Source organism: Artemia sp. Qi Xiang Cuo, chromosome 5 (assembly GCF_049724085.1).
Source record: "Artemia sp. Qi Xiang Cuo chromosome 5, ASM4972408v1, whole genome shotgun sequence".
Taxonomy (NCBI): Eukaryota; Metazoa; Arthropoda; class Branchiopoda; order Anostraca; family Artemiidae; genus Artemia; species Artemia sp. Qi Xiang Cuo.
In genome coordinates, this window is record NC_142798.1 from 45,650,234 (window position 1) to 45,901,443 (window position 251,210).

A 251,210-nucleotide genomic window follows, 5' to 3' on the forward strand; every position below is an offset into this window, starting at 1 on the left:
TTTTCTCCAGCATACAAATAGCAGGCCAAACTTTAAAGTCTTAAAAAACGAAAAGATTTAAATTATTATTTTCTTTTTCCCTGAAAAGACTATATCAATATAAAACGAAAAGAAATTAATTAAAAAAAACTTTTTCCACAAAATAAGCTTTTTCAAAGAAAAGTAAAGAACGACATTAAACAAAAAATGAGCAAAAATAAAATCAAATAATCTACCAATAGTGAATCTACCACAAATCAGCATCGATAAATAAATGAAACCCAAAACGAACAGAAATTACAATAAATAACCGATTCAAACTCAAAACAAGCAGAAATTAAAATAAGTTGGGCGCAAAACCCCAATGCCTTCCCAAGGCCAGAACATAATTTGCAATTTAGAAAAATACAAATGAATGTGCATTGTCAGTTTAATATACATATATTGATATTTAGTAATCAAAATGTTAATATTATTTGATTTATTAAACTTATAAAAGTTAAAAAATTTATATTTTTTTCAGTAAACTGCAAATTTTGTTCTGGCCTTGGGAAGACATAGGGGTTTTGCGCCCAACTTATGGTAATTTCTGCTCGTTTTTGAGCTTGACTCGATTATTTGTTGTGATTTCTGCTCGTTTTGTGTTTTATTTCTTTATCGATGCTGATTTGTGAAAGTTTTACGTTTGGTAGCATATTTTGTTTTAATTTTGCTAAGTTTTGGTTTAATGGAGTTCTTTATTTTTCTTTGAAAAACTTATTTTATGGAAAAAGTTTTTTTAATTAATTTACAAAAAGCACAAACATAATCACAAATGTGTTGTCGAAATTTAAAATAACTTATTCCAGTAGTAGCAGTAGTAATAATAATAGCAGCAGTTAAGGTGTCATAGTTCCAGTTACAAGAGTAACAGTTGCATGTAGCCGTAGTCACAGTTCCAAGAAGTTGTGGCGGCAGTCATATTTGCAAGTAGTTGCAGTTGTAAGTAGCTCAAGACAAGTAGTTGACGCGGTCAAAGTTGAATTTACTGACAATTACAGCTACAAGTGAGCTCCCTAAGTGAAAGGGCATCCAGTCAAAGGAAGAAATACTTCTCGCGAATTCAAGCTTATGACAGTAAGCATATTGTGTATAATCATACCTTTGCGTTGAAGGCAGCTTGCACCAATGGCCATTCATCTTGGAATCAGTTTCGATTGGAGGTCCCAAATTCGAGTCAGTATTTTCCCTATGCATACCCCTTTACTGATACTCTGCCACGGGAAATGAGTCCACCTATTTGTCAAGCAGAACTTATTACAATAGATAAAAACTAAATTCCCAATCATGAGATTTAGACTATTCTGGCTGAACAGATTTCGAAGTTGTACCCTAATCACAGGAAAATCTATTCTGATGGATCTGTTCAGGGTCAGAGAGCTGGAGCAGGAGTATGTTTTCCATCACTGAACCTTAAGCTTTTTTCACCCCTCCCTTTGGGATCTTCCATTTTATCAGCTGAATTATGTGCTATTCGGTTGTCTCTAGATGTTCTCTTAAATTATAGCATTGTGGAGGAGAATATTCTTTGCCTTTCTGACTCCAAATCGGCAATACTGTTGCTCAAAAAATTAATAGAATTGCCGATGATAAGTACCTATTCAACATTAGAAGACAACTTCTGAGCCTCCAGGCTAAAGGCAATCAGATTTATTTCCAACCTGTTCCAAGCCATAAAGGTATCAAATATAATGATACTGCTGATTTACTGGCAGCCAAGCTTCTTAGTTAAATCATAGTCTTCTCTCCGACCTAAACTCACGTGATATTATTAGGCAAAGATATAATATTAATCACAGTAATTGACTTTATCTCCTTTTCATACTATATTACACACAGTGCTATATTATCCTCTAAAATAAGTTGCCCCTACTCTCAGAAGTTTTATATTTAATTGGAAGCTACATCACTCCCCTCTATGCCGGGTCTGCTTTGCAACGGATGAAACGATCCAGCATATTTATTCTCCACACTCAGCCACTGAGTGTGGAGACTATTTCCCTTAAACGCCTATGCCTGATGGCAAATGTTCCTAATACCTCTACTGCAATTCTGAATTTGAACCTGCCTTGGCATGTAGATAAAAATATTTTTAAGGCATCTATTGACATTTTAAAAAAGAGGCTAATTGATTAGTGTTTATTATGGCATAACGATGTTATTAAAAAGAAGAAGGCTATTCATCATTTGTTCTGGAGAGTGCAGAAGAGAGCAGGAGTGAGCATGAAGAGTGGTATTGGTACCGGCTGGCATGTAGGTCTTAAATGGCTGGGGAAAGGTAACTTAAGTACCCGCATTTCCCGCAACCCATCAGCAGAATCTAGAAGTTTAATTGGGATGATTGGTTTGCTTTAACCGATAAGAAGACTGGATTATAGTTGAGGACAATGGATTTCTAAATGCCCACGACACTTTTTGGAGAATCAAAGGGGTGAAAAGATGAATTGGAAGTTCATATACCCAGCTACAAATTTTTGGGAGTGGAAAAAGTAGTTGGGACTGCTGTCGCAAGTAGTCGGAGTCACATTCATTCACAGTCTCAAGTATTTGCAGTTGTAAGCGTTCACAAATGCAAAAAGTCAAAAGCAGTCACAGTTTGAAATAGTCACAATAGCAGTAGTACTAATAGTATAAGTAGTAATTTTAATAGCCCTGAAAGGTTCAATTGAATGCTTTCAGATGTTCATCAGATATTGTTGATATGTCCTTTTGAAAACTTGCATGCATAGTGTGTTTTGAGTATGCATAGTCACCGTCTCAAGTATTTGCAGTTGTAAGCTGTCACAAATGCAAAAAGTCAAAAGCAGTCACAGTTTGAAATAGTCACAATAGCAGTAGTACTAATAGTAAAGTTTTAATAGCCCTGAAAGGTTCAATTGAATGCTTTCAGGTGTTCATCAGATATTGTTGATATGTCCTTTTGAAAACTTGCATGCATAGTGTGTTTTGAGTATGCATAGTCACCGTCTCAAGTATTTGCAGTTGTAAGTAGTCACAAATGCAAATAGTCAAAAGCAGGCACAGTGAAATAGTCACAATAGCAATAGTGTAATAGTATGAGTAGTATAGTTTTAGTAGCCCTGAGAGGTCCAATTTAATACTTTCATCTTTTCCAGGTATTGCTGATATGCCCTTTTGAAAACTTGAATGCATAGAGCGTGTTTTGATATGTCCCAGTGTGTACCAATTTTTCTTGTCCCACTATATACCAGATGACACTCATCTATAAAATCCAGAGTTGTTTTTTTTATTATTAATATTTGCCACAAGGTGGCCACAGAATATGACCAGATATTTGGCCTTCGTATCACAAGCACAATATTCCACTGAACAAAAAAAAAAGAAACAAAATCCAAAAGCAAAATATTTTTTGGGGAGATATTTCCCAAACTTTGAATTAGGTTTACTTGAAAAAAAAATTATAGCATACCAAAACAATTAATCTGGATGGTTGAACATCAAACTATGCTAGACGGCCTCTATAATTTTTTTTAGAGAAAGTTAGATGGCACAAAGGCGGCTTGATCCATTATATACTGCGTCGCAGTATATACCACTCTCCCCTAAGTAAAATGTCAAAGTGAGCATATAATCCAGCCTAGAAATTCTTTCTGGTCATGGCACCATTAATTTGTGTTGATCTACGCATGATAAATTTTCAAATAGCAACCTCACTAGGCCTCCAGCCAGTCAACTATAGAAGAGCCTATCCCATTACAACAGAAACTGGATAATTACTGCCCACCAAGAAATCACCATATACATTAATCCCCAATTACTTACAATTTCCAAATTTTTGTGAAGCTTTTTAGACAAAAGTAGGCAACATCATTCAGCCAACCATCAACCACCCCCATTCCTTATATAAAACTCAATAGCTCTCAATCATTCAGCCATCCGACAAATTACCCCATTCCCCATATACAGGAAGATGATAATCAGCTGTACCTCTCCATAATTCTATAGCCACCAAGTACTACAAACTCCACATTTACATGAGCCTTAAAATCATCTATAATAAAAGAAAATTCTACAGCAAGAAACTGCAGGACATCAAGCTCCAAACCAGGATATTTTATCAAAACAGAACTGAAGGACAACCATGTATATCCAGAAAATTTTCAGGAAATTATGTTCCTAAATGATAATAGAACTCAAAACAAGTAAGGTTTAAATATAAAGTTTAATTGACTCAAGGACAAACACTTATAATGTAATGAAAATTTTATTTATGAAACAACTATCAGTAGGCAGCTCCTTTTTAAACTAATAATGCAAAACTATCCAACAGAAAAGGCCAATACGCCTATATAACTTCAAATAAAGCATAAACAAACTTATACTTGCACTGGTCAATTAACAAATAAATACCAAAAGTAATTTTGGTTGATTAAACAGAAAATGACTAAACTGAAAAAAAAGGATAGATTAGTAAGAAGAGGAAGTTAAGAACTGTAATAAACTTTTTATCAAACAAGCGAATTTAAATTAGTGAAGTGAATGAACTGTTCATTGATCAAACTGAAAAATAAGGGAAAAAGTTGGATTGGTAAGAAGAGGAAGTTAAGAACTGTAAGAAACTTTTATCAAATAAACCAATTTAAGTTAGTTAAGTGAATAAACTTTTTATTGGTCAAACTGAAAATGATTAAGCTGAAAAATAAAGACAATGATTTCATGATATGTAAGAGCAGAAAAGGAAACAACAAGTAAATTATTATTTGTTTCTAAATGGAGCATATTTTAGTCAGTAAAAAAGGACATACTTTAATTGGTAAGGGTCAATGACGAGGAAGGTTGTGATATACCAAACAGACATAGGACAAAAGTGATTCGTGCAAGAAATGTGACTCAAGTGCACTAGTTGATTTAAACATTTGAATTGTGTCATACATATTGCGCCATTTATTTGAAATTCTGTACCATTTAAGCCATACCTTGTATCATTTCCTCACCCACCTGCTTAACTATTACTATTCCAACTTATCAAAGCCAACCAAGTCCCCTTGTCAGTTGATTAATTTAAACAAGGATGAAGACAACTGATACTTTTTACATGTAGTGTGTGTCCATAGGGTTAATATTTATTAGAAACATAGCATATCAAGGGTGTAGATAGTGGGAAGAAACAAAAGGACTAGGACTATAGTGAATTAAAAATTAAGAAAATAATAATGAAAGAAAATTTTGTTAATTTGGTTTTGAGAAACAATCTTAACACAATTCTGAAACATTCCAAGTTTTAAACCAAACTTGGATGTAACACAAAACTGGAAAGAAAATGAAAAGAATTATGAGGCTTAACTTAAATGCTTTCTGATGAGAAGTTTTATGTAATTTGCAAGTTTATGGCAGAATATTTACAGCAATGATAACAACAAGCATTACTTTGTATTCTTCTTATAATACAACTACATTTCTTTTGACATCCTTCAATTTTCTGAAAACTCACTAAGAATTTCACAAAAAAAAACAGTTCTTAACAGATATTTGGTATTTTCTTGGATAGGGATATTCCACCATTTATTAGAAGAAAAACAAAGGTCCTACATCAATTTTGAAGGACATTTTTATGGCCCAAAAAAAAAGGAAAAATTCAAGGGAATATTTTTCCTCACCAAGAAGAAAAAAGTTTAGATGCTCCATGGTGCAATATTACTATCTAAAACCACAGATTATTGTGAAACCTAATAGATAACCTGTGGTAAAACTATTAAGTTGTTCCTTTGTGGTAAAACGATTTGTGGCCAAATTTTAAATAGTCTCACCACGTTTGCAGATCCCTCTCCCACTATTTATGAAATTCTGGCTATTTCCCTGTTGCAGTGTCGATCAGAAGTTAGCACTGGAAATTTCCATATTTGCAAAAATTTAATTTTTAGAAATCCTTGATCTACCACTCAGTCAAGCCATAAGCCATACCTGTGAGATGGGACCATAGCAAACCACTTTGCCAGCTCAACCGCTTTCTTTTTGCTTTTGCAATCATAAATAATACAGGTTTGCACCATTTTTTGAAGTTGCTTGAGCTACTGTGAAACATACAATAAAGCACTTAACCAAAGGAAATGGGATGAACTTTTATATGCACTGAGTCCCTTGGTGACAGATATTTTTTAGTTTGATCCTACTGCCTAGATATGTGTACTATGGTCAAGGTCAACTCAACCCCTCTTATTTTCCCTTAAAGTTTCAACTTGATCCCACAAGATGCTGTTGGCCCTTGTCTTACCTTAATTGCTTACAAATCTAAAGAATATCATCTAACCCAGAAATCAGACTCAAAATAGAACCATATGAACAAAACCTTCATAAAGGGATCTAAAATAATAACCAGGTCCAAAAATGTGTTTACACATCACCAACCTTTGTTGACAAAATGAGGAATGACCTCTTAATAGAGAAAAACAAACAAAACTTCCAGGATATGATCAAAAGCAAACAATAAATGTCTATAATTTGTTTTTAAATTCCTGTGTCTTCCTGCCAACTACTTATATCATTTCTTAGACCATACTGCCTCTCCATTTACAAAAAAAAAGTTGAAGAAATATCAGAAATGAATAACACTTTTGCATTACCAATAATATATATATATATATATATATATATATATATATATATATATATATATATATATATATATATATGTATATATAAATGTTGTACAGCTAGTCACCCCTTCATCAGTTACAATGCTGTTAAATCTTCATTATATCACCTTGAAATCAGACTGTCTTACTATTGAATTTGCCCAAATTTCCTTAAAGCCATACATAATACTGAATAGATAGATATTTATTGCTTAAAAGCCTCTTTAGGCCATGGCAAAAACAAAACAATCAAGCAAACACCTACAAACATTGTAGAAACATACCTAACAACAGTGATACCATAATATAATAATAACACAGCAATAACAAAAACACATACAAGAAGAAACATAACACCTTAATAACACACAATTCTCATATGCAACAATGATAATAATGTTGTTATTATATCATATGATACATCAGAAAGCTAGAGCTTCAAAATATTCCAAGCAAAGTATTTAAACAACAGACAGATTTAATATGTAACAAGTGTTGCAAAGAACAATAAATAATTGTATTTGGATAAGCTAGGCTGGTAAAATTCTAGATAAGCTACTTTTTCATATCTTGGAAACTGGTTAGGTTAGGAAAATGAAACTTTCAGAGATGGATCTACAGACTAAAGTATGTCCTGGGAAGGTGGTCTGAAATGTCTACCTCCACTCCTTCTCTCTCTAGAGGGTACTGACCTTTGAGGACCTTTATATATCTTTGTTTTATAATAATGAAACCTTACAAGAGAGCTGCTTAGGCTAAATAAAATAAAAAAATTATTTTCAGCTTCACAACTTTGCTCAATCCCAATTTATGAGGGTTCAAAGATCAGCAAATATGTTTCCTAAATTTAGGAAAAATTCATTTATATGGCTTAAAAATTTACTTACATAACAGGAATTGCATTTTTCAAAACTAAAACCCAGAGGAGAATAAACTGAAAACTATGGTATAATGTTTCCTCAAAATTCCAATAGGTAGGCCTATAAAGACCAGTCAAGTAGGCAAATTTCTAAGACATAAAAATTACAAAAGGGTTAACATAGTAGCTTGGCAATGCCTTCTCAGAGTATATTTTTGATGTTAGATTCAAGTTTTGTTTTCTTAACCTAACCACTTTCCAAGATAGCAAAAAGTAGCTCATCTTGAATTTTAGGCCTAATGCTGGGCTTCAAGAGCAGATTTGGCCTAGGTTTAAACATTGATAAAAAAAAAAAACATTTTCAGTCAGCTAGTCACAACTGTGAGCCAATCCTAACTATCTAGAAATATACAAGTTACATACAGTATTAGGACCCTGTTGTCCATGTTTATGAAAAACACCCTTGAATTAAATTATTAGCAAGATAAGGCCTAGGGACTGTCAGAGCATTGGTGGGTCTTACCATATAAATTAAAATACCACCTCAACTGGCTCTGAAGAGTGCCTTAGTCACTACACTGCATCTTGCCTGTAAATTTTATGGTAAATTTCTAGTGAGCTAGGCTATGTAATTTAGCTAAAATGAAAGTGAAAATGTTATTTGATGCCTTTTTTTATGCTCTTTCATAATTCAAGAATTGCATCTTGAACCCTTAATGGGGACCTAAAGGTATTTTCTATACCTTTAGCAATTATTAAATTATGAAAGAGCATAAAAAAGGCATCAAATGACGTTTTCACTTTCTTCTTAGCTAAATTATATACCCCAGTAGAAATTTCCAAATTTTACTACACAAAAAACTATCGATTTTTAGTTGCGAGTTTCTTCCTGATTACAACCTAGCCCTAGTCCCTAAACAAAATCAGATTCACACACGATTTAATTTAAATATTTGACTTCCCAAACGACATCTATTACAAAGCGAAAATTACCGGAAATACCTACGAACTTCCAGTTCCAACAAGATACGTATTGGTTCCTTGAAGAGTCATGATCCCTGGATTACATCCCAGCAACCTAATCACCCTTGGTGAAAGCTTTGATACTTTTGGAATAACCGCTGCTGTCATTTCTTTTAACGAATGCGAATGTCTCACAAAAAGGACAGCGTTGTCAGTTTCATGATGTAACTCTTAAGGTTTTTTTTTACTGTGCCTGATGATTGGCCCAAAACGGTCAGATGACCTTAAAGTCATGAACTTGTACTTTAAAAAATATAGATTTCTTTTTTAAAATTATAGGTTTCATCTAGATTTTCTTAATTAAATAATTTTGTCTGTTCTATACCCACTGGTAAATATTCCTACACGAGTGACTGATAAGTCTGCGACGTTAATTTACAATATATTTGTGGGTGGAAAGCCACTTGAATGTTTGTACGCTGATGTTTTACTTACAGATGGATCGGAGCATCTTTTTCTTAGTAGTAAAATAAAGAATTCCTGAGGAATGACAAATTTGATCACTTAAATAAGAAATTCTTTCGCGATTTAAGAGAAGATAATTTAAAGAAATTTGAGATAGAAATGGGTAATGTAGATTTTTCTCTAGTATTTGAAAAGCATAACCCGTCGGTTTCGCATGATTTTTGTTGGAATACTTACAAAGGTATTAAATGAGACGTATCCTCTTAGAAGACTTAAAAGGGCTAGGATAAAATTCCCCAGGAAACCATGGACTCAGGCTATTTTTAAAGTCTATAAAGAGGAAAAATAAACTTTATAAAATATACTTAGGTTAACTATATATTATTAATTTTCAACAATTTAAAACTCATAGGAATGTCTTAAACAGATTGAAACGGAAAGCTGAAAAATGTATTTGCATAGTAAATTTATTAAGCATAAATGTGACATGAAACAAATATGGAAAACCGAAAATTCACTCCTTGGTCGAAAGGATAAAACAGAAGTTATAAATAAACTACAATCTGAAAGGGAGAAATTGACCATTCCAAATGATATCGCGAATTATTTATGTGAATATTCTTCTAGTAAGGAGGCAAAACTACGTGAAGATACTAAGAAAATAAATAAACAAGCTCCCAAAATAGTTCTGTCTAAAGTTCTAGTAGATAGTCAAGTGATCTTTAATCCTTGTGATGTAAATGAAGTGGGAAAAATATCAGGGGAATTCATTCAAATTCAAGCGGTGTAAATGGGATTTCATTTAAGATTTCTAAATCAGTTTAGCCAGTTATAACACCAATTCCCTGTCAGAAACATAAAGGGGGTAAGATAAATCATCCTTCAAACAGAAGACCCATCCTTTTCTACCTTTTTCTTCTAAAATATATGAAAAGGTATTTGGAGCTGTGCTAAGTGATTACGTGGAAAACAATAAAATTCTTATAAACAATCAATTCGATTTTAGAAAATAATATCAACCGAAATGGATATAATTAGATTTGTTGGTTGGGTAAATGAAGCGTTCGAAGTGGGTTTTGAAGGCCTTTGACACGGTTGACCATACTTAAGCTGACTTGAATAATTGCTTGGTTTTAGGAAAAAAATATCAACCAGAATAGATATGATTAAATTTGTTGATTGGGTAAATGAGGCATTCGAATTGGGTTTGATTCAAGCTGCTTTATTCCTAGATTTGAAGAAAGCTTTTGACATGGTTGACCATAAGCAGTTATTACTTGAGCTGGATAAAATCAGTGTAACTGGAAAGAGCTTCTTGTGTTTTAAATCTTACTTGAGCGGTCGGAATCAAATTGTAGTGAACGGGTGTTTAACTTCTGCAGCTAATGGGATAGCCTGCGGAGTACCCTAAGGATCTATACTAGATCCTCTTTTATTTTTATTCCTCCAATTAAGCAATATATTTCAGAGGCTGGTATAATCCTTGTTGCAGATGATATTCTTTTACTTGTAGCTGCTCCAGCATTCAATCTACTTTTTGGTAAAAAGAGAAAGCCATTGGCCGACTTTATTGAATGGGCAGATTTAAATCTTTTGACATTAAATTCTACAAAAAATAGTTACATTTTATTTTCTGGGAGAGCTAGCATTGAAAATCAGAACTTATAGTGAATAGAAAACAAATACAAAATTAAAGGTAACAAAGCATTTGGGCTCTATGATCGATGCAAATCTATCATGGAAAACACACTGTGATGTTTTAGCTTCAAAATTGTCAAGAACTTTAGGTTTCCACCGCCGAGTTAAAAACTTAGTTTCTAAGAAAATTCTTAGATTGCTTTATTTTGCTATTTTTTACCTTTATATTTCCTTTGGTTGCCATATGGGCAAGTAATTTTGTGGCATGTTATAAAACAATCCAGTAAATCCAAAACTAAGCTATTAAACCTTTGTCACCTAAAATATTCATTAATTGTAATATTAATGAATGTTGCATTAAAAGTCAACTTCTTGGCATTTCAAAAACTAGTGATTATCGATTCAATATTGTTATATAATATCTTTATAATGTACTTCCCTCTTCTTTCGAATTTTATTTTCCATTAATGGTGATCTCCATAGTCATGCGCGAAGAGTGTCGAATATGGTACATCCATTAAGAAATACGACTAGAGCTTCTTTTGTAATAAGAAATTTCGCCCCTGTGAACGGGATATAATTCCTGCTGTAACACGAAAATGAAGTCATCTTACATCCTTCAAGGGCACAGCGAAAAGATTTTCCCTTGCAAAAGAGTAGTATTTATATTTGTGTTTTATGTAAGTAGAATGGTTGTTTTGTATGTACGAATCGAGTTTCAATGCCATGTAGAATAAAATAAAATAGTGTTTTCAAAATATGTAGAATAGAAAAGACTCTCACCTGCTGCCAACAAACCCTATGATTTTCTTAGCAGGTGTTGCAAAAATATTTTATATGTATTTGTCAATTAAAATTATCTAATCGTGATAATGCGAACATTTCAAAGTCCGTTTTGTTTGGTGTCTAAACCATAAAGCACTGGCCAAACAGTAACAAAAAACCAATATCTGTATCTTTCCAATAATGCAAGGAATTGCGCAAAGGGCCTGAAACAAATACATACTCTTTGAATAGGTCCATCTCCTCTGGATTCAGCTTCAATATTTTCGATTCATCGTCGGCCAAGGCGAACTTCCCACATTAGACACATCGGCAACGCAATTTTATGACCGTGGAACATTTTTCACAGCTCTGCACCTCCCAGTAGTTTCCAAAAAATTATTGGCAGCTTTTTTTTATGTATTGTTGCATTCCATAAGCTTTTGTGTTTGGACATGGCAATCCGATTAAGTCTTTGAAATGGACATTAACAGTTACTTGCTTACTATCTTTCTGGGCAACTAATTTAACATAGCTTTTTCCCGGGTGATTTTTTTTTAAGAAAAGTAAAGAGCTTTTTAAGCCAAAAACGAGGAGAAATAAAGTTAAATAATAATTCAAGCTTAGAATATATATAAATCACAACTAAAAACAACTGAAAACGAGAACGAACAGAAATTGCAATAAATAATGAAGTAAAACGTAAAAGAACAGTGATTACCGCAATTAGGATTAAGATTAACGCCTCCTAAGCCTTCTTTAAACCAGAACATCCCTTGCGTTTTACTGAAAAGAATTCTCAAATCTAATCTCCTAGGGCAGAACTAAGGTAGATAGTCATTGAATTAAGAGATGAAAGATTGGATTGATTTTGAGTTGACGCATCTACCAACATCATTTTTAATCTCTCATTTGATGATATCATTTGATGTCATTTTTAATGACATCATTTTTATACAATCCTAAAAAGGGCTTATCCAAGATTTGCCTCTCACTCACTGGGACTATCTGTCTTTGTTTTTTTCTACAATTAGCCATGGCTTGATGCATGCCCGCAACTACTTGATTTTAATTCAAAATCAACTACTAAATGTAGATTAAAAGTTTAATATATATTGATATTTTTTCCTGAAAGTCCTAGAAATTTTACATTTATTAACATTATAAAAGATGAAATCTTTAAAATATATGACGCTCTGGTCTTTAGAAGATCCTTAGCCCGTGAGCCCTACTCCTGTTTGTGGCAATTTATGTTCGTTTTAAGTTGGGCTTGATAGCTAGTGTAATATTTGTTCGTTTTTGGGTTTCATTTGTTTATTGATAGTTATTTTTATTCCTTTTAAGCTTGAATTATTATTTGAGGATATTTCTCCAGAACTTTGTTTTAATGTAGCTCCTTGCTATGTTTTGAAAAACTGATTTGGAGGATTTTTTTTATTAATTTCTGTTCGTTTCTAATTGACATTGATTTCTTTCTTGCTTAGTAAAAAGAATATTCATAACACTCATTTACTCAATGTTCCACTCAGTTTCCTCTACTTAACGCCAATTTGCAGCCTTCCTTTTCATCTCAACACCCAGTTTTATCGCGTTCACAAGTTATTAATCATTATAACCAAGAATGGCAAAGGTTAGCCCCATACCTCGCAGTTTCCAATCATATCGATGTTGGCAGTGAACCAGTTGAACTGAAAAGTATCCTAAAAAAAAGGTCATTACTACGTTCCTAGGAGAGGAAATATGACAAACAGCTATGGTCCAACTTTTATCTTTCAAAGAAGGCATGGAATGCCATTCCAATTCAACATTTCTTACGATCCCAACTTCTACCAAGTCCCCCAGAAATTTGAAGGAATCACCAGCACCTGAAACGATTTTAGAAGCCCCAAGCCACGGCAAAATAAAAAAATACAAGAAAAATCCGAACAACATAATAACACAGAAATTGACGACCTGTTTTAATGACGTTTGCCCTTTTGACGTAATAGGATTAACAGAGACATCGCTTTCCGATAATGATGACATTAGTGATTTCTTACTCCCTGGTTACCAAATAATCCATATGCCCAGGAGATTGACTAAGTGTTCTGGGGGTATCTCACTTTACATCCGTTCGAATATATATATTTTACCAGGCTATCAGAGTGCTAATCTCTTTTCTCTACACAAATAAATCTCAGATGTATTTATTCAGTTGCCAATAATTGTTAACATAGTTATCGGCCAAAATTCCTATGTACTTTCCTTGTTTTATAAACCTCCTCCATTTCCGACCTCATATTTTTGCAATCTGTTTGATGATTTCTCTAATTTTACTAATCTACCCCATAAAAAGGCAATAGCTCTTGGGGACTTTAATTGTAACTTCCTCAATGTTGGTAAAAATATTGAATTTAACACTTTTTTTGAATCAGTAACCGCGAGTGGTCTTCTACCCACAATTTTGTTTTCCCCAGTAGAGTTGATCCTGTGAGATCAACTTCAACATTCAAATTGACAATATTTTTGTATCTACTTCCCTAGGAAATGACCTGTTCTCAAATATAGTATTTTCGGATCTGTCGGATCACTTTCCTATTTACTTGTCACTATCTTCGTAACCACTATCTCAACGCTCTAGAATAAATATCCCAACCCATACTAGAAATTACAGCTCTGCGAATGTGACCCATTTTACTGATCGCCTAAGAACGCATTAAGAACCCCTGTTGGGTCCGATGTTTTAAATTGTCAAGAGAGAGGTAAATTCTGCCACAAATGGTTTTGCGCAACGACTAAGTAAGATTATCCATTCAACTTTTCTTATTCGTAAACCTTGTCAGAAAACTATCGCTATATGCCCCTGGATGTCACATAGCCTCATTGTCTCCTCGTATCGTAAAAATAAATTATATAAGTTAGCCTCTAAGACTAGTTCTGATATTGACCTATCAAATTATAAAAATTATAAAAAATTATACGCTAAGTTTATCCGTGAAGCGAAGAAAAAATATTATTATACAAAATTCTCAATTGCAAAGGTAACCTGAAAAAGATTTGGTCCACCATCAATGATATACTCTCAAAAAACAGAAAATCAAAGTCTATACCTATTCGCCTTAAACACACAAATGGCAGATTAATTGACCCTTTACATGCACCTGACGCATTTAATAATTATTTTTCTAATATTCCTCATACTGACTCCCGCTCCTCCTTTCCGGCTGTACTCCCTTGCTTAATTCTAGATCCTTGTTTCTCTGCCCAACTGATAGCAATGATGTACTTCAAATCATCGGTTCTCTCCCTATTAGTTTAACACCTGACTGTATTGGATTAAGTAATAAGCTCCTGAAGACCATATCTTCATCTGTTTGCGAGCCCATCAAGCACATTACCAACATATCTTTAACCCACGGAGTTTTTCCTGATTTACTAAAGTCAGCCATTGTTATTCCAGTTCTTAAAAAGGGTGATCCAACTGAGATAGGTAATTATCGTCCAATCTCAATTCTTCCTGTTATATCCTAAGTGCTTAAGAGAATTATCTTCAGACGTCTGCCTTCCTTTCTGTTCGCCAGTCGGCACTCCGTTTCCTTGAATTCTCCTCACCAATATGGCTTTTGGCTGAAATTTTCCACTTCTCATGCTCTAATTGACGCCACACAGTTCATACGCTCACAACTTGACCTAAAAAAAAAAAACTGTATTGGGCTTATTTTTGGATTTCTCTAAGGCCTTTGACACGGTCGATCATAGTATTTTAATAAGTGAATCAAATAGTTACGGTATTCGTGGAGTTCCCCTCTCTTGGTTCGGCTCTTATCTATCTGGAAGGGTACAGAGTGTGAGCCTGGATGGAGTATCTTCCCAGCCCTTACCTGTTCGGAGGGGTGTCCCGCAAGGCTCGGTTATAGGCCTGATTTCAGTTCTCATGTATATCAATAATCTTGTTATGGACCTGGGCCCTTCAGTATATCCTGTAATATTTGCTGATGACAGTATTATTTAGAACCCTCTACAACAAACAGGAAATCCAACCTGCTCTTGGTCTCAAGTACTCCTCCGAAATCCTCCCGCAAGTGGAGGTTGCCAAGTTTCTTAGTGTATTTATTGACTCATGCTTGTCATTCTCTAATCATATTTCTTACACCACAACAATAATTTTGAGACAAGTAGCTATGATTAACCGTATGAATTATTTTCTTCCTCCTGACATCCTAGTTATCCTCTATTATTCCTTTATTTTTCATTACTTTTCTTATTGCGGAACAGTTTGGGTAAATACAAATCGCTCCTTCACTAAAATACTAAAAATTGCCCAAAACCGTGCCATTAAAGCAGTTTTCCGGCTTCCCCGTCTATATTCAACCTGTGATTTGTACTCCGATTTTGGTATAGCACCACTAGATCAAATCATAAAAAGATTAAACTTATCACTTGCTTACTCAGCTTTCCGCAACAATCTTCCTCCTCAACTTTTAACCTATTATAATATTAATAATTCGGAAGCCCACTGTCTCCCTTTATCCGATAGAGCCTTTATAATCCCTAAATGTGTTTCTACTGTTGCCCAGCAATCTCCCATTTAAAAATCCATTATTCAATGGAAAAAAATACCCTTCAGTATTGAGCTAGCCAAAATAAAAATCCAAGGTATAGAGCCTTGGATGGTTTGTTCAGGGGAATGTTATTCCAAAAGATGGATAGAAAACCTGTATAATTTTTTGGCTTCTATAGGGCTGATGCCGTTTTGATCTCCATCATGTTGCAACCATGAGTATAGAAAACTGTTGATCGACCCAATCATTATAAGAATCTTTTTGTGTTGTGTTTTCTTTTAGCTGCTTGTTTTCTTAAATAAATACATTTTGAGCTCATTTACTAAACAGAGTTCTGATCTGTTCTTAAAAAAAGGGTCGTCAAGAATCAACGCACCAGATTTGTTTCCAGTTGTGGTTAACTTGGTTCTGAAACATTAGCAGAGTCTTTAGCAGAGAGAACATTAGCATTGAGAATAAAAAAAAATAACATACATCAGTTTGACAACCTCAGCGCATATTTTTTTTTTGGTTTAGTTACACGAGCCCCTCAGCTTTCCATGAAAAATATAACACAATACACTTAGTCGTTTCTGTGATATTCCAGATACGTTATTTGACAAACCGGTTGCAGAGAGTGTCTTTTAATTTATTTCAACATTCCCCTCAACTTTCCCTGAAAGTTTCAACTTAGTACTCTTAGCTTCTTCTAAGTTATTGTCTGCATGCAATTTTCAATAACTATGATGCAGTTCATGTCTTTTGATTTAGTTCAATATCTCCCTCAACATTCCCTGAAAGTTTCAACTTAATGACGCAAGGCATTCTTAAGATATTGCGGAGAAGCCCTTTCGGCAACTCTGATGCATGTAATGTCTATAATTTAGTTCAACATGTCCCTCAACTTTCCCTGAAAGTCTACACTTAATACCCTTAACCTTGCTAGAGGTGTTGTTCATACGCCATGTTAACAACCGAAACGCATTTGGTGTCTTTTGATTTAATTCAGTATTCTCCTCTACATTCCCTCGAAACTTCAGCTAATTAACCTTAGCCATTCTCTACATATTGCAAATTCGCCTTTTTAATGACCTTGATGCATATTGAACAAAATCTTTTGATTTTGTTCAACACCTTCCCCTAAAATTTCAACTTAATACCCTTAGAAGTTCCTGGGAAATTGCAGATATGACCTTTTGACAACCTGGATGCATATATTGTCTTATGATCTAGTTCAATAGCCCCCTCAATATTCCTTGAAAGTCTCAACTTAGTAGGCTATCCTTAACCGTTCCTGAGATGTTGCAGATACCCCCTTTTGATAACGTATTTTCGACGTAATACCTTAAATTAGAAATTTCAGTTTCCAAGACCACACTGTCTTTCTATGAAGAACAAATAAACGGTCAAGTAGGGATAAGTCCATTTATTAGACAGTGAAAACAGAAACAAAAGTCTGGATACATTGACCACGCATACAACGATCTTCATCAGCAGAAATACTAAAGCGTTAAAATTAAAACTAACAAATTTATGCAGTACAAAATAACAACTTCCGGTTCATTCACTGAATTTCTTATGAACGGTGGCAAAACCTTTTTTGTCTTCTAATTGCAAAATGAATATTTTTGAATTTATAGTTATATGTTTGATTAGTCACATCTCCCCATCGTCGTATATATGGAGATATGTGACCAATCAAGTATATAAGTATAAAGACAAAAACATTCCTTTTTTAATTAGAAGATGAAAAAGATTTTGCCACCTTCATTAGAAATTCAACTTAAGTTCAGGCAATATTAAAGAAGAGAATTTACAACTCAAGACTTCGGATGAACCCAGTTATGGAACTCCCTCAGACAAATTTCGTGAATGAACCGAAAGTTATTATTTTGTTCTATATAAATATGTTAGTTTTAATTTGCTGTAGTATTTCTGCTAATGGAGATCGCTGTATATGTGGTCAATATATCCGGACTTTTGTATCAGTTTTCAGTGTCTAATAAATGGATTTATCCCCATTTGAACGTTTATTTGTTCTTTTGACAACCTGAAGCACAAAGTGTCCAATGCCCTTCCCCACTCCTTCAATATTCTCTGAATGTTTCAACTTAATACTATTAACCGCCTGAAATACTGTAGACTTGTCCTTTTGACAACATGGATGCTCATAGTGTCTTTTGATTTAGTTCAACATCCCTCCAACATGCCCTAAAATTTTCAGCTAAATAAGCTTAGCCATTCCTGATACATTGCAGATGCGCCTTTTGACCACTTGGATGCATATAAAGTCTTTTGATTTAGTTGAACATTGCCCAGCACTACCTGAAAGTTTAAACTTGATATCCTTAGCCATTACTGAGGTATTACAGATGCACAGTTTCGGTCACCTGAACACACATAGTGTCCTTCGAATCAATTCAAAATAATCCTCGACTTTCCCTGAAAGTTCAAACTGTCACCAATTTAAAAGCGTCCACAGAGCTCTAAATTATTTGAAGGCAACTGAAATTTTAAGTTAAAAAAGACTACTATGCTCTCCACCGTTACCTATTAATTCTAAGTCAAGCAGAATTAAAGGAACTAATATTCGAATTTTGTTGTGAGTGTTTCACTTTTAATAACTTATGTTCAAATTTATGTTTTTAGGCTGCTTCATAGATTCTTATTGGGTTAAAAGCTGGCTGGAACCCATGCTAGCTACGCCACTGCCTTAATTTCACAAATACTGATGTTTACACACATTTTTGATAAGTATCGATTGAAAAGACAAGGCTACGGTTTCAACGAGACTGACTGGAAACAACCGATATTTAATAACACCAACTGTTGAAGCAATGGGTATACCATCTTCCATTGTGTTTCAACATATCCTTTGAAAATATAAAGTATGCACACAACATCATTTTTCTATAAAATTTTCTTAATTAACTGCAATATTTATTCTAAAATATTTCTGTGGAAGTAATGCATTCCCAATGAGTAAATGACGTAAAGGGATCTTCGACTCCCCGATAATTAATTCAGTCAATTGTGGGTTATTATTTGTCTATCTTTTTCACGGTCATGGATGAACCTTAGAAAGATATTTTCCATCTTTTTTGAGTAGATTTTGTAAAAAAAAAATCATTTCATTCAAGATTCGGATGGAAGAATGCAAATAAACAAAATAAATAGTGCAAAATAGTTCAAGTGAGAGAGAGAGAGAGAGAGAGAGAGAGAAAGAGAGAGAGAGAGAGAGAGAGAGAGAAAGAGACTGAGAGAGAGAGAGAGAGAGAGAGAGAGAGAGAGAGAGAGAGAGAGAGAGAGAGAAAGAGAGAGAGACTGAGAGACTGAGAGATAGAGAGAGAAAGAAAGAGAGAGAGAGAGAGAGAGAGGGAGAGAGAGATAGAGAGAGAGAGAGAAAGAGAGAGAGACTGAGAGAAAGTGGGAGAGAGAGAGAAAGAGAGAGAGAGAGAGAGAGAGAGAGAGAGAGAGAGAGAGAGAGAGAGAGAGAGAGAAACAGAGAGAGACTGAAAGATAGAGAGAGAGAGAGAGAGAGAGAGAGAGAGAGAGAGAGAGAGAGAGAGAGAGAGAGAGAGAGAGAGAGAGAGAGAGAGAGAGAGAGAGAGAGAGAGAGAGAGAGAGAGAGAGAGAGAGAGAGAGAGAGAGAGAGAGAGAGAGAGAGAGAGAGAGAGAGAGAGAGAGAGAGAGAGAGAGAGAGAGAGAGAGAGAGAGAGAGAGAGAGAGAGAGAGAGAGAGAGAGAGAGAGAGAGAGAGAGAGAGAGAGAGAGAGAGAGAGAGAGAGAGAGAGAGAGAGAGAGAGAGAGAGAGAGAGAGAGAGAGAGAGAGAGAGAGAGAGAGAGAGAGAGAGAGAGAGAGAGAGAGAGAGAGAGAGACAGAGAGAGATAAAGAGATAGAGAGAGAGAGATAGAGTTATATGTAGATAGACATAGATATAGAGATATAGATACAGAGATAGCTATATATATAGATAGAGAGATAGATATATATATATAGAGACAGAAAGAGAGAGACTGAGAGATAGAGAGAGAAAGAAAGAAAGAGAGAGAGAGAGCAAGCTAGAGAGGGAGCAAAGCGGTAGAGAAAATGAAAGACTAGGCTTATGTTTGTGAAAAGAAAAATGTGATCCTCAAAGCGTTCAGATGAGTGTATTGAAATCTTAAAATGTTAATTTATTTTAAAAGGTTATAAAACAAACAATAGAACGTATGAGTGTCATTTAAAAATGAAACATTCTGTCAGCTATCAATTCTACTCATATTACATAGCATAGATAGTCCCATCCTCTCTTCTAAATAAATTCAAAACAATTTCAAAGAACAGATGTAATAAAATCTATGTACATTCTATCAGATATGGCGCAATGATTCTCGTTCTTCTGATTTTCTAGAGATTTCATTTTTTTATTGTTAGCACAAACGAAATGAAAATTTTTAGATTATAGCCAGTTTTAGTTAGATTTATTAACAATAAATTCTCATTAATAGTTAGAAAAAAGTTTTCGAGTAGGCCTAATGCCTTACAGAAAATGAATCATTCAATTGAGTTTACTTTGGAGGAAACGGTGGACCTATTTCTTTTTAAAATGCAAATCTTATAGTTTCAAACAAGGGCATCTGACATGGTCAGTTATGGAATGACACAAATGGTTTTTTGCACTTTACAAAGGTAAACCATTAGATAAGCCTGGTCACCTACTACATCTGAACGTAATTAATTTAAAAAAAATTTTCCTAAAAATATGTTTTTAAAATAAATGTAAAGGCCGTTTTAAAATTATGATCAGCAGATACAAATACCTTTTAAATATAAAACCAAAAACGACCAGAAATTACTATTAAAGAATAAATGAAACCCAAAACAAACAGAAATTAAATAAACAAACATAGCAAAACATACAACAAGTAATAACATAAATGAATAAATAGATCTTAAAGCGATTAATGCTTAGATTGAATATGAAAATCAAGGTTCAAACGAAAAAAAATATTTTCCTATTGAAGTATAAATGAAACTTAAAACGAACAGAAATTAAATAAACAATCAATGGAGACAAAGATACAATAAATATTAATGTAAATTAATAAATAAATCTTAAAACGAGCGAAACTTAAATTGAATGTGCAAATCAAGCTTGAAACGAACAAAAATCACTACAAACAAGAGTTTGGGTATGACCTCCTTCTCTCACTCTAAAAGTCTAAACCTACTGGGTCATTGGCGCTTTAATGAAAACCAATTTTATGACAAATATTTTCTTTTGTACTTGATATTGAAAATAATCATTAAAATTACAGTATCATTTTGCACTGATAAGCTTTCAGCAATTAATAAAATTATACATCAAATATTCAGTTTAATTTATTAGCTCTTTTTAAAGTTGTCAGAGACGAATATAGTTTCCCTACAAACAAGTGTTTGAATACTGCCTCCTTTCCCAAGGGTAAATAAAAACCAAAAGCCTACTGCGTCATTGGCGCTTAGCTGAAAACGGATTATATTACAAATATTTAATTTTCCAGTTCTTACAGTATTGAAAATAAAATACAATTACAGTGAAACAAATTCTTGAACTGATGGATCTTTCAACAATTTACATCATTATACATAAAATATTCTATTTGATGTTGTTTATACTTTCCAAGACTGTTCAAGACGCACACAGTTTTCAGTAAAGCGCCAATGACGCGGTAGGTTTTAGACTTTTCCAGTGAGAGAAGGAGGTCATACCCAAACTCTTGTTTGTAGTGATTTTTTTTTGTTTCATGCTTGATTTATATGGTAAATTGAAGGTTGCCTCATTTTAAGATTTATTTATTAATTTATATTAGTATCAACTGTATGTTTTTTTTAATTTTTTGTTTATTTAATTTCTGTTCGTTTTAAGCTTCATTTATACTTCGATAGGAAAATATTTTTTTTCGTTTAAACCTTGATTTTCATATTCAATCTAAGCATTACTCGCTTTAAGATCTATTTGTTCATTTGTATTATTACTTGTTGTATGTTTTTGCTATGATTGTTTATTTAATTTATGTTCGTTTTGGGTTTCATTTATTCTTTAATAGTAATTTCTGGTCGTTTTGAATTTTAAAAGGTATTTGTATCTACTGAGCTTAAGTTTAAAATAGCCTTTACTTTTCTTTGAAAAACTTATTTTTCGGAAAGTTTTTTTTTTAATTAATTTTGGCTCTTTTTTGATTGCAAAAACTTAAAGTTTTTAAAAATTCCTTATTTCAAAATCAAACTTTAAAAAATAATCAAATATTCATCAAAGTATCAAAACTGATATCAAAGTAACAATATCAAAGTGAAAAAATGGGCTTGTGTCAACCTCGGAGTTTTGATTATCTGATGCTTGAACTATTTTTAACAAAATTACTATCTCAAAATTTTTATCGGATGGGTTTGGGGACAAAGGGCGTGGGGGGCCTAGATTAAGCTTCGGTCTCTTTTGACTCTTTAAAAGTGAACTAGAACTTTCTATTTTCAATCAAATGAGCCCTCTCTGAAGTTTATACGAGTATCCCTTCTATAAGAACCATATATATCCCCAGAGTATAACTTACAACGCCTATCCCTGGGCCCTGGGGCGTTGTGTCGACCTTGGAGTTTTAATATTTGATTTTTGAACTATTTTTAACAAAATAGTCACCTAAAATTATCATTGATTGGGCTTATCCATATGATACACCCAAAGGCGTGAAGGGCGGGAGGGGCTAGTTACCCTACGATCTTTTTTCACTCTGAGAAAATGAACTACAACTTATAATTTCCATTCAAAGGAAACCCTCTCTGAAGTTTATACGAGCATACCTTCCATAAGAACCATATATGCCCCCAGAGCAATACTTACAACGCCTGCCCCGGCTCTGGGGGGGGAGGGTTGTGTCGACATGGGAGTTTTCCTTATCTGACCTTTGAACTAGTTTTAATGAAATGACCATACGTAAAGGAGTTTTTGTTATATGATCTTTGAACTATTTTTAACAAAATGGCTACCTCAAATTTCTTATCAGATGTATTTGGGGAAAAGGGGCTTGAGGGGGCAAGTTGTCCTCTGATGACATTTTACTCTTAAAAAGGGCACTAGAACTCCCGATTTCCAATCAAATGAGCCCCTTTTGAAGTAATACGACGACCCCTTCTATATAAAGTGACTCTGGGAAAAAAATAAATAGAGTGTGGGGGGAGGCTAGCTACCCTCCATTCACTTTTGACTCTTAAAAAGTGAATTACAGCTTTCAATTTTCTATCAAATAAGTCCACTAGGAATTTTATACGAGCATCCCTTCCATAACAACCATATTTGCCCCCAGGGCATAACTTACAACGCCTATCCCCGGGCCCTGGGGGGCTGTGTCGACACCGGATTTTTTTTGTTATCAGAACTTTGTACTATTTTTAACAAACTGTCTATCTAAAAAATTGTATCTGATGCATTTAGGGCATGGAGGATGGGGGGGGACTAGTTGCCCTCCGATCTCTTTTGACTCTTAAAAAGTGAACAAGAACTTTCAATTTCAAATCAAATGAGCCCTCTCCGAAGTTTATACCAGCATCCCTTCCACAAGAACTATATATGCCCCTAGAGCATTACTCATAACTCCTGCCTCCGGGCCCTGGCGGGTTCCTTCGATACAGGAATTTTTGTTATCTGACCTTTGAACTATTTTTAATGAAATGGCTATTATAAAAATTTTATCGGATGGGCTTGGGGACGCCTTCTATAAACACCTTGTATTCCCCCAGGGTCTAGCTTAAAACCCTTGCCCTGAGGGTTTTGGGGGAGCGTCCTCCTCAAAAAGATATTTTCTATATGGAAATCAACTACGCTCAACAAAATGGCTATATATAAATTTTGATTGGATGTATTTGGGGGAATGATGTGAGTGGGGAGGGGGGCTAGTTGTCCTCCAATCACTTTCGACTATTAAAAAGGGTACTAGCCCTTTGAATATCCAATCGAATGAGCCTGTTTTGAAGTTTCTACGACAATGCCTTCTATAAAAACCTTATATGCTCCCAGGACAAAACTTAAACCCTTGCCCTGAGGGTTGTGGGGGAGTGTCCTCCTCAAAAACATCTTTTCTATCCGGAAATCAACTACGTTGAAAAAATCGGTATCTCACAATTTTGATTGGATGTGTTTGGGGGAATGATGGGCGTGGGGGAGGGCTAGTTGCCCTCCAATCACTTTTGACTATTAAAAAGGGCACTAGCCCTTTGAATTTTCAATTTAATGAGCCTTTTTTGAAGTTTCTACGGCAACGCCTTCTATAAAAACCTTCTATGCCCCCAAGGCATAACTTAAAACCCTTGCCCTGAGGGTTGTGGGGGAGTGTCCTCCTCAAATACATATTTTCTATCTGGAAATCAACTACGCTGAACAAAATTGCTATCTCAAAATTTTGACTGGATGTGTTTGGGGTAATGATGGGCGTGGGAGGGGGCTTGTTGCCCTCCAATCACTTTCGACTATGAAAAACGGCAATAGAACTCTCGATTTTCAATCGAATGAATCCTCTTTGAAGTTTCTGCGATGACCCCTTCTATATGAAGTGCCTCTGGAGAAAAAAATGATAATAATAAAACATTGGAGCCGTATGGCCTTTACTATAGGCAACGCTATAACGTTGCCTCTGATTGGAGTTGGCTAAGTATTTTGACGTCGAAAAATGGTTCAGCAAGCGGAGAGCCTAGCAGAGATCCTTACAAGACAGAGTCCGTCATCACCCAAAAATACAGACTAAGAAAATAATATTAGACGTCTGGTGTCAGTTTCTTTGTAATTGATTGTCAATTGTGTCTACGACTGGGTTTTAGAAACAACCTCCCTCTTGAATATGCCCATGACCTGCGAAACAGGACAGAGGACACCCCCCCCCAAAAAAAACGCGCTCGGGTAGCCACACTGTCTTTGCCGGAGAGATTCTAAAGCGTAAAAGTGCAGAGTTAAATCCATAGTCAAACAGTTCGTAGTAACGAAGAGTAAGTAAGAAGCGACACGGCTCAATGGCAACTAAAACCCTTAAGAAGCCGACGCTTAATAACAATAGATACATCAAAAGAATCGAATTCCGATGCTTATTAAAAATATGTAAAACGCATCATACTTAATGGTGCCCATCAAAAATTACGAGCCTTAGAAAATTTGCCCTATTTTTTAAAAAGGGGTGACACTTCCCAAAACATCAAATGATCTTAATGAAAATCACACCATAAGATTCAGCATACCCGACAACCCTACTGTAGAGGTTTCAAGCTCCTATGTACAAAAATGTGGAATTTGGCATTTTTTGCCAGAAGAAAGATCACGGATGCGTGTTTATTTGTTGCTGTTTTTTCCAGGGATGACCATAACGAACCAGTGATCATAGAAGATCGGGAGAGGGCTCATTTGATCGAAAATCAAAAGTTTCTAGTTCCCTTTTTAAGTGACCAAAAATATTGGAAGTCAGCTAGCCCCCCTCCCAAGTTCATTTTTTCTCCAAAGGCACCCGATCAAAATTTTGAGAAAGCCATTTTTTTCAGCATAGTCGAAGAATATAATAACTATGTCTTTGAGGATGCCTTAACCTCCCACAGTCCCCGGGGAAAGGGTTGCAAATTATGAACTTAGCCCATTTTTTACATTAGCATTGGTTATTGGGAAGTATACAGACGTTTTCAGGGGGAATTTTTCTGGTGGAAAGGGGGGGGGGGGAGGTTACGTGGGAGGATCTTTCCATGGAGAAATTTTTCAGGGGTAAGGGAATTTCCCATGGAGGAGCCGAACTTCTCAGCATTATTAAAAAAGATCAGAAATTAAATAAAAAAACAGGTTTTTTCAACTGAAAGTAAGGAGCAACATCAAAACTTAAAGCGAACAGAAATTATTACGTATATGAGGGTGTCGCATCCTCGTCAATGCCTCTCTCTTTACGCTAAAGTCTATTTTAGTACTTTTAAAAGATTTTTATCCTAAAGAACAGTCTTTGTGATTCAGGAGTCATTCTTAAAGAATTGGGACAAAATTCGAATTGGGACAAAAGAGCGAGGTATTGATGAGGGGGCGATCCCCCTCATATACGTAATAATTTCTGTTAGTTTTAAGTTTTAATGTTGCTCCTTACTTTTAGTTGAAAAAAATTGTTTTTTTTATTTAGTAGGCAACCAGAGGGTCCCTATTTTCCATTATTAGACACAATTATGAGAAAAATATTGACATAAGGGGGGAAAATTCCTTACACATTTGGAATCGGCACACGGAATTATGACAATTCAATATTTTCTTATAGTAGAAGTTTGTTGCAGATCCGTTAAATTACAAATTTTTTGAATATTTGCAAATATAATAATGATTTTCAGGATTTTTTTTTGTATTATTCCAACCTATGCACCCTTTCTCCGAGAATTAATTACAGTCTTGTCTCTGTAAATCTATATAATCAATGACAATCAATGATCCATTAGAATCAACAGCATAAATGATAGTACAAATGTTCCAGTCTTTGATTTCAAGCATCAAATAATGTAGTTAACTATTAAAACCAGAGCCCCAGTAACCATAAATTACGGTTCTGTCTGTTCAAATTCAGTCTTTTTTTTCTTCTTTTTTCTTTCAAAAAAGTGAACCTAATGCTTCGCTAATTATGTGAAGTTGTTTTACAAAAATAAAAAGTATTCTATTCGTAAATTTTTTCTTACCCTTTTTCTTTTTGGAAAAGGGTTTCAATGAACACTTATGGATCCAGCCATGTTGGCAGCAACCCGATTTAGGGGGAGGGGAGGGCAAATTGCGTGGATGCATGTACTTGGAGAAATAGCAAAAGTTAGAAAATTATATAGAATATAAAAAATTAACGGAATACCGTAAAAATCTCGAGAGAAAGCCACCCAAATAGTAGAAACGGGGGACAAAACTATCATAGTCCCAAAAGTACATTTCTCAGGGATCGAGCAATATTGGACATACTTAGAACATGGAGCTGATTTTTTTTTTTATTTCAGTTAATAACCATGCTAATACGACAGAAACGTAGCATCTCCATTCTACAAAACGAGTTTCTAAATTGGGTATTTCGATTACTGCCGCGAGTAGTTTCCCTTTGTTGTTTGGATACAGGAAAAGCCAACCGTTAATCTTCTTTAAACTAGAACTATGTTATGTTTCTGTAAATATTATATTCTACTCTAAAACCTGATAAGTAATTTTTTGTCTATTATAATGCAAGATTTGTGCAAGAACAAAAAAAAATCCTATCGTACTCGTCTAAAAATGCTCTTATCTAGACCCGGGCACCGCGCCGATGAGGGAAGACCGGCGGCGGCAGGGCCAAAAACAGCGCGACGCGCCGCCGGTAAGATGTCGGCGGTGCCCCGCCGGTAAGATGTAGACGGCGCGCCGCCGGCGCGATCAATGTTGACCGCAAACATTAATGTTTTCATCAGTCTTTCTCAAATCGCAGCTTAAATTTACAAAAGATTCGAGCCTATTCACGAGTTCATAAATTCACAGGTCGCTGGCTGGAAATTGGTCTTCTTTGTTATTCATCAAGAGAAGTAGAAATGTGGTAGAAACGAAATGGCCGTGGCGTTTCAGAACCCTTGCATAATACGATTAGTTGAAGTATCTATTAGCTATGTATTCTTAACATAAATAATTATCAAAATTAGTAGTTTGTTTTCATCGAGCATTAATACATACAAAACTTCAAATACCATATCACAAAATTCGTCAGTTATCTGGGTAAAAACTTTGAATATAACTTTGAACTTAGAAGCTTATTTTTTTCATAATGCCCTTTGCCTATATCTGTTTTATCACCTTTAAAACAATTGAAATGGGCGACTTTGATATTGATTGTTTTTTGCTCTTTTGGATTCCTAAAATGCCTTCTTGTATTAAAAACTGGTTTTTAATAACAATTTAAAAAAAACACACATTTTAAAGTTTTTTTTGGTTTCTTTATAGAATATATGTCATGGAGGCTAAGGCTGAACGGCTGCTTTTTTATTGCTTTTGGCTGCTCTTTTGGATATTATTCATTTTTCTTTTGGGGATTCATTCCAAATTATAAACTGTTAAATACCTAATATCAGTCAAATTATAAACTGCATCTAAAAGGAGTCAATATATCAAATTGAAAAATACATGATGAACACTTCACATGAGAACACTTCAATTACAATGAAACAAAAAACACTCAATGGTTTATTTGGTATGAAGAAAAATTAAGTGCCAGCTATTTTCGTAGGTAAAAAATGAAAAGCTCATCCGTTTTAAATGTAATTAAATGAAATGATATGCAGACTGAAGTAGCTCCAGGAAGATATTGAGATTTTCATCCTAGTTCGTCACTTTACATCCAAGCAAAATGTTAGGACACTTAGTATCAGTTATTGAGTTTAAGCTTTGATTTCCAAATGCTCACAAAAATTACCAAATTTAAGATCCCCACCTCTTTGATCCCCACCCAGGCTCAAAGCTTTTGCTATGGTCATTTCCATGGAAATCTCCAAAGAGTTTCTTTTTAAAATAGCTTTCAAGCGTAGTTAGGGGTATTTAGCCTTTTTTGCTTTTTTTCAAAGCTTTAAAAAAAGTGTTAAAATATCCCAAATGTTACATTGTGCATATTTTTGGTAATCATTTGTGGGGCGATCGAATTTTTTAAACCACTGTAGATACGTAAGAACGTTGCAACATCGAGTACCCTGATGTCATAAGACTGTCAAAGACTCCTCCTTGAACCTCCCAAATTGAAAGCTTTTATTATGACCTGGCCTTTTAATGTAACTTGGGCACTGGGCTAAAGGCGCCCTTTTTACTCGGGCGTAACGTTAGGTGGGGATGTCGATATCGCTTTCGTCACACCAATTCGTTTTAGTGTGAATCTGCCTGGTGCTTATGAAGGAATGTTTTCAAAGTAAACCCGTTTCACCAATAAGAAAAAAACGGGGTTGACGCATATGTCCCTTTCCCTTTGGACGAAAAAACCATGCAAGTGCTGTATCAAGTATAATTAACAAAATCTTTTTAATTTTTGTCAACTTTTCAATTCTTTGGCATCCCTGCTTTCAATAAAAAAAAATCAAGTTACTATCACTTAAATATAATAACTCCCTACCCCCCCCCCCCTCCCCCCTCTGGGTACCATCTTGATAGGATACCGTCTCTGCTTTAAGTAAAAATATAATTAACTTATTGGCACCCCTGCTTTCAAAAAAAAATAATTGAGGTATTATCATTTAAATATGATAGCTCACTACCCCAACCCCCACCCCCCCCGCCCCCTCTGGATACCACCTTGATAGGATGCCGTCTCTGCTTTAAATGAAAATAAAATTAACTTTTTGGGATCCGTTCTTTCAATAAAAAAAATTTCGAGACATTATCATTTAAATGTAATACCTCCCTACCCCCCCTCCCCTCTGGATACCACCTTGATAGGATACCGTCTCAGCTTTAATTAGAAAAATAACTTACTTAATAATTAACTAGGTCACTATATGGTTCAAACCAAAACGCAAAATAACGTTAAACAGCTTAATGTTCCTTGAAAAAAAAAATTGAGGGTATGAGTAAAGGGGTACAAAGACAACAACAAAAATTTCGAAATTATTCAGATATACCTCTAATTATTGGAAAAGTGAGGCATAGATTCGCCGTGGTATTCAATAAGATCCAAAGAATCCAATTAAAAGGGAGCAAACACAAAAGCCAAATTAGGCCAGTAGCCTATGAGAAATCGCAAAATACCCAAGACAAAGAACAAGTCCTAATGGGGGGCCCTGGGTCTATCAAAATATTTCAATGGTTTCCCAGGAAATTTGATATCATTTCTTCTGTCTCCACTTTAAATGAAAAAAAAAAATAATTATCTTTTAGGGATCCCTGCTTTCAATAAAAAAAAAGAGGTATTATCATTTAAAAATGATAGCCCCCTATCTCCCCCTATAGGCAATAATTTACAATTTATTTATGTATAATATTTTTGGGGGAAACTTCCGGTTCAATCTTTATTTCCCCAACCTTGTACATAGCTTAGTCTATAGCTAAATTTTGTCTCAATAGAAGGGCTTTTTTCTGGGGGGGGGGGGGGGGGTAAAAATGTTTCAAAAAGAAGAATTTATTTTCTATCAGGCGTTCAACAATTGAGCATTAAACATTAAGAAAATCTTATCTAAAGACAGAAAAAAAAAATCTGCAAACTTACAATTCAGCTGTAGAAACAATCTGTCGGCTGTCAATTTCAAAATCCAACTGAAGGCTGAAGCTGTATAGTAGTGAATGCGTTCTATAATTCTATTCAACTTGAAAATAAAATTCTTGACTACGAATGATGCAAGAAATAGCGATTGGGAAACTGCATTCGAAATGATTTAAACTCATTTCACAAAGACGATACTTTTTTTTGTCAACATATTAAGAACTGTGTGTATTGCAATATTTGCAATTACATATTGCATCTGTCTGGTTTTTATGCAAAGTAACAAAAGAGACGAAAATTAATGAACAAGAGAGTAGTAAAGAATTATGGTATGCAAAGTAATATTTGGCAGGGAAAGTCACTGGTGATAAATTGCTAGGGGTGGCACCGTGATTGCGTGATTTTCGGGGATTCGGGGAACCAAATTTTTTTTCGCGGTGACGCAGATTTTCGGGGAAATACCCGAAAATTCGGGGATAGTGCAAGCCCTGCTTGATTTCTAATCAGGAAAATCAAAATACTAAACCACACGAGAAGGAAAAGCTCCGACTCAGCGGTTGACGCAATAAAGAATTGCCGCAAAATTAATTTAAAGTCGATCGAACGCCGCCACCTCTGCCTGCGGCGGCGTTTAGACACTTCAGCGGCGTTCGACTGGGCCTCTCGTTGGCGGCGCCCGGTCGATCCGCCGGCGCGGAGCCGGGGTCTACTCTTATCTATTCAATCAGGGTTTATTACAATCTTTTAATTTTTTAAATGAAAGCAAAGAGCAACATAAACACTCAAAAACACATAGAAACTATCTCATACGCTAGGGGGTCGTTGTGGATAAACCTCTACTCTTTGCACTAAACCTTGATTTTTTTTTTCTCAGTGCCCGAAGAGCGACTTCTCTGACGCTTGAGCGATATGATGAAAAGATTTTTTTGCCGCAATTTCTCGAGAACTGAAGGGGGTGTTTTATTTACATTTACTGTAGCCTTAGGTTCACACATATACTATTTTTTTGCGAAACATTACAGTAAAACAACAGGACTCGAAAATCGCATGTTAACACCCACACTGGAATAGTAACCATATCCGATCTTAAGCGGCAAAGGTTTCAAAACACCAGAATGGTGCTTCAAAGGTCTTGGAAAAAAAAAACTAATAGCATTATACCTTCTTTACGAAAACCCTAAAAAGGCGAAAATCAGAACTGTAGAGCAAGGTAAAATTGTAGATGATAGGCATTTTGCTATCTTGGAAAGTAGTTCAGTTGAGCAAACGGTACTTTCAGTAATGGATCCTGAGTCTAAATTATGATTAGGGGTGGTATTTTTAAGTATCTACTGCTACCCCTTTTCCATCCACAGGATAATGGTATCTGATAAACTTTGGCAAATTACATATTATAAATCGAAACTTCCACACATAAATCTATATGCATAAATTGAGGCCTGAAGAAATCGTGTTAACCTTGTATTGTAATGTTTTTGTAGAAATTTCAAATAAAATTCCCGTGACCCCGTTTTGTTAAGTCTTCCTTATGTTTGTCCCAGGAAACATGGTTACCAGCAAAGAAAGACAAAAGATCTTTATGTGAGGTTATCCACTTACCGGGCCATGGGCGTACGTAGCTTCTTGTCAAGAGTGGGGGGGGGCAGCCCATTCTGTGATGAAGGGCGGGGGGGGAGGAAGCTGAAGTTATATTGGCAGTTCACAAAACCTTACATTGCCAGCAAGTTCTATCAACCTATGAAATCTTTATTAATAAGTAATCACCAAAAATCATTAATAAGCTTCAGCATCAATCTTCTTGGATTAGAACCGAATCTTTCCAATACATTATGGATAATTGCTTCTTGTTTGACTTTTATTCTATCATTCCGGCTGTTTATTTCCAGCCTTTTCAACCATGTACCTTTCATCAACGGCATTTTTAGTCATCTACCTTTTTTCAACCATATCTAGTGTAAATTTAAAGTTCTAGGGGGGGCCGCTGCCCCCCTCTTCAGTACGCTTATGTACCGGGCTTTAATAGTACAGTTTAGTATGATCAACTCTAGACCCATTTCACTTTGGTTAGTTGTGCCTGGCAAGAGAAAGAAGAAAGAGAAATTACCCCAGATAAATCCGGTTAAGCTGAAATTAATCGGATGTGAATCCCAGGTTCTGGTCATTAGAAGGGGAAGTCTTCTTTCATATAAATCCTATTAAGCTGAAATTAATCGGATGTGAATCCCAGGTGCTGGTCATTAGAAGGGGAAGTCTTCTTTCATATACTAAACAGTGTTGAGCCCAGAGAAACGGTTTTCCGATCTTATTATATATTTTGCTGAACAGGAGGAACCGACCCTATCGAACCTTTTACGATAGGACCTCATCCAAGAGCAGGTTTACGAGTGGTTTTTCAATTTAATTCAAAAATGAGAAAATGAACACCAGACGAACACGGATAATCCCTTGTTTTCAAATGTTGACCACGGAGTTTGTCAGAAGTGAGGCACGAGGCGTTATTTCCACAACCAACTCTACAAGTCTGGATGGAATTTTCACGAAGATAAGTGATTTCGGGAGCAATGATTTCCTGAGAGACCAATTTTCTATCGAGGAAGTCGCCGAAAATGTGGGATAGTCTGACTGTAACTGCAATTGCTGCAAACTGGTGTTTTACACCTAATCACTTTAGTTTGCATCAAAGCTATCTTATAATATACATTTCTATTGAGTTTTTTTTTTGGAAAAAGAGTATACTTTCATCATATTTCCACAGTTTAAATTATGAGTTTCTTCACATCTTATTTGAAACTTTTTGTGTGCAATTCCTAGATTGCACAATCTTACAAAGCTGTAATTCTGGCACTAATCCATGCTGTTCGCTTGATCATGCAATATGCAATTTCGAAATGATTTCATTTAGACGTGATAGCTAACAGAAAAAAAACGAAAATGTAGTATATAATATTTCACACATCTTTTGCTGAAATGGGTCATATTGATTTGACAATATTATTCCAATAGCTTTCTGCAATAACAGAAGCTTCAAGTAAATATTAACAACATGAACTCGCAATACTCTATCGGAAATGAGTCTTCGAAAAGTTCCTAAATGCATTTTTGACGTTGAAGAGACTAGAAGAAATACAATGGGAAGCGTGACGTCGCAGATGACTCTTCATATGACCTCACAATACTCTATTGAAAATGAATCTTCGGAAAGTTCCTAAAATGTATTTTCTGACGTAAAAGACTACAAGAAATACCATTACAAATGTTATTTTTCATGATTTATTACCAATTTCACGAAAAAAGAAAAGAAAAGGAAAAAAAGAAGGAAAATATAGCACTAATACCTTATGGGTTGTAATGAGAGTAACAATTAGACTTTGTAGAGTTGAAAAAAAAAGAAGCAAAATAAGCATTGTACTATCTTTTCAATCCCTCAAGCTTGCTTAAAAAAGTCAGGATACAATGCAAAACGTTACTCTTAAAATCTCTCTTTTATAGATACGGAATTGGGATTAAAGTTAATGGCATAAAAAGAAGAAACAAAAATAATAATAAAATTTCCTCAGTTTATTTTCAAAATGACCTATTTAAATTATGCCTTTGGACTACTGGTGCTGCAGCCAGGCCCGTCAAATATGGGGGAGGGTGGACCCCCCCCCCCATTTTTTTGTTCACTCGGTAATGAAAAATAATTCGGTAAAATCGTGGTGCTTTGCGCCACGATGTTTCTGACGCCGTTAAAATTCTTTGTTCGGTTCAATAAAAACCACGAAAATACTGACATGTCATCTACAGAAATTTCGAACTTGGTCGGTAAACACTGCAGGTTTACCAACTCCTGCCGTGATTTTATAGATGGTGCTACAACTTTCCATTGGGCTAAATAAACAATATTAAAATAGTGACATGATATGTACCAAAATCTATATCTCGGTTGGTAAATGCAGCGGTTTTACCGACTCGTGCAGTGATTTTACGTGTCGGTAAAATCTCTTGCTCCCCTCCCCTCCCCAAAACATTTCGGCTAGTAACGAAACTCGATGCAGTGAAGGGATTCATTCTTTGTACATACTTTTATGCACACCCAGAAATTAGCGGTCGTTACTAGTTCTTCCTTCTTCTATTTTTGACGTCTGTTAGTATCTGCTTGAATTGAATCCTCTCTTAGTCAGGAAACCTACTGAAATGCAATTGTCAAATGAACAAGTCACATTTCAGCAAAAAAAATAAAATAGAAAATATTAAAAACTGCATTTTCATTTTTATTTCTCCTGTTAACTATCACTTCTAAATGAAATCATTTCGAAATTGCATATTGCATCATCAAAAGAACAGCATGGATTATTGCAAGAATTACAACTGTGTAAGATTGTGCAATCTAGGTATCGCACAAAGAAAATGCAGATAAGACATGAAGAAACTTTAATTTGAACTAAGGAAATAGGACGGAAATATCCTCTCTTCCCAAAAAATGAAACAGAAATGCATATTACAAAATAGCTGGCGTCCGAATTAGAACACATTAGATGTGAAACACCGGCTTAGAACAATTAAAGTTAGAGGCAACTATGCGAAATGTAGAATCATCGTGTATACACTTTTTCTTATTGGGCATTGACCAAGGTAATTTTCTATCATACAGAAGATCTCTAAAGCTTTCAGACGTCATCAGCCGATAACGCAATACCTCTAACCACATTTGGTGCACGGAACTGGAGGTCCAAGAGAATGGGCAGTGCTTCAACTATCCCCGCATTGTCGTCAATTTCTTCGAAAGAAAACTTGTCTCCCCGAAAATCCAAGCACCCAAAATGAAAATAAAAAAAAATCATGAAATTCCATCGAAACTTGTTGGGTTAATTGCAGAAAATGGCACATGCTTGCGCAATTTCAACAAACTCTGTAACAAACATTTGAAAATAATGGCTTACCCATATTTGTCTGGTGTAAATCTTCTACATTTTGGAATTAAATTGTAAAACCATTCACAAACCAACACTTGGATGAGGTCGTAATATGAAAAAGGCTCGATAGCGTCTCGCTAACCAAAATACAGAAGAAGATTTGAATACTGTTTCTCTGGGTTCATGGAAGAAAACTTCTCTTCTTCTGGAAACAAGCACCTGGGGTCCAGATCAGACATTTTTCAGTTTCAAACAATCTTTGGGATGAATTTTGCTTATCATCTTCATCTTACCAAGCACAATCAAGTATAGGGAAGGGATTCTAAGGCTGACCGTGTAAAACTATACTATTACACATCAATGATCAATAACTGGACAATCTCACGGAATAGCAGTCTTTCTTTCTTTGCTGGCAGCTTGATATTCACTAAATTTGATTATGTTTTCAAATATGCATCGTAAACGGTATGAAATAGGGAAGAGGTCTGAATTGTAGACGTAATAGGTAGATCAGTTTTTTTTTTTTTTTTAGGGTCGCCAGCTGAGAAGACGCTGAGTAGAAGAAATGCTCCGATAATATAAATTCAATATATTATTATATTATATTATAATATATTATAGTGTAACAATTTCTCGGCAAAACTGTTCAACAACAACCAACCATGGGTGGTAGTTTTCACAAGCAATTGCTACTTCATCTCTCTTCGTACCTCGTATCCTAGTAAAAAGCTGATGAAAACTCTTTAAAACCTGTATCGCTTGTAAAAAAAAAAAAAAAGTTAGCTCGTAATTGTATACTAAACCCCGATGTTAATAAAAAAATTCCGTCTCATTTACCAAAATCCCGATATATTTACTGAATAAAACAAAAATTTTGACTGTTTAAGACATAAGCTCAATTCTTATTCAGCAAGGATCTCTAACAATATCTTGAAGATTATCCATACATTTAGTAAATCTTGTCAGAAACCACTTGAACTGTTATATCCACATTTGTCTCTCTAACCATGAAGCAATACGCCCATTGTTAAGAAAATATTATTTCATCCCTGATTTTTCCACCTGAATTCTATTTCATCTCCTCAAAATTCAACCATCTTCCTGCAATTTTCAAAACGGAAAGTGGGAGAACTCACGATGAGAGAAAAACAATCAAGCTCAAGGCTAATTTATTAAAAAATGTGTTTTAAAAAATCGCAATATACCGATAATCTACTACCAGAATTTCACAGTGAAATAATTTCCCCTACAAAATATACTTCCTACTCCTATATTTATTCACTAATCTTCCCTCGTTTGATTTTTACTTAGTTATTCCATCCCTAACCAATATTCGGCCTGGTAAAGAAAACTATCAGGTGATATCCCATTGCATTATTTTCTGTGTTAATATTCTTGTCTGTACATAGATAGAGGTATCTAGACAGATGTTAAACAGTCATTCGCTTGCGATGCTACAGTAACTTTGATTATCGTCTGGCGACCCAACGAATAAGTAAAGCTTTAGGGTTTTATTCTACAATTCATCAATGTTCAACCATTGAAAAAGGTTCCTTTTTTAGCCCTTGCATAACTTTTGAATTGTTTTACATGATAGAAGGATTCAAAGCACCTAATTGCCAGAGGGTATAGCCTTGCAGAGCGCTATGAGTAATATTTGCATTCTTTGAAGTTTCTCTTTTTTTGTCAGAAAAAAAAAACTTAAACCGTCAGGTTGCTGAATTCAGTATAGTTTTATTGACATCAACAAAAGATTTACTAACTTAAAATAACTGTTTGAAAATCCATGTTGAGTTAAAAAAAAAGGACGAGAATTGCATAAATATTGTCTATTCTCTGCTAAACCACCACAAACCAAAAAAATAACAAACTTCGAGAAAAAGTACACACAAGCCAAAGGAGGGAAAAGTATAATATTTCAGTATTAGACTTGGCATCAGAACCGCAACTTCATAACAAAACTTGGTGCCTAAGCCTTCCTAAAAAAATGAAAAATCAAATTTGAGTTTGTCAAAACTAATTAATTTTTTCTCAGGTACGTACAAGCAGTAAAAACAAGACCAAAAGTAGTAAGAGACATGATTCTTGCCAAAATGCTTTAGTCCAGGGACACAAGAGAGAAACCAATTATTCTTAAGTGAATTCAAAGTTTTCTGGCACCCAAGTCCTATTATGGAGTAGCAGAATTGAGACAGGGACCTTTAGGACTAAAAATCCAGAGCCAAAATATATGCGCTACCATCAGCTTTGCAGCTTCATTTTCTGATTTTTGACGTCACTGGTCACTCCTATCTCTCAAGGTTAATCTATCATTAAGATAGGCAGTCTCAGTCTGATATGTTATAACACTTTTTCACAAATTCTAATTTGTAGTTTAAATAACCTGTCATTAAAAAAAGCTGTTATTGATTAATTCAAAATAAAAATGTGGAAAGACCAGATGTTATATTAAAGAGAAATTATAATTCTAGCTAATTTTCTTCAAAGCAGTTATACAAATAAGCAATAATTACGTTCATCTTTAATCAGTTTCATTAAACTCTTTTATTTTAGATTTAGCATTGTCATTTCCTTCTCCAGCATACAGACTAAAATTAGAATTTGTGGTAGAGGCTATTTGGAACCAGGGTAGCAAGGCACATTTATGACATACAAAGCTCCGACGTGGTTAACTTATCAATCTCATGCTACTGTCCAACTACATTCGGACTTCACTAATTCAAAATAAATAGACTAAAGTATTACCAACACCTTACTTCTTTCGTGACAAAAAAGCCTATAGAGAACTAGCAGGTTGGTCCTTAGATTTTACCCCGAAGTCCTCTCACAAAACGAACATTGGGAGAAATATTGACCGGCCTGACCTGCTTTGGGACTGATTGCCAGGGAACATGAATATTTTTGACATTTTTAAGGTCTGTCTAAAACTTACACACCAGGAACAGACATATTAGGAGTTAGATATTCTATAGGGAAAAAACCTTTATAGTTTGCTGTGCAGAATATGGAACTGCTATTCTCAAAATTAATTAGTGTGCAATATTTTTTTTAAGATTAAAAATGTATTGAATAATCTTATTGCTTCCCTTTAAATTTAGAGGAAATGAACTTTCTAATTCTATACATTAAAATAAAGAAATGCTTTACACATAACAATTTTTATGAAATGATCCATGAATTTATCAAATTTTTGGTAAATTCTGGTTACATAGCATGAACTTTTTAATCTTTGAAAGTTTCAATATATTTTAACCATGACCACAATATTTCATAACTTTTGTAGAGCAAAATGTATATATTTTTTATGGAGACAAAAACATTTCGTGAGTGAAAAATATTATACATTTAACTTCAAAATTTTGAATTATTTTACATTACACTCTTTTGGCAGACTTTAAGTTTGGTATTATATTTTGAACAATGGTGCTTGAGAAATATTTTCTTTCATCAACTAATAAAACTATCATGCTTACCCTACCTTAAACCACGGATAGAAAACAACTTCAGAGTGCGTCAGAATATATTTAAGAGACAAAAGTATCACTCGAGATGCCTCGTGTTAGTTTCCAAAAACTAATAAGGAAGTATCGATCACATCTGTTTTCAGTTTTTCATTGAAATGAAACGTTTTAAAACGGATCAGTTCAGGGTTTTCAAGAAAATAACAAAATATAGACATATTTGTAGAAGAAAGTCAAGTTTGCTGTCAGAAATAGTCAATGTATAGCACCCTTTCACTCGGTTGCTAGGATTGACCGAGTAAAGTCAATAGCATACAAAGAAGTGCTCAAGAATATTAAGATTGAAACTGTATACTTTTGTAGTGCTTCTCTTACAGCACATTATAATCAAAGATAGTTATCTGATTAAATCGAAAAATCACAATGACTCGTCTGTCACAAAAAAACAAACAAGAAAAGTAGGATCTTTCAACAAAAATTGAATCCAAGTAAAATCACGGTATGCGATAAATTAATTCAGGTACACAATTTACGCTTAAACGCCGCGTGATTTTTCCTGGCAGTAATGCCAGGAGTAACTGTTTTGGATTAGTTATAATATTGTTCGATATGGTGTTCTTTAATATATAAATGTTAAAGACAGGAGTTCTTTCTAAGCTTTTTTTTTCGTGGAAACACCACTCAATTTTTACTCTCAATAAACAACACTCAACTTGCTTTAAAACAAGCAATCAAAGTTGTTGAAATTATTCAGAACTTTAAAACCAAATCCGGGTGAAGCTAATTCTTTAAGGAAAAGCGCCGCAGTTTATTGTTCTAAATTGTTGAAAATAGTCACTCTTGCAACATTTTACGACTAACATACCAGTGCATACTTGAAAAAATTATAGAAAAAATTAACGTCATAAATGTCCTTGCTTGAATAAAATACAACATGAACAACATAATTCAAAATACATTTTTTAAATCATACACCAAAATAAAATATTCCTTAGCATTTAAAATAGAAGCAATGTGAAAACAGGAACCACAAACAACAAGAACAATAGCCAAAATTTATAGAGCACGATATGATTTTTAACACTAGCCAAAATACTTTAATCCGATTCTTAATAAAAAGTATACCCTCTAAGATGGCAGTTTGGACCAAGGTCATAAAACGGCTACGCTTAGCCCATGTTTTGACTAGGCGTAAATCCATGAGAAGGCTGCAATCATTGCCAACATCATTAACCTATATAAACTACTAAGAAACATAACATCCACAATGTGCAAAAAAAAAAAAAAAAAAAGCACCAGAATTTTTTACACCCCCTTTCTAATAAACACCTGCATGTTACGAATTTTAGATAAAGAGTGGAGCATAAAACGGTGTTTTCCAAGGTTGTTGAAAGCTTCAAAAATGTTTTTCTAATATTTTATTAGCAGTCCGATTGAATATATAACCTCTACTCTCTAAATATCAGATGCAGGGAAGGGTCAAGATTGTACGCTTTGCCTTGTCTTCTTTCCATTTAATTGAACTCGAACTTTCAGTTCATACCTTGAACATAGCCTAATGCCCGAGTCAGACCATAGTGACAGTTTTTCATGGAAACAGAATTTCGCATAACAACATCACAGATAATATATGTGCGTAATTCTGGTAAGTTCGGTTGTAATTTTTGGGATTTGCTCAACAAAGTAAAGATTGAGGGTAGAATGCTTCACATTAGGCAAGACAGAAACATGGAATATCAGTACGCACACACACACACATATATATATATATATATAGGCTATATATATATATATATATATATATATATATATATATATATATATATATATATATATATATATATATATATATATATTAGAAACAAGTTGGTATAGCAAAAGGGATACTAAACGGTTTTCAAACCATTTTATCGTCATTCAAATTGCCCACTTCTCCAGCACAAATACAGCACTGAAATCAACGAAGAGCACGGTTCATTTACAATTTGTGTTTTTTTTTTTTATCGAAAGTCCCGACTGTAGTGTGGCCTGGGCGTAAGTGTATTAGAATAGCTAGTCTGAACTTTTAAGATGTGATCTATGATAGTTTTAGGCGGATGGGGAATGTTAATTTTTTTCTATCGTTTTTTTTATTACCAAGAATTTATAATTACGAAGGAATTCGTAACACCAGGTTACATCAATACTTATGTTTAACTAGCTTTTTTTTGGAAATTATGGCAAACAAGCAGACAATGCATCCATTCTTGAAATTATTTAGAAATGATACCTATACCATAGCTATGAAATGGATGGATTTCAATACATTTAAGGTCTAAAAACCCTACAATTGGAAACTTAAAAGCATAATTTTCCCTTTTTGTATTTTTGCCAAACCACAAATAAAATTCGTTTGTGAAATGATCTCTTAAGTTTAAACTGTTACCCAAATTTTTAGTCAATCTTCAATCTTCAATGGCTTTCCTCAATCCACGAATGTTTAGAAGCTTCAAGAGCAAATAAAATGCAAATTTTGATTATTCTACTCATCATAAAAGAAAACTTTTACTAACTATTTTTACTCATAAATGTTACGTTAACATCGGCGGGCTTTAATGTATACTTATATTTTTTTAATGTTAACTTAATACTTAACATATACTTTTTAATGTTAACGTATAATTATATTTTTCTTCATTTATTATTTATTTATGGATATGATTTGGAAGCACTCACAATATGCAGCTTCTTCATTATAAGATTGCCGTTTACAGTTCATAATACCAATTGAAATATCATCAATTTAACAGAATTTCCTTTTAAGAGAAACAACAAAAGTCAAAATTATTCCTTTACTCCTATAATCTAAAGACAAATGAAGATATAAAATTAACTTCATTCAATAGTCAACGATCTCAGACTATTTTAGCCAAGATACTCAAAGTTGACAAGCTCAAAAAACAGCTTTTACGAACTGGTATCAAATGGATTAATCACTACCAAGGCCAAAAAGAGGCACTTGTTGGTCTTCGCCTGTTTCTTCCTCACCCTCTGCATTATCCCTTTTTACTCTCCCAATCAAATCATCCTTATCAGCAAACCAAGGATGAGCTAAAATGTCTTCCGCTGTCAAACGCTGGGTAGGGTCACGAAGCAGAAGGTTACGAATCAAGCATTTGGCATGGTGTGACATATCATCAGGCAATTGATAATAGCCTTGGACTATTTTCGAAAACAATGCGAGTGGATTAGGATCATTGAACGGATATCTGAAAAGACAAAAATTATATTTTACAATATAGAACTCAAAAGAATAATACTCAATTTCCGTGTCTTTGATCGTCAATCGAAATCCTTTATTGTCAATAGACACTTATTCGAAATGCTTACAAGTGTCAGTAGACGAGTCACTTGCCGCAGATGGAATATGTCCATAAATACAAACTTTACAAGAAGGAAAAACTGCGGTCTGAGGACAATCAAAAGGGGTGTTCCCATTTGAGCGCTTTCCCATTTGAGCGCCACGGAATTTTGTTCCATTTGAGCGCCATGGAATTTTGTTCCCATTTGAGCGCCACGGAGTACCATTTGAGCGCCAAACCCAAAATTGTGATTTTGCGGTGGATGAAGCGTGGTTTGCTGCCACATTGACCTGTAGAAATATTTATTGCCACGAAGACAACGAACAAAACTGAGGATTTTATTGGGTCAATGGTTGTGAAAATAACTTCCATTTATAGTATTATAAACTAAGTAAATATATATAGTATTTATGTATACCATATATATTTACTACTAAAGGTATATACAGGTACTTATGCATTATGCGGTATCCACCGCTATATACTGTATGAGGAAAACAGACATGAAGACCCGTCGGTAAATTTTTCGCAGTTGATATTATTGACATAAGAATAAAGTAAACATACCACTCGATACCTTTTTTATGCTCTTTCCAAATAGAATAATCATTTTTTCTGATATGAATTTTACCCCCACCCCTATATATACCAATTCAGTGTATATTTTTGCACATTAGGGGGGGGGTAAATTTTTTTTCTGATTTTACTTTGATGTAAGTTTAAAATTTACCCCCACCCCCCTAATGTGCAAATATATACCCTGGATTGGTATACATAGGGGTGGGGGTAAAATTCATTTCCGACAAAAATGATTATTATATTTGGAAAGAGCCTAAAAAAGGCATCGAGTGGTGTGTTTACTTTATTCGTAAGTCAATAATATGATTTGCGAAAAATTTACCTGATCACCTAGCTATATCACCTAACATACGCAAAATATTATCTGGCGCTCAAATGGGACACAACTGAACTAATTAAAATACGGCGCGCAAATGGGAAATTCCCATTTGCGCGCCATGGCGCTCAAATGGGAAAGCGCTCAAATGGGATACACCCAATCAAAATTGCAGAAATTGAACAAGTTACATTGTAAGCAGACTATTCAACGAAGATTATTCAGTGTTTTATTCAAAAATTAAATAAAAAAAAAAAAAAAAAAATTTAACTGAAAGTAAGAAGGACATTAAAACTTAAAACGAACAGAAATTATTCCGTATATTAAAGCGGCTGTCTCCTCCTCAACGCGTCGCTCTTTACGCTAGATTTTTTATTGTTTTAAAAAATAAAATTGTGAGACAGTAAAACTTTACCGTAAAGAGCGAGGCGTTGAGGAAGGGACAGGCCCTTCCATATACGGAATAATTTCTGTTCGTTTTAAGTTTTAATGTCGCTCCTTACTTTCTGTTAAAAAATACTTTTTTTATTTAATTTCTGAACGTTTTGAATTAATGCATGTTTTTGAAATTAGCTAACCATATATGAAAAATTAAAGCGAAATTTGTATATTAATTTTACTTTTTTTTCTTGCTAAATGGTTTTCTAAAAAATTTTGATCGTACGAATTTGAGAAAAAAAGAGCGGGGGAGGGTGCCTAGTTGCCTTCCATTTTTTGGGTTCCTTATTTATTGATATTTTTAGAATCATCATTATAGCCCCATTCTTTTGATATATTTATTGACATCAAAATTCCGTTTTTTAAAGGTTTGTTACTATTGAGCCGTATCCCTTGTTTTTCTTATTACGTATCTGTTATTACGTATATGAGGTGGTTCTCCCCCTAGTCAATATTTTCCTCTTTATGCTAAAATTCGAATTGTATTCGAATCACAAATCCCTGAATCACAAATCCCGTTTAATTAGAATAGATAGCTCTTTTTAAAGTACTAAAAAAAAAACTTTAGCGTAAAGAGCGAGGAATTGACTAGGGGGCAAACCCCCTCATACACGTAATAATTTCTGTTCGTTTTAAATTTTAATGTTGCTCCTTACTTTCAGTTGAAAAACTTGATTTTTTATTTAATTTCTGATCGTTTTTTAAATAATGCTGGGAAATCCGGCGCCTCCTTCATAGAAATGTCCCTTCCCCCAAACAAACATCCTTCATGGAAAGATCCTCCCATGTAACCCCCTCCCCCGACCTCCCCCCACCATAAAAATCCCTCCTGAAAAGTCTGTATACTTTCCAATAACCAATACTATATGTAAGCAATGGGCAAAGTTCAGAACTTGCAGCCCTTCCCCCGGGAACTGTGGTGGATTAAGTCGTCCTCAATGACATATTTATTAAATTTTCGACAATGCTTAACAAAATGGCTATTTCAAAATTTTGATTGGATCCGTGATCTTTCTTCTGGCAAAAAAAAAAGCAAAATTCCACATTTTTGCAGATAGGAGCTGGAAACCTCTACAGTAGGGTTCTCTTATACACTAAATATGATGGTTTGATTTTCATTAAGATTCTATCACTTTTGGGGGGTGTCTCCACCTTTTTTCGAAAATAAGGCAATTTTTCAGGCTCGTAACTTTTGACAGGTATGACTAAACTTGATAAAACTTATATATTCGAAATCAGCATAAAAATCCAATTCTTTTGATGTATCTTCTGGTATCAAAATTCCGTGTTTTGGAGTTTAGTTTACTTTTGAGCCGGGTCGCTCCTTACTTACAGTTCGTTACCACGAACTGTTTGGTGCAAAAAAATATGGTTTTTCAGAATGTCACCAGATCCTAAAAACAAACAGTGGTATGTAATATCATTGCCATACCCTTTCAGAGCTCGCATCTATTTAACCTCTACGAAGGAGGAGAAAGGGGAGCAGTAGTACCTAAATATTTGTTAAGAGCATATCGAAAGGAAGAGAACATCGGCCCCAGAAGCGCATCCAGGATTTTTGTTCGGGGGGGGGGGGGGTTACTAATTTTTTTTAGGGGGGAGGGGGTACATAAAAACCTCAAAAACGCATACAAAATTTGTTTATGTCCATTTTTGTTACGTTTTTACGAGTCAAACATATATTTCGGGGGGGGGGGGGGGGTGAAAACGGGTACCCCCCCCCCTGGATACGGCCGTGTCGGCCCCATATAGAACTTGGTGGGAACAAGAGCTGTTCTTTTTATGGTCTTTTCCGACTTCTCCGGGGGTATGGGTTTAAAATGTCTTGTCTTACGCCTACTTACTAAAAGGGCTGGAAGTATTTATTTAATCAAACTCCAGTGATAGTTTTGGGTGACTTCGGTTAATAGAATCCTTATGAAGGATGGGCTACAGTCTTAACATTCATATCCATTAGAAGGGCTTAATGGGATTTCAAGTAGATTTGGTAGGGTTTAGAAGATTTGTTTTTAGTTACATCTATAGGGGGTTCGAATCAGATCCTATAGACTGCATTACGTGTGTTGATTCACAATTGCGACAACTCCACAACTGCAACTGTGACCCCCAGTTGTTGCAACTCTGGTCTCCAGAAAAAAACTAAGAGGCAGCCGGCGAATCTAGCAGTACGCAGGAAATCCTTAAGTTTCTTACGATAACCAAATCAAGATACTAGATATATTTAGGCATAATTAGCCCAAACTATTTCATAATGAAAGAAAAAGTTCCAACTTTCCACTTTCAGAATGCCAACTTTCAGAAGATTTCAGACTCCATCCTAATAAACTTGGACCTTTAATTGACATCCAAATTTTAACAACTGAAAATTAAGCCTATTATACTTTTTTTATTCTGCCAGGTAAGACTGCACTTTGAGATGCATTGATAGGTTTTAATTGCTTGAAATCAATGCTAAAGCGCCAAAATTGTCTCTCTTATCGGTTTCCCATGCTCTTTGTACTAGTCGTTATGGAAAACTGGGTGCTAGAGTTGACAATTTAAACAAGCAAAAAAAAGTTATGACCAGTTGAAATAGATTTGGCTTGATTTTTATCGCATTCTGCCAAGAAACGTGCAGCCATTTTTTAAACTCGCAGTTGGTTTATCTACTAATGTTTCTAGCATTTCTTGCTTTCAGCTTAAGCGTTGTTACGAATCCGAATCGAATGGCGATATATTTGTTCTCCTTTCAGATTAATGTTCAAGGAAGGTGCGTTCAAAAAACGCCAATGAACAAGAGGTCACAGGCTGTATTTTTTTTCTGCAGTTAAGAACACACCAAATTTGTGATTACAAAGTAGCCGTAGAGTTACCGATTGACGATTATGTAATTAATTTCAAACACTTTAAACAAGGGTTATGGGTTAGTAATTAGTTCCATCTAACTTTTCTTCATCTACAATTATTCGACAGTTGTTATCTGATAAACCAAATTCCAAACAATAAAAGGTAAAAAATGAGCCCCTCAGCATTTCTAGATAGAAAAGACTAAGTATACTATTATTATCTGCGGTTTTGAGGCGAAAATAGTGTAAAACTGTTGATGATAAAAAAATTCTTGAACACAATCATTGACTCGTGACAAAATCCTTAGGTTAGTTCAGGGGGGGGGGTCTTAACCAGGGATGCAAACACACTTAGGGATGGAAAATTGATTTCTGGGATTGAATTGGAAGGGATCGAATCTTTTTGAAGGATTCAAGGGGACTACAAACCCTGAGAACGGCTGGAAACTCCTGATTCAGTTGAATGTCGTTGATATGATCTTTCCAAGAATTTCATTAGTAATTTTCTACATATATATTTCCATCGTAGGGATAAACGCCATAAGCACAGTTTTAAGTATTCACTTGTTTTGAAAGATGGCAATATGGCAATATTGCTGGGATTTTTCTTCATTTTTCCACAGAGCGCTGGCTTCTTTTGTTTGATCGTAAACTCGTTAATATTCGTGGCTAAATTTGCTGGTATGGTTTTCTCGCAAAAGGAAATTAACAATTCCAACTCTATTCGTTTACCAAGACTTATTTCATTTCATTGTCATTTCATTCAAGTTAAAGTTTTTCTCTAAGAAATGATTCGAACATTACGGATTTATCTTTTTTAATTATTATTATATTTTTTTGCTGATCTATTATGTCTTCTTTTACTCACTTGAGTACTTTTGTATTTTGAGTACAAAATACATAAGACAAAGCTTCTAAAAAGCATTAAGGAGCAATTGCAGTAGAAGGAAAACACTCTCATAGTCTGATAATACACGACGGCCGTCCAAAATGAAAAATAAGAGCGGATTCGCTGCGAAAAAGTTTTAAATAACATTTCCATATAAGATTATTGGGTCGACTAAGCCGACTAATAACACCTGAAATTTCGCAAATGTGTATTTTTTCTATTGTTGTTTCAAGCACAATATTTACCATTGTTTTCCATACATCTCGCAAGTTCGAATTGCAAATGCTCAGAACATGTTTGTCCATACTACTGCTACTACTAAAAACTCACTACAGCACCAAGTCACCTGAGGCCAACACAGCTGCGCACGCTACTCTTCCATCCGGGTTTATTCAAAGCCTACCTCTTTACACCCTCCCAAGAAGTTCCCATTTCCCATAAATCTTTCCTTACGACATACTACCACCCCATAAGAGGGTGACCAGCTTTTCATTTGGCCCTAGACAGTTGCCCGACAAGGACAATCCATCATCCTTAATCCGCAGAACGTGTCGTATTCATCTCAACCTTTTCCCCATTACAGCCATAGAAAGGTGGATAGAACCATATTTTTTGTAAATCTTACTGTTTAAAAAACTATCAGTCAGACGGGTACCCAGACACTTCGTGGGCAATTCCTCTGTAAAACATCTAATAAATCCGACTCGTTGTTTCGGAGCGCCCACATTTCAGAACCATATTTGATCGCTGCCATCTTTGCAGCTTCCAATGTTCTAGTCTTAGTGCGCATACTAATCTTCTTATTCTTCCAAACTTATTACGACTGTAGAAAAACACCCTGGGCCTTGGCTATTCTATTTTTTAAATCTTCACTTTACTCACCGTCTTTACTAATAATACTACCTAGGTGAGTGAAGCTGTCCACTTGATCGATCTTCTCGTTACCCAACACCATCTCTTCACTTTTTCTACTCTTACCGACTTAGTGTTCTTAGCATTAATTTTCAAACCTATTCTTGCACCCTGAACTCGCAAAACCTCTAAAAATTCATTAATTTTGATAAAATTTTCACCAAGGATGCTTAAATCGTCAGCATAATCTAAGTCTAGGAGAGTTTTATTTCCCCAATTGATTCCGTATCCTCCCATAACCTTTGCTGTGCTCCTTAGGACAAAGTCCATCAAAATGATTCATATAAATTGGGATGTGACGCAACCCTGCTTAACTCCAGATTTAACACGAAACCAGCTACTAATCTTATTTCCTACAATAACTAGAGCAATTTTATTCTCGTACATAAAACAAATCACTTTATGCATTTATCTGGTATAACATACAAGGATAGGACCTTCGCTAAAGCTCTTTGTCAGCTGAATCGAACGCCTGCTCAGAATCTATAAAACTGAGGACTAAAGGGGTTTGATGACTCTGGCACCGCACTATTCCTAAAACCGCTCTGTTCTTCTCTTAAAAATTCATCTACAGCATCTCTATGTCTAAACAGTATCATCATACTAAGTAATTTGCTACCTACAGAAATCCAGCACTCACTCTTATCACCTATCTTATAGAAAGGTTTAATTAGTTTCCTAAATCGCTAAAATCACTAGGTACTTCCCCTTTTTAAAAAAACCATATTCATAATCTTCAGTAGCTTATCTATAACTTCATAGCCACAATATTTAAAAAACTCATTTACCAAACTATCCGCACCTGGGGCCTTATGATTTTTTAATTCTTTTAGTACCGTTACTAACTCTTCCTCACACACAAAAAAAAAAATCTTCCTTCACGTCCAAATTGTCACAAACTTTTTTGTTCTTTTCTATATATTTTCCTGTAACTCTATCAAGGTTAAGCACTTTTTACAAAAATGTTCTGCCCAACTTTCTTAAACTCTTTCCTTATAAGTAATTGTAGCCCCGTTCCTATCTTTAAATGGGACAAGCCCAGACTGACTATTCCCTCTCAATTTATTAACGTGCCACTACAATATTTAACCATTATGCCGTCTGGCTGCATCTTCCAGGTCTTCAGCAGTTGTATCTACGTTCTCTACTTCATACCTCCTTAATCCATATTTCAATGCCTTCTCCACTTGCTTTACACTCCTCTTATTTTCATATGATGTATCACTCAAATAATCCTTGAACACGCCCCTCCTTCTCTCTATCAAACATAGAAAATTTTAACAATATTCCCAGCAGCGTTTCTAACTTTCTTCCCTAAGACATAATCAGCGACTTCCAAAACTATTTTCCGAAAATTATCCCGTCCACCTTTTATACTGTCCAATTTTCAACTCTCCAGTTTAGTATTCAACTGTTCATGGAAAGGCTCTCTCAAACTGACCATGGTATCTATTAACATTATAGCTTCCCGACAGGTATTTACCTTTCCTAAATTTCAGCTTTAGATTAACCCTAGACACTACTGATCTTTACTTTTAACATCAAAAGCAGCACTCCTATAAACCATTGTATCTTGTATCAAGTTATCGGCCATTTTATGACCAAATACTGTGTTGGTTATAACTAGATTGTTATAACTACAGAATTGCAGGAGTCTGTAACCATTACTGTTTTCTTTTCCTACATCAAATTCACCATGGCTAGGATACCATCTACCCTTATTTCTACCGACTTGGACATTAAATCTTCTAATGAAAATACCATATTTACACCTGGGACCCTGTCTATTTCTTCCTGTAACTGTAAGTAAAATTCATTTCAGTCACTATATGACTGATACCCTGCACTTTTTTTAGTAATAAAATGAGCTACTAGTATCCTATCATTAATATCTTCCAACCTAAACAAAACTTTGCAGCATCCTTATTCACCATGAGCCCTACTCCCTGCATACATACCCCATCCTTCCTGCCTGGTAAATAAATTCTATATCACCTAATTTCATGTTTCCTTCCCCTGGGATGTGCGTTTCTGAAACTCCTAAAAAGTCTAGATCAAAAGCGTCTGAAGCCGTCAGTCAAGATGTCAATACGATAGTTTTATTTGACGTTGCAACATTCCAAGTTGGCAATTGTCATTGTTCTTTCAATAACTGAAATTATAATAGCCTCAGGAAAAGAAATGGTCCCAGAACGGGTGCAGAATGGCGGCTAATACATCTTCCCAAGTCTACTCGAAGCGCTTAAGCCGGTTTAGAAAGCAAGAAGTCCCTGGGGCCTCCAGTTGAATGGAGGCTCTGTGCAATTCTGGGCCCATATGGTTTTCCACGCTTGGCGATGCTCTTCTATAAACAAGAATCGAAATCCTGCAACTTAGCTAGAAAGAAGTTTTTTAGCCCAAAAAAGCCCACGAAAACAGACCAAACCCACAAGTATTATCCGAAAATCAGAAGCCATTGCAAATGCTATGTCGTTTACTAAGCTACGATTTACTCGAGGGACGCCATTCCTAAAGGTCAACCTGCAGCGATGCACAGTTTTGGTTAGGAAAAACTCTGAAAGGTCCAGCCTAATACTACTAAGAGGCCACGCAAGCAGGCTTTTCCTATTGGGGATAAGGGCGGAGAAAGGAATCTATGACGGAGCGGAGACCCCAAACCCTCTCACATCACCTGAACAACTCCAACCTTTTATACCCAGCCTATCTTCATCGGGGTTGTGCACAGAGTTTTAATTTAAATGGCCGACAAGAAAAGTGCTCGTGGTGTACATACATATGTAGGCACATTGTTACCCTTGTCTCAGTAAGGCAACTTTTCGAAAACCCTGTGCAATGAAAATTGGGAAGTACATCACACGCACAATTTTGTTTCCTGACGTATACGTTAGTTTCAAGACGCCTTCACACATTTTGAAAAAACGTCAAAAATTTATAGATTTAATGTCTAGGGTAAACTGACAAGGCCTACCATGAGAAATGGAGAAAATGATAGAACTAATTCAAAAAAAAAAAAAAAAAAAAAAAAAAAAAAAAGAACTGTACCTAGAATCGGTATTACAACGTCCAGTATCTGTAGTTTTTCTGACTTAATTTACCGAGATCAATGAATTTCAAAATTTAAAATAAAAATTCAAGTTATGGTAAATAATTTACAAACAGTCCAGAATAGTCAATAAAAATTAATAACAAACAAAACAATCAGCTTCCGTAAATAATAATTAATAAAAGTGCACGAGAAAGCATTTATAACATTTATGAGGTCAAAGTTGCAACACACAGAAAGCAGATAAGTCTATCAGACGGAAAATTATTTTTCCTGAGAAGGAGAACCTTCTGGAGGCTTTCCTGAGCAACGCTTTGAAAAAGAAAAAAACACACGAAAGCTCCAATCATTTTTTAATATAGTATGATATTGCACTTTAAGTATTTTCAGTCTTTCGTGGGGGGGGGGGAGGCTTAAAAATCTACCAGTATCTGTTGCAGCACTGATATCTGTTGTAGATATCTGCAATATCTGTTGCGAATTGCTCATGGACCAGAGACATGCTTGGCGCTTTTTACCGAGCATTTATTTTTGCCGTTACTACTCTAGCGCGTACACACTGGACGGTAAACATTCTACTGTCACCACATTCTACCGTCACATCTTCGTCAATTGATGCAATTCTTCTGATAAGTTTTTTGGAAGCAGTTGCCTGTTTAGCAGGTGCAAGTTTAGGACTAATTATTCCGTATTCGCTCATTGAACAAATCCTTTTTGTGTTATCATTCACGATAATTGAAAAAAAACGAAAAATCGTCCCCCTCTACACACTAAAAATACTTTGTATCCCCCCTCCCCTATATTCAAACGAACTTATAACATGTTCAGGCATTCGAGGGGAGAGGGAAGTTAAACTAGAAGCTATCTTGAAAACCAACAGGTAGATATTTTCTGAATGGAAATGAATTCAGATTTTGTTGAAATAGTAGTTAGTTTAGGGCGTATAGACCGGATTAACACTCATTTTTTCATTCATCATAAATAGGCTTTGATTTGTTTAGGGTCGGAGACAGGGGTTAATTTTGACCCAACCCTCTAACACTTCAAGATTCTTTGACCATCTGGACACGTCCTAGTCAAATTATCTAGCAATTTTTTGCTGGTTTTACAATTGCCCTCTCCCTTCCCAGGAAAAGAAAATCATTTATGACTTCCAATTATTTTTTTTATAATATACCCAACGCAAACACTCTCATCAGCAGCAGTGAATTAAAAACGCCGGGCGTGTACGCTTTTATTTAGTTCCATAGGCCACCATCTCGGCTCGGCTTAGGAGTTAAAATAAACGATCGTGTATTTTGCCGTTCGCTTACTGTAGTAACAACGAACAGCTGCATTGCTACCACCGAGGTTTGTTTTACTTAGTTTTTTGTCACTATTATTTTCGTTTATACCGCCCAATGTGTACCGCGCAATACTATCCTATACACCTCTAAGAAACGCGAAACGCCCGGTAAAAAACCTCAAGTGTGTCGGAACTTAGTCATTTATTTGCATACAATTTATTCTTTCCGAGAACGCAGGGAAGAAAAAGAAATACTCTTTACTAGAGACACAGCAAAAAATCAAATTTACACTTTTGAATAGACTAAATTTGTGATGACCTAACGAACCTTACAAAACTGAAAATAGACCTATTTTCAAATTAGAATGGTGATCAAATGTCCCGTATACCGCCTTCATTGGTTGAGTCTTTGTCATAGAATATTATCACAAGCCACTTTCCTTTAATGCTGGATTGCGCCCCAGATTTTGATCCAAGAAGGGGAGGAGTCAACCGAAAGTTTTTAACGATTCTCAATTCAGAAATCTGATTCATCAAAATTTTCAGGAAAAAGAAATGTGGTTCTGAAAATTCCGGAGTCTTCCCTGACTTCATATTCGCTCGATCTTTTTACTATCCTTTCATGATAATATATACTTTTTGGGATATTCCAGGAACAATCACTGGATATCAATAGATTTCCAGGAATATGGAGCAAGCTGTCAAAAGTTTCTATTTTCATGCCAACAACACTAAGACGTTGAAGAGCAAAAAAAAGGAAAAAAAATAGTAATAAGAGCATGCATATATTTTCCAAATTGCATTTTGCATCTTTTTTCATCTGCTCAAACAAATTCTGTTACTCTCTTAAAAAGGCTATGCAGCCTGGAGCCAGGTTACATACATCTCCGTTCCTTTAGCACTTAAGTACTCTTTCGTATAAAAAATCTTCATGAGAATATTAAAAAATTACAAAATCGAGATGGAACAACTGTCAATGTAAATTACTACATCTGATGGATCTATAGCAACCGAGCAGGATTTTAACCAAGCTTATGATACTTGAACCTAATATGAACTTTCTAAATTCTGAAAAAAAAAAAAAAAAAATTAAGGGCGTAGCCAAGGACAGTTCACTGGGTTTGGAGCATTGAATTACGCAGGAATTTATTTCTGAAAGAGGCCAATGTTTCATTGTGGGCATATATTCAATAGAATTTCAAAAATTAAGCGATATATACCACAAATGTACGAATTTATAAGAAGAATCATCAAAATCTTCAAATTTATTGGGGAAGGAGAACACAATCTCGAAGACCCCACCCTAAGTAAATGCCTGGTCGATAACTTTCCTGATCTACTTTCCATAACTATATATTTTGATAGTAATATTTGCCAATGTAGCATCAACTGCAGTCTAACCCATTAATTTAAATCCAAAACCCCAATTCCTACCATGAAATGCAAACTCTGGCTACGCTCTAGGATGATACCGTACTGAATCATTCCACTGGAAACAACTACCTTTCGTTTGAGCAAGTAGCAAATCAATCGATGATGGTTGTTCAATAGCATATCTTAAAATCAGTGCACACTCCAGCCATAAGTCTAGTTATTAAAGTCTCAGATACGTCACATTCTCCTCGAGAGTTACATCGATGGGCGATCATCTATTTCTTTTTGGAGATGCTATTGCAGAAGATGAAGATTTAATCTTTGATCCAGGAGTAATGCTCATAGAGATCACTATGACCAAACTACTGTATCAGATTAAATCTAAATATATCTTTACGCATAAAGCATTGAGCACCAAGGCATCACCAGGAATTTATTTTAACTCCTGCCACAAGAAGTAAGCATGCTTGATATTCGTAACGCCAGATCAAAAAGCGACGGCGTCATCTAAGACAGAAAAAATTTCATTATAGGACAATATATACACTTTTCGATAGGGTTATATGCAAAGTATGGTGTCTCAGAACATGGAGTTCAAACGCTCTAGGCTAGAGGAAAGGATTTCCCCTTGGGGACTACAAGTTCCAGAATATATCTATAGCATAAATAGTGACCTCACAGGCAAAATTAGAAAAAAAAACGAAGAAAACTTCTGCACTAATTAGTCTCGGTAATATCGAACACCGTTGTAGTAATTTTTTTTCGCCCCAGAGAAATTTCCGACTTACACCAGGGTATAAAACCAAAAGTTGAAGAAAGTTCCAAACATGAAGACCCATCTTTACTCTCCCTTTAGATCTTAAAGAAGAATGAAAAAGCAATACTAGTAGCAAATTATGAGTCTACACGAACAATTAAATGAGATTGTGGTAACAGTCATAGTTCGGCCTAGGGTAGAAGATACGACAATCATGTGGCGAACGACTGTTTTAGAAGAAAAACAGAGATTGAAGATTAATCATGGTTGCAGCAACAGCTGCAACCTAGTGAAGAGCGAACCACGGCCCTAAGTAACCACACATTTAAAACGCATTTAAAAAAACTGTCTAGTTACAAATTGCCATTGTAACTGATTCAGCAATGGTAGCTATTATTTCCATTTCGAGATAGGAATTTTACCTGAATCTCTCAAGCGAGCTAAGGTTATATTGCTGTATAAAGGTGGTTCTCGGAGTGATCCGACTATGCTATCCAGGCTTCTTAGTATTCTGGATGCAAAAGAATTTTTGCCTGATTTCCAGATTGGATTCTGAGCGAATCACTCTACAGAACATGCTTGCGCAGCTCTCTTGAATTTCTTTCATTCCGCAATAGATTCTGGTCATATACCAGCAGCTTTATTTTTGGATGTTCGTAAAGCTTTTGATTCTTTGACCATCGGATTCTTCTTTGGAAACTATCGCATATTGGTATAAGATCAAATGCTTTCTCTTGGTTTGAATCATATCTTTCTGGTAGGCTTAATCCGCTTTTCCGGAGCCCTTCTGAAGTAGATTATGGCGTCCCCCATGGATCTGTTCTTGGCCCCGTTTTATTTCTGATTTATGTCAACGATCTGATTTCGGCAGTCAAAAACACCTGGCATGCTGCAAGCTGTGTCATCCTGATGTTCATTCGTGTTCCAATATTACTTCTAATGAATATTTTCTCTATGCTTTTGCAGATGACACCACTCTTAGGATCCTTGAGAAGACGAGATGTGAAATCACGTCTAACCCTGTGGCAATATTCGAGATAACAATTTTATAATTTGACTTGAATTACTTGGCCTTGAATGTTGGCAAGTCACATTTTCTTTTTTTCTCGAATTGGTATAGCTTTCCCTCAGCTTACACACCTTTAGGTGTCTCAAGGCTCCTTGTGTAGACCAGAGAATCGGGTGGTCCGGTTTCTTGGTATCCTGCTTGATGAGAACCTTTCACTTAGAAACCATATAGCCATGATTAGGGTTAAGGCCTCACGGAGTTTGGGTATCATTTGAAAACTCGGATACACATTTCCTGGATCTTTTCTGAAGCTTCTTTTTTCTGCCTTGTCCAGTTATATGTTTCGTAATGCCCCATTGTATTGATGTCTACTTTTCCTTCTAAACTGCGGTCACTTTCTGTCATGCATAATAAACCACGGCGTCTGGTTCTGGACACCAATCGTTCCTCACCAAAACCGCTCTCAAATCTACAGTCTATTAACATTTTTTCTTGTGCTTCTTTTGTCGTGCATCAGTTTCATGGCAATCTTCCAAAATCTCGTCAAAAAACTCCTGTATTCAATTCTGATTCAGCTCCATATAGCCTTCGTTCTTTACATAATATCTGCATTAATCTTCATATTAAAATTCAATTTGGAAACGGATTCAGATGAATTTTGAAAAATAGCTAGAAACACCTAAAAAATGGCGTCGGATCGAAATGAAAAGCACATCAATGAAGTCGCCAATGCCAAAAACTCAGTGCAGCAAACTAGCAGCCCCCCCCCCCCCAACTTGAACAAAATGGAAAACCAGAAAGAGCTGTTTAAGGGCTCATTAGAAAGGAAGTTGCAATATCTAGTGCCTTTTGTAATTAATAAAAGATAATTCTGTACAAAATGCAATTTTTGACATAAAACTGCATCTCCATATACAAGATGATATAACACATGCATCTTTTGACAAGGGATAGATAACAAATAACGCCATATATGGTAGATTACACCATAAATGATGTCACTTACGGTTTAAAATCATTAAATGAAACGCAATTTTTAAACAAAAACTGTATCTACATTTACTAGATGCTGTAACATATGTACCTTTTGACAAGATAATGCAAGGCACGTGTACTTTGAAAAGATAATGTAACACGCATGTCTTTTGAAAACTTGTTTCTTTGGATATAGTGTCATATTCGAGTGACTCTGCAGCACTGATTCGTTCTTTACTAAAGTTCGTTCTTTAGATCTAGGTAAGAAAAAGCCGAAGGTTTTTTCATGTGTGTGATATATAATAATTATTGGACAATTTTTTACAATGTAATGACTAAAATTTCAATTTTGGCATTTGATACTCGTCACGGTTACCGGTGTTGACAGTTCGTCAACAATTTCTTTACTGGGTGGCAACAAGCACAAAATGTAAAAAAGTTTAACAGACTGATGAACAGATAGAACAAATAACAGCCGACTGAAAATACTGAACTTTTTCGTAAATGCTTCCGCAAATACTGTAAAGCGAAAATATCGAATCACCTAAAAGATCCATTTTTCAGTGCGCTTCCATTTTGGATCTTAATCGTTATTTTTTTTTAAAGTTGCCTTCTTTGTATGAATAGTTTAAAAGACCTTGTCTCCATGGCAGGCTAACTAGCGAGTTCAACGAACTCACCCGCCAGTGCGTCATAACTGGCTTTAAAAAAGTATTTTAACAGGCCCTGCTCTATAAAAAAAAAAAAAAATAAAGACAACTCTGCAACCACGCTGGTTGCCAGCTACAATTAAAAACATTGAAAACTTGAAAAAAAAAGAAGATTTTTTCTCCATATGAACTACAGAAAAAACAACTATTTCTTGCTAGCCAGAAGATTGAAAATTCTTAACGCCAAAAAAGCAAGCATGCATACACTTGTCCTGACTTGAATAGTTGTCTTTCAATTGTTATAAAATAAGTCATTATTGCCTCAAGCTTACACTCTGTCGTAAAAAACTTCAAATACGGGTAGCGGAAAAATCACCTTTTTTTCACAAGTTAGTGATATGTAAACGCATTTTTTATAACGTCTTTTAGTTCTAACTAACTTTAAGTAAAGAGCGACTCGGCCCAATAGTAACCAAAGCTCTAAAAATCAGAATTTGGTAACAATAGATAGATTAAAAGAATTGACTTTTTATGTTGACTCAAAATATATAAAATTCATTAAGTTTAATATTACCCATCAAAAGCTACGAGCCTCAGAAAATTTGCCTGGTTTACAAAAAGGGGGAAAATACCCCCAAAAAGTCAAGCGATCTTAATGAAAACGACGCCATCAGATTCAGAATATGAGAGAGCCCTTTAATAGAAATTTCAAGCTGTTAGCTACAAAAATGTGGAATTTCGTTGTTTGTTTTTTTTTGTCAGAAGAGAAATCAAGAATGCTTGTTAGTTTATTTTATTTTTCTTTCCTAGGGATAATCGTATCAAACCAATGGTCCTAGAAGATCGGGGGAGAAATCATTCCATTAGAAATCAGAAGTACTAGTGCCCTTTTGAAGTGACTGAAAAGAGTGAAGGTTAACTAGCCCTCATACCCCGCCCCTTTTTGCCCCAAAGACATCCGATCAACATTTTGAGATAGCTATTTGGTTCAGCATAGTTAAACGGTCCAATAACTGTGCCTTTGGAGATGACATAACCCCAGAGTTCCTGGGGAAAGGACAGCTAGTTACACAATTTGTACATTGTTCACATCACTGTAGAGATATAAACAGTACGATCATTTCCTGTCTCAACCAAGCCGGACCGAGATTCAGCTGCTATAGCCTCCTGGGACCTGATGTCCAACCGGTTATATATTCGTTTACGAATTTTTATCGTCCAACCTACTGCAAATCGGGACTTAAAGATTGTCTCCTTTTCTGCAAGAGACCTTTGCTGCCATTTGTGATTTTTTTTTTCAGTCCAGTAACAGCACTGGAGGCCGAACCAGGAGCAAGTGAAATAAAGAAAATCAACTTGCGAAAAAGATCAAAAGGTAAGAAAATAGACAAAAAATAGAAAGAGATAGGCTAGACAATAGAAAAAAATCAGGCGAAATACCCTAAGACCGAAGTATTGACAGGCTTGAATTTTAACGCATTTACTGTTGTTTTGTACAATGGGTTGTACATTCGGTCTTACCTTAGAAGTCCAATGAATTGGAAGCTTGTATTTTTGGAGCTAAGTTTTTTTCTGGTTAGGCCTTACATTTTTTTTTCTTCAATGAGGCTGTTTAAATGAAGTTGTCGCATGTCTAAAGTTTCCTACTGTGAGGTATAAAGCGCCAAAAGTTTCTTTCTTTTGCACTATCCTTGGAAAAAGCCTTGTCCTTGCTTGAAAACAGCGATATCAGCGACTTTGAAGTTAGCGGAGACAAAACCAACCCTGAGTTGTGTTTACCTTGTAACACATGCGCAACAGATGCAGAAAAAAATGTCCTCTGATAGTGAAGAAGAGTCAAGACTTTCTAGATCGGGCTATTGTCAATGACATCTCAGTCCTGTTTGACGAAGAAGAGGACGATAGTCCACTAGCGCAGTCTATTCGAGCACTCACAACTGATTCCGTACGAACAAGTCGCTCAGGAAGCGTTCGCCACCCCAACAAAATGTGGACTAGTTCAGATACCTTGAACGAGCATCATTCATACCTTTCCTTGTACTCAGATTCAAGTCAACGGGAAAGCTGGAAGCCAAATGAATACTTTTTTAAGTACTTCCCTGACTCATTTCTCGAGACAATGGCTTTCTCAATGAATTGTCATTACCAGAAGGCCACAAACAAGTCTTTGCTCACTAGTGCCTCCGAACTAAAGGTATTCTTTGGCGTTTCGATCGTCATGAGTAACCTGAAGTTTCCTCGTCTTCGAATGTTCTGGAGCAAGAAATTTCGAGTCCCTATCATCTGCGAGAAAATGCCTCGAGATCGGTTTTTCAAGCTTAGAAAGAGTGTTAAATTACTTTTTTATGACGAGGTCGACGAGAATACCAAAAGAAATTATCATCTTTGGAAAGTGCCTCCCTTGCTGAAGGTGGTGCGAGATGAATGTCTAAAGCTTGAGCGAGAACAATTCGCTTTTATTGCCGAGCAAATGATTTCCTTTGCGGGGCGATGCGACCTGAAGCAGTACGTACCAAATAAGCCAAATCCTCTTGGCTTGAAGAACTTCGTTTGAGCAGGCTCATCAGGTCTGGTGTATGATTTCGTAATTTATCAAGGAAAGACAACCTTTGTGCCAGAACTACAAGCTGAAGGTCTGGACAGTGCCGCTGTACTAAACCTATGCCAATATCTAAGTGAATGTTCATACCTTTTCTTCGATAGGTACTTCACTAGCATGTCTTTGCTCAAACAGTTATCAGAAAAGCGCATAAATGGAACCGGCACGCTCATGAAGAATCAACTTGAAGTTCTACCAGCGAAGACCGATCGTGAACTACAGAGAACTACTACGGTCACGACAGTTGTAGTTGTTACGCAGTGGTACAACAAGCCCATTTTTCTAGCTTCAAGCTGCTATGGCAAAGAACCCGAGCTACATGAGTCAAGAAACAACAGGGTCCTCTTGTGGTAAGACAGTACAACAAGTACATGGGCGCAGTCGATCTCTGTGACCGCATGGTGAGCTATTACAGAGTCAGCAGCAGGACAAAGAAGTGGCCAGTTTAAGTTCTTCACCATTTTCTTGATTTGGCTCTTTCTAATGCATGGTTACTCTACAGACAGGATTCAATCAAAGGCAGCAAACCCTACGATCAGCTGATTCACTTCAGATTTTAGGTAGCTGAATATTTAGTTGAAGATCTTCGACGATCAACCGAGGGCGACTTTAGCGAATGTGACGACGATAAACTGGAGCAGTCAGATAAAAGAAGAAAAAGATGCCCTTTGCCATCCAGACCGGAAAAAAAAAATCGAATGCAAATCATCTTCCTCGCTTCGAGATGACGGTTAAGAATTCGGCTCAATGCCGGATGCCTGGATGCGAAATGCGAACGAAAGTGTTCTGCGAAGCGTGTCAGGTCTATCTCTGCTTTCAGGTTGGCAAGCAAGTTCGAGAATGTTTTTCGGATTTCCATAAATGATAAGGATGTTTTTGTGTGTAATGCACGTTGATCGCATGTTTTCTCATGGCATTTTGTAGCTTGTATTTGAATATTACATGAAGTTGAGTCCCAATGTCCAACCGGTTGTACATCCCCCCGGCCCCCAGGACTTAAAAAAAATTCCATTCCATCATCTTGTGCTATTTTTTTTTTATCGGTAAATTCCAAATTTCATATTTGCACCTACTCAAGAAGTTTTGCAAAATTTCATATTTGCACCTGCAGCCTGGAGAACAGGAAAAGAAATAAGACGAATCGAGCGTCTAAGAAAGAATGTATAAGAAAGGTATAAGAAAGAATGCAATATGTTGAAGAAAAAAAAAGAAAAAAAATTGCTATGGCTGTAATAATGCAAAAGGTAAAGATAACATTGGTTTGAGGATGGAAACGAAAATAAAAAATGAATTTATATGCATAATCAAAGTAAAAATAAGTTTTATTTGGCCAATGCCATAACGTGGTGACATTTGATTAGGAAATTTGGCGCTTTTCATTCATATTCCAGTTCCATAGTTTTATAAAAAAAATTTCTCAAAGGGAAATTATGTGGACGGTATGAATACAGACTCGCAGCTAAATTAAATTTGATCACTTCCTTTTTTCACAAATGTTTACTGATATTTGTTTGAATTCTATTGTCTGTAGTACTGAGGAGCTCATATAGGAGATAATCAAAGGTATTTCTATTGATTTCACGATTCTTAAATTTCACTTTGCAATATGCACGTGTGCGCAAAAAATATCGAATAAACTGTTCAAGGGGGAAATCCTCGCAGCCAACTTCCCAGCTCAGGTCTCTGCACTCAAGCCAAATTGGATGGATTAGTCCCGGTTTCCAACAAGAATTTCTGTAATATTGCTGAAATTTCTGTATTTTCTATAGGTTACCCCTTTGTGGTAAAACATTTTGTGGCAAATTTGAAATAGTCCCGCCAATTTCGTGGATCCTTCTCCCACTATTTATGAAATTCCTGCTATTTCACTGCTGCAGTTGAAATTTCCGTATTTTGCTTAAATTTAATCCAAACCCCCTTTATAGAAATCTTGGTAAGGGCCACTCAGTTAAGTCATAAGTCATACCTGTGAGATGGGACAGTACCGAACCACTTCACCGGCTCACCCCCTTTCGTTCTGCTTTTGGAATCATAAATAATACAAGTTCGCACCATTTTTCAAAGTTGATAGAGCAACTGAAATATAAACTGGATCGTTTAAACAGAGAAAATGGGAGGAGCTTTTATACGCGCCGAGACTGCAGTAGACAAATATTTTTTAGGAAGATCGTACTCCTTAAATTTCTCTACAGTGGTCCATATATAACAAATTTGTTATTGTATATATAACGTATATAGTATATATAACGTATTTGTTATTGGGATTTTTTTGGAGGGGAGATTTTCCATGGGAAGAATTTTCAATGGGGAGGAGAGTTTCCAGGGGGAGGGAAGGGAATTTCCTGTCATGATTTGAAAAAGGTTCAGAAATTAAGCAGAAAAAAACAAAGAAATGAGTATAAATAGGACAAATGGGTCTATGGCCAGTAAATGAAAGCGAAGAGAAACAACAAAAAGTCAACGAATATTTCGCCCGCATATAACAAGGCGTCATCAGCGTAAAAAAAAAAACAAAAAAAACAAAACTAGAAACTAAAACCAAAAAATATATATAAAACTAAAATAGACTAAAATAAAATATATAATACACAATTACTGACATTTACAATTTGCAGCTACCTTCATCAAACCACAAAAGTAATTGGATTGAAAATTTTTAAAACAACAAATGAAATATATTATTGCGACATAATTTTATGCAAAGCTTCTGATGCTGCTATTCTTTTAGGTTTGTTAATAGAACTAATCCCTTGGACATTTTGGAATACTTTATTTTTGAATATGGGTTCATTTTTTAAAATAATATCGTAAATAGGATCAATATTTTTATTACCAGTATCTCTAATAATTGATAAACCTGCAGAAATATGTTTTTTCACTTCTAATGCTTCAAGAGCCCACAGAGTGAAAACTCTATCACTGGAAATGGCTGTTGCTTCCTCGAACTGCACAAAATGGTCCGGATTACAAAAGATATGTTCTACCAAAGCCGAAGTGACACTTCTGGCGGTTTTGTAAATTTTAGAGCATTATCTATTGAATTCCGATGCTCAAACAAACACTCCACAAATTATTGGTGTGTTCGACCGACGTAAAACTTTCCGCAAGAGAAAGGAATGATGTACACTCCACTTGCCAAAAAGTTACGTGTTACATCCTTTCCAGAATTTAGAAAGCTACTCAATGGTTTGATTGACTTAAAATTAATGAGGAAGCGAGGAGTATACCAATTCTTGGGGAGAAAATTAAACGGACTCTATTGAAACATAATATGTCGACTTGTTGTAAATCAATCAGACTATTGAGTAGTTTTCTATATTCTGGAAAGGATGTAACACGTAAAAGTTTGGCACTTGCGGAAATTTTTACGTCGATCGAATGCAAAACAATTTTTGGATCGTTCTGTTGAGCACCGGAATTCAAAAGATAATGCTCTAAAATTTGTAAAACTTCTAGAAAGTTTCACTTCAGCTTTGGTAGAACATATCTTTTATAATCCGGACCATGTTGCGGAGTTCGAGAAAGCAACAGCCATTTCCAATTATAGAGGTTTCACTCAATGGGCTTTTGAAGCACTAGAAATAAAACAAAAACACATTTTTGCACGTTTATCAATTAACAGTAACAGAGATACTGGTAATATAAAATTGACCCTATTTATGATAATATTTAAAAAAATTAACCTATATTAAAAAAAAGTATTGCAAAATGTCCAAGGGACTAGTTAAATTAAAAAACCTAAAAGAATAGCAGCATCAAAAGCTTTGCATAAAATTATGTCGCAATAATATATTTCTAGTTCATTATTTAAAAAAATTTTCATCCCGTTACTTTCGTGGTTTATGAAGGTAGCTGCAAATTGTAAATGTAAGTAATTGTATATTATATATTTTATGTTACTCTATTTTATTTATATTTTTATTTTTTAGTTTTAGTTTCTAATTTCTTCTTTTTTTTTTTTTTTTTTGTTTACGCTGAATACGCCTTGTTATATACGGGCGAAATATTCGTTTGATTATATTGTTTTCTTCGTTTTTATTTACTGGCTATTGACCTGTATATCATCTTAATATTCATTTCTTTGTTTTTGTCATGGCTGGCCAGTTTGGCTTTAGATCTTTTATTAATTAAGTAGAAAAAATAACTTTTTTCAGCCGAAAATAATGAACAAGATTAAAACTGAAAACGACGAGAAAGAATTCGATATACAAGCGGGAATGCCCTGTCATCAACCCTTGCTCTTTATTCTAAAGTTTGACTTTCTGTCACAACTCTAAGAAACTGCTCAAACACAAGGGCCGTTGAATTTGAGTGAGAAGTATTTCTAAAGAAGTTTAAGACTTTAACGTAAAGAGCGAGGGATTAAGGAAGAGGCAGCCCCCATCATATACGAAATAACTTCGGTTCGTTGAAGTTTTAATGTTGCTCCTTATTCCAGTTGAAAAAATTGTTTTTTTTTCTATTTAATCACAGAAGAAAGACATACGAAATTTAACATCTTTCATGGTAGCTTTTACTTCTTTTTTAAAGCTATATAATGCAGTTACTAAATAATTCAGTTGGTATTTTTTTTATAACACTTGCAAGTAAAAATATTGAGAGCAGCTGAACAGAAATAGGGGAAACCGCAATGAATTGTAAATATACATTCATCCCACTCAACTTATCAGTGTAATCTGCCTTGGAGCTACATGTGCCTTTAGTTTCGGCAAATGTTTAAAATGGTCTATAACCGTACTTTTTGTTTGCCTCTCATTCCATGCAATATATTGGTCCTATGTCGATTTTAAATTCTTGGTCAACCTGCTTGAGACTCTAGGCAGGCTTGCCTTTCCAAAAACTAACACACAAGTACTTGTCCAATAAGAGAGTCATACTTAACCCGCCATTATACCCGTGCCATTTAAACATTTTGCCTCTCAATTACTCGGACTATCTGTCTTGCCTTTTTTCCTACAATTAACCATGTCTTGATGCCTACTGCAAAATACTTAATTTTCAATTCAACTGTCCTGATGCTAGGAGAACTGATGAAACAAAATGAAAACTGAGCATGCAGTTCTCCTGGATATTGACGTTCTTAAATTCGATGACTTCTCAAGGATTCGACAGATATTCTTATTTTATTCATTTAGTTTTTTTTTTCAAAAGATAATTTTATTGTATGCATTTAGTTTTTTTTTGTTACAGTCTGAGTTTTTTTTAGAGTATCAATTAGAAGCTTAAACTATTTATAAGAACTGAAGCCAACAGATATTCTAATGCCAAGAAATAAATTCCTTTGCCTTACTACGGTTCTCGACTATTGGTGAACAGTAATCTCCATTAATTTGACGATCCCAGGTTGCCTTCTATCTTCTTACATAACAATCTGCTGGTTCTTAATGTTTCCACATCAACCTGTGTCATCTATTTATTAATTTTCACCGTCTAGTCTTTGAATTTGTTCTAGAGCATCCATTAGAAAAAGAAACCATTGGCTCTAACACATTTCGCAATCGTTTGACGTCAAAATTTCGAAAGAGAATTTCAAGCGAGACAAAGCCTTTGCGTTATGAGATTGTAAACTTTTTCGATAAACATATTTCGAAAAAGTTGATAAGAAAAAAAAACTCAATATATTTCGTCATAGTGCATTAATAGACAAAACAAATAAGGAAGTAATTACGAAAGATTGCTCATTAAATAAAATTGATATTACAAATACTTTTCAGATAAAAGCGAAGAGAGAAATCAAAAGTATACGACATAGAATTATCGCTTGACATGAGGGGAACTGCTTCCCCTCAGTTCCCGCACTTTACAATAAACTTTGACTAGTGCTTTACTGAAAGTATTTTAGAGTGCAATAAATATGGCCAGTCAATTGCACGTGCTTTTTTTTTTACCAATTGCCTTTCGTAAGAACTGCAACAGAAAATTTAAATAAGAACTGCAACAGCAAATAAGCCACACCATCAATACTGTAAATATTACAATTTTTGCCAAAAAAATTTAAGAGCCCGTCAACGCAAAAATTTTAAGAGCCCCTTGTCCCATACTCCCCCTTCTTTTCTTCGACAATACCTTTAAGTTTTAACTACAAATCCCTAACCGTTCTCATGATGTTGCATTTATGCAATTTTGATGACCTGGACACACACAGTGTCTTTTCATTTACCTCTGCCCTCTCCCCCAAAGTCAAATTTGAGGCTAACGTAGCTCCAGTCAAAGACTCCTTGGAAACTTAAAATGAATCCCAAACCATGGATCAACATGCTCTATCCCCCTCGAGCATTCCCTGAAAGTTTCATTTTAATACCCTTAACCTCTTAAAGTTTCATTTAATTTTGAGATAGCTATTTTGTTTAAAATAGTCAAAAGATTCAATAAATCAGCCTCTGAGCATGACATAACCGTCACAGCCCCCGGGGCGAGGGGTGTAAATAATACAAATTACCAATTGTTTAAGCATAGGTTTTACAATGGAAATGGTAGGCTTGTCTGAAGTTGGCCGTGCGATTGGGTAGAGAAATTTCAGCAATCATCCTCTGGGTCAAAAGGACCGAACGTTTGGTCGTAGGGGGGAGGGGTAGGGAGCTCAGAAACATTTAAAAAAAAACAGCTTTTTAAGTTAAAAAACTTCTAAAGGTCACTTCGTCATTTACGCTACACTGAAAACCAAATATATTTTTGGAGATTTTTTTTCTTCTATGATTACGTTTAAACTGATATTTCCACGAATTAATATCATTATATATTAAGCAATCAGTATACTTTCATCAGTTTTGTCCAGTCATCTTGATTATTATGGTGATTTTTTTTTCGTTGATGTTTTGACCCGCTTTGTAGTACATTTCGTTTTCAATAAGACACAGATGATACGCAAACGATACTGACACCATTTAGAGGGTTTGAGAGGATGGGAGTAGCACCACTCTTATTTGCAAACCTCGGATAGACTTGTGAGATTTTTTTGCAGTTGCTTTGTTGTTGTTAATGAATAAAGAACAAGCTGCCCGAAATACAAGTCGTTTTGCGCAGAGTGAAAATGATGCTCTGGCCTTTATAAGGTTTATAATCCTTCATAACGTGGCTTAGCCATCTTAATCTTTCTTTTATTATGGCCCAAGAAAGTGGAACCGAACTACATTTACTGTCAGTCAAACGAGTACCTAAAACTATAATTCGATAATTCCTCTGAAAACATCGAACAAATCTTCTCACGCCTCAGCCTTACGCAGCGCCCACGCTTCAGAGCCATACTTGATCACTGTCATTACCCTGGATTCCAATATTTTAACTTTATTTCGCTGACTTATCTTCTTATTCTTCAAAGCCATTTTCAACTGCGCAAAAATACCTTTCAGCTTGGCTATTCTCCTTTTATCATCTTAACTGCATCCACCATCTTTTCTAATGCTACCCAAGTAAGTGAAGATATCCCCTTGATCGATTTCCTTGTTACCTAACATCATCTCTTCAACCTCGTTTAGTCATAGTCTAAGCGATTTGGTCTTCTTAACTTTCAAATTGACGATTTAGTCTTATTGACTTACAAATTGACTTGCAGCCTGAACTCTAAAAACCTCCAAAAACTCATTGATCTCGGTAATATTTTTAACTACGACACTCAAATCATCTGCAAAAACCAAGTCAAGGAGAGTTTAAACTTCCCATTGGACAAGGCCGTATCCAGGGGGGTTAGGGGGTTTGACCCCCCCCCCCGAGATGTTTGTCTGACACGTAAAACGTAACAAATATGGACATAAACAAATTTTGCATACGTTTTTCAGTTTTTTGTGTAACCCCCCCCCCCAATTTTTTTTTTAGTAAAACCCCCTCTGAAAAAAATCCTGGGAACGGCCTTACCATTGGATACCATGCTCTCCCATAGCCTTTGCCGAATTCCTTAGGACAAAGTCTATCAACAAAAACCAAATAAACGGACAGAGGACACAATCCTGCTTACTCTTGATTCCACATCATACCAACTACTAATCTCACTGGCTACCTAAACCGCAGCAATGCTATTCTCGTATATAGAACTAATAACCTTTATGTATTTATCTGGTAGGCCTAAACCATGCAAAGATAGACCCTTCACCAAAGGTTTCCCATAAGCTGAACCAAATGCCTGTTCATAATCTGTAAGAATGAGGACTGAAGGGGTCTGATAATTCAGACACTTTTTAATTATTAACTAAGAATGAGGGTTTTCTCGATATATCCTCTCCCTTCCTAATACCACCCTGTTCTTCTCTTAGAACATTATCTACGCCGTCTCTTAGTCTGATAAGTACCATCATTCTAACATTTTTTTCCCTACAGAAAACAAGCTAACGCCTCTATAATTACCAAAGTCATGTCAATAGCCATAGCTCGGTTTCTGACTTTCCTCCCCGAGACATAATTCTGCTTCTTCGCAAACTATTTCTTAAAATTCTTCCATCCACCCAAAACCAAATTCTAAATCCTAAAATTTCATGCTCAACCGTTCTTGGAAAGTTCCTCTTAAATTCTCATCCCAGAGTCTATCAACACCATAACTACTCAGATGGTAGGGAAATTCCTAAATTTCAGTTTTAACTTAGCTCAAGAAACCACTAAGATCTTTACTTTTAACATCAATAGTTGTGCTACATACACTAGCGTCCTGTATTGATCCTGTCAGTCTTCGATTATCAATAACACAATCGAATAGGTTGTCCGACCTACCATCACTTGAGTACCATGTTAACTTATGGGCTATTTTATGACTAAATACCGCATTGGTTACAACTAGATTACTGTACACACGAACTTATAGCAGTCTATTACCATGGCTATTTTCCTTCCTTACAAAGAATTTACCAAAGCTATGACTTTTGTAATTTATGGTGAGCTTGACCCAATTGGATCGAGGCTCAGGCCTCAAAGGCCCATTGTCTCCACACTCATGGCGGCTGACCTTGCAGTCACACCACTAACCCCCACACCAAGTCACCTAAGCTAGGAAACCATTTGTCCCTTTTTGTACTAACCTGGGTATTAAAATCCCCTGATAAAAATACCATACTTCAACCTCAGACGTTGTCAATCTGTTTTCTATAACTGTATGTAAGATTCATCTGTGTCACGACTGTCTCTGTTAGTCGATCATACAAACGCATTTGCCCCTATGGCTGATACCTTGCACTTTTTGGTCATAAAGTGAGCAACTATAATTGTATTATTAATACCTTCCCAACCTCAGCAAGACTTAGAAGCTTCCTGTATTCATCATGAGCCCTACCCCTTGCCTTTATACACCATCATCCTCCTTCTTGTTGGGTTAATATGGAGACGCTTTGAGATAATTTCATTACCGGAATCAAATTCCGAGTCCTGTAGCGTGTTCCTACAGCTGAGTTCGAACTCTGGGGCCCGTATTACGAAGCTGAAACAAACCCATTGCGCTACTACAAGACACACCATCATCCTTCCCACCTCAATAAATACAATAACCTAATTTCATATTTCCTAATCCGGGGGATTAGTTTCTGTAACTCCTAACAAGTCTATTTAAAACGTCTGAATTCGTCAGTCAAATACCGGTGTTATACTTGTCCTTCAGCGTCTTAACGTTTAATGTCGCAATTCTCACATTACTTAAATCATTGAAACTGTTATACCTCAAGAAAAGCAATGGTTCCCACCATTGAGGTGAGGGACTAACTTCTTCTCAAATCTACACAAATTGGTTAAGTCGGCTTGGAGCCAGAGAGGAAGTCCCAGGAACCTCTAGGCAAATGGAGGCTTTGAGCAAGTCTATGCCCATCTTAGTCACTACATGGTTTTCTGCTCGTGCCGATGCTCTCCTATCAACAAGAGTGAACGTCCTGCACAAGCAACGTCAAGCCTATTACCTCCAGCTCACTATATATTTATGCCAGCAAATATTACACTACAATGGGGAGGCAGCCTATTATAAATAATATAGCCAGAAATAAGTTCTTCCGCCTAAAAAGCCCACTAAAACAAACAAAACCCGTGAGAATTATTATTCTTTTCTATTATTTGCTTTTATACTAATGATCTACTAAATGAAGCACTGGATTTGAACACTTTTTTTTATATAAAGAGGCCTGCAAGTGTGAAAACTAACGGAGGAAAGGGGACGATTTACAGCCCCGTGCTTGTAATAAAGAGTCTCATTTTCATAGTTCTTTGGTCGAGAGGGTACTTATTAGAATACAAATCTCAATTCACCTAATTGAATAAATCAGATCATGGGTCTCTTTGACTGGATCATGTAGCTCTAAAGCAAAAAAGAAGTCTGCAAGATTGTCAAAAAAAAAAAAAAAACATTAATGCACACCACAGGGTACACAAGAAGAGGAGAGGGGACTGGCCTTCCTGAACTCTCAAGATTTGTACAACCGTCGGATATTTATCATCGGTCGCATCTGCACAATCTTATCCATTCAATGGTTGATAGCTGAGGATCGGCCGCAACTGGTAGAAAAGACGATTTTAAATTTCTAGCTCGAAGACTAGAAAACAACTTTATGAACTATTTAGAAAACAGTTTATCTTTGATGGGGAAGCTACAACCCTACTTTTGATATACATGATCCAAATCAATTACGACTATTGAATGCAAGAAAAAGTAAACCTTTGGCATAGCCAGGGGGCACGGTCCATTTCGGCCCAAGAAGCAAGTAAGTTTACTGAAAATAAAAAAAAGTACCAAACATTCAGCCCTTTAGAATAGGCCCGTTTGCAGAAACTGTTTCGGGAGGGGGCGATAACGAAAATAATTTGATTTGAAAATTGAATAAGAAGAGCTAAGATATCTGAAAATGTAGATTTTAGGGAGGGGTGGATACAGACCACACTCCCTGCGTCTGTACATGCTTTAGAGGGGTCCGAGTCATTTGGTTGTGGTCTTTCTAGGTATACCACTTACAAAAACGAATCGCAACTTTCCGATACCTGATTTGGTTTTGGGTATTTTTTTTTTTTCCTTTTTCATTTTTAGTTTTTAAGCCTCAAAATTGGGAACGGCAAATATTAATGATAGCCAACAGTTGAACCAGAAACATTTTTAACTCGAACTTGATTAGGTGATTTGGCTTCTTAAAGACATAATTTTTATCGATGTCATAAAAAGGATAATCTATTCTTCGAATCGAGACAAAGGGGTAGAATCGGGATCTGGAAAAATTATGGCATCATTACATCAATAAAAGGTCAGCTTGCTATATATTATAGAATTCAGGATCTTACGGTTATTTTGGCTAAAAGTATTTTAGATTGTGACATTTTTAACTGAACATTAGAAGCAGATCTAGTCCTGCGTGATTGAAGGGCTGTTTGCCCTCCTCCTCCTTATTCGCCCAAAACTAATGTCACGGGGGGCTAAAATAAAAAAAATAAATTTTAGGTTAATCAATATCAGGTTTTTTAATAGGGGGATTCTCCAAACAAACCTTGTTTTAGGGGAAGCCTCCCCATCCCTTCATGCTCTCCAGCCCTTCTCCACCAAGATTATTACTCCACCCTATCCTTACCCCCCAACCAGTAAGGCTTTCTCAAAGAATTATACATGCAGCGACTCAACGACAATGAAGGTTTCAGTTAGAGCTGCAAAAGATGCTTGTCATGGGAACATGTTGCAAAATTTCTATATTTATTCTAAAACCCTTTACTTCAACTATTAAGTAACGTTGTTTACTTTTTCATCAATCGTAGCTTTTGGAGGGTGGCTTGCATTTTGGTGAAAGAGCCCAGGTCCATCCCAACCATCTATAAAATAGGCCAATAGTAAGACAAATAAGGGTGAGATCTTCAAAATATGAACCTTAATAGGAGAACCAGGGTTTAAAGACCACACTCATTCCCTTCCAGTTTGAGAATTGTAAAAGACAGTCTCCATTTGGACTTTTCCGCATATCTGCAGCCGTTCAGTTTTACTGTTCCATTTCCAGTAGTGCTGCGGGAAAAGCAACATATTTGGTTGATTTTTCTCTAAAAAAAAATCTAGTCCTCGAAAATCTTGCGTAAAAGTTTTAAGGGTTTTTATATATTTTGTTTTTATGGTCACGTCGAAGAAGCTTCTTACTGTTTTTGCAGGCAGATTTTTTTAGTTTTTTTTTTTTTTTTTTTCAAACAACCAACATTTTCTTGTATAAAAAAGATGTTTTTTTTTTATTAAATTCATTTGACATTTCTAAGGAAGTTTAGGATTTTCAATTGCATAGTAATGCTAATTTGTATTATACCAGTTTTCCTAATGCAAAAGACAATCTTTTTCGGAAACGAGGAAGGCTCTGTTAAGTCACTCGAAAATATATTTGGAACTTGTCGCATCTGATGTTGATTAGGTAGTATCTGAAATGTTTAAAATTGGAGTTTCTAAGAGCCAATCCATTTTTAATTCTCAGCTGTCCTTCCTAGTGTAGTAGATTATGCAAATATAGCTTAATAGGTGAAAGGTTAGCTGATTTTCTGTCGATTGTTCACTAAACTAAAATAATAACACTGCCCATTGTTATTCGACCATCTGTGCCAGAAAAATTAAAATTACGACGTAGCTTAAAGCAGTTCATGATCAAACGTCATTTAACAACTTTCAGATACCCGAAGCTTATGTAAAATAGGTAAGATCCACCACAAGAAACTCTTCTTAAGTAGCATTAGCTGTTTTGTTTTTTTCCTTTGTAAATTAATATTACGTAGTAGAATAGAGTAAACTTATATTACGTTCTGTCATTAAACTTGCATAGGGCGGCGAACTTGGTTAACCATTGTCATCAGAGGTAACGCTACAGCGTTGCCTATAGCAAAGAGCCATAAGGCTTAAAAACCGGAATTTTCTAGGATTGTAATTTTGGCTGTTATATAGATATTAAGATCTTACTAATTGCGTAAATTCTCTTATTTATTGCCTAACTGAATTGGAACGAGAGACAAGCGGAGACTTTTCCTGTTTACACAAAAAGCCGTATTGAACGATTGTATGGTCCAACTTACGTCCATCATAAATAGAGTTGCCATAGCAAGCTAAGTATAGACCGGGACATTTGGAGTGAGTGACTGAAAATCCCCACGGTAAAGGGAAAAACACATACTTGTCAGCACTTTACCTTTTTGTAAACGAATCAAATTAAAATTACAAAAAGCATTAAATATCTAAAACGTAGATTCTACAAATGACACACTAATTACTTTCTGTATTTTCCAGATTTTTTTTCTCTCCCCCAGAACCCCTTTTTTAATGGGGTCAGATATGATCCTAGGCCATGTACATAATTTCACCGATTTTTCTTTTTCAAATTGTCTTAATTTGGCATAATGAATTAACTGTTGATGAGAAATAAGCACAAAAAATAATGGCAACCGTACACAACTAGCTAGTTTCTGTATGTTGCCTTGGGCTAAATTTTCAGAGCAAATAAACATAATTTTTATTACTCTTGTATGCCATTTGTTTTAATTCTTTCAACGATGCCTCGCTTCCAGATAGAATTCCAGATCATTCAAAATCCAGATCATTTGGAACTTGGAATTGTTTGAAAAAACAGCCATAGGGATATGTAAGCAGAAGATAGAAGATCGTGAAGGAAGCGTAGGGTTTAGCGGAGGGAAGAATTGCCTCAGAGGTGTGCCCATTCAATAATCAAACTTGATTGGGATCATGATATGATTATCCATAAACAGTTGGATTGTGGATACTGTGAAAAGATCTGTTTCATCATTGCACAAAGGTTTTAAAACCGCAGTCACAATGAAATGACAAAATGGAAAACAGGGTATAGGCCACTCTAAGAATATCACGAAAAAGTATGACACGAAGCTTTTCTTGATCCACTCTAGCATATATAGTCTTAAGTGAAGATTCTAAGCAGACTGAATTTATTTCATTATTTCTCTTGTTTTCATATGGTTATATACAGGCACACAGGAAGGGGGTTCTTTAGAGCCAGGACCCTGACGGAATTTCCATATTGTTCCAATTTCCCCTTATTTTCAGGCAATCACTCATCGGTCATTTTATTCGTATATTAGAAAATATACTTACAAGCACTAATACCGGTTGATTGAACTGAACCCAGAAGCTTAGCTTGTTTAGGGCTAATACATTATAAATGCAATAAACAACACATACTAGAAACAAAAATGAATATACACTAGAATTTAACTCACCAATTTTCTAGGGTTTTGACAAACTCTACATAAATATCTGCGTACGGGCATCATTTTATAAGTTACGTTTCTATAAAAGAATGTGAGCTTCAACGTATATTTTAGAAGAATTAAAGAAAAAAAATTCAGTAGGTAAAGTGAATCATTCTACTTTCGTTATTTTCAAAAATTTGAACTTCCCGAACTATATAGTAAGTGCTACCTTATCAAAAATAAATAATAAATTAAATTGTAAGGTCGAATAATAAATTCGTCTTAAATCCCCAATAGAAGATATCAGTTTGGCCTTGCATTTTAAATAAAACATGCAGCACTGAATTTTTGTTTATGACCAAATTCTACCAATTCATTAAACTGCATATTTGGATAGAATTGACAATTTTACAAGCTATATAGACCTATTGAAAGCCTGTTTGAAGCTAGCCTAGATGAGAAAAAATTTGATAAATCTTACTTTCCGACGAGAACTGTGTAAATCATTACGCCAAGGGCCCAGACGTCACCAGGGCGTCCAGCAAAAGACCCTCCACGTGCACAAAATATTGCTTCCGGTGCCATATAAGCCGGATATCCAATTCTACGATAGGAGCGGACATCTTCGACAGATGACAGTAGTGTTGCATCTTCCAGGGTTTCCAAAACAACTTTAGTTCTACAGAAATTAAACATTTTTCAGAATTAATTACATACTTGTTAGTGTCTTAAGTGGAAGCACATGACTCCCAATCTAAGGGGATAATGATCTTGATTTTGCTGTTACTTAAAATGAGGCGACTGGTGTTACGTCATTGATAATTACCAGCGACGTAATACCGGGTGGTTTTTACCACTAAGGTTACAACTTTTACGCCAAATAATGACCCTGGATCCTAATACTAGGACCAAGCCTAACTGGTTTCGTAAACAAAAAAATAACATCTCCTTTCAGAATAACAAGTTTACGGTTTAACATTCTCAGGCAAAGACTAAAGTTCTTGCTAAGACTTTCGCCGAGTTTTCCAGTCTTTTACACGGCAAAGAACTCTGACTTTCCTCATCGAAAAGAAACCGACTTCGACCCCGTAAAATACTCTGCTCCAAAAGTCCAGCGGACTCTAAAGGGCCTTGATTTAGCCAAATCGTCTGGCTGATACCATACCAAATTTTGTCCTCAAAGAACGTCAGTGCTGAACTAGTCGGCCCCTCTGATCACTCCCCAGGCTCTGCCTTGACTCCGGATCCTTCCCAATGGCGTGGTAGTCCACCAAGTCATCATTTTCCCTAGCCTAAAAAGTAACCCTACCAATACTGGTTCATATAGCCTCATATAACTCCTCTCTTGCGTAGGTAAGGTATATGAAAGAATCTCCAACAATACCCTTTACACATAATTGGAATCAAATAACCTCATTAGCGATAAGCTGTATGAGCTCCGCCGTTACCTCTCGATGCTTGACTGCGTGAATACGAAGCATCAGGAAGAGAGTGAACTTCTGCTCACATGGGTACGAAATTAGGGTGCTGTCTTCTGACAATACAAAAGCTTTCGATAGAATCTGATATACGGACCTGATGCAAAAAGCTCTAAGCATATAGAATTTTTAGTCGTCTACTTTAGGCTCTTAGGGAGTTTTTCTAAGAAATCGTACTATCCTTGTAGGCCTCAATTGGTTTGCTTTCGGACCCCCCTCCCAACATCACTTTTCCCAGTGTGTTTTAACGACAAAGGAGACAATCTCATCAACCCTCTGCACCATTTTACTTCATAAATATGCTTCCCTATCCAAAAATCGGATCTCCTGGAGATAAAGAAATGGCATGATGCCTGGATGGTTAATATCAACGGTGTGCGTGTAACTGAACCCTGTGCAAATTAACTCAATTACCATTTAACTCAACCACATGCAACTGAACCCCCGTTTAACTGAACCCTGGTGCACCTGAGCCCCATTTAAATCACCCCCCCCTACCCTATTTTTCTCAACTCAATGAAACATCTAAGAATAAGTTTGGACTAGCACTGACTAGAAGCTCAAATTTGCTTCTCGTTTCGTTTGCAGTTTCTAACTTATATTACCCATCTGGCTAACCCCAGAACTTTTACAGACTGAAAGAAACTTTCAGGAATAGGTCTATTGCCAGAACTATGGCCCGATAAAGTGTTTTTTGGTTTTATTGCAAACTATGAGCATTCACGTTAGATCCATCTTTTCCTTTGCTTTTGCTTAGATTTACCGACAATTTTCATTACGCTCATTTTAACTCTTAATCAACTTTCAATATTGTCGTGTGCTTTCAAGTTTTGAGGCTTGTTATAGATTTCCAAGCAAGGCATATGCAGTAATTTTCAATGTCCCTCCATCAGAAAGGGTGAGGTAGAACCACCTTTAAAGTAAAGTCAATGGTCTAAGTCATAGCTCAAACTTTATGGGCGCATTAACGAGAGGAAAAACACCAAGAGAAACAAGTTTCAACGATTTCCAGACGTGGGATGGGAAGGACGTCGTTAACCACTCCAACTTCCCTTGTTAGAACATGGCTATTTTTCCCCTTTACTATTTTTTAATATTTTGCGCCTTTTACTAGTATCAGTCCATGGCTTTGTGTAAAAGCAATTCATTTTCATTCTATTCTACTGAATATTATCTATATAAAAAAAAAACACTTTCCAAAATAGAGCCCTGAATGAAAATTGAGTTGCATAGGGTTCCGTCGAATGGGGGTGAATTGTATGGAGGTTGAGTTGCACGAGGATTAAGTTGCACGGGGGTTGAGTTGCCTGAGAGTTCAGTTATTTGGGGTTGAGTTGAACGGGTACTCAGTTGCACGAGTATTGAGTTGCAGGGGGGTTGAGTTAAACGGCTAGCACAAGCTAAAAAAAAGCCGAATATCGCGTTTCAAGTCAAAAAATCTTAAAATCAAAACTAAAATCATAAGCCTAAAGCAATTCAACAATCAGTAAAGTAACAGTTGATAACTAAAAAAAGGCTCGAATCAAAAAACTAAAATGTAGAGTATAACTTAAACTTGAAAAAAAAAATAAAAAAAAAAGAGCTCAGACTGCAGCACAAAAAAAAAAAAAAAAACAACAACAACGGCCGTATAAGAGCTGACAAAAAGATGAAAAAAAAAAACAAAAAAAAAACAGAAAAAAACGGGTTTTAACCAACCACCATCTTACCATCCCATCACCTTCTTACCATCCATCACCATGCAACAATCAGAAACAGCGGTATCAAAGATATACTATATTTCTAGCCTACTACTACTACTACTACTACTAACAACAACTCACCGCAGCACCAAGCCTCCCGAGGCAAACACAGCTAAGCACTCTCCTCCTCCCTCCTAATCTATTCAAAGTCTCCATCTTTACATCCTCCTAGGATATTCTCATTTCCCTTAAATTTTTCTTTACGACTTCCTCCCACCCCTACCGCGGACGACCTGCTTTCCGTTTAACCCTAGACGGTTTTGCCGAAAAGGACCAACTTCGGCAATCTGTCATCCTTCATTCGCAGAACGTGCCCAAGCCATCTCGACCTTTCTCTCATTATAGCACAAGAGAGCGGGATTGAACCAAACTTTTCATACAGCCTACTGTTTGAAATACGGTCAGTCAGCCGGGTACCCAGGACAATCCGTAGGCATTTTCTCCGGAAAACATCAAGCAAATCTTCATCCGTTTTTCGGAGCACCTATACTCCAGAACCATATTTGACCACTGTCATCACTATTCGATATTCACTATAACGATATTCTAATCTTGGTTTGCAGATTTATCTTCCTTTTCTTCCAAACTTTTTTCAACTGTGAAATAACACCCTGAGCCTTGGCTATCCTACTTTTTAACATCTTCACTGCTCCCACCGTCATTACTAATAATACTACCAAGGTAAGTGAAGCTTTCCACTTGATCAATATTTTCGTTACCCAACGTTGTCTTTTCATCTTCACTTATTCCTATTCACATTAATTAATATAAAAAAAAAAAAAACCCGAGGGAAGTAAAGAGCGAAGTTGAAACTTAAAACTAACAAAAATTATTAGTTCACAGCCTATCTAACATATATTAATAAAACTAATGCAAATAAATCAACTGCTGAGATTTCCCTATGTTTGTAACATTACAGAAAACTAGCGCTTTACTGAAAACACAAAACAATATAGGAGTTTTTGTACAGTAAAAGTAAACCTTTTGAGGGCACTTTTAACACTATAAAAGTAAAGCATTTTAGATTGTTGCTTCATTTATTTTTCCCGTTTAATTTGGCATCACTTCTGCACAATGAGCTCAGTCCAATGACTGACTGGCGTTTTGGATCTGAAAATGACGTTTCATGATCATTTTGAAGACAAGTTCGAAGTGTCACAACAAACTCGAATTAGAATTTGTATCACAACTTAAAATTCTCTGTTTTATAGAGAGAAATAACTGGATTTCCAGAGTTCCTATTACGGTTTATATGTTTTTCATTTGGAGTAACACTAGGTTAGACCAAGGTGTTACCTGATAAATCAGTCCATTATTTTATGTGCTGTGTAATGACTTTAAACTTATTATTTTCCTGCCTAAGTTCTTAAAATAACTGCAGCTGTATAGTTAAAACGACTGATACCACTACCTCTATAGAATTATGACAAACCTTCTTAGCTTGTTGTTGCGACCTTCTGTTTCTACTTTTGATTCCTAAATCAATATTCTTGTTTTTATATTTGACTTGTTTGTTTCCAGTGAAGCGATAGTTTTCTGTAATGTTACAAACATAGGGAAATATCACCGGTTGATTTATTTGCATAATTTTTATTGATATATGTTAGATGGGTTGTGAACTAATAATTTTTGTTCATTTTTAGTTTTAACTTCGCTGTTTACTTCCCTCAGGAAAAACTTTGTTTTTTTTAATTAGTCTATGCTCTTTTTAATTAAAAGTTTAATTTAGAAACAACACTGCTATGAGCTCTTTTATTTATACGGAATAATTTCTGTTCGTTTTAAGTTTTAATGTTGATCCTTAGTTTCAGTTGAAAACTTTTTTTATATATATATAATTTCTAATCACCTCCAATCTAGGGGGAAAGACATTCCAACCCTTATAAAGGAGCAGAACTAAGAAGCCAGACAAGAATTGAAGGAAAACATAAGTTTAGAATGAAAAAAAAAATTCAAAACTTAGTATCGTTATTTTTTGTATAAAAAATTAAAAAAGAAGAAATCGATCTTTAGTTTTTTGCTTAAAAAACTAAATTTAGTAACACTTAAGAAAGCAGCTCCAGGCGTGTAGCTTCGAAATAAAAGGTTAACTAAGCGGACAAGTTTATGTATCGACATACTTGCGGAAAATTTTGCTAGCTCAACAGAGATGTGCCTTTAGGCTTAGAGATTGATTTGACCTGTCCCTAAATAAAAAGCCATTCATTACTGAGAAAGGAATGAAAATTTCAAAAAAAAAATATCATTTCTTGTGTAGGTACGATATACGGTATGATAAACTAAGTTTGTTTTCATTACAAACTTTTTGGGAAGAAGTACCCGAATTCCCCTGCAGAACTGTTTTAATTTGTCTTTCTTCTTCTTTGGATAAACAATCTTACGTCCGGAGAGAATATTACGGTGGAATTGTCAAGTAAATAATTTGAATAAGTAAGTATAACAATAAGTAATCCTTGTTTTAATATACAACTTTGAGTGGTTCCAGAACCACATGCCTACACCTCTTCAACCACTAAGTGGCAAGATGTTGGGGATCAGGGGGGTAATTTGCTATGGAGCCGAGGGCAAATTCCCCTCCCAGAGCCCAGTTTTCCTTCAGACCCCAGTTTTCTCCCTCCCCCCTCCCAGCTGAGTTTTAGTTACTCCAAAAATGTTGTAAAAACCAAGATAAGTCTGCATAATTCAAGCATCCACTGAAACAGGTCAGTTTTCTTTAGTACAACTTTACCTTTTTTATTTGGCTCCAAATTTGACCCCCCCCCCCCACCCCGAAGTATTTTGACAAAATTACGCCACCTATATTCCCTTTTGAATGCAAATGCTTGACCAAATACCTTCTTGGGGTATGCTTTAAAGAATGAGTGCATCACATTTACTAAAACCATGAAATATCTGAAAATGATCGTATAGAAGGGAAAAACCATGAATGAAAAAAAAAAAAAAAAAAAGCAGGAGTCGAATTCAAGACACTGTAATTCGAAGTCGAACGCTGTATTAACAGAACCACGTCTCTAATAATATAATTTGATGCATTAGTGTCTGTACTTTAATTGCACAACTTATTAAGGGGGCTTAGTGGAGGAATATACGTGAGGTGTTCTTACAAACATCCAGTTAAGTGTTTTGGACTATAATTATTACAATCATGATATCGTTTTGTGCTTCCAAGCTTTTCTACTAGAGAAGTGACATCAAAAGTGCATGTTGTTTTTAGTGCTATATCACACTTACGGATGTTAGAATTGATAAACATCCCCTAGATATGAGCAATAGCTTTCAAATGAGCCATTCAACGTCACTCTAAAAGTTCTGGTAGCCCACTAGCCCTAGCTTTTCCACTTGAGACATGGCACTAAAAGTGCCGTCTGGAACTTGCTGATAGTGGAATTTATAGGAAGGACGTAAATATGAGCAATATCTTTTACATGAGCTACTAAAAATCTGTCTAGATACCTGCAATACCAATACGCCCAATAACAATTCACCAATACCAATACACGTGATATCAATACGTCCGATACCGTTGCAGCGTGCAGCCCTTTCCCCAAGGGCTACGGAGGGTCATATCATCACCAAAATTAAATATATTTGACCTTTAAACTATGCTAAACAAAATGGCTATTTCAAAATTTTGATTGGATGACTTTAGGAGGAGGGGGCCTTAAGGGAGGAAGGCTAGTTGCCCTCTTATCTTTGTGGTCACTTAGAAAGGGTTCTAGCAAATTCAATTTCCGTTCGAATGAGCTATTACACATCTCTGTATGATGTTCTGGTCACCCCCTAGCCTTAATAGAAAAAAAAGAAAATAAACGGGAGACAGATCAGTGCTACCCATGCAAAAGTCGTTTTCCTTGTTGCAAAGGAGGGGGCTGTAATTTTCCCTAAGCAGGTTTTCAACCGTGCTGATTCCAACGGTAGACTTTTCATTTTGATCAAATGCCGTTTTCGAGTGGTTTCAGACTTTTTTTTCAAAATCAGCATAAAATCTTTTCACAGTAAACTTTTACTTTTAAGAAGAACCGAAATAATAGTTACAATCCTGAATCAGTGTCAGTTGACAATTTTATTTCACTAGGTAGTTTTTTATCTAAATGCGTCTTTTAACCTTTGGTTACTATGGGCTGTGGTTCGCTCTTTACTAGGTTGCAGCGGTCATGATTTTTCTATGAATTTCTTCCTCTTAAGAACATTGGATATTTGAAAAAAAAATCATTTTGCGAGACTCAACGTCGGTTGACCGTGTTAAAGAGTTCATAGTGAATTCTCCCAACGGACTAATGAGACTTACTAAGGGGGCTGGGAGGGGGAGTATACGGGAGGGGTTTTTGTAAATCTTCAGTTATGGGTTTTGGACCATAACTATTAAAATGGTACCGTTTTATACTTCCAACCTTTCCACTTAAGAAGTGAAACCAAAAGTACCGTTTTTAGTGCTATATGGCACTTACGATGGTAGAACTGATAAAAAGCACATAGATATGAGCAACAGCTTTCAAATGAGCCATTAAACATCTCTCTAAGAAGTTCTGGATGCCCACTAATCGCAGCTCTTCCACTTGAGACATGGCACCAATAGTGCCATTTGGCACTTGCAGATGGTGGAATTTATAGAGAAAACGTAGAAGTGAGCTATTAAACCTCTGTTTATGATGTTCTGATAAGCCGCTAGCCCCACCCCATTAGAAATGGCACAAAATGTACCATTTCTGTGCCATATGGCACTTGAAGATGGCAAAATTTATAAAAAGCGAGCAGATACAAGAAAAAGCTTTTGAATGAGCCATTCAGCCTCTCTATGATTTTCGGGTAACCCACTAGCGCTGCTGAAAAAAAAGAAAAAAAAAAAAAAAAAAAAAAAAAAAACGGGAGACAGATCAGTGCTATCCCGGCAAAAAAGTGATTTTCCTTGTTGTTCAAGGCGGGGGACCGTAATTTCCCTGCATAACGTTTTCAACTATACTGATTCCAATGGTACACTTTTCATTTCGATCTGACACCACTTTCGTGGGGTTTCAGGCTTTTTTTCGAAATTACCATAAATTTCATTTCGTAATAAACTTTTACGGTACTTATGCACTAGCTGGTACCCACGCGATAAATTGTGCTAAAGGAAACTAGTCAAACGGATATGTCAATGGAAAATTGGATCGCAAACCGTGGTTTGTCATTGCGTTCACAATATTTAAACTATTGGGTTTTGGCGTTCAGGGGGGAAAAGGTACCTAGGTTAGGTTACGTACTTAATATATACTATGATTTGCCCCCCCCCCCTAATGTGCAAATATATAGCCAAAATTTGTTTTTAAACTATTATATTTTCATCATATTTTGTTTTATTTCATTAGCATTAACCAAATTTGACTTCTCGCGTGGGTACCAGCTAATCCATAAGTACCACTTTTACTTTTAAGCCTAACCGAGACAATAGTTACCATTACTCAATCAGTGTCAGATGGCAATTTTTTTTCACCAGGCAGTTTTTTTCTAAACGCGTTTTAAACTTTTGGGTCTTTGGTTACTATGGGTTGTGGCTCGCTCTTTACCAGTTTGCAGCTACTGCTGCAACCATGATTTACATTAACATTAATTTTCAAGGATAGATTCAGAGTCTAAATAATATATTCTCTTTTAGTGGGATACTTCTACAACTTCAAAAATATTTATCATCTCCTCACCATGCACTAGACGTTTAAAATGGGAAGGGGACAAATTGACCTCCTACATTTTGAAATGTACGTTTTTGTGTTATCTTCATTTAAAAAGTATTTGAAATATGCCTGCCACCCCCTCTACATTTTCGTGAATTGGTGCAACAATTTTGGTCTCATTTAACTTTCATTCCTAATATATAACAATAAATATTCGAACAATAAAGCGAAAATTTGTTGCAATTAAAAATTTTCATTGCGCAATAACAAGTCCTGAATTAGTTGCAGATGTTTGAAAAGCATTCGCCGGTTGCACAATGTTTCGCAAGCGGGTATCCTATGTATACTCAATAGACAAAAAAGCAAGCTCGCTATTACGAAAGAACAACTTGTTTCGTTTTAGTTTCCTGTCTTGGCCTTAGTGTCTAATTAAATAATAATAAAAAAAAAAAAAAATTGTTTTAACTGAAAGTAAGGAGCGACATTTAAACTTAAAACGAACAAAAATTATTCCGTATATGAAAGGGGCTCTCCCCTCCTCAACGCCCCGCTCTTTACGCTAAACTTTGACTCTTTCTCACAACTCTAATTTATAAAATAATAAAAAACTTTATATATATATATATATATATATATATATATATATATATATATATATATATATATATATATATATATATATATATATATATATATATGTGTGTGTATGTGTCTCTGTGGCTCTGTGTGTCTCTGTGTGTTTTTTTGTCTGTGTGTCACTTTGTTGGGGTGGGTGTATTTGTGTCTGTCTGTGTGTGTTTGTCTGTGTCTGTGTGTGTCTGTGTGTGTCTCTGTGTGTGTGTGTGTGTGTTTGTGTGTCTGTGTCTGTGTGTGTGTGTATGTGTGAGTGTGTGTGTCTATGTGTGTGTGTGTGTGTGTGTGTGTGTGTGTGTGTGTGTGTGTGTGCAAGTCCTGGGGCTGTTTCCATTGTAACTGAACCCCAAGCAACTGAACCCCTGTAACTGAACCCCCGTGCAATTGAACCACCGTGCAACTGAACCCCATTTAACTAAACCCCCGTGCAACTCAACCTCATTGAACTGAACCCCTATGTAACTAAACCCCATGTAACTGAACCCCCGTACAACTTAACCACCGTACAACTGAATCATCGTGCAACTGAAACCTCGTGTAACTGAACCCCCGTGCAACTGAACCCTCGTGTAACTGAACCCTCGTGCAACTCAACCACCGTACTTACATTGGGTAAAACACAATAGGGTTATGAACCAGAGTTATTTAACTATGGTATAGTTATTTAACCTTTAAACTCTTTTAAATAAACACCGTTCCGGTTCCATTGTAACTGAACCCCTGTAACTGAACCCCCGTGCAACTGAACCACCGTACAACTGAACCACTAGGGACCTAGTGTTAAATCCAGGCCTGAGCGTGCACATATTTCCTTTTGGTGAATTGACTTTCCCTTTAAGCACTCTCTGAAAGTTCCAACTTAATACACAAATCCCTTTTTGAGATATGCCATTTTGAAAATCTGCATGGTCTTTTGATTTAGTTCAAGTTCCACCTCAAATACCTCATTCTGTCAAATTTTCAACTTGATATGCTTTGCCTTAATAGTGCTAGTTTAATAGTAGCAGAGGTCGTAGTAGGAGCAGTAGAATTAATAATAGTGTTGAATTAGTAGTAGTAGTAGTAGCAGTATTAATAGCAGTAGTAGCAGGTAGATGCCCCAGAAGTTTCATCGTGATACGCTAAGCTGTTCCAAAAAAAATTGCTGACACACCTATATCAACACTCTGTTTACTATTGCTAGTTACCAATCGTTAAAATTTAAGGTTTTTATAGAAGGGATGATCGTAAAAACTTTGAAGGAGGCTCATTCGATTGGAAATTGAAAGTTCAAAATCAATTTCGAAGAATCAAAGGTAATCACAGGACAATCAGCCTTTACCTCTTAACTGACCCCCCCCCCCAAATACATCCGATCAAAATACAAACAAACATTTTGTTCAAAATAGTCTTAAGATCAAATAACCATGCCTTTGGGGTTAACAATCCCACCAGCAGCATCTGGGGCAAGGGCTGCAAGTTAAGCTAGTTGCTCATTGCTAACACATAAGGTTTTTGTAGAAAAAATTTTGTATGAACTTTGGGGGGGGGGGGCTCTTTCGATTGGAAATCAAAATTTCCAGTGAAACTTTTTCAGGGATAAAAGTGATCGGAGGGCTTCCACCCCACCCTAATGTGGAGTGCACTGGGTGCAAATACATCCGATCTAAATTTTGGGACGGACATTTTATTTAAAACAGTTTAAAGGTTAAATAACTATACCATAGTTAAATAACTATGGTTCATAACCATATTGTGTTTTACCCAATTTAAGTACGGTGGTTGAGTTGCACGGGGGTTCAGTTACACGAGGGTTCAGTTGTACGGGGGTTCAGTTACACGGGGGTTCAGTTACACGGCGGTTCAGTTACATGGGGGTTCAGTTGCTTGGGGTTCAGTTACGCGGTGGCTCAGTTACACGCACACCCCTGGGGCTAGGAGAAAAATGGAAAAAATCGGTTCCCTACAGAATGGGCCGAACAAAGACCAAGATAACGGGCAAAATTATTTCCTTGGCCACTTCTTATCGAAGGGGGTTTCGTAAAAACTTGGGAGGATTTCATTTGATTTGAAAATCTAGTGCCCTTTTTAAGTGCTAAAAAGGATTTTGGCACAACCAGCCTTCCTGTCGCGGCCTTTTCTGCTACTCATCCCCACCGTAACCCCTTGATATTGGGTCAGAATTTTGAGATGATCATCCTATTCAAAATGTCAAAAGATCGAATGGAGTATACCTCCAGAGTCGACTTCACCCCCAAACACCCACGCAATTGCCCTAAACTGTTTAAATTACCCGTTATGCACGAAAATACCTTTTTTTCGGTGTTTTCCTGAAAACTGGGCTTTTTGATATTTCTAAAAAAAAAAAAATACCCCCCCCCACCTGGACAAAAAAACGCCCCCCTACTACTGCTACTGCTACTACTACTACTAACACCAAGTCACCTCAACCTCAAGCTGCCTGAGGCCAACACAACTGCGCACATTCCCCCTCCATAACAATATATTCAAAGCTTCCCTATTTACACCCTGCCAAAAAGTTCCAATTCCTTTAAATGTTTCTTCCCTTTCCCCATTCGAGGACAACCTGCTTTTCGTTTGGCTCTAAATGAATGGCCGAAGACGAGTATCTTTGGAAATATGCCATCCTTCACACGCAAAACATGCCTTTCTCTCGTTATAGCCCTAAAAAGCGGGATAGAACTAGATTTTTTTTTGTAAAGCTTACAGTTTGAAATACACTCAGTCAAATGTGTACTCAAAACTATCCGTAGACAATTCCTCTATAAAATATCTAACAAATCCTCCTCAGTCTTCCGAAGCGTCCACGTTTCATAAGCATACTTGACCACTGTCATTACCGTGGCTTTCAATGTTTTAATCTTGGTTCGCACACATATCTTTCTATTCTTCCAATCATTTTTCAACTGTGAAAAAAACCCCCTAGACCTTGGCTATTCTACTTTTAACATCTTCACTTCATCCATCATCATCTTTACTAACAAAACTGCTACACATGTAAGTGAAGTCATCCACTTGATCGATCTATTCGTTACCCAAGATCACATCTTCGCCTTCATTTATTCCCAGTTTAAGCGATTTAGTCTTCTTAACATTAACTTTCAAATATATTCATGGACCCTTAACTCTCAAAACCTGAAAAAAAAACCCACTGATTTTGATATTATTTTCATCTAGGAGACGCAAACCGTCTGCATAATCTAAGTCTAGGAGAGTGTTACCTTCCCATTTGGTTCCCGGAGCACCGGATCTAGTCATTGAGCAAGCTCTAATGCGCAGTTTGAAGACAACAGGTGGACTAACTCGTGGACGGGGGATCACACAAACTCAGCGTCTCATATGGACTTTTTCGATGCGAAACTTTGCTGAAGTAAATACATCAATGCAAGGCCTGACTAGCCTGAGTTACTCAACAGGTGATCAACACGTCGAAACACTCCAGTGGCGGATGAAAAGTGATACTGATGACCCGGAGGCGGTCTTGGACTTTTTGCGAACCCTGATTCCGTTTTGGTTCCCATTTGGTTCCAGGCTCTCCCATATCCTTTGCCGTGTTCCTTTGGACAAAGCGCATCAAAATAATCTCTATAACTGAGGATAGAATGCAACCCTGTTTAACTACTTATTTAATACTATAGGAGCAAGTAACCTCATTTACCACCTTAACCGCAGCGTTATTGTTCTCGTAAATCGCACTTATCCCCTTAATGTATTTATCTGATATATCATGCAAGGATAGGACCTTCACTAAAGCTCTTCTATCAGCTGAAACAAACACTTGTTCATAATCTACAAAAACCGAGGACAAAAGGGGCCTAATAACTAGGGCACTTTTAAATAGCTAATAAGAGTGAGAATTTGTTCCGACGCATCCACTGCTCTTCATACAACCACTCTGTCCTTCTCTTAAAACTTTATCAACATCATCTCAAAAGGAGGCCCTAGACGGTCAATCATTTTGATCAAAAGCAGTGTTATATTACCTTTGGTCGAGATTGAAGGGTTGATTGAAGCACACGTCAATCAATTGACAAAACTTTTGTTCAAAATGATTGATTATCTAAGGCCTCCGTAACTCTTAAGAGCCCCAGACTACTGCCAGGCAGGCTTCACTCGAAAGATTGTAGATCAATGGCCTTTTTGGTCGATGGACTAGATTAAAAGTTAGAAAAATTGGGTTTTCACCAACCATGAAGCTTTGAATTGCCCATATCAGAGAAATCTATTGCAGAGATTTCTAGCCCCTGCCTAGAAAATGTTGAATTTCCCATTTTTTACAAGAAGAATGCTCACGGATACGTGTTTATTTGTTTTGTTTGTTTGTTTTTCTTTTTCCAGGCGTTATCGTATTGTACCAATCTGTTGAAGGCTCATTTGAAAAGAAAATTAAAAGTTCTAGTGCCTTTTTAAGTATTACAAAAGATTGTGCCACAGCAAAGCAACGCTTCTGCCATTTCATGACGCAAAACAACAATCCAAAGGGTGCCAAAATACCATCGAGTGCAAAGTTTGAGATTATCAACCAATTTAAAATCATCGATAAACTATACATTGAGCTTCTCAGTTTCAGAGGCAGTCTTGCCAAGCGGTGGTGGATTTGTTCCTGAAGATGCACGTAGTCCGTACCAAATAAATAAATGGTAAATATAGACATTTATTTTAAAGCTTCTTGTAACCAATTTGATTCATTCGAGGCTTGATGCAATTATCTGCAGTAGTGTATGATTGTACATCAGCTATTATAGAAGAGGGTCAATGGATCTTCGTGTATGTGGGGGGTGTGCCTGAAGCCTCAGATAATGCGTTTCTATACCCAAATTAATTTAATTTCCATGAGCCTTCGGATAAATATGAGGAGATTTGGGGAAGGAAGGGTGAAAATCAGTCTCAATTTCTAGAGACAGCTCCCCTTTTGTTGCAGATTTTTTTTTCTGTATAAAACAAAAGATTATACTAACATGCTAGCCAGCACAAAAGGTGGAGAATGGAGCATCGCAAATTGCAAGACAAGAAGGGGCAGTGGACCAGTGTTACAAGTTTTGTTTTCACCAAGATCTAAATGGGAATATTTTTCATTTCCTTACTTATGTACGTTTTTAATGTCTTCTTGTTTCCGGGGTGGCGCATTGGATCAAACACTTCATAGCAATAGACTGAAAGTAAAGAGCGACTTTTGCCAACAGAAACTCTAAAAAAACATGGATTTTACTTACAATATATGCAACAACACAATCTGTTGTTTACGCGGGTTCAAAATATCCAAGAAGTATTAATTTTAAAGTTGCTCATTAAGTTGCTGTGCTAGCACATGAAAACTTACAGGATACTAAGACAGTTATAGGCAACTAGGCCAACACAAGACATTCCCTGAAAATTCATAGTGCGCTATTAAAAATAATTTCGTAGATGAAAATATTACCCGTAAATATTCATATTACTGGTGTAAAAATTATAAGCAGTTTTGTAAAAAATAGCAAATAGTGCCCGGAATCCGCAAGCAAGAAACGTCTATCAGGAAATTCACGGTGTTATAGCACACGCAGTGAGAAAATTTTGAGAAAATAATTTTGTAAATTTTCCAGGAATATGAAAGAGTAAGGCTACTATTATTTGACTTCGAATTTAACAACATTTTAGTAATTACCAGTATTTCAACCTGAAAAAGCATAAACAATACTGAAATTCATTGATATCATTCATTAAGTTTATAGAAGTGTCAAACCGGGGAAGAGCCGCAAAAGGAGGAAAATAAGTAGTATAGAGAACACAAGAGTACTTTCAAGAGAACACAGTACTTTGAAAGACTAGGAACCCTGTGTCTTTTAGAAGCTACAAAGTATTCAAACTGGTTAAATTTCGGCAAAGGGTTGTGCAGCAGCCAAGCGATACGTTGCTGTTTTTTTTTTTGTTTTTTTTTTTTACCCCTTAGAAAAAGCAGGTATGGGATACCACAGGAAAATCATCGGCATGGAATGATGGATTTAGAACCACCAATCAACAAATAGCTTTGGGGAACCAAATTAATTGGGTACTATGGGATCAGATGATCCATAAATGGGGAAAAGAGGTTGTACAATGAAATTAAGATAATACTAGACAAAGTTTCTGTTTTAACCAAGACGTCTGACCTACTGGACGCAGTTGGCAAGCCAATAACCTCCCCCAATTGCGTGCAAGGTCGAAAGCTTGTAAAAAGAGGGAAATGTCTCAGACGCAAATTACTTGTCCGCTCTGTATAAACAGGGAGAATAATCTGGAGCATGGTCCAAGTCGAAGTTCGGGCATTTTAGGGGTTCATAGTTTGTTTGGAAATGCTCAATTGTTTCTTCCAGATGTCTTAAAGACCATATAAGCTCAGTCTAACCGATTAGTAGAGTGATAATTTTTTTTTTTTTGCCATAGTAAAAATATTCAGTTCAAATATTAGAATCATTTTTTATGATTTGCGTTGTTTACTAGTTCTTTTTTATTTTAATTCGTGTTCTCCAACTCAGCGACTTTTTATACCATTTTTTTAAGACTTGATACCAAAGCGGTAAGTATACTAGCCTGTGGCAACTTAGGTTCCAACTGCAGATAAAACAAATTTCTAAGAAACTCAAAATGGAATTCAAAATCAAACTGGTTTTAATTGGAAACCGAGAGGGCATAACAGTTAGAAATATGAAGTTATGAAATTTTGCAAAAGAATAAATACAATTTCCAGACTAATAAAATCGGCAGACAAAAAGATGGAAAACAATAACCTATGAATATAAGTGAAAACGAGGGGTGCAAAACGGATCGGGCTTAAGTACATAACTTAATCAGGTTAATTCGTTTCCCTCGACTCACCGACTTTTTTCGTTAATGCCTGTATAACTTAGATCAATTTGTTATCTGTTATGCAAAGCCCAACCCAATTTGCGCCCCTGTTTTGTACTTATATTCATAGATCCTCAAAACAAAAATAATCATTTTCTTCTTTTTAGTCCATTTTGAAAAATGAGTTCAATTATTATATTTCTATAGGCCTCGTGCACAAGTTTTTCCTTATTTGTATGGAAATGTTTCATAGAGGGATGAAATTTACCGTTTTTGTTAATAAATTTTTGTTCATATGGGCATACTATGGCTTAAAATACGAGCAATCTTGTCGTACCATAGCTTATTGAATAAGGCAGGCGCAATTTTTTTCTAAGGAGAGAGAAAGTTCAAAAACAAAAAAACGCAAACGAATTATACGGAAAACACAAGAAAATATAGGAATAACCATAAAAATATCAAAAATCAAAGAGTGGATACCAAGCCCCTCTGCATTCCTGATTTCGTGTCTGGAACCGGACCTCCTCCTTCAAAGTGACTCCTAGTCACTGGTATCACGGGTCTCACTCCTAGTCACGGGTATTATTCCTAAAGTCATCCTGGAACACTTCCTTTAAATATATTCCATCTATTTTACGCTTAATGGAAATGAATCTTCAGTTTCATGCTTATAATATTTGGAATTTAAAATTTAGAGTGCTAGTTTATCGTTTTCCCGCTACAACTTTGCCAAAACCACAAGAATTTTAGCCAAGCGTCGCTTATCTCAAATCAGTGTATGCAACAGCTTAAAAAAAGAACCTGCAAAACAGATGGGAGCTCTTTTGATTTTCAATTAGAAACTTTTTTTGCTTCCAACAATATTCATACGATAAAATATTTGAGATGAAGGGTAGGGGAAGTCTCAGTTTTTATTTACCTCCCGAACAATTTGGTTTTCCCATTGTGTAAAACGTGCAAAACAGTGGTTACGATATATACATAGGTGCAGTTACTTAGGCAATACATATGTCGTAGTTATGAAATGTACTATAAAAGATGAGAATTTTTATCCCTTGGTCGTGGAAGCATTAACGATAAAATTTCGCTGAAGCAGCCCAAAGATGCAGAATGAATGAAAAGCTACAAAAAACACGTAGAAAATTAGTTTCGGTAACATCCAACATGATACGCACCAAAGTATAAACACATACTGAACAAGTACTGACAAAACCTATCCTCTCCACACAAGAAAATGACCCTTTGCCCACGTCTCCGGAGACGATTCCATACCTATGCGAACCTGGCGAGTAAGTCACAAGTTCCGTAGGTGATTATACTTGTTCCGTAAAAGCTGTATTAAATTTAATTTATTGACTCGGAGCGATTAAGTAGTACAACATTTTCCCTCTAGAGGCGCTGAGGTACGCGGGGTCACTTTTGGAGTTTTGACTGTACTTGTTCAGTAGATGAATATACTTTGATAGTAGGGTGTATCTATGGAATTCTACGGGCCCCTGTACCAGACAGGTTTCTAATGGGTACAATCTGGTTTGGTGGGTACAATCTGGTTTGGTGGGTATAATCTGGTTTGGTGGGTATAATCTGGTTTGGTGGGTACAGTCTGGTTTGGTGGATATAGTCTGGTTTGATGGGTATAGTCTGGTTTTTCAAAGAGAGTGAGTATGTTATTTGCTTGCATGTATAGGTATTCCCTTGTTATTTGCTTGCGTGTATAGGAATTCCCTTGTTATTTGCTTGCATGTATAGGTATTCCCTTGTTATTTGCTTGCGTGTATAGGAATTCCCATGTTATTTGCTTGCATGTATAGGAATTCCCATGTTATTTGCTTGCATGTATAGGAATTCCAATGTTATTTGCTTGCATGTAAAGGAATTCCCATGTTATATGCTTGCGTGTATAGGAATTCGCATTTTATTTGCTTGCATGTATAGGAATTCCTATGTTATTTGCTTGCATGTATAGGAATTCCCATGTTATTTGCTTGCATGTATAGGAATTTTCTTGTTATTTGCTTCCTTTTATAGGAATTCCCATGATATTTGCTTGCGAGTTTAGGAATTCCCTAGTTATTGTCTTGCTTGTATAGGAAATAAACTGTTATTTGCTTGCGTGTATAGGAACTCCCAAGTTATTTGCTTGCATGTATAGGAATAGGAATTCCCTTGTTATTTGCTTGAATGTATAGGAATTCCCATGTTATTTGCTTGCGTGTATAGGAATTCCCTTGTTATTTGCTTGCATGTATAGGAATTCCCATGTTATTTGCTTGCGTGTATAGGAATTCCCATGTTATTTGCTTTCGTGTATAGGAATTCCCATGTTATTTGCTTGCATGTATAGGAATTCCCATGTTATTTGCTTGCGTGTATAGGAATTCCCATGTTATTTGCTTGCTTGTATAGGAATTCCCATGTTATTTGCTTGATTGTATAGGAATTCCGATGTTATTTGATTGCGTGCATAGGAATTCCCTTATTATTTGCTTGCATGTATAGGAATTCCCATGTTATTTGCTTGCGTGTATAGGAATTCCCATGTTATTTGCTTGCATGTATAGGAATTCCCATGTTATTTGCTTGCGTGTATAGGAATTCCCATGTTATTAGCTTGCGTGTATAGGAATTTTCAATGCTATTCCAGGACCTTATGTTCCTTCCTATGCTATTATAAGGGCTTTTCCGTGTGGTTTTTCTTTACTTGGTACCCATTAAAAACACAATTTTTGTGTTAAATAAGTAGTTCTTGTATCTTTTAAAAGAGCTTTACGGGGTTTGAGACACTCTGCTGCCTGATTCCGTTTGGTTTTTCTTTACTTAGTGCTCATTAAAAACGAAATTTTTGTGTTAAATAAGTAGTTTTTTGTATCTTTTAAAGGAGCTTTAAGGGATTTGATACACTCAGGTGATATAGTTTGTGTGGTTTTTTTCTTCTTAGTATTCATTCTTAGCAAAGTTTTTGTGTTAAAAAATTTGTTTGTATATAATTTAAAAGCGATTTAATAAGCTTTAGGGACCTGTGTGCTTGTTTCTGTGTGGTTTTTCACTTATTGTTTCCCAACAAAAACGAAGTTTTTGTGTTATTATTTGAGAAGTTAACTTTAGTATTTTATAGTTTGACTTGCCTGAAATAATGAATTAGAATATTTAATTAACTGTTTGGGGATTTTCAGTCCTAGGTTTTTTTTAGATTTTCTTGTGTTTCCTGTGTGTTTGACTCCTGTGGAGTTTATTATTTGAGAAGTGAACTTTAGTATTTTGTGATTGTACATGCCTGAAATCATGAATTAGAATAGTTAATTTAGCTGTTTGGGTTTTCAGACCTAGTTTTTTTTTAGATTTTCGTGGGAGTTAGGTTCCTGGGATTTATTATTTGAGAAGTTAACTTTAGTATTTCGTATTTGACGTGCCTGAAATCATGAAATAGAATATTTAATTGGCTGTTTGGGGATTTTCAGACCTAGGTTTTTTAGGTTTTCGTGTGTGTTTGACTCCTGGGGTCTATTTTTTTAGAAGTTAACTTTAATTTTTTGTTGTTTTACGTGTATGAAATCATGAGTTAGAATTTTTAATTATCTGTTTATGGTTTTCAGACCTAGGTTTTTTAGATTTTCATGTATGTTTGACTACTGGGGGTTTATTATTTGAGAACTTAACTTTAGTATTTTATGGTTTAACGTACCTGAAATCACGAATTAGAATAGTTAATTACATGTTTAGGGTTTTAAGACCTAGGTCTTTTAGATTTTGTTGGTGTTTTTTTCCTGGAGTTTATTATTTGAGAAGTTAACTTTAGTATTTCATGGTTTGACGTGCCTGAAATCATGAATTAGAATATTTAATTGGCTGTTTGGGGATTTTCAGACCTAGGTTTTTTAGGTTTTCGTGTGTGTTTGACTCCTGGGGTTTATTATTTGACATGTTGACTTTAGTATTTTGTGGTTTTACGTGCCTGAAATCATGAATTAGAATAGTTAATTAGCTGTTTAGGGTTTTCAGACCTAGTTTTTTAGATTTTTGTGTGTGTTTGACTCCTTGGGTTTATTATTATTTGAGAAGTTAGATTTAGTATTTTTTGGTTTTACGTGCCTGAAATCATGAATTAGAATATTTAATTAGCAGTTTAGGGTTTTCAGACCTAGGTTTCTTAGATTTTCGTGGATGTTTGTTTCCTGGAGTTTAGTATTTGAGAAGTTATCTTTAGTATTTCATGGTTCTATCTGGAATTTCCCTGTTTTATAAACAAATTGAAATTTAACTCAAGAAATTATGAAAAAATTATAACTAAGTAACAAATTGTTTCTTGAAGTTACCTCTTGTATACACAATTCAGATATTTCATAAAAGAACTTATGACAAAATCGTATGTAAGTAACAAACTCCTTCCTGAAGTCACCCCTTGGATAAACAATGCAGAAATTTCATTTAAGAAACTATGAAAAAAAAAAATTGTAAGTAAGTAAGTAAATTCTTTCTTGAAGTCACTTCTTGGATACACAATACAGAAATTCCATTAAAGAAACTATGAAAAAATTGTAAGTAAGTAGCAAATTCTTTCTTGAAATCACCTGCTGGATAAACAAAAAGACATTTCGTTCAAGAAATTATGACAAAATTCTAAGTAAGTAACAAACTCTTCATTGTTTTCACGACTTAGATACACGATGTAGAAACTTAATTCAAGAAATTAGGAAAAAATTCTCAGTAAGTAACAATTTCTTTCTTAAAGTCAACTCTTGGAAACACAATACGGATATTTCATTCAAGAACTTATGAAACTATTTGTAAGTAGGTAACAAACTATTTATTGATTTCAACCCTTGGATATACAGTACAGATACTTTATTAGATAAATTATGAAAAAATTGCAAGTAAGTAACAAACTCTATTGTTTTCACCTCTTGGATATACAATGCGGATATTTCATTCAATAAATTATGAAAAAAATGTAAGCAAGTAAGAAACTCTTTCCTGAAGTCACATCTTGGATACACAATGCAGAAACTTCATTTAAGAAACTATAAGAAAATTGTAAATAGGTAAGTAACAAATTCTTTCTTGAAGTCACCTCTTGGATACACAATGCAGAAATTTCATTAAAGAAATTATGAAAAAATTGTAAGTAAGTAGCAAATTCTTTCTTGAATTCACCTGCTGGATAAACAAATAGACATTTCGTTCAAGAAATTATGACAAAATTCTAAGTAAGTAACAAACTCTTTCTTGAAGTTACCTCTTGAATACACAATGCAGAAATTTCATTTAAGAAATTATGAAAAAATTGTAAGCAAGTAACAAACTCTTTCCTGAAGTCACCTCTTGGATACACAATACAGAAACTTCCTTTAAGAAACTATGAAAAAATTGTAAGTAAGTAAGTAACAAATTCTTTCTTGAAGTCACCTCTTGGATACACAATACAGAAATTTCATAAAAGATATTATGAAAAAATTGTAAGTAAGTATCAAATTCTTTCTTGAATTCACCTGCTGGATAAACAAAAAGACATTTCGTTCAAGAAGTTATGACAAAATTCTAAGTAAGTAACAAACTCTTTATTGTTTTAACGACTTAGATACACGATGTAGAAATTTAATTCAAGAAATTATGAAAAAATTCTCAGTAAGTAACAATTTCTTTCTTAAAGTCAACTCTTGGATACACAATACGGAAATTTCATTAAAGAAATTATGAAAATATTTGTAAGTAAGTAACAAACTCTTTCTTGATTTCACCTCTTGGATATACAGTACAGATACTTCATTCAATAAATTATGAAAAAATCACAGTAAGTAACAAACTCTTTGTTGTTTTCACCTCTTGGATATACAATAAGGAAATTTCATTCAATAAATTTCAAAAATTTGTAAGCAAGTAACAAACTCTTTGAAGTCACCTCTTGGATACACAATACAGAAATTTCATAAAATAAATTATGAAAAGATTGTAAGTAAGTAGCAAATTCTTTCTTGAATTCACCTGCTGGATAAACAAAAAAGACATTTCGTTCAAGAAATTACGACAAAATTCTAAGTAAGTAACAAACTCTATTATTTTCATGACTTAGATACACTATGTAGAAATTTACTTCAAGAAATTATGAAAAAATTCTCAGTAAGTAACAATTTCTTTCTTGAAGTCAACTCTTGGATACACAATACGGAAATTTCATTCAAGAAATTATGAAAATATTTGTAAGTAAGTAACAAACTCTTTATTGATTTTACCTCTTGGATATACAGTAGAGATACTTCATTCAATAAATTATGAAAAAATCGCAAGTAAGTAACAAACTCTTTATTGTTTTCACCTCTTGGATATACAATACGGAAATTTCATTCAATAAATTATGAAAATTTGTAAGCAAGTAATAAACTCTTTCCTGAAGTCACATCTTGGATACACAATGCAGAAACTTCATTTAAGAAACTATGAAAAAATTGTAAATAAGTAAGTAACAAATTCTTTCTTGAAGTCACCTCTTGGATACACAATGCAGAAATTTCATTAAAGAAATTATGAAAAAATTGTAAGTAAGTAGCAAATTCTTTCTTGAATTCACCTGCTGGATAAACAAATAGACATTTCGTTCAAGAAATTATGACAAAATTCTAAGTAAGTAACAAACTCTTTCTTGAAGTTACCTCTTGGATACACAATGCAGAAATTTCATTTAATAAATTATGAAAAATTGTAAGCAAGTAACAAACTCTTTCCTGAATTCACCTCTTGTATACACAATACAGAAACTTCATTTAAGAAACTATGAAAAAATTGTAAGTAAGTAAGTAACAAATTCTTTCTTGAAGTCACTTCTTGGATACACAATACAGAAATTTCATAAAAGATATTATGAAAAAATTGTAAGTAAGTAGCAAATTCTTTCTTGAATTCACCTGCTGGATAACCAAAAAGTCATTTCTTTCAAGAAATTATGTCAAAATTCTAAGTAAGTAACAAACTCTTTATTGTTTTCACGACTTAGATACACGATGTAGAAATTTAATTCAAAAAATTATGAAAAAATTCTCAGTAAGTAACAATTTCTTTCTTAAAGTCAACTCTTGGATACACAATACGGAAATTTCATTCAAGAAATTATGAAAATATTTGTAAGTAAGTAACAAATTCTTTATTGATTTCACCTCTTGGATATACAGTATAGATACTTCATTCAATAAATTATGAAAAAATCACCAGTAAGTAACAAACTCTTTATTGTTTTCACCTCTTGGATATACAATAAGGAAATTTCATTCAATAAATTTCAAAAATTTGTAAGCAAGTAACAAACTCTTTGAAGTCACCTCTTGGATACACAATACAGAAATTTCATTAAAGAAATTATGAAAAAATTGTAAGTAAGTAGCAAATTCTTTCTTGAATTCACCTGCTGGATAAACAAAAAGACATTTCGTTCAAGAAATTATGACAAAATTCTAAGTAAGTAACAAACTCTATTATTTTCACGACTTAGATACACTATGTATACATTTAATTCAAGAAACTATTAAAAAATTATCAGTAAGTAACAATTTCTTTCTCGCAGTCAACTCTTGGATACACAACATGGAAATTTCATTCAAGAAATTATGAAAATATTTGTAAGTAAGTAAAAAACTCTTTATTGATTTCACCTCTAGGATATACAGTACAGATACTTCATTCAATAAATTATGAAAAAATCGCAAGTAAGTAACATACTCTTTATTGTTTTCACCTCTTGGATATACAATACGGAAATTTCATTCAATAAATTATGAAAATTTGTAAGTAAGTAACAAACTCTTTGAAGTCACCTCTTGGATACACAATACAGAAATTTCATAAAAGAAATTATGAAAAAATTGTAAGCAAGTAGCAAATTCTTTCTTGAATTCGCCTGCTGGATAAACAAAAAGACTTTTTGTTCAAGAAATTATGACAAAATTCTAAGTAAGTAACAAACTCTTTATTGTTTTCATGACTTAGATACACGATGTAGAAATTTAATTCAAGAAATTATGAAAAAATTGTAAGTAAGTAACAATTTCTTTCTTGAAGTCAACTCTTGGATACTCAATACGGAAATTTCATTCAAGAAATTATTAAAATATTTGTAAGTAAGTAAAAAACTCTTTATTTTTTTAACCCCTTGAATATACCGTACAGATACTTCATTCAATAAATTATGAAAAAATCACCAGTAAGTAAAAAAATCTGTACTGTTTTCACCTCTTGGATATACAATACGGAAATTTCATTCAATAAATTATGAAAATTTGTGAACAAGTAACAAACTCTTTCCTGAAGTCACCTCTTGGATACACAATGCAGAAACTTCATTTAAGAAAGTATAAAAAAATTGTAAGTAAGTAAGTAAGTAACAAATTCTTTGTTGAATTCGCCTCTTGGATAAACAAAAAAGTCATTTCATTCAAGAAATTATGACAAAATTCTAAATAAGTAACAAACCCTTTCTTGAATTCGCCATTGGGTTGCACAATACAGAAATTTAATTCAGGAAACTATGAAAAACATTGCAAACAAACTCTTTCTTGAACTCGCTTCCTGGACAGACAATACAGGATTGTCTTTTTTATTTATCCAGTAGGCGAATTCAAGAAAGAATTTGCTACTTACTTAAAATTTTTGATAATTTCTTAAATGAAATTTCTGCGTTGTGTATCCATGAGGTAACTTCAAGAAAGGATTTGTTACTTATTTAGAATTTTGTCATAATTTCTTGAATGAAATGACTTTTTTTTGTTTATCCAAGAGGCGAATAGTTTGTTACTTACTTGGAATTTTGTCATAATTTCTTGAACGAAATGTCTTTTTGTTTATCCAGCAGGTGAATTCAAGAAAGAATTTGCTACTTACTTACAATTTTTTCATAATTTCTTTAATGAAGTTTCTGCATTGTGTATCCACGAGGTGACTTCATGAAAGAGTTTGTTACTTGCTTACAATTTTTTTTCATAATTTCTTAAATGAAATTTCTGCATTGTGTATCCATGAGGTAACTTAAGAAACAGTTTGTTACTTACTTAGAATTTTGTCATAATTTCTTGACATTTTCTTTCAAGGTGTTTTTTTCTTCAGGATTTCATTTTCTTTCAAGGCGTTTTTTTCTTCAGGATTTCACTTTCTTTCAAGGCATTTTTTCTTTCAGGGTTTTTATTCTTATTGGTATTTTATTTCTTTTCTAGAAATTTTTCTCAGGGAACCTCTATATTCAAAATATTTTTGTCCGAATTAGGATTCGAATGAGATTTCCCCTCAACGGAATGATGTGCTAGATAGGTGGACTATGAAAGCATTTTTAATATTTTCATTTAGGATATATATTCTATGAAATAACCCTTCGCATGCACGGCGGAATTCCCTGCTCCGCTTTTTAGAAAAATTAAATGCACTGCATGTTTCCAACACTTTCCACATGAGAGCGCACAAGTATCCCAAAGCTAATAATTTTTGCTCTATTAGATGCACCTGCCCATTAAAATGTTACAAATTTTCTAACGTAACCTAGAGATTAAGTTAGGTTTTGAATCAATGAGATGGTACATAGCATTAGTTTTAGATATTTCATTGCGTAAATGATTACGTTTTATCCTGGAACAAGTAATCTAAAGAATGAAGGCTTTTGTACATACAAATTTTATTAATAAAAAAAACTTTATAAAATCATAGCATCACAGAAAAAGCAGTTAAAACTCAACAAACGAAACAACAAAACGCGGAAAAAGCTTATAAAGGATGAAACATAAGCAAAACCAACCATAAAATCACAGAAAAAGCATGTTAAAACTCAGCGAATGGAAAAACATAGCGTAAAAAAACCTGATGTATGATAAAAATAAGCAAAACCCAGTGTTATCTAAACAAAGGCAGGGGTCCTTGCAACCAAATCCAGAGAAGGGGGAGTGAAGGCTTGTTAATAGAGATAAATTTAATCCTTACTGAGAGCTATTTCTGAGGTTTTAATAAAAATGTCACGTTTCTATTAACCAAGACTATGTATATTCACGTCACCGTGGCAAAATGTGGTTAGCAAGCAATTCCAGAGGGAGCGGGTTGTTATTAGAGATAAGTTTAAGCCATATCAAGAGTTATTTCTGAGAGGTCTTCGTGAAAATGTCTCCTTTATTTGACTGCGTATTCCCTCGAAACGTGATACATGATGGATTTGTTCCTGAAACTTATTGCATGTGGATTATTTCTTCAAGAAACTTAATATAACTTAATTTAAATCTTCGAGAAACATGTTATTTTTTTATTACATCTTTATGAAACTTCTTGCATGTTGATTTTTCTCTTCGTGAAATTTGTTGCAGGCTGATTTTTGTTCTTGAAACTTAATTTTATCGTCGTTGTTTTCAAGAACCTTGTTGTAATTTGATTTTTTTTGTGAAACTTAATTTATTATGATATTTTCTTCGTGAAACTTGTTGCATGTTGTTTTTTTTCTTCGTGAAACATGAAACATGCTGATTTTTGTTCGTGAAACTTGTTGCAAGTGGATTATTTCTTCAAGAAACAATGTATCTTGTTTTGTGTCTTCGAGAAACTTGTTATATTCTTATTTTTTTCTTTATGAAACTTGTTAAATATTGATCTTAATTTTCTTGCGACATGTACATTCATTTTTCTCCAAGAAAATTCTTTTCAATAAGTTTCACGAATAAAATATCGTGATAAATTAAGTTTCACGAAAGATTAAATCAACTACAACAAGTTTCACGAAGAAAAATATCAAGACGAAATTCGGTTCACGAGCAAAAATAAGCACGCATAAAGTTTAACGAACAAAACCGGTTTCACACGGAGAAGAATTTATGCACATGTCTCACGAAGAGAAAAATCAACATGCAACAAGTTTCATAAAGAAGAAATAAAAATATAAATTTTTTGAAGACATAATATATATCAAGATATATTAAGTTTTTTGAAGAAATAATCCACAAGCAACAGGTTTCACGAACCGAAACCAGAATGCATCTTGTTTCGGGGGTACACCCAGCCAAGGAAACAAGATATTTTCATCAAGACCTCTCAGAAATAACTCCTAATATATGTAACATGTATAATGTAAAATTCTTGAGGTATGATAATGAGCACCAGCGCGTGGCATAGTGTGGCATGGTGGTGTGAATTGGCATGGTGGTGTGAATTGGCATGGTGTATCAAAGAGGGTTGGCTTGCGAAAACATGAACCACCAATGGATTTAGTGCGTATTTTTAACAAGAAAATATCTGAAAAATGTCTTAGGAATGATAGGGGGGTGCCTGAGGGTCAATCACAGTGTAGCAAGGTGGCGTGAATTGAGATGGTGTATCACGATGAGGGTGGCTTGTGAAAACTCGATCCAATGGGGTTAAAGCATATTTTTATCATGAAAATATCTGAAAAAATGCCTTTGGGAGGATGAATGGCTGCCCGAGGGTGCCGTATGCCATCCATAGTGACACGGGGACGTGAATTGCTTAGACTAAAATGTTCTGCAGCTTAAAGTTAAGTTGGGAGGTATTGAAAGATTTTTCGTCGGAGGGGGACTGAAATCTAACACACAGTCAGAGAAACGAGGCATTTCATTAAAACCCTCAAAAATATCTTGAATATATCTGAAAATCTTCAAAATATCTATATCTTGTGGTTTAAATTTACCTCTAACAAGATTATGCGAAACATGAAGAGAAAATATTATTCAAAAGTGCGCTTGTCAACCAGGAATGCAGTCTTGGTTTAAAGAAGCGGAGCATTTTCATTAAAACCTTGGGGTATTGAAAGATTTTTTTATAGAGGAGGGGGAGGACTGAAATCTAACGCTCAAAGAAACAAAACATTTTCATCAAGACCTGTGAGAAAAAAAACTCTTAATATAGCTTAAGTTTACCTCTAATAACAACCCTCTCCCTCTGGAATTGCTTGGTAGGGTAGGCTAGCCCCGTATGTATATTCACGGTAACGTGAAAATACAGTCTTGGTTCAAGGAAACGTGACATTTTCATTAAAACCTCAGAAATAACTCTTAATATTACTTAAATTTACCTCTTTTAACAACCCTTCACTCCTCCCTCCCTGGAATTATTTGCTAGGATCTCTGCCTTTCTTTAATTCACGCTTGGTTTTACTTATATTTTATCCAATATCAGGTTTTTCACGTTATGTTTTTCCATTTGTTGGGATTTAACATGCTTTTTCGGGGATTTCATGATTCTTTTTGCTTATATATTATCCTTTATGAGGTTTTTCCATGTTTTGTTTTTCGTTCCTTGAGTTCTAACTGCTTTTTGTGATTTCATTATTTAATAACGTTTTTTTTATTAATAAAATTTGTATGTACAAAAACTTTCATTCTTTAGATTTCTTATTCCAGGACGAGTCTTCAATACGTAATCTTTTACGCAATGAAATATCTGAAACCAATGCTATATAAAATTTCATTGATTCAATATCTAACTTTATCTGTCTAGGTTACGTTAGAAAATTAAAAAATTGTAATGGGCAGGTGCATCTTATGGAACAAAGATCAATAGCTTAGGGATGCTTGTGCGCTCGCATGTGGAATGGTCGGAAACATACAATCCGTTTAATTGGCCTAGAAAGCAGAGCAGGGAATTCCCCCGTTCGTGCAAAGGGTTGTTTTGTAGAATCTATTTCCCAAATCAAAAGATTAGAAATGCTTTCATAGTCGAGCTGTCTAGGGCATCATTCCGTTGAGGGTAAATCTCTTTCCGAGTCCTAAGGCAGACAAAAATCTTTGGAATATAAAGATTTCCTGAGAAAAAATGTTTAATGAAATCTCAATAAGAAATAAACGTCTCCAAAGAAAAAAACCCTTGAAAGAAAATAAAATCCTGAAAAAAAACATCTTGAAAGAAAAAAAAAATCCCGAAGAAAAAAAAATTCTGAAAGTATTATTTAACAAGCCACGTGTCCATCGTCATTACGTAACATCCCACGAATGTGTCCAGATTTACAAGCGGAGGTACCTCCAAAAGCCCCTGAATTCTAGCATGTCACGTGAGAGTGCGTCACACTTAACACAGTTAAGCATTCACTATTACGTAACAACCAAAGAAATCCTCAAAAACGTCTAGAAAAAAATATCCTTAAAAAACGTGTTGAAACGTCTTAACGGTGAAAATGGTTGCTAGGACCCCCGGTGGAATTGGATGCTAGGGCCTCAGTGGTTAGACCCCATAGGAATTGCTCGCTAGGGGCCCTCCGCTGGAAATGGTTGCTAGGGGCCCCATTGAAATCGGATGCTAGGGCCCCCTATTGTTAGGTAAGGGCCCCGATTAGAATTGATCACTAGGGGCCCCGGCGGGAATGGTTGCTAGGGGTCCAGTGTGAATTAGTTGCTAGAGGGTCCCATTGGAATTGGATGCGAAGGTTCCGGTGGGATTGAATGCTAGGGGCCCCGTTGGAATTGGATGCTAGAGATCCCGTTGAAATTGCCCGCCATGGCCCCTTTGGAATTGACTGTTAGGGTCCCGGTGGAAAAGGTTGCTAGAGGCCTGGTGGAATTGCTCGCTAGGATCCGGCGTCTTGAAGATGTTATAATAGTGGGCCGCCTTAGGTTTTTAAGTAATTAACAGATGCTTCGTTTAGAAAAAACCTCTCTTTTACGTAACATACATCTGCATCCCTTGGAAAACATTCCCTATTACGTAAGAACAAAGAAATCCTGAAGGTTTCTCTTGGCCCTCGGAGGTTTTTTAAACAATCGATGAAACTTTAAGGTAATTAACATAGGCGTCTCTTAGAAAACATTTCCTGTTACATAATTAACACCTGCATCTCTTACAAAACATACCCTGAGCCGTAATTAACACCTGCTGGCTGTCATGGGATGACGGGATAGGGATGTTTTTAAAAGCAGGTCTCCGTTTAAAATCAGGGATAGGGCACCTTTTAAAACCATGGAGAAAATACTGCTGCCATGTGGCTGCACCCTTCAGATCCTTGGAAATTTTATCGATGGTCCCCACTTCACACCCTCTTAATTCATACTTTAATGTAGTCTCTACTTCCATTACTTTGCTCTTATTCTCATCTGATGTATTGCTCAAAAAAACCTTCCTCCCTAACACTCCTTCTGCTACTTGGCAAACTATTTTCCTAAAGTTATACAATTCATCTTCTACATTGTCGAATTTAAGACTCTCCAATCTTATATTCAGCTGTTCCTGTAAAAGTTCTTCTCGAATTCTCATTCTGGAGTTTACCAGCGTCAAAGCTTCCTGCAAGGTAGTTCTTCTTTCTAAATTTCACCTTTTAATAAACTTTAGACGTAAATAGGTGGTGATCTTTCCTTTTAATACCTATAAAAGCACCACTACATATCCTAGTGTCTTGTATCGATCCTGCGAGTCTTGATTTACGGTATAGAAATACAATATCTCCGCCTGGGATCATGTCTATTTGTGCCTATAATCATGGGAAATTCCTCTGAATCACTACCATCTGCGTCAGTCGGTTCTACAGGGGCAACTCAATGGGTTTCCCTGATGATCGTTTATAGAAGATACAAAACATGGTGTTTGCTAATAAATTTATTTGTCTCCTTCTATGGTATACCAGATAAATACATTAAGTAATTAGTGATATGTAAGAGAATAACATTGCTGCGGTTAAGGTAATCCCTTCCTAATCCCTTCAAACTTAGGTGGGTTTACATGGCAAGATGTATTCCCGCTTGTTGCGGCGATTGTGGGCTGCGACGAGTGGGCCCAAGTACTTCTGCCTTCTTCCCTAACGTCCGTTCGGAAAATCCTAGGTACACCTCAAAGTGATGGATGGGTGGACCTCTCTTAAACTGCGTAAACGGATAACCGATGGTCTGGGGAACCGTCGGTTAACAAAATTCCCACGAAAAATCATGGAATAATGTAGGACCAAAGTAATATAACCTATGTTACTGCGTGCCCGGCAGGCGACGCGTCAAGCCTTCATGCGACCTTGGCGAAGAGTGGGCGAGTAGGTACAACAACAACATCGTTGAAGACGATGAAGAGGACTTTAAGAATTGCGACCTGGAATGTATGTTTGCTATAATGTGACGTGACGCAGGCTTATACAGCCAAATAATTTTACCGATACAACCTAGACATGCTGTGCCTCACTGAAACAAGATTGAATGACCAAGCTAAAACCACGATCAGTGACCCAGAAATGGCTGACGTATGTCATTTTTAAAACTCTTGCTCTAGCGACGGCTCAGGACGTCACGGTGCTGGATTCATCCTCAGTGAGAAGACCGAATCATCAGTGCTAGACTGGGATAAAGTCTCCCACCCAATAGCGAAGATCCGACTGTATGGACACCCTTTCAACGTGACTGTAATAGCAGCGTATGCACCTACACGAGACTCTCCTAACCACCTAAAAGATCACTTTTGTGACGAATTACAGGCGGTCCTTAACAACTTTCCTAGCCGAGACCAGATTATGATTGGGGGGATTTCATTGAAAGGGTAGGACCCCGTTCTGACCCAGCAGAACATGGTAGTATTGGACCATACGGACTCGGAGAACGTTGTGTGAATGGTACAAGATTGCTTCAATTTGCAATACATAATAAGCTATCCCTTATGAACACTTTTTTCCAAAACAAAAATGCTCATACATTCACGTGGAGATCCCGAGATGGCAGCACATTGGCCCAACTTGATTATCTAATGACAAGACAAAGATGGCCATCCTCTGTCCTTGAATGCAGGGCTTACAGAGGGGCAGATACTGGCTCTAAGACTGGGGCCGACCAATACCTTGTCGTAGCCGCACAACACCAGAAACTGTCAGCCAGGAGAAGAACACGCCCCACGTATAAATATGATACAAAGAAGCTAGAAATCCCAGCGATTAAGGCTGAGTTTAATCTCGAGCTAAGCGACAAATTCGAAGCTCTCGCCTTCCTCCAAGACCGGAATGACGATTCAGATGCCGAAATATAGAACGGTCGATGCAAAAAATCAAAGAAGCAACACAAGAAGCACCCTTAAAGATACTCGGAAAACGAGCAAAAAACCACAAGAAGTGGTACACGGTAGAGACACTTCAGGCACTCTCGGACGAATCGAAAGCTTCCCAAGATTGGGAAGAGTTAAAACGGCTTCGGAAGAAAGCTCACAGAATAGCTAGGTGGGACAAGAACAGATCTTGGGCGAATGTTGCAACAGAACTGGAAGAAACGGCCAGAAGAAATGATACCCGTAAGGAATACCACATCCTTAAGGACCTCAAGAGAATGGGAAATCTACCAATTGAAAACGTAAAGAGGACGGATGGTACAGTAATAACCGACAGACGAGAAAGAATGAATAGATAAGCAGAACACTTTCGAGAGCCTCCTAAATAGACCAAACCAGCTCCACCCGTCTTCTATACCACTGGACAGTGGAACTGAACCCTCCCAACCGCCAAATTAGCACCCCGCCGACATCTCCCGACCTACGTTTGAAGAAATAATGAAAGCGGTAAAAGCGCTCAAGAGTCATAAAGCGACAGGATAAGATGAACTTCCACCAGAGCTTTATAAAGCAAGCCCATCCTTGGTCAGTACACTCACAGACCAGCTCAAGAAGATCTGGAAGAGCGAGTACGTCCCCCAAGATTGGAGGGATGCAACTATCATTCCAGTGTTCAAGAAGGGTGACAGAAGCGACAGCGAAAACTGTCGAGGCATCTCGCTCATTGACATGGCCGGAAATATTTTCGCCGTCATCATCATAAACAGATTTAGAGCCGAAAGAGAGTGAAGAACTAGGAAAAATCAAGTTGGCTTCCGCCGAGGAATTTGATGTGTGGACCCCATTTTCTCCCTTCGGATCCTCCTACACCAGCGCTTTATCCACAACCAAGAAACCCCTGCTATCTTTTTGGATCTTATAGCGGCATTCCACTCGGTGCTTCGCCCGCTACAAAGGGAAATCATGCTGGAAGACAAAGTCCCACCGAAGCTGGTGAGCCTGATGAAAGCATATAATGAAAACACGCGTAGCAACACCCGCGTGTACGGGGAGCTCACTGAGCTCTTCGAGATCACCTACGGCATGCGACAAGGCTGTTTAGCTTCAACAGTCCTCTTCAACTACATAATTGATTGGGTCTTCAAAAATTCCATAACTGCAGAAGATGGAATCGACCTGACCAGCAATGAGAAGTTAAGGGACCTTGAATACGCAGACAATGGCACACTCCTCGCTGAAGCCATGGACATGTTACAGATTGGGAAATAGCGCTAGCCTGACATGCCGGGCCATCAGTGTCCCCAAAACCAAACGCCTTTCCACAGATGGAAATTCGCCAGTCTCCGTAAACGGGCAACAGTTTGATCAGGTACAAGAATTAAGATACCCCGGGTCACTAATTGATATCAAGGGTTGAGCCTCGTGCTAGATCAAGGCCAGAATAAGCAAAGCATGGAGCACCTTAGGCCAACAAGGTAAGCCATTATGATCCAGAAGAGAGATCAGCCTGAAGACCAAACTTCGAGTCTACGTGGTGTGTATTCGCTCTATCCTGCTACATGGATGCGAAACCTGGCCGCTAAAGGCAGACAAAGAACGCCCACTCGACATCTTGAACCGCAAGTGCCTAAGAGCCATCTGCAACCTCAAACTTAGCCGAAAGATAAGCAACGAGCAACTAATGCCAATGTGCAATCAGAAGCATTCATTATTTGCTATCGCCAAGAGCAGAAGGCTCAGATGGTTTGGGCACGTTATGCGGCGCCCAAGTAGCTGATCCGTCAGTCCCTTGAATTTAAGCCACTCCCCCACTGGAAGAAACGGCAAGGTGGCAAAACTAAATTTTGGCATGCCACAATGTAGAAAGACCTCGAGCCTTTGGGAGGTTTCAGAAAGTACGAACGCAATTGGGATAAACCATGGTTGGAAATCATCCACCCCCAAACAGAAGACCGAAGTTAGTGGCAGAAAATGGTTCATCATATCCTCAGTGCCGAGTTGGGCTGAAAAGCCTGTGCCTCGCCACAAGTACAAGTAAGCAAGGTTAAGGTAGGAAATGAGGTTAGTAGCTGGTTCGTATTGAATTAGGAGTTAAGCAGGGTTACCTTCTACCTCCATTTATTTGAATCAATTTGATGGACTTTAACTTAACGAGTATGGCAAAGGCTATAAGAGAGCCTGGAATCAAATGGGAAAGTAAAACTCTCCTAGACTTGGATTATGCTGATTTGAGCAGATTTGATGCTAATTTGAGCGTCATAGAATAAGTGTCAGCATAATTACTGATAATTTAGGAAGTTTTGAGAGCTCAGAGCACACGAATAGGCTTGAAAATTATGTTAAGAAAACCAAGTCGTTTAGACTAGGAATAAGTGAAGGCGAAGAGGTGATGATGAGTAACGACAAGATCGACCAAATGGATAGCGTCTTGATTGAGAGTTCGTTGTGTTAACACCTTGTTTCTTGATATTAACCTTTTAATAAAGTAAGGTTTCAACCTGTGCGATTCCCAACAGAGATTTTTAATCGGCTTATTTTAATTACTTGCTATTGACAGTTTTGCTGCTTGAATTTAAATTCCCTTGGGATTTATTGACTTAGTAAGCACTGAGATTCAGAAAGAACGATTTAATTACCTTAGAGGATTGTACTATTTGTGCATAGCAGTGATACTGATAACATATATTAGGCAATAAGCACAAGAGGGGAGGGTTCCTGCCGCAAGCGCCGTATGTACCTGCCGGTATTTAGTTACCCTTAAATTGCGGGGAATTAGTGAGTGGGTCCTGACGCTTCACTTGTTCCTATTATTGTGTGATTCACTGGACTTTGGCTGTTTCTGTGTGAAAGTGATGATTGAAAAGCTCGTATTCAACCCAGTTCTGAAATTTTTGAACAGTTCACTTACTGAAAGGGTAAAATTCGATCATATTTTGAAAAGTGCAATAAACTATTTCGAACATCCCGATCCAAAAATTTGTGATATTTAGTCCGTGTGAAGTACCTGCCATCGCTGAGGCAGTTCACGCTACAGTGGTGTCCAAAGTAAATGAACTCTCCAGAAAATTGGATGGATTTATGCTAAATAATAGCCACTCTACAGTCACCCTGCCAGATAAATCTCAATCGTCTCAAACCGCACCCCCGAGGCCACTTTTACTCTGTGATACTCAAAGACCCTCCAACATACTTAAAATGCGCAAGCGAAAGCAAAGCATTTATCGACAAACTGTCCCCATGTCCAGACGGCGAGATAACCGAGTTACGCCGCTCTAATACCGAGTGGAAACTTATGGTTCGTTCCAAGCAAACCGCGAGATAGATAGTGGATGCAGCTAAACGTGCGAAACCGTCGCTCAACATCTCCCTCAAGGAACCTGCTTTTTTAGCTGCGATCATGCGAGTGCCGGAGGATCTAGATGAACAGTCTTTTAAACAGCTAATCCCCAATTGCAATAAAACCCTAGGGTGTTGCAAGTCTCAAACATTTGAAGTCTACTTTCCGACACGAAATGACCTTGATACCTTACTCAACGTCTCAGTGAAAATCGGATATGAGTGCTTCCCAGTAGACGAGTTCGTGTTCTTGCCTTGGCGCTGCTTTAATTGCCACGCAATCGGTCACCTAGCCGCAGATTGTAAGAACGGTTCATTATGTTTCAAATGCGGCTCCGCCGATCACAAATTTACGTCAGATACCCCGTGTCAGAAGGCAGCCTTTTGCATTGGTTGCAAGAAGCAGGGTCATACTTGCTTTAGTGTGAAGTGCCCAAAAAACCGAAAACCCTCGAAATAATGACCTCGTCACTAAATCTTTTATCGTGGAATATAAACGGCTCTTTTATTAATAAACTTCCGGTTCTGGAAAGCCTCCGTTCTGAGTTTATTGTGATTTGTCTCCAGGAGCATTTTGTTACTAAACATGGTCTGGACATACTTGAGCTTGAGGATATGACAACTTATTGTGTACCCGCTAGACAGCTGAACAATGGAGACCGACCCTCGGGTGGACTTATTACGTTTGTGGAATCAGCTCTCCGTTTTAGTTTCTTCGAAGCAAATGATTATGATATAGCTGAGAGAGTGCATAGCTCTGTTTGTATTAGTGTGTATTTTCCACTAGACTACAATAATGACAAGTCTGGGTATAAATTTGCGCTATCTTGTGAAAAACTATGTTCATGTACGGACAAAATTCGACACTTAGGTTTACCTTGCATTATAGCTGGTGACTTTAATTGTAGTCTATCAGAGTCGAATTCTCAAGCGTCACCGAGTGAAAAAACCCTAGTTAAGCGCTTATTTAGCGATTTCTTGTGTGTTTTAGATAAATTGTCTGATTTTACGGGTGTTTACACGGCTTCACAAACTTTCAACCTGGACCACGTCTTAGTATCGTCAGATTGGCGAGCGGATATAGTAAAAGTTATGTTTGAATATAAGTTGTCTGATAATCTTCGTGTAACTTGCTCTGTCGGTATGCCATCCTCTGGTCACCAAACCACACCTCTTGCTTCTTCAGTACCTTGACATCGTTGTAACTGGTCAAATATCGATCAAGCCCTATTCATCGCATTGGTAGATTCAATCCTGAATGAAATCAGCGCCCCATTGCATCTCCTTCAGAAGTCACTCCAGTTACCTCAAAGAGAGGTTTCGATTTGTCTAGATACATATTGCACAGAAATCTACCATGCTCTCCGCTTCGCAGAAAACAAGCTGTTCCTTTGCAACGAATTCGGGAAGGAATCTTTCCCGGGTGGTCTTCAAATCCAGATCTCTTCATTTCATGGAGTCAAGCTAAATTTTGGTTATAAGTTTGGAAAGAGCATGGACGTCCGAATATGGGTATTGTGAAAAGCATACGGATTTTCCCGAAGCGAAAGTTTTCTAAGGCCCTGGCTTGGTATCGGAAAATCTAGTCAATCATTATTCTGCCCGTGCCAAACAAGATAGAAATATGATCTTCAAGTTTGTCTCTCATTCTGCAAAAAATTCTTCTTCACCATCCCCAGCCGACATCCCTGAAGATGAATGGTATGCCCATTACGAATAGGAGTTCTCAGCTCCTGACCCCTCCATCGAACAATCTTACGAGGCTGCCTTAGATCGGTTTCTAACTTCTCATCCCGATGAAGATTTTATCGTCAGTACCCGCTCTGTTGAAGATGCCATCTGTAGACTCAAATGGAAAGGCTCGTCGAGCATTGACGAAGTCAGTGCGATCCACTTGAAATATGGAGGTAAACTTCTCGCGGCACATCTCTCTCTGCTTATGCAGATAATTTTCTCTCAAGGAATTGTTCCTGCATCCTTCTGCATCGAAGATCTGACCCCCATTTCTAAAAAGGGAGTTTTTGAAACTCAATATACAGCATTCTGTTCGATAACTCTAGCTAAGTCACTGTGCAAGCTCTTCGGGTTAATGTTCATACAGGAACTCGAAAAAGTATGCTACACTCCTCCGCATCAGTTTGGCTTCAAGCGAGGAACTGGATGTGCTGATGCCTTAACAGTCGTTGTTAATGTCTTGATAGATGCCGAATCTTCTGGAGAGAGCCTTTCTTTGGCAGGACACGACATTAGACGTGCATTCGACTCTCTAATCCATGCTGCGATGCTTTTGAAGCCCGGTAAACGTGGCTTGAATCTAGCTGTCATTCGTTCTCTCAGGAATCTGTATTCTAGATTACGGATCCAACTGAAGCTACCTCCTGACAAGGGTTTGACCCCCATTCCGCGCACCTGACTAGTTCCAGTCAAGAAAGGAGCGCGTCAAGGAGCAGTCACCTCTCCTGACCTTTTCAATAAATGTGTCTTTGATGCACTATATCAATGTCCATCTTCGATGATTCTCTCATCTGCTAACGAGGTCCTTGGTACGTTACGCGGGCGACATTCTGAATCTTAGCAGAACCCTTCAGCGTGCAATTGATATCTTCGAAATCATTGAAGCCAAATATCTTAAAGTTGGACTTCAGTTTAACGCCTTAAAATCAGAAATCGTCCTATTCAATTGGAAAACTGATTTTCCTGTTCCTACCTAAGCCCTTGGTTCTAGCTCTGTCCAGCCAGTGTATCACATCATTTATCTAGGTTTAACCATAGTTTCGTCTATCCGTCACACCCGAAAACTTCTCCTCGAACAGCTTAAACGACGAATTTCAGCGTCTTACGCTTCAGTTGTATCGTGCAAACTCCGATTCAACCGGCTGCTTCTAGCAAGCTTGTATAACGTCATCGCTCTTCCTCACATTTTATATGCCACGCCCTTTTGGAAATTTCTCACTAAAACTGACCAGAATGAAATCAGAGCGAAGTATTTTTGTTTTACGAAGTATTTACTTCGTCTACCTCTTTGGCATAGGAATTCGCATGTAATTGAAAATTTTAAAGTCGCAGACCCTGACGTCGCCGTCGCTAGACGAATAGCGAAGCATAATAGAAAAATACGCCGAAAGCTACAAGAATGGTCCCATCTGCTCATTCAGTGAATCAGTGATTCGTTTTCTTTGTTGGTTCAGTTTGTTATAGTTTGTGTCTTCTTTTTTGCTTTTTTCTTTTAAGTGCTCCGTCTTGTTGTATGTTGATTTGACGGGTTTTTCAATAAATAAATAAATAAATAGCTTCATTTACCTAGGTAGCATTATTAGTAAAGATGGTGGATGCAGGGAAGATTTTAAAAGTAGTATTGCCAAGATCGTGTTTTCTTTACAGTTGAAAGAAGTTTAGATGGATAGGAAGATAAGTCTATGAACCAAGATTAGAATATTGGAAGCTACAGTGATGACAGTGATTAAGTATGGTTCTGAAACGCGGGTGCTTCGAAAGACGGAGGAGGATTTATTATATTTTTTGGAGGAATTGTCAATGGATTGTCTGGGTATCCGTCTGACTGACAGTTATTTCAAACAGGCAGCTGTACGACAAATATGGTTCTATCCCGCTTTCTAGGGCTGTAATGAGAGAAAGGCTGAGATGGAGGGGACACGTTCTGCGGATGAAGGATGACAGATTGCCAAAGATCTTCCTTTTCGGCAAACCATCTAGGGACAACAAAAAGTAGGTTGAGAACATGAAGGATTTTCAGGGAAACTCGAACTTCTTGGAAAACTGTAAAGAGAAAGGATGGGTATGGATGGGTATGGAGGAGGAGCGTAAGCATTTGCGTCGGTCTTATGCAGCTTGATGCTGCAGTGAGTTGTTAGTAGTAGTAGTAATATGGGTATTTGCAATTACCAGAAATTACAGACTCAATTATCGTAAACAATACTTCTTCGATCCTGAAGTCTATCATTGATTAGCTTGACGTCAGTATTAGTCAGTATCAGTATCAGTCGTATTAGCTAAACTTCGAAATTCGTCAAAATCTTAATACAATAGTTGTTTTTTAACGTTGTGACTTCCAGTTCAAAATTTTCATATTATTTAAATCATTGAATTGTTGTGGCCTAAAGAAAGCAATGGGTCCCACCTTCGTAGGTCAGGGGCAACATAACAACATAGTTATGACGCTCTGTTTATAATTCTATAAACAGAATTAGCGCAAATATTTCATCATAAAGGGATGATCTAGGGACCCATACCCCTAGCCCTGGCATCTTGGAATTTTTATTGTTATTTAATAATTCAATTTTTTGCACAGTTTGCCTTTCTGTGCTGTTTTGACGAATCCCAACTCCCAATAATTATCTGCGCAGAGGCTTAGCAATTTTACATAGATGTTTGTGCCGAGCCAAAGAGACTAAAATGAAGCCCAATATTTTCTTCTTTTTTTTCTTTTTTTTTTGTAAAAAGAAAAGGTGCAAAAAAAGGTTCTAGGCTAATTACCCATTTCATGGACAATTACCTTGTAGGCAATCCTCCCCCTCTCCAGGCAAAATTGAGTGGTCAAAGGGATAGTATGACAAATAAAAAAATGAAGAAAACAAAGGATTTTGGAATATTCCCCCTATATTCCAATAAATAAAGTATAATATATGATTAAGAATATCTTATATTATTTGTTTTCATAATTTTGTTTCTTTTAATTCTTTTTTCGATTTTTGGGGGTTGAGCTATTATAGCAGGGTAGGCTAAAGGTCAAAAGAAATTTATTAAGAAATATAAAATTTGCCGTATGATGGAAGTACACGGAGATACAGACTGGGACTAAAAACCACCAGTAATTCCATTCCATGGAGTTTGGCACCAACGTCTATAGAATACGATACCTATTCACCCCTTGAGATCGACAACGATCTGATCATGGCGGATCGATCCACTAGGGGTATGTTAGAAAATTTTCCCGTGTGAAGTACTTCTAAAGGGCGTTATTATCATTATCACTATTTTTTTATTTCAATAGTATGGAGTCAAACTCAAAGTCAGAACCAAGGAAATTTAAAATGGACCAAACTCCTTATTTTAAATAAGTAAGCAAACAATTCTTTTCTTTAGCCTTTTTCCTAGCCCCAGCCCCCAAAAACAGGAAAAAAAAGAATTAAAAGGAATAGAAATATAAAAATTATAGAAGGCTACTATATGATACTCTACACTATGTATTTCTACCCGTATTTAGGAATATTGGCAGAACATTCCAAAATCCCTTCTTTTCTTTACTGTTTTTATTGCCTTACTTTCCATTTAGTTGCTGAAACTTACATGCAGAGAGAACTTCCCAGAGGGTTATTGTGGAAGGGGGGGGGGATATTCCCCAACCGAGAACTTTCTGGTGGTAAATATCGGAAATTAAATTCCATATATCAGCCATTTTGATGCCAATAAATCAGTGTCATGGACCATTGTTGCCTTAAGTCTTGAGTTCAATTTAAGGGTTCCAAATCCAGAATGGTTGTTAAATGAAATGCATCTTACATAACATGTCTGATGTTACGTTATCTCCCTCTTAAGATACATCCCTCTAAATATTTCAAAAGTCTATTTATTAAGGATTAAATAAATGCATATTCATTTAGACACGAATAATATCATTAATTCAATTTAAAATCTTCACAATTACATAAATCACATGACTTGCAACCTATGGTGTTGGAGGACAAATAAGCAAGTAAATAAGCTTTTTATACACTGAAAATACAAGAGCCTTCAACTATGAAGTCTTAATGGCAATTTCCCTTTGGTTAAGTAGTAGACCATTCATATGGGTTTACATAAGGTTCCTAAGCATGTAAACTTGTTTCTGATAAACGAATTATTTTTAGCTGACCAGACTGTTTATCAAACAGTTCGTGGTAACGAACTTTAAGTAAGGAGCGACCCGGCTCAATGGTAACCGAAACTCTAGAAAACGGGTTTTTGATACCAATAGATCCATCAAAAGAATCAGATTTCAATGCTGATTTCAAATATATAACTTTCATCAAGTTTGGTGCAACCCATCAAAAGTTATACGCCTGAGAAAATTTGGCTGATTTTCAAAAATAGGGAAAAAGACCCTCTAAAAGCTATAGAACCTTAATGAAACTCACACCATCACATTCAGCGTATCAGAGAACCCACCTGTAGAGGTTTCAAGCTCCTATCTACAAAAATATGGAATTTTGCATATTTTGTCAGAAGAAAGATCACGGATGCGTGTTTTTTTTTTTTTTTCCCCAGGGGTGATAGTATAGACCCAGTGGTCCTAGAATATAATGGGAAGACTCATTGGAACGAAAATTAAAAGTTCTAGTGCACTTTTTAAGTGACCAAAAAAAATGGAGGGCAACTTGGCCCCCTCCCACGCTTATTTTTTTCCCAGAGTCACCCGATCAAAATTTTGAGATAGTCATTTTGTTCAGCATGGTCGAAAATATGATAAATATGTCTTTTAGGATGACTTAATCCCCCGAAGTCCCCAGGGGGAGGGCTAAGAGTTATGAACTTTACCCAATGTGTAACATATAGTATTGGTTATTGGGAAGTATACAGAAGTTTTCAGGAGGGTTTTTTTCTGGTAGTGGGGGGGGGGTCGGGGGTTATGTTGGAGGATCTGTCCAAGAAGGAAGTTTTCATGGGGGAAGTGAAATTGCCATGAAGGGGGCGCCGGACTTGCCAGCATTTTTTATTGGTTATTGGGAAGTATACAGACATTTTCAGGAAGGATTTTTCTGGAGGGGGGGGGGGCTAGAGGAGGAGGTTACTCAAGATAATCTTTCCGTGGAGGATGTTTCTTTGGGGTAAGGGACATTTCTATGAAGGGGGCGCCGGATTTCCAAGCATTATTTAAAAAACGATCAGAAATTAAATAAAAAAACAAGTTTTTTCAACTGAAAGTAAGAAGCAACATTAGAACTTAAAACGAACAGAAATTATAACTTATGCGAGGGGGTTCTCCCCCAAGTCAATACCTCGCTCTTTACGCTTCAGTTTTTTTTAGTGCTTTCAAAAGAGCTATCTATTCTAATTAAACGGCCTTTGTGATTCAGGGGTTTGTGAATCAAATTTAATTTTAACTTTTAACGTAAAGAACGTGGTATTGACTAAGGGGAGAACCCCCTCATATACGTAATAAAAAAAACAATAAAAAAAAAACAAGCGATACGGCTCAATAGTAATCGAAACTTTTAAAAACGGAATTTTGATGTCAATAAATGTCTCAAAAGAATGTGTCTATAATGCTGATTCTAAATATATAAATTTTATTAAGTTTAGTATTACTCATCAAAGGCTACGAGCCTGAAAAAATTTACCCGATTTTTTAAAGAGGGGGGAACATCCCCTACAAGTGAAAGAATTTTAATGAAAATCACACCGTCAGATTCAGCGTATCAGAAAACCCTATAAAATAGGTTTCAAGCTCATATCTGCAAAAATTTGCAACTTTGTATTTTTTGCCAGAAGAAAAATTTATGAATATAGAAGTTCGTTACGTAAGTTAATTTGTAAATTACGTCATAACCAAATTTAGAGACATCCATTTAGCAAAAGAAACGTAAAATTTTTATGCAAATTTTTTTTACGTATTCAATGACGGTGAGCCAAAATAAAAGCTGCATTAACTAAAAAACGATCAGAAATTAAATAAAAAAACAAGTTTTTTAAACTGAAAGTAAGGAGCGACATTAAAACTTAAAACGAACAGAAATTATTTCTTATATGAAAGGGGCTGTCCCCTTCTCAACGCCTCGCTCTTTACGCTAAAGTTTGACTTTGTCTCACAACTTTGTTTTTTTAAACAATAAAAAACTGTAGCGTAAAGAGCGAATCGTTGAGGAGGGGACAGCCCCTTTCATATACGGAATAATTTCTGTTCGTTTTAAGTTTTAATGTCGCTCCTTACTTTCAGTTTAAAAAATTTGTTTTTTTTATTTATTACATATATAAACTCCATAGCGCAGGTTATTCCGCAGCAATGTGAAAGACCCACAAGACAGTACTAAAATTTAGCTCTAAAGCTCTATAGAGGTTCACATTCTTATTTTCCATTATTAGACATCAAATACCGGTTCAAATGCAGACAGCAAGTTTCGCAAGAACCACTATCGACCGCTCAAACGAGAAAGAATTTGTTTCCGATCTTATTTCACTAGCATCACAAGGGATTGAGCTCAAAAGCGAGATTTTGATTTTCCATTTTCTAATTTTGTTCTAGGGTTCCGCTTCCGCTAGAAGTAGAAAATCTACAAAACTGAAAACAAGAAGCAACCATATGAAAAAACCTGAAATATTATTATTTTTTATATACATTTCCTATAATTCGCCTGTATCACTGTCTTGACAATACTGTCACCCCTCTCACTTTAAATAAATTACTTCGGCGTTTGTCTATCGAGCAATTTTAAACAATCATGAGTCACTAGAACAGACTACATGCTATTTTGTTTTTCTTACTGAGTTATTTCAGAATTCAGTTCGGAAAGTGGTCACCACCATTAACAAACTTCATAAATAGTCCAGTAAAAGTACGGAGAAAAGTGGGTCGACCCGGAAAAAATTGCAACAAAAGATTTTTTTACACCAAAATGTTCAGAAAAAATCGCTGAACAATATATCCAAAATCCGCTAAAATCACCCGCCGGGAAAACCTTCTGGGGCTGCTTAAAGGGGGTGGGAGGGGGCGAAAAATTAGGTATTTACATTTTTGACATTTAGGAAGCTTTTTTACGCTAAAATGCTTAGAAAAAATCGGTGAACAACATATCCAAAATGCGCTAAACTCTCCCGCCTGGAAAACCCTCTGGGGCTGCTTAAAGGGGGTGGAAGGGGCGAAAAAATAGGTTTTTTCATTTTTGACATTTGGGAAGCTTTGTTTACACTAAAATGTTAAAAAAAAATCGTAGAACAACATATCCAAAATCCGCTAAAATTCCCCGCCGGGAAAACCTTCTGGGGCTTATTAAAGGGAGTGAAAGGAGTGAACTCCTTTTTTCGATTTTTGTTATTTCGGTAGGTTCAGAGACTTGATTCTGGTATAAATTAACTCGCTGATACCGAAGATGATGTTGATTTTATTGTGACACGTCTGTAACTTATATTAAACTATAAATAGGATTTTAATAACTCCATTGCAAAAATAAAGGAAATAGCTTTTCTTCCAAAGTGTTAGAAAGATCAGATCAATGGAAGCCTGAACTACTTCAAACAGCAACACAGGAAAATCTCGAACGGCAATTTAAAGGAGCAGAGAAGTACCCCACTCTTTGTTCCTTCGCTAATCGTTGGAAACCTGGTAGGGAATTTGAGACCCACGAGGATATTGATGAAGCCCTTGTGATCTTCGAGGGTCTTAATGCTGGGAGGTCTCTATAGAAGATGTCAACTCGTGCGAAGTCGTAACTAGTGCTGCTAACAAACTAAGAAGGAAGAAGGAGGAGCTAAAGGACAATCGAACAGCATGCTCGTGGTTTCAGTACATGGACATGGTGAAAGTATTGCGCAATTTTACTAGAGCAGAGAGGTGCGGGAACTGAGATCTGTATTTGGATAGCCTTAAACAGATGCTTCCCTACTATGTGGCAGCAGGGCACAACCTCTACGCAAAGTCTACCGATCTTCATATCCAGACTATGGTTGACCTGAAAGAAAAAAATACAGAGCTCTACTCAAGTTTCAAAATCGGTCAGTTTATTATAAGGAGAAGCGATTGGTACTGGGATGGATTGTCACCGGATCTAGTCATTGAGCAAGCTCTATTGCACAGTTTAGAGAGAAAGGGTGGACTAGCTTGTGGAGAAGGGGACACACAAACTCACAGTCTGATATGGACTTTTTCGATGCCAATCTTTGTAGAATTAAGTGCATCAATGCAATGTCTGACTAGCCTGAGTTACTCAACAAGTCGAAACGCTCCAGTGGCGGATGAAGAGAGATACTGATGACACGGAGGCGGTCCTAGACTTTTTGCGAACCCTGATTCCGTTTTGGTTCCCATTTGGTTCCAGGCTCTCCCATATCCTTTGCCGTGTTCCTTTGGACAAAGCGCATCAAAATGATCTCTATAACTGAGGATAGAATGCAACCCTGTTTAACTACTTATTTAATACTATAGGAGCAAGTAACCTCATTTCCCACCTTAACCGCGGCGTTATTGTTCTCGTACATCGCACTTATCCCCTTAATGTATTTATCTGATATATCATGCAAGGATAGTACCTTCACTAAAGCTCTTCTATCAGCTGAAACAAACACTTGTTCATAATCTACAAAAACCGAGGACAAAAGGGGCCTAATGACTAGGGCACTTTTAAATAGCTAATAAGAGTTAGAATTTGTTCGACGCATCCACTGCCCTTCATACAACCACACTGTCCTTCTCTTTAAACTTTATCAACATCATCTCTAAAGGAAGCCCTAGACGGTCAATCATTTTGATCAAAAGCAGTGTTATATTACCTTTGGTCGAGATTGAAGGGTTGATTGAAGCACACGTCAATCAATTGACAAAACTTTTGTTCAAAATGATTGATTGTCTAAGGCCTCCGTAACTCTTAAGAGCCCCAGGCTACAGCCAGGCAGGCTTCACCCGAAAGATTGTAGATCAATGGCCTTTTTGGTCAATGGACTAGATTAAAAGTTAGAAACATTGGGTTTTCACCAACCATGAAGCTTTGAATTGCCCATATCAGAGAAACCTATTGCAGATATTTCTAGTCCCTACCTAGAAAATGTTGAATTTCCCATTTTATACAAGAAGAATGCTCACGGATACGTGTTTATTTGTTTTGTTTGTATGTTGTTCTTTTTCCAGGCGTTATCGTATTGTGCCAATCTGTTGATGGCTCATTCGAAAAGATAATTAAAAGTTCTAGTGTCTTTCTAAGTATTACAAAAGATTGTGCCACAGCAAAGCAACGCTTTCTGCCATTTCATGGCGCAAAACAACAATCCAAAGGGTGCCAAAATACCATCGAGTGCAAAGTTTGAGATTATCAAGCAATTTAAAATGATCGATAAAATATACATTGAGCTTCTCGGTTTCAGAGGCAGTCTTGCCAAGCGGTGGTGGATTTGTTCCTGAAGATGCACGTAGTCCGTACCAAATAAATAAATGGTAAATATAGACATTTATTTTAAAGCTTCTTGAAACCAATTTGATTCATTCGAGGCTTGATGCAATTATCTGCAGTAGTGTATGATTGTACATCAGCTATTATAGAAGAGGGTCAATGGATCTTCGTGTATGTGGGGGATGTGCCTGAAGCCTCAGATAATACGTTTCTATACCCAAATTAATTTAATTTCCAAGAGACCTTCGGATAAATATGAGGGGATTTGGGGGAGGAGGGGTGAAAATCAGTCTCAATTTCTAGAGACAGCTCCCCTTTTGTTGCAGATTTTTTTTTTCTGTGTAACACAAAAGATTATACTAACATGCTAGCCAGCACAAAAGGTGGAGAATGGAGCATCGCAAATTGCAAGGCAAGAAGGGGCAGTGGACCAGTGTTACAAGTTTTGTTTTCACCAAGATCTAAATAGGAATATTTTTCATTTCCTTACTTATGTACGTTTTTAATGTCTTCTTGTTTCCGGGGTGGCGCATTGGATCAAACACTTCATAGCAATAGACTGAAAGTAAAGAGCGACTTTTGCCAACAGAAACTCTAAAAAACATGGATTTTGCTTACAATATATGCAACAACACAATCTGCTGTTTACGCGGGTTCAAAATATCCAAGAGGTATTAATTTTAAAGTTGCTCATAAAGTTGCCATGCTAGCACATGAAAACTTACAGGATACTAAGTCAGTTATAGGCAACTAGGCAAACACAAGACATTCCCTGAAAATTGATAGTGCGCGATTAAAAATAATTTCGTAGATGAAAATATTACCCGTAAATATTTATATTACTGGTGTAAAAATTATAAGCAGTTTTGTAAAAAATAGCAAATGGTGCCCGGAATCCGCAAGCAAGAAACGTCTATCAGGAAATTCACGGTGTTAAAGCACACACAGTGAGAAAATTTTGAGAAAATAATTTTGTAAAATTTTCCAGAAATATGAGAGTAAGGCTACTATTATTTGACTTCGAATTGAACAACATTTTAGTAATTACCAGTATTTCAACCTGAAAAAGCATAAACAATACTGAAATTCATTGATATCATTCATTAAGTTTATAGAAGTGTCAAACCGGGGAAGAGCCGCAAAAGGAGGAAAATAAGTAGTATAGAGAACACAAGAGTACTTTGAAGAGAACACAGTACTTTGAAAGACTAGGAACCCTGTGTCTTTTATAAGCTACAAACTAATCCAACTGGTCAAATTTCGGCAAAAGGTTGTGCAGCAGCCAAGCGATACGTTCCTGTTTTTTTTTTTTTTTTTTTTTTTTTGAAAAAGCAGGTATTGGATACCACAGGAAAATCATCAGCATGGAATGATGGATTTAGAACCACCAATCAAAAAAAAGCTTTGGGGAACCAAATTAAGTGGGTAGGCCTACTATGGGATCAGATGGTCCATAAATGGGGAAAAGAGGTTGTACAATGAAATTAAGATAATACTAGACAAAGTTTCTGTTTTAAGCGGAACTTCTCCCTAGACGTCTGACCTACTGGACGCAGTTGTCAAGCTAATAACCTCCCCCAATTGCGTGCAAGGTCGAAAGCTTGTAAAAAGAGGGAAAATGTCTCAGACGCAAATTACTTGTCCGCTCTGTATAAACAGGGAGAATAATCTGGAGCATGGTCTAAGTCGAAGTTCGGGCATTTTAGGGGTTCATTGTTGGTTTGGAAATGCTCAATTGCTTCTTCCAGATGTCTTAAAGACCATATAAGCTCAGTCTAACCGATTAGTAGTGATATTTTTTTTTTTTTTTTTTTTTTTTTTTTTTTTTTTTTTTTCAATAGTAAAAATATTCAGTTCAAATATGAGTATCATTTTTTATGATTTGCGTTGTTTACTAGTTCTTTTTTATTTTAATTCGTGTTCTCCAACTCAGCGACTTTTTATACCATTTTTTTAAGACCAAAGCGGTAAGTATACTAGCCTGTGGCAACTTAGGTTCCAACTGCAGATAAAACAAATTTCCAAGAAACTCAAAATGGAATTCAAAATCAAACTGGTTTTAATTGGAAACCGAGAGGGCATAACAGTTAGAAATATGAAGTTATAAAATTTTGCACAAGAATAAATACAATTTTCAGACTAATGAAATCGGCAGACAAAAAGATGGAAATCAATAACCTATGAATATAAGTGAAAACGAGGGGTGCAAAACGGATCGGGCTTAAGTACATAACTTAATCAGGTTAATTCGTTTCCCTCGACTCACCGACTTTTTTCGTTAATGCCTGTATAACTTAGATCAATTTGTTATCTGTTATGCAAAGCCCAACCCAATTTGCGCCCCTGTTTTGTACTTATATTCATAGATCCTCAAAACAAAAATAATCATTTTCTTCTTTTTAGTCCATTTTGAAAAATGTTTTTATTTACCTCCCGAACAATTTGGTTTTCCCATTGTGTAAAACAGGTGCAAAACAGTGGTTACGATATATACATAGGTACAGTTACTTAGGCAATACATATGTCGCAATTATGAATTGTACTATAAAAATGAGAATTTTTATCCCTTGGTCGTGAAAGCATTAACGATAAAATTTCGCTGAAACAGCCCAAAGATGCGGATTGCATGAAAAGCTACAAAAAACACTTAGAAAATTAGCTTCGGTAACATCCAACATGATACACACTAAGCATCCACGATATTCTTCATCTCCCTCGAGGCGCATTGGTAATATGTTGCTATCGTCTTAGTTTGCAATTGAATAAAAAAAAACAAGTTTTTTTTAACTGAAAGAAAGGAACGACGTTAAAACTTAAAACGAACAGAAATTATTCCGTATATGAAAGGGGCTGTCCCCTCCACACCGCCTCACTCTTTACGATAAAGTTTTTCATTGTTAAAAAAAAATAGAGTTGTTACAAAGCCAAACTTTAGCGTAAAGAGCGAGGCATTGAGGAGGGAACAGCCCCTTTCATATTACGGAATAATTTCTATTCGTTTTAAGTTTTAACGTCGTTCCTTACTTTCAGTTCAAACAACTTTTTTTTATTTCATTTTTGAACGTTTTTGAATTAATGCAGGTTTTCATTTTGGTTCATCGTACATGAATAATTAAAAAAAAAATGAATATTAATTTTACTTTTATTTGGTTAAATGGCTTTCTCGAAACCTGTTTAATTTTATTTGGGAACGTTTTTATTAGTAATAAATATATGTAACCTACAAATTAGCTTACGTAGCGAACTTCTATATTCATACATTTTTAATATGTTTATTAAAGGGATCGCCCCCTAGTCAATACCTTACTCTTTAAGCTTAAGTTCGAATTGTCTTCCAATTCTTTAAAAATGACCTCTTAATAACAAATGCCGTTAATTAGAATAAATAGCTCTTTTGAAAGTAATAAATAATCTTTGGCTTAAAGAGCGAGGTATTGACTAGGGGATGAACCCAATCATATACGTAATGTTTTCTGTCGTTTTAAGTTTTGATGTTGTTCCTTACTTTCAGTTAAAAAACTTGTTTTTTTATATATAATTTCTGATCTTTATTCAAAAAATGCTGGGAAATCCGGCGCCCCCTTCATAGCAATGTTTCATCTCCCGAGAAAACTTCCTTCATGGTAAGATCCTCCCACATAACCCCCGATCCACTCCCCCCCCCACTACCAGAAAAAATACCCTTTGAAAACGTATGTATACTTCCCAATAACCAATACTATATGTTAACATTTGCTAAAGTTCATAACTTTCAGCCCTCCCCCTGGAGACTTCGGGGGATTAAGTCATCCTAAAAGACATAGTTATCTTATTTTCGACCATGCTGAACAAAATGGCAATCTCAAAATTTCGATCGGGTGACTTTGGGAAAAAAATGAGCGTGGGAGGGGGCCTAGTTGCCCTCCATTTTTTTGGTCATTTATAAAGGGCACTAGAACTTTTAATTTCCGTTCGAATGAGCCCTCCCACGATATTCTAGGATCACTGGGCCAATACGATCACCCCTGGGAAAAAAAAAACAAAAAACAAACAAATAAACACGCATCCGTGATCTTTGTTCTGGCAAAAAATGCAAAATTCCACATTTTTGTAGATAGGAGCTTGAAACCTCCGCAGCAGGGTTCTCTGATACGCTGAATATGATGGTGTGATTTTCATTAAGGTTCTATAATTTTTAGGGCGTCTTTCACCCTTTTTTCGAAAATCAGCCAAATTTTCTCTGGCGCGTAACTTTTGATACGTAGGACTAAACTTAATGAAACTTATCTATTTGAAATCAGCATTAAAATTTGATTCTTTTGATGTATATATTGGTATCAAAATTCCGTTTTCTACAGTTTCGGTTTCCATTGAGCCGGGTCGCTCCTTACTTACAGTTCGTTACCACGAACTGTTTGAAAGCAAAACCCTGAGACTGAATTTGGTATTGTCACATCATTATTTGTATCCAAGTGGTGTTTCGAATGAGGAAAGTGTTTCGTAACGAGAGAGGATGTGACTAGTTCCAGTTCTATCCAGATTTTTAACAGCAGGCTGCTTGAAAAAAAAAGACAAGCTAATTGCGAAATCATATTCTGAAAGAAAAAGAAAAAAACGGGTATTGTGAAATTACTGGTTACACTTTAAGCATTCAAAACATATATAGAAGGTAGATCCTCTAAGAGTAGCGGCCGCTATTTCTTGAGGATACATATTTACGCAGGGCTTAGCCAGAATTATATTTAGAGGGGGAGGAGACAATATTACAAAAAGACCTGGTACCAATATTATACCAAACACACACAAGAAGTGAAGTTAGTTTAATCCTAATGAAACAATTCTTACTTCAGACTATGCAAAATATTTGTAGCTAGCACATTTTGCATGCAAACACGCTGTACTTTACCCCCCCCCCCCCGATGTGTAAATATATAGCCCACCTCACATATTTTCAATGCGTTTCTGTCACCCGTAACTTGTTCTTCCAGTTTTTTATTCCGTCACAGTTGATTCAATTTACAGGTACACAAGTTGAAACAAGAGAGACGCATTGCAAGAATAGCCTTAACCGCAGCAATATTGCTTCCGTACATAGCACAAGAATAAGGATAGGAACTTCACAAAAGCTCTTCTACCACAAAAAAACATTATGTTCTTCTACCGGCTGTACCAAATGTCTGTTCATAATCTATAAAACTGAGGATTAAAGGGCTCTGACCATTTTGAAACTTCTCAATTGCTAATCTAAGAGAGAAAATTGGGTCTACGCAGTCTCTGCCCTTCCAAAAACCACATTGCTCTTCTCGACTTCATCTACAACATCTCTTAGTCTAACAAGTATCTTGATGCCAAGCGTTTTGTTTGTTAAAGAAACCAAGCTAATGCCTTTATAATCACCTCATTCACACTTGTCACCTTTTCGTATAAAAGGGCTTAGTTAAACTTTTCCTAATATGACCAGGTACTTCCGCTTCTTCGAAAATCGTTTTCATTATCTTCAGTGATTTATCTCTGTCTTCGCAACTACCATATTTCGAAAAATCATATACCAAACTATCAGCACCTGATATCTTTTTTTTTATTACTTTTAGCACTGTTTTTAACTTTTCTTCGAAAAACAATCTTTCTTCACTTCCGAATTGTCAAAAAAATTCCATCCTTCTTATATCATTTCCTACAACTTTATCACGGTTAAAAACTCCTGAAATAGTTCTGTCCATCTCTCTATTACACAGTCCTTATCACAAAATTAAAGCCTCCTCTCCTTTTTAGCTGGAACAAACTGACAAGCACCTCTCAATTTCTCTATATGCCAAAACAATATTTTACTATTATGCAGTGAGTAGTGTCCTCTCCAAGGTTTTAAACGGAGTCCTATCCCTTCTTTTAAACAGAGCCCTGCTTTTAAAGACATCCCTATCACGTCATCCCATGATAGCCAGCAGGTATTAATTACGTAATAGGGAATGTTTTCTAAAAGACCCATGTGTTAGTTACCTTATAGTTTCTTTGATTGTTACATGATAGGGACTGTTTTCCAAGAGATGCAGGTGCATGTTACATAATAAGGAGGTTTTTTCTAAACGATGCATGTGTTAATTACTGATAGCCTAAGGGGGCCCACTAGTGGCGAACCTTCAAGACGCCGGACCCTAACGAGCAATTCCACCAGGCCCCTAGAACCTCTTCCATCGGGAACCTAACAGTAAATTCCAAAGGAGCCCTAGCAGGCAATTCCAAAGGGGCCCTAGCTGGCAATTATATCGGGGGACCGTAGCATCCAATTCCAATGAGGCCCCTAGCATTCAATCCCACCGGGGCCCCTAGCATCCAATTCCAAAGGGACCCCCAAGAAACAAATTCGAATGGGCGCCCTAGCAACCATTTCCAGCTGGGTCCCTAGTAATCAATTCCAACGGGGGCCCTAACCTAACCATCGGGGCCCTAGCATCCAATTCCAACGGGACCCCTAAAGACCAATTCCAACGGAGCCCTAGCATCAAATTCCACCGGGGGCCCTGGCAAACAATTCTAACGAGGTCCCTAGCAACCATTTCCATCAGGGAGCCCCTAGCGAGGAATTCCAACGGGGGTCCTAACCTAACCACGAAGGCCCTAGCATCCAATTCCGCCGGGGGCTCTAGCATCCAATTTCATCGTCAGGAGGTTTTCAAAATGTTTCACGACGTTTTTAAGACATTTGTTCTTTAAGACGTTTTTCAGGCTTTCTTTTGTTGTTACGTAATAGGGAATGTTTAACTGTGTTAAGGATGACGCAGTCTCACATGACATGCTAGACTTAAGGGGCCCGTGGGGGAACCCCCGCTTGTAAATGTGGAGGACACCTACGTGGGGTGTTAGGTAATGACGAAGGACACATGGCTTGTTACATAATACTTTAAGAGATTTTTTGTTCTGCGGAATTTCTTTTTTCTTTCAAGGCGTTTTTTCTTCAGGATTTCATTTTCTTTCAAGGCGTTTTTTTTCTCTAGGAGTTCATTTTCTTTCAAGGTGTTTTTTTCTTCAGGATTTCATTTTCTTTCAAAGCATATTTTCTTTCAAAGCGTTTTTTCTTTCAAGTTTTTTTTTCTTATTGGTATTTTATTTCCTTTCGAGAAGTTTTTCTCATGGAACCTTTATATTCCAAATATTTTTGTCCGCATTAGGATTCGAAAGAGATTTCCCCTCAATGGAATGGTGCGCTAGACAGGCGGACTATGAAAGCATTTTTAATATTTTCATTTAGGAAATATATTCTAGATGCACCTGCCCATTACGAAGTTATTAATTTTCTAACGTAACCTAGAGATTAAGTTAGGTTTTGAATCAATGAGATGGTACATAGCATTAGTTTTAGATATTTCATTACGTAAATGATTACGTATTGAAGATTTGTTCTAGAACAAGAAATCTAAAAAATGAAGGCTTTTGTACATACAAATTTTATTAATAAAAAAAACCTTTATAAAATCATGAAATCACAGAAAAAGCAGTTGAAACTCAACAAACGAAACACAAAACATGAAAAAAGCTCATAAAAGATAAAATATAAGTAAAACGAACCATGAAATCCCAGAAAAAGCAGTTAAAACCCAGAGAATGGAAAAACATAACGTATAAAAACCTGATATAGGATAAAATATAAGCAAAACCCAGTGTTATCTAAACAAAGGCAGGGGTCCTTACAACTAAATCCAGGGAGGGAGGAGTGGAGGGTTGTTATAAGAGGTAAACTTAAACCATATTAAGAGTTCTTTCTGAGGGGTCTTAATGAAAATGCCACGTTTCTATGAACCAAGACTACGTATATTCACGTCACCGTGGCAAAATGTGGTTAGCAAGCAATTCCAGAGGGAGCGGGTTGTTATTAGACATAAGTATAAGCCATATAAAGAGTTATTTCTGAGAGGTCTTCATGAAAATGTCTCCTTTCTTTGAATGCGTATTCCCCCGAAACGTGATACATGATGGATTTGTTCCTGAAACCTATTGCATGTGGATTATTTCTTCAGGAAACTTAATGTATCTTAATTTATACTTTCGAGAAACTTGTTATATTTTTATTTCATCTTCAGGCAACTTCTTGCAAGTTGATTTTTCTCTTCGTGAAATTTGTTGCAGGCTGATTTTTGTTCGTGAAACTTAATTTTATCGTCATTTTTTTTTAATGAAACTTGTTGTAATTTGATTTTTTTTGTGAAACTTAATTTATCATGATATTTTCTTCGTGAAACTTGTTGCATGTTGTTGTTTTTCTTCGTGAAACATGATGCTTGCTGATTTCTGTTAGTAAAACTTGTTGCATGTGGATTATTTCTTCAAGAAACTTGTTATATTCTTATTTTTTTTCTTTATGAAACTTGTTGCATATTGATCGTACTTTTCTTGAGACATGTACATTGATTTTTCTCCAAGAAAATTCGTTTCAATAAGTTTCACGAAGAAAATATCGTGATAAATTAAGTTTCACGAAAGAATAAAACAACTACAAGTTTCACGAAGAAAAATATCAAGATAAATTTAGGTTCACGAGCAAAAATAAGCACACAATAAGTTTAACGAACAAAACCGGTTTCACACAGAGAAGAACCAATGCAGATGTTTCAGGAAGAGAAAATTTAATATGCAATAAGTTTTATAAGGAAGAAATAAAAATATAATATGTTTTGAAGACATAAATCAAGATATATTAAGTTTTTTGAAGAAATAATCCACAAGCAACAGGTTTCACGAACAAAAACCAGAATGCATCTTGTTTCGGGGGTACACCCAGCCAAGGAAACAAGATATTTTCATCAAGACCTCTCAGAAATAACTCCTAATATATGTAATATGTATAATGTAAAATTCATGAGGTATGATAATGAGCGCCAGCGGGTGACATAGTGTGGCACGATGGTGTGAATTGATATGGTGTATCACGGAGGGTTGGCTCGGGAAAACATGAACCAAAGGATTTAGTGCATATTTTCAACATCTGGAATACTTTGGTTCATTTCATGAACCAAAGTATCTGGAAAATGTCTTAGGAATGATAAGGGGGGTGCCAGAGGGTCAATCACAATGTAGCACGGTGGCGTGAATTGAGATGATGTATCTCGTTGACGATGGCTTGTGAAAACAAGATCCAATGGAGTTAAAGCATATTTTTATCATGAAAATATCTGAAAAAATGCCTTTGGGAGGATGAATGGCTACCAGAGGGTGCGTATGCCATCCATAGTGTGACACGGGGACGTGAATTGCTTAGACTAAAATGTTCTGCAGCTTAAAGTTATGTTGGGAGGAATTGAAAGATTTTTCGTCAGAGGGGGACTGAAATCTAACACCCAGTCAAAGAAACGAGACATTTCATTAAAAGCCCTCAAAAATATCTTGAATATATCTGAAAATCTTCAAAATATATATATCTTTTGGTTTAAATTTACCTCCAACAAGATTATGCGAAACATGAAGAGAAAATATTATTCAAAAGTGCGCTTGTCAACCAAGAATGCATAGTCTTGGTTCAAAGAACCGGAGCATTTTCATCAAAACCTTGGGGTATTGAAAGATTCTTTGACGGAGGAGGGGGGGGGGGCGGACTGAAATCTAACAATCAGTCAAAGAAACGAGACATTTTCATTAAGACCTCTCAGAAAAAAACTCCTAATATGGCTTGGTAGGGTAGGCTAGCCCCGTATGTTTATTCACGGTAACGTGAATATACAGTCTTGGTTCAAGGAAACGTGACATTTTCATTAAAACATCTCAGAAATAACTCTTAATATTAACTAATTTACCTTTAATAACAACCCTCCACCCCTCCCTCCCTGGAATTATTTCCTAGGATCCCCGCCTTTCTTTAATTCACGCTTGTTTTACTTATATTTTATCCAATATCAGGTTTTTCACGTTTTGTTTTTCCATTTGTTGAGTTTTAACTTTTTTTCGGTGATTTCATGGTTCTTTTTACTTATATATTATCCTTTATAAGGTTTTTCCATGTTTTGTTTTTCGTTCCTTGAGTTCTAACTGCTTTTTGTGATTTCATTATTTAATAACGTTTTTTTTATTAATAAAATTTGTATGTACAAAAACTTTCATTCTTTAGATTTCTTATTCCAGGACGAGTCTTCAATACGTAATCTTTTACGCAATGAAATATCTGAAACCAAGGCTATGGAAAATCTCATTGATTCAATGACTAACTTTATCTGTCTAGGTTACGCTAGAAAATTAAAAAAATTGTAATGGGTAGGTGCATCTTATGGAACAAAGATCAATAGCTTAGGGATGCTTGTGCGCTTTCATGTGGAAAGGTGGGAAACATGCAATCCGTTTAATTGGTCTAGAAAGCAGAGCAAGGAATTCCCCCGTTCGTGCAAAGGGTTGTTTTGTAGAATTTATTTCCCAAATCAAAATATTAGAAATACTTTCATAGTCCAGCTGTCTAGGGCATCATTCCTTTGAGGGTAAATCTCTTTCCGAGTCCTAAGGTGGACAAAAATCTTTGGAATATAAAGGTTTCCTGAGAAAAAATGTTTAATGAAATCTCAATAAGAAAAAAACGTCTCGAAAGAAAAAAACGCCTTGAAAGATTATAAAATCCTGAAAAAAACACCTTGAAAGAAAAAAGAAATCACGAAGAAAAAAAAATCTCTGAAAGTATAATGTAACAAGCTACGTGTCCATCGTCATTACGTAACATCCCACGAATGTGTCCTCCAGTGTTACAAGCGGGGGTTCCTCCAAAAGCCCCTGGAGTGCGTCATACTTAACACAGTTAAGCATTCACTATTACGTAACAACCAGTTAAGGCGTTGAAACGCCTTAACGGTGAAAATGGATGCTAGGGCCTCAGTGGTTAGGCCCCATTGGAATTGCTCGCCAGGAGCCCTCCACTGGAAATGGTCGCTAGGGGTCCCCTTGGAATCGGATGCTAGGGCCCCCTATAGTCAGGGCCCCCGTTGGAATTGATCACTAGGGGCCCCGGCGGGAATGGTTGGTAGGGGTCCAATGTGAATTGGTTGCTAGAGGGTCCCATTGGAATTGGATGCTAAGGTTCCGGTGGGATTGAATGCTAGGGACCCCGTTGGAATTGGATGCTACAGATCCCGTTGGAGTTGCCCGCCATGGCCCCTTTGGAATTGACTGTTAGGGTCCCGGTGGAAAAGGTTGCTAGGGGCCTGGTGGAATTGCTAGCTAGGATCCAGCGTCTTGAAGATTTTTTACTAGTGGGCCGCCTTAGGTTTTTAAGTAATTAACACATGCTTCGTTTAGAAAAAAACCTCTCTCTTACATAACATACATCTGTATCTCTTGGAAAACATTCCCTATTACGTAAGAACAAAGAAATCCTGAAGGTTTCTCTAGGCCCTCGCGGGGTTTTTAAACAATCGATGAAACTTTAAAGTAATTAACATAGGCGTCTCTTAGAAAACATTTCCTATTACGTAATTAACACCTGCGTCTCTAAAAAAGATACCCTGTGCCGTAATTAACACATGCTGGCTGTCATGGGATGACGGGATAAGAATGTCTTTAAAAGCAGGGCTCCGTTTAAAAGCAGGGATAGGGCACCTTTTAAAACCATGGAGAAAATACTGCTGCCATGTGGCTGCACCCTCCAGATCCTTTGAAATTTTATCGATGGTGTCCACTTCACACCCTCTTAATTTATACTTTAATGTAGTCTCTACTTCCATTACTTTGCTCTTATTCTCATCTGATGTATTACTCAAAAACATCTTGTACAACCCCCCCCCCCCTCTCTTTTTATAAAGCCTAAAGCGTTTTCGCTAACATTCCTATCTGTGTTTCTAACTTTCTTCCCTAACACTCCTTCTGCTACTTGGCAAACTATTTTCCTAAAGTTATCCAATCCATCTTCTACATTGTCGAATTTCAGACTCTCCAGTCTTATATTCAGCTGTTCCTGGAAGGTAGTTCTTCTTTATAAATTTCACCTTTCGATAAACTTTAGACATAAATAGGTGGTGATCTTTACTTTTAACACCTATAACAGCACCACTACATATCCTAGTGTCTTGTATCGATCCTGCGAGTCTTGATTTACGGTATAGAAATACAATATCTCCACCTGGGATCCTGTCTATTTGTGCCTATAATCATGGGAAATTCATCTGAATCCCTACCATCTGCGTCAGTAGGTTCTAAAGGGGCAACTCAATGGGTTTCCCTGATGATCGTTTATAGAAGATACAAAATGTGGTGTTTGCTAATAAATTTAATTGTCTCCTTCTATGGTATACCAGATAAATACATTAAAGTGATTATTGATATGTAAAAGAATAACATTGCTGCGGTTAAGGTAATCCCTTCCTAATTCCTTCAAACTTAGGTGGGTTTACATGGCAAGATGTATTCCCGCTTGTTGTGGCGGTTGTGGGCTGTGACGAGTGGGCTCAAGCACTTCTGCCTTCGTCCCTAACGTCCGTTCGGAAAATCCTAGGTACACCTCATAGTGATGGATGGGTGGACCTCTCTTAAACTGCGTAAACGGGTAACCGATGGCCTGGGGAGCCGACGGTTAACAAAATTCCCACAAAAAAATCATGGAATAATGTTGGACCAAAGTAAAATAACCTATTATACGGCGTCCCCGGCAGGCGACGCGTCAAACCTTCATGCGACATTGGCGAAGAGTGGGCGAGTCGGTACACAACAACATCGTTGAAGACGATGAAGAGGACTTTAAGAATTGCAACCTGGAATGTATGTTCGGTAGAATGTGACGTGACGCAGGCTTTTACAGCCAAAGAATTCTACCGATACAACCTAGACATGCTGTGCCTCACCGAAACAAGATTGAATGACCAAGGTAAAACCACGATTCAGTGTGACCCAGAAATGGCTGACGTATGTCATTTTTACAACTCTTGCTCTAGCGACGGCTCCGGATGTCACGGTGCTGGATTCATCCTCAGTGAGAAGACCGAATCATCAGTGCTAGACTGGGATCCAGTCTCCAACCCAATAGCGAAGATCCGACTGTATGGACATCCTTTCAATGTGACTGTAATAGCAGCGTATGCACCTAAACGAGACTCCCCTTACCACCTGAAAGATCACTTTTATGACGAATTACAGGCGGTTCTTAACAGCTTCTCTAGCAGAGACCAGATTGTGATTGGGGGGATTTCATTGAAAGGGTAGGACCCCGTTCTGACCCAGCAGAACAGGGTAGTATTGGACCATACGGACGCGGAGAACCTTGTGTGAATGGTACAAGATTGCTTCAGTTTGCAATACATAATAAGCTATCCCTTATGAACACTTTTTTACAACACAAAAATGCTCATACATTCACGTGGAGATCCCGAGATGGCAGCACACTGGCCCAACTTGATTATCTAATGACAAGACAAAGATGGCGATTCTCTGTCCTTGAATGCAGGGCATACAGAGGGGCAGATAATAGCTCTAAGACTGGGGCCGACCAATACCTTGTCGTAGCCGCACAACACCAGAAACTGTCAGCCAGGAGAAGAACACGCCCCACGTATAAATATGATACAAAGAAGCTAGAAATCCCAGCGATTAAGGCTGAGTTTAATCTCGAGCTAAGCGACAAATTCGAAGCTCTCGCCGTCCTCCGAGACCGGAATGACGATTCAGATGCCGAAATATAGAACGGTCGTTGTAAAAAATCAAAGAAGCAACACAAGAAGCACCCTTATAGATACTCGGAAAACGAGCGAAAAACCACAAGAAGTGGTACACGGCAGAGAAACTTCAGGCACTCTCGGACGAATCAAAAGCTTCCCAAGATCGGGAAGAGTTAAAACGGCTACGGAAGAAAGCTCACAGAATAGCTAGGAGGGACAAGAACAGATCTTGGGCGAATGTTGCAACAGAACTGGAAGAAACGGCCAGAAGAAATGATACCCGTAAGCAATACCACATCCTTAAGAACCTCAAGAGAACGGGAAATCTAACAATTAAAAATGTAAGAAGGACGGATGGTACAGTAATAACCGACAGACGGGAAAGCATGAATAGATAGGCAGAACACTTCCGAGAGCCTCCTAAATAGACCAAACCAGATCCACCCGTCTTCTATACCACCGGACAGTGGAACTGAACCCTCCCAACCGCCAAATTAGCACCCCGCCGACATCTCCCCACCTAAGTTTGAAGAAGTAATGAAAGCGGTAAAATCGCTCGAGTGATAAAGCGACAGGATAAGCTGGGCTACCACCAGAGCTTTATAAAGCAAGCCCATCCTTGTTCAGTACACTCAAAGACAACCTCAAGAAGATCTGGAAGAGCGAGCACGTCCCTCTAGATTGGAGGGATGCAACTATCATTCCAGTGTTCAAGAAGGGTTACAGGAGCGACAGCAAAAACTGTCGAGGGGTCTCGCTCATTGACATGGCCGGAAATATTTTCGCCTTCGTCATCATAAACAGATTTAGAGCCGAAAGAGAGCGAAGAACTAGGAAAAATCAAGTTGGCTTCCGCCCAGGAATTTGATGTGTGGACCCCATTTTCTCCCTTCGGATCCTTCAACACCAGCGCTCTATCCATAACCGAGAAATCACTGCTATCTTTTTGGATCTTATAGCGGCATTCCACTCGGTGCTTCGCCCGCTACAAAGGGAAATCATGCTGAAAGACAGAGTCCCATCGAAGCTGGTGAGCCTGATGAAAGCATATAATGAAAAAACGAGTAGCAGCATCCGCGTGTACGGGGAGCTCACTGAACTCTTCGAAACGGCATGCGACAAGGCTGTTTAGCTTCCCTAGTCCTCTTCAACTACATAATTGATTGGGTCTTCAAAAATTCCATATGTGCGGAAGATGGAATCGAGCTGACCAGCGATGAGAAGTTAGGGGACCTTGAATACGCAGACAATGGCACACTCCTCACTGAAGCCATGGACATGTTACAGAGTGAGAAATAGCGCTAGCCTGACAGGCCTGGCCATCAGTGTCCCCAAAACCAAACACCTTTCCACAGATAGAAATTCGCCAGTCTCCATAAACGGACAACAGTTTGAACAGGTAGAAGAATTCAGATACCTCGGATCACTGATTGATATCAAGGTTTGAGCCTCGTGCTAGATCAAGGCCAGAATAAGCAAGGCATGGAGCACCTTAGGCCAACTGCGTAAGCCATTATGATCCAGAAGAGAGATCAGCCTGAAGACCAAACTTCGAGTCTACGTGGTGTGTATTCGCTCTATCCTGCTACATGGATGCGAAACCTGGCCGCTAAAGGCAGACAAAGAACGCCCACTCGACATCTTGAACCGCAAGTGCCTAAGAGCCATCTGCAACCTCAAACTTGGCCAAAAGATAAGCAACGAGCAACTAATGCAAATGTGCAATCAGAAGCATTCATCATTTGCTATCGTCAAGAGCAGAAGGCTCAGATGTTTTGGGCACGTTATGCGGCGCCCAAGTAGCTGACCCGTCCGTCCCTTGAATTTAAGCCACTCCCCCACTGGAAGAAACGGCAAGGTGGCCAAACTAAATCTTGGCATGCCACAATGTAGAAAGACCTTGAGCCTTTGGGAGGTTTGAGGAAGTACGAACGCAATTGGGATAAATCATGGTTGGAAATCATCCACCCCCAAACAGAAAACCGACGTTAGTGGCCAAAAATGGTTCATCATATCCTCGGTGCGGAGTTGGGCTGAACAGCCTGTGCCTCGCCACAAGTACAAGTAAGCAAGGTTAAGGTAGGAAATGAGGTTAGTAGCTGGTTCGTATTGAATTAGGACTTAAGCAGGGTTGCCTTCTACCTCCATTTATTTGAATCAATTTGATGGACTTTAACTTAACGAGTATGGCAAAGGCTATAAAAGAGCCTGGAATCAAATGGGAAAGTTAAACTCTCCTAGACTTGGATTATGCTGATTTGAGCAGATTTGATGCTAATATGAGCGTCCTAGAATAAGTGTCAGCATAATTACTGATAATTTAGGAAGTTTTGAGAGCTCAGAGCACATGAATAGGCTTGAAAATTATGTTAAGAAAACCAAGTCGTTTAGACTAGGAATAAGTGAAGGCGAAGAGGTGATGATGAGTAACGACAAGATTGACCAAGTGGATAGCTTCATTTACCTAGGTAGCATTATTAGTAAAGATGGTGGATGCAGGGAAGATTTTAAAAGTAGTTTTGCCAAGATGGTGTTTTCTTTACAGTTGAAAGAAGTTTAGATGGATAGGAAGATAAATCTATGAACCAAGATTAGAATATTTGAAGCTACAATGATGACAGTGGGCAAGTATGATCTGAAACGTGGGTGCTCCGAAACACGAAGGAGGATTTATTATATTGTTTGGAGGAATTGTCAACAGATTGTCTGGGTACCCGTCTGACTGACAGTTATTTGAAACAGGCAGCTGTACGACAAATATGGTTCTATCCCGCTTTCTAGGGCTGTAATGAGAGAAAGGCTGAGATGGAGAGGACATGTTCTGCGGATGAAGGATGACAGATTGCCAAAGGTCTTCCATTTCGGCCAACCATCTAGGGCCAACGAAAAGTAGATCGAGAACATGAAGGATTTTCAGGGAACCTCGATCTTCTTGGAAAACTGTAAAGAGGGAGGGTATGGAATAGATGGGCATGGAGGAGGAGCGTGCGTATTTGCGTCGGTCTCATGCAGCTTGATGCTGCAGTGAGCTGTTAGTAGTAGTAGTATGGGTATTTGCAGTTACCAGAAATTACAGACCCGATTATCGTAAACAATATTTCTTCGATCCTGAAGTCTATCATTGATTAGCTTGACGTCAGAATTAGTCAGTATCAGTATCAGTCGCATTAGCTAAACTTCGAAATTCGTTGTTTTTTAACGTTGTGACTTCAAGTTCAAAATTTTCATATTATTTAAATCATTGAATTGTTGTGCCCTAAAGAAAGCAATGGGTCCCACCATCGTAGGTAAGGGGCAACATAACAACATAGTTATGATGCTCTGTTTATAATTCTATAAACAGAATTAGCACAAATACTCCATCATAAAGAGATGATCTAGGGACCCATATCCCTGGAATTTTTATGGTTATTTAATAATTAAATTTTTTGCACAGTTTGCCTTTCTGTGCTGTTTTGAAGAATCCCAACTCCCAATAAATATCTGCACAGAGGCTTGGCAATTTTACATATATGTTTGTGCCGAGCCAAAGAAACTAAAATGAAGCCCAATATTTTCTTGTTTCTCTTTTTAATTTTCTGTAAAAAAGAAAAGGTGCAAAAAAAAAGGTTCTAGGCTAATTACCGATTTCATGGACAATTACCTTGTAGACAATCCTCCCCATCTCCAGGTAAAATTGAGTGGTCAAAGGGATAGTATGACAAATAAAAAAATGAAGAAAAGAAAGGATTTTGGAATATTCTCCCTATATTCTAATAAATAAGTATAATATATGATTTAGAATATCTTATATTATTTATTTTCATAATTTTGTTTCTTTTAATTCTTTTTTCGATTTTTGGGGGTTGAGCTATTATAGCAGGGTAGGCTAAAGGTCAAAAGAAATTTATTAAGAAATATAAAATTTGCCCTATGATGGAAGTACACGGAGATACAGATTGGGACTAAAAACCATCAGTAATTCCATTCCATGGAGTTTGGCACCAACGTCTATAGAATACGATACCTATTCACCCCTTGAGATCGACAACGATCTGATCATAGCGGATCGATCCACTAGGCGTATGTTAGAAAATTTTCCCGTGTGAAGTACTTCTAAAGGGCGTTATTATCATTATCACTATTTTTTTACTTCAATAGTATGGAGTAAAACTCAAAGTCAGAACCAAGAAAATTTAAAATGGACCAAACTCCTTCTTTTAAATAAGTAAGCAAACAATTCTTTTCTTTAACCTTTTTCCTAGCCCCAGCCCCAGCCCCCAAAAACAGGAAAAAAAAGAATTAAAAGAAATATAAATAAAAAAATTATAGAAGGCTACTATATGATACTCTACACTATGTATTTCTACCCGTATTTAGGAATATTGGCAGAACATTCCAAAATCCCTTCTTTTCTTTACTGTTTTTATTGCCTTACTTTCCATTTAGTTGCTGAAACTTACATGCGGGGAGAACTTCCCAGAGGGTTATTGTCGAAGGGAGGGGGGAAGGAGGATATTCCCCACCCGAGAACTTGCTGGTGGTAAATATCGGATACTAAATTCCATATATAAGCCATTTTGATGCTTAAAAGTGAAATCTTTGAACAAAGATCTTACATCTTTGGTCGTTTTTGTGCAAACGTCTTTAATCATTCTGCTCTGATCAGTGGTCTGAGAAGAATGATGAGTAGATCATCAAAGTTCTCTCATCATTGTTCTATATGGCAGAACAGTGACAGTCTTCACACTTTTTGCTAACATCAGTGAGCTGTAAGATCTTAGAACAAAGATGAGTTAAAAAACGATAATCTTTGCAGAAAGATGTAAGATCTTAGATTTAAGATCTTAGTGCTAAAAAACGGGCCTATTACTTCGGTGTCTGTCTATCGAGCAATTTCAAATAATCATGAGTCACTAGCACAGACTACGTGCTATTTTGTTTTTCTTACTGAGTTATTTCAGAATTCAGTTCGGAAAGTGGTCACCACCATTAACAAAGTTCATAAAGAGGAATACCGTTTCCTAAACTTAAACCATAGCTTGTGTGGTATATTACACACATAAAGGTATATATTAAACAATACACGAGAAAGATTAAGAGAGGGAGAGGAGGCCGCAAAAAAAAAGAAAAGCTGGGTGTTTCAGTTGATAGGATGCTCAACTACTACTACTACTAGCAACTCACTGCAGCACTAAGCTGCCTGGGGCTAACACAGCTACGCACACTTCTCCTCCATCACAAGAGTCAGGTTGGCCTCAGAGAATATAATAGAAGATTCTGTTTGCAGTTATAGACAAACGACGGGATTTGAAACTGGAAGAAATTGTGTTTTCGAATTTCCACTACCATCTAGTAAAGCGCTGTGTTGAATCGTTAAGTTTACAAGTTTTAACTGTTAAGTTAACTCCGATTAATGCTAGTTGGGATAATCTCAAACACCATCTTTTTGTTTCTTTTATGAAATTTTGAATTTTTATCGAATTTTGTTTTTCTAAACATGTAGCCCAGACCTAGACAGAGGTAAGTCTCCCCGTAATCTGGCTCATAGGCGGGGAGAGGATTTGCGGGTTTTCTAGAATCTTTTCACCATCACATTTACCAGCTGGGGCTGTAGGATCTTAGCCAAAGCTGGTGGGTAACAGGAACTTGTGTATTAGTTAAGCCTTTTGAGGATCAGGAATCAACCCGATCCCTGTCCAGGAGGAACAGGGGGGTTTTTTTTTTATCATGTACTAAAAGAGGTTGACAGATCCCAAACAAACATGGGGAAGTAAGAGTGAATATCCTACTTTTGTTTTTTGTGTATTCACATCCGGTGCTAGGCGAATCCCCCCCCCGTAAAATTATCTCCACCGTAAATAACCCCTTGACATTTTCTGCCTGAAAAATCCTCCCCGAATGTAAAATTGAGCAGCCAAAGAGAAAATAACAAAATTAAGAAGAACAAAGAAAAGAGTATAATTGTTCACTAGCTACTATGAAGAAGGGGTGGTGGGTCGTTGTGTAGGTGGGGAGAGGGTGTCAGATGCCTTAAAGAGCGGAATTTAATTTATATCTAGGGCCTCTTGATTCCCAGGAATATTTCTGGTCTATGCCTTTATTGACGGAAAAACCTTCTGATATACGTCTCTAAGTGGACGAACCAAATACTTTTTTTTTTTTTTTTGCACACAAGATTTGATGACTTTTGAAGACTTTCTTTTCTTAAGCTATTGCTTTCTTATTTGAAATAATATTCATCATTTTTTATTTGTCGTATTTTTTCATTGGTTCCTCTATATGTGGGGGGAATTTTCAGCAGGGGAGGGGGATTTTCCATGGAAAATTTTCCGGGGGGAGGGAATACGCTGGACCTTTTCGCAACCGGTCTCTGCCGAAGAAGAACAAAAGGTTCCGCAAATTCTTGTCATTCCATCTTCTACCACGACAGGTTGTTTGACATCAGTCAAACCCGATTAGAAGTAATACGCTTTTTAAGGTCGGCACCTGATTTTACCTTTCGGGAAGAATGGAGAGGGATCTATATTTTAAGCCATGATATTTATTAGAAAGGGTTGTTGAGTTTCAACAAAACTTGGCGGAAATTGAGCATTAATTTCATGATGTACCCATGTGGTCCGGATTTTTTTTTTTTTGCATAAGGAGGAGGCCCCTAAGTTAATGTCATTGGGATTCCTACCAAAAGAATTTGGTGGGTCTCGACAAAACTTGATGAAATGTCGATGCTACTGGGCTAGTTGTGTCTTTGGATAAACCGGGACCAATACAGCCTCTGTGGAGAAAGAGGGGTCCCCCACTTCTAGTCATTAAGATATCTACCAAAAAGGGGTTATTGGATATCTACAATAATCTGTCAAAAGTAGATGATAATGACATAGTTACTGGGAATCCAGTTTCCATTTGATCTCTGTAGGGGAGGAGGGAAAGGGTCCTAAATTCTTGCAATAACCATATATACCAGGAAAGCGTCAGATCCGAAGCAAAAGTGGTGCGAAATAAGAGCTGGGCTTACAGTTGTCTTTTTCTAGTGCATGTACCAGCTCGATGGAAATACGAGGCAATTTACTCTTAAGATACTGTCGAATGTATTGCTCTAAAAGTCTGACTCACGGGCTGTAGTTGCTGGCAAATCTTAAGCAAGGCAGGCCACGGAAACTCTATTTCAAGTTATGTGTAGCATTGTTCCTATAGCCGACTGGAAATAAGTTTCACAATACCGATGAAACATTGTCATGTTTTCTCTCCTTCTTTCAGTCCTACAATTAATTACCCTTCACCATTAGTAAATGGCATCTCCTACTCTTTTTCCATTTAGTTGGGCATCTAGTCCGTTGACTCTGCAGTATTCTGCACTCCTTACTCGCTTGCTTCTACTTTTTGTCCAGCTGTTCTGTTCTCTTTGTTGTACGACCCCTCCCCTTCTTTCTAGTTTACTGTTTAACTTATAGCGTCATCTTTTAATAGATAATTAAACTCTTTTCTAAGAAAGGCGATGAGAGTGAGTGTGGTAAGTTATAATTACAGACGTATTAGCTTGCAGAGCTGGTAAAGGCAGAATCAACTAAGAAATGGTGCAGGTTAAGTTATAAGAGAAGAACAGTGTGGTTTTAGGAAGGGGAACGAATTTGTCGGGAATCTTCACTCTTAGCTTAATAATTGAGAAGTGAAAAAAACACCAGACCCCTTAAGTCGTTAGCTTTATAGATTATGAACGGGCATTTGATTCAGCTGATAGAGGAGCTCTGGTGAAAGTCATGTCCTTGTACTGTATGCCAGATAAGTATGTTGAAGTAATTGGAACTATCTACGAGAGTAAAATTGTTGAGGTAGGAAGTAAAGATAGTAGTAGGTTTGGTCTGGAATCAGGAGTTAAGCACGGTTATGTCCTATTCCCGTTTATATGGATTATTTCCGTTGAATTTGTCTTAAGCAACACGGTCAAGACTATGGGAGATAATGAAATTGAATAGGAAGATAAAACTTCTAGACTTTTCTTATTTATTTATTTATAAATACCCCAATGCGGAAAACTTTTACTTCTTGCGCATAAATGTAAATATAATAAAGCACTTGGATTATCTAATATAACTAAAAAATAATCCGACAAAAAAGAGAAAAAAAGAAGATACCTGATATTTCAAAACTAAACCTAGGATTCTTGTTTTCAAACTGATAAAAATCACTATTGAGTACTCACCTGAATTGTCTAAAACTTCGTGAACATACAACATCCCCGGAAGATGGTTATGCATATGATTTAAGTGTCATACGTAAAATGTTAGCAAATTATTGGAGGTTTTGGCTGTTCAAGGTGTAAGAATAGCTTTGAAAATTAACGTTAAGGACTATGGTGTCTAAGTCGCTCTGACTAGGAATTAATTAATAAGGATGAAGAGATGCCGTTAGGTAACGATGAAATAGATGAAGTGGATAGCTTCACATACCTGGATAATATTATTAGTAAATATCGTGAATATAGTTAAGATGTAAAAAGTCAAATAGCCAAGGGGAATTTTATTTTTCCACAGTCGGAAAAAAAGTTTGGAAGAGAAGTTTGTTAATAAAATTAGAATATTGAAAGCCAAAGTAATGACAGAGGTCAGGTATGGTTCTTAAACATGGGCACTTCGAAAGGCCGATGAAGTTTTGTTAAATGTTTTTCAGAGAAATTGTGTAAGGATAGTCTGATACTCGTTTAACTGACCGTATATCAAATAATAAGCTGTACGGAAAAAGTCATTTAATCCCACTTTCTAGGGTTGTTATGAAAGAAAGGTTAAGATGACTAGGCCGCGTCTTACAGATGAAGATGACGGATTGCCAAAGATTGCGCTTTTTGGCCATCCTTCTAGGGTTAAATGAAAAGTAGTTTGTTCCCGAACGGGTTGGGAAGAGGTCATAAAAAAAACACCAGAGGTCATAATTGATTTTTTGCTTCTCTATCTGTCAGTGCTTTAATTAATTAAATAAAAAAGACGAGTTTTTTCGAAAGACAAATTAAAACGAACAGAAATTATTACGTATACGAAGGGGTTTTCCCCCTCTTCAATCCCTCACTCTTGACACTAAAATTTTTTAATACTTTTAAAAAGCTTCTTATTGTTCTAATTAAACGACTTTTGGGTTTCAAGAGTCGTTCTTAAAGAATTGTGACAAAACATAAGACTTTATCAGAAAGAGCGACGTATTGAGGAGCGGACAACCCCCCTCATATGTATGTATTAATTTCTGTTCGTTTTAGGTTTTAATTTTGTTCCATACTTTCATCTGAAAAAGATTGCTTTTTATTTAGTTTCTGATCGTTTTCTTTTTAAATAATGATGAGAAACCCGTCTCCCCCTCAATGGAAAAATACCCCCCATGAAAAGATCCTCTAGACAATTCAATCCCAGTGAAAATTTACTCTGGGTAATTACCCTTAACATCTACCCGTATAAAATTGAGTCGGAAAAGAGAAAGGAAGACAAATAAAAAGAATTTCGTATAGGGATTTTAGAAAATTACCCCAGTGTAAAATTCCCCTGAAAAATTCTCCCCCTGGAAACTTCCCTCTCCGTGGAAAATTCTCCTTGTGGAAAATACCCCCCAGCAGAAAATTCACCCTACCCCCAACTGAAAAATGCATGCATACTTCCCAATAACAAACACTACGTAAAAAATGGGCAAATTGCATAACTTAAAAGACCTTTCCCCAAGGACTGTGGGGGGTTATGTTATATCCAAAGGCTTAGTTATTGGACCTTTCAATTATGCTGAAAAAAGCTATCTCAAAGTTTTGATCGGATGATTTTGGGGGGAAAAGGGGCGTGGGATGGGAGGTAGCTACACTCCACTCTTTTTGGTCACTAAGAAAGGACACTAGAATTTTTAATTTCCGTTCAAATGAGCTCTCTCTTGATATTCTAGTGCCATTGGCTTGATACAATCACCCCTGAAAAAAAAAAACAAAACAAATAAACATGCATCAGTGGTGCATGTTATGAAATTACACATTTTTGCAGATGGGAGCTTGAAAACTCTACTGTATGGTTCTCTGGTACTCTGAATTTGATGGTAGGATTTTCATTAAGATTACTTGACTTTTAGGGGTGTTTCGCCCCTTCTTCGAAAACCAGACAAATTTTCTCTGGCTCGTAGCTTTCGACGAGTAACACTAAACTAAATGAATCACTAAATAATATTTGGAATCAGCATAACAAGTCTGTTCTTTTACTATATGAATTAATATCCAAATTTTGGCAAGAGACTTGAATTTGAACCCGATGATGACAGGCACAGGTCCTGTCGAAATTATCGTTCAAAGAAAAATCAAGGACTGACATCCATAGCTTAGGTAAGCTTATTCTCATCTACCATTATCAAACAGAAATTTCCTTGCTGGAACGCTAAAGTAACAGCTTCGATTCGATTTTATCTAAGAGTGTGATTACAATGGTAGAAAAATACAGAAATAGACAAAAAGAAACTTACTTTTTCGCATTAGCGAAAACAAAGCGACGCATTTTTAGATCAGTTAGTACAATCCCAGCGGAATGACAGTCAGCAACAGCACCAACAATTTGTCGTATAATCATCTGGGCCTGATCTTCATCACGAATTAGATGGTCTCGAACGTATGCATGAACGTCACCATGATTTTTAGGGTAAAATATGAACTCTTCGGATCCAGCAGTGATAATTTCCGTAGGCTGAGCGACGAATTCAGATGACTGGAGCCGAAAGTGGGCTTCTAAGACTGTTGCTCCTGTCTGTCGGTTCAAAACCTGAAGAATATTACATTAAGAGTTTTGGTATCAAGAGCTTTAGCTTAAAAAAAGACACGCAGTTTCATGAGATTACAAGACATCGTGGTATTTTGACAAATCCCTTCAGTCTTGACCGAAAAGGTAGAATAAATCATACATTTTAAATATATCAAGAATTTTTCAGTTTTTGGAATATCAGTTTTTTTTACTTATATTTACTGTTATTTAAAAAATGGCAAAAATGCTCTTTTATCTTTTTTTTAAAACCAGCCAAAGAATATAAAATTTTTATCTTTCGTAAGTTCGTAAGGTGTTTTAAAAATATATGGCTTCTAAACAAGTTACATTGTACAAAAAAAAAACTCACAACTATTTTACAAACTAATAACGTAGAGGAAACATATAGTCGCCTGAAAGCCGCTTTCTCAAATCTTATTTTCTAAAAGAGACACAAATTGGATTTTCTTCTTCTTTTTTTGCAGGCGAATCTCGGGTCTAGACTCTACATCAAAATTCAGGAAAAAAACTACTTTGTCACCATGACCGTTTAATTGAACATAGATCAACCACTCTTGAAACAAAAGATAATATCAATTTCAACATAGCCAGTGGTGTCAATTCAGGAATATTTAGATGGGGAGGGGGGGGGCAAAATATATTTTTCAATAGGTAGGAGACAAATTTGTTTTTTCAGTTTTTCCAATAAAAATAGAATTTTTTTAAAATGAAAATACCCATAAAAAGGAAATTTTCAAAATCTTGGGGGGGGGGAGTCTCGGATGCACAGGGCCCTGTCGTCCCTCCCCAACTGACGCTTATCAGTGAAACTATCAGTAAACCTCCAGACACTGGTAAAATATTAAGTAAAATGGAAATAATTGTCATGAATTAAGAGATGTGAATTTCGGTAGAATGTATTTCAGGTCATTTATTTCAGCCCTCTGTACAAGCCTGAAATGCACTTAGATGAGTACAAAGCACGGAAAATAAGAAATATCAAAAGCGCCATACCTATTCGAAATGTAACAGTTGCGTGTCCAGAGCGGCAACTGCAGAAGATATTTGCAAAAATGAATGAATAGAGTTAATTTTCTTCCGCTCAGATAGTGTGAAAAAAAAACTCCACAAAGGGACCAAAAAGAGGACATGTGGGGCGAAAAAAGGAGCGTAAAGTCTGCCAAGGATTATTTTGTGAAACTGGCCTTTAACTCGAGCAAGCAGTCCGTACGATTTTCTAAGCTTTTCTTTAAACGCTAAGATAACAAGTGTTTTAGTAGTTATAACATTTGAGCCAAACGGCAGACCTAGATATTTCAGGGAAGACGATGTGGAAATAGTTGCTGGGTCAATCATTGATAGTTACGGGTGGTTGCTGAGACGAACTGTAGACGAGTAGCTCAGGTTTAGAAGAGCCGACTTGGAGCCCAGTCTCATTGAGACCAGAGCTGACTATGTCAACTGCATTTTGGAGAACTTGGAGATCGTCTGATAGTAGAAGAGTGTCGTCTGTGTAACAGTGGTGGCTGGCATCAATATACGGCTCAATCAGGAATGGAGGAATATTTTTAGTAACGATTCGGATAACATTATTGAATAGAACTGGACTAAGTACAGAGCCTTGTGTCACGCCTTTCCGAACGGTGTTAGAGTTTCTAAGCTGGCTACCTAGCCGCACCCGTATGGACACATTGCTAAACCAATTCCAAAAGAGACCGAAGAGAAAAGGTTTTATTCCACTTCTCAACAGAGAAAGAATAGCCAGTGAATAAATAACGGAATCGAACACCTAGAAATGTCGGTCGCATACACATACATATTCTTTTTTAGCATCCAAAAGCGGACTAAATTAGCCAAAAGAGTTGTGTGTGCGTTTAGCACGCCCAAGCCTTCCCGGAATCCGAACTGGTTGTCTCCATGGTCGCATCTTGCGTTGATTTCTTGGCAGATCAGCTTTTCAAAAAGCTTATCAATAATGGAGCAAACTGTAATTGGTCTGTATGGTTCACAAACCTTCGGGTTTTGCCTTCCTCTTAGACACAAATAACAAGATCTTCCAAAAAGGCAGATGGAACATATTGTTGAGCAATACAAGCCTGAAATAATCAATTTAAAGAAATAAAGTCTTTCCGAGGGAAGTAAAGAGCGAAGTTGAAACTTAAAACGAACAAAAATTATTACTTCACAGCCTATCTAACATATATCAATAAAACTAGTGCAAATAAATCAACTGGGGAAATTTCCCTATGTTTGTAGGATTACAGAAAACTAGCGCTTTATTGAAAACACAAAAGCCAAGTATAAAAAACAAGGATATTGATTTAGGAGTCAAAAGTAAATACGTAGCCTCAGAACAACAAACTAATCTATAACGCTTGTCATAGTCCTACAGGAGCTGTGATATCAGTAACTTTCAGTATACAATTAATTTTTTTTTTTAACTTAGGCATAAAAATTAAGTTTACAGTCATTAAACAGCATAAAAATAATGGATTGATTTATCGGGTAACATCTCGGTGTCACCTAGTATTACTCGAAATAAAGAACATATCAATCATAATATGGACTCTGGAGATCCAGTTATTTCTCTCTATAAACGGAGAATTTCAAGTTGTGATAAAAATTTTAAAGCGAGTCTGTTGTCTTAATACTAGTAAGATTCCTTCATTTCGAACTTGTCTACAAAATAATCATGAAATGTCTTTCGGATCCAAAATGACAGTCAATCATTGAACTGAGCTCATTGTGCGGAAGGGATGCCAAATTAAACGAACAAATAAAGCAACAATCTAAAAATGCTTTACTTTTATACTGTTAAAAGTGCCCTTAAATGTTTGCACTTATCTTGCAAAAACTGCTATATTGTTTTGTTTTCAGTAAAGCATCGGTTTTCTGTAATCCTACAAACATAGGGAAATATCACCAGTTGATTTATTCGCACTAGTTTTATTGCTACTTGTTAGATAGGCTGTGGAGTAATAATTTTTGTTCGTTTTAAGTTTCAACTCCGCTCTTCACTTCCCTCAGAAAAACTTTGTTTTTTTAAAAATTATCTCTGCTCGTTTTTTATTAAAATTTAGTTTAGAAACAACACTGCCATGATATTTTTTGTTTTACGGAATAACTTCTGTTCGAGTAGAATGCTTCGTCTGGATTTGCCGAGACATATAGGAATCTCCGTGTTATTTGCGTACGGCACGTTCCTTGGTGTCTTTCCAGAGCATGTACTTATGGATTTGCTTGCCTTATGTTCCTTGGTGTCTTTCCAGAGCATGTACTTATGGATTTGGGTGGATTATGTTCCCTCCCATGCTATTCTAGGAGCTTATGTTCCTTCCCATACTATTACAAGGGTTTACGTTCCCTCTCATGCTATTTTAAGGGCTTATGTTCCCTTCCATGCTATTCTATTGTCCTTCCCATGCTATTCTAAGGATTAATGTTCCCTTCCATGCTATTCTATAGCGCTATGTTCCTTCCATTGTTATTCTATGGGACCTCTACACGTGATTAAACACGTTATGAAACTATGTGCTATTTGCTTATGTCCCGTTGGTACCATTCCAAACGAGCGGGGATTCCCCTCCTGTTCCTAAACATTGCAAAAAAGATAGCAGTATGAACGGGGATTCCCCCACAAAAATTTGTTTCAACTCCAAGTTTTTCAACCAGACTGGTTTTTTTCGAGCTGACACCTGTTTTTTAGGCAGCCAATCAGAGAACTGATTACATATTTTATTAACTTTGGAACAATGGATCCGTAAAGTGTCAATGTGAGTACAGCTTACTAATTTTTTTTTAAATTTACTTCCAGATAAAAAAAAAATCATTTCAACAGTAAATTCAAATTTCAGGGGGACGTAGCACTCCCCTCCAGCAACACAAACCCTTAAAATATGATGTATATACTCGATAGAAAACGCTAAGTATGCTTTTTTCTATTATGTAAAACAAAAACCCCCTCCCCCATTATTTTGTTAGGAGCATAATTCTGTACTTTTAGCTATTTCGTTCAAAAAATGCCCCTTTTTCCCAATTATAAAAAAAATCTCTTTTCCAGTCTAAAAACCGCATGTGTTTATAATTACAGAGAGTCCCTTTTGAAGTCAGAGTTTAAACGTGTCTTATCTGAGTTATGAAAACAAAAGGTTGATGATTAAGACATGGATTTGTCTAATTCTCGTCAGAAAACCAAATCATATTCAAATATTTTCTTGGGGAGAAATTTTTTAGTTTTGTATTAATTTGGATTTTAGCTCATATTTAACAAACTTAGTCGTAGTTAAGTGAAAGTATGCATAAATATCTTAATTTATAGTCTAATTGCATATAAGGCTATTGTGTTTTTCTGAACTTTCTGAGGGAGGAGGGGGTAAATATTTAGTTTAAAAAATTAGTTTACGAGCAGAAAAATGCTTCACTACAGATAAGGCTATTGTGTTTTTCTGAACTTTCTGTTTTCGTTCCAAAGCTTGGCTTTTTTATAACCAAATGTTCACATTTAACCCAAAGAAATGTATTTTCTATAATTTTCTTAAAAAATCTAGTGTTTACGTTCAAAAAAGCTTTATAGTTTAGTTTTTACGGAAATGGCTTATTTTCGTTCCAAAGCTGGGCTTTTTCATAACCAAAGGTTCACATTTGACCCAAAGAAATGTATTTTCTATAATTTTATTACAAAAAACTCTTCTTTATGTTCAAAACGGCTTTTTGGATTAGTTTTTACGGAAATAGCTTATTTTATTTTCAAATCTTGTCTTTTCCGTAGCCAAATGTTCACATTTGATCCAAAGAAGTGTATTTTATAAAATTTTCTTACAAAAACTGGTGTTTACGTTAAAAAAGTCTTTATAGTTTAGTATTTACGGAAATGGCTTATTTTCATTCCAAAGCTGTGCTTTTTCATAACCAAAGGTTCACATCTGACCCCAGCGAAATGTATTTTCTATAATTTTCTTACAGAAACTAGTGTTTACGGAAAAAAAAACTTTATAGTTTAGTTTTTACGGAAATGGCTTATTTTCGTTCCAAAGCTTGGCTTTTTCATAACCAAAGGTTCACATTTGACCCAAAGAAATGTATTTTCTATAATTTTCTTACAAAAACTAGTGTTTACGTTAAAAAAAAAGCTTTATAGTTTAGTTTTTACGGAAATGGCTTATTTTCGTTCCAAAGCTGGGCTTTTTCATAACCAAAGGTTCATATTAGGTTCACATTTGACCCAGCGAAATGTATTTTATATAATTTTCTTACAAAAACTAGTGTTTACGGTAAAAAAAGCTTTATAGTTTAGTTTTTACGGAGATGGCTTATTTTCGTTCCAAAGCTGGGCTTTTTTCTAACCAAAGGTTCAAATTTGACCCAGCGAAATGTATTTTCTATAATTTTCGTACAAGAAACTAGAGTTTACGGTCAAAAACCCTTATTAGCTCAGATTTTATAGGAAGTTTTATTTTTCGATCCGAAAATAGACTAAAGTTTCAGATTTGAACCAGAGAATTGTATTCTCCATAATTTTCTTACATCTTTGGAAATCATTAACGATAACAAACATGTTTTCGACCAGATGAGTTTTTGAAAGCACATTCAGCATGGCGTGCACTTTTTTTTTATCATGAACCCTTATAGCCTTTTATCATGAACCTTTATTTCTTATAGCCTTTACTTTGAAGACATTTCTTCATCTTAATTGGCTTTAGAAATATCATGCAAAATAAAACTAGTGAAATAATTTAGGTCATATGATAAATTTAATTTTTTTTTTTTAATGCAGTAGATTTTTAGAAAGGACACTCGATATCCTAAAAGTGTCTGATTAAAACTTTTACCTTGAGCATCGATGTTGTTAGCAGAATTTCAAAAGGATCATTTATGAGTCCTGGCGTATCTGATGAAATTTTCGTTTCAAAGCTGGGCTTTTTCATAACCAAAGGTTCACATTAGGTTCACATTTGACCCAGCGAAATGTATTTTATATAATTTTATTACAAAAACTAGTATTTTAATTAGCTGAGAGTGATAACCTCGCTTGCCCTTTCAAGCTTATTGTCTTTCTTGGCAGGCGAAAGGCGAATAGTGTTTGTTTTCTTTTTTAATAAATGTATATCTCATATCTCATAAAAAAAAAGCTTTATAGTTTAGTTTTTACGGAGATGGCTTATTTTCGTTCCAAAGCTGGGCTTTTTTCTAACCAAAGGTTCAAATTTGACCCAGCAAAATGTATTTTCTATAATTTTCTTACAAGAAACTAGAGTTTACGGTCAAAAACCCTTATTAGCTCAGATTTTATAGGAATAGTTTTATTTTTCGATCCGAAAATAGACTAAAGTTTCAGATTTGAACCAGAGAATTGTATTCTCCATAATTTTCTTACATCTTTGGAAATCATTAACGATAACAAACATGTTTTCGACCAGATGAGTTTTTGAAAGCACATTCAGCATGGCGTGCGCTTTTTTTTATCATGAACCCTTTAGAGACCAATTTGATCAACTTGGAGAAAGTTCAAATAGAATCGTTAGTGATATTGATATTAGTGCGTAAACTACAAACTGACAAAAAATATCCAGAACTTTTTTTTCTTATAGCCTTGACTTTGAAGACATTTGCTTCAAAGCGTCACTTAGAGTGATCTAAGCGTCACTTAGTGATCAAAAAGCGCGTCACTTAGAGTGGCGCGCCACTCTAAGTGAACCTAGATCAACCCAACTTTTTGGATATCTCTCTCACAATGACTCTGTTCGTGTGTCGTGTCTGTGTGTGTCGTCTCTGTGTGTGTCATCTCTGTGGATGTGTCGTTTCACTAGCTCAGAATTGGGGTCTTAGTCCACCAGCCTGAATGGTGGAAATCCACTAGCTCAGTATTGGGAGTCTTAGTCCACCAGCCTGAATGGTGGAAATTCACTAGCTCAGAATTGGGGTCCCAGTCCAACAGCCTGAATGGTGGAAATTCACTAGCTCACAATTGGAATCTTAGTCCACCAGCCTGAATGGTTAAAATTCACTAGCTCAGAATTGGAGTCTTAGTCCACCAGCCAGAATGGTTGAAATCCACTAGCTCAGAAGTGGGGTCTCAGTCCACCAGCCAGACTGGTTGGAAATCCACTAGCTCAGTATTGGGAGTCTCAATCCACAAGCCTGAATGGTGGAAATTCACTGGCTCAGACTTGTGGTCGTAGACCACCCGCCTGAATGGTAGAAATTCGCTAGCTCAGAATTGGGGTCCCAATCCACCAGCCTGAATGGTGGAAATTCACTAGCTCAGAAGTGGAGTCTTAGTCAACCCGCCTGAATGGTAAAAATCCACTAGCTCATAAGTGGGGTCCCAGTCGACCAGCCTGAATGCTGAAAATTCTCTAGCTCAGAATTGGGGTCTTAGTCCACCAGCCTGAATGGTCGACATATACAAGCTCCGTATTGGTAGTCTTAGTCAACCAGCCTGAATGGTGGAAATTGACTAGCTCAGAATTGGGGTCTCAGTCGACCAGCCTGAATGGTTGAAATTCACTAGCTCAGAATTGGGGTCTTAGTCCACCAGCCTGAATTGTTGAAATTCACTAGCTCAGAATTGGGGTCTTATTGCACCAGCCTGAATGGTGGAAATCCACTAGCTCAGTATTGGAAGTCTCAGTCCACCAACCTGAATGGTGGAAATTCACTAGCTCAGAATTGGGGTCTAAGTCCACCAGCCTGAAAGGTGGAAATTCACTATTTCAGAATTGGGGTCTCAGTCCACCAACCTGAATGGTTGAAATTCACTAGCTCGGAATTGGAGACGTAGTCTATCAGCCTGAATGGTGGAAATCCATTAGCTCAGTCTTGGAAGTCTCATTCCAACAGCCTGAATGGTAGAAATTCACTAGCTCAGAACTGTGGTCTTAGTCAGTGTTCAGATTGGAGCGTTGGGGTCCGACTATCTGGGCTTTATTTGTCAAGGCCTGAATGCTAAGCGATGGACATAAGCTCGATTAGGACCCTAATGTGAAAATGGAAAACAAAAAACAAAAATATGTTGACGGTATTTGTGTAGAGCATGGCATGGTTACTGATAGGGCAACAGTCTAACCGTTGACGGTTTTAGGTATCCGTGAATAAGTTCCAAGGTGAGAGCGGAAGTTGAGACGAATTTTCGGAGGTGCCCACCTCACCTGCCCAGAGTCTCAGGCAAGTGACCCTAAATTTGAAAAAGTGGAAATTGGATCATATTTTCTAAACTGAGCAGAGACAATGAATAGATACTATTGGGAAAGTGAATGGAGACGCTGGGCATCCGTGAACAAGTGCTAAATTGAGAGAGGAATTTAGGACACTTTATGGGGGCACCCACCCGCCCAGAGTCTCAGGCAAGTGACCCAAAAATTAAAACACACAGAAACGACACATAGAGACGACACATGCACAGAGACGATACACACACACACAGAGTCAACACACACAGAGAGAGACGAGACACACACACACACAGAAATGACAAACACACATAGAGACGACACACACAAAGAGACGACACACGCACACAGATACGAAACACACAGAGAAACAAAAAAGACAGATAGACAACATACACACACAGAGACCACACACACATACAGACTACGCACACAAACATACGACACACAGAAAGAAACTACTTACATAGAGACGACACGCACACATAGAAACGACAAACACAGAGAGATGACAAGAAAAGAAAGATGACACACACACAGAGACGACACACACACAGAGACAACACACACACAGATACGAAACACACAAAGACACAACACACGCACAGAGAGGACAAACACACAGAAACGACACACACACACACACAGAGACGACACACACATAGAGACCAACACAGACACAGAGATGACAGACACACAGATATGAAACATCCCGCAGAGACGACACTTGCACAGAGACGACACACACACACACACAGAGTCCACTCACACACAGAGAGGACAAACACACAGAGACTACATACACAAAGATACCAATCACACACAGAGAGTAAAAACACACAGAAACGACACATAGAGACGACACATGCACAGAGACGATACACACACACAGAGTCAACACACCCAGAGAGACGAGACACACACACTGAAATGACAAACACACATAGAGACGACACACACTAAGAGACGTCACACACACAGATACGAAACACACATAGAGACGACACACACACAGAGACAACACGCAGAGACAACATCCACACATCTGATCGCGGGGGGAGGGGGGGGGGCGGGGCACGGTGGAAGTTGTTTTCATGTAAAAAATAATCTCCACCTCGTCCATGGAAAATTCCACCCTCAGGACAATCCCATTCTTGTTGACTTTTGGAATGTGTTTCTTCTTTTTTCGATAATCAGGCAATTTTCTAAAACTCATAGCTTTTGACTGGCAACACTAAAGTTAATGAATCCTAAATATTTTGGAAACAGCCTCTATTTTCTGTCCGTTTTTAAGTTTTGATGTTGCCCCTTACTTTCAGTTGAAGAAACTTTTTTTATAATTTAATTTCTGATCGCGGGGGGCTGGGCACGGTTGAAGTTGTTTTAACGTAAAAATGCCCTCCACCTCTTCCATGGAAAATTCCCCCCTCAAGACAATCCCATTCCTGAAGTAAAAGTTTGAATCAAACACTTTTAGGATATCTAATGTCCTTACTGAAAAACTAATGTATTTAAAAAAAAATTATTGAATTTATACTACGACCTAATTATTCCATCAGATACGCCATCAGTCATAAATGATCCTTTCGAAATTTTAATAACAACATAGATCCTCAAGGGAGAAATTTGAATCGAACACTTTCAGTATATTGAGTGTCCTTACTGAAAAACTACTGAATTAAAAAAAAAAAATTAAATTTATCATACGACCTAAATTATTTCACTAGTTTTATTTTGCATGATATTTCTAAAGCCAGTTAAGATGAAGAAATGTCTTCAAAGTCAAGGCTATAAGAAAAAAAAGTTTTGGATATTTTTTGTCAGTTTGTAGCTTACGCACTAATATCAATATCACTAACGATTCTATTTGAACTTTCTCCAAGTTGATCAAATTGGTCTCTAAAGGGTTCATGATAAAAAAAAGCGCACGCCATGCTGAATGTGCTTTCAAAAACTCATCTGGTCGAAAACATGTTTGTTATCGTTAATGATTTCCAAAGATGTAAGAAAATTATGGAGAATACAATTCGCTGGTTCAAATCTGAAATTTTTGTCTATTTTCGGATCGAAAAATAAAACTATTCCTATAAAATCTGAGCTAATAAGGGTTTTTGACCGTAAACTCTAGTTTCTTGTAAGAAAATTATAGAAAATACATTTTGCTGGGTCAAATTTGAACCTCTGGTTAGAAAAAAGCCCAGCTTTGGAACGAAAATAAGCCATCTCCGTAAAAACTAAACTATAAAGCTTTTTTTTTACCGTAAACACTAGTTTTTGTAAGAAAATTATAGAAAATACATTTCGCTGGGTCAAATGTGAGCCTAATGTGAACCTTTGGTTATGAAAAAGCCCAGCTTTGGAACGATAATTTCATCAGATACGCCAGCACTCATAAATGATCCTTTTGAAATTCTGCTAACAACATCGATGCTCAAGGTAAAAGTTTTAATCAGACATTTTTAGGATATCGAGTGTGCTTACTAAAAAACTACTTCATACAAAAAAAATAAGGAAATTTACCACTCAACCTGAATTATTCCACTAGTTTTATTTTGCAGGATATCTTTAAGGCCAATCACGATGAAGATATGACTTCAAGTTCAATGCTATAAGAAAAAAAAAGTTCTGGATATTTTTTGTCAGTTTGCGATTTACGGACAAATATCAATATCAGTAACAATTCTATTTGAACTTTCTCCAATTTGATCAAATTGGTCTCTAAAGGGTTCATGATAAAAAAAAAGCGCACGCCATGCTGAATGTGCTTTCAAAAACTTATCTGGTCGAAAACGTGTTTGTTATCGTTAATGATTTCCAAAGATGTAAGAAAATTATGGAGAATACAATTCTCTGGTTCAAATCTGAAACTTTAGTCTATTTTTGGATCGAAAAATAAAACTATTCCTATAAAATCTGAGCTAATAAGGGTTTTTGACCGTAAACTCTAGTTTCTTGTAAGAAAATTATAGAAAATACATTTCGCTGGGTCAAATTTGAGCCTTTGGTTAGAAAAAAGCCCAGCTTTGGAACGAAAATAAGCCATCTCCATAAACTAAACTATAAAGCTTTTTTTTACCGTAAACACTAGTTTTTGTAAGAAAATTATAGAAAATACATTTCGCTGGGTCAAATGTGAACCTAATGTGAACCTTTGGTTATGAAAAAGCCCAGCTTTGGAACGAAAATAAGCCATTTCCGTAAAAACTAAACTATAAAGTTTTTTTTTTAACGTAAACACTAGTTTTTGTAATAAAATTATAGAAAATACATTTCTTTGGGTCAAATGTGAACCTTTGGTTATGAAAAAGCCAAGCTTTGGAATGAAAATAAGCCATTTCCGTAAAAACTAAACTATAAAGCTTTTTTTTTACCGTAAACACTAGTTTCTGTAAGAAAATTATATAAAATACATTTCGCTGGGTCAGATGTGAACCTTTGGTTATGAAAAAGCGCAGCTTTGGAACGAAAGTAAGCCATTTCCGTAAAAAATCAACTATAAAGCTTGAACGTAAACACAAGTTTTTTTGTAATAAATTTATATAAAATATATTCATTCGTGGCAAATGTAAACCTTTGGCTATGAAAATGCCAAGCTTTGGGACGAAAATAAGCATTTTCCGTAAAAATTAAATTAAAAAGCTTTTTTTTACCGTAAAAACTAGTTTTTGTAAGAAAATTATATAAAATAAATTTCGCTGGGGTCAGATGTGAACCTTTGGTTATGAAAAAGCACAGCTTTGGAACGAAAATAAGCCATTTCCGTAAAAACTAAACTATAATACTTTTTTGACCGTAAACACTAGTTTTTGTAAGAAAATTATAGAAAATACATTTCTTTGGGTCAAATGTGAACCTTTGGTTATGAAAAAGCCAAGCTTTGAAACGAAAATAATCCATTACCGTAGAAACTAAACTATAAAGCTTTTTTGACCGTAAACAATAGATCTTGTAATAAAATTATAGAAAATACTTTTCATTGCGTCATATGTGAATATTTGGTTATGAAAAAGCCAAACTTTGAAAGGGAAATAAGCCATTTCCGTAGAAACTAAACTAAAAAGCTTTTTTGAACGTAAACACTAGTTTTTTGTAGGAAAATTATAGAAAATACATTTCTTTGGGTCAAATGCTTTGGTTATGAAAAAGCCCAGCTTTGGAACGAAAATAAGCCATTTCCGTAAAAACTAAACTATAAAGCTTTTTTGAACGTAAACACTAGTTTTTGTAAGAAAATTATAGAAAATACATTTCTTTGGGTTAAATGTGAACCTTTGGTTATGAAAAAGCCAAGCTTTGGAACGAAAACAGAAAGTTCAGAAAAACACAATAGCCTTATCTGTAGTGAAGCATTTTTCTGCTCGTAAACTAATTTTTTAAACTAAATAGTTACCCCCTCCTCCCTCAGAAAGTTCAGAAAAACACAATAGCCTTATATGCAATTAGACTATAAATTAAAATATTTATGCATACTTTCACTTAACTACGACTAAGTTTGTTAAATGTGAGCTAAAATCCAAATTAACACAAAACTTAATATTTTCTCCCCAAGAAAATATTTGAATATGATTTGGTTTTCTGACGAGAATTAGACAAATCCATGTCTTAATCATCAACCTTTTGTTTTCATAACTCAGATAAGACACGTTTAAACCCTGACTTCAAAAGGGACTCTCTGTAATTATAAACACATGCGGTTTTTAGACTGGAAAAGAGATTTTTTTATAATTGGGAAAAAGGGGCATTTTTTGAACGAAATATCTAGAAGTACAGAATTATGCTCCTAACAAAATAATGGGGGAGGGGGTTTTTGTTTTACATAATAGAAAAAAGCATAATTAGCGTTTGCTATCGACTATACACATCATATTTTAAGGGTTTGTATTGCTGGAGGGGAGGGCTAAGTCCCCCTGAAATTTGAATTTACTGTTGAAATGATTTTTTTTATCTGGAAGTAAATTTTAAAAAAATTAGTAAGCTGTACTCACATTGACACTTGACGGATCCATTGTTCCAAAGTTAATAAAATATGTAAGCAGTTCTCTGATTGGCTGCCTAAAAAACAGGTGTCAGCTCGACAAAAACCCAGTCTGGTTGCAAAATTTGGAGTTGAAACAAACTTGTGTGGGGAATCCCCGTTCATACTGCTATCTTATTTGCAATGTGTAGGAACTGGAGGGGAATCCCCGCTCGTTTGGAATGGTACCAATGAGGCATGAACAAATAGCATGTAGTTTCATAACATGTTTAATCACGTGTAGAGGTCCCATAGAATAACAATGGAAGGAACTTAGCGCTATAGAATAGCATGGAAGGGAACATAAATCCTTTTAATAGCATGGGAGGGAAAATAGAAGAGCATGGAAGGGAACATAAGCCCTTAAAATAGCATGAGAGGGAACATAAACCCTTATAATAGTATGGGAGGGAACATAAGCCCTTAAAATAGCATGGGAGGGAACATAATCCACCCAAATCCATAAGTACATGCTCTGGAAAGACACCAAGGAACATAAGGCAAGCAAATCCATAAGTACATGCTCTGGAAAGACACCAAGGAACGTGCCGTACGCAAATAACATGGAGATTCCTATATGTCTCGGCAAATCCAGACGAAGCATTCTACTTGTTCGTTTTCAGTTTTAATGTTGCTCCTTAGTTTCAGTTCGAAACTTTTTTTTTTATATAGTTTCTAATCACCTCCAATCAAGGGGAAAAATAGTGTCGTTCTTTTTTGTAATTTTTTTCTTTTAAGAAAAAATTGTACTTTAATTATGTTTTAAAAAATTAAATTTAGTATCACTTAATAAAGTATCTCCAGGCGAGTAGCTTAGACACAACAGGTTAACTAAGCGGACAGGTTTACATATCGACATGCTTGTGGGACATTTTGCTGGCTAAACAGAAATGTGCCTCTGGGCTTAGGGAGTTATTTGACCTGTCCCTAAATAGAAAAGCCATTCATTACTAACAAATGAATCGAAATTTCAGAAAAGACCATTTCTTGTGTAGGTACGATAAATAGTATTATAAACTAAGTTAGTTTTCAGTCCAAAAAATTTAGAAAGAATTACCTGAATTTTCCTAGAGCTGTTTTCATTTGTTTTTCTTCCGTTTGGATGCCGAATCTTGCGTAGGGAAAGAATAGTAAAGCGGAATTGTCAAGTAAATAATTTGAATAAGTAAGTATAACAATGGGTCTTCTTTTAATATACAACTTTGAGTGGTTCCAGAAAAACATGCCTACGCTTCTCTAACCACTAAGTGGCAAGGGGTTGTGGTCAGGAGTATAATTTCCAATGGGACAGAGGAAGCAACTGCTTCTCCCAGACCACAGCTTTCCCCCTGACCCGTTTCCCCTCCCCCCAGATGAAATTTAGTTTCTCCAAAAATGTTGTCAAAACCAAGATAAGCCTGCATAATTCGAGCATCCACTGAAACAGCTCAGCTTTCTTTATTACATCTTTACCTTTCTTATTACTATATGTCACGTTTTTAAGTTTTCTCTGTCATTTTCACTTGATTTGAGAAAATTGGCTCCAGATTTACCCCCCCCCCCCCAACAGGATTTTGACCAAATTACGCCATACGTTGGGGTATGGATTTAGTGATCTACTAAGAATGTTGTTGCAATCCATGAACTGGATGACCTCTATTCTCTTTTGAATCAAAGTGCTTGACAAAATACCTTCCCGGGACATGTTTTAAAAAATGAGTGCATCCCATTTATTAAAACAGTAAAATTATCTGAAAATGATCATAAAGAAGGGAACAAAACCGTGATTGAAAAAAAAACAATTAGGCATCAAATCCAAGGCACTCTAATCTGAGGTCCACCGCTGTACTAACAAAACCACGCATCTAACAATCTGGTTTGATATATTGGGTTTTTTACCTTAATTGCTTAGCATTTTAAGCGGGCTTGAAGGAGGATAACATGGGTGGTGTTCATGCATACATATAATTAAGGGTTTTGGACCATAATTACTACAATGATGAAATCGTTTTATATTTCCAAGCTTTTCAAACAGTTTGTGGCAACGAACTTTAAGTAAGAGGTGACCCGGCTCAATAGTAGCCTAACCGAAACTCTAAACAACGGATAATGTTGATATCAATAGATAAATCCAAATAATCTAATTTTTATGCTGGTTTTAGATATATAAGTTTCATCAAGTTTAGTCCTACCCATCAAAAGTTACGAGCCTGAGAAAATTTGTCTTAATTACGAAAAAAGGCGGAAACACCCCCTAAAAGTCATACATCTGAATGGCAATTACACCATCAGGTTCAGTGTATCAGAGAGCCTTACTGTAGAGGTTTCAAGCTCCTATCTGCAAAAATGTGGAATTTTGTATTTTTTTGCCACAAGAAAGATCACGGATACGTGTTTATTTGTTTTTTTCTTTTTCACAGGGATGATCATATCGACCTAGTGGTCCTAGAATGTCGTGAGAGGGCTCATTCGAACGGAAATTAAAAGTTTTAGTGCCCTTTTTAAGTGACCAAAAAAATTGGAGGGCAACTAGTATCACCTTTTACAAAAAAATTGCATTTTCATGTACAAGCCATGCTCACCATTCTACCATCAGAGACTCTTGACCATTTTACAGTAGCCACAGTAAAAAGTGCAACTTCGTTTCTCGAGGGTGTACCGAATAATGAACAAGTACCACTTCATTATTATATTTTACTTTTTCTTTTTTCCTCAGTTAGTTAAAGCAAAGAACTAATAGTAGGCCTAAACCTTATAATAACTGAATATTGCTAGAAGACTAGAAGTTTGTAATGAAACCTTACTTTCCTAGAAACCAATATATTTCATTTATAATTAACAGAAAAAGTTGCCCCGTATGAAGTTCGAACTCGAGGCCTTGGGATTACAGGGCCTACTTTCTACCAACTGAGCCACCAATGCTTAATTATTATGAAAAAATATACAGTTTGAGACAATATTGAAAAGGAGTTCTACAAAGGACTGATACAGTTCATCATAAAACGGCCTATACCTATACATAGTAACTAAAAGTTAAGATAATTACATAACAGATCGATGTAAAATTATTTCGATGAATTTGTAGATTTCATTTATATGTTTGAATTATTTGGTTCTATTGGCTATTAGCTGCTCTATTAGCTCGATCCACGCAGCGTAGTGAAGTTTGGTTAATGCTAATGAAATAGAACAAAATATAATGAAAATATAATAGTTTAGAAACAAATTTCGACTATATATTTGTACATTAGGGGGGTGAGGGTAAAGCATAGCAAATATTAAATACGTAACATAACCTAACCTAGCCTAGGTACCTTTACCCCCCCCCCCACCCTTAACCCCAAAAACTAAAGTTTAAATACTGTAAAAGCAGTGAGAAACTACTACTTGCAATCTTCAGCATAAGAAATATGCGTTGAAATAACCTGTGTGACTAGTTTCTTTTATCATCTTCGCTGCGTGGGTTCGAGCTAATAGAACAGTACCCAAAATTTGTATTATCTACTTAAGAAGTTACAGCAAAAGCGACACCAGACCCCAGTTCACCCCCCCCCCAAACAGCTGAAATTTTATTTCTTCAAGAATCTTGTCAAAACTAATATAAGCCAGCATAATTGAGAGAAACGGGCAAGTTTTCTTTAGTATTTGCATTTGCATTTATGGTACTATAAGGCTTATTTTTTATTTCTCACTGACATTTTCACTTGATCTGGGAAAATTTGGTCCACCTTTACCCTACCTCCCCAGGGTTGTGACGAAATTACGCCACTGTTTTTAGTGCTATACCTATCACACTTAAGGATGGTAGAATTGATAAAAATCACGTGGATAGGCCTATAAGCAATAAAATAAAAGTTCGAAATAGGAATAAAAATCCTTTTTAATAAGACAGTGTATAATAAATTTCACAAACATACCAGATATTTCGGTCACATACACAGTGACCGTCATCAGTAGTAAAACTAAACTAAAACAATTTAAAACAAAAGATTATATACTAAATAAAATAAAACTACATATTGTTTAAATCTCTAATTCTTTTCAAAGCAAAGGCGGAAGCTAGCCTCTTTGACCTTCTTGTATTAATATCTGTATAAATATCTAGATGAATAAATATCTGGTATTTTTTGTGAAATTTATTATACACTGTCTATTAAAAAGGATTTTATCCCTATTTCGAACTTTTATTTTATCGTCATGGAAAGGCAGTGTGGTCTCTGAAATTATCTACGTGATATAAGCAATAGCTTTCAAATGAGCCATTAAACGGCACTCTAAAAAGTTCTGGTAGCCCCGTAGCCCCAGCTTTTCCACTTGAGACAAGGCACCCAAAATGCCGTTTTTTAGTGCCATTTGGATCTTGCTGATGGTAGAATTTATAGGGAGGAAGGACGTGTATATGAGCAATATCTTTTATATAAGCTGCTTAAAATTTGTCTAAGACAAAGCCAATACCAAAACACCCAATAACAATACGCCCATAACGATACGCGTGATATCGATACGTCAGATACCAATACGACGTACAGCCCTTTCCCCAGGGACTATGGAGGGTCTTATCATCACTAAAAGCCACAAATTTTGGACCTTTGAACTATGTTGAACAATATGATTTTGGGTTGAGGGGGCTAGTTGCCCTCCAATCTTTTTGGTCACTTAAAAAGGGCACTTACAAATTTAATTTCCTTTCAAATGGGCTATTACACAGCTCTGAATGATGCTCTGGCCACCTCCTATCCCTTCTAGAGAAAAAAAAACAAAAAAAAAAACAGATCAGTGCTACTGATGCAAGAAAGCGATTTTCTTTGTTGCTGAAGGAAGGGGACTGTAATTTCCATGTTTAGGGGTTTTCGACCATACTGATTCCAATGGTGCAATTTTCATTTTGACCTGACGCCATAATCGAGGGATTTCAGGCTTTTTTCGAAATGACCGTAATATTCTTTTCGATGCGAACTTCTATTTTGAAAAAAGGAGAAAGTACTAGTCAATATTCTAGAATCAGCCTCAAATGGCAATTTTTTCGATGGACAGCTTTTGTTCAGGAAACGATTCTTAACTTTTATCTTCTATAGGCTATGGTTCGCTTTTTCATAGGCAGCGACTACCTCTGCAGACATGATAAGTGACTAATATTGTCTAAGAAGTGGTGTAGCGGATAGAAGGTGCTTAGTTTGCACCCGATCCTATCCTCAGGCTTTACCAGGTTTCATCAGACGAATTTGGGTCTGGACAGCTGAAGGTGTAACAATGACAAATTTCTTCCGGTGGTCAAGTTTCGACATATGGTGGAGGAGAAAATGTTTAAAGGTAGCTTCAACAGGAAGAGGATCATCGGAAAATAAAATGCGACAACAGTATTAATTTGCCATAATTGAGATGTCCAGTCAGAAGAGATAATGGCCGATTTATTCCTCTAAAAGACACTGTTAGGTACATTACTGAAATTGGGAATATTCAAAGTTGGTGTGCAGTTTTTTGTATTCCTTCCTGGTTTTATTTTCAAATCCCCTTTGTATATACTCTTTTTAAGGCGAGATTTTAATACAAATATTTAGTTTTGGCTGCTACGGAGGCACATACAACTTTGTGTAGATCCAAATCAACGGAAGGACTGGAAGAAAAGTTACTGAGGTGGCTTTAGGGACTAGCGGCAAATCATAGCTTCTGAAATATCAAGATTTAAATTTCACGCTACAAGACATTTAAAAGTAAACCAAATTTTTTCTAATAAGAAACTGATAGGAAACTTATAGTAGAGTACTATAATCTACATTTTCTCCTATTAGAAGCTTCAGATTATTAAACCAATTAAAAGGGTGGCACTTTTCCATTATATGGGCATTTCTAAAAAGTCAAGTTTGGTTAATGCTAAAGAAATAAATAAAATAGGATGCATATATAATAGTTTATAAACAAATTTGCGCTATATATTTGCATATCAGGGGGGGGGGGTAAAGCATTGCATATATTAAATACGTAACCAAACCTAGGTACCTCCCTCCCCCTAAACCCCAAAAAACAACAGTTTAAATATCGTATACGTAATGAAAACCACACTTTGGATTGCATTACTTTGAAGCGGTGTCTTGAATTAACCCGTCAAAAACGGGTTTTTCGTGACTGGTTTCCTTGTAAATGCCCATATAATGGGAAAGTACCAAAAGGGTTTTTGTCGAACATACGTGAAGAGCGGTGTTTGAACTTCAAACAAGCAGAAACTAACCTGAACGGAAGTGAGGTTATTTTTCCCTCTGTACCCCACTCGTAATGTTTAACTAGTTGCTGGCCGTGTGCTGAAAACAACACATTATCGGTGCGTACATGAAAATACATCTATTTTTTTGAAAATCAAATAAACATTTGCAGGTATCAATTAGGCATCAGTTTTTATGTAGTCAGTTTTCAGTAAGATGCATGCAACCACTTAGCCGTCGCCTGTGGAACGTTGGGGCTCACCAGTTCAGGACAATTATTGCTCGGATTGCTGGCGCACTCAAATGGAAAGCACAAATCAAAGCTTTAGAGATGAATACGCCCAGGCGTGGCAGGATATTTTCATATACTATGAAGTATAATATCTTACCTTTCAACAATACAAATCAACTGACTATCACAGAAATTTTACTCGACGACATTTTAGCCTTTACCAGGCCAAATTGGTTTTTAGCCCTTACCTGGCCAACGACACGCAAGCATTGTGGTATCTGTGCCAAATTACAAAAGCACGTGAATGCCAACATAAGCTTTCTTTTCAATTCGAGCCCTTGTTCGTCTCTCTACGACTTAACAGTAGCCTGCTAGAGTCAGAAAAACTAAAGGCAACGCATAAGTCCTACCAATGTGAAATCACTATTTCCGTTGGGTTTCAAGATGGGGGATTGTAATCGCCCGGTTAACAGTTTTCAGCAAATTCCGGAAGTGCCTTCTTCGAAACTTCTTAGTATTTTTTTTTGTAACTAGAAATAGATGTTTAGTAGAATCTGGATAAAAAAAAACAACCATTTCCAGATCAGCTGTTATTTAGAATTTTTATCACCAAGACAGTGATTTTTTTTTCTGGTTGCTATCAGCTGCTGTTTGCTTATTACGAATAGCCAATTGCATGTTAGCAAAAATTAGCAAAAGACCGAAGCATTATATGTTTTCAAAGAACACTACAAATATACTGTCAATCACAGATAATGGAGGTCCGTGAGAGATCATTCGAAATTTCCAGGCTTACATCATAACGGAAAATAGTTTTTTAAGTAACTCCGTAGGTAATAGAGAGCAAAATGTTGTTACTTTTTAAACAAACCAACTAATTATCTTCTTATAAATTCAAAGTAACCGCATGTAAGAGTTACAGTTCTGTAGCAGTCGCAGTCGGTCAACATGCAGGATTAAGATCCAAGAAGCAGGTCAAAGGTTGTAACAGGATAAGAAAAGAAAAGGACCGAGTTTCTACGCTACCCTGAACGTTAAAGTAATATTTTCTTCCCTTTGCTGGATTGAATGGCTTCTTGAGCCAGATCCAACAATCCAAACAAATCCAACCAATGGTCCTCTTTGGGGTAAACTTATAGTTTGGTGCCAAAAAGTGACAGAGAATGCTACTTCCCTATGACAATCTTTTTGGTCGCTTAAAATGGGCACTATAAATTTTAATTTCCGTTCAAATGAGCCCTCTCCCGATGTTCTAGGACCATTGGTTCGATATGATAACCCCTGGAAAAACCGAAAAAAAAAAAAATAATAAACACGCATCCATAATCTCTCTTTAGGGATAAAACAAAATTCCGCATTTTTGTACATGATAGCTTGAAAACTATAATAGGATTCTCTAATCTACTAAATCTACTAGTGCTTTCATTCAGATAGCTTGACTTTAAGGGGTATTTCCCCTTTTTTTGAAAATCAGGCAAATTTTATCAGGCTCATAGCTCTTGATGAGTAACACTAAACTTCATGAATTTTGCAGATTTGGAATTACCATAAAAATCCAATTTTTTCAATTTTAATTTTTATGAAAATTCCTTTTTTCAGAGTTTCGGTTACTATTTGCCAGAGTCACTTCTTACTTTCAGTCCGTTACCACTTGGTTATTATGGTTTTTTCTTTCTTTTTTATTGTTAATGTTTTAAATTTTTCAAGCATGTTTTTTTTTTCAATGAAATGCAATTGACAATCAAGCCGTTTAGAGGCTTTGAGTGGGAGGGAAGAGGACAGGTAGCACCTCGCTTATTTGTAAACCTTGGTTAGCCTTAACATATCATTTTATTTCTGTTTTGTTGTTGTTGATATTACGACAAATAAAACACAATACTCGAAAAACAAATCGTTTTCAGTACGGTGCAAATCGTAGCCAGGCCTTTAGAAGACTTATTTCTCCTCTGGGTTTTCTGTTATTTCTCTGACAGAGTTTAAAGAAAAGAATGCTTCTCAATTTTCATAGTTTAATTTATGTTTTATAAAGCTTAAACGGTTGTATTTTAGATAAAGGATTATGCTACATAGAAAGATTGCCGCTACGGGAGGGGCACTATTATCCCTTTCTCTCTAGCACCAATAGCAAAGGCGCAGACTAGCAATACTCCCGGGAATTAAGAGGGATTAAATATCAATTTCTTCCACAAGGGAAAAAGCTTTCTTCATAGATGTCACAGATAAATTTCTATATAAATATGAGAATCCTGAATATAAAGGAATTGTTATGAAAATGTCAGACAAACTTTTAGTGAAGTCACCCAGTGATTTTCAATAAGCACTTCTTTCACTCATTGCTGGACTTTGTCCCTGAGAACTTGGGATCAATCAGCAAAGAACAGGATGAAAGGTTTTACGAAAACGTCAAAGACATGGAGCACAAATATCAAGGAAGATGGGACAAGAACATGCTCATCAACTACTGCTGGAGGTTTGAGGTTGAACATATTTAGAGAACAATAAAATATTCTGTTGATGGTTTTCTTCTAGAAACTGCACCTTGATTCGATGTAAAAACCTTAACCTAAACCACTGTATATAAATAATATAACAGTAAGATCACGGCCGAGTGATTTTTGGCTACTGCATTCTCGGCCCGTACAAACAGCTCCTCCCATTTAATCTGACATCAGCGGTCCAGTATATACTACCCTGGATCGCGTATTTTCACAGAAACATTTTCCAAATTACTTTTTTAACCAAGTGGAGACTTCGAAACCTACTTGCAATTCCTAAAAACATCTAATAATAATATTGCGCTACTAATTACCGATTTTTATATATGTACTGGAATAAACTAATTTAAAATTAGATTCTTTGAAATTTAGTGTTAAGGACACCCTAGACGGTCAATTATTTTGATCAAAAGCTTTTGTCAATCGATTGATTCAAGCATGATTGACCGTCTAGGAACCTGTTTGACGCTTGAGTCAAGCTTTCATGGTGATTGATAGAAAGTTTTAATGAACCAATCGGTTGACGAGGGTGATTGGCCGTCTAGACTAGTTTTGTTCAAATATTGCGTCAGTCATGCGCCAACAATAATGGAAGATTTCAGGATATACTGGAAGAAAGCAAAAATGTGGAGCGCGAGTCTATTTGTTTATTAAAAGAGTTATGCCGGGACCCCCCTGAATTATCGAAAGTTAAAAGTAAAGACTATTTTTACTGAAATAAAAAAAGTGCAGTAATTGTCAGGATATTACAGGTGGTAAAGACATTGAAACCAGATTATACAGTTGCCAAACTAAAAAAGAAAATTAACGTTTAAAGAACAAATTTCAATTGCGAATACAAGGGGATCGAGCGAAAAAAAGAAGTCTGTAGCAAGGGCAGATCCAGGATTTTTTTTCGGGGGGGGGGGGGGGGTTACTAATTTTTGACTTTTTCGGGGGGGAGGTTTACTAATTTTTGACTCAGTTTTCGACTAATTTTACTGATTTTTACCTAGGTTTTACTAATTTTCGACTTATTTTCGACTCGGTCAAAAAATTTCGGGGGGGGGGGGGGGTCAAACCCGGTAAACCCCCCCCCTGGATACGGCCTTGGTCTGTAGCGTCAGCAGATGACATCCCACAGCCTTCCCGGCGGTACTACAATGACCTTGCATTCATTAGGGATCAGATTGAAATTGCTGAAACAGAAACAACAAAGAAAAAAAAATAATAACTTTATTGTACTAGCAGTAGAAACTCGATTATTTGGTGGGCGGCGTTTTACCCCCCCCCCCCCTTCGAAAATTCTCCCGTCGGAAAATAACACCTCCATGCGACTGGTTGGTCTCTAATCATTTTGCACTTTAAAAAAAGGACTAGAACTCTTAATTTCTGATCCAATGAGCACATTTCGAAGTTTCCGCGATCATGAGATATGTACATATGGAGGAAGAAGCAGTACCCCTCCTATACAGAATATATTCTGCTTATTTTGGGGTTTAATGTTACTCTTTACTTTCATAATAATAGCGTAGACCGGAATTATTCCCAGAAATCATAAGGGAGTAAATATTGATTTCACAGTTTGCTGCCTTTTTTAAAGTTGCTGTTGTACGCCTTCCGCTTCCCCAAAAAAACCTTTCTTGGAAAACACCCTTTTGCTTCGTTTTTTATCGAAAACTTTTCCACGGAGGAGGGGATTACGGGTATGATTTTAAAAACTATCAAAAATTAGTTCTTTTTGAAAATTAAAGTGTACTAAGAAAAAATTTCACCCGAGTGTAAAGTATGTAGAACATCAATTCGAGAAGCTTTTCCGGGTGTCGCATTTCTTAGTTATTTGGGCATTTATGTGTCAACGAGAGTGGTCCAGGGGGGGCTCTGGGACTAAAGCTAGTCGTGGGAAAGGGCTCGTTCCCAGGCATAGCTGGAACTTCCGTTCCAGGAAAGTTATATTCTTGCTTCATTTCTAAAGGCAGTCCATCTTTTGCCTTCGTCGTAACTAGTTGTCCTTGTGCTACCTTATTTTCTCTGTGTGTATTCTCACGTTATTCAATAATGACCTTATACCAACGTTTACTGACTATCTTCGAATTTACGTAAACCATTACATCTGCCAATTATAAAAGGGCATACAAATAAAGAACTAAAGAGAGGTTTACACGAGTTCATCCACAAGAAATTTCTTCGGTGGAATTTTCAGCTAGAATGAAATTGTCTGTGGGGAATTCCCCCTGTGAGAGAGGAGAAGGACATTTTATGTTAAAAGAACTCTCCATGGAGGAATTATCAGTAGAAGAAAGGAATTTTTCTTAGAGGGGGAGTCGGATTTCCAGGTAATATTTAAACACGATCAGAAATTAAATTAAAAAATAAGTTTTTTCAACTGCAAGCAAGGAACAATATCAACACTTCAAACAAACATAAATTATTACGTATATGAAAGGGTTGGCCCCTCCTCAAGCCCTTTCTCTTTACGTTAAAGTTTTGACTTTTTGTCCCAATTCTTTAAGAACGATTCCTGGAGTACAATGACCGTTTAATTCGAATGAAAAGCTTTTTTTTATTTCTATACAAAACTTTGCCACCACCCGTAAAAAACCCTAGGTAAACGCCTAGAACTGATTATTCAGTCCCTTTGGAAATAAGGATGGCTGGTTAAACAAGAACCGATCGCTTTGGACAAGTGCGCGACACAGCAAGGATGGGCGAGTTAAGATAGCTGTTTTCTTTCTCCCCTTAATTGGCAGATTTGCAATATGCTCTCCTCAACTACAACACCAGTTTTTATTTTTTTCTATGCTACGAGTGAAGTTCTTCGTTGTCTGTTGTTTAACTCGATTTCCTTTGTTCATAACCCACTAGTCACACAGGAAAGAACTATAAAAGATGGTCGAGTAATCGAACTAATACAGCATTTATGTATGGAGGGGCATAAAATAGGATCAAATAACACATTTAACACACGATAGACACTTCACTACCCGAATCTGAACTGAAACTAAAAATCTGGCCGTGAGTTAAAACTGAACTTGAAATTAGATTTGGTCAAGATTGAAGGGTCGATTGAAGCACACGTCAATCGATTGACGGAAGGTTTTGATCAAAATGATTGACCGTCTAGGGTGTCCTTTACAAAGGTGAAGCCAAGTTTCGCGTTCAAGACAAATCTGACTTGTCTACCCGTGAAAAAATTGAATGTCGCTTATGTTTATATATTTATATACAGTGACCTAAACCGTCCTTTTTTCTCTCTCCGCCAAAGGATGCTCATGAGATCTTCAATTTTCAGAAAATCTTGATAAGATGGAAAGAAATCAGGGGCATTTTCAACATCGGGACACCAAATCAAGGAGGCACACTTGTGCCTCTATAAAGAGGCGACCCACCACAATGTTAAGCGATTTCAGGTCCTAGAGGTCGCAGAGAGACGGCAGCAATCGCATTTCGTAGCCCAAGCTCAAACTAAGAAACTTGCAAAATTTCATCCTCCTCTGACTTTATTTTCATGGGGTAAACTGGGCCGGAAGTTTCAACCCTCCCACCACAGCCCCCCTTTAACGTTGCCTGAATGAGCTGAAATTTATTGGTTAAGCTTTCCTAGGCCCCGGTAGCTTATCCTCGAAATTTCAGTTAAATCCAATCACTCCTTCCCTGTTTTCAAAAAACCCAATATAGCCGCTTAAAATCCATCATCGTTTCTTTTTTTTTTCTTATCCACACCTACAGGCCACAGGTGGCAACTGATCCGGGTGAATGAGGACTCTTTCGAAGCAGAATTCGACCTGATAGGGCCTTTTGGTATTTTCAGACTGAAAAATTATCCCCCGAATTTACATTTACGAAAAACCTCGTTTTCCTATAATAGCCCATGTTAATTTTTCCCACCACAACCCCCCTTTAACGTTGTTTGATCGGGCTGAAATTTAGATGATAAGCTTTCCTAGGGCCTGGGAGCTTATCCTCGAAATTTCAGCTCAATCCGATTACTTCTTCCCTATTTTCCAAAAACCAAATATCAAGTTTTTTGGGTATTTGCTTGTGTCAAAAATAGATTCCATTTACAAAAAAACAATTACAGTTGTATCTCTTTAGTCCAGCGGTTGATACTCCAGACTATCAGTCGGACAACCTGGGTTCGATTCACCGTCAGAGCAAATTTTTTATATACAGAATTTAAACTTTAAAAAAGAAACTCAGTTTCTTTTTTAAATTATTTGAAAAAAATTACGTTTTCCAAAGAGTTAAAGAGGCTGAGTTACAAGGTCAACCCTTAAAACGTACAGGGATTAGGAGGCACAGTTGGGGGGCTGTTAAAGAGGCTGAGTCACAAGTTCGAACCTTAAAACGTACAGGGATTAGGAGGCACCCTGTATGACGTGATTTGAGTATTCAGGAATTAAAAGCCTTAACACAAGAAAGCTTCAAGAGCGGGGGTTTGGGGGGCGGCAGCCCCCATCTTTAACTCCTGACACGATCAGCTAACAGTTAGTCAAGCAATAATAAGTAATAAACTGTACAAAAACGTGCAGAAATTATTTGAAAAAAATTACGTTTTCTAAAGAGTTAAAGAGGCTGAGTTACAAGGTCGAACCTTAAAACGTACAAGGTTTAGGAGGCACAGCTGGGGGGCTGCCACCCCCCAAATCCCCCACTTTCGCAGCCTTTAAATAAAAAAAAGTTCTTTAAACTGAAAGTAAGGAGCGACATTAAATCTTAAAACGAACAGAAATTATTCTGTATATGAAAGGGGCTGTGCCCTCCTCAACGCCTCGCTCTTTACGCTAAAGTTTGACTCTGTCTCACAATTTTATTTTTTAAAAAAATAAAAAACTTTAGCGCAAAGAGCGAGGCGTTGAGGAGGGCACAGCCACTTTCATATACAGAATAATTTCTGTTCGTTTTAAGTTTTAATGTCGCTCCTTACTTTCAGTTTAAAAAACTTTTTTTTTATTATTTAAAGGCTGCGAAAGCAGGGGATGTGGGGGGCGGCAGCCCCCCAACTGTGCCTCCTAATCCCTGTACGTTTTAAGGTTCGACCTTGTAACTCAGCCTCTTTAACTCTTTAGAAAACGTAGTTTTTTTCAAATAATAACATACAATGGAGCGAAAACTTCTCTTGGATTTTCAAATGCTTCAATTTCACATCCCTGTATAATCATTAACAATAATCAGCTTCTGGAACGCACAAATAGTTGCAGCTGTAGGAGCCAAAGGTTAAGAAACTAGGGTTCCGTCCAAGTTGACCAAAAAGTTACTTCGAAGCAACTGCAGTACGAATTAACTTTTCAGATAGAACAAATGAAGTAACTGTTGTTCAAAATTGATGCTAGGTTTTAAACGGAAAACACTATGCAGTGTGATGATTGATTTTCAGCCTATTTCGAGTTATTTATAAATTTACTTATCAGTACTTGCCGTGCCAATCAATTCTGTGAACAGCTGAGTTTAGTGAACATACAAAATGGAGATGTCTCCCGTCAATGGAATTAGGTGTAAGACTTGAATAGAATCACAATTAATAAATTTTTAATCCTGATTTGGATAAGCTATTGGGTCCTGAATCCAGAATTCTGCAATGCTGATAATCCAACCTGCATACACACGGGGACAGTCCCCTTATTATTCTTTTAGCATTCGTTTAAAGCACCTCCGGAATAAGTGCAAAAGCATGGTCTGAAATTACAATTATAATTTTTTGGCATTCCTGTCCTAGTCTAATTAGGCTCCATGAAGCTAGATTTCCCCTACATACTTGAAATTAATTCACGCTCATGACAAATGCGCAATTAAGGATAAACACGGCTGTGACTAAAAAAAGAATAGTGTGGATTTGTATTTAATTTAAGTCAATAATTTACAGAGCTTTTATAATTTATAGCAAACAACACGGTTTATTTACCTATAAGACTAGGGAAAATGAACTGATTGAAGATACTTTCCAACATTTGCGCTATTGTAGATAACTAGTACTCTACTAAAAAACAGAAAATCCACCAATGAAAAAACCCTACTTACGTGTTATAGCGACCACACCAAAGAAGTGAAATTAGGTGAATCCTACTGAAATATAACAAAATATGATAAAAATATAATACTTTAATTACAAAATTATGGAAACTACAACAGAGAATTATGAAAAGCAGGCCGCCCAGAACGCATTATATAAAATACCTAATCTAACCTCGATGGAGTTTTTTTCTCGCTTAGGCTAAGCTGATTATTTCCAAGTGGACACAGAAAACCTTTTTAATTACAGATCAAGAAAAAGTGTGGTCGCTATAACACGTAAGTAACAAAAAAACAAGAATGTTGTTTAACGAGCCGGCAGAATTACGCAGCCTCAGAAAATAACTGACTAATCTGCAAGGGTCTTCAGAGATTCTCATCAGCCATGATATTAATAATTTAAAGTATACAATTTAACTTCCATTAAAAACTCAAGCAAAAAAGGATTACATTTTATTTTATAAATCGAAGTCATAAAGCACTGAAGAAAAAAAACATACTGATTTATAAGGCAAGTCCTTGGTATTCCCAGCTGTAACGACAATAGCTAATATAAAATTTTAGAGAGTTGAAACATTTTAAAACTAATCGAATTGAAGAACTAATAAAGCATAACAAAAACTCCAGAAAACCAGTTATTTTTGTTTATAGCTAGATCTGGGACTATCAAAAGGAATGGGGTGCACTGCAGAAAAACAACCATGATATTTAAAAAGAACAGAAAATAAAGTATACAATGGTGCTAATTTTATGCTCTTCACAAATATAATAATCGCCTCCGGGGAAAATTCCATTTTGAGGGCTTCAAAGGGGCTCAAAACGGCCAAAGGTGCCCAAAACTAAAAATAGGCTACGTAAAAAAAAATGTCTAGTGAGAAAAAAATGCCATTTTATAGCTGATTCAGGAATGCTAACTAATTTCGATTAAAATTAATAGTAAAATACTATTAAAAAATTAGGAATTTTTAAAAAAGCCTAAAGCTCTCGAAAATTGTATCAGAGTTGAAATATAAAAGTTCACTATTTGAATCACCATTTAGGAAAACCTTGTATAAGAAACTTCCAGCCCCCCCCACCCCCTACCATGGACAACAAGGAACATTTTTTTTTTTTTCAGAAGCAGCACTGCTGTGTCCTCTTTTTTTCTTTGTCGCTAGCTAGTAACTGGAACATCATAAAGAGCTGTTTAAGGGTTCATTCGGAAACTAATTTCTACATCTAATTAGCTTTAACACATTTTAAACTTTACACCGTGGTCTAAAAAATACAGACAAGGCAATAAGTTACCTTTTGGGGCCCCTTTAAGGGCTCCAAATGGAATTTTCCCCAAAAGTAATTATTGTATTTGGAAACAGCATAAAAAAGGCATCAAGTAATGTATTCACTTTCTTCCTAGCTAAATTATATGAAAAATCAAAAATTTAGTCAGAAGTGCTCAAGCATTAAATTTTTGCGCCTGTAGGCCTATGGAAAGTGGGTACAAACCAAGCATTCCCCTTCCTTCTTAGAAAACCAAACAAACAAAAACACCAAAACTTTTAACATTTAAAAAAAAGGATTTTTTTAACAAATAAAACTGGGTACTTCCTAGTTAAAACTAAAGTTTAAATATTGTAAACGGAGAGATAAACCACTGTTTGCAATGCTCGGCATGAATTCTCCGTTGAAAGAACCTGTTTGACTAGTTTCTTTTATCATCTTCGCTACATAAATATTGCGTGTCTTACAGCTAATAGAACAGTATCGAGTTATTGAAGGGGGGGACGCCCATACCGCATTTTATTAATTACGTAACCTACTTACCTAACCTAACCGAAATACCAACTAAATATTTAATTAGAATATAGCTACAACGTAGTTTCCCACCGAGCCGAAGCTAATTGTCTGGTTTAAAGACCATGACAACCAGTTATTGTCTCATGTTCACGTTATTCGCGATACAAATTCTCAAGTGTGTGCTAGCTAACAAGGAGGTACATAAAACTGCTTTACACCCTCCTCTTCCCACAAGAGAATTCTGTAAGTTTTCCAACCCCTTGATAAATTTCTGCATGTGCCTATGATGCTCCTCTCTTTGTAAAATGTGAGCAATCATTGTTTTAGCCTAGTATTTAATAATGAAATTAGTGTGGTAGTGGTAAATTTTTCGCAGTTCATATTATTGACTTATGAATAAAGTAAACATACCACTGGGTGCTTTTTTTTATGCTCTTTCCAAATATAATAATCTTTTTTTGGTCAATATCTACCAAATCATATTATTGAGTTAGGAATAAAGTGAATACACCATTCGATGCCTTTTTTATGCTGATTACGAATATAATAAGCATTTCTAGTGTAAATTAATTTCAGCCCCCCCCCCCTATAACGGCTATGCCTAACCCAACCTACCCCAGAATTGGCATATATAGGGGGGGGGGGGCTGAAATTAAATTCCGATAGAAATGCTTATTATATTCAAAATAAGCATAAAAAAAGGCATCTAATGGTGAATTCACTTTAGTCCTAACTCAATAATATGATTTGGTAGATATTGACCCTTTTTTTTGTCGGAAATGAATCTATCCTCTTCTGGAAATAATTAGTCATTTCAGATTAAAAATACATAATCAATCAGTTACAACTCAAAAATCAACTAAATAGCCTATTAAAAAATGAAACCTTACAGAGCAAGAATATTCTTTCTTGGTGATAATATCCAATGCTTTTCGAAGTTTAGTGCCTTCAACATTCTCCAAAAGTATATACCGATCAGAAATTAATTGGGGTTTATCACTATTTTCAATGGCCGGGACTGGCAGAGGTTGTGGCGGCTCAGCTTCTTCACTCCGATTCAACTCGGGAGGACCAAATGTTGGAGCTAGTCTTAGTCTCCTCCGCCGTCGAAAAGGTCCAATTCTAGTATTTCTTCTATCGGACATTATTAAATCAACAAAAATGTTTTATACGTGTACTTTTCCCTCCTTAAACTTGGATCTGTATCATACAGCAGTATACATCACAAACTAAATGATCATATTTTATTTTTTCTAGCAGCCGAGATGAACCACACTGCAATGAAAGGACACATATTCCAGTAGCTTATCTTCCATAAGCAGCATGATTTTTCATGTGGAAAAACTTCATTTCTTGTATTTTGCAGCCAACACAGAAAACAAGTTGAGTCGTATTTGATACTTCCTTAATTCTTTGCAAACTGTAATCAGCGTCATATATCCTTAATTTGATTATTTGAACGAAGTGTAGATTTTCTATTAACAATTTTTACTTAGTTCTGTCTCGGAGAACTAAACATCAACTGTTCTAGAAACGCTCTCTGCAAAAATTTCAAGGATAAGTAACAGTCCACATTAAAAAGGGGAGGAGCTAAGTTTTACGCAATAATTCAGGCTAGAAAGAAACAAAATGTTCATCAACGCAGACTATTTCTTTGTTGACCAACATTAAACAGTGGGAAATTGGCAAGAAAAACAATGATGTTTTAGTCAATAATAATTTCAAAAGCAAAGTAAACAGCCCAATATCATAGAACTACTAACCAAAGTTTAAGTCTCGTAAGCGTTTATCCATTTCAAATCTCCTAAAAAATAAAATCGTAGCAGATAATGATCAACCCCCCAGATAGAATTGCGCAATAGTTCATATGATACCGAAAATATTGACACTCGTGATACCGTAGCAGTTGGTCGAGACTTTGAATAAGAAATTTGTTTTCCGCATCTCCAAATTTCTACTAGAGACTTTTCAGTATTTAAGGCCCATTCACAACGAGGTTTTGCTATGTCGAATGGATTTTACTATGTGCTAATTTGAGCCAATTAGATTTATCGTAAAGTTTCAAATGGGCAGAACATTTTTATGAAAAAAATGATTGGCTTAAATCAGCGCTAGCTAAATCTCAGCATTAGTAAAATCTCATCGCGAATGAGTTTTTACCACCAGCATTGTCAGGTTATGCTAGTTTCCGCCAGCCATGCTTGTAAAAGTTGTATATGTCTGAAGAAACTTCAAAAATTAGCCCAATAGGGTGAAAGATTAGGTAAGAATTAGCCAAACTTGGAAAAACAGTGGTAAAAATATTAAAAGTTTTGGCTGATTTTGATCCAGACTGGCAAAGTCTAAGCAAGCCTGGCATCCATGCTCCCAAACAATACGGCCACTATTCCCATTACGGTTACGTTAATATTACACTTAAATTATGATCAGTAAACGCACTGACGTTTACTTTAGAAAAGAGCCATATAGAGGAGGGTGGGGATGGTTAGTCAGTGGGGCAGGTTGTATATTTGTCTGCCATCTGTTGAAAAAAAAAATTGGAAACTCCTACTGAATGTGAGGAATTACAGTGCAGTCATGCCATGAAAAAATGGCAGCAGTAGCCTCAATATGAAAAGATTGGACAGAACTTTTCTTTTTTTGGTGAGTTTTTTTTTCAGAATTATTGCTAGACTTAATGTTGTTTTGAGACAGAATGGGAAGGCCAGTCTCAGAAATGATTCCAGGATAGAGCAGCCTATTAATTAGTTTCCTTTTAGGCTTGGAAGCAAGTTCTCAACATTATATTAGTTTTTCATGGAGCCGGTTGTTGTTCGTGCATCCTGTGTGGGGCAGGTTGGACATTTTTTTGGGGACAGGTTGGTCACTTTGAAGGTTCACTGTCCAACCTGCCCCACTGGGTGAAAAAAAGAAGAAAATTCACATTTTTCTTATAAGTGCAGATCTTTATCATTATTTGTGGTTATCATTGTGTCATCTTTCTAGGTGAGATCCAACATACATGCGGACTTACAATAGAAAAACACAAAATGGGACCATTCCCCCGGAAGTCATGAGACAAGCTGTGCAAAAAGTACAGGAAGGTGGAAAATTTGCCACCATTGCACGCGAGATAGGTATCCCCCCACTTGAATCTAAAACGCGATGCCCAGAAATTCTCTGAAGAAGGTCATACAAGTGCAACCAATGTCAATAATGTTGCGCTAGATCAGTTCGTGAAATGGTATAAAACACACATAGTTTTCATGGCTAAATAAGAGAAAAGTCTTGAGCAATATCTTGTCAGAGCATCTCATCTGTACCATGGACTGTCACCAAAAGAAGTCAGAACCTTGGCATTTGAGTTTGCAGAGAAACTGGGTAAGGATATTTGTCATTGGGAAGAAGCTAGAACAGCGGGTAAGGACTGGCTCTGGGCTTTCTTACAGCATAGCCCAACGGTTTCTCTCAGATCTCCAGAAGCGACAAATATTGCAAGGACAACTGCTTTTAACAGACCTCTAGTCAATGCTTTTTTTTTTACACATATGAGGAACTGTTGCATAAACATAGTTTTACTGCTTGTGATGTTTGGAATCCAGACAAGACTAGCCCCACTACAGTTTAGAATTCAAGAAAAATAGTTGCTGAGAAGGGAAATAAACAAGTTGGCACGATTACATCTGGAGAAAGAGGCATACTAGTTGCCATGTGTACAGCTGTGTCAGCTCAAGGTACTGTTATCCCACCATTCATGATCTTGCCAAGGGTAAAGTATCTCCCACATATGATGAAGGGATCTCCGCGAGGGAGTGAGGGTGTTTCTCATCCCTCGGGATGGATGGCTGGAGAGAACTTCATTGGAGCACTTCAGTCACCATAGCAAGCCAAGTGTTGACAGACCAGTGCTGCTTCTAATGTACAATCACGCCATTCATATTACCATTGAGCTTATGAAAAAGTCCCACATGAAAAATCATGTCGGAATCATTATGAAAAATTGCATTTACCTTCCCACCCCACACAAGCCATAAATGCAGCCACTAGACAGAAGTTGTTATGGCCCGTTCAAGGCATACTATAATGCTGCTTGTGATGCATGGATGACAAAGAATTCAGGAGAACCCATTTCTATTTATAATATTCCAGAATTAGTTGGAACTGCCTTTCTTTGCGCTTTGACTCCAACAAATATCACCTCTGGATTCAGGGTTGCTGGAATCTGGCCCTGCGATCGCCATGTGTTCGGGGATGAGGAATTCCTAGCCGCTGATGTTACAAACCGACCAGAGCCATCCAATATTTCATGAAGAACTGTGTCCGATGCTTATGATGCAGAAGATAGTTCAAGCCACTCAGAGGCAGAACTAGGGTGTTCGACAACTTTTCAAGCTCCTGTGGCATTAGTGCCTGCTGCTACTAGTCTAGAAGTAGTAAGACCCTATCCAAAAGCTCCACCAAAAAAATCTGATGCAATCAAACAAAAGAAGGGCAAATCTCAAGTTCTCACAGATACACCAGTTAAAAATGCCTTGATTGAAGAACTGTCAGCTAAGAAGAAACAAAAAATTGGGAAGGCTGTTTTTAGTGGGATGAGAAACACCAGTAAATCGAGCAAAGACTACAGAAGTATGGGCACTATTCACCAAAGCGGATGCGAGCTCTGATAGTGAAACAGAAATGGTCTTGGATGACGACTTGGATCTTGATGCTGATATGGATGACATTCCAACTGAAAAGGATGAAATCAGTGTGGAAGATTTTATTCTTGTGGCATTTGTCAGCAAGAAGAAGAAAAAATACTTTGCAGGTGAAGTGAAGGAAGAAACGAGCAAGGGATATGTTGTGACCTTCCTTTGCGGGAAATCCTTCGTTTGTCTTGGGGAGTACATGAATTTTTAATTGAATAAGTCATATCTTTTTCAGTTTTTGTTGTACTTGAAGCTGAACAGTTGATAATTGAAGTTGAAAAAATTGTATTTGAAGTTTTTGTTGTACTTGAAGCTGAACAGTTGATAATTGAAGTTGAAAAAATTGTATTTGAAGCAAAATGTATTTGTAAATGAAACAAGACTACTACTGTAATTGTGTCAGGTCTCGGAAGTAAAACAAAGATGACCCATTTTGTGACCAACCTACCCCATGTCCATGACCAACCTGCCCACCCCTGGGGCACATTGGTCATTTTTGACCTCACCTGTTAAAAATTTTGGTGGAAAAAAAAATAATGGATGCATAAATCTAAAAAAAATCAAAGAAGCTAGAACAATGAATGCTGCATCTTTCTATGTCAAAACCATTCATCTGGCCTTAATACTTTGGCTAAACTTTCTATTAGAACAAAAATGTAACCAACCATCCTCACCCTCCCCTACCTCCCATGTTTTATTATTAGGCTTTTAGGTTGTTGTTTTTTTTCTTTTCTTTTTTGCCTGGCCATTTTGAATAAAAGGCGTGGTGGTATAAACTTGGGGAAGGGACTCTTCGACTGGAGACCTAAAGTTCTAGTGCCAATCTTAAGGGCCAAATGTGATTGGAGGGCTGCTAGTCGTCCCGTAAGTAGTAAGGGTATAAACAATTCTAAAAATACATGAAAAAATACATTGAATTGCATAAGAAAACCCACGCGTGTGACACTACACTTACATGTGAACATTCTAAAAAGCTTGGCAAGGTTTTTGTTATTGATAAGAATTGCACAAGAATGTATCGTTTGACGGAGACATTTTTTAGGAGCCAATCAGAGACATCGGAGCTTGGAAGATGGAGAAAAAAAAGGGTTAAAGTGATTAGCAGTTAAGGTAACCCTGAAGAGCATGTTAATTCATACCTTATGTATTATAAATTTGGAACAATATCGATCTATGGAAATGGTTAACGATGATAAAATGGTCTTATGACTTGACCTAGCTTTACTTCTTTGATGTTTTATTTATAATACACAAGTTGTGTTTGAACAGTGTTATCAATTTAAATAGAGTTTAACGTTATAGTAAACTAAAAATTTGATACTAAGAGAGATCTAGATGGCAAGAAAATCATTTTAATAATGGATATCCAGAACAAACCTTAGAAATCCTTGCAAATCAAGTAGTAAGGTGTATGTGAGTACGAATCATCAAGGATTATGAGCACCAACGACCCTAACCAGCAGAGATACCACCCCCCCACCGGGGTCGTCACCCCACACTCCACGGGTGCCCCCTCCCCGCCAACGTTTTGGCCCCCGCCCCCCAATTTTTTTAAAAGTTTTTCTATAATTTTTTTTATATTTTTTTTTTAACATGATATATTTTTTCAACTTTTTTTAAATCTCTAAATAATATCAGAAAAATGGAATGACACTTTTGATTTAAATTTTAAAATATATTCTTGTGCATACCCATACTCCTATTGATGAGGACTGATGGTTCTGATTCAATATTTTGTTCATGAAAGCAAACTGTTTTTTTTTTTAACAAAATTTTTTTTTTGACTTCGAAATTATTCAACATTTTTTTTTTACATCTCTAAATCATATCAGAAAAATATACTGACACTTTTGATTTAAATTTTAAAATATATTCTTGTGCATACCCATACTCCTATTGATGAGGACTGATGTTTCTAATTCAATATTTTCTTCATGAAAGCAAACTATTTTTTTTAACGAAATTTTTTTTGGACTTCGAAATTATTCGACTTTTTTTTACATCTCTCAATCATATCAGAAAAATAGAATGACCCTTTTGATTTAAATTTTAAATTTTGATTTATATTCTTGTGAATACCCATACTCATATTGATGAGGACTGAAGGTTCTAATTCAATATTTTTTTCATGAAAGCAAACTATTTTTTTATCTAAATTTTTTTGGACTTCGAAATTATTCAACTTTTTTTTACATCTCTAAATCATATCAGAAAAATAGAATGACACTTTTGATTTAAATTTTAAAATATATTCTTGTGCATACCCATACTCCTATTGATGAAGACTGATGGTTCTAGTTCAATATTTTATTTTTCATAAAAAACCAACTATTTTTAAAAAAAAATTTTTTTTTGGACTTCGAGATTATTCAACTTTTTTTTACATCTCCAAATCATATCAAAAAAATAGAATGACCCTTTTGATTTAAATTTTAAAATATATTCTTGTGCATGCCCATACTCCTATTAATGAGGACTGGTGGTTCTAATTCAGTGTTTTTTTCATGACCCTTTTGATCTAAATTTTAAAATATATTCTTGTGCATACCCATACTCCTATTGATGATGACTGATGGTTCTAATTCAATATTTTTTTCATGAAAGCAAACTATTTTTTTTTAACTAAATTTTTTTTTTTACTTCGAAATTATTCAACTTTTTTTTACATCTCTAAATCATATCAGAAAAAAAGAATGGTACTTTTGATTTAACACACCAGTTTTTTCGTTACTTTAGAAATGAATTTGGGCTATAGATTTGCATAGTAGGGGAGGGGGGGGGGGTAAAGTATAACGGATCTGCATGCAAAATATGTTTGGTACAATTATTCTGCATATTAGATAGATAGATAGAGAAGTGTAAGTACTTATGCATTATGTGGGCACCGCACAGAAGTCAAGTTTGGTTAATGCTAATGAAATAAAATAGGATGAATATATAATAGTTTAGAAACAAATTTGGGCTATATATTTGCGAATTAGGGGGGAGGGGTTGGATAAAGCAGAGCATATATTAAAAACGGAAGCTAACCAGACCTATGTACCTGTTTCCCTCCGAAACTCCATCAAGTAATCGTTAAAATATTGAGAAACCACGCTTTGCCATCAGTTTATCTAGCAAATCACCTGTTGTCTGCTAATGAAATAGCAGTTTGACAGGTTTCATGACTGGTTTCTTTGATTCAGTATATAGCGATGCCCGCATAATGCACCAGTACCGAAGTGTATTTTAAAGCCGAATATACGGCCATGAACATGGTAAAATAGCATGAATGAAAGGCACAAATAACATAAACTTTGGTCAGCGATCATCATAAGACTCTTAAATGAAACACTACATTAACCCAATAATAGTAGGCCTACTCAATACTTGGAAAAACGGTGATTGAAAAAAACAAAAAAAAAAACTTAAAACTTGGAAAAAATCACTTAAATAAAAAATTACATTTACTATATAATGGGATTTTTTTTTTTTTTTTTTTTTTAGTTAACAAAGGTTCCAGATACCTCGCTATTCTTCTATAATTTTTTAGTGGCCATACCTAGAAGGAATTTTTTTTTTTACTTCAAACTGTCCAAATACTTTACCACCCTCCCCCCTTATGTGCAAATATAAAGGCCAAATTATATATTTCCCATCTATGCTGTTACTTGTCTTTGTCTTGTCTGATGCTAAGCTGAAAGAAACTAACGAAGAAACCGGTTTATTCTCGAGTTTTACACGCGTAAACTTGAGTGAGTGGCGCATAATACACAAGAACCGAAATTCCTACCCTCTACGAAAAAAAAACTCGAATAAAATTCTCAAATTTGGAAAGCCTTATTTTCCTCAGGGGGGGGGGTTTACTTACCGGGGAGGTCTTAATCCGGGGGTATTTTCCGTTGGAGGGGTATCTTCCGTTGTAGGGGGGGGGGTATTTTCCGCTGGGGGTGGGGGTATTTTCCGGGGGGGGGGTAATTGCCGGGGGGTAAACGCCGGCCAGCATATCAGGGATAGTCGTATAAACTTCGGAGGTGGCTCATTCAATTTGAGATAAGAAGTTCTAGTGCCTTTTTAAGAATCAACAGTGATCAGAGGGCAGCGGGCCCCCCCCCCCTCTTACGGCCTTTTCCCTAAATGCATCTGAATAAAAATTTTCAGATAGCAAGTTTGTTTAAAATAATCAAAAAGTCAAATAACTATGCCTCCAGGGTTAGCAAAACCCCACAGCCCCTAGGGTAAGGGCTGTAAGTTGTGCAAGTTCCTCATTGCTATCGTTTAAGGTTCTTATGGAATAGGTGGTCGAATAAACTTTGGAAAAGGGTCATTTGATTGAAAATCGAAAGTTCTAGTTTTCTCTTAGAGTCAAAAGTAATCAGACGGCAACCAGCCCTTTTTTCCCTAAATGCATCCGATCAAAATTTTAAGATAGCCATTTTGTTCAAAAAAGTCCAAAGGTCAAATAACTTTTGCTTTCAGGTTGACGACCCAGCCCCGGGCAAAGGCTGTAAGTTATGCAAGTTGCCCATTCTCAATATATAAGATTTTTATGGAAGGCGTGATCGTATGAACTTTGGAGGGGGCTCATTCGAAAGGAAGTCGGAAGTTCTAGTGCCCTTTTGAAGTAAAAAGTGATAGGCCAACCAGCCCCCCCCCACCCTTTTTCCCCGAATGCATCAGATCAAAATCTTAAGATAGTCATTTTGTTCAAAATAGTCCAAAGGTTAAAATAGCTATCTCCAGGGTTGACACCCCCAGCTCCTGGGGCAAGGGCTGTAAGTTATGCAAGTTGCCAACTGTAACATATAAGCATTTTTTTGGAAAAGAGAACACGGTTGATCCTGGGTTTCCAAAAAGGCTTAGGGTATTCGGGTTAAACTTGTAGGAAATGTTGAGAGGGATGTCAAACAGAATCAAAATATAATATGTCCTTGCTGGTTGTGCAAATGGGATATCAGCAATATCTAAATAACGACTGAGGGTATAAAGTTGAAACTTTCAAGGTATGTTGAGGAGAAGTTGAAGAGATATTGGAGGGCAACCAGCCCCTGACCTCTCCTTCATCTTTTTAGGTGCCCTCTCTACTCAACACTGATTGAAATTTCATAAGTGGTATTTTGCTCAAACTAGTCAAAGATCTATAAGCTATACTTTCCAGGGATACCATTCCCCCATTTAGTTGTCCTCCCTCAGAAATTTTAGTTGTCCTCCCTCAGAAAGATTTGGTAAAAATTTTGATATAGCCATCTTGTTCAAAATAGTCTCAAGCTCAAATTAATATGCCTATGGGGATGACCTAGCCCCCCTCCCCCCAGAGCTTTGGAGAAGGATGCCAAACACAATAAAAAACATTGTGTGCTTGCTGGTCGTCAGAAAGCAGTATCATCAATATTTAAGGAATGATTGAGGGTATTAAAATTGAAAATTTAAGGGGATGATGAAGAGTTAACGGAGGAAAACCAGCCTTCCTTGCCCTTTTTAGATGTTCCATTCCCTCATCACTGATCAAAATTTTGAAAAAAAGCTATTTTGTTCAAAGCAGTCAAAAAGTCTAGTAACTATGCCTCCGGGGGTGCAATGCCCCCCACAGAACCCAGGGCAAGGATTGTAAATTACACAATTTGTCTTTTATTACAAGTACACGAAAACATCTTTCTTTACTGAAAACAAATTATATTACAAACATTTTATTTTGTATTTACAACGTTGAAAAATAAAAATTACAGTGAAATCAACTCTTGAATTGCTGAGCTTTTAGCAATTAATATCATTATGTATTAGACACTCAGTTTATTTTTATTAGTTCTTTCCAAGGACTGTTCAAGACAAAAAAAAAATGGAAATGACACAATATGCTTTAGACTTTTACGGTTAGGGGAGGGGGAATGGGGCAAGAGCCAAACTCCCGTTTGTTGTGATTTTGGTTTGGTTTAAGTTTGACTTGAATATTCAATTTAATTTTTACTCGTTTCAAGATTTATTTTTTCATTTACATTAGTACTTGTTATCTGTATGTCTGCTAGTAGAGGTACCTCCATTGATTCATGCACATGCTCTCCCTTTTCCCATAGAATTCCGAGCACAAGCCTTCCCTTTTCCCATAGGATTCATGCGCATGCCCTCTGACGTCACGGCAGCCATAGGGAAATTAACATTGGATGTTGGTAATGTTTATTGGTTGTTGGTTTATTGGTTATTTTCGCAGGATATGAGTGGTGGTTATGTTCGTTGGTTGTTGGTCATGTTGGTTGTTGGTTATGTTTGTTGTTTGCGATTAATGGTTGTTGGTTATGATTGTTGGTTATGTTTGTTGGTTATGTTTATTGGTTATGTTTGTTGGTTATGTTTGTTGGTTATGTTTTATTGGTTTTTGGTTTTGCTTATTGGATGTGATTGGTGGTTGCTGGTTATGATTGTTGGATGTGATTATTGATTGTTGGTTATTACTCTTGGTTAAGTTTGTTGTTTGTTGGTTATGTTTGTTAGATGCGATTGTTGGTTGCTGGTTATGATTGTCGGATGTGATTGATGGTTTGGATATATTTGATAATAAATGGGGTTACTAGTTAATGACACCCCCGTTTTATCTCCCCACGATGTTTTTCTATTAAAAACCTTACAAGTTTGTATGGAATCGTGTCTAAATATGTTTCCTGGTGGTATCCTTCCATGTTATTTCCCCCCTATAGGTGTCTAGACAGCCATTTTATAAGGAATCGTGTCTAAACATGCCCTCCCAGGCATGGGCACCCATAAGGGGGGCAAAGGGTGATGGGGCAGGCACCAGACCCCCCCCCCCCCATGGCTGAATGAAGGTGTCATATATTTGTATTAATTTAAAAAACTTTCCACAAAATAGGTTTTCAAAGAAAAGCAAAGAGCTCTATTAAGTCATAAATGAGCAGAAATAAAGTCAAATAATCTTACAAGCGTAAAACTACCACAAATCACTATCAAAAATTAAATAAAACTCAAAATGAACAGAAATTACAATGAACTGCCGAGTCAAAGTCAAAATGAGCAAAAATAAATATTACTAGGGCTGACGACCCCCATGCCTTCTCAAGACCAGAACATACCTTAGGTTTGTCTGAAAAAAAAAATTACCGTAGATTGTCAGTTTAATTTACCTATGCTGATATTTATTCCTTAAAATAAAAAATGGGCAAAAAAGTGAGTTTTAAAAAAGTGAGTTGTTAAGTTTTGCTCGTTTCGAGTTTGACTCGGCTATTTATTCTAATTTCTGTTCATTTTGAGTTTAATTTATTTATTGATGGTAATTTGTGGTAGTTCATGCTTAGACGATTACTTGATTTCATTTCTGCTTATTTCCAAACAGTTCGTGGTAACGAACTGTAAGTAAGGAGCGACCCGGCTCAATGGTAACCGAAACTCTAAAAAACAGAATTTTGATACCAATAGATACATCAAAAGAAACAGATTTTAATGCTAATTTCAAATATGTAAGTTTCATCAAGTTTAATCTTACCCATCAAAAGTTACGCGCCTGAGAAAATTTGGCTGATTTTCGAAAAAATGGGGAAAGACCCCCTAAAAATTATAGAACCTTAATAAAAATCACAACATCATATTCAGCATATAAGAGAATCCTACTGTAGCGGTTTCAAGCTCCTATCTACAAAAATGTGGAATTTTGCATTTTTTTGCCAGAAGAAAGATCACGGATGCGTGTTTATTTATTTTTTTTTTCTTCTTTTCAACAGGGGTAATCGTATTAACCCAGCGGTCCTAGAATTTCACGAGAGGGCTCCTTGGAACGAAAATTAAAAGCTCTAGTTCCCTTTTTAGGTGACCAAAAAAATGGAGGGCAACTAGGCCCCCTCCCACGCTCTTTTATTCCCAAAGTCATCCGACCAAACTTTTGAGATAGACATTTTGTTCAGCGTGGTCGAAAATATTATAACTATGTCTTTTAGGATGACTTAATCCCTCGAAGCTCCCAGGGGGAGGGCTGAAAGTTATGAACTTTACCCAATGTTAACATTTAGTATTGGTTATTGGGAAGTATACAGACGTTTTCAGGGGGAATTTTTTTATGGTAGGGGGGGGTGGTGGTGGGTCGGGGGTTTTATATGGGAGGATCTTTTAAGGAAGGAAGTTTGCAGGGGGGCAGGGACATGGCTATGAAGGGGGCGCCGGATTTCCCATCATTATTTAAAACAAAAATCAGAAATTAAATATAAAAAAACAAGTTTTTCAACTGAAAGTAAGGAGCAACATCAAAACTTAAAACGAAAAAAATATATTAGCTATATGATTGGGTTCACCTTCTAGTCAATGCCTCGCTCTTTAAGCCAAAGATTTTTTAGTACTTTCAAAAGAGCTATTTATTCTAATTGATGGCCTTTGTGATTAAGTGGTCATTTTTAAAGAATTTGAACACAATTTGAACTTTTGCTTAAAGAGCAAGGTATTGACTAGTGTTATGTACGTTAATTTGTAAATTATGTCAAAACCAAATTTAGAGACAGTCGTTTAGCAAAAGAAGAGTAAAGTTTTTGTGCAAATTTTTTTACTTATTCAATGACGGTGAGTCAAAATAAAAGCTGCATTAACTAAAAAACGATCAGAAATTAAATAAAAAAAACAAGTTTTTTAAACTGAAAGTAAGGAGCGGCATTAAAACTTAAAACGAACAGAAATTATTCCGTATATGAAAGGGGCTGTCCCCTCCTCAACGCCTCGCTCTTTACGCAAAAGTTTGTCTCTGTCTCAAAACTTTTTTTTTTAAAACAATAAAAAAATTTATCGTAAATAGCGAGGCATGGAGGAGGGGACAGCCTCTTTCATATACGGAATAATTTCTGTTTGTTCTAAGTTTTAATGTCGCTCCTTACTTTCAGTTTAAAAAACTTTCTTTTTTTTATTTAATTGGCTTAATGGAGCTCTTTACTTTGAAAAGCTCTTTCTTTGAAAAGCTTATTTTGTGGAAACAGTTTTTTAGATGAAGTTCTGTTCGTTTTTTATTGAAAAAGACATTTTCATGAAAAAAAAATATTTTATATCTTTTCGGTTTATTTTTCTATAAGAATCCATAGTTTGGTATAATTGTGGAGGTTTGACATGCCCAATGTCCCTAAAGATATAGTTGCTGGACCGTTCTACTAAGCTGAACAAAATAGTTATCTCAACATTTTGACTAGATGTGTTTGGGAAATAAATCGGCTTAAGAGACGGGCTGATTGCCCTCTAATCTCTTTTTACTCATAGAAAGGAACCTAGAGCTTTTAATTTTGAATCGAATTAGCTTCTTTAAATGTTTCAATGATATAACTAGCTATTCTAGAGTGGTGCTGCCTATGATATTGCTTATATGCCTTTTTAAAAACCTGCATGTATACAGTTTTTTCGTTTAATTGGAACACCCAATAAACACTTCCTAGAAGTTTCACCTTAATACTTTTAGCGTCATTAGTTACAGTAACTGTAGTTATTGTACTAAAAGTATACGCATAGTGCTTTCTGGCTAGTTCAAATTCCCCCACAACTTACTCTTAAAGATCTAACTTAATAATACAAATTGTTCTTGAGATATTGCTTTGTCACCTTTTTGAAAGTTCATAAGGCTTATAGTTTGTTTTGATTTACTTCAGTAGGGGGGCCATAAAGTTTTCAAAGGCAGCCATACGGAAAATAACATAGGGAAATTAGCATAGGGAAGATAGCATTGGATTCTAAACAGAGCCCTCTGACGTCACACCCTCGCACCTGTCCCCAGCTGGCAAGATCCCCATTTTTGGCAAGAGTTCAGTGTCCTTGGCAAGAGTTCAATGGTTCATTTAGGTCAGGTGTTTTTATATGACATACCCCTTTGTTTTTCTACGGCAGCCCTCTGACACCACGGTACACACCCCCGGATTTCAAACGCATGCCCTCCCTTTTCCCATGGGATTTCAAACGCATGCCCTCTGACGTCACATTTTCAATGCAAATTCCCACCCCTGGCAAGATTCCCATTTTTGGCAAGAGTTCAATGTCTATGGCAAGAGTTCAATGTCCTTTTCGACTAGTTCAGGTGTTTTTCTAAGACACAGTCCTTTGTTTTTCTACGGTAGCCCTCTGACGTCATGCGACACACCCTTGCACCTGTACAACGCGGTCACCTGTTCTATTAAAGGGACACACTTGGCAAGACTCCACGACACACCCCTCTGGACTCCAAAGACGTTACTCCGTTTCAAAAGGAACAATATGCCTAACTTTGCGCATAGGAACCCATGGGAGAATCCCCGCTTGTAACGTAACGACAGCTCACACCTTACGTATTGATTATGCAACACTGTCACGTGGTACTTTTTTTCGCCCGAAACTCCCAAAGCGTTTTTTCATTAACTTAATGGCTGCACATACTTTATGTAAGGTCAGCGCATCTTACGCATGGACGGCGCGTCCATCACTGCCGGATAATACCATTTTGACATTTTTCGCCCAAAACCCTCAAGACATTTTCTTTTTTTCGGCGTTTCATTTTTTGCTCGAAACACCTTTCATAATTTTTTTATTTTTCTAGAGTTCTGGACACAACCAGGACTCGGAAGGTCATTCCCTTCCAATGGTACAGCGCCCCAAGCAAGTCGTCCATGAAATCATTGCCAGTATTTTGTAGCTGGAACCATATTCTAAAAATACATATTGCTTGACAGCTAAGATTCCCAATTTTTTTGGCTTTCGTTAGAATGATGCGTTACTCTGCCGATTTGATACACCCCAGGAGACTTTTGCTCTCAATATATTAATAACGATAAAACGAAAATGTATCGTTTATTAACGTGGGGTATTAGATTTCACATTATCGCGACAATACGCCCCCCCCCTCTACCAAGCAATACTGGAGTAATGATGTTGGTATTAGATGCCGATTTCAGACATATTAAGAGCCTTTAAGGAAAATATCCACTTCTTTGAGTACCTGTTAGATTTTCACCTCTTCTATGGGAAAAATTCCTTAATGTCTCCAAGATAACTTTTAAACTGTAGTTCACCCCATAATGACACTACATGACCCCCCCCCCAACCCTGACAGCACATCATCTCCACCAAGACATTTTTCAAACATTTCTTATTAAAAATAATGTCTTTAAATCCCGTGATTCAAGTTTTTGCAATATAGTCCTATCATGATGCCCCACAAAAAACTCTACACCGCCATGGCATTACCCCCATCCATCACCATATGGCACCAGATCCCCCCCCCCCGGATGACCTAATATTAGTGGTATATTTAAACCATATAAAGAGATACTATTGAAAGACTTTTAAGGAAATGCCCTTTTTTTCATTGAGATAAACTTATGGATATTTCACATTATTCTAACAATAGAATAATGTGAAATAGCATTCATTCCACCTAGCATTCATGTTCAGAGGGCGCCTTGACAATGCAATTTTTAGGCATTATTGTGGCTTATAAAAGGATAAAATATAAGCAATAACATGCGTAATTTCTGGAATGACGAGGGGGGAGGACTCCAGGGGAGGAGGGGAGCCGTCTGTGGGGGGAGGGGAACCCATTTTTTCGCTCGCCAGCTCAGCGCTGTTATATTCATAATTTTTCATTACAAAAAGCGGTAATTTTCAAGTGTTTATTCATTGTTATCCTGCCTCCGTCCACTAAGATACTGACCTGCTCGCTGGTCGCCTCCGAGGAAGTGTCCAGTCCCCCGAGCGGTATGTCTCAGCCCGCCGAACCCCCAGGGCACATTTTTTTTCAGCAAAAATATCAAAACACGCAAAAGAAGGAAAATTATATTTCGAGAAATTCTTGTTCCCAGCCATCCAGCGCACTGCGGGGGGTTTGGTTAGTGTATACTCATTTTTGGGACGGAACCCGGACGTCAGGCTAGGCGATAAAGGAGGTTAAAAAACGGTAATTTCTACGACAACCCTTTAACGTCACATCATCCTTGTGTTTAGCACTAAACCAGCAAGATTCACACCCGTGGTAAGCCGCCCAAGACTCAAGGCGTTCTAATACTTCTTCTTTATTGGCATGATTCCTAGCGATTTTGATGCATTGTTTTTCAGGACGATTCCCAGAATTTCCGTAACCAAGTCTAATATGAATAACGCCAATTTATCTCCCTAGACAAAAAAGACCCCGTGGGACTCCAGAATGGTACACACACATGCGTGCTGCGTATTAACAGTGATGTATTTCTTAAGCAAAGATACCTAATGCGAGAGCTTGGAAGATCATATTATGAGAAGGATAGATACCCAACCATTAAAAAGTGAACTTATGGCCCAGAGCGGAATGGCGATACGAAACTTTTTTCATACCGGCACCAGCGTTGCGCATGACGCCAGCAATCAGCCTCTAGAACATTTTCAACCTAATTCATTCCTAAAATAAGCTAAAACCTCTCATTAAACACTATGTTTTTGACAACAGAAAAGCTCCTCTTCTTACAATAGTATTTGACACTCTAAGAATTTTACCTCACAATAATATACTGTTAGTGCCCACGTGGATCACCTCTGTCATCGCATCATCTCCCCCAAGACCGATCTATGACAAATTATGTTAAAATTTTAATTTCCAGTAATTAATTCGGGTATTTGCAAGCATTTCATGCAATAGTACCACACTACAAATGCTGTCTAGCACCCCTCTGTCATCGTCCCATCTCCCCAAAACACTTTTCAGACATTTCTTGTTAAAAGTTTTACTTCAAATAATTCATTTGGGTTTTCGCAGGCAATTTCCAGCAACTAAGATGAATCCTGTGATGTTACTGGTGAGCACTGGCGATGACTCAAATTGGCTGCATAACACTTGGTCTTCCGTGGTTGCATCTGCTACTCACGATCAACTCCAGATTTGAATATATGGTGGAAGGGGCTATTGCCGTTTGACCAGTTAATGAATTCCAGTAGGACACAATTCTATTGGAGAAGAAGTGGTTTGCTGTACATATCTGGGCTCTCTTCTGAAAGTTTAAATAAGCGGCATCTACTCTTTCGTTGAGTGTCTAGTTGGAGATAAGATGGAGGGTTGTCACTGGTTAATAGCTTCTTGGTCACGATCATGTCTCCTCTTTGTCTTTTATACACTAGCAAAAGTAGCTTAAGTCTTCTTGATTTTGCAGCATAGTCAAGATTGTTTCTCTTTTCTATACATTTTATGGCCTTTCTTTGAATGGACTCAAGGGCAGTTACATCATCTTTATTAATAGGAGAGGCAACAGCCATGACATATTCTATGACAGGCCAAATTGGGGCTTTGTAGAGCTTTAGCATGGTCTGTGGAGCTCCGGAAGAGATTGTCCTTTTTGTTAACTCTAGTCTTTGTGATACTCTACCCATTCTTGTATGGATTGTGAATCTGAACTCGTTGTCTATAATAACCCAAAGATCTCTGTCTTCAATTGCAGCTGGAACAGGTTGAGGTTGTGTGTTATTTGAATCTATATTGTATACATGACCAGGGTTAGTTTTCCTAAAATGGATAGTTCTGCACTTTTTTATGTTCAGTTCAAGACGCCAACTCTGCCCGTTTACAAAAAGAGTCAATATTAGCTTGTAAGGTAGTGTTTGTATTTACTGAGCCAATAATTTTAGAATCATCAGCATAAAGGCTTGGTTTATTTATGACCACATGTGGGGAATTATTAATATAGATATAAAACAATATTGGCCTTAGCACAGTACCTTGTGGAACTCCACTTCAGTGTTTCCACTTCAAATTTTTTCAAATCCCTAGTAGACTGGTGGAAAATCCCTAGAAATCCCTATTTTCAGTACCAAAATCCCTCAAAGTTTCCCTATTTTCTGATTTCTTCAAGTCACAAGCCTTGTTATGCTGACTTTCAATAGCATTTGTTCAAGGCGACTTATTTTGAAACTTAGGACCATTTACTGGTACCAAAATATGTTCCTTTGACGTTTAAAACAATGCTTCTTAATTATCGACTAGTTAAGTTCGGTTTTGATTGATAGATTCTGGTTCCATAGTCTGAAATCGGGACAATATTGAGATATGTTATTTACTTATTTTTATTTTCCATTATTTTTTTATTCTTTTTTACTACTTTTGCAACACACCCATTGGATGGGTTCACATGAATTATATCCAAATGGTCACTTTTTTAATCATTATTTTTTCTTTTACTTGTTTTAATATTTACTTGTGTTTATGTTAATAAAAATGTTTGAAAAAAAAATATATAAGTCAACAGATCTGTAAAAATATGACGAAAATATGAACTTTAAGCATAGAAAATTGGTTGACATGTACTTAGAGTAATACAGAAAAGGTAAAAAATGAAACAATACTTAGGAATTAGTTACGTTCGTTTAGTAAGGTGTAATAAGGCGCATAGGGTATAGTAAGACGAGTAAGAGAAATAGATTTGAAGTTTATTTTCTGTTACAGATGACCAATCAAAGTGCTTAATTGGTTGAGTCAGCACGTGGACATGGTGGTCAAAACAAATCAATATTTATTTTTTATGGTTATTTTTGGTAATTTGGGTTATAAGGTCACACTGGTTATTACACCAATGTGAACAATCCATTAGTTGCCTCAGAATCAAGTTATATTGATTAAAAAAAAAAACAAAGAAAAATACATTTTTATTAATAATCAGATTCAACACCTTTATCCTTTTTTCCGATGGTAGCTGAAGCCTTGACTCTTTTCATGTGCAGCAGTAGCGGCTCGTCTCCACGAATGTATGTGGCACTTTCTTGGGCCCGCTTCATACCGTATTTTGTTTTCAGAATTCCACGTAACGTTTCCGTTTTAAGCGAGTTCCGTCTGTCTGTCTTTATGATTTTTACTGCACTAAAAACCTTTCGACGACAAGGTTGGAGAATGTAAGATTAAACAAAAAAATTACTGCAATTTTTATTTTTGCTTATCCCTCGATTCCGGCATTTTTTTTTTTCTAAAAAAACAAACGCCAGTAGGTAACCGCATCCATGTTTTCAACATTTACAATATTGATGAGACTGCTTTCTCCATTTCTGTTCAATTTTGTTTCTATCCCATGATACTTTCCCATATTTTCGAACTAAGGGTTGGAGATAACTAGGCCGTAGTGACTGAGGTGATAGAGCACCAACCATTTCTGCATATTTGTAAATGTCATCATCGAAACGAAACCGAGTTTGGATCTGCTGCACAGCTTCTATGTAAAAAGACTTTGCAGCTCTGAGGATCTTTTCAACTGCATCATGGGGAACACCAGGATCTGATTTTAGTGTCAAGAGAGAGTCCTGCCCATTTGGACCCAAATAAATATTTTCGAGGGGGAGGTAAACACTTTGGTCATTCACATTAATTTGGAATGCATTTGTTGACTTCACATAGTCCTTCTTCATGAAGCTCAAAGACAATTCCTTGATAAGAGATTGTCTCTAGTTTCAGGCGATAAAATAGTGGATTGTCAGCTTGAAAAGCTACATTGAATTCAGTAAGTAATCCCAATGCAAAGGCAACAAATTCAAACATACACTTCATAACTGGGTTCAGATTTGTGTATGCAAGCTCATTAAGCTTTGTTGGATCCTCAACTAGTAGAAGTCTGTAGTAGGAGCATCCTATTGTTCCAAAATTTTGTCCACAGCAGCTTTGACCGAAAGCCATTGAGTCTGCCCTGCCTGCAGAATCTTATGCATGTCAACTTGGTAGAACTTTTGAAATTCAAGGAAAGCATGTTGCCTCTTGTGACTATGTGTGAAGTGACTATATATGGAGAGATGTCTTCCAAGGATTTTGGCAATTTCTTGCATGCATATGAAGCAACAAGATGAGCCATATGGCAGGAGCATTCCACTATGACTACCCATGGGAACGCTTGTTTTATCATGGATGAAATGCTTTGGTTAGTTCCTATAATAGAGTATGTAGTGTCAGAGCAAAACCCTATAAAACTTGCATGGGGAAGCTTGTGGGTTTCTATTATGCACTTCTTCAGCTTCTCAAATATCGCCTTGGCTAAAGAGTCAGGACACATTGACTACATCGAGTACATCAACTTCAACTAAGAGTTCGTCATTACAAAATATTTCTCCAACTGGAAGAAACTTCTTTGAAGATGCATCAGTGGACTCGTCAATAATGATTGAAAAGTAGCAATTCTGTAAGATTTCCGTCAAACGATCTTCATAAAAACCACTTAGTCCTGTTCGTATAACATTGGTAGCTTTCTGTTTCTCGAGTTGCATATTCTTCACTACTTCCTTTGAAGGCAAATTTTTAAAAAAAGCTACAAAAGGCTCGACCTTAGAAATAGCCAAGGTATTTTCAACTAGAAAAGTGCAGGTTCTGGCCTCAAAACTCTTTGTCTGTTCAGTGAATCCCCCCTGCAAAAAGTGACCAAGATTATTTGAAGCGGACCCTTCTGCTTCAATGTTTGACTTATGCTTCTTTGTGTTGGAGTGCTTTATAAGCTCTGATTTTCCGCTTTTTCCTAGCTTGAGATCAGTATTGCATACTTCACAATATCCAAGATACGAGTTATTTTTTTTAGCCATCCCTTCCATTGCCGGGTCACTCATCCATGAGTCAACAAACTTTTTGGAGTACTCAATCAGAGTGGTAGAACTACGTGCAGGTTCACGTTTCTTCTGTTTTTTTCCTTGGAGGAGTTGCTTAATTTGAGGAGGGTAAAACACTAGAGTTGGATTCTTCACTAATGCTATCTCCCATACTAATCTGAAAAATATCAGGCACCAGGGATACAATCTTGGAAACTAAATAAAATATATCTTTCATGCACTGTTAACGTTGATGTGATTAGCAGTGTGACCCTACTACAACTTAATACACTAATACAGCCATATAAATTTTATATTTTGTTTATTTTGACCACCATATCCTAGAAGAGCAATCCCCCTTGCTCCATAGCAAATCATACTCCATTTACTGTCCTATGAGTAAAAGTTGAGAAGGAATGAAAAAGTCACCATAAATAGAACACATGCTTATGTTTTTGCAACAGATCATTGGTTTGCTAATTTATGTTCATCAAGAGTGGGAGAAACATATTGAAATGTGTTTCCAACATAATGGTGATGGTGCAGATCATGTTATGAATTATTTCTGATACAAACATAATTGTTTTTTCTATTTATGGTGACTTATTATTATGGACCACCCTGTTAAATTAAGCTAAGTTTATTTCCAATGACAAATAAACTATGCTATGTCAACATTGCATAGTATCTCAGCCTTTCACTTGGCAGGCAGGTCGGCTAAACAAACATGGTTGTCTCATTATAAAAATTGTTATATACAACAAAACAGGCCTTGATCCTTTTGGTGCAGTTGAAAGATCTATAAAAAAAGAACCTCTTATGGAACAAAAGAGACTAAAACTTTTGCTAGCTTTTTACATGCAGTAGCTGTTCTATTCTGTCTTTTCTGAAGTTCATTTTTTTAAGCAAAGTAATATAACCTTGTTTCCTATGGCAACTTTACATGTATATAGTACAGCAGGCAGGGGGCTATCAATGAGTATCAACTGGCTTTCAATCACCTTAAACTAATCATCTTGTAAATTAAAATATTCTTTATTGACAAGAAAGTCATGATCCTATTGAAAGAACAGAATGCTTGAAACGAATAGTGAAACGTGACAGATCACCTGGTATCCCAAACCTTTTACAATTTTTGGTGTCATTGGTGGGGGCTATTGATTGCATTTTTATAATCAAGTAGCAGTGGTCGGAAGGCAAACCAAGTTTTCTGTAAAGGTGCAGACAAGGGACTCCTGATAAAAACATCTTATTTCTTACTATATGTTATTCGGTCTATTGGGTTCTAAAGGCACAGAGGGCTGTCCAGTTGAAGCAAGATATAAACAATTAATTTCTTACTGCAAGTCCAGGTTAAATTGAGCAGTACCTCTGCACCTTTGACTGCAGGGGTCTCTAGTCTGCACCTTTGCCAGGTTTTATCCAAACGATTAGTTGTGTTAAAAGAATTTTAGAAGTCTCTAGAAAAGATGTCTGCATTAAAATAAAATTTACAGATTGGCAGTACAAATTTTCAGAATCTGCCAAATGGAGACTGGCTTTCACCAAAATTCAAATTTATACATTATTATCAAAATGTCAGCAATTTCATGTTGTCAAGGTTGCAAAATCAAGTTGTTTGAGGCTGCAGTTAAATTTTTCCACAAGGCTGATGAAAGTACTGATTTTTTCAGGTGCATTTTTTTTTATTTCTTTGTTAATTGCTAAGTTAGAATGATTCAATTAATTATGATAATTGTGAAAAATAATTACGCTAATTATATATATATATCTATATTAATATAAAACAGTGAATATACCACTCAATGCCTTTTTTTAAGAATTTCTATCCAGCATGGGCAGGAATTTAAACATAACGCCATAACGCACTTCCGATTCGACTGCGCAAAAGATCCTTAACCTGAACTCCCTTTATAGCGCGTCCAGAATTTCTGGAAAAATGGGACGGAAAACTACTTCCGTCCCATTTTTTCTTTTTGGGGTCGGAAGAGGATTTTCTAGGGCCAAAACTCTAGAAGTTGCTTAAGAAATCCAGAAGACTAATGAAAATCCCTAAAAATCCCCAAATCCCTAACTGAAAAAGTTCACCCCTAAAAGACCTCAAAAATCCCCATTCTAGGAGGGATATCCCTAGAATGGAAGCACTGCTCCACTTATGACTGCTGCAATTTCAGAAAAGAAAGATCAGCCTCCATCACCATGAACCTCAACCACTTGCTTCCTATTTGTCAAGAAGGCAATTATCCAGCTGGTTGCATCTGAATTAATACCGTTAGCACGTAGCTTTATTTTCAGTCTTCTGTGACATACTTTATCAAAAGCCTTAGCAAAGTCAAGAAGCATAACATCTAAATCCACTCCTTTATCAGTGAGTTCCATTACATATTCATAGGTATCTAGGAGGTTTGTTTCAGTTAATTTGGACTTTTTTTTAAAGCGATCCTTATTTGGGATGAGCAGTTCATTAGAATCGAGGTACTTAATTACAGCTAAATTCAGAAGACTATCCAATACTTTACCCATGGCTGATGTTATACTAATTGGTCTATAGTTCTCAGATATATCCTAGTAGTATGACAATCTCCCATCCGTATGCAGGTTGTCAAAAGGGTACATTAGCAATATCTTGGAACAGTTTCGTGTGTGAAATTTTAACTTACAACGCTTGTTATGGGGGATGTTGAACTAACTAAAAGACAATATTTGCAACATAATACCAATGGTTCTGCTCCTACAGCCACTGCTACTTTTACTGCTACTACTACTACTGCTACTAAAGCTAAGACTACTACTATTAACTATACTCCTACTGCTACTACTATCTTTGCTGGTGCTACTACTCCAACTAATAAACCTAAGAGTATTAAGGCGAAAATTCTGGGCAATATTGTAACTGTATTGAAATAAATCTAATCACACTATGCCCATATAGGTTGTCAAGAGGACGTATCAGCAAGGCTTCAGGACCGGTTAATGGTATTAAATTAAAATTGTCATTGTGTTTTGAAGGAGATGTTGAAAAAAAGGTACTATTTGCATACTGCTACTAGAACTATTGCTACGCATAATTATTGATCCTTTCAACAATGCTGAAGAAATTGATGCCGCAAAACATTGATATATCTGTTTTAGATATGTGTTATGGGAAATGTTGGGAGAGGGGGGGGGAGGTTTCTCTCAAATTACTTTGACTCTTAAAAAGGGTATTACAACTTCCAATTTAAAATTAAATTAGATCCATCTGAAATTTAACACAACCACCCATTCCAAAGAAACCTTATATGCCCCCAGGACCTAACTTAAAGCACTTGCCCCAGGGCTCAGGGGGGGGGGGAGGGTTGTGCCAACCTTGGAAGCAATTTTATGTTCTTTAGACTATTTTAAACAAAACTTCCATCACAAAGTTTCAATCAGATGCATTTGGTGCATCTGATTGAAAAAGCGGGGTAGTTGGGGGGGGGGGGCTTCTTGACCTCCATCACTATTAAATCTTAATCAAAAACTAGAACTTCCAATTTCAACCAAATGAGCTACCTCTAAAGCTTATGCAACAATACCTTCCATAAGAACCTTAAATGCCCCTGGGCATAACTTACAACCCTCGTCCTCAGACTCTGGTGGTTTGTATCAACCTCTAAGGCATTTTATATGATATTTGGACTATTTTGAAGAAACGAACTGTCTCAAAATATCTATTGGATACATCTCAGGAAAACACGACGTGTTTGTGTGTGTGCGCGTGTGTGGGGGGGGGGGTAGTAGCGCTCTGATCACTTTGATTATTAAAAAGGGCACTAGAACTTATGACTACCAATCCAATGAGTCCCCTCCGAAGCATACACGAATACCCTTTTTATAGAATCTTATATGCCCTAAGGGCATGGGAGGTTGTGTCATCCCTAGAGAAATTATTATATGTCCTTTGGACTATTTTAAAAAAAATCGCTATCTCATAATTTCAATCAGATGCGTTTAATGAAAGGACGGGTTGTAGCAGAGGGAGGGGGGCTAAATGCCGTCCATCACTTTTGAAGCTTAAAAAGGAACTAGAACTTCCAAATTTCAACCAAATGAAAATTGGTTGAAATACTTCTGAAAATACTTCTTGAAATACCAAATTGAAAATACTTCTAAAGTAAAAAACCATCCCTTCCATAAAAAAAACCTTAAATACCCTCTATTCATAACTTACAACCCTTGCCCCTAATCTCTGTGGTTTGTTTAAACCCTAAAAGCCTTGTTATATGACGTTTAGACTATTTTGAATAAAATGGCTCTCAAAATTTCTATTTAGATGCATTTCGGGACAATACAACGTGTGTGGAGGGGGGGGGCGGGGTATCTGCTCTCAGATCACTTTGACTCTTAAAAAGAGCAACAGAGCGCCTGATTACCAATCCAATGAGCCCCCTCCGAAGTTTATATGACCATGCTTTCTACAAAAACCCTACATGCCCACAGGGCATAACTTAAAACTCTTACCCCGAGGGATGGGGGATTTGTTATCCTCATTGACATAATTTCCAGACCTTTCAAATACGTTAAACAAAATGGCCATATCAAAATGTTGATCGGAAATGTTTGGGGAAATTATGGGCCGGGGGGGGGGGGAGTTGATTCCCCCTCCAATTACTTTCGATTATTAAAAAGGGGAATAGCCATATCAATTTCTAATCGAATGAGACCTTTTTGAAGTTTTTGCGACAACACTTTCTATTAAACCCTTATATGCCCCCAGGGCATAACTTACAACCTTAAGACTGAGGCCTGTGGGGGGGTTGTCATACACAAAGACATAATTTCCAAACCCTTCAACTACGTTCAACAAAATGGCTATATTAAAATTTTGATCGAAAGTGTTTGGGGAAATGATGGTTGTGGGAGGGGGGGGGGGGGGCATTCGCCCTCCGATCACTTCTGACTATTAATAAGGACACTCTCCCTCTCAATTCCCAATTGAAATGAGCCCTTTTTGAAGTTTCTATGACAACACTTTCTATAAAAACCTTATATACCCCCAGGGCGTAACTTACAACTTTTGCCCTGACGGCTGTGGGCAAGGACGTACCAAGAGGGGTGAAGTTAGGGGGGGTTAGTTGCCCTTCAATCACTTTTGTCTATTAAAAAGGGCACTAGCTCTTTCAATTTCCAAATGAGCCTTTTTGAAGCTTCTACGACAACGCTTTCTATGAAAACCTTATATGTCCCCAAGATATAACTTACAACCCTTGCCTTGAGGGCTGTGTGTTTGTCGGGGGGGGGGGGGAGTTGTAATCCTGAAAGACCTGTGATGTATTTGGGGAAATGGTGGGTGTGAAAGGGGGTTAGTTGCCCTCCAACCACTTTTGACCATTAAAAAGGGCACTAACCATCTGAAATTTCAATCGAACGAGCCCTTTTTGAAGTTTTTACGACGGAACTTTCTATGAAAATCTTATATGCCCCAAGGGCAAAACTTACAACCTTTTCCCTGAGGAATGTGGGGGGTTTGTCATCCTCAAAGACCTAATTTCCAAAACTTTCAACTACGTTCAACAAAATAGCTATCTCCAAATTTAAATTGGATGTGTTCGGGGAAATGTGTTCGGGGGGGGGGGGTAATTGCCCTTGAAAAGGCCATTAGCCCGTTCAATTTCCAATCGAACGAGCCCTTTTTGTAGTTTCTACATCAACACTTTCTATAAAAACAGTATATGTTCCAAGGGCAAAACTTACAATCTTTCCCCTGAAGAGTGGGGGGGGTTGTCATCCTCAGAGACCTAAATTCCAGAACATTCAACTACATTGAAGAAAATAGCTATCTCAAAATTTTGATTGAATGTGTTTGGGCAAATGGCTGGCGTGAGAGAGGGCTTAGTTGCCCTCCAATCGCTTTTGACTATTAAAAAGGGCACTAGTCCTTTCAATTTCCAATCGAATGAGCCCTTTTTAAGTTTCTACGACACCGTTTTCTATAAGAGCCTTATATGCCCCCAGGGTATAACTTACAACCATTGCCCTGAGGGCTGTGGGGGGGGGCTTCATCCTCAAAAACCTAATTTCCAGAACTTTCAGCTACGTTAAACAAAATGGCTATTCAAAATTTTGATTGGATGTATTTGGGGGGATGGTGGGCATGAAAGGGGGTCAGCTGCCCTCCAATCACTTTCGACTATTAAAAAGAGCACTAGCCCTTTCAATTTCCAATCGAATGAGCCCTTTTTGAAGTTTCTTCGACCATGCTTTCTATAAAAATCTTAAATGTCCCAAGGGCATAACTTACAACCCTTGCCCTGGGGGCTGTGGGTGGAGTGTCATCCTCAAAGACATAATTTCTAGACCTTTAACTGCGTTGGTCTGGATAACTTACAACCATTGCCCTGGGGGTTATGGGGGGGGGGCTTCATCCTCAAAGACCTAATTTCCAGAACTTTCAGCTACGTTAAACAAAATGGCTATCTCAAAATTTTGATTGGATGATTTTGCAGAAATCAGTGGCGCCAATTCACGAAAAAGTAGGGGGGGGCAAGGATTTTTTTCAATTTTTTTTTTAATTAAGATGCAAAAAAAAAACAACATTTAACAAATATACCTAAAACAGGGGGTAGTGGCGAGGTCGCTGCTTGGCAAAATCGTCGACTAATCTATCCAAATCCAGTTTCTTTACCTCCTCTTTTTCAATGGCCATTATCATGAGATCACTGAGTCTGTTGTTTCACAGCGTCAATCACAGGTAGTCCTTCACACGCACTACTGCCGAGAAGAATCGTTCATTGCTGGCAGTGGTCACAGGCAAAGTAGCAACTAGCTTCATCAGTTTTAGCACTGCAGAATAGGCAACTGAGAGGTTGGATAAGATTTCGATAGCTCGAAGAAGATCCATTTTTGAAATATCACTTTTTGACAGATGCAGCTTTGCAAGAGAAAGCTAGGATTCTATGGCATGGTCATCGACACCGAGAATCTCTTGATAATGACACATAACTCTTTCCACTTTCGAAAGTTCGAGAAAATTAGAACTTGAGGGGTCAAAGGCAGATAAAGCGTCGAGCAGAGGCATATTCTGCATGAAACGTTGGTCTATCTCACTCGTGAAACAATCTATTACCTCAACGTACAGAAGTTTACCGCAGTCTGATTCAACTGGCTGACTGATATTACGTTTACCGGTTGTTGAGTTTGAAAGAAAGTCTTTGAGACAAATGGAAATGGTTTGACTTCTCTTGCTTTAAGCACTTGTTTTAGATTGTGGAGATTTCGATTCCTGGATATCGTTTAAAGCCAAGAATTCAGATATGTTTTTGCTTAAGTTGTTCCATTCGTTATCATTTCTCAGCTTTTGGAGTGTCTCATATGTCCCAGAAATCAGTGCAAGTGCCTTATAAATCAACAAAATTCCGGATTGAAGTTGCTCTGATAAACAATTTACAATGACTAATACTTTTTCCATTATGTGTAAAGTTGAAACAAAAGAGGCAGAGTTGATTTTGTCCAGTAGTCCTTTTGCTTCACACGCTGCCTCGCTGTTGGAACTATCAGAGACTGCGGCAAGCACACAATACAATCAAATCTGGCCTTCACCTTTGAAATAGAGCGGACTGCATAAAACCAGCGAGTCTGGAAAATCCTCTCAAGCTCCAAGACTTTGCCCGCTAATACGCTGGGATTCCACAAATAGCTCGTGACGAGTATTGCTGCATCATATAAATGTGTAAAGTCTTTGCACCACAGAGAAAAATTCATAAAGTTTGCTGATATTTTTTAGGCAGTCAGTCAAACCCAAGTTTAATCTGTGGGCGTGACAGTGTACATAAACTGCATGAGGCACCTTCTCCCTATACTTTGCTTGAACTCCGTTAAATTCCACACTCATAAAGGATGCGCCATTATAACATTGGGCAATACACGGCATCGAATCTACACCAAGCTTTTCTATAGTTTCACAAATCGAGGTGGATAAGCTCTCGGCGTCTAATTTGTGCATGTGATAGCAGCCGATTGGTCGCTCCACTACTTTCCCATTTGATATATACCTGAGTAGGATCGCTAATTGTTCTTTTCTAGAAACGTCTTTTGTCTCGTCGACAAGAATAGCAAAGTAATTAGCTGATTTTACTTCTGAAATAATATCTTGGCGCAAAGCACTTCCTATCAGTGTAACTGTGTCATTTTGGTACTGATGACTGCAATAGTGACCATATCGGCGCTGTAACTTGGCCTTCAGCTTTTCGTCGCCTTTAGACATTTCCTCCATTAATTCAACCAAATTACTCCGGTTTGCAGATGTTTCTGATTCGTTATGACCCCTCAAAGCAAGACCCTGGCGGCCAAGAAAGCAAATAGCGCGAAAAATGTACTTCACATGATATCTATTTTCCTGAACCTCTTGAGATCTGGATTGAATTAAGGTATTCGCTATAGATTTCGAAGTATCAGTACTCATTATCTTAAATTCCGTCCATACTGACATACAAAGCCTATGACTTTCAGAACCATCATGATGCTTTAATAGAGGAGAACTGTCTTTCCACTTGCAAAATCCTGACTCAATGAAAGCCCTTTTTCCAGCAGTTTCTCCAGCCCTTAGAGTCCCCATAGAAAAATGGCGGCAAGCAAAACAAAACACGGAATTCAAGTTTTTAGAGTATTCATTCCATTCATAAGTCTTATAGTAATGTGCACTGAATTTCCTTCCGTTAGAAGTGGAAGCCGGATATCTCTCAAGAATAGGTTGAGCTGGTTTGTCATGACGCGTCCTAGAGATATCTGAGAGAGTTTCTTGACTGCTACTGGAACCCGCAAGGGGTTCAGCGATGCAGACCGAACTTTCATGTTGATCTGAGCCATTTATTGTTCCGCTTGTTTTCGAAATTCTGTCACAGGTGGGGGAATTTATCTCAACTAACCCGAGACTTTGGGCGCTGACACTATTGCCAGTCTCTTGCACTAAAGTTTCTTCATTTTTCTTCCGCATTTTCACCAAAAAAAATCCAAAGTTTGTTGTCGCTTTTTACTCATAGTTAAACGAGTAGTAGACAAGGACTTCACTCAGACACGGCAAGAGAAGAACTGAAGAAACACGTAGAAACTCACTTAGAAAATCACTCCCATACTCCACGGTAAAACTACCCCGCTTAGAAACTCCATAAGCCAATCACTTATATTTTCTGTTCATGACAGTCCCATACACTCCACTGGGACTATTCATCCCATAAACTATTCAACAATGTCAAGAATCTGCTGAACAAAACCCCCTTGAAACCCTAGAACACATTTCCTTTCCCAGCTACTAAAAAAGGCAATATACAAAACTTATAGTTTACAACGAATTCTTCACAAGAACAATAACGAAACGGGTACTGACCACATGAAGCTTAGTTTTGAATGAACCCTACTCGGAAATAAAATAGTGTAGACGCGCTCGCTCTTAGACATTTCAAAACAAGATTATATAATTAGGGCACCAGTTTGTTGGTCGTATTTATTGGACCAGTTGCTGGTTTAATATAGCACATAGCTAAAATAGAAAATAGCTGTGAAATATAAATAAGAAGGTAATTTTCAAAGTCTAGGGGGGGCCATGCCCCCCCCCCTAATTGGCGCCCCTGGCAGAAATGGTGGGCGTAAAAGGGGTGTTAGTTGCCATCCAATCACTTTTGGCTATTAAAAAGGGCACAAGCCTTTCCAATTTCCAATCAACTGAGCCCTTTTCGAAGTTTCTATGACAACTCCTTTGATACAAAGTGCCCTGGTCTAAAAGAAAAAAAAAACATTGTTCTTTACTTAGGCAGTGCTATTGCACTGCCTATAATTAACTACTTAATTTTTGGCCCCCAGGCCAAAAAGCATAATTTTTGGCAATATGTCATTCTTCATCTAGAAAACGTGGCCTAACCATCTTAACTCAGTGGCGGCGCGTCCACTAGACAAAGTAGGCGGCCGCCTAGGCTGGCAACCTGGGGAGGGCGGCAAAAATGGAAAAATTTAAAAAAGTTCATTGCAGAATAAAATTTTATGAATATTAGCTTCATTTACGTTTTACAGGTCAACTTACTGATTCATACTGCATGAGAGACTTGAGTGACAGACGACACTCGATAGTAGTCAACGGTGTTGGTTGTGCGCTGAGGAAGGTGAAGAGGCACGGTTCGGTACTGTGCTATATGCGGGGATTGGGAAGCAGGGAGGGGGCGCGGCCGCTTCCACGTACTCTTAGAGTAGCCACGTGGCCTTGAAGGCTACGAAGTTCTTTGCTTTGGTTCAAAAACTTTATGTTTATTTTTCTGCTTCAACACAACATTAGAAAAAAAACTTTTAAAAAATATGTAACTAACTTGAAACCAGATGGTTTCAAGTTAGTTACCCTTAGGGAAATCAGATGGGAAAGTCGAATAGATGCTCTCGTACCTCTTCGATATCAACTGGGTGATGTTCATAACACTTTAATGGACATTTATGAAGATCGCTCTTTAAATGGGTTAACAGGTAACAACTCGTGAGTGCAAGCTTTAAGTCTGGCAAAAAACATAGAAAAATTCAATTTTGTTGTAAGCGTAGTTTTATGGCACAGTATACTTTTTGAAATCGACATAACAAGTAAGCAGTTACAATCCAAGCAATTTGATTTGACTGCTGCCAAAGATCAACCAAGCAAAAGTAAATTTTACTTATAAAGGTTACGTTGCGACGATGGCCTTGGAAATATTCTAATTGACACCAGAGGAGTGGCAGAAGATCTAAACATTCAACCAACATTTGAAACAGAAACCCTGCCAACTTGGTTGAAAAAAAAGAAAAACAGTTTGACTACGAAGCAGATGATGAACCTTTGGTATCCCCCCAACAACACTTCAAATTCAATTGCCATTTTGCCATTCTCAATACTGCAATTTCTTCTCTGGATGAAAGATTTCAATATTTAGACGAGTTTACTTCTATATTCGGATTTCGCTTCAACATATCCAAGGTAAATACCGCAACAGCAAAATCCCTGATGGACGATTGTATGAATTAACAACATTTCCTCTCAAACAATGAAGCTAAAGATATTGAAGGCGACGAACTTTGCAATGAAGTTCAAGCCATTGCAACGAGAATACCCAAGAACGCAAATCCAGAAGATGTCCTTAACTTCATAATAAGCAATGGCCTTAAAGATTGTGCCCCAAATTTGCCAGAAGCTTTACGGATTTTGCTGTGTCTGTTGCTAGTGGTGAGCATAGCTTTTCAAAATTAAAATAAATTAAAACTATATTTGATCCACCATGACGCAAGAAAGGCTTCAAGGACTAGCCACTCTATCAGTTGGCAGACTTGGCAAAAGACATTGACTTGAACAAACTGGTGACTTCTTCCACGAAGATGATATTAAGAAAAATTAATTGTGAACTGTAAACGTTATTTCGGTTAACATTTCCCTATAGTCTATGCAAATTTTTAGAATTGAAGTTATCCCTCCTGCAAAATTATTGGTTTTCTTTGATAAGTTCCTATTATGTACCTAATGAAATAAACACTCTGACACTAAGGGTTTCACGTATTCATAACTATGGTTGTACTAGCAGCCACACAGGTTAGATTTTCCTTCTTAAGTATCCCTTATATTGTTTGTATCTGCTTTATGTAATTTGTGACTGTGTGTGTAAATTAATGTAGCCTAATAGTCTCGTTAAGCGCCAAAAAAAAATGCATCAGAAGTGGTGATTTTGGGTAAGGGCTCAATTGAGGCAGAAAATGGAAACAAAAAATCTAATTGTGGCGGAGGGGCGGGGGCGCAAAACAAGATCTTGTCTAGGGTGGTAGGATAGGTTGCGCCAGCCCTGTTTAACTTTTCTTTTATTATAGCCTAGATAGTGGGACCAAATCATATTTTGTAGGCAGCTTACTGCTTAATGTACAGTCAGTCAAATGAATACCTATAACTATCCTGAGACAATTCCTTTGCAAGTGATTTGTGGTAGTTTTATGCTTGGAAGATTAGTTGACTTTATTTCTGCTCATTTTTGGCTCAATGGAACTCTTTACTTTTCTATGAAAAACTTGTTTTTTGGATTTTTTTTTTTCAAATAATTTCTGTTTGTTTGTTATTGACAGTCTTTTTCATGGAAAAAAATAATATTTTATATCTTTTCAGTTTTTTCTGTAAGAATCCGTCTGGGTTGCTATTTGTATGTTGGAGAAACTTTTTCAACAATTTTTAATCCTGAGACAAGCAGTATTTTTTAATTTGATTTTTTAACTCCTGAAGTTGACCTGAAAAATAAAACCTAACATCATTCCCATTACACTTACACTCTTTTTATTTATTTAAATTGTAAGACCAGATGTAGTAATACTAGTAGCCCAAAAAGTTTCAACTTAATACCCCAAGTCATTCTCAATACATTGCTGAGATGTCTCATTGGCAACCATTAAGGTTTAAGTTATCTTTGTTTTTATTTATTTGATTTTTCTTTCTTTTTAGTGTAATTTACTCTGCTTGTTTTGTATAAAAGTGGGTTATAAATAAATCATTATTATTATTATTAAACACAATGCCTTTTTATTTAATTTAAAGCAACATTCAGTTTTAAAGCATAATGGGCCAACTGTATAATTCTGGGGGGTTAACATACGCAATATCCCTAAAGACGTAGTTGCTGGACTCTTCTAATGTGATGAACAAAATGGCTGTCTCATAATTTTGACTGGATGTGTTTGGAAAATGAATGGGCTTGAGATTAGGGCTACTTGCCCTCCAATCTCTTTTTCCTCTTAAAAAGAGCGCCAGAACTTTTAATTTTGAATCAATTTATCTCCTTTAAAAGTTTCACTGATCTTTCTAGCTATTATAGAGTGGTGCTACCTATGATATTGCTTAAATGCTCTTTTTAAAACATGCATGCATACAGCTTTTTTTAATTTAAACTCCTCCTAAATGTTCCCTAAAAGTTTCACATTAATACTCTTAGCATCATTAGTTAAACTAACTGTAGTGGTAGTATTAAAAGTATGCACATAGTGCCTTCTAGCTAGTTCAAAATCCACCACAACTTATGCTTAAAGGTTTAAATAATATATGTTGCTCTTTAAATATTGCTTTATCACCTTTTTGAAAGTCCACATGCTTATAGTTTGTTTTGATTTAGTTCAACATCCACTTAAATATTCCTTAAAAACTTCACCTTATTACCTGCAGCTTGCACAGTAGCAATAGTTGTACCAGCATTATTAGCAGTATGCACATAGCACCTTTGGTTTCTTCAACATCCCCTTCAACACATGCTGAAAGTTTCAGCTTAATACCATCATCCATTCCTGAAGCATTTCTGATGTGTCTGCTTGACAACCTGTGTGGGCAGTGTGTTTCAAATTTCTTCCATACAGTTATTATATATCCCAAATTTTTTGCCTTAAATATCCTTGGTTTTAATAGCAGTAGTAGCAGTAGAATGAAAAGTAGTTGCCCTAGCTTTAGTGGCAGTAGTAGTAATAAAAGCAGCAATAATAGTAACAGTAGTAGTAGTACAAGTAGATGCAGTAGCATTAGGATGCCAATATTTTCTTTTGTCCAGTTCAACATCCCTCACAACAAGCCTTGTTAGTTTCAACTTCACACACCAAACTGTTCCTAAGAAATTACTGTTGTACCCTTTTGACAACCTGTATACAGAAAGCATGTTGTGATTTAGTTCACCTTCCCCCTCAAAATTACTTGAAAATGTCACCTTTATACCCTTAGGCATAGTTGTAATAGTAGTCACAGTGGTAATATTGATATTACTAGTAATAGTATAAAATAGTGGTAGTACTACTAGCAGTAGTATATAAGATACTAGGGTATATAGGAGTGCGGTTATTGATGTTAAAAGTAAAGATCACCATCAAGTAGTATCTAGGGTTAATTTAAAGCTGAAATTTTCAGAAGGGTAACTACCTCCCAGGAAGTTATGATGTTGGTAGATTCCAGGATGAGAATTTGAGAGAAAGTAGCCATAGCACTAGCAGTACTAGTATTAACATATTAGGCCCGTTTTTTAGCACTAAGATCTTACATCTAAGGTCTTACATCTTTCTGCAAAGATTATCGTTTTTTAACTCATGTTTGTTCTAAGATCTTACAGCTCACTGATGTTAGCAAAAAGTGTGAAGAACGCCATTTTTCTGCCATATAGAACAATTATGAGAGAACTTAGATGATCTACTCATCATTGTTCTCAGACCGCTGATCAGAGCAGAATGATGAAAGACGTTTGCACAAAAACGACCTAAGATGTAAGATCTTTGTTCAAAGATTTCACTTTTAAGCGATTTCTGACAAAAGATGTAAGATCTTAGCATATTGGTGAGTGAAAAAACAGGCCTAGTGCCTTTTGGTCAGTAGAACAACCCTCTCATCAAGACATTGCTAATGTGTCATTTGATAACCTGTATGTTCATATACTTCTTGAAATTTTCATCTCAATACTCTTAGCCTTACATGTAGTTGCAATAGAAGTAGCAGTAAATGTATCAGTGACAGTATTGTTAGCAGTAGTGTGCACATTTTGCCTTTTGGTAAGACGATCTTCCCCCTCTAAGCATTTTCTGAAAGTTCCAACTTAATACTCAAATCATTTCTTGAGATACATTATTTTGACAGTGTGCATGCACATAGCATCTTTTGATTTAGTTTAAATTTCCCCTCAAACTGTAAATAGATTAGTGAGATAGTAGCAGTGGTGGTAGTTGTAGTAGTATTGGTACCATCTTCCTTATCATTTCCTGAATTTTCCAAATTAATGTACTCAGTTATTCCTGTTATACCCTTTTGACAATCCATATATACATAACATGTTTTGTTTGATTCAATGCTCTCTACAACCTTCTCTGAAAGGCTCACCTGAATTTCCTTTGTTTTCTAGAAAAGTAAAGTTTAAACATGCATACCTTTCTCAATAACATATACTATGTGTAAACAATGAAAAAATTGCCTAACTTACAACCCTTGTCTTGAGGACTGTGAGGAGGTTGAAATCCCCAAAGATATAATTACTGGACCTTTCAACAATACTCAACCAAATAGCTCTCTTAAAATTTTGATTGGATATGTTTTAGGGAATGATAGGTTTCAGGGGGGCTGATTGCTCTCCATTTACTTTTGACTCTCAAAAAGGGCAATAAAACTTCCAATTTCCAATCAAATGAGCTCTCTATGAAAACAAATAGATTTGGGAAAATATGAGGTGTGGGGAGAGGGGGTATCTGCCCTCCAATCACTTTGAATCTTAAAGAGGGCACTTGAACTAAATAACAATCCAATGAGTCCCTCCAAAGTTTATACAACCATCCTTTCTATAAAAACCTTAAATGCCCGCAGGGCATAACTTACAACCCTTGCCCAGAGGGCTGTGAGGAGGGGTGATGTTATCCTAAGTAAAATTTTACTTTAGCTACTTTTGACTATCTTGGAAAGGGGTTATTTCAGGAGAATGAAACTTTCAGGGATGGGTCTACAGGCTAAAGTATGTCCTGGGAAGATATTTTGAAGTACCTATTTCCAGTCCTTCTCTCTCTAGAGGTTCCTGACCTTTGATGACCTTTAAAAATCTGTGTGTTATAAAAATGAAACCTTGCAAATAGATCTTCTGCTTAAATGAAGTACAACAAATTTGTTTTCAGCTCCACAACTTTGCTCAATCCTAATTTATAAGGTTTTAAAGATATGCAAATACATTTCCTAAATTTTGAAAAAAAACATTGATATGGCTTAAAATTCTACTCAAAGAACAAAAATTGCATTTTCAGTACTAAAGCCAGAGAAAAAGAAACTGATAACTCAAAATTAAAGTAAAATTTCAGGACCCTCTAGAGGGAGAAGGAGTGGAGGTAGGTACTTCAAAATACTTTCCCATGGCATACTTTAGCCTGTACACTCATCCCTGAAATTTTCATTTTCCTAACCTAACCCCTTTCCAAGATGGCCAAAAATAGCTAAAGTAGAATTTTACTGTTATCCTCAGCAGTGGCGTAAATTCAGAAAAATTCTGGGAGGGGGCAAGATTTTTGCCACCTCACGGAAGAAAATTTGCAAATTTTCACTTTTACTTTGTGAGGAAAGTACAAAACTATGCTGATTATATTCTAGTAAAAAAAAAAAAAAAAAAGTTTGAATTGGTGAAAGTTTCTAATTCAGAGCGAGTGGATGGCTTGGAAAGAGTATTTCCTGCCGCGAAGTAGCGGATATTTTTGAAAAATTATTAAAAACTGTATTATCCCTTATATTGGACCTCTTAGACTTCTTTTTAGGGAAGCAAATTACTTAAAAACATATATTGTTCTGTGAAGGATCTCAGCAGAAAACGAAAATTTAGAAATTAGGATATGCCATTTTGTTTTGTTAAGACTGGACGTGAGGGAAGGCCTAGAACAGGGTTTTTCTAGCGTGACGAGTAGCGGTGGAAATGAAAAAAACCTAAGAAGGGGAAAATTCCATGTCTCAATAGGCAGCCTCAAGTGGGTTGAATTAGCAAAAATCCAAGAGAGGGGGAAATCAAGCCAAATGAAGCGGAAGCCAAATTAAAATTATTTGGGTAAACTTTAGAACACAATTAGATATATAAAAATTTAAGTACATAAACACAATTAAACAAATAAATCATAAATTTGTTTGCATCACGACTGAAGTATCCAGAGAGAGCCACTATTCTAATGGGAAACGTCGTTGCTTCAGGGAAGCAAACTTGTCGACGGCAATGTTATAATCTATCTTTTTCGCTTTTTCCGGCTGGGTTGCTATAACTAACAAATCGCTAAGTCACTCATCAGTCATGGTTGTTCTGAGATATGTCTTAACCCTCTTAAGCGTTGAAAAAAATCTCTCGTTAGAGGCAGTTGAAACGGGGAGCGTCAAAGCAATTTCGAAAGCTTCCGAGATGACAGCAAAGGCGTCTTTGTTCATGTAGAGGAAGGCAAGAGCTTTTGATGGGTATTCTGGTTTCATCCTTTGTAAATAAGATTTTGCCAAGGCTATCTCTGACTCAAACTTCAACTCGTTTACAAATAATGTAGGAAAGTCACGTACAAAGTCTTGTATTAGACGTGCATCCAGGAACTTCGGTGAACTTGGCTCAAACGCTTCTAAGCCTTGGATTACTAAGGAGTTTTCACCAAACCTTTGTCTCAGCTCCGAAGTTACTCGGTCGACTATGAAGTATAAAATGTCTGACCTATACGTTTGAAAAATGTCACGATCCTCTTCTGTTCGATTTCTTGCTCTGGCACCGACAGTGGTTTCGACGTAAAAATCGAGAAGGCGTCTGCTTATAGCAACCGAGCGTCTAGGCTTCTCTATTTGGATTGAGAACTGCTTGCATAAGCTTTTCGTTGCTTCGACCATCTTAAACCAACGCTCTTCAGATCGGAGCTCTAGAAACTGTTGTTGAACTGCTTGAAGCCGAGAATTTACGCCTGAAAGAACGAGGCTCTTGGACTGGAGTTGTCTGGATGCAATATCTACCGAACCGAGGATCTGCTCATTATTTCAAGAATGAGCAAGAATTTGGCATCAATTGTTGCCAGCAACCCAGAAGCTTCAGAACGGTCCTCTGTTGAATTGGCTTCATCCGAAATAACCCTTAATGTTTCGAAAATAGCACCTAAACGTGTCCGGATCTTCTGAATTGAGGAAAACCAATAGCACCATCGAGTGTCGGCTAGCCGCTCGAGCTCAATCTTTTTTTCTCCGCGTTCTTTTTGGGTTCGAAGGAAAAGTTCGTGACGTGGCGCACTTCGGCTGAGAAACACATATAATGCCTGAATGCAAGAAAAGAAGTTTCTAACCTCCGGACAAGAAGCTATTGACTGCACAAGCACAATATTTAGGCGATGGGCGTGACAATGAATATACCTAGCTTGTGGTGCAAATCCTTTAAGAATAGCCTGAACACCATTACATGCGCCGCTCATGACGCTCGCACCATCATAGCATTCAGCCACACAGGTGCTCCAATCCAGTTCGTGCTTTTCAACAAGATCCTTGATTGCATTAGCAAGGGATGCAGCATCTAATTGTTCAAGATGTGTACTTCCGAATGTCTCCTCGCGGATGATAGCATTACTATCAATAAACCGAATAATTAAACCAAGCTGCTCTTTTTTCGACAGATCTTTCGTTTCATCTGCGCAGATTGCCCAATATTTCTTAATAGAGCAACTTGATTGTTCTCGAAAGAGGTCAGCCAGTATGCGCTTATAAGACTATTTTGGTAGTCGGGACTCAAATAGCTTCCATACCGACGTTTTAGTTTTTGCTGAAGATACGAGTTTCCCTCTGTCATCATTTCTATTATTTTTATAAAATTACCTCGATTGTGTGAGTCGTCGTGTTCATCATGACCTCGAAATGGGAGCCCTTGGCGTGCTAGGGCACATGCCACTTTCGCAAGTGTGACTATATACAGGCGATTTTCCGCTATGGCTTCCTTCCGATTTGAATAGAGAGTTGTAGCTATTGACTCAGATGTACCACACTCAATTGCTTTATATTTGGTCCAGCTGCGATTTGCTTCGTTATGAGCTTCTGAAGCCTCGTGTTTTTCAATCCTTTCGAATAGCTTTTTCCAGTTATTCATTCCTGTGTCGACAAACACTACATTATCAGAAGTATTTCCATGATTTCTTGTTAAGGAAAAGTGCCGACAGCAAAAGCAGTAAATGGCGTCTTCTTTAATAGAGTATTCTACCCATGGTTTTGTGAACACCATTGTGGTAGTTTTATGCTAATGGTGTACCACAACACCATTGTGGTAGGTTTTGTGATTTGTGGTAGTTTTACGCTTGGAAGATTATTGACTTTATTTCTGCTCATTTTTGGCTCAATGGAACTCTTTACTTTTCTATGAAAAACTTGTTTTTTGGATTTTTTTTTTCAAATAATTTCTGTTTGTTTGTTATTGACAGTCTTTTTCATGGAAAAAAATAATATTTTATATCTTTTCAGTTTTTTCTGTAAGAATCCGTCTGGGTTGCTATTTGTATGTTGGAGAAACTTTTTCAACAATTTTTAATCCTGAGACAAGCAGTATTTTTTAATTTGATTTTTTAACTCCTGAAGTTGACCTGAAAAATAAAACCTAACATCATTCCCATTACACTTACACTCTTTTTATTTATTTAAATTGTAAGACCAGATGTAGTAATACTAGTAGCCCTAAAAGTTTCAACTTAATACCCCAAGTCATTCTCAATACATTGCTGAGATGTCTCATTGGCAACCATTAAGGTTTAAGTTATCTTTGTTTTTATTTATTTGATTTTTCTTTCTTTTTAGTGTAATTTACTCTGCTTGTTTTGTATAAAAGTGGGTTATAAATAAATCATTATTATTATTATTAAACACAATGCCTTTTTATTTAATTTAAAGCAACATTCAGTTTTAAAGCATAATGGGCCAACTGTATAATTCTGGGGGGTTAACATACGCAATATCCCTAAAGACGTAGTTGCTGGACTCTTCTAATGTGATGAACAAAGTGACTGTCTCTAAATTTTGAACAAGCATGTTTCGAGAATGGATGGGATAGGAAGGTGGGCTACTGGTCCTGAAAAAACTTTTTAATAATGAAGGGGACGCCAAAAACTGGGGTTCTATATGGAATTAGCTTCTTTCAATTTTTTAATAATCTTTTTAGCTTTCATAGAGCGGCGGTGCCTATGATATTGCTAATATGCTCTTTTGAAAACATGCATGCATACAGCTTTTTTTAATTTAAACTCCTCCTAAATGTTCCCTAAAAGTTTCACATTAATACTCTTAGCATCATTAGTTAAACTAACTGTAGTGGTAGTATTAAAAGTATGCACATAGTGCCTTCTAGCTAGTTCAAAATCCACCACAACTTATGCTTAAAGGTTTAAATAATATATGTTGCTCTTTAAATATTGCTTTATCACCTTTTTGAAAGTCCACATGCTTATAGTTTGTTTTGATTTAGTTCAACATCCACTTAAATATTCCTTAAAAACTTCACCTTATTACCTGCAGCTTGCACAGTAGCAATAGTTGTACCAGCATTATTAGCATTATGCACATAGCACCTTTGGTTTCTTCAACATCCCCTTCAACACATGGTGAAAGTTTTAGCTTAATACCATCATCCATTCCTGAAGCATTTCTGATGTGTCTGCTTGACAACCTGTGTGGGCAGTGTGTTTCAAATTTCTTCCATACAGTTATTATATATCCCAAATTTTTTGCCTTAAATATCCTTGGTTTTAATAGCAGTAGTAGCAGTAGAATGAAAAGTAGTTGCCCTAGCTTTAGTGGCAGTAGTAGTAATAAAAGCAGCAATAATAGTAACGGTAGTAGTAGTACAAGTAGAAGCAGTTGCATTAGGATGCAAATATTTTCTTTTGTCCAGTTCAACATCCCTCACAACAAGCCTTGTTAGTTTCAACTTCACAGACCAAACTGTTCCTAAGAAATTACTGTTGTACCCTTTTGACAACCTGTATACAGAAAGCATGTTGTGATTTAGTTCACCTTCCCCCTCAAAATTACTTGAAAATGTCACCTTTATACCCTTAGGCATAGTTGTAATAGTAGTCACAGTGGTAATATTGATATTACTAGTAATAGTATAAAATAGTGGTAGTACTACTAGCAGTAGTATATAAGATACTAGGGTATATAGGAGTGCGGTTATTGATGTTAAAAGTAAAGATCACCATCAAGTAGTATCTAGGGTTAATTTAAAGCTGAAATTTTCAGAAGGGTAACTACCTCCCAGGAAGTTATGATGTTGGTAGATTCCAGGATGAGAATTTGAGAGAAAGTAGCCATAGCACTAGCAGTACTAGTATTAACATATTTTAGCACTAAGATCTTACATCTTTCTGCAGAGATTATCGTTTTTTAACTCATCTTTGTTCTAAGATCTTACAGCTCACTGATGTTAGCAAAAAGTGTGAAGAACGCCACTGTTCTGCCATATAGAACAATGATGAGAGAACTTTGATGATCTACTCATCATTGTTCTCAGACCGATGATCAGAGCAGAATGATGAAAGATGTTTGCACAAGAACGCCATAAGATGTAAGATCTTTGTTCAAAGATTTCACTTTTAAGCGTTTTCTGACAAAAGATGTAAGATCTTAGCACATTGATGAGTGAACAAACAGGCCTATTGCCTTTTGGTCAGTAGAACAACCCTCTCATCAAGACATTGCTAATGTGTCATTTGATAACCTGTATGTTCATATACTTCTTGAAATTTTCATCTCAATACTCTTAGCCTTACATGTAGTTGCAATAGAAGTAGCAGTAAATGTAGCAGTGACAGTATTGTTAGCAGTAGTGTGCACATTTTGCCTTTTGGTAAGACGATCTTCCCCTCTAAGCATTTTCTGAAAGTTCCAACTTAATACTCAAATCATTTCTTGAGATACATTATTTTGACAGTGTGCATGCACATAGCATCTTTTGATTTAGTTTAAATTTCCCCTCAAACTGTAAATAGATTAGTGAGATAGTAGCAGTGGTGGTAGTTGTAGTAGTATTGGTACCATCTTCCTTATCATTTCCTGAATTTTCCAAATTAATGTACTCAGTTATTCCTGTTATACCCTTTTGACAATCCATATATACATAACATGTTTTGTTTGATTCAATGCTCTCTACAACCTTCTCTGAAAGGCTCACCTGAATTTCCTTTGTTTTCTAGAAAAGTAAAGTTTAAACATGCATACCTTTCTCAATAGCATATACGCTACTATGTGTAAACAATGAAAAAATTGCCTAACTTACAGCCCTTGCCCTGAGGAATGTGAGGAGGTTGAAATCCCCAAAGACATAATTCCTGGACCTTTCAACAATGCTCAACAAAATAGCTCTCTTAAAATTTTGATTGGATGTGTTTTGGGGAATGATAGGTTTCAGGGGGGCTGATTGCTCTCCATTTACTTTTGACTCTCAAAAAGGGCAATAAAAATTCCAATTTCCAATCAAATGAGCTCTCTATGAAAACAAATAGATTTGGGAAAATATGAGGTGTGGGGAGAGGGGGTATCTGCCCTCCAATCACTTTGAATCTTAAAAAGGGCACTTGAACTAAATAACAATCCAATGAGTCCCTCCAAAGTTTATACAACCATCCTTTCTATAAAAACCTTAAATGCCCCCAGGGCATAACTTACAACCCTTGCCCAGAGGGCTGTGAGGAGGGGTGATGTTATCCTCAGTAAAATTTTACTTTAGCTACTTTTGACTATCTTGGAAAGGGGTTATTTCAGGAGAATGAAACTTTCAGGGATGGGTCTACAGGCTAAAGTATGTCCTGGGAAGATATTTTGAAGTACCTATTTCCAGTCCTTCTCTCTCTGGAGGTTCTTGACCTTTGATGACCTTTAAAAATCTGTGTGTTATAAAAATGAAACCTTGCAAAATAGATCTTCTGCTTAAATGAAGTACAACAAAATTGTTTTCAGCTTCACAACTTTGCTCAATCCTAATTGATTAGGTGTTAAAGTTATGTAAATACATTTCCTAAATTTTGAAAAAAAAAAAAAAATCAACATTGATATGGCTTAAAATAACAAGAATTGCATTTTCAGAACTAAAGCCAGAGAAAAAGAAACTGATAACTCAAAATTAAAGTAAAATTTCAGGACCCTCTAGAGGGAGAAGGAGTGGAGGTAGGTACTTCAAAATACCTTCCCATGACATACTTTAGCCTGTAGACCCATCCCTGAAATTTTCATTTTCCTAACCTAACCCCTTTCCAAGATGGCCAAAAATAGCTAAAGTAGAATTTTACTGTTATCCTCAGCAGTGGCGTAAATTCAGAAAAATTCTGGGAGGGGGCAAGATTTTTGCCACCTCACGGAAGAAAATTTGCAAATTTTCACTTTTACTTTGTGAGGAAAGTACAAAACTATGCTGATTATATTCTGGTAAAAAAAAAGAAAAAAAAGTTTGAATTGGTGAAAGTTTCTAATTCAGAGCGAGTGGATGGCTTGGAAAGAGCATTTCCTGCCGCGAAGTAGCGGATATTTTTGAGATATTATTAAAAACTGTATTATCCCTTATATTGGGCCTCTTAGACTCCTTTTTAGGGAAGCAAATTACTTAAAAACATATATTGTTCTGTGAAGGATCTCAGCCAAAAAAGAAAATTTATAATTAGGAAATGCCATTTTGTTTTGTTAAGAATTGAATTGAGTGAAGGCCTAGAACAGGGTTTTTTGGCGCGAAGCGCACTGGTGGAAATGAAAAAAACCTGGGGAGGGGCAAATTCCATGTCTCAATAGGCAGCCTCAAGTGGGTTGAATTAGCAAAAATCCAAGGAAGGGGAAAATCGAGCCAAATTAAGTGGTAGCCAAATTAAAATTCTTTGGATAAAGTTTAGAAAACAATTCGATATACAAAAATTCAAGTACATAAACACAATTAAGCAAATAAATCATAAATTTGTTTGCATCACGACTGAAGTATCCAGAGGGAGCCACTATTCTAATGGGAAACGTCGTTGCTTCGGGGAAGCAAACTTGTCGACGGCAATGTTATAATCTATCGTTTTCGCTTTTTCCGCCTGGGTTGCTATAACTAACAAATCGCTAAGTCACTCATCAGTCATGGTTGTTCTGAGATATGTCTTAACCCTCTTAAGCGTTGAAAAAAATCTCGTTGGAGGCAGTTGAAACGGGGAGCGTCAAAGCAATTTCGAAAGCTTCCGAGATGACAGCAAAGGCGTCTTTGTTCATGTAGAGGTAGGCAAGAGCTTTTGATGGGCATTCTGGTTTCATCCTTTGTAAATAAGATTTTGCCAAGGCTATCTCCGACTCAAACTTCAACTCGTTTACTAATAATGTAGGAAAGTCACGTACAAAGTCTTGTATTAGACGTGCATCCAGGAACTTCGGTGAACTTGGCTCAAACGCTTCTAAGCCTTGGATTACTAAGGAGTTTTCACCGAACCTTTGTCTCAGCTCCGAAGTTACTCGGTTGACTATGAAGTATAAAATGTCTGACCTAAACGTTTTAAAAATGTCCCGATCCTCTTCTGTTCGATTTCTTGCTCTGGCACCGACAGTGGTTTCGACGTAAAAATCGAGAAGGCGTCTGCTTATAGCAATCAAGCGTCTAGGCTTCTATATTTGGATTGAGAACTGCTTGCATAAGTTTTTCGTTGCTTCGACCATTTTAAACCAACGCTCTTCAGATCGGAGCTCTAGAAACTGTTGTTGAACTGCTCGAAGCCGAGAATTTACACCTGAAAGAACGAGGCTCTTGGACTGGAGCTGTATAGATGCAATATCTACCGAACCGAGGATCTGCTCATTATTTCAAGAATGAGCAAGAATTTGGCATCAATTGTTGCCAGCAACCCAGAAGCTTCAGAACGGTCCTCTGTTGAATTGGCTTCATCCGAAATAACCCTTAATGTTTCGAGAATAGCACCTAAACGTGTTCGGATCTTCTGAATTGAGGAAAACCAATAGCACCATCGAGTGTCGGCTAGCCGCCGAGCTCAATCTTCTTTTCTCCTCGTTCTTGTTGGGTTCGAAGGAAAATTTCGTGACGTGGTGCACTTCGGCTGAGAGATATATAATGCTTGAATGCAAAAAAAGAAGTTTCTAACCTCCGGACAAAAAGCTACTGACTGCACAAGCACAATATTTAGGCGATGGGCGTGACAATGAATATACCTAGCTTGTGGTGCAAATCCTTTAAGAATAGCCTGAACACCATTACATGTGCCGCTCATGACGCTCGCACCATCATAGCATTGAGCAACACAGGTGCTCCAATCCAGTTCGTGCTTTTCAACAAGATCCTTGATTGCATTAGCAAGGGATGCAGCATCTAATTGTTCAAGATGTGTACTTCCGAATGTCTCCTCGCGGATGATAGAATTACTATCAATAAACCGAATAGTTAAACCAAGCTTCTCTTTTTTCGACAGATCTTTCGTTTCATCTGCGCAGATTGCCCAACATTTCTTAATAGAGCAACTTAATTGTTCTTGCAAGAGGTCAGCCAGTATGCGCTTATGAGAGTATTTCGGTAGTCGGGACTCATATAGCTTCATACCAACGATTTAATTTTATCTGAAGATCCGGGTTTCCCTCTGTCATTATTTTTAGTATTTCTATAAAATTACCTCGATTGTGTGAGTCGTCGTGTTCATCATGACCTCGAAATGGGAGCCCTTGGCGTGCTAGGGCACATGCCACTTTTGCAAGTGTGACTATATACAGGCGATTTTCCGCTATGGCTTCCTTCCGATTTGAATCGAGAGTTGTAGCTATTGACTCAGATGTGCCACACTCAATTGCTTTATATTTGGTCCAGCTGCGATTTGCTTCGTTATTAGCTTCTGAAGCCTCGTGTTTTTCAATTCTTTCGAATAGCTTTTTCCAGTTATTCATTCCTGTGTCGACAAACACTACATTATCAGAAGTATTTCCATGATTTCCTGTTAAGGTAAAGTGCCGACAGCAAAAGCAGTAAATGGCGTCTTCTTTAAGAGAGTATTCTACCCATGGTTTTTTCTCATAGGCTTTAGCAGAAAAACGGCGACCGTTCGTTTTGGGGTATTCGGCTAGCTTTGGCTGGTTGGGTGCCTCCCTTTTATGGTGGGAGATGTCAAGATTGCCTCTCAATATCGTATCCGATGCATCGGCTACACTTCCACCCTAAAAAAAAAATCCAGTGCTTTCGCTTTTAAACGTTTTAACTTGATTCAGAGGCCGAAAGCTCTGAAAGAGTTGTTCCCTTAAATAGGTGTCTAGTAGACATAAGGACTAATAGACTTTCTTAGTAAATATTTCTAGAATTTCCAACGCTCCTCAGCAAAAAATACTGTTTTCAAGCCATTTACTTCCTTTTATACCGAAACTTTCGCCACTATAAACCTTTTTTCCGTCTGTACAGTTTTGTTTTTGTTGTAAAAGTCTTGTCGTGCTCCCCCCCCCCCCTAAAAAAAAGTGATAGTGACGCCCCTGCTCCTAGCTTCTAATTAGCTTTTCTGCTACCGTTTAGTGTTACGTATTGGAATTTTGCCCTTAATAGTTTTCGTTTTTGTTATTTCATGATTAATAACGGGGTGGTCTCTTAAATAGGGTGCTTTTTCTCTCATTTATATTAATAGCTTTATTTCCACCAAAATCGACGATAGCATACAAATATCTTTCGACTGATCATTTAATACGCTCTCGCATCTTCTGCATGTTTAAGCGCCTCCAACTGCTCAAATTCTCAGATTTTAGAATTCGGTAAAATAGTATAAGCTAGTCAACTGAAATTTAAAAGGGTTAAAACATATATATCGTTTTTTTGTCAGTTTAACTACGAGTAGAATTTCGTAAATTAAACGATAACATAATCCGAAAAAGAAACTTAGCAACTCAATACAACAAAATTCTCGTACTTACCTAGCTTATCAGCAAAATCTAGGAGGGCAAGTTGTAAATTTTGTTTTGGATGAAGCACGCTGACGTGAAGCGAATGCCTCGCAATAACAGCCGATTTAACTTTAAAAAGTAGAATTTTGTCACGAAGCAGCAATTTTTATTTATACTAAAACTGTCAATTCAAATCTATTTTAGCTTTTTTTCATTCCCTTTTTGCGCCATACCCAGTTTCTAGGGTGGGAATATAACAAGAGGTATAAATAATGGTGAGCGGCCGCCTAACTAAAATGGCTGGGCCTTAGGAAAGCATATAATGCTCTGTCATTCTCTTAAGCTCTTCAAAAACTCTTTGCCATAAATTATGTCTGATAAATCAGGCTGTAGTCCCAGTAGTCATCTCTGAAGTCCTAGCCTGCCCCCCCCCCCTCCTTGAATGACACCTCTATATCTATAATTGTTTGTTATATGCTCGGTTATATGATTTTCCCCACAAAATTTGCGATTTATACATTAATCCAAAGTTGTAGCGCGATATTAAGATCTTACTTCTGTAGGCTAAACTTTAGTTCGCATGGAATTTACTGCATGAAGCAAAGGCTATAAGTTTATGTTAGTCAAACCATAAATGGCAAAATTACACACCTCACTTGGGCCAGCTTCTGTTGCTGCTACACTATCCACCAACTTAGCTTTTTTAGCCGGTTGACTAGGTTTAAAAATATCGATTATTTTTCTCTGACTCATCGCACACTCTTATTCAACAAATGAATTCACAATGCCACAATGCAATGCTTTTGACAATGCTAGAGAAAACACGAGTCTCCGGGTTACGCGTCATTTCGTATAAGATTTTGTATTCGATAAAATTTGTATTTTTTATTCGGATGAAGGATAAATAAGGGTATAATCTAAAAAATCTGGGGGGGGACAAAATCAGGTCTGGGGGGGCAAAACGAGGTCTGGGGGGCCAACTGCCCCCCCCCCCTACCCCATAGCAATTTGCGCCCCTGATCCTCAAACATCATTTCTGGACCTTTAAACCATTCTGAACAAAATAGGCTAGCTGTCTCAAAATTTTGATTGGATGTGTTTGGGGAAATGGTGAGCATGGGAGACGAATTAGTTGCCCTCTAACCACTTTTTCCTATTAAAAAGGGCAGAAACTCTTTCAATTTCCAATCAAATGAGCATTTTTAAAGTTTCTACAACACATGGGTTTGTTTCAACAAACCTAGGGTAAAAGACCTCTTTTTGGGAAAGACCACTTTTCTTTGGCATTTTGGAAAAATAGCAATGGGTTTTTGGACCACCCCTTTTTACTACAATATGAAGCAATGTGAGGGCAGTAACAAGAACCCCGCCTTCTTGGTCAAATTTCACCAATGATTTGTCAGCATAAATTGAAAATATGGTCTCTGTTTTGAAAAGCAATTGAAAAGAAAAATTATATTTAAATATTTGTCATTTATAGAATAAATACCAAGCAATAAAAGTTACATTTCTAGAATCAGAAGAAAATCAGCTTTCTGTTAATATAATGTATTACGGTAATTACCTAGCTATAAAAAAAAAAAAAAAAAAAAAAAAAAACTGTCTTCCAAATTTAGTAAATTAAATAAATGAGCACTTGAACAAGGTCTATACCCTACTCATCCATCCAGTTCCCCAGGACAAAATAGTATATCCAATTCAAAAATCTGGAAATAAAGTACAAAATAGAACAAAATCAGCATCAATGAGTATACGTCAATGTTCCCAAACCAAGTTATAACACCTTAAATCTACAAAAGCATTATATTCCCAAGGTGATTACCACATATCGGGGCTCATCAGAAGAAAAAGAGATCCCTGCAGGTAAGTCAATAAACTAAGAATTTCAAGTCTCTGATCTTAAATAATCTGAATAATAACCATATTGATGCATAGCTTAGACTTTTAGCTATTCATTAATATACCCTATCCTTCTCAATTCCTCTTTGGTAACAAGATGTGAGGGTTTTAGTTTTACATAATTTTGCTCAATCGGATACTGTTTTTTACCCTATATGATGTTGTGAAATTTGAATTGCGGATTACTGACTCAAACTGAGTGTTTAAGACATTTTTCCAATTCTAGTGTATTATTTTCATAATTAATAGACCCTAAAGTGTTAAATTATAGTTACTCACCTTGGTGTAGCACCCGAGAGAAAGCCCAAAAAGGAATGTGGACGAGTGCGTTCTCTGTAAACTGGACCTTGATGAAAACTCAAGTGCGCTGAATTGTGACGGTTGTGACAAATGGATGTGTTCTGTTTGCCTGAACACATCTGACAATGAGTATGCTCGACTAAATAAAATGGAAGACGCAAGTGGTTTTAAATGGACATGCCCACAGTGCAAGGTGGCTGCTCCTTCAGTCACAACTCCTATGCATTCTGCAGCTACTATCGACAACATTACACAGGTGATCTCACAAGCTATGTCAAGCCTCCAGGCAAGTCTCTCAAACACGATTTTGCAATCTGAGACTGCACTTAGAGCAGAACTCAGTGCTATCAGGGACAAAGTGAACAGCGTTGAGGCAGCTTTGTCATCCAAGTGTAACGCTGCCGAAACTAAATAGATTGTTCGGGCAGAGATCCAGGCTCTGAGTGTGAACCTCCAGCAGTCCCTTGAGACAGAAGTACATGAAATAATATGTGCCAAAAAAGATTGCGACATGCGTAAGAACAACATAGTTGCCTACGGAATTCCAATATCCAGCACAAAAGATGATTCAAGTACTGTCCGAAACTTCCTGTCAAGCAATTACGGAATCGCATGTGGTCCCTTAAGAAATTTTCGACGCTTTAATGGGCAGTAACAGAACCATGGCACCTAAGACTCCTCCGCCACTGTTGTTCACTGTGTCCTCCTTCCAAATCAAGAAGCAAATTATTAAAGTATCGTTTACTTGAAAGGAGGATATCCAGTTCCGCCATGACGACTCGAAGCAGGAACGTAAAAACTATAAGCAGCTCGTCGAAAAACTGAAAGAACAAAGCTGCAGGTGAACAACACCTTGGCATACGCGATTTCAAAATCGTGACAAAAAACGGTCCATCTATATCTAACCCGATGCAGATGTAGAACCCCAAAAATTGGACAGTGTACATAGTGTAAATACTAGTGTTATACCTACTGAAAGACAATCAACTGTTTCTAGTGCTGATTTATCCAAATCTGAAACAAACTCTGAAAGTTTTTCTACTGCAAATTCATCAATGTCTGTGACAACTTTTGCCTCACTAGACGACCACATGGACGAGCCCAGTTGCAAGACCAACCACCAAAGTAAGAAACACCTACAAAGAGTAACTCCAACTTTTTCTGTTCTTATTGCTAAAGTTGACCAGGTTACTAACAAACTGAATGAGCTGAAAACTGTTGTTTACTCAAAAAATTATGATCTGGTTCTTCTGACCAGTTTGCCCAAAGTCTAGTAGTGTTAAGTTAGCTGAATCCCATATTAAGTTCCCTGGATATTTTGTTACTTCAAATTTACAGTCACCAAATTGTAGACGTGGTACATTGGCACTTGTCAAAGCATCCTACAGTGCCGAACAATTTAGTATATCCTGCAACTCAGATTATGTGGAAGCTTTATGGTTTGCTATCACTGATCACAACAACACGGTGGTAAATCGAATAGGTTGCATATGCAAGAGCCCCTCTGCTCCAGATCAGCTCGAAACGGAAAGAGTGATTACAAGGATGTGTTTTTAAGGCAAGTGAAAGTTTCAAAGAAAATTTACTATTAGCAGGTGGCTTTAAATTTCCAACCCTCTACTGGTGACAAGGCTTCCCATTTGACCCTGTTCACCTGGATATAAGCTCATCTAGTCCTTTCTGTAAGTGCCCTCATAATCTGATCCTGGCACAGGTAACTGAAAAGCCAGCCAGGCATGGACTTTCCCAGAGACCAACCCTCCTTGATTTGGTATTCCTTAGGAATAAAGAACAGCTACAAAGCATAAGTTACCACTCCCCTTTAGGCAAAAGTGACCACCTTGTCATCAAAGTCAATTTAGCCTTCCGCAAGATAACAAGGCATCGAATTTCCCAGAGACCAACCCTCCTCGATTTGGTATTCTTTAGGAATAAAGAACAGCTACAAAACATAAGTTACCACCCCCCTTTAGGCAAAAGTGACCACCTTGTAATCGAAGTCAATTTAGCCGTCCACAAGATAACAAGCGATTATATCAAGAAGACTTATACCGACTATGCAGCAATCACAGGAGAGTTGAATGGCGTGGACTTTGCTTCAAGCAAAGTTCTTTGCTTCAAGGGGAGGTAGATCAACAGTGGATCAGATTGCAAAAAGAGCTTACAACGCTCCAGAAAAAGCATACATCTACCAAACTCGTGCCAAAGCCCAAGACACTCTCTGACGCATGACCCCTCAAGATACGTAGAGAACGAAACCGAAAAAGCCGATGCTGGAACAAGTACCGTAAAATGGGGAAAGATTATTACTATGAAAAGTTTGCGAAGGCTCAAAATAAACTACGTAATCTCAGTAAACAACTGTATTCAAACTTCGAGTCCAAGCTTGCGGATGATATCGAGAGAAACCCCAAATGGTTCTGAAACTACGTATCCAGCAAAGATCGTAGTCGACGTTCAATAAAGAAACTGATGAAATCTGATAGCACGGAAATTACTAACCTGCGAAAAATTGCTGAATTACTCAACAAGCAATTTGCATCAGTGTTTACCAATGAACCTGACGGTCTTCTCCCCAACAATCTAGCGTACGGTGTACCGACCCTTATGCCACCTATCATCATTACTCTGGGGTCTGTAACAAAGTGACTTGAGGTGCTAGATGTTAATAAGTCAGCAGAGGCGGATAACATTCACCCAAGGCTCCTATAAAAACTGGGTAATGAGATATCAACTCAATTATGTCAAATATTTCAGAAGTCCCTCGACTCAAAGACTGTGCCTTCCGATTGGAAGAGCTCTCACATTACACCATTATTCAAGAAAGGTGACAAGACAAATGCAGAGAATTATCGGCCAATCAGCTTAATGTGAGCTGTAGCAAAAACCCTGGACACATTGTGAACGCCGAAATTCTAACACATCTTCTGTCCTACAGTATACTGTCACCAGACCAGCACGGCTTCCTTCTGGGAAAGTCAGTTGAGACCAACTTACTTGAAACCTACAATATCATCACTGACCTTCTGGAGAGGGGAGTACCTGTTGATCTTATTTTGCTTGACCTCGCCAAAGCGTTTGACAAGGTGCCCCACAGGCGCCTTAGGGCCAAATTATCGGCAGTTGCTATCCACACTGATGTAGTAGAATGGGTGATGACTTTTCACCAATAACGGTGATAAAGTATTCTCCGAACCAAGTGACGTTGTCAGTGGATTTCCTCAGGGTACCATCCTAGGCCCCACCCTCTTCTTCGTTTACATAAATGATATGACAAAGGAAGTCAAAAATAATATCATGCTTTACGCTGATGACTCCAAGCTTTTTGGACCAGCCGTTCAACAAAGCCTGCAATCAGACCTCCAAAGAATCCAGAAGTGGACCAGTGAATGGCTGCTTGAGTTTAACATTAATAAATGCAGTGTCCTCCATTTCGGCAATAACAATCTTCAGCACCAGTATACTATGCGTCACCAGAATTCACAGTCTGATATTCAGCTACAAACCAGTCGTGAAGAACGAGACTTGGGAATACTTGTTGATGAGCAACTGAAGTTCCACAGGCACTGGCAAACAAGCGGCGTCGAAAGCTAATTCAAGTCTAGACCTGCTGAAACGCACTACCACTAGCCGCTTCCGTACTGTCTTCCTGAGACTTTACAAGGCTATTTTTAAGCTGTTCTTGGACTTTGGAACATATCTGACCTCCCCCTCCTACAAGCATGACACCAGAATAACTGAAGGAGTTCAAAAACGTGCCACCAAATGCATGACGGGTCTGCATAGTATGACGTATGATAAGAGACTGGAGCACCTAAATTTACCAACGCTGGTCTTCAGACATCGGAGATGCAAAATGATGCTGACCCACAAATATAATAGTCAACCAAACAACACCCTCCTCACGAAACATACAGGTCAACACAACATTAGAGGACACTCGCAGAAGCTAGCAAAGCGAAGAGCGAAGACCAGAATGCGCTAAAACTTTTTTAGCGAGCGTATTTCCAACAGCTGGAACAACCTTCAAGACAAAACCGTGACTGCGCCCACTAGTGCCTCCTTCAAGTCAAGAGTTGACAAAGAATGAAACAACAAGCCATGGAAATATAAGTGGGACAGTCCATCCCTCTCAGCTGCCAACTAATGCAACATCACTGGGCCCATATCAGAAGAGGTTTAACACAGAAGCTTGGCAATACCTTCCTAGAGTGTTTTTGACCTTGGTTTCATCACTGAAAGTTTCATTTTCCTAACCTAACCCCTTTCCAAGATAGCAAAAAGTTGCTTTTCTTGAATTTTACCCAAAAGAATTGAGATCAGAGTTATTTAAGAAGGATTTAAAAATATGGATAACCATGGAAGGAAACACAAAAATCTGACCAATAGAAAAATGCTACATATTATAAGGTGAGCACCCAGCACCATAGGAGAGGGCTTTCTACACTAATGAAAGCCCTCTCTCCTATAGTGAGCATTGACTGGGGAATTGAATGTAACTGTTCTTTTGTTTCCTTTAGAAGAAACCATAGATACACTGTTACTAACTTTAGTACATAGCCTAGGGCTACATCCAGGGATGCAATCATCACACTGGCACGTAGGCTATTGTGTTAGGGAAGACGCTGCGTGGGGACTCGACAGTATTTGGTAAAATTCTACTTTAGCTACGGGGCAAGGTTAGGAAAATGAAACTTTCAGAGATGGGTCTAAAGGCTAAACTATGTCCCAGGAAGGTACTTTGAAGTACCTTCCTCCACTCTTTCTCTCCCTAGAGGGTCCTGAAATTCGCCTACATGACAGGTCTATCACCTATTGAAATTTTGACAAAGCAACATTTTACCTTAATTTTCAGTTATTGGGTTCTTTTTCTATTGTTTTAGTTCTGAAATTGAAATTCTAGTCATTTGAGTACAATTTTAAGCATATCAATGGTATTTTTCAAAATTTAGAAAATGTATTTGCATATCTTTGAAACCTTATAAATTGAGATTGAAAAAAGTTGTGAAGCTGAAAACAGTTGTGTTGTACTTGATTTAAGCAGAAGATCTATTTTGCAAGGTTTCACTTTTATAACACACACATTTTTGAAGGTTATCAAAGGTCAGGACCCTCTAGAGGGAGGAGTTGAGGTAGGTTCTTCAAAATACCTTCCCAGGACATACTTTAGCCTGTGGACCCATCCCTGAAAGTTTCATTTCCCTAACCTAACCACTTTCCAAGATAGCCAAAAGTAGCTGAAGTAGAATTTTACCCAGTATTTTATTACTGCAGCTAGATCAAAAATAGAATTTTGAACTGAAACTTCCCTTAGGGGCGCCAAAACCACCCAACAAGTCCCATAAAACTTCAAGGGTTCGCAAGACTCCACATATTTTGACTGAGCCTATTAAAATTGGTATAGCCATAGCTTCCCTCAAAGAAGTGACAACTTTATTAGTAAGACTAGAGCGTGCTTGACTAAACTCTGTCTTACTTTAGTCTTGTAAAATAGGCTACTGGCAAATGAACATTAATTTCCTTCTACTTCTTTTGGGCCACGGCAATAGTTTCATACTGTCATTTGCTACCACAGTAAAAGCATAAATGTAGCCCTTCGTAATGCGCTAAAGATTTGTCACCGCGTGCGCGAGGGCAGAATCGTGAAGAGTGGTCTAGACTGAAATATGTCAAAAAACTTTAATGGAGAGCATAGGACTTTTTGCTACTATTCATGTATACTTATACTGTGTTCTGGGCAGTTTTTTCGGTGTCTCGACAAGTTATGAGTAGTAGAAAGGGAGGTGCTACTCCGAACCCTCACCCCTGCTGCCACCTACAACTTTTTTTAACATCAAATTTGGGCATAGAGTCCCTAGGGAGAACACGTGGTTAATGGGGTCAATGACCTAAATTTCCAAAGGTGTCGTTGTGATTGACTCGTGTCCCTCACCCCTGCTGCCACCTACAACTTTTTTTAACATCAAATATGGGCATAGCCTCCCTAGGGAGAAAACGTGGTTAATGGGGTCAATGACCTAAATTTCCAAAGGTGTCGATGTTATTGACTCGTGACCCTCACCCCTGCTGCCACCTACAACTTTTTTTAACACCAAATATAGGCATAGAGTCCCTAGGGGAAATTGATTTCTGAGAAATTGATTGTGTAATCGATTGGGAATTTGGAACACCTGTGATGTCAGTCATTAATCAAATTGTTTCCAGGCAAAGTTTAATAATGTCTGACAGGTACTGTCAACATTTCTCCAGGAATAGATCCAAGTCATTAATGTCTTTGCCTCGGAAACAACTCTTTTGGTCGAACTCCAAAAGATATTAATAACCAAACGCCAGGGAAACAATTCTCCAAGAAACATCTTATCGATGAATTGTTTTAGCACGGGAATCAGGTTTCTTTGTAATTTGAAATGCGTCAGCGCAGAGATGCCAAAACAAAAGGAACACGCTGAAATTACGTTTAGGGATTATTTGGGCGAAACCGTTTTAGACAGGTTATGGAATTATTTCGGCGAAACCGTTAGAGACATTTTAAAAGATGATTTTAGAAGAGAATTTAAGGGTGAAACTCTGTGGTCGTTATAATACACAAGTTGTATTTTAACAGTGTCGTGAGGTCCCCTACCCCAACCCCAATGGGTTCCGATCCCCCTACCCCAACCCCAAAGGGTTCCAATCCCCCTACCCCAACCCCTAAGGAAGCCCCGGTCCTCAAAGGTCCCCTAAGCTCCCAAAGGGCCCCCGGATCCCCAAACGCCCTCCCCAGGCCCCCCAAAGGCCCTCCCCCGGTCCTCAAAGGTCCCCCATGCTCCCAAAGGGCCCCCGGACCCCCAAAGGCCCTCCCCGGGCCCCCCAGGCCCTCACCAGGCTCCCAAAGGGCCCCCGGACCCCCAAAGGCTCTCCCAGGGCCCTCACCAGGTTCCCAAAGGACCACCCAGCCCTAAAGGCCCCCCCAGACCCCCAAAGGACCCCCAGGCCCCCTCCCCCCCTTGGCCCCCAAAGGGTCCCCCTCCCTCTCCCTCTGTCTCCTCACCTCCCCCCTCCTCCCCCTCCCCTTCCCTCCCCCATTTTTTAATATTTTATGATACTGACTAAGTTTTAGTTAAGAGTTTAGAGTTTTAGCTTAGAGTCTTAGCTTAGAGTTTTTTGTTAGAGTTCTAGTTTAGTTTAATTTTAGTTAAGAGTTTGATGTTTCACCTTTGAGTTTCAGTTAGAGTTCTAGTTTAGTTTAGTTTTAGTTAAGAGTTTAGTGTTTTACCTTAGAGTCCTAGCTTAGAGTTTTAGTTTAGTTTAGTTTTAATTAAGAGTTTAGAGTGTTATCTTAGATTCTTAGCTTAGTATTTTTTTTAGATTTCTAGTTTATTTTAAATTTTTTTAATATTTTTGTTTTATTAGTTTATATTCTTATATTATTGTTTCAGTTTGGTTTATTTTTTTTTTTGATTTTTTTTTTATATTAGAGTCGTATATCATATTTTTTGTGAGATTTCTAGTTTAGTTTAGTTTTAGTTAATAGATCATATTTTGTATATTCTCTTAGTAGATTGGAGTTTCATTAATATTTAGAGTTTTGTGTATTTTATCTAAATTTCAGAAGAGTTTCGAGTTTTAGCTTAGAGTCTTAGCTTAGAGTTTTTGTTAGAGTTGAAGTTTAGTTTAATTTTAGTTAAGAATTTGATGTTTTACCTTTGAGTTTCAGTTAGAGTTATATTTTAGTTTACTTTCAGTTAAAAGTTTAGAGTTTTTATCTTAGAGTATTATCTTAAAGTTTTAGTTTGGTTTTGTTTTATTTAAAAGTTTGGAGTTTTTTTTTTGCTTTTAGTATTAGCTTAGAGTTTTTGTTATATTTATAGTTTAGATTAGTTTTAGTTAATAGTTTAGATTTTTTAGCTTAGAGTCTTAGCTTAGAGTTTTATTCAGAGTTCTAGTTTAGTTTAGTTACAGTTCAGAATTTAGAGTTTTAGCTTAGAGTCATAGCTTATAATTTTACTTAAAGTTGTAGTTTGGTGAGTCTTATCTCAGAGTTTTTGTTAGAGTTCTAGTTTAGTTTATTTTTAGTTAAGAGTTTAGAGTTTTTAGCTTAGAATGTTAGTTTGGAGTTTTTTGATTTATTTTGTTTTTATTTTAATGTTTTAGCTTGGACGTGATGCTTTAATTATAGTTCTATTCTAGTTTAATTTAGCTTTAGTTGATAGTTTCGAGTTTTAGCTTAGAGTCACAGCATAGAGTTTTTTGTTGTAGTTTTCGTGTGTTTTAGTTTTAGTTATTTTTTGTTGTAGTTCTAGTTTAGTTTAGTTTTATTTAAGAGTTTAGAGTTTTTAGATTAGAGTATTAGTTTAGAGTTTTTTGTTGAAGTTCTAGTTTAGTTTAGAGTTTTAGCTTAGACTTAGAGTTTTAATTAGAGTTCTAGTTTAGTTTAGTTTTAGTTAAGAGTTTAGAGTCTTAGCTTAGAGTTTTTTGTTAGAGTTCTAGTTTAGTTTTAGTTAAGAGTTTAGAGTTTTAGCTTAGAGTCTTATCTCAGAGTTTTTGTTAGAGTTCTAGTTTAGTTTAGTTTTATTTAAGGATTAAGAGTTTTTATATTTGAGTATCAGTTTAGAGTTTTTTTTTGAAGTTATAGTTTAGTTTAGAGGTTTAGCTTAGACTTAGAGTTTTAATTAGAGTCCTAGTTTAGTTATATTTAAGAGTTTAGAGTTTTAGCTTAGAGTCTTAGCATAGAGTTTTTGTTAGAGTTCTAGTTTAGTTTAGTTAAGAGTTTAGAGTTTTAACCTAAAGTATTATCTCAGAGTTTTTGTTAGAGTTCTAGTTTAGTTTGGCTTTAGTTAAGAATTAAGAGTTTTTAGATTAGAGTCTTAGTTTAGAGTTTTTTGTTGAAGTTCTAGTTTAGCTTAAAGGTTTAGCTTAGACTTAGAGTTTTAATTAGAGTTCTAGTTTAGTTTTAGTTAAGAGTTTAGATTTTTAGCTTAGATTTATATATTATAGTTTCTATTAGAGTTCTACTTTAGTTTAGTTTTAGTTAAGAGTTTAGAGTTTTTTATCTTAGAGTATTAGCTTAGAGTTTTTGTTATATTTATAATTTGGTTTAGTTATAGTTAAGTGTTTTGTTTTTTAACTTAGATTAATAGCTTAGAGTTTTAGTTAGAGTTCTAGTTTAGTTTTAGTTACGAGCTTAGAATTGTAGTTGAGAATCATAGCTTAGAGTATATGTTGAAGCCGTAGTTTAGTTATAGTTAATAGTATAGAGTTTTAGATCGAAGTCTTAGAGGTTTAGTTTAACTTTTATTTTGGTCTAGTAATAGTTATTAATTTAGAGTTTTAGCTTAGAGTCTCATCTTAGAGTTTTTGTTAGAGTTCTAGTTTAGTTTAGATATAGTTAAGAGTTTGGAGTTTTACCTTAGAGAATTAGATTAGAGTTTTAGTTTAGTTGTAGTTAAGAGTTTAGAGTTTTTTAGATTAGAGTCTTAGCTTAGAGTTTTTGTTGGAGTTCTAGTTTAGTTAAGCTTTAGATAAGAGTTTGGTGTTTTAACTTAGAGTCTTATCTTATAGTTTTATTTAGAGTTATAGTTAATTTTTGTTTTTGTTAAGAGTCTCTATTTTTAATATTATAGTCATAGTCTAGAGTTTCTGTTAGAGTTCTAGTTTAGTTTTCTTTTAGTTAAGAGTTTAGAGTTTTTATCTTAGAGTCTTAGCTTAGTGTTTTTGTTGAAGTTCTAGTATAGTTTAGTTTTATTTAAGAGTTTAGAGTTTTAGCTTAGAGTCTTAGCTTAGAGTTTTTGTTAGAGTTGAAGTTTAGTTTAGTTATAGTTAAGAGTTTAGAGTTTTAGATTAGAGTCTTAGCTTAGAGTTTTTGTTAGAGTTCTAGTTTAGTTTAGATATAGTTAAGAGTTTCTAGTTTTAGCTTAGAGTCTTAGCTTAGAGTTTTTGTTAGAGTTCTAGTTTAGTTTAGTTTTAGTTAAGAGTTTGGAGTTTTACCTTAGAGACTTAGCTTAGAGTTTTAGTTTAGTTTTAGTTAAGATTTTAGAGTTTTATCTTATAGTCTTAGCTTAGAGTTTTTGATAGAGTTTTAGTTTAGTTTTAGTTAAGAGTTTAGTGTTTTTAGCTTAGAGTCTTAGCTTAGTTTTATTTAGAGTTCTAGTTTAGTTTAGTTTTAGTTAAGAGTTTAGAGTTTTTATCTTATAGTCTTAGCTTAGTTTTATTTAGAGTTCTAGTTTAGTTTATTTTTAGTTAAGAGTTTAGAGTTTTATCATAGAGTCTTAGCTTAGAGTTATAGTTAGAGTTGAAGTTTAGTTTAGTTATATTTAATAATTTAGAATGTTATCTTAGTGTCATAGCTTAAAATTTTACATAAAGTTACAGTTTTCTTAAGTTTTTTTTAATAGTTTAGAGTTTTAGCTGAGTCATATCTTATATTTTTTGTTGGAGTTCTAGTTTAGTTTAGTTTTAGTTAAGAGTTCAGAGTTATAGCTTAGAGTCATAGCTCAGAGTTTGTGTTAGAATTGGATTTTAGTTTAATTTTTGTTACCAGTTTGATGTTTTTCCGTTGAATTTCAGTTAAAGATCTAGTTTTTTTTACAGTTAATTTAGAGTTTTAAGTTTTAAATTGGAATTTTAGCTTATAGTTTTTGTTATAGTTATAGTTTAGTTTGGTTTTAGTTAAGAGTTTAGAAATTTAGCTTAGAGTCTTAGCTTAGAGTTTTTGTTAGAGTTATATTTTATTTTACTTTTAGTTAAGAGTTTAGTTTTTTTATCTTATAATCTTAGCTTAGAGTTTTTTTTGAGGTTCTAGTTTAGTTTTAGTTTAGAGTTTAGAGTTTTAGATTATAGTCTTGGCTTATAGTTTTTGTTATAGTTGAAGTTTAGTTTAGTAATAGTTAGGAGTTTATAGTTATATCTTAGAGTTTTTGTTATATTTCTAGTTTAGTTTAGATATAGTTAAGAGTTTGGAGTTTTACCTTAGAGACTTAGCTTAGAGTTCTAGTTTAGTTTAGTTTTAGTTAAGAGTTTAGAGTTTTTAGCTTAGAGCCTTAGCTTAGAGTTTTTGTTAGAGTTCTAGTTTAGGTTAGTTTTAGTTAAGAGTTTGGAGTTTTACTTTAGAGTCTTATCTGAGAGTTTTAGTTCGAGTTCTAGTTTAGTTTAGTTTTAGTTAAGAGTTTAGAATTTTAGCTTAGAGTCATAGCTTAGAGTTTTTTTTAGAGTTGTAGTTTAGTTTTATTTAAGAGTTTAGATTTTTTAGCTTAGAGTATTAGCTTATAGTTTTTTTTTTAGATATATTTTATTTTAGTTTTAGTTAAGAGTTTTTATTTTTAGCTTAGAGTCTTAGCTTAGAGCTTTTGTTAGAGTTTTAGTTTAGTTTAGTTTTAGTTAAGAGTTTGGAGTTTTAGCTTAGAGTCTTAGCTTAGAGTTATAGTTAGAGTTGAAGTTTAGTTTAGTTATAGTTAAGAATTTAGAATTTTTAGCTTAGAGTCATAGCTCAGAGTTTTTGTTGAAGTTGAAGTTGAGTTTAGTAATAGTTAAGGATTTAGAGTTTTTAGCTTAGAGTCTTAGCTTAGAGTTTTACTTAGAGTTCTAGTTTAGTATAGGTTTAGTTAATAGTTTAGAGTTTTATCTTAGATTCTTAGCTTAGAGTTTTTGTTGAAGTTCTAGTTTAGTTGAGTTTAGAGTTCTACTATAGAGTCTTAGCTTAGAGTTTTTCTTAGAGTTGAAGGTTAGTTTAGTTATAGTTAATGGTTTAGAGTTTTAGCTTGGAGTCTTAGCTTAGAGTTTTAGTTAGAGTTCTAGCTTAGTTCAGGTGAGGTTAGGAGTTTAGAGTTTTACCTTAAAGTCTTAGATTAGAGTTTTAGTTAGATTTCTAGTTTAGTTTAGTTTTAGTTAAGAGTTTAGAGTTTTACCTTAAAGTCTCAGATTAGAGTTTTAGTTAGGGTTGAAGTTTCGTTTAGTTTAGTTATAGTTAAGAGTTTATAGTTTTAGCTTAGAGTCTTAGCTTAAAGTTTTAGTTAGAGTTATTGTTTAGTTTAGTTTTAGTTATGAGTTATAGCTTAGAGGTTTAGCTTAGAGTCTTAGCTTAGAGATTTAGTTAGAGTTGAAGTTTAGTCTAAACTAGCATAACCACAAAATTCCATAAAATTGCATGGAAATACCAAAACCATAGGTTAGATTACGTTAGGTTAGGTTAGAGGTTAGGTTTCTCCATGTTTAAGTTAGGTTAGATTAGGTTAGCTTATCATGAGCGCTCATGATAAGCTAACCTAACTTAAACGCGGAGAAACCTAACCTCTAACCTAACCTAACCTAATCTAACCTATGGTTTTGGTATTTCTATGCAATTTTGTGGAATTTTGTGGTTATGCTAGTTTAGACTAAACTTCAACTCTAACTAAATCTCTAAGCTAAGATTCTAGGCTAAACCTCTAAGCTATAACTCTTAACTAAAACTAAACTAAACAATAACTCTAACTAAAACTTTGCGCTAAGACTCTAAGCTAAAACTATAAACTCTTAATTATAACTAAACTAAACGAAACTTCAACCCTAACTAAAACTCTAATCTGAGACTTTAAGGTAAAACTCTAAACTCTTAACTAAAACTAAACTAAACTAGAAATCTAACTAAAACTCTAAGCTAAGACTTTAAGGTAAAACTCTAAACTCCTAACCTCACCTGAACTAATCTAGAACTCTAACTAAAACTCTAAGCTAAGACTCCAAGCTAAAACTCTAAACCCTTAACTATAACTAAACTAAACTTCAACTCTAAGTAAAACTCTAAGCTAAGACTCTATAGTAGAACTCTAAACTTAACTAAACTAAATTAGAACTTCAACAAAAACTCTAATCTAAGAATATGATGTAAAACTCTGAACTCTTAGCTAAACCTATACTAAACTAGAACTCTAATTAAAACTCTAAGCTAAGACTCTGAGCTAAAAACTCTAAACCTTTAACTTTTACTAAACTAAACTTCTAATTCAACAAAGACTCTGAACTAAGATTCTATGCTAAAACTCTAAACTCTTAACTATTACTAAACTAAACTTCAACTCTAACTATAACTCTAAGCTAAGACTCTAATCTAAAACTCTAAAATCTTAACTATAACTAAACTAAACTAAAACTCTAAGAAAAACTCTAAGATAAGACTATAAGCTAAAAATCTAAAATATTAAATAGAAATAAAATAAACTAGAGATTAAACAAAAAGTCTAAGCTAAGAATACAATCTAAAAACTCTAAACTCTTAAATAAAAATAATCTAAAATAGAACTCTAAAAAAAACTATAAGCTAAGAATATAATATAAAATTATAAAATTTTTAATAAAACTAAACTAAACTAGAAATATAACTAAAACTCTATTCTATGTATATAGTTAAAAACACCGAACCATAAAATAAAAGTAAACTAAACTAGACCTCTAACAAAAACTCCATGAGGAAATTCGCATCTAAAAAAACACTCGGCTTAAAACAAAAACTAAACTAAACAAAAATTCAAATATAGGACACTAGGACAAAACTCGAAACTCTTAACTATATCTATACTAAACTAGAACTATAATAAAACCTCTAAGCTAGGACTCTAAGCTAAAACTCTAAACTCTTAACTATTACTAAACTAAACTTCAAGTCTAACAAAAACTCTAAGCTAAGACTCTAAGCTAAAACTCTAAACTATTAACTAAAACTAAACTAAAACTTCAACAAAAACTCTAAGCTAAGTCTCTAAGCTAAAAACTCTAAGCTCTTAACTATAACTAAAAGAAACTATAACTTTAACAAAAACTCTAAGCTAAGACTCGAATCTAAAAACTCAAAACTATTAACTATAACTAAACTAAACTAAAACTCTAACAAAAACTCTAAGCTAAAACTATAAGCTAAAACTCTAAACTCTCAACTATTACTAAACTAAACTTCAACTCTAACAAAAACTCTAAGCTAAGACTCTAAGCTAAAACTCTAAACTATTAACTATAACTAAACTAGAACTTCAACAAAAACTCTAAGCTAAGACTCTAAGCTAAAAACTCTAAACTCTTAACTAAAACTGAACTAAACTAGAACTCTAACTAAAACTCTAAGATATGACTCTAAGGTAAAACACCAAACTCTTAACTAAAACGAAACTAAACTAGAACTCTAACAAAAACTCTAAGCTAAGACTCTAAGCTAAAACTCTAAACTCTTAACTAAAACTAAACTAAACTAGAACTCTAATTAAAACTCTAAGTCTAAGCTAAAACTCTAAACTAAAATAGAACTTCAACAAAAAACTCTAAACTAAGACTCTAAGCTAAAAACTCTTAATTCTTAACTAAAGATAAACTAAACTAGAACTCTAAAAAAAACTCTGAGATAAGACTCTAAGCTAAAACTCCAAACTCTTAACTAAAACTATACTAAACTAGAACTCTAACAAAAACTCTATGCTAAGACTCTAAGCTAAAAACTCTTAACTAAAACTAAACTAGAACTCTAACAAAAACTCTAAGCTAAGACTCTAAACTCTTAACTAAAACTAAACTAAACTAGAACTCTAATTAAAACTATAAGTATAAGATAAAACTATAAACTAAACTAGAACTTCAACAAAAAACTCTAAACTAAGACTCTAAGCTAAAAACTCTAAACTCTTAACTAAAACTAAACTAAACTATAACTCCAACAAAAAATAAATATAACTAAAACAAAATAGAAATATTACAAATACTATATGTTAAGACTCATCTAAGACTCTAAACTCTCAACTAAAGGTAAACTAAAACAAGAATACTAATTAAAACACTACTTCCAATATAAAACTCTAAAATCAAATGGAAATTCAACAAAAAACTCTAAACTAACATTCTAAGCTAAAAACTCTAAACTCTTAACTAAAACTAAACTAAACTAGAACTCTAACAAAAACTCTGAGATAAGACTCACCAAACTACAACTTTAAGTAAAATTATAAGCTATGAGTCTAAGCTAAAACTCTAAATTCTGAACTGTAACTAAACTAAACTAGAACTCTGAATAAAACTATGCTAAGACTCTAAGCTAAAAACTCTAAACTCTTAACTAAAACTAAACTAAACTAAAACTATAACAAAAACTCTAAGCTAAGACTATAAGCAAAAAAAAACTATTAACATTTAAAAAAAAATAAAAAAAAATAAAAAATTAATGTGAATATAATATAAAAACTCTAAACTCTTAGCTAAAATTAAACTAAACTAGAATTCTAACTGAAACTCAAAGGTAAAACATTAAATTCTTAACTAAAATTAAACTAAGCTTCAACTCTAACAAAAACTCTAAGCTAAGACTCTAAGATAAAACTCTAAATTCTGAACTGTAACTAAACTAAACTAAATTAGAACTCTGAATAAAACTCTAAGCTAAGACTCTAAGATAAAAACTCTAAACTCTTAACTAAAACTAAACTAAACTATAACTCTAACAAAAACTATAAGCTAAGAATATAAGCTAAAAAAAACTCTTAACTAAAACTAAACCAAACTAAAACTTTAAGCTAAGACTATAAGCTAAAAACTCTAAACTCTTAACTATATTTAAACTAAACTAGAACTCTAACAAAAACACTAAGCTAAGAATCTAAGCTAAAACTCTAAACTATTAAGTAAAACTAAACTAAAATAAAACTCTAAGCTAAGACTCTAAGGTAAAACACCAAACTCTTAACTAAAACTAAACTAAACTAGAACTGTAACTGAAACTCAAAGGTAAAACATCAAACTCTTAACTAAGATTAAACTAAACTAGAACTCTAACAAAAAACTCTAAGCTAAGACTCTAAGCTAAAACTCGAAACTCTTAACTAAAACTTAGTCAGTATCATAAAATATTAAAAAATGGGGGAGGGAAGGGGAGGGGAGGGGGAGGAGGGGAGGGGGAGAAGGGGTGGGGAGGGGAAGGTGAGGAGGGGGGAGGGGGAGGGTAGACCCTTTGGGGGCCAAGGGGGGGAGGGGGCCTTTGGGGCCTGGGGGGTCCTTTGGGGGTCTGGGGGGGCCTTTAGGGCCGGGTGGTCCTTTGGGGACCTGGTGAGGGCCTGGGGGGCCCGGGGAGGGCCTTTGGGGGTCCGGGGGCCCTTTGGGAGCCTGGTGAGGGCCTGGGGGGCCCGGGGAGGGCCTTTGGGGGTCCGGGGGCCCTTTGGGAGCCTGGGGGACCTTTGAGGACCGGGGGGAGGGCCTTTGGGGGGCCCGGGGAGGGCGTTTGGGGATCCGGGGGCCCTTTGGGAGCTTGGGGGACCTTTGAGGACCGGGGCTTCCTTCGGGGTTGGGGTAGGGGGATTGGAACCCTTTTGGGTTGGGGTAGGGGGATCGGAACCCATTGGGGTTGGGGTAGGGGACCTCACGACACTGTTAAAATACAACTTGTGTATTATAACGACCACAGAGTTTCACCCTTAAATTCTCTTCTAAAATCATCTTTTAAAATGTCTCTAACTGTTTCGCCGAAATAATTCCATAACCTGTCTAAAACAGTTTCGCCCAAATAATCCCTAAACGTAATTTCAGCGTGTTCCTTTTGTTTTGGCATCTCTGCGCTGACGCATTTCAAATTACAAAGAAACCTGATTCCCGCGCTAAAACAATTCATCGATAAGATGTTTCTTGGAGAATTGTTTCCATGGCGTTTGGTTATTAATATCTTTTGGAGTTCGACCAAAAGAGTTGTTTCCGAGGCAAAGACATTAATGACTTGGATCTATTCCTGGAGAAATGTTGACAGTACCTGTCAGACATTATTAAACTTTGCCTGGAAACAATTTGATTAATGACTGACAGCACAGGTGTTCCAAATTCCCAATCGATTACGCAATCAATTCCTCAGAAATCCCTTTCCCCTAGGGACTCTATGCCTATATTTGGTGTTAAAAAAAGTTGTAGGTGGCAGCAGGGGTGAGGGACACGAGTCAATAACATCGACACCTTTGGAAATTTAGGTCATTGACCCCATTAACCACGTTTTCTCCCTAGGGAGGCTATGCCCATATTTGATGTTAAAAAAAGTTGTAGGTGGCAGCAGGGGTGAGGGACACGAGTCAATAACATCGACACCTTTGGAAATTTAGGTCATTGACCCCATTAACCACGTGTTCTCCCTAGGGACTCTATGCCCATATTTGATGTTAAAAAAAGTTGTAGGTGGCAGCAGGGGTGAGGGTTCGGAGTAGCACCTCCCTTTCTACTGTTATGAGCTAACATTAACCCCATTTTTTTCATCAAAGTACTAAGATCTTACTTCTTTCTGCTCAGACTATCATTTTTGCTTCATCTAAGTTCAAAGAACTTACAGCTCACTGATTTTCGCAAAACATTAAATATTTCTACCAAATAGAACATTATAAAGAGAACTTCTATGGCAGCATCATCAGAGTCCTTAGACTACTGATCAGGGTAGAACAAAGAAAGATGTTTGCGAAAAAACGGCCTAAAAAGAAAGACCAGAATCCTCAATTTTTGTTAAAATCGTGTTCCGTCAAAAGAGTAAAATCTTAGCATGTCGATTTGCAAAAAAGGAAGAAAGCTATTGTTGGAGATTTGTCTTAAAATCCAATCGTTTTTGGTGAAAATGTTTGGAGAATTTTCACTATAATATTCAAAAATCAGATACATGCAGCAGAGAACTAGTGTCTGCACCTTCAACATTCATAAAGAGCCCGTGACTGCTAATTGTTCTTTCAGTTGGCAAATTCTTTTGCTGCTTTCCTACAACTATCTTCAAAGAAAGATAGGCTAGCCTAGTAGGCTACGTGAATAAACTAAGCGTAACCAATACTAAGTCAGGCTATGCCGATCTAAATTTGTCGATGGTTAGTAAAATGTCCTTTTTCAGTTTTGCTAAAGCCAATTTCAAGCTGTGTATATTATCTTATTGGATAAGCTTATAACTTGTATAGTTGTATAAGATGCATAAATTTACAACTTAAAATTAAAACTGAGCAATTAAATACATATTTCAAAAGTGGTACCATAATTAACCGAAGGTGGTATTTGAGGACTTTAGAAGTCACTTATCTAAAAATAAGAGGCTGGAATTGCAGTTCGAGCATCAAAAACCATTAAATAGTATTCTGCATTTGTTAACAATCGGCTTCTCAATTTGGGTCAAGCAATTTCTTAACTCACTGGTTATAAATCTGAGACTAATATTACAAATAAAACTCCCCAAAGCTAAATGCAATAACATATGAAAATAACTAACTGGCATATTAGCGTATATATTGGATTGCAAAAAGAAATATAAGGATGCAGTTTCAAAATAATACTCTTCCAGCAGTGGCATCAATTAACAAAAATTTAGGAGGGTGGTGTTTTATCCAATATCTAGTGGTGGGGGAGGGGGCAACATGGTCATCTTTTCGAATTTTTCGATGAAAACGCCAAAATAAAGAATTTAAAAAAATCTAGGATGCACAGGCCCCCTGCCTCTCCTCCCCCGATTGACAACACTGTCTGACAGTGTTTATACTAAGATTTTTCCTTTCGTTTTTTCAAACCGATTTCCTGTTAGCTTGTGAAAATATAAATACTGACTAAGGAACAATTACTATCGATAATTTATTTGTTATCACTTATCCCAAAATATAAAAATAGGACCATCAAACATACAAATTTAGATATTTTTGAAAAAAGATACAGGGATTTAAAAAAAGAGCTTCAAAAGAAAACAGATAAGAAAAAGGGTTTGGGACAGGGGCGTCAATTGAGGGAAAGAGAGAATTGCTCCCGTAAAATTTTTAATCCCACGCCCCACCACCCTTAGATTTAGAAAATTGTGCTTTTTAGCATTTTCATTCAAAACAATCGAAAAATAACAAAATTGCCCGCTCTAGATTTTGACAAATGTTTTTTTTTTCACTAAATAGAACTGGAAACAAAATATTGCCCTTCAGACATGTTCGATAAGAGAGCAATTCACCGCCGTATCTTCAAAATCTTTTTGATCCAGAATTCAGTTAGGCATAAGTTGTACAAGTTTGTAAGAAATGTAAATTAAATCACAAAATTTTATTTTAAAAATAAAAACATAAAGAAAACCTGTTTTATTTCCAAATGCAATAAAAGCTCGAAAAGTTTCCCGTGGCTAAAAAAATAAACATTTTAAAGCCTAAAGTGAAAGTGTGGGGTGGTTACCCCATAGAAGTTGTCCTTGTCTAGTGAACTGTTTCATGATTCTCATAGTATCAAAATTATTCCTGTTAGCAGGACATTCTTAATTCTAATGGATTTTGCAATAAAGGCATTAAAAGTTTTTTTTTTCTGTAACGTGTCTATGGTAATTACTGTAATCAATTTTCGCTCTTCACGCTCGCAAAATGTTTATGCTTATTTGTAACTATTAAAGAATTTCTCGAGACCGTGAACGCTTCAAGTTGTTTCTTCTGCATTTTGGCCTCGTTTGCACAAGGATTTACGGCTATAAGTTTCAAGTTAATCAGAGAACAAATGTTTTAGGCTGATTTTCTGCTGTCATAAATTGATACATCCAATTTCTTATAGAATGGTTATTTCTGCATTGGGGTAACCTTCGCCCAGGGACTAAAGTATATAAGTTTCAAACCAAACGAAAAAAAGTCTGTATGGTCATTTCCGGCTGGCTTATGCCCCCAATTGAATCTTATTTTGAAGTAATAGTCCTTGGTTTAGGCATTTGCGCATGCGAGTTTCTGGCCAATCAGCAACAAAACCTCTTTGCCTTTTCTGGCTTTCCCAATGAATAAACAAGAGTCTGTCGAAGTCTCCAGGTCCTCTTGGCCCAGTAACAATCTTTGAAACTTTCGAGATGACCCACTGCAATATTTCAAAGCTTATATTTTTTTTCGAACTTCCTGCCTAAGTAATATGTCTCCGCGAATTGATAGCTAACAATTCTTTTTTTTAGCTAATAATGCTGTTTCCATCATACCAAAAAAAGCTGTTAGCTAACAATGCGACGGCAGAAAAATGCCTCTAGTTCAGTCATTACAGACTTAAGGAGGGTGAACATCTTCGAAAAATACCACTGATTTTTCCAGAGCTGCTCTGTTGATGTCATAGATGTATTAATTGAAATGCTTTTTAATTTTGAGCAGGTTCCAAAGCATATCAAATATATGTCTACCATAAATTAATATGTAAATCGTTGAAATGTGGCTTCTTAAAACTCATTTTCTGTCAAAACATCTTAGCAGATTAATAAGCCTAAAAGTGGGCCTATTAGAATGAGATGTGCTGAAGAGATTCTTCCATGGTCGAGCACAACCTTTACAGTTTTAATAGAGCTTTGTTAATTGGTAAAGCTCCTTTTTTAGAACAGCTGAAGTAAACATCAGCCGAAAATACAATATTGTAGATTAATGGCTTCTGAACGGATATTCATATTTGAAGGCAAAGGAGCGTTTTACGTTTGCTCTCAAACATTTACAGAACTTATTTTGAGTACAAAGGATTTGCAATGGCACTTGGAGCTTCCTTATCAGCAATTTGATGCCTACGATACCTGCGTGACCAAGACATGCTGAAACTTCAAAGAGATTCGACAAGCACATAAAGTTTCTACATCTTTCCGAGTAGTCCCTATGTCTTCGTCTAAGATTATCTACATGTTGGGGGTGGGAAAGCCATTATTGCAATGGCTGAATACTGGAGATACGTTGCATAGTAGTGGATCCAGGCTTGGCCAAACTTTACCGAGCGGATTTGGTAGCCCGAGATTCGGACATTGGACAAAATTGAGAAGAGGATAATATTTATAAAGTTTGGTATTCCGGAGTTTGACTGTATGTTCTGATCAGTGGGACGTCATGGCAGCTATTTATCTTAGTGGGGTCGTGTTGGGGCTGTGGACCCGACTGTTTATTATATAAATGCTCTCTTGTTCTTTTCATATCCCCCCTTTTCTTTACCAAATTATTATAAACTTTCTTACGTCTTTTTGACGCGATAAGTTAATTAGATTACAGTCCAAAAATGGCACCTGACTATGAATCATCCTCTGAGTCTAGTCAGATTTTTCGTCGTTTAGAATGAATTTAACTATGAGAGGGTGAAAGGCGGATATTTTCTACATTTGATTAGTAGGGGGGCTATCTTCTTGTCCACGATTGGTCCGCCAAAATAATAATCCCTCCAGTGCAAACTCTTGAAAATAGGACTTTAATTTTTGTTTACTATAGTACATTGATCAATAATTATATTTCTCTATTTGCATTGCTGAGTATAACTTCTCCCTAATTTCAGGCTAGAGCGTTGAATGTCATAAGATTTATACCTGGTATGTTTCTCTGGGAGTATTAACCTCCCAAGTTGAGTTGGGTCCACCTTGGCGGGAGGGTACCCAGAAGTACGACATCGTAGGTTAAGGTGGTTTCACCTTCAGGTATAATTCTCGCTCAATTATACCCGTGGTGTATGCCCCTTCTCCAACCCGTTTCCAAGTGTGGCAACGTGGGGCGATTTACTAACCTACATCAGATCTATCTATAGCAACAAGGTGCGATTCCGAGTTTCTCCAGGCGACTTTAGGCTAAAAGAGTAAGCTAGAGTTACAAGTCTATAGCTATTCTCATTAGAATCATAGTTTGTGCCACAGGAATACTGATGGCACCCCTGATAATCCAAAATCACTCTATTTTTTTTAATCAACTGTGATTTCGGTTTGGAGTCAGTAATATTACACACATCTTTTGTCAAGGAGGACTCCTTGCTAAGGTTTCTAGGGGTGTTTTGATAGATCTGAGTTCACCTCATAAAACTCACACAACTTCTCTGTTATGCATTAAAAGGCCAATTTGGTATGCCAAAACCTGATCCTGACTGATTATCTTTTCAGGAGCCATTAATTTGTGTATGGTCCTTATACAAACTATTGATTTCATCGAGGAAAAGCTGTAGCATTAAAGAGGATATAGAAATATAAAATGGTGTCTTCTTCACGATTATTTACAAGGCTAGATTCAAAACACATTAAGGAGGGCTTAATTTTCACCAAAACTGGTTTTTTGAATTTTTTAGGTTTTTCATTACAAAGCTGAGGCTAGTATGCCTCAGCTGAGGCTAGTAAAACATTACAAAGCTGAGGCTAGTAAAAGGTGTTTCGCTTTCGGACAAATATGTCCGAAAGCGAAACACCTTTACCATATACTTCAAGCAATCTAGTGATTACTGAAGGCACAGAACAATCGAGAGATACGAACGCATATGACCTATTGGTCTAGCGCGTCAAACTCCAAACAACAACATATACTTCGCCTGGCATTTAAGAATTTTCAAGGTTGCTGATTATAAAGCTGAGGCTAATATTGCAGCAAGTATGTCCAAAATCGAAACACCTTTGCTACGTACTTCACTTGGTACTTCAGCTGGTAATTCTTGGTAGTTCAGCTGGCAGAAAAGCTTTAGTAAAGGATAAAACATGTAGAATGTAAAAGATGCATACACTATAATGATTAGAGCTGTGTACAAGGATAATAATGCCCTAGTTAAGGTAGAAAGAGAGGTAAGTAGTTGGTTCGGTGCCCAATCAAGAGTCAAGCATGCCTGTATTCCATCCCCATTAGATTTTTTGCAAGATTGCTGATCACAAAACTGAGACTAATATTGCAAAAAGTAATTCCGAAATCGCAACATCTTTACTGTATATTTCCCAAATTATGTTTGATTTTTACGGAATTTGGTGTTTAAGGATTTCTAAGGTTGCTGATTCAGCCACGAAAAAATGAGTCCAAGATCAAAGCTTATTGGTCGTAAATAATCCATAATGTTTGATTTTTACCAAATTGATTGTTCTTTTCTGGTTTTGAGGATGTTAACTAAGAATCTGAGGCTAATATTACAATGTAGAATTCCAAAATCTGAATAAATTCACTGCCTGTTTCAAATTTAGTGTTAACCCTCTGCAATGTTGAGTTGTTGTTCAAATTATGCGCCCCAAATAAAATAAATCGTTCATCTGAAACAGAGGATTCATACATACATTTCAGTTGAAAAATGGACATATACCTTTTTAAAACCAAAGTCACGCCAGAATTATTAAGCTGCATGACCGAAGGGTCCAAAATGGGGCCCTTCAGCATGTACCCACTTCAACACACACCTTCGCCTTGAACTTCAAAAGTGTCCAACCCTTGTACCGCTACTAATATCACTATTACTCTAACGCTGACTACTCCGACTACATGTAGAAATACTAACACTACCTGCACTGCTACAACCAAAACTACTACCATAATGCCACTAATATTAAATGAACATTAACTTTTCGCGTTAATGAAACTTATTAACCAGCATTAGTAAAAAGAAGAAGTTAAAACAAGAATAAAACAGATATTAAAAACTAGAACAAAAAGAAATTATCTCATATAAGAGGTTAAACCCAAAACAGACAAAAATTAAAATGAACGAAGAGCTGGCACCCAAATGAGTAGAACTATGTGACACTATGAGCCAAAACTTAAAATTAACAGGAATTACCACAAGTTATTGCGGTGGTACCACCCTTAAAGGCTAGAATAAGTTTGATTTTGCCACTTCCCTCAAAACTCCTGAATGATCTCGCAAGTCAATTTGATTTCGGTTGTTTTTTATACCAGTATATTTGTGAACACCAAATTATTTTTATTATCCCCTTCCATCACTAATTTCAATAATATTTTCTTCCCTTTAATTCCATCTCCCTAAAAGCTAAGTGTCATTTTCGCTTGCTGAAAACAAAATATATTCAGATCAACTCTCTTCTTTTATTATATAGCGTGTAAAAGGTAAAAACACTCCTCAAACTTCCAGGAAATAAACCGTTTTCGGATCCGTATATAACGAGTTTGGCTTTGGCTTTTACCTCCTAGTCAAATATGGGGCTCATTTTTATCAATGTCTTTATTTGTTTTTGCATCCATTCTTTCAAAATGTATGGCAAACTAGTTGGCTTCCTAAAACTTTCAAGTTAAATAATCTAAGCAAAAATGACAGTCTAGGCTTTAGGAGGGGCGGGAAGGGAGTTGATGGCACACTTCTTCATCGTTAATTCTCTTCATTTTGAGCTCGACTTCATTGTTGGGTGTGCTTTCTATTCGTTTCTGGTTTTATTTATGGTAATTTTTATTCTTTTTAATATTGCTATTCATTATTTTGCTGGGATTTTTTTTTTTTTTAATTTTTTAGATAGTGTTAATCAACTGTTTCACTATCTGTTCTTTTTTAAGGTGGGTGTTAAAGTGAAATCAAACTAAACTCTTCCAAATAATTCGCTATTAGGTATAACAATTTTTATTACCTTTGTGATATAAATTACTATTCCTGTAAATTTTATATAAATGAAAATTCTATTCGTTTTATGTTTGACTTATTATATATTTTATTCTTGCTTCTTTTAGAGTTTAATATTGTCCTTCATTTGTTTTTGAAAAAAATCTTTTGTATAGTCTTTTTTTTAATTAAGTGAATAATACAACAAGATTAAGGAATCAAGAGGAGAAATATTAGAAGAGTGAATGAATGAATTACACTATGAATCAGACCTGGATCTAAGGGAGCAGAAGGGGGCAAGCGCCCTGAGCGGCACGCCCGGGAGGCAGCAAAACAAGCTAAAGCGTAAAATTATAAAAAGACCTTCCCGAGAAAAGTTTTTAGTAGCATCTAGACCTGTGATTTCCAACATAAGGCTCACGCCCCACCGGTAAGACATGACATTACTTTGACGGGTCATCGGCAGGACGTCCAACTTTGGGGTGACTGTACTTTAGAGCCTTAGCTTTGATAATAAAAACATTTGAATGGGAATGGCGGCACATTCATATGCATTTAAAGAGCAAAAAACAAAAAAAAATAATACATGATAGTATTGCAGTGACATACATTGTATAAAAGGCGTTGTATTCAGACAACATTTTTTAACTAGTATAAAGTATGTATATCGGACGACCGGAAAAAAAGATACCAAGTGTTGGGGCCCCTGTCCTGAGCGATACTTATACCAAGTTAATGTCCTTTTAAGCTTCCTTCAGGTGAATGCAATTAAAATTTGAAATAACCAAATTTTAATATCACGAGGGGGGATCGGGATTTCAGAAATGCCTAGGTGGGACATGGCCCAAAATCGGTTGGGAACCATTGATCTAGACTTTCCCTCCTGTTTTGCTTTAAGGGTTTGTTTGTTCATTGGGATAATAGAGCGATGTAATGGGCGTGGGTGAGGCATCAACGGTTGTCTACTACCCAGCTAGGTAGGTAGCCTAGGTAAATCCCCCTGTTAATAATTTTAAGAGTTCCCAGGGGGCAACAGTTCATGAAATGTAGGGAGGCAAATATTTTTTCGTTTTTTTAATGAACAAACAAAAACGGTGTTTTTCAAAATTTACAGGCGGAGCTCTTTTTTTTCCCTAATGACAATACTAGAAAAAATGCCTTTAGTCATAATCTACCCTCCAACTGCAGTTTCTGCGAGTTTAACCATGTTCGTTTCTATGTTGCCTAATTTAGCGGTTTCGACAAACCACACCTCAATGGAATAGATTTCAGCATACGTGCATAATGACACGACACCTTTTATTTCGTTGCATTAAGTCATACTTACGTCACTGCTCCATGTTGAAAAAATTTCGAAATAACGGATAAAAGTTATTCTAACAGCTAAAAACCCGCCTTAATTGATGTAGTGGCTAGTCTTAAATGGCAGATGGTCTTTTCAAAATGTCTTGTAAGGAAAAGAGAGACAATAAGCAGGAAAATAATAAAGACAGGAAAAGAGAGGCAGTAAAGCGGGGCTCCCACGGCGTCAATAAAGTCAATAAAGTATTCCGCAAAGTTACATACCGTAAAGTTCGTCGCGCTCACACATGAATTTTACCTTACTGACTTTATGGAAAATTTTTGAAGCAATTAATTTGAATTATTCACACGTTCATTCTTGAATATATCTGACATTAGTTTTTGATAACTTTTTCAATTTAATAAGTTAGTCTTAAGTTAGATGTTGTTTTTACTTTAAAATTTAAAAAGAAGGCTCACAGATAAAAATGAGGACCCAATTCTTGACACATTACTTCACTTATTTCCTTGAATGCATTTTCAACACAAACTCTGTTCCTATATTCTCTTTGTAAGGAACTTTATATTAAAGGTTTTTTTCTCACTGGGAAAATAAGCAAGTCCTTCTGCTATAATGTTCCTCAGATTAGAGAAAAAAGTTTAAGACTTGCTATCTAATTAGTTTCTTTTATCTGAATTGATATTTCCTAAAGGTCTTCTCCTATTGGCAAAACTTTCCGGAACTTATGGAAAAAGTTAAATAAAGTTTAGCTTCTTTCCGACAACCATAAAGTCAATAAAGTTATAAGAGGAAAACGGCTTATTAACCTTACGGACAGCTTTATTAACTTTATTGACGCCGTGGGAGCCCCGCTTAAGACTGTTAAGAAGAGGCGGGTATGACCATAGACGCTTTTAATCATCTCATACATGAATTAAGACAAGGCAGGTTCTGTTCCCTGTACTTTGTGTATATGCGTTTTAAGATGTAGACGCCTTTTGACTCTTGTTTCAACATTTATGGCCAGTCCCAACCTGACTCTTAAATTTGCACATACAAATTAAGATCAAAAGTTTAAGGCAAATTGGTGAATTGGTAAAAATGGAACATAAACTATACCGCGAGTAGAAACACAAGCCTGTACCCGTTTTGACAACCAACAGGGATATGCACCCGTACTAAGTTTCTTCTTCACTTTAGAGATAAAAAAAAGGAAAAAAAAAACTTAAATCAGATTTGCTGAAAACAAGCTACAAAAGTGGCGTTTAAAAGCAAATAAAACAGCATTTCCGAAAAGGTGTTTGTTCATTCCTGAAAGGAACATGGAATTAATAAAAAAGAAAAGAAAAAAACTTTCCGATTTTGATATTTCTATTTATATAGTAAGGACATTGTTATATTTTATATTGTAATTGTACAATATAAATATATGCTTCATAAAGGTTACGCTTCACATTATATTAGCCTAACCCACTACCATTTAGCTAAGCTTACGTCACAGGCTATATTTGAGAAAGTAAAGTTCATTTTAAATAAATAATATTATGCATCTTTGGAAAGTAGTGGAAATAAACTACGAGTTGATAAAACACGCTTAATAAATAACATACATGTAATAAATCAATACTATTATTTTTCGAGGAAACACATTCAACTTTCACTCTAAAAAAAAAAAATTG

General features: G+C 36.5%; 4 protein-coding genes and 1 pseudogene across 4 annotated transcripts in view; 1 reads left to right on the forward strand and 4 right to left on the reverse strand.

The window, feature by feature from the left end:
- LOC148952179 (endoribonuclease LACTB2) overlaps positions 1 to 8,638 on the reverse strand; it is a 48,200-nt gene extending 39,562 nt beyond the window's left edge. The window contains exon 1 of the mRNA XM_089089643.1: positions 8,477 to 8,638. Within this exon, the coding sequence (XP_088945769.1) occupies positions 8,477 to 8,601 (125 nt within the window). The 5' untranslated portion in view covers positions 8,602 to 8,638. The remainder of the gene's footprint in view (positions 1 to 8,476) is intronic.
- A 28,270-nt stretch (positions 8,639 to 36,908) lies between these two features.
- On the reverse strand, positions 36,909 to 197,342 carry LOC148952180 (tribbles homolog 3-like). The gene is made up of 5 exons (XM_089089644.1): positions 197,290 to 197,342; positions 175,229 to 175,878; positions 144,218 to 144,510; positions 73,964 to 74,161; positions 36,909 to 41,617 (listed from the first exon to the last, which is right to left on the reverse strand). The coding sequence occupies exons 2-5, from the start codon at positions 175,481 to 175,483 to the stop codon at positions 41,338 to 41,340; spliced, it is 1,026 nt and encodes a 341-aa protein (XP_088945770.1). The 5' UTR covers positions 175,484 to 175,878; positions 197,290 to 197,342; the 3' UTR covers positions 36,909 to 41,337.
- On the forward strand, positions 178,027 to 179,219 carry LOC148952181 (uncharacterized; annotated as a pseudogene).
- A 332-nt stretch (positions 197,343 to 197,674) lies between the features above and the next one.
- On the reverse strand, positions 197,675 to 198,013 carry LOC148952182 (uncharacterized). Its single transcript, XM_089089144.1, has one exon. It carries the CDS (start codon positions 198,011 to 198,013, stop codon positions 197,675 to 197,677), a length of 339 nt encoding a protein of 112 aa, XP_088945270.1.
- Positions 198,014 to 212,941: 14,928 nt separating this feature from the next.
- Positions 212,942 to 214,191, reverse strand: LOC148952183 (zinc finger MYM-type protein 1-like). Its single transcript, XM_089089146.1, has 2 exons — positions 213,792 to 214,191; positions 212,942 to 213,606 (listed from the first exon to the last, which is right to left on the reverse strand). Exons 1-2 carry the CDS (start codon positions 214,189 to 214,191, stop codon positions 212,942 to 212,944), a joined length of 1,065 nt encoding a protein of 354 aa, XP_088945272.1.
- Between the last annotated feature and the right edge of the window lie 37,019 nt (positions 214,192 to 251,210).

Excerpts from the sequence above, each read along its gene's own strand:
- LOC148952180 (XM_089089644.1), bottom strand. The coding sequence starts at position 175,483 with ATGTCCGATAGAAGAAATACTAGAATTGGACCTTTTCGACGGCGGAGG. Across the intron at positions 144,511-175,228 it reads AGAAAGAATATTCTTGCTCT|GTTTTGAACCGACAGACAGG; the intron begins GTAAGGTTTCAT and ends AATATTCTTCAG. Across the intron at positions 41,618-73,963 it reads TACACAGTTCTCGTCGGAAA|ATATCCGTTCAATGATCCTA; the intron begins GTAAGATTTATC and ends TTGTCTTTTCAG.
- LOC148952182 (XM_089089144.1), bottom strand. The coding sequence starts at position 198,013 with ATGGGTAAAGTATTGGATAGTCTTCTGAATTTAGCTGTAATTAAGTAC.
- LOC148952183 (XM_089089146.1), bottom strand. The coding sequence starts at position 214,191 with ATGGTGTTCACAAAACCATGGGTAGAATACTCTATTAAAGAAGACGCC. Across the intron at positions 213,607-213,791 it reads CGACGACTCACACAATCGAG|ATGAAACGAAAGATCTGTCG; the intron begins GTAATTTTATAA and ends CAATCTGCGCAG.